This window comes from Phycodurus eques, chromosome 1, assembly GCF_024500275.1.
Source record: "Phycodurus eques isolate BA_2022a chromosome 1, UOR_Pequ_1.1, whole genome shotgun sequence".
NCBI lineage: Eukaryota > Metazoa > Chordata > Actinopteri > Syngnathiformes > Syngnathidae > Phycodurus > Phycodurus eques.
This window is the reverse complement of record NC_084525.1, coordinates 48943818-49197628: the sequence shown is the minus strand read 5'-3', so window position 1 is coordinate 49197628 and position 253811 is coordinate 48943818. Positions and strand designations below refer to the sequence as shown.

General features: G+C 42.7%; 6 protein-coding genes across 11 annotated transcripts; 5 read left to right on the top strand and 1 right to left on the bottom strand.

Moving 5' to 3' along the window:
• Positions 1 to 51268: 51268 nt before the first annotated feature.
• LOC133413303 (cytochrome P450 3A40-like) lies at positions 51269 to 55877 on the top strand. Of its 2 annotated transcripts, XM_061697465.1 has the most exons (13): positions 51269 to 51425; positions 51937 to 52030; positions 52119 to 52171; positions 52254 to 52353; positions 52443 to 52556; positions 52648 to 52736; positions 52826 to 52974; positions 53058 to 53185; positions 53294 to 53372; positions 54834 to 54994; positions 55074 to 55300; positions 55411 to 55573; positions 55653 to 55877. In XM_061697465.1, exons 1-13 carry the CDS (start codon positions 51355 to 51357, stop codon positions 55758 to 55760), a joined length of 1536 nt encoding a protein of 511 aa, XP_061553449.1. In that variant the 5' UTR covers positions 51269 to 51354; the 3' UTR covers positions 55761 to 55877. The 2 variants fall into 2 exon arrangements, with proteins under 2 accessions (XP_061553449.1, XP_061553458.1); XM_061697474.1 differs by lacking the exons at positions 51269 to 51425; positions 52254 to 52353 and having other exon boundaries at positions 51940 to 52030.
• Positions 55878 to 55971: 94 nt separating this feature from the next.
• LOC133413296 (CTTNBP2 N-terminal-like protein) lies at positions 55972 to 71027 on the top strand. Its single transcript, XM_061697451.1, has 6 exons — positions 55972 to 56677; positions 56943 to 57078; positions 58946 to 59053; positions 64096 to 64320; positions 64654 to 64758; positions 65725 to 71027. Exons 2-6 carry the CDS (start codon positions 56986 to 56988, stop codon positions 67024 to 67026), a joined length of 1833 nt encoding a protein of 610 aa, XP_061553435.1. The 5' UTR covers positions 55972 to 56677; positions 56943 to 56985; the 3' UTR covers positions 67027 to 71027.
• capza1b (capping actin protein of muscle Z-line subunit alpha 1b) lies at positions 70091 to 75807 on the bottom strand. The gene is made up of 10 exons (XM_061697488.1): positions 75648 to 75807; positions 74720 to 74783; positions 73840 to 73891; positions 73249 to 73312; positions 72930 to 73136; positions 72068 to 72147; positions 71797 to 71875; positions 71636 to 71707; positions 71455 to 71517; positions 70091 to 71329 (listed from the first exon to the last, which is right to left on the bottom strand). Exons 1-10 carry the CDS (start codon positions 75684 to 75686, stop codon positions 71189 to 71191), a joined length of 861 nt encoding a protein of 286 aa, XP_061553472.1. The 5' UTR covers positions 75687 to 75807; the 3' UTR covers positions 70091 to 71188.
• apeh (acylaminoacyl-peptide hydrolase) lies at positions 72436 to 86863 on the top strand. Of its 2 annotated transcripts, none has more exons than XM_061697436.1 (23): positions 72436 to 72513; positions 76784 to 76913; positions 76984 to 77110; positions 77194 to 77281; positions 77995 to 78067; positions 78195 to 78286; positions 78550 to 78624; positions 78729 to 78866; positions 79085 to 79176; positions 79984 to 80024; positions 80151 to 80272; positions 80427 to 80487; positions 80571 to 80668; positions 80788 to 80839; positions 83485 to 83573; positions 83677 to 83815; positions 84273 to 84356; positions 84652 to 84732; positions 85146 to 85234; positions 85794 to 85984; positions 86115 to 86217; positions 86335 to 86441; positions 86526 to 86863. In XM_061697436.1, the coding sequence occupies exons 1-23, from the start codon at positions 72508 to 72510 to the stop codon at positions 86629 to 86631; spliced, it is 2184 nt and encodes a 727-aa protein (XP_061553420.1). In that variant the 5' UTR covers positions 72436 to 72507; the 3' UTR covers positions 86632 to 86863. The 2 variants fall into 2 exon arrangements, with proteins under 2 accessions (XP_061553420.1, XP_061553414.1); XM_061697430.1 differs by lacking the exon at positions 72436 to 72513 and adding an exon at positions 76254 to 76341.
• Positions 86864 to 88129: 1266 nt separating this feature from the next.
• On the top strand, positions 88130 to 223549 carry LOC133413262 (ERC protein 2-like). Of its 4 annotated transcripts, none has more exons than XM_061697410.1 (15): positions 88130 to 88247; positions 90116 to 91232; positions 93918 to 94604; positions 106390 to 106557; positions 114523 to 114690; positions 124483 to 124620; positions 127028 to 127216; positions 132765 to 132806; positions 133107 to 133300; positions 140135 to 140228; positions 151163 to 151323; positions 180452 to 180599; positions 184426 to 184587; positions 186613 to 186671; positions 222803 to 223549. In XM_061697410.1, the coding sequence occupies exons 2-14, from the start codon at positions 90381 to 90383 to the stop codon at positions 186637 to 186639; spliced, it is 3030 nt and encodes a 1009-aa protein (XP_061553394.1). In that variant the 5' UTR covers positions 88130 to 88247; positions 90116 to 90380; the 3' UTR covers positions 186640 to 186671; positions 222803 to 223549. The 4 variants fall into 4 exon arrangements, with proteins under 4 accessions (XP_061553394.1, XP_061553385.1, XP_061553413.1 ...); XM_061697401.1 differs by having other exon boundaries at positions 93900 to 94604; XM_061697429.1 differs by lacking the exons at positions 140135 to 140228; positions 180452 to 180599; positions 184426 to 184587; positions 186613 to 186671; positions 222803 to 223549 and having other exon boundaries at positions 93900 to 94604; positions 151163 to 151241.
• Positions 223550 to 226299: 2750 nt separating this feature from the next.
• Positions 226300 to 235819, top strand: LOC133413256 (protein Wnt-5a-like). The gene is made up of 5 exons (XM_061697387.1): positions 226300 to 227169; positions 228402 to 228550; positions 230396 to 230643; positions 233272 to 233564; positions 234606 to 235819. Exons 1-5 carry the CDS (start codon positions 227167 to 227169, stop codon positions 235062 to 235064), a joined length of 1152 nt encoding a protein of 383 aa, XP_061553371.1. The 5' UTR covers positions 226300 to 227166; the 3' UTR covers positions 235065 to 235819.
• Positions 235820 to 253811: the final 17992 nt, after the last annotated feature.

Below are 253811 nucleotides of genomic sequence, written 5' to 3'. Positions count from 1 at the left end.
CTCACATAATATACAGATATTGTTCACTCTGATACAGAAAAAAAATGTTTTTTTTGTTTCTCAATTTGCCGACTTCTGGTCGCCTGTCAATCGCAGAGCACATAAACGTAACCGAAGCCTCAGAAGTTCAGGCGAGCGTGCCATTGCACCATCAGTAACTCCACTGTGGATCCATTAAACCAAATGTTTTCCTCTACTGAAGCCAGTTGGTCCTCTCGAGTGAATGATGCTTGTGTGCAAGTCTCAAAGGGAAAGATCAATCCCAACTGCGCTGGTTCCACTCGAGAAGAATCAATCGCAAGGAAAACTGCACTACTGTCAGTTGTTGTGTGACTAGACTGCTGGTATATCAAAGCTGGAGCATGGAGTCCCTTTGGGATCACAAAGACTGAACAAGGGCTTTGTGCAATTGTACTGACACACACAAATTAAAGGGACATCCATCCATCCATTACCTTTACCGCTTATCCTCACTAGGGTCGCGGGCTGCTGAAGCCTATCGCAGCAATCTTCGGGCGGGAGGCGGGGGTACACCCTGAACCGGTCGCCAGCCAATCGCAGGGCACATAGAAACAAACAACCATTTGCGCTTACATTCATACATACGGGCAATTTAGAGTCTCCAATCAACCTGCCACACATGTTTTTGGGATGTGGGAGGAAACCCGGAGAGTGCATGTTCTCCCCAGGCACGGGGAGAACATGCAAACTCCACACAGGCGGGGCCGTTATTTGAACCCCGGTCCCCAGAACTGTAAGGCAGATGTGCTAACCAGTCATCCACCATGCCGCCAATTAAAAAGTAAATTTTCCATAATATGTCCCTTTAAGCTGGCACGGTGTGAATGTGAGTGTGAATGGTTGTTTGTTTATGTGTGCCCTGCGATTGGCTGGCAACCAGTTCAGGGTGTACCCCGCCTCCCGCCCGATGATAGCTGGGATAGTCTCCCGCACGCCCGCGACCCTAGTGAGGAGAAGCGGTTCAGAAAATGGATGGATGGATGGACTTTTTAATTACTTGTATGCAGTACAAACAGTTGTGACTCTAGAGTGCCTGCGCCATATCAAGTGTGAAATTAAGCAACCAAGTAAATCTTATGCCATCTGACCATTTCTGAAAATATGTCTGAGCGCAAGCTGTTCTGAGTTTTACAGAATTGTGACATCCCAGTTGAGCTCATTTGCATAATTAGCTCCCTCAGAAAGAGTTTCTCTACTCATGATTTGGCAGCTAGCCTGGCCACCAGACGACGCTATTTGAAAGACTGCTGACTTGCATGAGAGAGTGTCACCCCTTCAAAATGAGCTAATTTCAGCTAGACAATAAATAGTGCGAGTGAGTAAAGAGTGTAATGTGACCTATAATTCTTGATACTTGTGATATTTACTAAGTGTGCCACGTGAAATGTTATTAAGACACCTGACCGTCATCCATTTGGCAAAGAATACATCCCGGAGGAGATATGGAGGGGGTTGAAAACAGGCACGAAAATGAAGTGACGTGAGAGAGAGGACTAAATGGGACAAGAGAATTGCACCAATTCTTCTTTATGCAGGCTACAAACCACTAGCGGGTAGAAAACGGCACATATTTGCTTACATTGAAACTCAAGTTGTAGCAAACATCATTCACACTGATCATGAGATGAAAATTTCAGTATCCCAGCCATAGAAAATCTATGATCCCGAGGCTCTCATACTGGTCGTTTGAGACTTCAACTTCTCTCTCATCTACTAACAGCTTCACAACAAGAGAGAATAAAACTCTGCCCCACCCCCACCCACCCCTGTATGCTAAATGCCAATAGAAAGGGAGCACTTTGGTATTTTAATAATATTTTATTTTGGTATTAATTATTGTATTATTAATATTTTAATTAGTGTCTTTTGTGTGTTATGCACTTTGTTACAGCTGTGGTTGTTGCTAAAATGCTGTACAAAATTAGGTGCCTTGAGTTGGGAACTGTTTCGAATTAATTAATAAGTGTGGGAAAATGTGTTTTGTAATTGCAGTAATTGCTTTAACAGGCAAACAATAAATTTGCCATGTAATATGGACAGTAAATGTGCTTTACTTCAATATAGTGATTTTCCAACTTTTTCCAAATTTCATGGTGCTGACAAAATTGGTGATTTGTATTGTCATCGATTTTGTGTGGTTTTTTTGAAAATATATATTTTCCTAACGATCTATGTCCAAAATCAACAGTTTTGGGGGGAAATATTATGTACACATGAAAGCACATTTTCTGATGGTCACTGGACTTAGATGATGCACATTATGCTCAATATCAGATATTTGTCTATAGGATGTAGGATACAACATAAATTAATATGTATTTCAATGTGTTAGTTACACTCACGTCTGTCATTGCACAAAATTATATCAGCTATCGTAAGGCAAAAATATAATTTGAAATAGGCTTTATACGATCAGGATTTTTGGGCCCGATCACTGATCACCGATCAGCGAGTTTAAAAAACCGATAGCCGATCACCGATTTGATCACAAGAGGGAGGAATGTGTCTATTTAAATGACCTGTTCATTTACTATATATACTTAATTGCTCAAAAAAATATATTTACAATAAATAATGTATCTTTGTTCCTCTATTTATCCCAGTGAGGCATAGTGACAGACAGAACAAATTAATGGTTTACTATTAGATGGCAGGAAGTAAATACAGTAATTAACGTATCCGCTTTTTGTGACATTTTTGTTGGTTGGTTTGCCGTGAGATTTTTCAATTGTAAAATATGTTCCTTGGCTCCATAAAGGTTGGAAATCACTGCGCTCGTCAGGTCATGTATTCTAATCAGTCAGGTCAAATCAACATTACATGACAGAAATAATGGCTGCTAACTTACTGTAGTTAAATTACTTTATTTTTAATTAAATTGCTTCACCCACACCAAAACCTTAGAGCATGATTCGACAGAACGACGGCATGTTTACATCCAACCGTTCGTGCTAGCACCAGCTTGCTAGGCTACATAACATTTTATTGACTGCTTGCGAGCCGTATCGTATTAAAAGTGCATGAACATGTCACGTACGTGGTTAGGGCGAAAGCGAGAAACGCAAGGCAAGAACATGGTGGACCCAATTGCAGGGAAGCAGGGAGGCAAGGCAGGAGTGCGGGAATCTCAAAATAATAATATTTAATTACAATGATAAAGACAACTGGTGACTATGACATGGCAAGACATGTGACAACGACAATGAACCGACAAGAACTGAAAGAAACCAGGGAATTAAATAAAAAACAAATTGACGAGACAACGAGGAACACCTGGACAAGACACGAGTGGCTGGAGAGAGCTGATAGGTCGACACAAAGTAGACGAGAACAGGTGTACACGACAATCTAACGACAAACATGGAACAGGAAAACATGGACCAAAACTAAACAACCCAAACCAAAACACAGACCATGACAGTACCCCCCCCCCCCCTAATGGAATGGATCCCAGACGTTCCCCAAACAACAACCAAAAAGTCACCAACCCAGGGTGGGCGGAAGGGGGCCTGGAGGAGGGTACAGAGTCCACCCCTCAGGTCAGTCTGGTGGCCATCCAGGCCACCCGAGGTGAGGTGCTTGGCTGAGTGGTTCAGGAGGTCGTCCAGGACGCCAAGCACCAGGGTCTTTACAGGGCCATTCAGGCGGACGGCCACGGTGCCGAACCCAATGGTAATGCAGGGGCCAGGCAATAGGGTTGGGTGGTGGCCGCTGGACGAGCGCCGCCAGAGCGGGGACGGGTGGCAGCCGCTGGACGGGTGCCGCCGGAGCGGGGACGAGTGCCTGGCGCAGCTGCCGAGGATCTGGAACGGGAGCCTGGCGCAGCTGCCGAGGAGCGGGAACGGGAGCCTGCCGCAGCTGCCGAGGAGCGGGAACGGGAGCCTGCCGCAGCTGCCGAGGAGCGGGAACGGGAGCCTGCCGCAGCTGCCGAGGAGCGGGAACGGCAGCCTGCCGCAGCTGCCGAGGAGCAGGAACGGCAGCCTGCCTCAGCTGCCTAGGAGCACGGCGGCCGCTGGACGGGTGTGAGTGGTTCAGGAGGTCGTCCAGGACGCCAACACCAGGGTCTTTACAGGGCCATTCAGGCGGACGGCCACGGTGCCGAACCCAATGGTAATGCAGGGGCCAGGCAATAGGGTTGGGTGGTGGCCGCTGGACGAGCGCCGCCAGAGCGGGGACGGGTGGCGGCCGCTGGACGGGTGCCGCCGGAGCGGGGACGAGTGCCTGGCGCAGCTGCCGCCGGAGCGGGGACGAGTGCCTGGCGCAGCTGCCGAGGATCTGGAACGGGAGCCTGGCGCAGCTGCCGAGGAGCGGGAACGGGAGCCTGGCGCAGCTGCCGAGGAGCCGGAACGGGAGCCTGGCGCAGCTGCCGAGGAGCGGGAACGGGAGCCTGCCGCAGCTGCCGAGGAGCGGGAACGGGAGCCTGCCGCAGCTGCCGAGGAGCGGGAACGGGAGCCTGCCGCAGCTGCCGAGGAGCGGGAACGGCAGCCTGCCTCAGCTGCCTAGGAGCACGAACAGGGCCTGCGGTCGCTTCCTCAGCCTGCCGTCATTGAGGTTTGGGAGTAGAGGGTACGGGAGTGGCAGAGCGCACAAGGTCTCGGGAAGGTGAACTAGGAAAAATGGCTGGTACTGAACATGGTGGCTTGGGGGCAGGTTTGACTCGACGTGACTTAATTGGCGCCTCCGTTGGCCACCACCCGGCGGTCCCGGATAGATGGCCAAACGGGTGCCCAAGAAAAGGTCCGAGGGAAAGAATTTGGACTCACTGGGCTTGGAAAAGGGGAGACGTGACAAAAACTGACGAGGACGGGATAAACTAGGGAAGGAACCAGAAAAATCTAAATCTGTGTCAGAGTCAGAATCAGACAGGAGGTAAACTAAATCGGGGCCATCTTCACAATCAGACAAATCTGAATCTAAAGAAAGATGTGGATGAAAAATAGTAAGGCATGGTGAATAACTAGGACAAGTGGGGGGACCCGATGAAAAGGACAGAAAAGACTGAACGATAGGGCTTACTAGAGGAGGGTAGGTATGGATGGCAGGCTGAGGACGGTGGGAGGCAGGTTGGTGGTGTCCAGGGTGACGCCGTGTTCTTCCCGCTGGGTCCTGTTCTGGTCGGTTCATTCTGTCACGTACGTGGTTAGGGCGAAGGCGAGGAACGCAAGGCAAGAACATGGTGGACCCAATTGCAGGGAAGCAGGGAGGCAAGGCAGGAGTGAAGCAGGGAGGCAAGGCAGGAGTGTGGGAATCTCAAAATAATAATATTTAATCACAATGCTAAAGACAACTGGTGACTATGACATGGCAAGACATGTGACTACGACAATGAACCGACAAGAACTGAAAGAAACCAGGGAACTAAATACAAACAAATTGACGAGACAACGAGGAACACCTGGACAAGACACGAGTGGCTGAAGAGAGCTGATAGGTCGACACAAAGTAGACGAGAACAGGTGTACACGACAACCTAATGAGCACACGACAAACATGGAACAGGAAAACATGGAACAAAACTAAACAACCCAAACCAAAACACAGACCATGACAGAACATACCTCAAGCAAGCCTTAAACGAACGTCCTCTCCTGTCCTGAGCACTGATGACCACCAACACACGTTTTTCCCCATTTTGTTCTTATAATACAAAGTCGGCGCACTCCACTCTTATTGTCGTCACCACGGTAACGACTGTATCCGGTCGCATTTGAGTTGACAAGATGAAGCCCAGTGATCGGAAAACAAGATTTTATTGCAGTAGTCTGACATAGTGCAATCTTGAAAGAGGTAATTTGTCTTGTAGTCTGATCCGGGAATTACGTGTTGTCTGTTCCACACCGCCGACTGTGCATGCGGCGACGCGGTGTAAATGTCTTTTGCGGAGCCGATCATTGATCGGATCGGCGTATTATGAGATTAAAGCCGATCAGCCGATCAGCATAAAATGCTAACAATTAGCCCGATAAAATCAGTGTAAAGTCTAATATGAACTATTATTGCAAATACTGAATGGTCTTCAACCATGCTTGGAAAAATCAGTTTTCATGGACAAAAACATATGTTTGCCCATGGACAAAAAGCCAAAATGAAAAATGACTGGAAGATGTTTTTCTTCATTTGCTCATTCTTGTACTTTTTTTTCTGCAGTGTCCTGCAAAATCTATTATTGCCTCATCAGATACTGATATGATGTGTGTTGCAGATGAATAGGAAATAAGTGTCCCCTAATGTAAAGTTTAATCATAGCTAAAACACAATTTAAGTCATACATCCATCCATCCATTTTCTACCACTTATCCGGGTCGGGTCGCGGGGGCAGTGGCTTTAGCAGGGATGCCCAGACTTCCCTCTCCCCAGCCACTTCATCCAGTTCTTCCGGGGGGATTCCGAGACGTTCCCAGGCCAGCCGAAGGATATAGTCTCTCCAGCGTGTCCTGGTTCGTCCTTGGGGTCTCCTCCGGAGACATGCCCGGAACACCCTCACTAGGGAGGCGTCCGGGAGGCATCCGAATCAGATGCCCTACCTACCTTCATGAGCCAGGACACCCTGCGGAGGAAACTCATTTCGGCCACTTGTATCCGGGATCTTGTTCTTTCGGTCACGACCCACAGCTTGTGACCATAGGTGAAGATAGGAACGTAGATCGACCGGTAAATTGAGAGCTTCGTCTTTCGGCTTAACTCCTTCTTTACCACAATGAACCGATACAAAGTCCGCATCACTGCAGACGCTGCACCGATCCGCCTGTCGATCTCCCGTTCTATTCTTCCCTCACTCGTGAACAAGACCCCAAGATACTTGAACTCCCCACCTGGGGCAGGATCTCATCCCCGACCTGGAGAGGGTACGCCACCCTTTTCCGACTGAGGAACATGGTCTCAGATTTGGAGGTGCTGAAAAAGGCCTGATAGGACTCCTTCTTCAGCTTGACGGCATCCCTCACCGTTGGTGTCCACCAACGAGTTGGGGGATTACCGCCTCGACAGGCACCGACCACCTTACAGCCACAGCTCCGGTCGGCCGCCTCAGCAATGGAGGTGCGGAACATGGTCCACTCGGAGTCGATGTCCTCCGCCTCCCCCGGAACATCAACAAAGTTCTGTCGGAGGTGGGAGTTGAAACTCCTTCTGACAGGGGATTCTGCCAGACGTTCCCAGCAGGCCCTCACAATACGTTTGGGCCTGCCACGTCGAACCGGCATCTTCCCCCACCATCAGAGCCAACTCACCACCAGGTGGTGATCAGTTGACAGCTCCACCCCTCTCTTCACCCGAGTGTCCAAGACATGCGGCCGCAAATCCGATGACACGACCATAAAGTCGATCATCGAACTGCGACCTAGGGTGTTCTGGTGCCAAGTGCACGTGTGGACACCCTTATGCTTGAACATGGTGTTCGTTATGGACAATCCGTGACGAGCACAGAAGTACAATAATAGAAGACCGCTCAGGTTCTGATCGGGGGGGCCCTTCCTCCCAATCACACCCTTCCAGGTCTCACTGTCACTGCCCACGTGATCATTGAAGTCCCCCAGCAGAAGATGGAGTCTACAGCGGGAGCGCTCTCCAGCACCCCCTCCAAGGACTCCAAAAAGGGTGGGTAATATGAACTGCTGTTTGGTGCATAGGCACAAACAACAGTCAGGACCCGTCCCCCGACCCGAAGGTGGAGGGAGGCTACTCTCTCGTCCACCGGGATGAACCCCAACGTACAGGCGCCAAGCCGGGGGGCAATAAGTATACCCACACCTGCTCGGTGCCTCTCACCGTGGTCAACTCCAGAGTGGAAGAGAGTCCAACCCCTCTCGAGAGGACGGTTATCCAGAGCCCAAGCCGTGTGTGGAGGCGAGTCCGACTATATCGAGTCGGAACTTCTCGACCTCACACACCAGCTTGGGCTCCTTCCCTGCCAGAGAGCTGACATTCCACGTCCCTAGAGCCAGCTTCTGTAGCCGGGGATCGGATCGGCTTCTGTAGCCGGGGATCGGATTGGCCTTCGGCCACCGCCCAGCTCACACTGCACCCGACCCCAATGGCCCCTCCCACAGGTGGTGAGCCCGTGGGAAGGGGGACCCACGTTACCCTTTTGGGCTGTGCCCGGCCGGGCCAAATGGGTGCAGGCCCGGCCACCAGGCGCTCGCCTTCGAGCCCCACCACCAGGCCTGGCTCCAGTGGGGGGCCCACAATTTACGTCATTAAAAATATAATTTACAATACAAGGACCAAATGTTGACTGGTCGAATGCCAAATGTTTAATTTGTAAAAGATATAAACCTGAGCAATGAATTGGACTTTATTGCATCACTGTCAAGGTCTTTTTAATACTGCCAAGCTCTTCATGTTTGAAGGAGTAACAGAGCACCGCTGGAAGCCTGAAAAGTGTTGCAGCCCAGCTGGTTTGTAGGGTTTGATTCCCAGATTGTATATGTATTGCATCTTCCAATGCATCTTGTTTCCTTCCTAAAGTTTTGCTTATGAAGTGTCACGCTTCAAGTGTGATGCAGTAAGACTTCTTCTCCAGTGCTTGCTATTGAAAAATAAAAGCTGTTGATCTTTAATTTATAGTGTATATGGTGTAGACAGTTTATTTATCACATCACTGATTATGTAGAGGTTCCCACTCAGTGTTGTTGGTAGTGTGAATTGCCTCACCTGGATTAAAGGGTTAGGTTTTGAAGGTATCAAAAAATGTTTGAAATTCAGATCAAGATGTACAATAAGGTGGCACGTTGGCCGACTGGTTAGGACATCTGTGTTTATATGTTCCCCTTTGACATTAATTAATTTGATCTTCAAAATATGTGCGATCACTGCGCAAAACACCAAATAAAACCAGTTACAACCCACCCAGTCTACATGGCCTACTGCAGTAAGCCTGTCCAGCACTACAAAACATAATCATTGTCACTCACAATAAATTTCATATCATTGTGTTTATGTTGGCATATATTTCAAATCTGCACTAAACTAATGGATCCATATTCTGGCATGAATGTTGAATGACACACAGAGACTGTCAGGTAGAGATATTCATTCATTCTTAAAACAAAAGAAATAAAATAAGGCAGCATGTAAAGCAGCTGTAAAAATACACAACAGAGAATTAAAAATCAAAAGAAGGTAAAAAAATATATACAGTACAATATACGCATTGCAGTTGACAGCGATATTTACCACGGACACCAGCTGATATAGAGCGACTGTCAATGTTCATGATAATTGTCATAAATTACAGCTATAAGGGTCTTTGGCAGTAATAGTGACTTTAATGATAGAAGTATCAGCAGCAATAAATATTAAGTCACAGCACAAATGTAATAAACTGTTCTGTGTTTGTCAGAGCAGGCACTTCTAATCTTGTAATCTTGAGCAGTATTTCATCACTTTTCTGTGATTTCTTTTTTGCTGTTGTAGTGTTTATAATATGAATCACTGTGACCAGACAACTATCCCTCAATGAGACTCGAAAAATCTGACAAATTGGACACCGTGACTCTGTTAAAGTAGTAATTGCAAGAAGAAGTATGTGAACCTTTTGGAATTAACGACAACAGGTGTAAAAGAGGTGGAGCAGGAATATACTTGTACTGTATCCTTCCTCATTTGTTTTATGATGAACATCAAGGCCAAATGGCACTCACTAGATCTAAATCGAAATCTAAGCCTGGGTGATCCCGCGCCACACATAGAATAAAACCAACCTCATTTGTCTGAGGATTTCTAGATAATGGGGAACACAATATGCTATGCATATTCTGATACTTTGGATTACAGTGCTGCAATATGGCCAGTTGTTTAAATGTTTTAACTTTTTCTTTTTTCACTTTCCGTTCAGGAAAAAATTGCATTGTTCTGCATCAATAAAATGGTTTTGCTTAGAGATCCACATTTTTGGGGGTAAAATAAAATACGAGCTGTCAAATCAGCTTCATTTTACTGCATTATGATGAGGAGGAGGCTGTTTTTAACGGTAACAGTGCGATGGTCCGTCTCGTGCAGAAAAAGGAAGCAGTGATCTTCCCGTCAGTCTATTGAGGCTGGATAGCATTCTGGCAGCCTCCTTTCACAAACACAAACAGCAGATTTAACACTAACAATCGCACAACTCTGAATAGGAAGCTGCAGAAATAAACTGCAAGCATCTGAGAGGAATGTTTAGCCCGTGTATTGTTATCATTTCAACGCAACGTGAGAAAAGCAGCATTGTTGTTCAGGAATCTTTGCACTTTACTGCTATGACATTGATAAAGGCTTTCCTGTACCTCATGATTACTGGAGGAAAAATGAATTAGGAGCAATTTTTATGAAGAATGCATTTTAAAGATGTAAATCTCACTTGAGTAAACAGCAATTTCTGTATCTATTGGTGGTCTATATGGAATTGATTAAAATATACTTACATACAGCGCTGTAAGAATGCACTGCGTTCGTTTTTCTTGCACGGCCCTGAATTAATAATTAAGTCTTCATACTCCGTTCGTATGAGATTTCCGCTTTAAATTGATTTGCAATTGTTCACGTGTTATGTAGAAATATCCCAAAACCTGACTTCCATTCTACCATTCCACTGTGATACCGTGTTTCAAGTATCTTTGTATCAATGTCATTGTGGTTTTTTGGGGGGAGGGTTTTCTCCCATGCTGCTATTTTTCAAACGTTTGGGCATGTAGTTAATGTTGGCTCAGCTGGATAGCAGATAAGTGCAGAAGCCTAATATGAATGTCAATAAGTACGAAATGATGATGACTTTCTCTAAAGTGCTGGATATTTTAATGTCAGGTTGACACACCACTCTGTTTTGATTATAAATTGTAAATATGACTCCAATGTCTGCCTCACCAGCCATAAACTTCACTGCACGTCACTGCTTGAGTATTATCTTTACAAGTATGTAATGCATACTAGTCTGAATATACCTCTAGGAGTTATTGTATATCCCTGTATCTTCATGCATTGCTTTGTCACAGGGAATTGACAGTGTTACATTAGGTGTGCATTGGTGGGGTAAAATGAGGGAGACAACGAGAAGAATTTTTGTGACCTCTGAGCTCTATGTTGCAGCAGGAGGTTTATCCTGCAAAATCAAAAGCGTGTGCGTCAGCCGCCATCCTGGAAATAGTCTATTTCACAGGGGATGAGAGGTTAATCTCAGCAAAATGACTATTCTTGGGTTAGGCTTCACACAAACACATTTGTATGGGTGTGTGTGTTTGCTTGTTCCTGAATGGACATTCAGAAGCTCACAGCCTCATTGAAATACTCAAATGAAACGTTTAACCTTTTGTGTTCATTTCGGTACTATCCTCTATAATAGACCACACTTTTTGTCATATACAGTATGTTAAAACTGTCTCTATGACTTTTATTATTAATATTATTCCATCCATCCATCCATTTTCTGAGCCGCTTCTCCTCAGTAGGGTCACGGGCGTGCTGGAGCCTATCCCAGCTATCATTGGGTAGGAGGCGGGGTACGCCCTGAACTGGTTGCCAGCCAATCGCAGTGCACATACAAACAAACAACCATTCACACTCACATTCACACCTATGGGCAATTTAAAGTCTCCAATTAATGCATGTTTTTGGGATGTGGAGGAAACCGGAGTGCCCGGAGATAACCCACGCAGGCACGGGGAGAACATGCAAACTCCACACAGGCGGGGCCAGGGACTGAACCCTGGTCCTCAGAACTGTGAGGCTGACGCACTAACCAGTCGCCCACCGTGCCGCCTTAGTATTATTATTATATTTTGAAAATCACCCCTCTGTTCTTCTGTTCCTTTGGGCTTGTCCTTTAAGGGGTCGCCACAGCGCGTCATCCTTTTCCATGTAAGCCTATCTCCTGCATCCTCCTCTCGAACACCAACCGCCCTCATGTCTTCACTCACGACATCCATCAACCTTCTCTTTGGTCTTCCTCTAGCTCTTTTGCCTGGCAGCTCCATCCTCATCATCCTTCTACCAATATAGTGACTCGTTCTCCTCTGGACATGTCCAAACCATCGAAGTCTGCTCTCTCTAACTTTGTCTCCATAACGTCAAACCTTGGCTGTCCCTCTGATGAGCTCATTTCTAATTTTATCCAATCTGATCACTCCGAGAGCGAACTTCAACATCTTCATTTCCGCCACCTCCAGCTCTGCTTCCTGTTGTCTCTTCAGTGCCACTGTCTCTAATCCGTACATCATGGCTGGCCTCACCACTGTTTTATAAAGTTTGCTCTTCATCCTAGCAGAGACTCTTCTGTCACATAACACACCTGACACCTTCCTCCACCCGTTACAACGTGCTTGGACCCGTTTCTTCACTTCCTGACCACACTTTCCATTGCTCTCGACGGTTGACTCCAAGTATTTGAAGTCCTCCACCCTTGCTATCTCTTCTCCCTGTAGCCTCACTCTTCCCCCACCACCCATCTCATTCATGCACATATATTCAGTCTTACTTCGGCTAATCTTCATTCCTCTGCTTTCCAGTGCATGCCTCCACCTTTCTAACTGTTCCTTTTCTGCTCCCTGCTTTCACTGCAGATCACAATGTCAACTGCCAACATCGTGGTCCACGGGGATTCCAGTCTAACCTCATCTGTCAGCCGATACATCACCACTGCAAACAGGAAGGGGCTCAGGGCAGATCCCTGATGCAGTCCCACCTCCACCTTAAATTTGTCTGTCACATCTCCAGCACACCTCACCGCTGTTCTGCTGCCCTCGTGCATGTCCTGTATTATTCTAACATACTTCTCTGACACGCCAGACTTCCGTAGTACCAGACTTCCGCATGCAGTACCACAGTTCCTCTCTGGGTACTCTGTCATAGGCTTTCTCTAGATCTACAAAGACATAATGTTGCTCCTTCTGACCTTCTTTGTACTTTTCCATCAACATCCATCCATCAATCCATCCGTTTTCTGAGCCGCTTCTCCTCACTAGGGGCGCGTGCTCGAGCCTGTCCCAGCTATCATCAGGCAGGAGGCGGGGTACACCCTGAACTGGTTGCCAGCCAATCGCAGGCCATCAACATCCTCAAGGCAAATAATGCATCTGTGGTACTCTTTCTAGGCATGAAACCATACTGTAGCTCGCAAATACTCACTTCTGTCCGGAGTCTAGCCTACACTATTCTTTCCCATAACGTCATTGTGTGGCTCATCAACTTTATTCCTCTATAGTTGCCACAGCTCTGCACATCACCCTTGTTCTTAAAAATGGGCAACAGCACACTTTCCCTCCATTCCTCAGGCATCTTCTCACGTGCTAGAATTCTATTGAACAAGCTGGTCAAAAACTCCACAGCCACCTCTCCCAGATGCTTCCATACCTCCACAGGAATGTCATCAGGACCAACTGCCTTTCCATTTTCCATCCTCTTTAATACCTTTCTAACTTCCCCCTTACTAATCATTGCCACTTCCTGGTCCACCACACTTGCCTCTTCTACTCTCCCTTCTCTCTCATTTTCCTCATTCATCAACTCCTCGAAGTATTCTTTCCATCGATCTAGCACACTAATAGCACCAGTCAACATATTTCCATCTCTATCCTTAATCACCCTAACCTGCTGCACATCCTTCCCATCTCTATCTCTCTGTCTGGCCAACCTGTATAGATCCTTTTCTCCTTCTTTTGTGTCCAACCTGGCTTACATGTCATCATATGCCTCTTGTTTGGGCTTTGCTACCTCTACCTTTGCCCTATGTCGCATATCAATGTATTCCTTTCGCCTCTCCTCGGTCCTCTCAGTGTCCCACTTCTTCTTAGCTAACCTTTTTCCTTGTATGATTTCCTGTACTGTGAGGTTCCACCACCAAGTCTCCTTCTCTCCTTTCCTGCCAGAAGATACGCCAAGTACTCTCCTGCCTGCCTCTCTGATCACCTTGGCTGCAGTGGTCCATTTTTCTACAAGCTCATCCTGTCCACCGAGAGCCTGTCTCACTTCTTCCTGAAAGCTGCACAACACTCGCCCTGTCTCAGCTTCCACCACATGGTTCTCTGCTCTGCCTTTGTCGTCCTAATATTCCTCCCCACCACCAGAGTCTTTTTACACTCCACCATCCTATGCTGTCGAGCCACACTCTCCCCTACCACTACTTTACAGTCGGTACCCTCCTTCAGATTACATCGTCTGCACAAGATGTAATCCACCTGCATGCTTCTACCTCCGCTCTTATAGGTCACCCTCTGTTCCTGCCTCTTCTGGAAAAAAGTGTTCACTGCAGCCATTTGCATCCTTTTTGCAAAGTCTACCACCATCTGTCCCTCCAAGTTCCTTTCCTGGATGCCGTACTTATCCATCACTTATTCATCACCCCTATTTCCTTCACCAACATGTCCATTACAATCTGCACCAATCACGACTCTCTCTCTGTCTGGGATGCTCAGAACTACTTCGTCTTGCTCTTTCCAGAATTTCTCTTTCACCTCTCGGTCACATCCTACCTGTGGGGCATAGCCACTAATCACATTACACATAACACCCTCAATTTCAAGTTTCAGCCTCATCACTCGATCTGATACTCTTTTCATCTCTAAGATTTTCTTAGCCAACTCTTCTTTTAAAATAACCCCGGCTTCATTTCTCTTCTCATCTACACCATGGTAAAATAATTTCAACCCTGCCTCTAAACTTCTAGCCTTACTGCCTTTCCACCTGGTCTCCTGGACACACAATATATCAACCTTTCTCCTAATCATCATGTCAACCAACTCTTGAGATTTGCCTGTCATAGTCCCAAAATTCAAAGTCCCAAACATTCAGTTCTATAAAAAAAAAATAATAATCACAAATCACCCCTCTCTGTCACCATCTAATTATTATTTTAAAACTTGGCATGGCAGGACAAGAATAGCCAATCATGGAGCGCAGTGACAGGAGGCGTGATCAAATAGTCTGTTAATCATTTGCACCCACCCAAGCACGCACAAGTAGGCTCACCAGGACACAATCAGCCTTTCGCCAATGGAGACTATTATAGTTTCTTGGCCGGATTATTTAACTGTGGTTGATAACAAAAGCTAAAAAGAAGGAACTGGCTCTCTACCTCAAATCAAGTGTAAAGATACTGCATATAATGGTGGTGTGTGTCCTTTAAGTGGATGACTGCATGACTGAGCTTGGAAAATCACTGCGTACGTTATGTCACCGAGTCGACACACCGAGTCGCCAGGTAAATTAATCACCCCAATTTGAATTCAAAGATTATGTTGTCAATGTAGTCTGCAAAAAGAGGACGGCAACCTGCATGGACTGCAACTTGCACATTAAAGAAACAACACTAACAACATCGCTCTCGTTTTTTTCTTCATTTTTTCACTACCCTCTAAAAACATTGTTCTGTTCGACTGTGATTCTCAATAAATCTCCTAAATATCCATCAAAATACAAAGAAACCACAGCAACAGCTTAAAAGGTCCACTGTGACACAGTAAAACTGTTCCGGCATTAAAAGGATACAGATCCTCCTTTCTGCTTGCCCTAACAGCCGAATAGGACAACAAAAAAAGAAAATGGAAAAAAAGACAACAACAACGTCAAATCCCATCTGTCATTCCAAAACTCACAAGGACAGCTAAGCTAATTTAACAGTTTAGCTAGCTGGTCAAACATCGACTGGTTTGGGACGATTGCAAATAGAAACGATGTGATTGTGAACGTTTTAGTACAGTTCAGTAACGTAACTAGGAGTGGGATGGTTTATTATAATTGTCTGAACCTTTCCTTTTCATTCATAGGGATGCAACACATTTTTTTCTCTCTCTCATTTACAAATGAGGCAATGCCAACCGCTGAGTGCAGAAGAAGTGAAGCAGCGTTGCTCGCAGTCAGCTGTGGAGATTAAAAAAAAAAGGGTGGGGGCATGACGAAAGCGTCTCTGCTAGAAGATGCCAGGCAATTTTGAGAAAGTTCATTTTCTACAACCCCAATTCCAATGAAGTTAAACATAAATAAAAACAGAATACAATGATTTGCAAATCATGTTCAACCTATATTTAATTGAATACACTACAAAGACAAGATATTTAATGTTCAAACGGATACACTTTATTGTTTTTCACTGAGAATTTTATGGCTGCAACACGTTCCAAAAAAGCTGGGACAGGTGGCAAAAAAGACAGATAAAGTTGAGGAATGCTCATCAAACACCTGTTTGGAACATCCCACAGGTGAACAGGCTAATTGGGAACAGGTGGGTACCATGATTGGGTATAAAAGGAGCTTCCGTGAATTGCTCAGTGGGGCGAGGTGAGGTTCAAAGATGGGGCGAGGTTCACTTCTTTGTGAACAAGTGCGTGAGAAAATAGTCCAAAGTTTAAGGACAATGTTCGTCAACGTACAATTGCAAGGAATTTAGGGATTTCATCATCTACGGTCCATAATATCATCAAAAGGTTCAGAGAATCTGGAGAAATCACTGCATGTAAGTGACAAGGCCGAAAACCAACATTGAATGCCTGTGACCTTCGATCCCTCAGGCGGCACTTCATCACAAACTGACATCACTGTGTAAAGGATATCGCCACATAGGCTCAGAAAACCAATATCAGTAAATACAATTCAGCGCTACATCCGTAAGTGCAACTTGAAACTCTACTATGCAAAGCAAAAGCCATTGATCAACAACACCCAGAAACGCATCCGGCTTCTCTGGGCCCAAGCTCATCTAAGATGGACTGATGAAAAGTGGAAAAGTGTTCTGTGGTCCGACGAGTCCACATTTCAAATAGTTTTTGGAAATTGTGGACATCGTGTCCTCCGGGCCAAAGAGGAAAAGAACCATCCCATACCATCACAGAAGCCAGCATCTGTGATGGTATGGGGCTGTGTTCGTGCCAATGGCATGGGTAACTTACACATCTGTGAAGGCACCATTAATGCTGAAAGGTACATACAGGTTTTGGAGAAACATATGCTGCCATCCAAGCAAAGTTTTTTTCATGGACGCCCATGCTTATTTCAGCAAGACAATACCAAACCACATTCTGCACATGTTACAACAGCGTGGCTTCGTAGTAAAAGAGTGTGGGTACTAGACGGGCTTGCCTGCAGTCCAGACCTGTCTCCCATTGAAAATGTGTGGCGCATTATGAAGCTTAAAATACAACAATGGAGACCCCGGACTGTTGAACAGCTGAAGCTGTACATCGAGCAAGAATGGGAAAGAATTTCACCTACAAAGCTTCAACAATTAGTGTACTCAGTTCCCAAACATTTATTGAATGTTGTTAAAAGAAAAAGTGATGTAACACAGTGGTAAACATGACCCTGTCCCAGTTTTTTGGGAATCTGTTGCAGCCATAAAATTCTAGGTTAAGGATTATTTGCTAAAAACAATAAAGTTGATCTGTTTGAACATTAAATAGCTTGTATCTGTAGTGTATTCAATTAAATATAGGTTGAACATGATTTGCATGTCATTGTATGCTGTTTTTATTTATATTTAACACAACGTCCCAACTTCATTGGAATTGCGGTTGTACATGAACTAGTTCAAAGTTCAGTTTGCCATTTCAAAAACTAACTCGTTTAGTTCATAGTTCATAATTCAAAATTTTGAACTTAGTTGACCATTCCAAAAATGAGCTAGTTCATAGTTATTTTTTGTTTTTTCTCAATATGTTGCTGAAGGGCTATTCCCCTTAAAATACTGGCACTTGATTTTCCCATTGTTGCCACCCATCCAGTACACGCTAGTAGCCAGCTGCAGCTTTCACCCTACAATTGTTTTTTGTTTTTGTTTTTTTAATGAGGAATTAAAACAAAAACAGGACTTTTGTCCTCAATGTGCTAACAAAAACATGCAACACAGTATGACAGGAACGATGGTGAAAGGACATTGATAACTTTGCATTCCTCGCAGCTGCAAAGTGCCTGCCGTGAATGGCGGCCGTGGCCGCACTGAATCTGTTGCCAAATACATCGTTTATCCGCCAACATATCATTGCTCATGTTGAGAAGGTTTTTGTCCAATGCAAAACCTGGCACTCTAGAATGAAAATGAGCTTTCGTTCGAAAACTGTTCTTTTGACGCCAAAATGATGAACAGAATAGATGAACCAAGTCCAGTTCACATTCGCACAAAATATGAACTAGTTCATGAATCTTCCTTCATCGAACTGATACAGGTACAACACTGATGCCATGTGCGTTATAGGTCTGATGTATCGGATCACTCCGCACTATGTTCACGGTGATTAAAAAAAAGTATTTGACAAAACTGCGTTCCACCATTAGTATACACAGTACAAATTCAAATCAAATCTATTTATAGAGCACTTTTCATACATTAAAATGCAACACAAATTGATTTACAAAAATTAAAATGGAAAAAATTACGAAGTAGACAATACAAGAAGTATACCAACTCCTCCCGCCCTCACATTTACAGTGAATGCAAAACACACCCACATGAACATGCAAATCTGCACATACACACGCAGACAGCACACATTGTTTAATAGCGTATATAAATGGCAAGGCATTGAGGATCCAGGTGAGGAAAGACAAAGCTGTGGGGGCCATCCACACCGAGAGGTGCCGCCGTCCGTGTGTCGCTCCGTGTGAATATAATTTTCATACCACTGAATGTGTTTATTGAAGTGTCACCATTAAAATGTCATCTGTTGTGTTGCCTCTGTGATAAAACTGTCTGCACTATGTTTTTCAAAATTGAGACGACAGCATATGAAAGATAACCTTTACTCTAATGACAATTGTCAATTGTCCAGAGTCAATTCTTCTAAATGAGATTGTTTAGTTCTGAACATAGCCACATCCCGAGTTATTAGAGCATGTGCACACGTAAGCAACCACATTTATCATTTTTATCTTCTTGTTGTTTATTTAACTTTTATAAGGTGTGAATACTTTTTTAGTGTGTTATGATTTGTGAAAAAGTTTTTTTTATTACCACTCCAAAAATATGTTGCAACTGGAACAAGAGTCTATGACTTGACTTGCGACTTACTTAAACCTAGTAATGACTTCACTAGCTTGAAATGTAGTCGCGACTCGACTGGACTTGGTTGATTTAGTTGTTTATTAAAATAAATAACCAGCCGCCTTAGTGCAACACTTGGAATAAGATTATATTGTGCAAAGGAGGCTTTCGCGATGTGGAGAAGTCTCACATGCTCCCTCCCGCTCCGAGCCTCAGCTTACACTACACGGAACTTCAGGCAAGTCAACTGGGTGAGTGTGAAACAATAAAATACGTCTATGCGAACATTGAGGCAGCTAACAAGTTAAAACGGTGGGTTGCACTCTTGCACTGATGGTTTTTAGCATTTATTTTGGTTTTCAAACCAACATCAAAGCTCATGTCAGACACAAAAATAAAATATAAATAGATTATTTTACAATACTGGAAATAAAGTAGAAACAGTCTCATTACAAGCTTAACATTGACCTAAAACTTCACCAGAAGGACAACCTAGCAACTTTACATCACTATGAATTGGGACAAAATTCACATAAATGTTGTCTTACAGTATCACAAACACTAACCTTGTTCCTCATCGGTGGGTAGGTTAAGGAATGCACATTTGACAGAGCATTTGATTCCATTCATTACTCTTTTTCATGCCGTCTCGTTTTACTTTCATATTCACTTGTGTCCTGCCAAAATGCTGATGTCTTGTGCGTACCCTTCAAAATAAAAGGATTCATGCTTAAAACAAGAAGTTAAGTTAAAACTTGCATATATAAACCATTTGACATGATAAAACAGCCGCAAATAACTATTTTACCAATGCTATATTTAACTTTTAGCTGAAACATTAATCAATGAATATTAAGTGAATTGGGTTAGCTCCACACACACTACCTTTTAGTTCATTGGTTTGATATTGATACTGGTTGTAAAGAACCCTGAGTCAAATGTTCATTTTAGACTATGCTGCGAGCTGCTAAGAAAATGGCTGTTCATAATTTGGAGACCCCTTATTATAACCATGCAAACGTTTTTGTCCCAGCCCCCTAAAAGAATCAGAATCGAGAATTGTTTGGACCCGGAATTGAAACGAGGAACCGGAATCGGGACCGTAAATCGTTCAAATTCAAACGATGCCCGACCCTACTCCCATCTCTGGAAAATATGATACAGAGATTTAAATGTGAAATTGTGTAAAAAATAATATTGTTTCATTATACCTTTTCTTGTTGTTTTCTTATGTAATTGTGTGTCGGGCTTCCTGTCCTTGCTGTGTGTTGTTTCGAGTCGAGGGTGCAATGCTGTCCACCACTAGCCACTGAAACAGCCAAGTAGGTGTCTATTGTATTTTATGGCTGTTGGTCAACGCCATATTTTATTTTGAAACCACTTCCTTTTCATCTCATTTAAATACACGCTGGCGGCAAGGTGGATGACTGGTTAGAGCATCTGCCTCACAGTTCTGAGGACCGGGGTTCACTCCCCGGCCCCGCCTGTGTGGAGTTTGCATGTTCTCCCCGTGCCTACGTGGGTTTTCTCTGGACACTCCGGTTTCCTCCCACATCCCAAAAACATGCATGGCAGGTTAATTGACAACTCTAAATTACCCCTCGGTGTGAATGTGAGTGCAAATGGTTGTTTGTTTGTATGTGCCCTGCGATTGCCCGATGATAGCTGGGATAGGCTCCAGCACGCCCGCGACCCTAGAATGGATGGATGGCTGGATCCTCAAATATATTCATAAAATACACTCAAATCCTTTCACATTTCCATCTCAAATGCTCGCATACAGGCTTGTTGGGGGAAAGAAAATATTGGGATATTTAATTTAAGCTAGATAGATAGATACATACATTTAAACAAATAGTTATAGACATATAACTATAGATAAACACAACTCTTTGTGTGCGAGAATGTGATTGACCAGCTCGCGTGAATGCATTTTAGTAGTGTTAATGAGAGCAAGACTTGTGCGTATGACAGCATTTGAGTAGTGTTAATGAGAGAAAGACCGGTGTGTATGAGAGCATTTGAGTAGTGTTAATAAGACCAAGACTCATTTGTATGAGAGCATTTGAGTAGTGTCAATGAGAGCATTTGATTAGTGTTAATGAGAGCAAGACTTGTCCATATGAGAGCATTTCAGTAGTGTTAATGAGAGCAAGACTCGTTTGTATGAGAGCATTTGAGTAGTGTCATTGAGAGCATTTGAGTAGTGTTAATGAGAGCAAGAATTGTCTGTATGAGAGCATTTGAGTAGTGTTAATGAGAGCAAGACACGTTTGAATGAGAGAATTTGAGTTGTGTTAAAGAGAGCAAGACTCATGTGTATGAGAGTGTTTGAGTAGTCCTTATGAGAGCCTTTCAGTAGTTTGTGTGCGTGTGAGAAAGCATTTGAATAGTAAGCGTGAGAGCTAATCCTGAATAATGTCCCTAACGGCCCCTCATATGAACGTACTGTATGTGCCTGCTCAATTTAAGTTGACAGTTTTACAGCTCTGGTTGGCCATGGTACCGGTCTCAAATAGCTTTATGTCCTAATATACATATGACCCTCTCGCAGAAATGTTAATTTTTAATGGAAATAAAATTGGTCTGTCGTGTCTCCTTGCAAATTGTCTGTATTATTCATTAGCCAAGAAGTACTGTTTCTCCAACGATGTCTGTCTCTCATTCTGTTGTAAAATGGTTACCAAAGACAGGACTGTATAAGGTCTGAGTAGTTGGGTTGTCTTTCTAGTTTCCTTGAAAATACTTATTGGGTATTCTTAGAAGCACTGTAATTATTATATAACATGAAATATTCACAACAGCAAATGTCTTCCTCACCAGTCATTGTCACTACTTGCACAAATCATTGCCGTTCTGATTTTCTCAGAGATAACACCGCATGTGCAACCTTGTGTATACACACACACACACACACGCGTACACAAGCCCTAGGGAGAAAATACGAAAATACAAGTCTTCATCTCCACATCAAAGCTTTGTACACTCGTTCGTATGCAAAATAGCTCTCTCCACTTAATTTGGCGCTTAGTAATTGATTGTGTTATCAGTTCTGCAGCAGATGATGAAAAATACCATTACCAAAGGCACTCATTTGGTTGGACAAATCAGTTCTTTGGGTTTTTTGCTGCTGTAAGACTTTTTCTATTAGGGACGCATGTCTGGACAGCAGCTTTCAGGAGGTTATCATACCATACGACTTGCATGAAAATGCACTGCAAACAGCTAGATGTTTCAACATTGCAAGAGACTTTTAGCTTTGAAAGACACCCTACCCTCAATCAGCCAAACTCCCCCCCCCCCCCCCCAGCATACCCCCAAAGCATAATCAATGCTTACCAACAAGGTTGCCAAGCAGCAGTTGCCTAGTAACCACCAGCCGTTGCGTTCTACTATGGAGCGTCTCACTAATTCTGTCTGTGCTAAATTTAGAAATGTCTTTGATTCATCCCCCTCACCGGACTGACAAGTTCGCTACGCAGTGGGAGTCCTGCTTCCCCAGAGACATCCATTTCTTTTCATGCTCATCAGTGTCCATCCATTTTTACAGGTTAAGCCACATTAAATCAGTGCCAGGATGGGGGCTTTCCAGTTGAGTGTTAGTCAGTGTCACTGATTACACCCAATCAGTTGACAATTTATAGCTGCCACTATGACCAAAATCTTTCTTAATCTACAGTACGTCCGAAACAGTGACTACAAATTGATCATAGATATCAGAGGAGGCTGTGATGCTAAGGATATATGATTCGTAGAATGTCATCAGTAACAGAAGTGTTTTGAAGCAGAAAAGAAAATACAGATATCAGAAAAATTACAGTTACTGCCCAGCTATTTTCTTGCTAAGTTGATTGTTTAACAGACCCGACATATTCTGTTGTAACATCAGCGAAACAGAAGAAGTAAATACAATGGTGACTGACAGAAAGGAGAGATATGGAAGCAAGCTGGAATGCAAGGTAATGATCAATGAAATTAAACTAAATTGAAAATGCAGAAGCGGCTCATCAAATTACTGGCTGTGTGCTCTCCTTGAGTGGAACAACATGGTGAAAGCTGGTGTCCGTTTTTTTTCTTCTTTTCCCCATGAAACGCCTGAATGTGTTGTCACGTTGCCTTATTAAGATGTAGTTGCCTTCGCCTTTGAGCTCTGCAGACATCCATCAGTGTATCTGTCATTTGGATGGGCGGCAAGGACCGGAGATAAAGATTTACATTATTTACAGCATCACAACAACCCGCCAGAAACTTGTAATCACACCCAAGAAGTGCTCTCTCTCTTTTGTTCCTTCCAATAGCTGTGCGCACTGATAGAAGCAAGTGCAAAGCCCGCCGCACACCGAGCGACACGATCAAACGCAAATCTTCTACAACTAGTTTTCACAAGTGGCCAGTCATCAGCAAATAGTTTTGTTGCAATTCCACTATTTTAACCACGTCAACGGCATCGCTATTGCCAATGAAATACACCATGTTGTATCACATGAGCGGTCATAACAAATAACTCACTTCTCGGTACCAAGCGAGATCCAGCCAGTTGTGGCCAAGCAGTACCAATTGCGGTGAAGTGGTTGACACTATAGGTAAGGTGCAAAAACAGACACTGGGGATGATGGCCTAACCATAACTGGACAAGGTGGCGAAGAGACTGGCATGGGAGGTTACACTGGAGCGACTGAGCCACGCAGGTGCCCGAGTCGAGGCTATGAATGAAAATAATGGCACGAAGAAGAACAAAAATGAGGGGAAGAATGAGGAGGAAGGAATGAAAGATTACTGGGGTTACATTAATACAGCCTGTTCTATGTGGTCTTCTATGAAGTCATAAGAAAAAGAAATCCCCTTAATTCAATGCTAATATGGTGAACCTGAGCGAATATACAGTAAGCTGATTGTGAGACAGAAATTGAGTTGGTTTAATTCCACAAAAAACACGTTGTGCATTATTCTTTTTTTTTTGTTTGTTTGTTTTTTCCCAGCCAAAACATTTCCCCCAGGCGTTACACCACTTTCGCTATCAATAGACAAGAGTAATTTGAGTCAAGACGGGCTAAGCACGGAGGCCTTCTTGCTATTAGTCCCAGTCGCATACTGAATGACAATGTTGTTGTTTTTTATTTGGTTCCAACACAGCTGTTGTCCTCTTTAGAAGTAGGGACACTACTGGTAATGTGCCCCACAACTGAAATAAGATTGAGGTAAAATGGCATCCAGCACTCATAGGTTACAATTATTAGAGTCCCTGGAAAGTGAAAATATGTCCACTGAGAATGAATGTTTAAAAACATTGACACTTATATAAAATGGGCTTTCAAAATCGTGAAAACTCAAGCTGCTCTCAAATACTGTGGAAGCATCCAATGAATACGTTGAAAACACGCCCCACTCAACTGTGACTCACTCTCCAATAGTACGTCATGGAAAAATAAATGCTACTTCGTCTACCAACATTCTTTTGCCCACACATAACTACGTTCGAACCATGAAAATGTACCAATTTAAAGCCTTTGGTGGGTGGAACATACCCCACCGGGTCGTTGCGCGCTTGTGAGGTGCTCTAAAGTGGCCACGCCATTGCATTGCGAAGCCCCTGTCTACACACAGGCTTTCAATGTAGACTCTTGCTCTTCCGCCTTTTTATCCATCATGTGCACACACTCACGGCAGACAATAAAGCGCTCGAAAGCAGTCACGCCAGCCCCAGAACCCAGCCCTGACATTTTGTTTCCCCACCCACCTCGCTCTTTTGCCTTTCTCTGCATGACAGGCACGCACTAACAGCTGACAAAAGAGGTACTCTAAGCAACCGCGCCAGCGGACTATCCGAAGACAAGATGCGTTTTTGGTGCGTAGGTATAGCTAGCTAGCTACCTGCATGTCGTAGTTGCGCTGGATAACCGCTGATGTGAATGAAGGGGCACAAGTGCTTAGAAAGTGGGGGCCGGGCGACTGATGAAGTGCGTTACTGGGCGCTGTTTAAGCCACACCCAAAAGAATCCTGGAAAAATGTGTGCGTGTGTAAGTGTATAAATAAACCCCAACCCTGCACATTTTCAACAATTATCAATTATCTTCAAACATATTTAATGTATCTAAAAACAAATACCTGAATTCACTTCACAGGGGTTTTACAGTAAATTAGATGGTCATGGAAGCATGTTGGTCTAAAATAAACAGGTCATGAGACATGTTTCACTGCAGAGCAATGTGTGTGTGCGTGCGTGTGTGTGTTCCTACAGTGATGTGACAGTTTTATCTTCGGTCTCTTGTCTGCGCAGGGGGGGAAATTAATGGCCTGCTGAGGACAACACCTGCCATGTCCTCATTTGTTAGCTAAAGCGTGCCGTTTGATTTACCTGCAGAGATGGTGGTTGATTCAACAATCACATGATGTGATTCTCTCGATGTCATTGCCATGAACAATCTCTTTCATCGAAATATTGGTGACAAAAATACGTAAGAATATACCTACAGTATAGATATTTTTAAAGTACACTAAATTATGCTACTCATTGTCCGACCCTGACATTTTCACCTTTGGAGGCTTTGTCATCACAACGAGCTGGGTGTAGTGTGTTACATCCTGATGAAAAAAACGATTTAGCAAGCCACAACTTAATGTGCTGTAACAAGTGTGTCACAAATGGAGAGTTGCTATGCTATTAATCTTTAACCTTTCTTGCAGTCTCACAGCAAGTGTGTGTATATAATTATGAACTGCAATTTCAAGGAAAAACTCAATGTTATTGTTATTGTTAAAAGAGGCATAAGATATTAGATACCACATACCATGCAAGCGTGCTCCCAACAGATCATGAGAATGAGAAGTGACCTCATTGGAAGCCTTCATAAATGCTTTGAGGTAATGCTATGCCATCATTTCTACATATTTGCAATCCTCACATTTCATATTCCAATATTTGGAAGCGATTAATCACCTCGAAACCTGTGTCGGTATTACAGGTTCAGCACTTTCTTAGTTTAGATCTTATCTCTCAGGGAGGATACACCATGTAATCCATGGTGATGTGGCCTCTGAGTATTGCTATGTCACTTGCATAGTCCTGCAGGGAGGGGTACTTGACCCTCTATGGTTTAGTATTCATATGTGTTAAAGTCACACCCCTGATATATAGCAATGCTCTCTTTTTTTTTTTTTGTCTCATAATATTGAGAAATCGGTCCGTCCCAAATATCAGGTGGAAAAGACCAAATAGAATAATTCAAAAAAAGGACATTCTGGGCATTTCCAACCCAAATGATCTTGCAAACCTGATAAAAGGACATCAAAGATCATAAAAATAAAAATTTTAAATGATGGAAGTACCTTTAAAAATGGTCTCTTTTAAAAGCGGCCCCTGTAACTATAAAGTAGCATTTCTTCCGAAATTAGATGTGGATGCTAAGGTGAGCTGTCACTGAGCTGACATGCTCAAGATCGATAAAAAGAGAAAACATTTTAGTTCAACGCGAGAATTCAATGCTTATACAAACGTTGTGCTCTAAAAGGATAGGACATATGTTTTAAAGACACACAGTGGAGTATCTTTAACGCATCCTGTTCAATTAGACCATGTCTTAGTCTGTTAACAAAAAGTTTGTTCCTGTCAATTTCCATTTATTGTACCTAATTGGTTTAAAGTCAATTACATTACAATGGAAACGGAGCCGTGAGCCAAATAAAACAATTATTCGTTCCTGGTGCTTAGCTACACGTAGAATCTTGGTGTCTGGAAGACAAAATATCAGCTGTCAAAATGTCTATTCCCACCCACAGTCCAGCGTTTTTTGTACGTCTAAAGCGACATACAGTATGTGTAGAAATTGATTTGACTTCAGTTGATTCAATTTGATTGAAAAAAACTAAAATGAAACACGAGGAAAGACATTTTTAAACACATACTGTAAGCGATACACCATTTGTAGATTCTTTCTCGGCAAATGCTACACCTCTCAGTGGAATTCGTCCCTGTATTATGTAATCCTTGGACAAACAAACCAGTCCACAGAGATAACACGGTAGTCTTTGCATGGCCATGGTGATGTAATGAAACTGAACTCACTTGGAACTAACGTAATTCCCTTACTGTACTGAACTCTGTTGACTCCATTTGAACTGAAACAGCAAACAGAACTTTATTAGTTTTGTTTTTTTAAAGATCTTGCTGCTGTGTTCTTTTGCTGTGCTTCCACAATGACACCTTGAGGAGGATGGTTTGGCTGGCGTTGGGAAATAAGGATCATTCCAAAACACATGGCTGATTGCTCTTCTTTAAATCAGTCCGAATGACTTTACCTTCTCTTTTCTACCATTGTAATTTCCCTTGAGTTCTACGTTTGACTCAAAGATTGCACGCTTGTGTGTTTGCTCAAGTAAGCATCCATTCGCTGTGTGAAAGCACAGCCTTGGGTGCTATAAAAATAAATAAATAAACATACCTCAAGCACCAAGGCCATGATTTTCTGCATCACCTAATGTGATTTACATTTTGACCCATGGGCCATGCTTCATTTTGGAGTTTTAAGGCAAGAGCTGGAGAGTTATAGCTGGGGTAATACCAATGTGGCTGCCTCAAACAGCCTAATGGTACGGAGGGGAAAACGAGCAGACAGGTGGAAAGGCCTCCTCGGTGTAGTGCTTGGTTGAGAGCCCCTTACAAAGGCTCAGTTCTCCACATGGCACTTCAGAGCCTGACCTTCGATCTCAGCGTGACTGTGTCTTTTGTGGTCTACATTTTCCAGCATAGAGATAAAAGCTTCCCCAGTCCCCTTTGACAAAATGGATTTGGTCATGGAGAGATGAGAGTGTCAGTGAATAGCAATCTATATTCTGAAATCTGCAATGATGCCATCTTCCTCTTTCAGGCTTTCTTTCATGCTGCTAAAAGAAACATCCACGTGCAACAGATGAATGGAGATGGGGTTCCAAAAAACCTCGGACAACACTTGAGATGCCTCAAGTCATTGTTTGGTATACCATCCCCTTAATAATGGCTGCAAGGTGATTTAAAATATATATATATATATATATCCAAATAGCCACAGCTATTCCAGACCTAATCATGAGCGCAAAGAAGCCTTCTCCTTTGGACTTGAAGTAACACAGGATGGGGGTCGACTGGAGTATAATGGTAATAACGAAGCTGAGGGTCACTCTGGTTAGAAACGTCTGTGTCTGCATTTGTTTGGGTCATAGACGTCCATACTTATATCTGGGCAAACAGACAAATTGTATCCTTTTGCTCTGCATTATTAACAAGCTTGATAGAACATATTAAACCTAAACTAGCAGTCGTCTTATGTCAGAAGTAGATTTTTAAATTTTCTGTTATTCTTGTGTGCATCTGTCTGAATGTGCGTGGCTAACACAGAGGTCTGCAGCGTAGAAGGCATACTAATTAGCAACCCTTTCACCGTATGTTAGATGCAGGGCTGTTTGTGCCTGCAGTGACAGTACTTGGGTGATGAAATAGAAAAAAAATGCAAAAAAAAAAATAAGAACGTGGCTGGACTGCATAAAGCTGGTGACTTACGTAAGCTGCTTTGGAAATGCACTTTTGTACATAGTTTGATTCGTGTTTAAAGTTTTTGTCAGTGTGTGTGACATCCTGACAAAGACAGTGACATCATTCTGTGTGTGTTAAAACACCAAAGGCGGATTCCCCAATTGCACAAAAAAAGAGATTGTCATGGTCTGTGTTTTAGTTAAGATTATATTTAGTTTTGTTTCATGTTTTTCTGTGTCCCATGTTGTTCATGTCTTGTCTTCTGTGTCAACCAATCAGCTCCCTCCAGCCACTCGTGTCTTATCCAGGTGTTCCTTGCTGTCTCGTCAATTTGTTTGTATTTAGTTCCCTGCTTTTTTTCAGTCAGTGTAGCTGCATTGTCTTTTGTCAAATGTCATCACTCATTTTAGTCCATGTTTCCATATCCCGTCATGTTTCTTAGTGGTCAGTATTTTGGTTTCCATGTTTCTTTGTTACTTTGAATTAAGATTTTTGGACTCTGTTAATTTGGTGTTTGCGCCATGATCCTTATTTGCCTTCTTTGTTTTTGGAATTAAAAATACCTTTTTTAATATTCCTTTCACTCCTGCCTTGCCTCCCTGCATTTGGGTCTTCCACGTTCTGCCTTGCCTCCAACACCTTGAAAACCTGAACCTGACAGAATGCAGCAACCATGAAAGGACCCAGCGGGAAGCACATGGTGTTGCTCTGGACACCACCAGTCTGCCTCCCAGCGCTCTCAACCTGCTGACCAAACCTACCCCCGTCCAATAAATCCCATCATTCTTTCTTTTCTGTTCTTTTCACCAGTTTCCTCCACTTGTCCGAGTTGTCACCAAGCCCTAACATTTCTCCTTCACCTAATTTTTTAGATTCAAATTTTTCTGATTGTGAAGATGGCCCGGATTTTACCTTCTTTCTGACACCGATTCTGACTCAAATTTAGATTTTTTCGGTTCTTTGATTTTCACGGTTCTTTCCGTTTGACCATCTATCCAGGACCTCCGCGTGGCGGACAATGGAGGCACCCAAGTAAAGGTCAAATTTCCTCGTCACGTTTTTCTGCCCCTGTTTCAAAGTCACATAATTTTTCACCCGATTCCACACTTGGTTCCACGCCAAAGTCAGCTTGGATATGCTCCAGCAAGCCTGCGACCATATTGAGGATAAGTGGTGCAGAGACTGGAGAATGGATAGCATACTGTATATATATAAAATCTGTATACATTTTAAATTGTGTGACTTAAAGTGGAAGTTTGCAATTTAAAAATATTAATATTTGTTAAAACTGTTAGAATGACCTGACAGTAGGAGATGAGTAAAATGATCTGGAGGGGTGGGGAATCAGTCCTCTCTGGCCTCAGCTTGTGCCTCTAATTTGAATTGCAAGAAACCACCGCTTGATGAGATATCAATCATTTCTCCTGCACTCGCTGGCACATTCAGGTTGGGCACACGACCGCAGCCTCACGCTGACTTGTTGGACTTGGACTTTTGGAAATTTGCTGAAACTAGCAGAATATCCACCTGTATAATTCTATATTATTATATTTATTAGAATTATTTTTAATTACTGTATACAGTCCTTTTTGCATTCTAATAATGTTATTTTCTTCACTTAGCAAAGCAAAGCAAATTTACTTTTATAGCGCATGTGATACACAAGGTAGCTCAATGTGCTTTACATGATTAAAAGCATTTAAAAACAAAGAAAAAACATTAAAAAAACACAGCTTAAATATTACAACATAGAAAAAATAAAAACACCGTACAGTGGCACGAAAATGCTCTAAAAAGCATGAGGGGAAAAATACGTTTTTAACCTGAACTTAAAAAAACATTCACACTTGGGGCTGACGTCACTTCTGTTGGCAACTTATTCCATTTGTGTGTAGCTTAACAGCTGTTTCACCATGTTTGCTTTGGACTCTGTGCTCCACAAACGGACCTGAGTCTGTCGATCTCCGAGCCCTACTGCGTTTATATTCCATTAGCATTTATTTCATGGTATTTAGGACCTAAACCATTTAGTGGTTTATAGACAAGTAGCAGAACTCTAAAATCTATTCTAAAGCTGACTGGGAGCCATGGAGAGACTTTAGATTTTGGTGTAATATGTTCTGACCTCTTTGTTGTGGTCAGAATCCGAGCTGCTGCATTCTGAATGAGCTGCAGCTGTTTAATGCTCTTTTGGGGGAGTCCAGTAAGAAGACCATTACAATAGTCAAGTCTACTTGAGATAAAAGCATGGATGAGCTTCTCCTTACTAACAGCAACATCCTCTCTTCTTTACTGCCAAAAACAATTATGTAAATTATGTTGTGGTTTAATTGAAGAACATTTTGGCTCATCCAGTTATTTATCTCGTTTAGACTGACTCAACACCTCAATTGAACTGTATTCATCTGGAAACACTGCTAGATATACAGTAACGGTGTGTCATCTGCATAAATATTATAGTCAACATTAAGGTTCTGAAGAATTTCACCCAAGTGTAGCATATCCAGGCTGAACAGGAGAGGTAAAAGAACTGACCCTTGAGGGACCCCATAGGTCATTGCCATTTGATGAGATTAAATAACTCCTTTCTTCCAGGAATGACCTGAATCATTTAAGGACTGTTCCATTAATACAATTTAGATACTTCAAGCACATTTAGACAGTGTCTGAGCTTTATTTTTTGATTTGATACCAATGCTGGTTTTTGTTTAGGAGGTGGAGGCCTGGGGGAAGTGAGCGACACTTTTATCCAGCTGGGTTTCTAGTGTCGCAGTCCTCAATTAGGAATGTGTGTGCTCTTTTGTCTTGTCATAGCTCGGGGCAGTTTTTACAGGGAATATTCGTGGAAGCATAAATAAGTCAGCAATGTGGCGTGACAGCTGACTCATGGACACACAGCTGTGATTACCTTCAACAGAAGTAAGGAGAATCTTTAAAGGATATACAAGCACTCTGGTGGCTTGAGGGTAGATCCCCCCTCCACCCCAAAAAATTTAAATAATTAAGGCTAGAAATGGCAACCACAAAATAAACAAACACTCCTGTCTAAATATGTATACCATTGGATGTAAAACTATTTGTCAATTTTCACTGCATAACCTTAAAACTACAATCTGTCATATTTCTAACAAATTAACAAATTATGTAGATCTGCTCACCCATTCTCAGCTCCATTAACACAATACAGTGGGTACGGTAAGTATTCAGACCCCCTTAAATTTTTCACTCTTTGTTAAAATGCAGCCATTTGCTAAAATCATTTAAGTTCATTTCCCCCCTCATTAATGTACACACGGCACGGTGGACGACTGGTTAGAGCATCTGCCTCACAGTTCTGAGGTCCAGGGTTCAATCCCCGGCCCTGCCTGAGTGGAGTTTGCATGTTCTTCCTGTGCCTGCATGGGTTTTCTCCGGGCACTCAGGTTTCCTCCCACATCCCAAAAACATTCATGGTAGGTTAATTGGCTACTCTAAATTGCCGGTAGGTGTGAATGTGAGTGCGAATGGTTGTTTGTTTGTGTGTGCCCTGCGATTGGCTGGCAACCAGTTCAGGGTGTACCACTCCTCCTACCCGATGATTGCTGGGATAGGCTACAGCACGCCCACGACCCTAGTGAGGAGAAGCGGCTCAGAAAATGGATGGATGGATGGATGTACACACAGCACCCCATATTGACAGAAAAAAAACGGAATTGTTGAAATTTTTGCAGATTTATTAAAAAAGAAAAACTGAAATATCATACAGCCATAAGCATTCAGACCCTTTGCTCAACATTTAGTAGAAGCACCTTTTTGAGCTAATAGAGCCATGAGTCTTTTTAGGGAATGATGCAATAAGTTTTTCACACCTGGATTTGGGGATCATCTGCCATTCCTTCTTGCAGATCCTCTCCAGTTCTGTTAGGTTAGATGTTACAGGTTAGGTAAAACGTTGGTGGCCAGCCATTTTCAGGTATTTCCAGAGATGCTCAATTGGGTTTTGGTCAGGGCTCTGGCTGGGCCATTCAAGAACAGTGACAGAGTTGTTCTGAATCCACTTCTTTGGTATTTTAGCTGTGTGCTTAGGGACATTGTCTTGTTGAAAGATTAACCTTCGGCCCAGTCTGCGGTCCTGAACACTGTAGAATGTTTTCGTCCAGGATATCCCTGTACTTAGCCGCATTCATCTTTTCTTTGATTGCAACCAGTCTCCCTGTCCCTGCAGCTGAAAAACACCCCCACAGCATGATGCTGCGACCACCACACGTCACTGTTGGGACTCTATTGGACATGTGATGAGCAGTGCCTGGTGTTCTCCACACATACCGCTTAGAATTAAGGCCAGAAATTTCTATCTTGGTCTCATCAGACCAGAGAATCTTATTTCTCACCATCTTGGAGTGCTTCAGGTGTTTTTTTTAGCAAACTATGCAGGCTTTCATGTGTCTTACACTGAGGAGAGGCTTCCATCAGGCCACTCTGCCATAAAGCCGACTGGTGGAGGGCTGCAGTGATGGTTGACTTGCTAGAACCATCTCTGGAGCTCAGCCACAGTGATCTTTGGGTTCTTCTTTACCTCTCTCACCCAGGCTCTTCTCCCCCGATTGCTCAGTTTGACCGGAGCCCCAGCTCTAGGAAGGGTTCTTGTCGTCCCAAACGTCTTCCATTTCAGGATTATGGAGGCCACTGTGCTCTTAGGAACGTAAAGTGCAGCAGAATTTTTTTTGTAACCTTGGCCAGATCTGTGCCCTGCCACAATTCTGTTTCTGAGCTCTTCAGGCTTGTGCCTTTGACCTCATGATTCTCAATTGCTCTGACATGCACTGTGAGCTGTAAGGTCTTATATAGACAGGGGTGTGGCTTTCCTTATCAAGTCCAATCAGTATAATCAAACACAGCCGGACTCCAATGAAGTTGTAGAACCATATAAAGAATAATCAGAAGAAATGGGCAGCAACCGAGTTAAATATAAGAGTGTTACAGCAAAGGGTCTGAATATTTATTGCTGTGTGATATTTCAGTTTTTCTTTTTTAATAAATAAATAAATTTGACGTTGTCAGCAGGACATCATAAATGAAATCTCAACTTGCACACAGGCGAGGTCGGAGAAGAAAAAGGACACACACTTATTAAAAAAAAATTATTGCGAGAAAAGTGCACACTGACTGCATGCTTTTGGATTCAATAGTGCAAGTGGGGGTGTGGTCACATATTTATGATGGCTGTATTGGCAACACACGCCTCATATTGGAATAAAACTGTCACGTTAGTTGTGTTGCGTCTTGCAAAGCTGCCTGACATCGGTAATGATGTTTTGATACATGGAACCATGACAGGCCACAAGTTGAACCACTTTTATTTGTGGTCTTGTTTTGACTTTCAGGACATACCTGTGCATACATGAAAGTGACCTGCTTAAGAACTGGTAACAGTTTAAATAGATGTTTGTGATTTTTACAAGATGCTTGTGTGTCTGTGTGTTTGTGTGTGTGTGTGTGTGTGTGGTAGTTGTAGTATATTGTTATCCATTTTTGTGTGTTGAAAGTGAACAAAAGGAAGGTAGTCATTGTATGAATGTCCCGCATTTCTGCAACTTCCTCCACATAAATGCAAGAAGCTGACATTATTAACGTTATTAACTTGCATACTTCTAACATACATACATACATACTTACATTTTTTTTACCGCTTATTCTCACTAGGGCCGGGGGTTCTAACACAATCTGGAGTAAAGATTTTCTGGCTAATGCTCTATTTGATATTTGGTTATTTTTAGAAACTGTTGGAGGAGAGAAGTAATTTCTGCTCTTCCAAAATGCAGTAGAATAAAAGTAGTGATATTTGAAGCAGCATTATTGCCTATTTATTTCTATTGCAGTTTTAGAAAATGAGTGACTTCAAGTGCATGCACTATTTTCATCTTGTAAAGTTATAGCTGTGGCACTGATAATGTAGTGGTATATGCTGTGCTCTTTTATGCAGACAGCACGGGTTCAATTCGCAGCCAGTGCCCCAAGCCCTTTTGTTGAAAATGACACCGGGCAGCATCTTTTGCTACAGAATGCCTTGATAGTTTGGAGTTCCATTGTCCCTGCATTGATTCAAAACATCCAGTGCAGACTGCTTTTTTTGCTGGGTCCCAAGTGTCGATACTTTGTATGGCTTCCATTATTTCTGGCACTGCCTTAGAGTTCAGAAGATCCTCATAGGTTTCCACTGGAATGCTCTTCCCCTCCTACATGACGACATCACGGAGCTGGTGGATTTTAAATACCTTGTGCTCCTCCACCTTCTGTTTGAGGATGCCCTACCGATGCTCAATATGATTTAGTTGTGAAGAGATGCTCGGCTAGTCCATCACGTTTACCCTCAGCTTCTTTAGCAAGGCAGTCATCGTGTTTGGGGTCGTCAGTATCACGTCAGAATACTGCCCTGTAGCCAACTTTCCAAACGTTACAGTTCATTGGCATTCAAGGTTCCATCAATAAACCGGAGCTACACCTCATACGATGACACTCCCACCACCATGCTTTTCTTTGGACAAGAAACACTTGTCTTTGTACTCCTTATCTGGTTGCCGCCACACACATTTGACAACATCCGAACCAAATACCTTTATCTTGGTCTCATCTGACTACAGGACACGGTTCTAGTAAGCTGCTTGAATTCAGCTAAATGTTTGCAGGCTTTCTTGTGCATCATCTTTCGAAGAGGCTTCCTTTTGAGACGACTGTTCTGAGTGGAACCTTTCCTGTTAAACTGCTGTGTGGTATTGGCCACCGTGCTGCAGTGCAGTTTCAAGGTGGTGGCAATTTTATGTAGAGCAACAATTATTTTAGTCAGAGCCTCAAATAGTTTTTTGCCATGAGGTTGTCAAGAATGGAAAGGAGCTGGACCCAAGAGCAAGCGCAGGCCGATAGAATGTGATGAACAATTTATTGTGACAAGGTAATGGAGATGGTCCTGGATGTGTTGGCACGCGGTGGCATGGACAGGTGGCAGGCAGTAGCGGGGACAGGCGGCTGGCTTGGTGGCGGGAATGACGTGGCTCAGGAACACAGGGGAACACGGAGAATGAGGAGACACAAGAGTTAAAAGGTGTGGCTTACTTACGTCAGATGGGCCGTGGTACTGCTGGAAGAGGCTACAATACTTTGGCGAAGATTTCCAGGAACAGGCAGGCTTATATACACCGGTGGTGATGAGGCTGATTGAAGACAGGTGCTGAAAGCAGAGAGGGGATGGGGGAGAGAGAGAGGATGCAAAGCACCCTCCCGGCTACAATAATGGAACTGCAGGGCAGTATATGACAGTACCCCCCTCTCAGTCCTGCCAGGCTTCCCCGGGTGAGCCGCATAGAAGTCGTCCAAAAGGGTATGATCGAGTATAAGCTTCCGGAAAATCCAAGACCGCCCTCTGGCCCATACCCTTCCCAGTCGACCACGTACTGTAACCCCCTCCCCCTCGGCCTCACGTCGAGGATGCATGACACCGTGAAGGCTGGATGGTCGTCAATAATCCGGGGGGGTGGAGGGGGCTCAGGTGGAGACAGGCTTCAGCAAGGACACGTGGAATGTGGGATGAATTTTCAGGGACTGTGGGAGCTTTAATTGGACAGAAGTGGGATTGATGATTTTTGTAATGCAGAAGGGACCTGGTCAACAACAGATGTGCAAATAGTGCAGCGTGGCAAGACTACTACAGTGAGTGCACAAGTAATATATAAGTGGCCTGTCAGAAATGTAACAACGAACTCAAATCAAAACATTGCCAGCATGTTGTAATGGAATGGTAGGTTAGGTGTTTAGGAAGTTGATCGCAAGAGGGAAGAAGCTGCTAGTTTGCATTGATCGGTAGCGCCTACCTGAAGGAAGGAGCTGGAAGAGCTGGTGTGAGGGATGTGGAGGGTCCAAGAGGATTTTGCACGCTCTTGTCTTAGTTCTGGCAGCGTGCAAGTCCTCAAGGGTGGGTAGGGGGGTACGACAATCCTTTCAGCAGTTTTGATTGTCCATTGCAGTCGGAGTTTGTCCTTTTTTGTAGCAGCACCAAACCAGACTGTGATGGAAGAACACAGGACTGATTCGATGACCGCTGTGTAGAACTGCCTCAGCAGCTCCTGTGACAGGCCGTGCTTCCTCAGAAGCCACATGAAGTACATCCTCTGCTGGGCCTTTTTGAGGACAGAGTTGATGTTGGTCGCCCACTTCAGGTCCTGAGAGACTGTAATTCCCAGGAACTTGAAGGTTCTCGAAGGTTGACACAATGCAGCTGGACAGCGTGAGGGGCATCTGTGGCGAAGGATGCCTCCTGAAGTCCATGATCATCTCTACAGTCTTGAGCGTGTTCAGCTCCAGGATGTGTCGGCCGCACCGCAGCTCCAGCCGCTCCACTTCCTGTCGATATGCAGACTCGTCACCGTCCTTGATGAGGCCGATGACAGTGGTGTCATCTGCAAACTTCAGGAGTTTGACAGCCGGGTGCGCTGAGGTGCAGTCGTTCGTGTAGAAAGAGAAGAGCAGCGGAGAGGACACAACCTTGGGGCGCCCCAGTGCTGATGCTGCGTGTCCTTTTCAAATTTGCAGTAGAAAGTATTCAAGTCGTTGGCAAGTGTGCTATTGTTCTCAGCTTGGGGGGATCGTCGCTTGTAATTAGTCAGCGATTGGAATGCATGCCAGACTGATTTAGAGTCGTTATCGCTAAACTGTTTTTCCAACTTTGCTGCATAGTTCCTCTTTGCAATGTTAATTTCTTTAGTCAGCAGGTTTCTAGCTCGATTATACAGGGCCCTGTCCCCGCTCTGATTACCCGAAATGAGCAAGGTGAATGGCACTCTTTGGTGGGTAACAGGGGAGATGATTCGGCCATCCAGGGCTGTGACTTTTTTCGGAGACGGAAGTGGTTGGAGAGGGATTTGGAGCTGGTGAATTATTGCTTCATGAATGAAGTTGTCATCGGTACCGGAATCTATAAGGGCAGTAATGGGGGTGTTCTGAGCAGAAACTATAATGCAAACGGGAACGGTCATGCGAGAGGGAGAGCTTGAGGGAATGGAGGTTTGGCTCACCACGATGCTCTCGGGTTGCGGTGAGCCTGGTGTTTTCTTCGGAGGGGGCATGAGGAAATAAAGTGACTGGATTGACCAGAGTAAATACACAGCCGCTGGATGACTCGACGCCGACGCTCCTGTGGGTCTAGACGTGTTTTACCAATTTGATTGGGCTCTGTGGTAGCTAGTGACAGAAGAGCAGGAGACAGTGCGGGAGGCGGGTGAGAAGCCGACGCCGTGGTTCTCTGAGTGGAAGGATTCTTACATATGCCCACGCTCCTCTCTCGTTTTCTCTCTCAGAGTCTGATATCAAGATGGATGGAAAGGGCGTCCCGGACCGCAATCTCATCCTTTGATTGGTCGGAGAGGCCATTTGAAAAAATCCCCCCAAGCGCCGCGTCGTCATTCACCTGCCAATATCCGGAACTCAATGGAATTTTTCGCTGCTAATATTTAGTGCCCTGCGTGAGCGTGAGGAGGCGACGGGTAGCTTCTCTGCCCTGAACTGGGTGATCAAATACTTTGCGAAGTTCGGCGGAAAAAGAATCGAATGAATGAAGTACCGGAGAGGACTTTTGTCATAAGGACGTGGACCACTTAGTTGCTTTGCCGTGGAGGAGGTTAGTGACATATCCTACCTTGGATCATTCGGTGGGATAACTGTATGGTTGCAGGTTGAAAACGAGTGAGCAATTAAGAATAAACTGGCTACATGCACCTAGGACCCCGAAGTAGGGCTCTGGCGGCAGGACATGAGGTTCTTTGTACGGGAGGAGGGATGGCTCGGAAGCTGCGGGCTCGAAAGGAGTACTTAAGTAGGAAGTTTGGATTGCATCTTCAAGGAAAGGGGGGAACCTTGTCATGTGAGGGAGTGTAGGGATTCCATGAGTTCTTGGAGAGTCCGTTCTTGTTTCCCTATGTGGGTGTCTTGGAGGGTGAGTGCGTTCATGATTGCCTCCGGAGTTGCTGGGTCCATGATTGGCCAAAGTATTCTGTCAAGAATGGAAAGGAGCTGGACCCAAGAGCAAGCGGAGGCAGATAGAATGTGATGAACAGTTTATTGAGACAAGGTAATGGAGTTGGTCCTGGATGTGTTGGCAGGCGGTGGCGTGGACAGGTGGCAGGCAGTGGAGAGGACAGACGGCTGGTTTGGTGGCGGGAATGACGTGGCTCAGGAACACAAGGGAACACTGAGAATGAGGAGACACAAGAGTTAAAAAGGGAACGAGGTAGAGAGTGGCTTACTTGCGTCAGATGGGCCGCAGTACCGTTGGAAGAGGCTGCAATACTTTGGCGAGGATTTCCGGCAACAGGCAGGCTTATATAGACCAGTGGTGATGAGGCTGATGGAAGACAGGTGCTGAAAACAGAGAGGGGAGAGGGGAGACAGAGAGGACGCAAAGCGCACCTCCCGGCGCATTCGCACCTGAGACCTTGTAAGACTAATGAGTCACATAACACCTGGAAGGCAAAATTAGTCATTGGGCCCAATTTAAACATTTTCCCTCAGGGGTGTACTCACTACATTGACGAGTTTACAATGTAGCAAAGTGTCATTTTTTTCTGTGTTGTTCCATTTAAATAAAACAAAATATTTACAAACGTTTGAGCAGTGTACTCACTTTTGTGAGAAATTGTATATTTTTGGAGGTGTTGTGACTTGGCTTGAAGTTCCCGTTTTGTTTCATCTCTACAAAGGAAATTCCTCCAGAAGCTTTGTGGCTTATTGATTTGTATTTTGTCAAATTACAGTCTTGTCACTTTCAGTGACCGTTGTGGCCTTTTTTTTTTTTAACGGAACTGTACTGTACCAAAACCTTTGGCTGAAAATTTTATGTCACATATTCTTTTTTTTCCTTGTGTTTGGCACAAATACCAATTTTTTCCCCCCAATTATATGAATCTCTAAAGAAAGATTTGAATTAAAAGTAGCCGTCATTTTTGAGAGAGCGCCTCTCAGCCTTTGGTTTTTACATGAGGCCATGTGACAGATGTTGGCATGGTAACACATGGGAGTCTGATTTGTTGCAATTGGTTATGAGGCCACTTAATTACACTAAATTAATTGTGTGAGGGTGCTTGTAATTTCCAGGAGCTCTGTCTCTTACTTCTTGGACGAGATGCACGATAATTCTGCAAGGTAAACACCCATCTGAAATCATGGCTAAACAATAATGCCATCCATCCATCTATCCATCCATCCATTTTCTTTACCGTTTACAGTTTCTTTAAAACTTCATTCTCATTACAAAATATATTTTTATTTTAACATTTGACCCAACATTCGACCCAACATTACAAAATTATTAACTGCCACATCTCGTCAACAGGCACCAGATATGATAGCCTACTTACTTGATTTTTTGGGGGGGGGGAACACTCTGTTGCTGTTTTTTTTTTTGTTTGTTTCTTCATTTTTTTTCTTTTTTTCCAAACAATACGATAGGTACCGCACAAAAACATGTAACTATTGTGTTCACGTGAGAAGCAGATAGCATGAATTCCACGTCGGGCTTGTAAGATTCGTCTGAGTTGGACATCTGACTTCAGGAAGAGGGGGTGTTTAAAACCCCGTGTGGCGAAAGTGGGGCGGTGAGTGCGGGTGGGGTCATTATGAATCTGGTAACATAGTAAGTGTAGTAACAAATGCAGTGTAAATCAGAATTGCTCATGTCTTCCATTTAAATAATGGTTATTTATTTATCGTAGACATTCTTTAGTCAAATAGGCACTGTCATGATTGAAGGAAGAAAATGTACAATTTCATGAAATTTTGCACAAAATGATCCATCACAAGAGAAAAGCAAATATACAAACGGATCCCCAAAATAAAAGAAAAGTCTTGATTATGATTGTATATTGAAATAGAAATTCATATGGGTAAAAGTAATGATAATCCAAAACTTTCCAAATAGAATCTGGGTAAACAAATGTATTTGCTCTACACTATGTTTCAAATAGTGATATTTTGATATTTTATGGTCTTGTTTTTTGAAAGAATGATCAGATTACTCAAAAATGTGGTGCTTTTCAACTTTACTTTTGAGACTGTTTTAACAAAAAAAAAAAAAAAACATTTTTAATTAGGTCGATTATTTATTATGTCCACACAGACTTTGATGAACAAGTCTCTGTGCCGCAGCTTGAGCACATGTCGAGTGGGCGCAAGGATTTTTCTTGAGTTGATTTATTTATGAGCTCTGAACAGAGTGGCTGTTTAATTGTGATTCACCAGACGTCTCAGCTCAGCACTTTTAGCAGTGGAGCAGCTCTGCTCTAGTGTGGAAGTGTGTCAAGCGGGGAAATCGCTCTGCGAATTAGGAACAGGTCGTCCCATCTACTGTCAACCAGAGGCAATTTATGACTGTGTCACTTCCTCTAATACGAGCAAAGATAAAGAGGGGGTCTTGCTGGCAGCTACATTCTTAATATTAGAGTTGATCAATAAAAAAGGCTGCTTTACTTAATAGCTCTGGCCCTTAAGGCTGATTGGCCTTGTTTAGATCATATAGCAAACGGCCTCGCCGTCTAAATCCCCAATCACTTTTCACATTGACAGTAATGAATGACTAGGGGAATTATATCAAATAGTACACCCATGTACTGTTCCGAAATAAAAACATAATTCTCCAACAAATTCTATTATTTCAAAAACTATATACATCCATCCATCCATCCATTTTCTGAGCCGCTTATCCTCACTAGGGTCGCTGGTGCGCTGGAGCCTATCCCAGCTGTCATCGGGCAGGAGGCGGGGTACACCCTGAACTGGTTGCCAGCCAATCGCAGGGCACATACAAACAGACAACCATTCGCACTCACAGTCATGCCTATGGGCAATTTAGAGTCTCCAATTAATGCATGTTTTTGGGATGTGGGAGGAAACTGGAGTGCCCGGAGAAAACCCACGCAGGCACGGGGAGAACATGCAAACTCCACACAGTCGGGGCCAGGGATTGAACCCGGGTCCTCAGAACTGTGAGGCTGACGCTCTAACCAGTCGGCCACCGTGCCGCCAACTATATACATCCTGGCAATTATTTTTTTTTTCTGGGGGGGGGGTCCTCAAAGCCGTCTAAAAGTCTAAAAGCTGCAGCTTCCACAGGCCAAGAAGGCCCGATAGAACTCTTTCTTCAGCTTGACGGCATCCCTCACCGCTGGTATCCACCAACGGGTTCGGGGGATTGCCACCAAGACAGGCACCAACCACCTCATCACCACAGCTCCATTCGGCTACCTCATCAATTGAGGCACGGAAGATGGTCCACTCAGACTCAATGTCCCCCGCCTTACCCAGAACGTGGGTGAAGTTCTGCTGTCGGCGGGAGTTGAAACTCTTCTAACAGGGAACTCTGCCAGACATTCTCAGCAGACCCTCACAATACGTTTGGGTTTGCTAGGTCGGACTGGCATCTTCCCCCACTATCGGAGCCAACTCACCACCAGGTGGTGATTGGTTGACAGCTCCGCCCCTCTCGTCACCCGAGTGTCCAAGACATGCAGCCGCAAGTCAGATGACACGACCACAAAGTCGATCATTGAACTGCGAGCTAGGTTGTCCTGGTGCCAAGTACACATATGGAGAGCCTTATGTCTGAACATGGTGTTCGTTATGGACAATCCATGACGAGCACACAAGTCCAATAGCAGAACACCACTCGGGGTCTGATCGAGGGGGCTGTTCTTCCCAATCACGACCTTCCAGGTCTCACTTTCATTCGCCACCTGAGCATTGAAGTCCCCCAAAAGAACGAGGGAGTCTCCAGTGCCCCCTCCAAGGACACCAAAAAGGATAGGTATTCTGAGCTGCTGTTTGGTGCGCAGGCACAAACAACAGTCAGGACCCGTCCGGCCGCCCGAAGGTGGAGGGAGGCTACCCTCTCGTCCACCGTGGTGAACCCCAACGTACAGGGCCGCAGAGCAATAAGTATGCCCACACCTGGTTGGCGCCTCTCACCACGGGTAACTCCAGAATGAAATAGAATCCAACCCCTCTCAAGAGGACTGGTACCAAGTTGTGTGTTGAGGTGAGCCTGACTATATCTATTCGGAGCGGTGACATTCCACTTTACAAGAGCCAGCTTCTGTAGCCGGGGATGGGACTGCCAGCCAGCTCTCTGCGCACCCCACCCACCTCCCGTAGGTGGTGAGCTCATGGGAAGAGTTTGCCTCTTCGGGCTGTGCCCGTCCGGGCCCCATAGGTGCAGGCCCGCCCACCAGGCGCTCACCATCGAGCCCCACCTCCAGGCCTGGTTCCTGAGAGGGCCAGGGAAAACGTCTTCCAAAGTTCGTAATCAACACAGGGAATCTTTGAGTTGTACTTTGTCAGGTCCCTCACCTAGGACCTGGTTGCCATGGGTCACCCTGCCTAGGGCACAAAGTCCCAGAAGGTTTTGGTCCGAGGAACATTGGGACACACAAACCCCTCCGCCACGATAAGGTGACGGCTCAGGGAGGGGTATCTGTTTTATTGATTTATAATAATTAGTGAGCAATTCTTCAAAGAGAGGGCTCAAGCTGTTTCTGACGCGTATTGTCAAATTAAACATAAAACAAAGAGAATTACACACGACCACGTTTTTTTTTTTTTTTTTATGGAAGGGGGGTTGGAACGTATTAGTGGCATTTCCATTAATTTAAATTGGGAAATACTGTATGAATTGAGATATGAATATTTTGATTGACAAGCATGGTCATGGAATGAATTAAACTGTGGTCTCAAAGCGCCAAAGTACAACAACTAGGAGTAGTTTTATTAACATTTTAATAAATCTAGGCATTTTTCGCCCTCTGCTTCCCTGCAACGTACTCTCTCTCAGCATGTTACCACTATGCCGTTAACGCTCTTGTCGGCCTTTGTTTTACTTTTAAATATTTCATCTTCTGGTGCATTTGGTGTGCAAGGGGAACGTCTCCCTCGACAAAGCTGGAACAACATGATCTCTGCCAAAACTATCCTGCCTCCAGTCCCATCTATTTAATATGAAGCGATTCTATTCAATTAATATATTTTATACCTCGTCTGTGTCATTTGATCACCCATGCATATATATTTATGTGTACGGATGTGTGCACTGTTATGAGAATCACACACTGTCGCTCATACCCAGGTGAGTGTGTGTGTGTAGTTATCAGTGCAGAGAGCTTGTCTCCATTCATTTTTAATGAGCAATGAGGCTGCGTTGCCTCCATTAATAGAAAATTAGACCGACCATGAGCCAGCACGACACATAAAAAACCCGGAATCAAGGATGTGGAGTGCGCTGCGAGAGGGGGTTAATGGGGCGATGGGGCTCGCTGTCTGCTCTGACAAAACACGCGGAGCAGGAGATGGACAGAGCGATGTGAAGAGGGAGAAGGGAGGGCAGACGCGAGGGAGTCCTTCAGCACTCACAACAGTCAGCGTGAAGCAATGAGGCTTAACTACAAGGGCTGGGGTTTCAGTGGGATTCATTAGCATGAGACTTGAAACTTTATGATGTACTAGCATCATCTGTGTGTATGTGCAGGGATATTATCATTCCAAGTGACCCTCATTTTACCCAGTGAATTGCTGAGGTCAGGAGTAGAGTAGTGCTGTTTCTAAAACTTTTACATTGTTGAAAACACCAGATCATTCGCATTGCGTGTTTGATTGAGGTATTAATGTGTACAATATTAGCGTGGAGCCCTCGATAAAATGATGGCAATGATTCAACTTATGGGGTTTTTGCGACATGAGCTGTCGTTCAGCCAAGTTTTTGCTTTGACTTACCAGTAACAAATTTAGATTCAAGCGCTGTTTTGTGGACGTGAACGCGACTCAGCTCACAACAAGCAGCAGTTTGGAAGATAGTCAGCCATTCTTTAAAAAAAATATAAAAAATAGGCTGCAGGCAGTTTATTACTGTTAAACAAAACAAAACAGAGTGAGTTCTATGTTTTTTATTGAAACCAGCCACATAGCTTTGCCTTATGTAAATTAATTCATTATTAATGCTAACAAATAATGCAAATAACCATAGGTTAGCAATTAACGTCTGTGTTGCTGAGTTATAACCCTTTAAGTAATGGCTATTTCATTGCAAATGGTGCAGGAACACATGGAGGCAGACAATAAAACAATACTAATACTCCATGTACAGTATATATCAGTTTGTCTGTACTGTACTGACCCCGGTGGCCAAGGTGTGCACACCAGGAGAAGCACAACGTCCAATGAATTGAAGGAAAGAAATTTGCCAATTTTTTTTCACTCTCTACATTCTATTTAATTGTGTTGTCATTATACGTTTATATCAAGTACAATATTATTGAGAGTATGTTTCTTTTGAAAACTTATTTTTGAAAGGCTGGAACGGACGAGCGGCATTTCAATTCATTTATGGAACTGCACTTGCAGCATACTAGCTGGCAACTAAAATGTTTGAAGCAGCTCTCAATACAACAAGTGCTCTACTGCATTTAATGATAAACATTTTGAAAAACAACACCCCTTTGACAGTATTAATCAAAACAAAGCGTCATTATTTTCTTTATAATTGGAGAATTTCTGATACAGCTCTTATTTTAGCTCTCATTAGATTGCTCAGATGTACCTCATATTGTGCTGTCAGTGCGTCTCAAGGGGGTGTTGTGCTTGTTTGTTTTTTACGAGCCATCCTTTGTGTAAAATATTTAACAGTGGAAGCAATTAATTTGCATAATAGTGAATCATACCTCCACTCATGATCAGCTCATGAAAAATGAGTACACCAGGAGATTCTGCATCAGCAGATTTTCCAGAACTCTGCTTTAGACCTCACACATGCAAAGGAGCTGTTTGTTAGTGGAGAAACACGAGACCAAGATGCTCCAGCTTGACTTCCATTCGTTGCTCAGGGAACGGGAAGTCGTCTTCGCTGAGTGATTCGTGAGGCCTCTCTCTTTGTGATGTTCATAGTTTAACCTGCATTAACACAACGCTCGCTCCATCTTGCCGCACTATTGCCCCCCCCCCCCCCCCCCACACACCCCCACCCCCCACTGCTGCTATCTCGAGAGTTAACAAGCTACTGTTGAACCCTCAATTTTCTACTGAAATGACAGTGACAAAGATGGTACGTTTTCCTCGTCGGGAGGTCCAAAGACCGTTTAACACCCTGCTAATCTAGGAGACACACAATGGAACAGCAGGCAGCGACGAGGCTGCTGCTTGATATAATGTGCGGCGGGTTGCTCTTCCTTTTGCAGAAGCCAACAAGGATTTATAATGAGCCTCTTGGAAGGCAATATCATCTATCAGGGACTTGTTGTTCTTGTTGTCTATAGGAAAAGCTGGAACGGACATGACCGTTTGTGTGATTCATCCACCGTTGAATGACCACACGATCCGCCTCTGGAGTGTGGATTTTGTCTGCTTGCTTCAGATGTTTACTTGCTTCACACGGCTCTGCAATGCCTCCCAAGAGAGCGCTGGGTCTGTAATGTGGCATATTGGCATTTGTGTGTGTGTGTGTGTGTGTGTGTTTACTTGTATTAATCCCCGCCTTCTAGTGGGCTGTCAGACGGTGACATCCTTTTCTTTCTTTTTTTTTTTTTCTTTTATCCTGTTCGGCTGTTAGGTCAAGCAGAATGGAAAATCGGTATCCCTTTCATTCCGGAACAGTTTTATCGTGTCACAGTGGAGTTTTGAAGCTTCCGCTGTGGTATTATAATTGAGGTTTATTGAGAATCAGACTTGACCAGTCGAACAGAACAAAGTTTCTAGAGGGGAGAGAGAAAGAAAGACAAAAGACAAAGCACTAATTGTAAACAGGATGGGAGAAGTCAATCATTACATTATCTACATCAATGAAACATTAAATATGAGTATTGCATGGGGCTGTAGTGCTACACCCTGTGAGGGAGGGACAGGACAAGATAGAACAGGACAAGGACAGAAGAAGAAGCATGCAGGACAAGGGTCGTGAACCCGGCTGTACAACTGAAGTGTGGTGGCATTAATTATGTGAATTATAAATGTCTACAGGACGAGTGTATAAGTGAGGGGATACACAAGCGATTTGCATATTCATGAGTTATTTGTCGCATTAAGTGCATGACCCCACAAGCAGTGAAAGAGTCCTAGGGGTGTGTGTCTGCGGATACATGCAAGTGAATTGATACCGTTTTACATGCACCAAGGACCAAGGAGCAGCTGCGGGCCATGAGAGGTCAGCCCCAACACCAAGCAGTCATCCAGCCCGGGGGGCGCGGCCTCAGGAGCACCGCCATGCAAGTAAGTGAGACCCACCTCCCCCCCTGTTACTATGACTGCCAGGTCCCCGACTGGCAGTCATTGGCCCTACCCCCTGTATCAGTGCCCACCCCCGAGTGGTGTGGCGCATTAAAATCTGGAGAGGTGACATCCTGAACCCAGGGCGCCTATCCAAAACAACAGCAAAACCCATTTAAAATATCCAGGGATGGCTTAAGAGATTAAGAATTCCAAGCAGCTTTAACACGTTACAAAATGGTCTTTGTATTGAGGAGCAATGTTTATGTATGACCCTAAAAAAGCAATGATTGTATTCAGCTCCAACTGTAGCCAAAACACAGATGTTGTGTTTGTTGGTCAGGCTGTGTAGCTGTTTAAATCTGATGTGAACAGGCAGACATATTGCATGGGCTATTTTAAGATAAGCAGCAGGCTTGATCCACATGTTGGTCCACATTCGCTGATTTGTTGCCTTCTTGGGTTTTTAGCCTGATGTCATTCAGCGGAAAAGTTCACAAACCCGAACCCTTACCCCAGGGGTGTCAAACACACATTATGATGAAATTGGAAATTACTGTACTTGCGTGAACAAGTTATTGTCATTTCTAACACAAGGTTAGGTTTGGAAATCCTATCTTATTATATTTATTGTTTTAACAGTGAAGATAATTTGAAAAGTTGCTTGAACACATGCCTCACACTCTTCAGCAGTACTGTACATCCATATGTCTGTCTGTACAGTCACGATCATTTCGTTTATTGGGATTCTTTTTATTGTAAAAGTGACTCAAGGAAAGGAGGGCTCTATCAACACAGATCCCCCAAAATGAGGATGCTGGTCGCAAAGGGATGCTGCTCAGTTGTTTCTAACATCATCTTGGCAGTACATAGAACACTTGGGATTTCAAAGGACTCTGTATTTCTCAGAAATGCTTTGGAAAGGCAAGTGGGGCAAGTGGATTTAGTGGATTCAACGATTTAGCACGCACTACTGATGACACCGATGGTCTTCACGGTCTCTAAACAGGAGCTATACGGAGGTTTTGCTGCGGTCCCTCCTCACTCTCTCCCGGACCAAAAAAAAAAAAAAAAAAAACTGCAATGGATTCCCAAGCTTTTTCACATTTCTGGCCTGTCCAACATCCAATTTTGCTTCACGTGTTTCGCTAGTGTGAAGAGGGGAGGGGATATGACAGGCAATTTAGTAATGATAAAAATCCTGTCATTGTGCACGTGTGTGTGTGTGTGTGTGTGTGTGTGTTTGTACTTGTTTCTTGCTGCTATTTTCTTTGAAATGTTACTTTGTATCACAGCAGCTTGTTCGCCTGAGCAGCCATAATTCTCGGGAAGTGTCCACCAGACAGCGAACATGATTTCCTCTCTAACTTAATGGGATGGATTGGACAACGGCGTTGGCATCGAAACAAGTAACCGGTACACACTCGTGAAGACCGTCTCACGGTCTCCATCCTACAAGTATGCGCATTTCCATCTCTTACCTTCAGTTTTAGCTCCTCCAGAGCAAAACAACTGACTATAATTTTCATTCCCATATCACAATGTGACACAGTACAAAGGGAAGCTGTATGGTGTCGCGTCACAATGATGCAGGGTTGTGACTTTGCAGTAGCACAGTCGGGACAAAGTCACATTACTCAGCTCCCCAGGGTGGGGCTTTGGAGGGTGTTAACTTAGCTGTACCTGCTGCCGCACAAACATTGCGCCGGCTTGATAGACATTCTCTGTCTGCATAACTGTAGAGGTGGGCGGACTGAGACAAATATCTTTACCAACTTTGGTATTAATATTAATCGATACAAGTTCAATGAGACTGGCACGTACAGTTTCAGTTCATCTCCTGTATGCGCAGATCCAAATCTAGATGAAAGATGTTTTGAACTCAAGGCTTTCGGTGTGGTTTAGTTTTTCCATTTGCTTTATTGTATCGTCACTAATTGTTTGTATTTTTTTACCTTTCTCTCGAAGCCAGAGCCAGAAAATGTCCCCCAGCTCCTTTTGACATGGTGACGTCATTCTATCAAGTTGCACCTATGAACAACTGACAGTCTACTGCTTTCCAAGTGCTTCTCTGAAGGACTTTGCAATAGCAAAGCACTGACTTGCAAAGAAAATTGGATGATAAACGATCCGCAACACAGACTACAATTTCATTTCATTCCATTCATCAATTTGACTTAATGTGCGCTAATTGGGATTGTGGATGTGCTGTGGAATTAATTTAACGCCGTATTGGGTGACCTTTTAAAACAAGAGGAAAAGGTTCTCTCTTGCCAGCCAGTCCAAGTTTTAGATTTCGTCCCGCAACAACCTGCGGCATTACCATAAATGTTACAATATACTGCCCTCTGCTGGTGACTAAACACCAGCCCATTTACGGGTAACTGTAATTTCATTCATGTAATCAATCACAACACTATTAGTCGCACACACATAAAAAGATGCATAGCATCTAATTACTTGACTAAATATGTAATAAAAACTAAGCTATATTTTATATATTATTAAATGCCTTCATCATTTTCCACATTACACTCCTGTCTCGCAGCTTTAGACAGACCCTTTATTTATTGTGATACTGGTTAGAATCCTTCAATTTTCACATCCACCCAGCGTGACTCATGTCATCGGCAACGTTCTTCTGACAGAGTCGCAGCAATTTGGATGCAAACACTTGAATATGACATTCTGTTCGGCCAGGAGGGGGGTCACAGCATGAGCCGCCTCCATGTTTTGCAGTTGCATGGTAATTGATGAATAAATTGAATATAAAGGGGGAAGGCGCTCTCACATAATTTACAAAATGGGCATTATCAGACAGTGTCCCTTCCAATGTCACTAATACCCCTGATAAAAGAATTTGGGCCCAATTTTTTATTTAGCAGGTCAATTAACTTGGCAAAATCTGGCAACCCAGATGGTTTTGCATGTCACTATGTCCTCTTGTCTAAAAATAACAGCAATAACTATATGTAAGTGTCAGTGTCAAGGGTCCAAACTGCAAAGCGGCATTAAAAATGGATGATGGATGGCATGATCTGAAGGAAGCAACAGTGCTATCCTCCGACACTAAAACTTGAAACAAACATTGATCATTTTTAACCCTTACATACTGTTCAGTTTCCATGCACATAGTATATTCTGGGTCAATTTTGACCCAAGCCAAGGATTTCCTCACAATAATTGTTTATCAAATTAAGATCTACAAATCTTTTCAAAATACATGAATAGCCTGTCTGACATTAATGCTTCATTGCAAAGGAAACATGTATTTTTATTTTGACACTTTTAGCAGGTGGAGATCTCGCCACTGGTGGCACGGTGGAGGACTGATTAGAGCGTCTGCCTCACAGTTCTGAGGACCCGGGTTCAATCCCGGCTGTGTGGAGTTTGCATGTTCTCGCCGTGCCTGCGTGGGTTTTCTCCGGGCACTCCGGTTTCCTCCCACATCCCAAAAAACATGCAAGGTAGGTTAATTGAAGTCTCTAAATTGCCCCTAGGTGTGAGTGTGAATGGTTTCTTGTTTATGTGTGCCCTGCAATTGGCTGGCAACCAGTTCAGGGTGTACCCCGCCTGTATAGGCTCCAGCACTCCCGCACTCGCTGTGCGGCTCAGAAAATGGATGGATCTCACCGCTGTGTCAAGGCACTCTCTGTATGACTTCTGTTCATCTGTGGCGGAAGAGGCGGAATCTGTGCAGATTCCGCCTCTCCCCTGAGGAACGTCAACGACCTTGCCTTTTTGCCTCACGTTTTCGGATACTGTTGCCTTTTTTAGATTGCCTGCCTGTGGACCGACCTCTGCCCGTATATTAAACTTCTCTTTCTGAAACTGTCCATTTGTTTTGGAGTCGTGCATTTTTTGGGTCCTATCCTCTGTTCCATTCATGACACAAATGCTTTATTGAGTGTTGTTAAAAGAAAAGGTGATGTAACATGGTGGTAAACATGCCCATGTACTAGCTTTCTTTAAAACGTGTTACAGGCATCAAATTCAAAATTAGTCAATATTTAAAAAAAAAAAACATTAAATAGCTTATCTTTGAAATGTAATTAATTGACTATAAATTCAAAGGGATTTGCAAATTATTGTATTCTGTTTTTATTTAGGTTTAACACAACGTCCCAACTTCATTGGAATAGGGGTTTGTCGTTGGTTACAATTACAAGTTACCCTGTTGAATACGTAATAGTAGTGCAGTGGCACGGCTGTTCCTTTCAACATCGACGATGCCATCGCAGAGGCTAAACCTTACTTTTGACCACAAGTTATAATTACTGTAAGATTAGCAATTGTGACTATTTGACTTGAGTGCTATATTGCGAGGTTTAAAAAAAAATAATAATAAATAATTCCAAGTCAGGGTGAGAGGACAACAAGTACATTCGACGTGCAAGGTTTAGACGCTGATTACCATCATTTAAATCTGATATGACTGTAACCATGTTGAGTAGAAAAAAAAGAGTATTGTGTAATTTGCTCCACACCTCTCCGGGCTTTTGTCCCACTGGACTGATGGTTAGGATCTGTTACATAACACCGTGTTTTTCCACACCAACGCCACTGACGAACGCCACTTGACTTGCCACAACCTGAACAGACATTGTTGACACCACGCAGGAGGACAAGATGGGATTTTCCTTGTATTTTTCCATCGAGACGTGGACTCTAATAGCCATTGTCGTCGCTCTATTGGCACTGTAAGTCAACTCTTGAATATGTTTACTTGAGATTTTGAAAGTTTCACGTTTCATGTAATTCTTAACTCTAACGCAAAACTGACAGTGTGTGGAATGGTGCGTACAAATAACACATTCTATAATCTAAGTTATAACAACTATTGGTGGTTTCCTTAAAAAATATATATATAATAATAATAATAATAATAAATAAATACATTTGCCTGCACAAAGTGTTGAGTGCACTTTGTCCGGACTGTGGACCTTGTTTTCATACAATCAAGCTGGTGCTACGTGCTAAAGAGAATCATTGTAAATCATGAACACTTTGTTTTTGATTGTCAGCTAGGTTTTTCTGGAGAAAAGATATAGACAAATTATATGAAACACACGCGCGCGCACACACATACACACACACAATTTATTTCAAATATATTATGAGAAGGTGGCTTGAGTTTGGACTGTCAAATGTGTTCATTTTGCTGGTAATGAAAGTTGGATTGGAACTTAGTGGGTTTTTTTTTATTTCCAGGTATGGAAATGCCCCCTACGGCTTTTTCAAAAAACTAGGGATCAAAGGTCCCAAACCATTGCCCTTTATTGGGACATTTCTGGCGTACCGGCGGGTAAGACATCTTCAACCATAAAATCTGACCGGTCATACGTTGCTTGACGGTTTGACATGTAATTATTTTTTTCTCCATTAATCGCTAGGGCATCCATAATTTTGACCAAGAATGTTTTCGAAAGTATGGAAAAGTGTGGGGGTGAGTGTATGTATGAACAGTATTTTGTTGTTTAGTGTATATTGTTAATATTAGATAGTTACTTAACAATATTTGCTGGAAGGTTGTATGATGGCAGACAGCCTGTCATGGCTATTATGGACACAGCTATGATCAAAACCATCTTGGTTAAGGAGTGTTACTCTGTCTTTACCAACAGACGGGTAAGACGGGTTCAAGATACAAAATTGTAATCGAACAACACGAGACAAAAGCAACTCATTATCTCGTGCTGGTGTGTTGGTGTGTTCAGGATATGGGCCTAAATGGACCTTTAAGTGACGCCGTCTCTATAGCAGAAGATGAGGATTGGAAGAGGATCCGCAGCGTACTTTCTCCCTCATTCACAAGCGGGCGACTAAAAGAGGTCGAAAACGAGAGTTGTTGTTTTTCTCATGAGCACTATTTGACCATTGTGCACCTGTTGAATTGCCTATCTTGTATCTATGTTTCTGCAGATGTATTCAATAATGCTGCAGCATTCTAGTAATCTGATCAAGAGTCTTCAGAGGAAAGTAGACGCTGATGAGGTCATTGACGTCAAAAAGTGAGTAGGGATTTTTGTGCCATGCGATGTAATTCTAAATGCATTTCCTTTGACAGGGAATTATAAGGCCATGCGGGATGTTTTTGCAGTGTATTTGGACCTTACAGTATGGATGTTGTGGCCAGCACTGCTTTCAGCGTGGACATTGACTCTATTAACCGTCCCGCTGATCCATTTGTGGCAAATATTAAAAAAATGACCAACTTTGACCTCATGAATCCTTGGCTTATGCTTATTGGTAGGTCCCATACTGTTATAAGTGCCTCGCTCATGTTCCCGTGGCCCCTTTTTTAACAGTCAATCTTTGCGTTCTGATTTCAGTTATCTTTCCATTTTTGCGGCCAATGATCGAGAAGATGGAATTTTCCTTCTTCCCCGCTGACATGTTGGCTTTCTTCTATAACTTCCTAAAGACCATCAAATCGGAACGAAACAAAAACAATTGCGAAGTAATTTAGTCAGGAGATGATGAATGTGAAGTTGGTGGTTGTACAATTATATCATTTTGAGGATTCATCTTCTTCCCCTGAAACCATAATGTTTCTCTTGGCTGACAGAACCGAGTGGATTTCATGCAGTTGATGGTGGACTCTCAAATTTCAGAATCCAGCAAAGAAAATGGGAACAACCAGAAAGGTAGGGTGGGACACGTGAGCTTTGAGTTAGAAATGCTTGTATCTGTCTTGCGAAAACGGTCAGTACCACATTTGCCTTGTCCAAGGAGGTCACTAAATATTTCTGCATCAACCTCTGTCGCTGTCGCACCCGTGTAAATAACGTGAGCATCACATGGTGTGCAAAAATCTGTCAAGGACTGAAAAAGATCACAAGAGACGATCAAATTAATTAGAAGTACTTTGAGCGTAGATTTATCCGTTTGTGACATTTTTGAGGAAAAAAGTAAATTCTCTGATCTAAAAGTGATTTTTTTGTTTGTTTGTTTCTTTAGTCCTCTATGAAAGCAAAGCAAAGTAATTTACTCTCATTCGTAAAAAAAAAAACAGTCAACAGGTTAAATACATCAGAGGCAGAATATTAAGGATTTAACAAATCATGGATGCTTTTCGAAACCTTTTTTTTTTTTTCAATGCCAAGCCTGGAAGAAAAAAAAAAAACTTTCATGGTCAACCACAATGAAGGCAAGAAAAAAAAAAAAAAAAAAAACAAGCAAGGAATAAAACAAGACCGTTAAAAGCCAACCTTAGACAAGATATTTTGCAGTAAAAAACATAACCGCTTGCATGTGAAATGTTGTTGACTTGTTATTTGAGTTAGAGAAGGTTTCGGCGACTAACAGTTAGCTAACAAGGCTAATTTTACCATCGTTTGCTATGAGCAAACTTGCTGTTCATTCCTGGCAACAAACAAGGCATACGCTATTCTTCCCACTGCACATACAGCAGTTCACAGCATCAAATTCATAATTATTTTTAACGAGTTTGAACTTCATTTCACTTGCCGCGGGAAAATTCAGGAGGAGGAAAATGGCGCCGATTTGTCTCTCTCAAAGAAGTGCAAGTGTCAAGGCTGCACTGAATTCATTGTCTGCAGAGTTCATCTAACACTGTGTGTTTAATTCAGTGAAAGACAAAAAAAAAAAAAAAAAAAGAAGAAGAAGAAACCTACTCTGGACACAATTAAACTCCAAAAATGTGAAAATTACGCTTTGGGAGTTAGAATCAACTCCCAAAAACTCATTCCTGAGATTTTAGCACTCCAATTTTTGCTGTGCATGTTGACCCAATGACAAATGTGCACAATTTAGACAATATCGCTCCAATATCGCTTCATATGACAAGTGAATATTCCATTTAAAAAAAAAAAAAAAAAAAAAAAGTCAGTTCAAATGTTATTTTATGTGTCCAAAAGTGTCACTCTGAGTCAAAAGCTCACAAACTAATACATTTCACCGCAAGGTTGCGCTTTGAAGACATATTTGGAAGCATATGTCGTGTTTGAGACTACGGCAAAATGGCATTATGATAAGTCGGCTTCAGAAGGAGGACGAAAGAAAGAAGAAATCTTGAGTTTTTGCAGCTATTTTTCAAATGTAACTAAAATTGCAATCGTGGAAAATTCCTTGCATTTGTCTTGCAGGTCTGACGGATCACGAAATCCTCTCTCAGGCCATGATATTCATCTTTGCCGGCTATGAAACAAGCAGCAGCTCACTGTGCTTCTTAGCCTACAACCTAGCAACTCACCCTGACATCCAGAAGAGCCTGCAAGAGGAGATTGATGAAACATTTCCAGACAAGGTCACTTATCCCACTTTTCTTTCATCTTGTTATCAACTAAAGTTCCGTGTGCCGCCGACCGCACTCGAAATTAATTTAGGTTCGGCCGAGCTATGATGACCTGATGCAGATGGAATACCTGGATATGGTGATGAACGAGTCATCCAGGCTGTACCCTATCGCAAACCGACTGGAAAGGGTAGCAAAGGCATCCGTGGAAGTCAGCGGTGTGACCATTCCTAAGGAAACTGTTGTCATGGTACCCATTTACACTCTCCACCGTGACCCTTCTTTGTGGCCTGAGCCGGACTCTTTCAAACCTGAAAGGTACGAGAAGAAACGGCAAAGGGGGGGGGGGGGGGGGGGGGGGGAGATTCGTTGCAGCGTCACCGTTGGCAACTGGCCCTGGATGGGCATTTGTTGTGTCCTTGTTTTAGGTTCCGCAAGGAGAACAAAGACAATATAGATCCTTACGCCTTCTTGCCATTTGGGGCGGGGCCAAGGAACTGCATTGGCATGCGGTTTGCTCTCCTGATGATGAAGTTGGCTTTAGTGGAGATATTGCAGCACTACAGCTTTGTCACCTGCAAGGAAACAGACGTGAGTCAACAATTGTACTCACTTTCAGGCATGATGATTGAAACATTGTTTTGATTTGGATTATTGTTATTTCCCCTAGATTCCGATGGAGTTGGGGAGAGACGGCTTTACGGCGCCCAAGAATCCTATCAAAGTGAAACTAGAGCCGAGAGCAGCCGCAGCAGATTGTACTTCAAGAGAAATTTGATTTTATGTTTAAAATATATATATATATCTATATACATATAATAATAAAAACTAAAAAAGTATTTTTTTTACTGCCCATCTTTGCGATGGGAGGTGAATAAATGTCTCTCTATTGGTATTGTGTCTGACGCATTTGGTTATCCTTTAACACTGACGGAATTAAAGTTGCAGCAAACAATGTGACACTTGGAGACCGTCCACATGGTCGCTCCAATTATTTCACACTTTTTCTTTTACGTTTTTACTTTGCATGAAATAGCCGAACCAACTTAACTGATTAAATGACTATAGCTAAATTTGGAAGCAATGGCCGCACCACAAACAGGTCTTCACAGACATTTGTTAAGACAATTTGCTTCGGTTTTGTTTATTTTCATTATGAAATAAACAAACGATCCTTTACAAAGACAATTAGAGAGGTATTAATTTCCAAAAAAAAGATATGTTAGTTTGATCTGATGACCTACTTTATCCGTACTAATTGGCAAAATCAAACACAAATGTCGATGGAGTCCGTAATAGAGGTGACGAGATTGAGCAGGTGTGCCGAATGGGTTGCTTTATTCCTGTAATAATGCCTTTTCACCGCTAAGAGGCGCTAAAACACAATGGAAATAAGTCAGAAGTGCTCAATGGGCACGATTGCACGTGTTGTTATGGGTCCCAAAGAGGCGGGTGTGAGCCAGAATCACAAGACGTCCAAAACAAAGAGCTCCAGCCCATCCGAGTGGGAACGCCCCCTTAACCAGGAGCGTGGCTGCCATTGGTCAGATGACGAGGAAGCGTGTCTGCTATTGGCTGCGGGATTTTGTCATGGCCCGTCTGTTGTTCGGTTTGGGAGCAGGAGCGCCTTTGACAGCGGACTGAAATTTTTGGGATTTGTGCGCTGTTGACGTGTGGACGCGAGAGTGTATGAAGGTATGTTTAACGCAGAGGAGCGTTCATTTGTTCTTTTCCGTTCCTCATAGCTCATTTTCTTGCCATTTTAAATGAGAAGGGTGGAATGTATTGCTTTGAACGCACCCTGGAAAGGATATCATCTTGTCTGTGTTGGTCTCTGCCAGATTAGTGATGGGGGGGAATAAATAAATGAAGAAAAACACAACCAGCTCATAATGACATTTTGAGGGCCTCAAAGTGTCATTTTGCAGACTTAACAGGACTGATTCTTGAATACTTGCAGGCTTTGGAGTGGGATTCATATTTACTCTCGAGTGTTGAATCCCATGCTGTGGGCATCCCTGGAATGTTGGAATGGTTCTTCAGAGAAGCTGAGCACCACATATCAAGTGACAAGGCAAAGTTGGTCCACGTCGAAGGTAGACACCCCCAAATATTTGTATTTAGTGGAAAAAAAAGTAACCGCTGGAGGTGATAGTTGACATTTGCGTACAGCATCTGAGCGTAATTTCACAGAAAAGCGCTGGAGCTTGTTGCAAATGATTTCACTTTTGGCATTTCGGCATGCTGAGCCACAGGATAAACTGAGGAATTTGAGAGACAACACTCAAGTGCACTCACGTGTCAGACTGCAGACAGCGAGGAGACACTTTGAAGCATAAACATGAGTCCACTGTGAAATCAAGTGTGGGAGTGACCAGCTGCAATTAAGTGTGAGATATTTCAAAAAATTTATAAAATTGCACTATTAATTACAAAACAATCTCGTGAGATTCTGATAAATTAAATTATTACGATTATTTTTTTTTAAAATACAGAATCATGTCATTTCGCATTGCGCCATCAATGTGATTCTCAAAAAAAAAAAAAAAGAATATTTCTGACTTCAGAATCAAAATGTAACGGCAACATACGAGAAAGAATACATACCAGGGGTAATAAATGTCAACAGGAGGTTGCCCACGAATGAAAACAAAATTCAACCAAAGATTGCGAAAGAAATGACTATCTCAGGAATGAATAGGAAAGTCCCAAAATTCAGATGAATCACATTCATGGCTGATTTAACGTCTGCAATTAAGTTACATAGCATGTTTTTGGAATGTGGGAGGAAGCCCAGGTACTTGGGGAGGGGGGGGGGGGGGGGGGGGACGACGACACACACACACACACGCAAGCACGCAGAGAACATGCCAACTCCACACAGAGAAGAAAATCCAATTTTCCTTGTTCCATATATTTATGATCTTCATTCCCTTTGTTCGGTAACTCTCCAACGCCGCCATTTGTGCACTGTAACAAATGACTGACTCATACTTGCTCATTGCTTCCTACTGTAATTACAACGGGGAGATTGTGCTAGCAAGGACGCAAGGGTTCAAAGTGTGGCTTGTCGTTACAAAGAAAACTGACACCAGAGGTTGTTTTTCATGGCAGGGCAACAATGATTTGAACTATGTGTGGCAAAACGAACATTGGAATGCTTCGCGTGCCCTTCAATTCGCGGAATACTCGACGCTGTGCGTATGAGCTCCTTTGCATCCTATCTAGGCAGCCTGTCCATTACTACAGTAGTACTCGTACGACTGCTACTACATAGGAAGACAGAAAACATCTCATTAACAACTTTTCCAGATCAGGGGGTTAGGGGTGGAGGGGTCAATTTAGGTGTCTTGCGTAGGTCGCGACCTCACGGCGTGCCCACGCAGTGGCAGACAGACACATAACATCCCTAATTACTGTATGTGCTCTCGCGATTAGGAACTGAAAATCATCAGACCGATTCATATCGTCGCCGAATTAAAAGGAGACGACTCAAAGATGTCTGCCAACGTCAATGAGAAGCGAGTTCCCGCTGAACTCGGATGATGAATCTTATTTATGATCATAAAAGCAGCACTTGTACACTGGAGCGTTGCGGTGAGGAAGACAGAATTGCTCTCGGTTTCTTAGCAGCTTAGCGTGTAGGTACGCTAATGACTTCCAATTTATAGCCCTGAGAGTCTGAACGCTGAAATTGCGTGGAAAATTGTACGAAAAGCGCAATCTTACGTTGAAACTGAGCTCATGTTTTTCACCAACATTAAGCTCATGTGCTTACGTGCAAATGACTGTAATGCCACAAAAAAAAAAAAAAAAAAAAAAAACGTCATAAAATATCCGTCCATTGTCCGGATTTTAAAGAGGTTAAGGACTGTGGGTTCTAGTTTGCAGTTTGTTGCAAGAAAAACAGCTTTTTTTCACTCTGTATTTCTTTAACCCCCCCCCCCCCCCCGCTTTCTTTAGAAGGAGAAGATGAATGTGGAGGCTCTGAGTAGAGCAGAGCTGCTGACCCTCCTCAGTATCTTGGAGGGAGAACTCGAGGCCCAGGAGGTTGTCATTCACGCCTTCAGGGTAAGTACAACCATCACCAACACCCGACCGACTCTTCTTCGTCTAACAGTCGACAGTGACGAACCATTTACGCAATTCTGTGGCCGTGCTCGCTTTTAAAGACTGAAATGAACCTGTCTCCGCATTACACGTGCAAAAAAGAATGTCACTTACCCGAGAGGGGATACGCAAACAGGAAACCGAGGAAACAGCGCAAGTACAGACAATGGTGCAGGATTTTGGTTCCACCAATGTCAACATTATTGCTGTTTGCTCAGCGAGGGGAGTGAGTGATTTGTTCTCAGTTCGTCAAATGGGAAAATAATGTGGCTGGCATTGAAATTTGGCCTCTGACGTGAGGTCTGTAGTTCTGGCAAATGAACAGGACCCAGTTTGAATGTATACTTGATATATAAAAAACAAAAAAACAAAAAACATGGATACAGGCACTTATAAGAACAGAGTTTGAAAAGGCTTTGCTGAGACATCAGGAACATTTGAGGGCCATTCCCCACACAAGCCTGCTCGCTTGGTCGTTCATCCACGCTCGGTCGGCCGGCAGCTACATTGCTCTGCAGTTTTTGAGGGCACTCACATTGGACTCTCCCCGGGCCCGCGATCGCTTCGCGCACTTTTGAGCACAGCGGCTGCTCCACGCTTGGATGGAGCCATTAAATGCTACTGAATGCCTTTGAAAGCACACCGACAAAACTGGGATCACAATGAACAAACGAAGCTACCGCAATTGTCTTGGAGCATTTCAATCTTGCGTCTTAAATGTCAGCAACCAAGATTGGATTCATGTATAGTATAAGACAAGAGACAAAACAAAGCTCCCCCTGCCACCTCATTGTCCATCCTCTTTGTCTATCAAGCTTTGTTGCCTTCCTGTCAGCCACCCCCCCTCCCCCACCCCTCAATAATGTTACGCGGCAATAATACGAGGCAGCTTTCTAATTAACCATGGCCCTTGTTCCATCTGCCCAATCACATGCACACGCTCACACTCACATTCTCAAAGGGTCTCTGGTGGGCTGTTTTAAGGTTGGGTGTTGACTCTGTGGCGGATGTACATTCTTACAAAATCAAAGCCTTGCGTCCGCCCACCGTATACAGGACAGCTGTTCTGGAAGCGTTCATAAAAATAAAAAAAATTCTATATTATACGTGTTTTCTTTTCATATTCCAACTGTGGTTTCACTCAGGTGGTTACAGTAAAGGCCACCGCCTCGGTTGTTGTAAAAGCTGCGAGCCAACCAAATAAATACAAGGAGAGCTTTGGACAATATTTATGGTGGCTTCACCGTAAGAAACAACAAATGTGAACCGTCTCGGTGTTGAGTCATTCTACTGTAAATATTGCAACATTAAAGACTTGGTTTAATTCCCATCCAGAGGACTTGGATAAGCAGTTGTAGTAGAGGGAACATTCCTGAGAACATGACACCAGAAACAGGTCATATTCCAGTGGGAGTGGCCCATCTTTTGACTTGTCTTTATCGAATAGGGAAAGCACATATCAGGCATGAATGGCACAGACGGCTCGGCACCTCAAAGGAATGCCAGTTGAAGGCATGAAAGTGGGAGCCGTGCTCTTGTTCAGTGCGAATTACAATTTCGACATCGGAAACTTCGAACGCCAAACAGCGAAATGAAGTATTTCAGATCACGAGTTCTTTTGGATGTAAGACAATAGATGTCACAATGTTCTCAATACCTTAGAGAAATGCTGCTGCCGCATTCCTGCATTTGTTTATTTGCTTTTTTTGTGTGTTTGCAATGTGATGTGTTTATTAACAGTCCAGACAATGGTCTGTTTGGTCAGTTTTTGTTATGAACAGTACTCTTGTCAAAGTACTCTTAACCTTTGCAACAATTTGATTTGCAACACCCAAAAACTAAATAATAGAAACTGGTCTGGTTTGTAGATGAAAGTGTTTGATCCAGGGCGGTAAAGCACAGTGACCTGAAATGTAACTTATACTAGTTTGGTAATTTTTGTCATTCGTTAACTCACAAAACATGATTGTGTTCAACTGGTTGACAAGAAAACTGAGAAAAAAAAAAAAAAAAAGGCTAAAACTTTACCAGATTGACCTAAAAAAAAAATGCTTCTCACAAAGTGATAATAGATAGATAATTACCTCTTTAATAACCACTAATGTTTAAGTTAGTTAAACATTACTTGGTAGCTGTCTCGCTGTACGTCCCATGAGATGGAGTAAGGTTATTTTATTGGTCCAAAGCACCAAGGACACGACTCTACTCCGTGAAGAACACACTGGAGATCTAATTTCTTTTTCTCCTTCTTCTTTTATATTTCTTGGCGCTTAACAATTGGGCGTAGTCATGTCGACCCTGTCTTTAAATCCAGTCTGGATTTGGTTGGCGCACTGATGTCATCCCCATTTTTTCGTCTGTTGCAGTTCTTGGATAAAACCTAAAATTTGAACATATGATAATTGCTTAACGTTTAACCACAGAGGAAGTAGTGTACACGGTCAGTTCGGTAAGGCAATTCCCATAGTGTTGACACATTATGGCTTTCCTAGTGAGCATTTCAAATGACAATGTGTCATTTTGTTTTTGTACATCTAAAATTTCCCACATTTACCTTATTGCTTGCCTTTGACACATTCAAAAACCATGGCAAATGTTTTTGTTTATTAAATGTTTCTAAAGTTTGGCTTTTTTGGTCATGATGCCCTGTTGTCATTTTCTAAATGACACGACAAAGACTATTCCAAAAGACTGCATACATTTCCATATACTCCCTCATACTGCAAGGCCGGAGGACTTGCGATGATATCCTCGAGACGAATGCTGCATTTTATGCTCATGACCCCGTTGCACTCGGTGACACACACACACAGGTGGGCCCGTATCCATTCATCATCATTTATTAGTTCATGTATTGTTCAGGATTGCAATGAAAGGCTTGACTTTACATTTGCAATAGGAGAAATGCACTTTAATAATACTATTCTCAGCAGCAGAGTTCAATGTTTGAATCGTTGCCACGGTCCCACTGCGGAAACGAGACTCGGTGGCCCCTCTCATCTCACACAAGGCTGTGATTGTGCCTTGAGGCTACCGTTAACTGCCTGACAACACATTCCTGCAGGTGTGGGTCAGGTTGTCAGTCATATGTCACATTAGCTGCCAGACGTCATACAGGCTGATGAAAAGACAACCGAAGAATGTGTAGCGTGCCTATTCCAGTCGCAAAACTATTCCAGGAACTAATAGAGAGGTGTTTACATGCCTGCTTGAAAAAAAATAAATAAAAATCAAAGCCCATAATTATTGTTTGATTAGTTTAATTGGCGTGTTTAAGATGTAAAGACATTCCTCGTCGATGGCTGCAGAGGAATGAGTTTTACAACAGTCTCATAAAAGAAAGTGCACCCTGTTATTATAATTAGAATTATTTTGCAAAAAAAAAAAAAGAAAGAACCGCACACATGCATCCCAGGGAAGTAGAAAAAAAAGCTGTTTAACTCGATCACAGGTAGTCATACGATGGAGGGCACGCATGCACAAGAATGAAAAAGACAGACATTTTTGCAGCCACCCTCAAACTGAAGCCTAGTGGGTCACACATGGAGACAATGGCTGGGACTGAAGGCATTGAGACTGTGTCTTTGTGCAAGTCCTCTAATCTCTTCTCTGAGGGTCACATTCTTTGTTCAGCCAGTGACAGGGACTCAAATTTAGCGTCTTTACTGATGCACCGAGGGTGTGTGTGTGTGTGAGATGGTGCGTTTACATTGTTGTAGTCTATGAGCAAGTGGAAGAAGAAAAAAAAAAAAAAAAAAAAAACTTGTCAGTGTGTAACATTTTCCGAGAAGACCAAACTGGCAGAAGAATATGGTGCCATGCATGTTTGGGAAGGAAGATGATCGGGTCCTGTAAGAACTGCGATGGAGGAAAGCCTGGAGTGACGTGCGATAGCATAATTGCATCCGCTCCAGAGTTATAATATTTCATCGTCACCGAGTACAAAGTCACACGTCATTTCTTGTCATCTGTTCCTATTTAACAACCTTGACTCATACATGACACAGTATTTGTCTACTTTGATTCTAATGTATATATTAACTATCTTTGCTACAATCCACATCCGTTTGATTTCATGGCCTGGTCCTTCACCTCTGCATCCCTGGGGAGGAATTAACATTTGCTTTTGGAAAGGGGGTGTATAGTCTCACCCCTTTGTGTTTTGGTTCTGGGGAAATACCATCTGCTTGTGCTCACGCTGACAATAACATCACTGGATTGATTTCCTACGCGCACACACTTGAACTGCGCATTGTACGGTATACGTCTGTGCTCACATACGTGCCGAACGTTTTACAACTCTTAATTGGTTCAGATGCGATAGACATTGGAAAATTCTCTGACACCAACGGGATCCAATTTTGTATGCACTGTATAGTCTCTTTGTATTAAAAAGACTGAGGACAATACAGTTATAGAAAACCTCATGTAAAAGAATAACAAACTAGAGAGCAATTCCATGTGGTTGCCTTACACACGACAAGTGCCACAAACTAGTTCATCTACCACCGTTTGTAACCACAAAATGACATAGGTTGAGACATATGTGAAGCGAGGATCCCCTTGACTTAGGAAATCTCATGGCATGAATTCAATTTGCTCTGATTTATTGGTCTGGTTTTGGTGTCGAGTTGGTTTACCCTCATTCCTTTCGAAAAGTCTCGAAGTATGGAAAGTGGCTGAGTGACCTATATACCCGTCTACAGCTTTCCACCTCGCATTCGAGATTCATTCATTTGTCACGTGCACAGTAAAAGCACATCGATAGCACTGAGCAATGAAATTCTTACTTAGCTAGTCTCCCTCCGCCTATTAAAATATATATTTTTAAAAAGAACAATTACAAATAATAAAAGATCAATGGGCGACTGAAAGAAAGGGGGGTGGGGCTAGGCCATGTACATAAGAAAAACATTTTAATGTGCAAAAATATTCAAGTGTCATGGAGTATATCAGCGTATCAGTGTGAGAAACGTCCAAAGATTCATTTGTGTGTCCTTCAGGCTCAACACAAAGATGCTTTCATCCAAGAGCGTTATGGCCAGTATGACCTCAGCGACCCTTTTCTGGCCTTACAACGGGACAGCAAAGCAGCAGAGCACCAAAACACACTCGCCCAAACTCACGCAAACCCTCTGGCTGTACTAAAACTGGTCATGGCCCACTGCAAGAGGATGCAGGAAAGGATGATGAGACAATTGGCAGCGACTGAGAGCAGACACAGAAGGGTAATGGATGCGTCTTTTTTTTTTTTTTTTTCAGCTTGTAAAACGCTCACGCATTTCAATTTGTGTGCGATAATGACTCTAAAAGCCCAGGAAGTGTCACTTAGATGCGCGAGCTCGTACAATAGCCTGTTTGTGAGCGTGTGAATGTCTATTTGAGCTCCATGTTTTAGAAACAAATCCCTCCCCAACCACGCCCAGAGTTCTTGCGGAAGGTTCCAGGTTCACGGGAAATTTCCATCTATTCATTTTCTATTGCGCTTATCCTCTCTAGGGTTGCAGGTGAGGCGTGTTTCTCCTTTGATCCTGAAGGTTTCATGTTTCTCTGTTTGGCAGATGATAGCTGATCTAGCGGAGGAGAAACTGCGGCATGCCCATCAATCACAGAGCGACAATTTCTCCTTGATACTGCAAACAGAACGAGACGAACTGTTGCAACAGGTGCTGACCCACAAAATACTGGAGATGTGCTCGTGTGTTAAATGTGTCCAAGTAGTCAACATGCTGATACATGATCTAGGAGAGCTGAGGAGATGGTGTTGCTTTAATTTTTCTCCGTTCCTTCTCCTTTCTGACTGTTTGTTTTCTTTTCTTTTTTTTTTTTTTTTAATACTGAAAGCTGTGATTTACTGTAGAAAGCCGGGAGGTCACGGGAAAGCATCAGCGGGGCTCCATTGTATGACTCAGTGGGCTTTTAAAGTTCAAGAACATACACAGGCACCATTATGCAGACGGACATGGCTGTTACAGAGGAAACAGATGAGGAAGAGCCCATTGTTGAGTTGTCCTGCCCGGAGTTTACAGGCTCAGGAAACTTGAGCTAATGGATCGACATGTCTGGTCAGCTCAAATGAGATTTATCAAAGTGGCAGTGCACACATATATATACATATATATATGTATATATATATATATACACACATATATATATATATATATATATATATATATATATATATATATGTGTGTGTGTGTATATATATATATATATATATATATATATACACACACATATAAATATATATATATATATATTAAACCCCCCGAAATATTGAATAAGTAGGGAGAAACAATCAATATGTGTTTTTAGCATTGCCGCCCAAATAAAAAAATAAAAACAAAAAACAAAAACAAAATGGAAAAGAAGTTGGAAAAAAAAAACATCCAGAAAGCTATAGTTTTTATTTTTTTATTTTTTATGACTACTGTAAATCCCATAAATGTTGTGCAGGTTAAATTACAGGCTCTCTTGTAAATGTTGTAATAATAAGTCTCAGACTGGAGTCTGCCAATTGTGAACCTCTGCATTACACGAGCAAGTGCTGCAAAGCAGGGTTTTAGTGCCTCCTTGTGGCCATAACAAGATTCGCAGCCATGTTTTACTCACCTTTGCTCTTATGTCTCCAGCTTGAAATTGAGCGTGCAGCAGTGCGACGACTGGAGCGGGAACAGGATCAAGCCGTAAGCCAGGCAGAGGAGTCGCTGACTCAGCAGCAACAGCTTTCGTCAACTCTCAGCCGAGAGCTCCAGAAAGCCAGCAGCCGAGCAGAGGAGGAGGCTCAGAAGGTCTTACGGCTCCGTACTTTGCTCCAAGAGGAGACGGGAGCTGTGGAAAAGCTACAGGCGCTCCTCCAAGAGGAAAAGAGCAGGACGGCAGAACTGGAGGCTCAAACTAAGAGGAAACTCGCTGATTTTACCACCGAGCAAGAGCAACTGAAAGCCGGACTCGTCAAGGAAGAGGAAAGGAGCAAGGACCTGAGGAGACAACTTGAAAAGCTGAAAAAGAGATTGGCTGAAACCAGTGAGACCAAAGAGGGCCCAAAGGAGGCACTGGCAGTGGAAAAAGAGTCACCCTCCAAGATGACACTTGTGCCCGCCTCGGTTCAGACTGAGCCTGATGGAAAAGTAATTGGCCCTGCAAAAACAAGCTCGATGTCAAAGGTCAATGGCCATCACATTCTCAAAGAGACAGAGGCAACTCAGGATGGGAGAGGAACGGAAAACACAGGCGTGCTGGAAAACGGCACAGGAGCAAGCTTACACTCTCCTCTCCATCCTCATCCTCACACTTTTCCTCACTCGCCCTCCAGTACCGCCTCCTCTTCCCTCTCCTCTTCTCCCATTTCCTCCCCGGTTTTGGCCAAACATCTCAACAGCCTGGGTTTCCATCAGTCCTCCTACCAGGCTGGAGTCAATCAGCGATTCCAGGCTGCCAGACACAAGTTTCAAAGCCAGGCGGAGCTGGAGCAGCAACAGCACAACGGCCCCCTTTCCCCCAGGGACCTCTCGCCCACCATCTCCTCCAACCCTCCCCCACCAGAGCACAGTGCAGTCAAGCAGCTGGCCCGCAACACGGTCACACAGGTGCTGTCCCGGTTCACTAGCCAGCAGGCTGGCGTCAAGATGGTACCGATGAGCAACTCTCCATTTGGTACAGACTACCGTAATTTAGCTGCGTCGCCTCCTGGGGGGAGATCACCTTCCGGGCCTTTGTCTCCAGGTATCCGTTCCCCTCTCACCCCTCGATCGGAGAGGACTCATCCTTCTCCGATTCCTCCGAAGAATCTAGGCATGAGTCCGACTCCAGGCTCCCCGAGCCATTCTGCCCAAACAAGCGTGTTCTCTGAGCTTTCAGGGAACTGTGGACCCAACAGCAGCGGGCAAGAAGAAGCAACACAGCCGGACCTGGTTTTATCTTCTAGCAGTTAATGTCCCCATCGTACTGACAAACGCTGAAAACATCGAGCCAGAAAAAATAAGCTTGCCATGGCATGTTTTGACTACAATGGATGACACTGGCACCAGAATAAGTCGCAGGACGAAGGAATCATCTGTGATGAGTCGTCCTCATGCTGCTCACTGTCTGCGTTCAAAAAAATTGCACAGTATCAAATCTAGGGGATGACAGAGGACGTCTGGATCAGTGGCTCTCAAACCTTTTAGGGTCCGGGACCCCCCGCAAATTTTTTATTGAACTTGAGGATCCCCTGACTTCAACATTGCAAATGGTGGCGAGAGACCTTATTAATATGCAATGAATTACACTTGTGAAGCAGTGGAATTAGGGGGGAGGGGGGGGAGGAGTCCTGTACGCTCTGTAGTTTACGTTGATAAAGGTCTCAGTCACAATTAATTAAAATCATCCTCTCAATATAAATGCCACAGAATTTCTTTTTTATTTTTATTTTTTTAATTTTTTTTAAAGTACTTTATTTTCACGGACCACTTGCAAGAAAAACTGGTCTAGCTGACTTCAGCAAGGTCACATTCCACCTGGAGGGATCCCCTGCTCACATCCTCGTGAGCCACTACCTCACTGCAACTGTAAACTGAGCTCTGCGAGACTGTTGAGGAGTTACCCAGTGTGCTTCTTAGGGTGGACAGCTGACCCGCTCCAGATGTGGGCATCGCCGCACAAGTGTCACAAAAGAAAGCAGCGCTAGTATACTCAGGATGCCTAGAATCGACAGATCTGTCGCATTCCTAGTAGGCGCAAGTCTTTCTCACGGGAGCATGTCAGTTTGGTGATATTGTACAAACCCAATTCCAATGAAGTTGGGACGTTGTGTTAAACATATAATGATTTTCAAATCGTGCTCAACCTATATTTAATTCAATACGCTACAAAGATGAGATATTTAATGTTCAAACTGATATACTTTATTGTTATGAGCAAATAATCATTAACTTAGAATTTTAAGGCAGCAACACATTCTAAAAAAGCTGGGACAGGTGGCAAAAAAGAATGAGAAAGTTGAGGAACGCTCATCAAACACGTTTGGAACATCCCACAGGTGAACAGGCTCATTGGGAACAGGTCGGTGCCATGATTGGATGTAAATGGAGCTTCCCTGAATTGCTCAGACATTCACAAGCAAAGATGGGGCGAGGTTCACCTCTTTGTGAACAAGTGCGTGAGAAAATTGTCGAACAGTTTAAGGACAATGTTCCTTAACATACCATTGCAAGGAATTTAGGGATTTTGTCATCTACGGTCCATATCATCATCAAAAGGTTCAGAGAATCTGGAGAAATCACTGCATGTAAGCGGCAAGGCCGAAAACCAACATTGAATGCCTGTGACCTTCGATCCCTCAGACGGTGGGTAAAGGATATCACCACATGAGCTCAGGGACCAAACCAATGTCAGTAAATACAGTTCGGCGCTACATCCGTAAGTGCAACTTGAAACTCTATTATGCAAAGCAAAAGCCATTTATCAACAACAACCAGAAACGCTGTCGGCTTCTCTGGGCCCGAGCTCATCTAAGATGGACTGATGCAAAGTGGGAAAGCGTTCTGTGGTCCGAAGAGTCCACATTTCAAATTGTTTTTGGAAATTGTGGATGTCGTGTCCTCTGGGCCAAAGACAAAAAGAACCATCCGGACTGTTATTGACGCAAAGTTCAAAAGCTAGCATCTGTGATGGTACGGGGCTGTGTTAGTGCCAATGGCATGGGTAACTTACACATCTGTGAAGGCACCATCAATGCTGAAAGGTACATACAGGTTTTGGAGGAACATATGCTGCCATCCAAGCAACGTCTTTTTCATGGACGCCCCTGCTTATTTCAGCAAGACAATACCAAACCACATTCTGCACGTTACAACAGCGTGGCTTCGTAGTAAAAGAGTGCGGGTACTAGACTGGCCTGACTGAAGTCCAGATCTGTCTCCCATTGAAAATGTGTGGCTCGTTATGAAGTGTAAAACACGAGAACGGAGGCCCGAGACTGTTGAACAGCTGAAGCTGTACATCAAGCAAGAATGGGGAAAAATTCCACCTACAAAGCAAATGCAGTTCCCAAACATTTATTGAATGTTGTTAAAAGAAAAGGTGATGTAGCACAGTGGTAAACATGACCCTGTCCCATTTTTTTTGGAATGTGTTGCAGCCATAAAATTCTAAGTTAATGATAATTTTCTAAAAACAAAGTTTAGCAGTATGAACATTAAATATATTGTCTTTGTAGTGTATTCAATTAAATGTAGGTTGAACATGATTTGCAAATCATTGTATTCTGTTTTTCTTTGTTTAACACAACGTCCCAACTTCATTGGAATTAGGGTTGTACATTTAAGAGACTGCAGAGTACAGCATGACCTCTGGGGAAAAAAAAAAAAATCTGCAAAACTGTTTTAGTTGTAGATGGGACAAAATAAAGCAGCTCTTCGATTGAGAGTAGTAGCTGCCACACATCCACAGAAAATGTAGAACTTTTTTGAAAGCTGCTTAAAGAATATTACAGTGGACATTGAATGCAGACAAGTAAACGACTGCACCTTTTTTGAGTACACAGACCGCACTGCAATACTGGGAAAAAAAAATATTTGTCTGTGTTCATCAGGGAGCGCTCTACTTTAACCAAATCAAAACCGGTGTCATTTTGATTCCTGTGACTACTGCAGCCATTTGTGTCATTCATTGTATTGTGTTTGAACAGATTTTATTCCCTTTAGAATCATTTGTATGTTTCAACAGGTTGTATTTGCTTCAGAATAATTTGTATGTTTGTGACACTGACCTTTTTACTTAGCTTTACAATAACAAAAAAAGAGCACAAAGTCTGCAGAGGGGCCTTATAGAGATTCAGTCTCTCTCCCAGACAACTCAGCAAGACCACTGAAGTAGCAGGATGAGTCAGGAATCAGACTAATTCCTGGGGTAAAATAATTCAATATTTTAGCTGCTAATAATTAAAAGTATAAATAAACCACAATTTTGTGCTCACGGTGTATAAAATATTTTTCTTCCACACAGATGCCAACCATATCACTCACATTATTCTGTCCTTTAATTCATACAACAGAATGGGGCAGTACAGGCAACACTTAATTATTCAGCACACACAGTTGGTAGCAGTCTGATGGTGAAACATAGCATCCATCCAAAAAAGTCTGCTTTGAAGTATTGGTATACAGTTACAGTTTGATGTGACCCTAGACGTTCACGTCTGGCTATGCATGGCAACGGATGTGTGCACTTGGCATTGACCGACACAACTTTTTAAAGTACAATATTTCATGACTCCAAAAGAAAACTCTCTTAAAATAGAAATGTGCATTTGTGGGTGGGAGAGTGGAGTTCTTTACCATAGGAAAGAGATTTTGGCAAAAGGTTCATGTTTTCCTTTCGTAACGGAAACGGAAAGCAATGGCGGTGAAGCTGCGAATGCAAGAGCGTTACAGTTTAGAGAAGCATACACACATTGTCTTCTTTCAGTCATTATGGTTTGCAAAGGCGAAGACACACGGAGTACAACTTAAAAACATTCTCTTGTTTGGCAGACATACTTTACAAGGTGGTTTACATTGCAGGAGCTATGCAAAGGATTGTGCTACTTCCAATTGCCAATACTGTACTATGATTTTTTTTTTTTTAGAAAAACTCAAAAGCAACTTAATCGTGTATCATCACAAATATGTCAATCACCTCACAACAGATTCCCAAATTCATGTCAACCACAATGAAGCACTTTCTTCATGAATGATGTGCTTTGTTTCTCACATCTTGCGTTTGTGTACACTGCGGGTCCATATCGAAATGCTGTTCCGACACAATTGACCAAATTCTCTTTCTAAGATAACTGATTGCATTTTGTAGATATCCAGAGTGCAGCCCTGTACACTGACCCAACACAACTCCCGCACACCACACATTCACAACCACTTACTGCAAACTATGATGATCTAGCTTCCTTAGTACACTTCTCTCAAAATCAGACATACATTACAGTCTATATTACAGTCTGCATTTCTTTAGTTGATTCCTTGCCCCAAACTGATATCATTTTGCTTTGGTAGGTCCGTGGGTATGATGAGGGAGGACCAGTGGAGCCAGAATCTCCCTGGCCAGTCCCTGACCTTCCACTTAGACATTCTGCATCTCCTTGCCAATTTTGTAACTTAGGATTTTATTCCAGTCGATTTTGGTGCGTGTGACAGGCAGCTGGCGACGTAGAGCCTTAAAGGTTGTGTCAGACATGGCCTGGTAGTTCTCACTGATTGCACTCTGGTGGCAAAAGTGGAGCGGAAAATATATTACTATTACAATACATCATATATTGTCACGTAAAGAGTCTCAGTAAAGTAACTGCTATTTAATACATGACCTTTAACCATTAAAGAGGATCTTACCTGGTAGTCATTTTCAGCATGTTCAATTATGTCAACAAATTCCTTGGCCGTCTCAATTTCACTCTGTTTGAAACACAATAAAGCCATTCCATTTACAATCTTTAAAGAAAAAAAAAACACTTAAACTAGGCAGAGAGGAAAGTACGACCTTTCTGAAATACAGGCCTAATGGTTTACTTACAGTCACTGATATTGATTGCTCGACCTCCTTGTGACTAACCAGCTGCACATTTCCATCTTCATAATAGTGCACCTGGAGATAGGAGAAGCAAGATTTGTCGTATTTTTTCGTTCAGCATACATTCAACATTAAAACAAAAAGGTCGACAGAGATGAACTCACTTGGATTTTTAACACACCCACTACCTGCGCAGTAGACTGGCCAATAGTAAGTTTCCACTCAGACCTACAGCGGCCATTCCTGTGTTGCAATCAAAGCTCCTTCATTATTTATAGTCGGTAGCAACAAGTACATTACACAATTTCTCTGATCTTAAAAAAGAAATAAATAAAATAAAAACAACTTTTGACCCAATTTATCCAATGGCTTATACATACTAAAGTATATGCCAAGTTATTAGAAAGCTGTTTGAATAAAAGGGTAACAACACACCAGAAGTTTTTGGGTTGAAACTGATGTCCCTCAATGCAGGCTATGATCGTTTGCTGCCCATCAACAGTTTTTCCATATACCTGTGACACACACATAATATCCATCCATCCATCCATTTTCTGAGCCGCTTATCCTCGCACTTAAGTGTCGCACAAATAATATATAAAAAGAACAAAAATGGCTCAAATATAGTTTGTACACTACAACAGTGGTGCTTTGACTTACAAGTTTATTTCGTTCCAAGACCACTCAAAAGACATTTTTCCGGACTGAAATGACTGGAAAATCCCTTACTTCAGTCCAGCCCCACATTGTGCTCAGTTTGTTGTGCGCGCCTTGGACACCAGGGGGCAGTATAATTAGGACATCAGACAAGAGTTTAACAATTGAAGTAAGCAGCAGTGACAGTTGTTTTTAGAGGATTACAGGATAAATAATATATGACTGTGAGTATTGTTATATTGTTTGTCTACACCTGTTGCTCCTGAAATGTCAAATATATATTGCTAAAAGGGTGATAACGCCACAACACTGATGCTATACATTAGCCCCTGCATGCTTTTTGCACTGTGTGCTAGCATTAAGCTAGCAGACTTTCCTAAAGCAGTTATGTTGTTTTAAATACACGGGACGCACTTGTCTTTGTTTTGTTTAGTTTGACAGTAAACATCCGACAGGGTGTGGAAGCTTGTTTTTATGAAGAATTGTTCGCTATCTACCAAACTGCTGTTTGTTGTGAAGTTAACAGAGTTGAGTTTGCTGTCACGCATGTCAAAGCATATCTCGGAAAATTCATAAGCCGGGTCACTCGTAAGTCAAGGTACCACTGTACGATATTTTACAGCGCTCGTGTGCATCTCACTGTGCAGACTCCAGTAGGGTAGTGCTCTTTGACGTAGGCATTAAGGGCATGGTCGCAGGAATCTCTCCAGGCTTTGAGCGGCGCATCGCCTTCACATGACTGCACGTCGCTCACTTCTTTCCTAAGGTGGTCAAAGCGGAATGACAAGTTGTTGCGAGGGTCCAGGAAGCGCCCCTGACCCAGGTCACCGTGCTCTGTAATCAGAACCTGTGAATAAAAAAACAAAAACAAGGAAGGTTAAAAAATGTTTTTTTAAAAACAAAAAGTCTGCAAAACTGTGTTTCTGGAATGAAGAAGTAAAGATTATGGTGAATCTTACTGGGTCTTCAAAGCCATCAAGTCTGGCGGGTGTGAACTGATCCATGTTGTACTGGGCAAAGGAGCTGGACAAATCAGAAAGATGCAACACTACAGTTAGGATTTACCACAATATAGGATACATATACAGTATAAAATAAATTACTGATGCACCAAATCTTCGGCCACCAAAAAGTCCAAAATAAAGCCACAAATTATTCCACTGAAATATAAAACAAAAATAAACCAATGACTTTGATCACAATAAATTCAATTCCAAAAATTATTAGTTATTTTTTTCTACTTTTGTTAATACTGCTGAGTAAAAATGTTTTTAATATTTTTCGATGTTCATCTTTAGATTATTTTTTAAAATTTACTTCATAGGTTAATAAAATGATGAACTGCGCTCTAATTTCTTTAGTTTTCAGTACATGGGCTTTAAAGCTCCCATATTTGGTTTATTTAGACCTCCACAGAGTGACTCTCTAATATGGACTTCGTATAAAAGTGCAAATTTGATTTAAACAAAACACCTTGGTTTTGTCATATCTGCCTTGGTTTCGGCCAAGAATTTTCATTTCGGTACATCTCTAATATAAATAGTACTTACTGTGATGCTCCCTCCCTGAGGAGGGTATCATTGTCGAGAAGAAGCCGCACATCTGTAAAGACAAAAAAAAAATGTTATGGCCTTCTTACCTAACCTTTACAACCGGAAATGTGGACAACCACATTGTATCCCATACTTAGGATCAAACTATTTTCGATATATGAGCCACAAATTACAAACTGATTTGCCTTATTCTGACTGGCTACATAGTTATTCCGATATGGAAGTATATCGGTGCAATTATGATTTTTGAATCTGAATTACTAAAAGTGAATTGTAAAATATTACCTCAAAATGTTGAATTTGCTACTGTCTGGTTCAACTTATGTTGCCCAATTCAACATTCAGCAGCAAATTCAACATTCAGCGTATTTTTCCAATAACATCACTTCCGAGGTACGTTCCATTTTTGTGAAGTCGGATTTCCCACTCGGAAAATCTGAGTTTTCTCACTACTCCAGTTGACTTTCAAAGATGGCTCACCCAAGTGTAAACAGTTAAGCAGAAGCTCCTGGAATGATCCGTTTCTAATCACTTCTCAATCATTTTTGCCACACTAAATCGCCTGACAAAATTAATGAGAGAGTTCTGCACAAAGTAACTTACTTAATTGATTTATTGCTTTCATTGAACATATAAACAGAACAAAAACAAACCTATATCAAATAGAAGAAGAGGTAATAAATGACATCATCCAGCACAGCTTCCAAGTTTAAAAGGAGTAAGGGAAAGTAAAAGACTTATGTAGTACTAACCATTAGTCTCCAAATAGTTGTTAATTTACGATATTAATCCAATAATATTTTATTCATACACAGTACACTAGATTATATTAATGAATCCAAATACTCCCAAAACTTGATGTTGAGAGACCTCTTACCATTGAAGACCTCGTTGAACTCTCCTGGGGGGGCACGGGTCACAAAGTTAGCTGCAATGCGAACCTTTGAGACCAAAAATAGATGCACAGTATGAACATCAAATTGACCTGTCATGTCAGTTTAAAAAAAAAAAAGACAAAACTCATTGTATTTATGTGACAATCGTACAATCGTCCTTGTGACTGCATATTTCACTCCCAATGCAGCTCAATTATGCCCAAAAGACAGTCTGAATAGAAGGGGGTTAGGACAAAACTGATTTTGTGACGTTGCCAATACTTGTTTATACGAGTTTCCTGTTATTTTTCTTTAATTCCTTAACAACTGATATTAATCAGTGCATGGGAATGCCAATGAGACTTTAGTATAAACCGTCACATTAGCCCGAATCAATCTGCCACCTGGTTACTTCGATGAGTACATAACAAAAACAAGAACAAAATGAGCATGAGCCATTGCCGCTTAATTTTTTTTTTTTTTTAAATAAATACTGTCACTTTCATTCCATGGGGTGTCCAGGCTCCATCTAAACCACACGACCAGAAACGGGGACATGTGAGGCGAACAAATATTTGAGCTACATGCAACTCTCATCTCTTCCACCCAAGCAAACCATCCGATTTGTTGACAACATTTTACACGATTGCTCACTAGTAATGGTGCGTTTAATTCAGATGTGCAAACAGTTGAAACGTGCATCACACAATTATCTAGCTGAAATTATTTTTGCGAGCTAACGAGATGCAGAAGCCTTCTTGCCAGCACTGGCTAAATGGTAAAGCTAAAGCTATCTTGGGGAAATACAGTCATATTTGTCATTTCACGGCGTCGCCGAATCGTGGCCACCCGCCACAGTCTGTGAACTTGACTTCTTGGCACACTAAAGCAGTTCGAGCTGTGATTCAAAGAAGTTTACATGGTTCAAACCTTCTCCTCGTCTGACAGCGGTTCCTCAAAGTCGGCCATCTTGGCTCATTGTGACCACACCTACTCTGACTGATGATGATGATGACACATTTGTGACCGTTATTAGTAAAAGTACAAGGACAAGGAATGTGCGGCGTCTTCTACCTCAAAATAATACACCCCACGCCACTGTGACAAATATCTACATTCATAAGTGTCACCAACATTTTAAAAGACAGAAAAAAGTAGGATAAGGTGGGTTAATCCCTTCGCATATTATTAGTTCTGCTTCCGGTTGTTTTCACAGAGTAAAATATCCTACGAAATAAAAGTATAGTCTTAACGAGCTGTACATACTGTAAACTGGTTTTAATCATACGCACGTTTTTCCCATGTTCTGAATTCCATACATGCACGCCTCTCATGACTGTTGAATCAATATTTATATTGTCTCTTTCTTCATTTATTTCATTATTGATTTTTTTTTTTGGGTGGGGGGGGGGTTCTTTTATTGTGAATGACATAAAAGGAAACACTTTGTTTATGATCATCTTCGAGTGGGCCACACTCCTCACCAGTAGGTGGCGGAAATGCACCAATAGGTTGTTGGCCAACCGCCAATAATCTCATGAAGAAGGAGAGGAAGCGCTTCATTTACTAAACTCAGTGAGCTTTCGACCACAGCGACTACCAACGTCCAGACATGGATTCACAGGTTACCTACTAACTCATCCTATTAGTGACCATAACCGACGAATTTCACACTAGTTTATATGTGCAGGTTTTGGCGGTGATAGTTTCGCATGCTGAGAATAAACTCACTTAACTGTTATCGAGCGTTTAAGCCAAACTCGCACACTGTAGTCATGGCTTGGTTTCTGTTTTGATTGTCAGCTGCTATGATACAGGAAGTTCCGTATTGAAATAACATTGTCGCACATTGATAGTCAAAACGTTTCATTTCTACTAGTATTCTTACCAGTCATACCGAGCTAACTTGGTTTGCCGATATGGGTTAGGCTTTGCTGATTATCCCACGTTTCCATGCGTACCAGGTGCGAGTTGCTGGCGAGTCTCTTGTTTAGAAAATTAGCAAGGGCATTGTCGTACTGGTGCCAATTGCTCGTAGTTTGAGCAGTTGTGCTGCGTGTTTTCAGGTGATGACTAACCCAGACGAGATCGCCAGACTCTACAGACAGCTCAGCCTTTTCCCTTCACTAAGCAGGGCAGAAGTGGGACCTGTCATCACCTCCCAGTATGGAGGCAAATACAGCAACATCTACACAGGTTTGTGTTCACCTTGACGAGTCCAGATCCCAACATGATCGCTGAGATTGATGATGAGTATCTGCTGCAGAGTGGAGTCAGCGCGATCTGGAAAGGAATGAGAATGTCAAGTTTTGCAAGCAGTACATCGTGTTCCATGATGACAAGTCGGTGGTCTTTTCAGCACCATCGGGCAACTGCACCGAGTTCCAAGGAGTGTATGTCCAAATTGTGCAGTTACATTGAGGAGTGAATTTGAAGCAGTTGTAATAGATGCATGCTTCCCACCCCATCATGTCAGGTTGCTAAGTAAAGATGCCCCTTCTGGAGAAATGAAGGCTGTTGTCAGAAAGAGCACAGTTAAGGGGGAGGAGAACCAGTTTTTGGAGGTTTGATTATTTTATTTATTTATTTTTAAATTGTATTATTATTATTATTATATATTTAAGTGCAGTGCCTCAGCCATTTTACACCAGGTACCACCTAATAAGTACCTAGCTATCTAAATACCACCATAATAACCAACATTGAAACGCAGTAGCTTAGGAGGCCTGAGTGTTAATCAAAAACGACAGAGCGCCGTTTTTGCGTATGTAATGATATGTTACGGACCAAACCAATAATATGTCAATGCACTTTCTGCGCTGCCAATCAGAAATGATGTCCTGCTGATTTTATTTTCATTCATTTAATGGATTCATAAAAAAAAGTAATTGACAGGTTAATATATTATTAAAATAATCGTTAGTTGCAGCATTATAAAATGTTACTTTGTGACAGTAATTCTACTTGACACGGTCAGAAAGTTCACTACATCTACAATATCAAGATTAAAATAATACTCCTGGCCGTGTCTCAGTCCAAACGGAACATTTGTATCTTTGTAAAGGCTGAGTTTTTGATACGCCTCTACACTTTGAAGTGAGTGCACTTTCTATTTGCGTGTGAGTGACTGATGTAGCTCGACAAAGTCATAGTCATCTCTTTTGTACAAATGCTTGCAGTCTGCTGGTGTTTGTATTACTCTACGTGTTCATCTATATTTTGCTGGTCCTTTGAACCTGAGATCCTACTTAGTTTTCGCAACGATTTGACTCTCCAGATCTGGAGTAAAAACAAGATGAAGAGCATCAATCTCACAGCTTTAAAGAAGCATGGAAAGGTTTATGAAGATGGTGAGTATGAAAAGTATCTGATTCACAAATCTATGATAAGACCTCCCAATGAATTCCCAGTTCCTAATGAAAAATGTTCGACAAACTTGCTGTCAAAGAATAACCTCAATGTGCTTTGTATCCTCAGAGCAGTTTGGTTGCTTGGTCTGGTCCCATTCTGAGACTCACCTCCTGTACGTGGCTGAGAAAAAGAGGCCCAAGGCCGAGTCTTTCTTCCAGGTAGCTCCGCAAGGCTGGTTTGGGAGTAGATTTATCCCAAAAAGCAAAGAACCGCGTTTCTCTGTCAATGGATTTGAAATGTTAAATGGGATAGACTCGGTTTGCATCATCAAGTTTGCATCTTTATAAACCGTGAAAACCAGTTTTGCAAATTCTGGTAAATAATGTCATTTATTCGTAGTTGACTGTATACTCACATGAGCTAAACAATGTTTTCCTCTAAAAATACTACTGTTATTCCGTGTCTGACTTTCTGATTTTAGACCGAGTCTTCAGCGCTGTCTTCTACTGTGGATGAAGAAGAAACTTTGAGATCAGAGAAAAAGGAAGCTGTCAAAGTAGAGCCAATAAGCACATCTGAGACTTGTTTTTTTTCTCTCTTCAGTGTTATGTGGCTAATATCGTAATTTTATTTTATTTTTTTAATATGCTTGACCTGAAGGGAGAGCAGTTTGTCTTTTATGAGGACTGGGGAGAGACACTGGTTCATAAGAGCAGCCCAGTGCTCTGTGTTGTGGACATTGAGGGTAGCAATGTTTCTGTGTTAGAAGGAATGCCTGACAACATCTCACCAGGACAGGTTAGTGCACATGTATCATGACGTGCATGTTGTTTCCTTTTTATTTTCAGCTACCTAATAAAACAGTAGCTTGTCTTAATTACCAGTCCAAATAAATCAATGGTAAATTAACGTTCAAAGTTTCGGTAACAGTATCAACATATTGGACAACTTTTATTTTTTAAGTTATGAAATTATATCATATCTACAAGATACCTTGCCTCTCTTGGTCTCTGCAGGCATTTTGGGCTCCGGGTGACACAGGTGTGGTGTTTGTTGGATGGTGTCATGAGCCTTTCAGACTTGGACTTAAGTTCTGTCCCAACAGGAAGTGAGTGCTCTTCATTCTCATCAGCACTTTGTGGAGTTAGCCCTGCATGTTAAGCATGTTGACATTACACCATTAGAGGCCCTCTCTGAGGACTTAGCAAGATCAACTGGTTTAGCTCTTATCTCACATAAAAAGAAAACAAAATGTGGGTTTGGATACATGTTCTTCCACAAGACATAAAATTGAGTGTGGGGTGCCCCAAGTGTCAATTTTAGGTCCAATTATTTTTAATCCATATAAGCTTCCCCTTGGGACATCATCAGTAGACATGGCATCAGCTACCACAGTTAGAAAGATGGCACGCAGCTGTACATCCCCGTGTCTCCTGGTACACAGGGCCAATTAATACCCTTCTTAACTGTATTTTAGATATTAAGTCATGGATGGTAGTGAATTTCCTACAGCTCAACCATGAAAAGAGAGGTTTTAATTATCTGTTTTGAAGGCAAGAGAGAAACATTTACTAAAACAACATTTTAAATCCTCATAAATGTTACTCTGAGCTTACTTTTATCCCACACATCAAGAATGTAACCGAGAGAGGTTTTTACCATCTTGAGAATATACGTAGAGTCTGCCTGTTTCTCTCTCAGGCTAACACGGAGGTGCTGATTCATGCTTTTATCTCCTGTTGTTTAGACCATCGCAATGCCTTTCTCTTTATTCTTCTTTTCCTTTCGGCTTGTCCCGGGTTCGCCACAGCGCGTCATCCTTTTCCATGATAACATTTGATTGAGTGATGGATGTTGAAATTAAAAGGCTCATTTAGTTTGTCGCCACCATTCATTTTTCTCCTTTCTCTGTCAGTTCATCTTTGTTCTATGTGGATCTCACTGGAGGGAAATGTGGTAAGTGCATTTAGCAAGAGCTGCTACTCATACTAAAGTAAATGAGACTGAACATATGAGTGTGGTTGCTTTGTTTATTTAATTTAGTTAGCTGACTCATTTTATTGCATATTTTGTGCTTCTTAGAGCAGTTGTCATCTGGAACTAGTGCAGTCTCCTCTCCCAGGCTGAGCCCAGACCAGTGCCGGATTGTCTACCAAGAAAATACTGTCTATGGACCACACATGCAGTGTAGCCGACTGTGTATGGTAAAGCTCGTTCCACCACATTTATAGTTGGCAAATCTCTGCTTCTTGCCAGAGCTAATGTACATTATTTAGCATAATTTTTTTAGGGGGTTGTGGATGGACTGTATATTTTGAATATGTTGAATCACTTCCTCTGTCTGGATCTTCTGTCTAGTATGATTGGTATACTAAGAAGACCTCTGTGGTGGTGGATGTGGTGAAGAGACCAGGAGAGGGTAAGTAACATTTATTAGTCTTTTTAATGCACACTTTTCTCATAAAATTAGTCTCGAATGTTTGTATTTATGTGTTGGTACAGATGGCTTCGCTGGCATCTATTGCACTCAGTTGCCACCTCAATGCTGGTCAGCTGATAGTCAGCGAATAATTGTTGCCTGTCCTCAGCGCAGCCGCAAGGTCTTTCTCATTACATATTAGTGATTGCTAAAAAAAATGAATAGACTGTTTTTTGTTTTTTTTGGCCCTTATACTGTATGTCGCATGTCCCTGATTGAAGATCGTTGTCTGTTTTGAAGGAGCTGCTGATGGTGGATATAAATACAGGGAGTGTCACCTCTCTGACTGCAAGTGAGTCAATATTAAAATGTACACAGTCACATATATGAATGTATTTTTATCTGCTTATATTTTTAAGTGTGGAACTACAGTTCAGGTCGAAATTATTGCCCCCCCACCCTTATGAAATCAAATAAAACCCATATTTTTTCCAATGATGAAAAAAAAGCAACTCCAAAAGCCAAACGTAATTAGCCCCCTGACAATTAAGATTTAGAATAATAATTCATAGTCAATACTTTTGCCTTTAAGGGATAATATGCAGTTTTCAAACCGCTAGCAAAATCTGAACGTAGCCTCATTTGATTTCCCGCCCCCACACCCTGCCGTCTCTGGCCAAAGAAGCGCCTCTAGGTCACTAAACTTGGACAACAAAAAAGAGCCAGGAACAGACCGGATTCATCGCGGTCATGTGCCCCCCTCAGTGTGCATTTCGGTCAGCCGCAACTTGGTGACGGCCCGCTAGAATTGAGGGAGGGACCGTTGCATCCTGCTCGCCTGTGGCCGTTTCAAAGTGCACCTTATGGCCCGCCGCGAGTGCGCAACGTTACATGTAATGCTACCACTTTGATGTTGTATTTTTTTTAAATGTACAGTCAATTAAAAATATAAGAGAGGTGATCAACTTACCTGACAACTCTGTGAGAACGGTGATGTGACGTACGCAGTGTTTTTTTTTTTCAAGCTCAGCCATGAAGCCGTCCGCATATAGGAATCACACCGCCGTTATATATCTTTACCCTTAATTTGAAGGAGAGAGCTGTCCAATTCCGTCTTTTTAACTTTTGTTACTAACAGAAGTTAAATAATCCTGCCAAGAAACTATAATAGTCTTCTATGCAAGAGGCTACGGTAAATCCCTGCGAGCCTCCACACGTGCGGTGGGTGTGTGCGCAATTGATTGACAGACTATTTTCTCACGCGTTCTGTCACTTCTCTCTCTGATTGGCTACGATTATCTCGCCGTGCCCAGTTGTAAAACAATAATTTAAATTACATTAGAGGCATCAGATGCGGGTCAGAGAGAGGTAATTTATACTCTACTGGCAGGTCACAGAGAGGTCAACATATACAGTATGGCAGTGTTTTTTTTTTTTTTTTTTTTTTTTGCAAACTCTAAATTAAATTGCAAACTGACAAAAAAAAAAAAAAACTTTTATGGTAGTTTGGCACATATCTCTTGATGGATTTAAGCCCATTCCTACAGTATATGGCAAATTGTTCAAGACCATCCATTTTGTTTGCCCCAAACTTGAACTCCCTTCACATATTCTCGATAGGATTGAGATCTGAGAGGGCCTCTCCATAAACTTCATTTATGTGTCCTTCAAAACGCTTAAGACTAGTTTTGATTTACTCATTGGGTCATTTCTTGTTAGAAAACTCAGAAACTACCTGGACTGACGGCATACTTCTTTCTGTTCTTCTTCAATATATCAACATAATCATCTTTTTTATTTATTTATTTATTTATTTATTTTGTCATGGTATTGTGCACCACAACAATGTTCCTGTGCCTAAAGCAGCAAACCGGTTCCACAGCATTCTCCTCCCACCACTATGTTTCACTATGGGGATAGTATTCGAAGGGTTGAAGGCCTCAACATCCATAAACCGGGTACCTAAAAAGCTCACCTTTGGTTTCATCAGACCCAAGTACCAACTTCCAAAACTCATCCCCATGTTTCAGTTTCGCTCTGCAAACTTCAGTCAGGCTTTGATATGCCAATGAGAGCAAAGGGGCTTTTCTAGGACCATGACCAACCATGTCCAACCATAATGAAGAGCCCTCCCAAAAGTTTCACAGTATATGAAACATCAAGTCCCCTTCAGCAACAAAGATCAAGTCCAGTCCAGCAGTAATCAATGTTTCAGAGATCAGGGTATTCTTGATCACAAATATGAATATTTTTCTCTCCAAACGTTAGGAAATCTTGTGTTTTTGACTATAGCTATGTTTATTTTTAACAGGCTGCCTTTCTTTGTGCTTGCAATGATGCAACACAGCTCTTCTCAAAACACTTTCAAACGGCAGTACAGTATATCCTTCCTGTCTGACTTTTTTATTTTTGGCTTGATGATATCAATTCTTGCCACGTTTTTGGAGCGTAGTCCCTTTTGATGAAGTTGTCAGGTGACATGAACCCCACTTCTTGGCATCCCTTGAGTACAAATCAGTGGTAATTGACGCATTAGCTGTGGGTTCAAACCAACTTGTATTTTTAGGCCACAAAATGGCATGGCATGGCATGACATAATAATTTTGTCCATCTGACTATTCACTATATCATCAAGACATCTATTTATTTTATGTTCCAAAGTGTATCAAAACGGTGACATAGTGATGATTGACTATACATATGAATATTGTAAACACCGGGCATTCGTTTGGGGAAATGTTCAATGGTGCTTAAGGGGTTCATCATTTTGACCTTTAACTGTGAATACCAATTTTAGTTTCATTCGCTGAGTCAAACACAGATAATAGACCAACCACAACAAAAGGAGAAAAATAGACTTGTGAGTGGTATGCAGATTTCTTGTCCATGTCTCCCCTGTTGCTGAGAATCTAAGGGGTCTTGAGAAGCAAGCCAAAATAGACGTCCACCAGTCTAAAATGTCTTTCCAGTGATGGAATGTATTCACATGTTCTGTAGAGTCTGGCATGGGTGCCTGGTGTCTGCTGACTGTCGAGAGAGATCTGATAGTGGCAAGCTGCTCTTCTCCAAACTGCCCCCCAAGTCTGGTAGGGTCATCACCTCTTTATTCAAGTATTTGTTTTGGAATTGTGTGTCAAAAAGGAAAATCTTCTGTGTCCCATTGGTATGTTTCTTGTGTCTCTTGTCCAGAGAGTAGGTTTCCTTCCCACCAGGGATTCTGAAGAAGAAGTGGTCTGGATTACACTGGAGGAATCGCAGACAATGCCAGAAATTGATTGGCAGATCTTGGCGTTCAAGCCTCCCTCAGAGCAAGACAACAGTCAATACCGTAATATCATTCGTTCTGCTTGTAGTTTTTTTCTGTTTTCGCTCAAAATGCACATAAGACCTGTTCTGAATATTTGATATTTGATGGTACAGGTTCTTTACAGCCCAAATTCAAACATGTTTTGATATGTATGAGTTAACTAGTGCTTATTATTGTTGCTGTTTTTTGTCTTTGTGTTGTCTAATTACGAAAGGACGAAAAGGGAAATTCTAATTAGTAGTCAACCGGGATTTTTTTTTTTGTTCATGTGAACACAGAACGCTATCGAGGCAAGCGCAACATTTTCATCATGTATTAAGGTGTTAAAAATATAAATAATATAAAGAAAAACACAATTTGATTATATAATCTAATCTCATGATATTTTTAGGTTTTTATTTTTATTTTTTATGATTGTCTCGTCTTAAAATTGGAATTGAGGTATTTAATGAGCATCATTGCGTTTTCTGTTTTCCAGCTGGCCTTGACTTTGAAGCGTTACTGATTAAACCAAAGGAGGTGAAGAATGGTGTGAAGCTGCCTCTTATTGTGTTTCCTCATGGTTGGTGTCCACGCCTACATAAGTATTTATTATTGGTCTCCTACAGTTTTGTCTTAGAAAACACAAGCTATAGTCAACATGACTTTGCTGATTAATTGTTCTGAAACGGATAACGCATGATGAAATGGGGTGTCATAATTTTGGGGGGTATTTGCGCATCTCGATTGTAGAAGGCCAACAAGCTAGGTTATTAGTCGGACGGTGACTTTGACTTTAATGCACAAACGTTTAATATTAAACTGTGTTTCACTTTTTAATCATTTATTTTAATTGTTACTTTTTTTTTTGGCTGTAGGCGGTCCACACTCTGTGATTGTTGCTGACTGGCTTCTGTCCCCAGCTGTACTATGTCGGATGGGCTTTGCTATATTATTAGGTAAGTTCAAATCCCAAGGTGAAGCCTGATGATGTTACACCTTTTTATGCGTGGCAATACAAGACAATGGTGGCTCAACAAGAGCATTTTCACATAGTTATATTTCTTGATACAATGCCAAGTTTTTATATTACATAAGTGTAGTGTTTTGTTTTTTACGCAGTTGTTGCACTGGAGAATCAGAGTGTATTCTAATCATTTATCTATTTTTTACTTTCTGGTGTCAGTGATTTGGTTTCCTCCATATACACATTCAAACAACCCTCATATAATATTGGAATATACTGTCTCAAACTGTCCAAAAGTTGCAACTGGAGCAAAACTGTCCCAATCTAATTTAAAAAAAAAAAAAAAAAGTCATGATTTCCACATCCATACCTTTTTTTTGTTTTGTTTTGTTTTGCTTGTTTTAGTGAACTATCGTGGATCCCTTGGATTTGGCCAGGACAATATCCTCTCATTGCCGGGCAATGTTGGCACGCAGGACGTCAAAGATGTTCAAGTAAAATTAATACTGTGCATGCTGTAGAGCAGGGGTGTCAAAGTATCTTTGTCACGGGCCACATCGTAGTTAGGACTTCCCCCAGAGGGCCGCTACGACTGTGAACCCATATAAACAAAAGATTACCTTATATAATTACATACAGTATAAACAACACATTGAAGAATAACCAGTTTTGAAATCAGAAGCCTATAAGAATGTTTTTCAAGGATTACATTTCTTTTCAAAGGGGGATTGGTAACAAAATTAAAATGCTTGCAAATATCTCAATGTTATTACACCAGAACACAATGAGCAATTTTTTATTTGCTTTCGCGGGACACATAAAATGATGTGGCGGGCTGGATCTGGCCCCCGGGGCCACCAGTTTGACACCAGCGCTGTAGAGTAACACATCAATGGCAACCAGTGGCTCTTCTGTTTTGCTACTGTTCTAAATTATGCAGATTCTTACTTCAATACTGTTCAATTTGTTTGATTGCAGTTGCAAAAGGTCAACAGTCTGTATAATTCATTTCTTACTAACTATGCATGTTGTGTTCATGTTGTTTACCGTCAGTTTGCTGTGGAAAGTGTCCTCAAGGGTGATGAGTTTGACAAGCAGAAGCTGGCAGTTTATGGAGGTTCTCACGGTGGTTTCTTAGCCTGTCATCTCATTGGCCAATATCCCGGTTACTACAAGGCTTGTGTGGCTCTCAACCCTGTCGTCAATTTGGCCTCTATGGTTTGCAGCACAGACATCCCAGACTGGTATAGTGTTTGCGCTATTGTCCCGAGTGTGCATCAAAGCATGTTCCGCACGTGTTCCGTAATGCGTACGAACACCCCAGGGAAAGAAAATTGCAATTTCGCTTCACTGCTGTTGTTTCTGATTTTACAGGTGCATGTTTGAGGCTGGCTGTGACTACAGCACAGAGAGTCTACATGATCCCGCTAATGTGGAGCAAATGTTGAACAAGTCTCCAATCAAACTCACCACACGTGTACGAGCAGTAATTGTGTGTGTGTGTGTGTGTGTGTGTGTGTGTGTATTAACGACTTGTGTGCGTGGAGTTAACTGCTTTTAATTCATCTGTGAACATGTCGTAACACGGATCTAGGTGCAGACACCGGTCCTGCTCATATTAGGAGAAGATGACAAGCGTGTGCCCCACGAACAAGGAATTGAATATTACAGAGCTTTGAAAGCAAAGCAGGTGCCTGTCCGGTAAGCAGCAATTGATGACTCGTCTGTTTTGTGGGTTTTGTCATAAGTTGTTCGTTCTCTGATACTCTGATATTTGGTGTGAAGTTTGCTGTTGTATCCGGGGAACAACCACGCCTTGTCCAATGTGGATGCTGAGTCTGATGGCTTCATGAACACCGCTTTGTGGATAATACAACACTTGTGTGAGTGATGATTAGTATGTTGACTCGTGCAAAAGATATCAGAATACTAACATACTAGGTTCTTTCCTGTTCTTGGAACATTGTGAAGCCAAAGCAAAAAAGTGCTCTGAAGTCAGAAAATGACTTTTATATTCATTTGATTCTGTCTGTTGTGATTACCACGTCTTCTACTCTTAAAATAATTATTTTTAAACTGTCTCTTAACTCGACTAAAACTTGAATAAAGGCTGTTTTAAATAATTGCCGATGCCGTCGTTATTCTGTTATGTCCTATTTAAATGTAATTCTCATCTCTTCATTTTGCTTTTTCGGTATTTGGAGTAAACCTGTTAACAGGTTTCAGTGCAGCGCTAAAGCACGAAACCCTTGAGAAAGTGATACAAAGATGGCATTCAAAAGGTTTGTGGAAGATTATCTATTTGTGTTAAAGTATATTCATAGTATTGTGTGTATTTCTAAATACAGTGCAGAGTAATTGAAATGGGAGAGGGGGAAAAAAATATGTGAACCCTTTTGGAATTTAAAATCTGATCGTCTAAATCACAAGGCTAAACAAGCAGTCTGCTCAAACAAATACCACACAAACAATTATGTTTTCATATTTTTATTGAAAATAACGTAAGCATTCCCAAGGCGAGGATCTATAGTTGCACAACGACCAGGATGAATTTTGAAGCATCCCCCTTTTTTTTTTTTTTTTTTTTTTTGGGTTTTTTTTTTTGAACAAAACTGTTGCAGTTCAACAAGTTTCCTGGGATGTCTGGTTGGAAGGTTACAAAAGTATCTCTTAAGTCTTGATGTTCATCAGTCCACGGTTAGACAAATTGTCTATGAATGGAGAAGGTTCAGCACTGTTGCGTCGCTTCCAAAACGCGTCCGTCATGTAAAGATGACCGCAGGAGTACAGTGAAGAATGCTCAAATGAGGTTTAAAAAAAAAAAAAAAAAAAAAAAAAAGTGTCAGCTGAAAACTTGCATAAATCACTGACATATGCCAAGAGCTCCGTTGTTAAATCTGCGACTGAACAATTTAGTACTGAATTGTTGCGCAATACTCTACCAGTCCGAATGTGTCAATCACCCCAATTTTTCCAAATTGAAGTTCATGCAGTTCCATTTCTCATTTTGCTCTGAAATGAAAGCACAGCACAAATAAGACATTCAATCTACAAACCAAAAAATGTATTCTAAATATTAGACTCAATAAAGCAGCCACCGTGGGCGGCCAAACGCACTTGTGGCATCATCTCAAAAATGACAATCAAATATTCCCCAGAAAGTTTCGGAATTTCCCATAACTACTCCTTTCCGAATCTGTACAATTTGATTTTGATTTAGATTTTTAACCTTGTTGGTTTTTTTTTTTTTCATTTTTATGAGGAAATAAGGAACTCAATTGAATAAAACCTGATTTTGAGTGCCGTGGTCTCTCTCGTCGCGCACGCGCCAACAGTTGGGAGTGCGCGCCCACGCGGACGCTCCGAGCGATGGCAGCAGAGGTCACCCACGAGAGAGAGAGAGAGAGAGAGAGAGAGAGAGAGAGAGCTCGGACGGATGACACCGTGATGCAGGGGGGCCGACTGCGAGGGGAAGGTCCCGTCCGGACCGGTGGAGGAGGATGCGAGGTGCGTTGCCGACGTGTCCGGTGAGGGTGCTCGCCGCTCTCGACTGGACTCGTAAAACGCATGACAACTATGCGGATTGAGATTAATTATTATGTAAGGCATCGGACTCGTGTAGCATGTAGCCGCGTGCGCATATGAGCAAGAAACTAATCCCCCTCATGCAGTTGTAGTAAGAGTTGCTCGGGGCGCAATGAAGCGAAAATTGGGGATCACGGCGAGTTGAAATGTTTTTTTTTTGTTTTTTTAAACCGAGGGTTTGTGACGTCACTCAACAGCTGTTCCATCACGACAATTGGAGGAAGCAAAGGCAAGTGAGACGCTTGCAGCTTGCTGGCTTTCGTTGTTATAACTGATTGTGCTTGTTGTTTGTCTTAGTTGTCCTAACGAGATAGCACGGTCGCGTCGTGCAACTTGTGGAGTGTTGCTGTCACAGTTACCCAGCAGTCCTAAACCAGCCGCTCTCAACAGAAATGCAGGGGGGGAAAAAATTACTGATGTAACAAACATTGAGACCCCCCCAAGAAGCACCAGAATCTAAAGTCATCGTGTGCCACAATCACGGATGAGGGATTGACAGCTGCGTTATGACTGACAAGCAGCTTTAACCAATCACTCAGTTGTATGTTGTGCAGTGACCACCGTCGTCCAATCCTCTTGGATTAGAGGAGGGATTAAGGTTTGGATTTGACGGTGATTTTCAGGGCATCCTAATATCTGGCCCGTCACAGATAGTTTTGTGTTTTTTTTTTGTTTTGTTTGTTTTTTAAAATGTTTATTTTCCATTGATGGCATGGTTTAGGAGCACATCTGTCTCACAGTCCTGGGGTTGGGGGTTTTCCAATCCGGACTCCGCCACCTGTGCTTGTGCGGCTTTTTTTTAGTCTTTAAAAAAAAAAAAAAAAAAACTTTAGACTGTCCTTAGGTGTGAATTGTGAATGCTTGTTTCACTACTGACAACTAGTGCAAAACAATATAACAAATTGTGAAACAAATTTACTTTTCAGAAAACAAACGAGCAAAAGCCAAAATAAATTTACGTTTCAGAAAACGAATTGACAAAAACTGAAACAAATTTAGATTTGGAGGGGGGGGGGAATACCAAATGCCAAATAAAATTTACATTTTGGAAAACAAACGAACAAAAGCGTAAACGCTTTGGCAAATCAGAAAAAAAGCTAATGAACCAAAGTCAAAACGAATTACAAGTGACACAAACCGTTTTTCTGAAATGTAAATTCGTTTCAACTTTTGTTCATTTGTTTTCTGAAATGTGGTTGCGAAATTTGTTGTATTGTTTTGTACTTCCCAGCCACCGTACCACTAAACAAAAACGTGACAAAAAGTATAAATACTTTAATATTGACGAGCTCCTCTCAACGTACTCGCATCGTGATTTACTCGGTGTGGAATCAGCATGGGTAATTGCAATAGTCATGACTTATTTTCTTGAATATATTTCATATATGAATGGCAACAGATGAATACACAGCTGGTTAATTGTACCTTCTGCCATATAATGGAAGAGCATTTAATTGTTCTGTCCGTTATTATTCGTTGCTGGCATATAAAGATGAACAAAGATATATTTTAGGTGTTCCATTTAGTTTATTTTTCACTATTTTGGAGGTTGTATAAATTTGTAAAAAAATGTATCAAAGGACAAATTCTCAAAGGTACAGTACACTTATAAAATAAATGCCTTCCAAACAATTAGGGGAAAAAAATAGTTTAATGATAATTCATAACATCATGTATCATCTTTCAGTACACCACAAATACAAAAAAATAAAAGGAATTTTGCATTAATTGACATTCGGGGTTGCTGTATTATTTTTCTTTTGACTGATTTTCATTGTTTTGTTGTCAAGGCTCCATGATGTCCCGGCCTGTACCTGGATTTGGGAGCCTTGTTGCCTGTTGCCAACAGCAACCTCTTCCTCTTATTTGGACTAAATACTGCAAGTCTCAGCCTCAAGCCCCATCCAATCCGCGATGGGCATGGGAAAAGTGAGAGGCCAGGAGATGGCCATTTAAACCCTCCAATCCACACTGAATCCATGAAAGGATCCAAAAGGGAATCATCTCAAATGCCACATTTCACGATATATATGCGTATATGTGAAAAATAATAAAATGCCTTTAAATATTAGAGCCAAGCCGGCCCAGAACAAGCTGTCTGCTGCCTCAAGGAGCAGTGGGGACGCAGATGGCAATGCACCTCATTCACGCTTTTCAAAGTCTGCAAAACAGGGCAAAGGTAAACAGGCCAAGACCACTTCGACCCCAGGCTGCCGCTCAGGGCTAGAACCTGGCTCAGTATCCGCACCTGTTGCAAAAGTACCCGCAGGGCAAGGATCAATGTCAAGGCTCGGTCCAAAGAAACCTGGTGCAGGAACACATGCAAAAGAGACCAGTGATTCAGGAACAGCTCCAGGGGGAACAACTCTCTCAATGGAGAACATCCAGTCTTTAAATGCAGCTTACGGCACTTCGGGCGTGTACTCCTGTGAGCGGGATGCTTTGGAACCCTCCGGCGGTTACCCTAAAGGCACCATGACGCTCGGAAGGAACACCAGCCGCTTCTCCTACAGCGGCCGGGGAACCGATGTGGGCAGCAGCCCAAATATCAATTCCACTGACCTCAATAACCGGTCCAACCACTACAGCAGAGAACAAAACTCTCGCCCTGCGGGGACTTCCAGTCTGCAGCGCCAGTCTGGGAAACGACCGCAGGCGCTGGATTCGGCTGTTCGCCAGGAGCCTCCTGCATCTGATCTCCAGGCTCAGCTGAGAGAGCTTCAGCAGGAAAATGACAGCCTAAGAAGGGAATTGGACGGAGGCAGGGATGGAAGGACAGGCCGCAGCGTTAACAACGTCAACTTCTGGAGTCCGGATGTCAAGAGGGACAAAGGCCTCAGGCGAGAGGATGGAGCGAGGACCTCTGCCCCGAAGGACTATTACGGGGCAGACCAAGATACTATTCAGGTATGTCATAAAGGTACAGCTCAATGCATTAGAATATATTTATCAGGGCCTGACCGATTTAATCGGCCAATATTAGCCTGTTTTTTTTTTTTTTCCCATTTAAACACAGGCACATTAGAGCAAAATAAAAAGATGACATTCATCGCCCTTAAGAAATCAATATCAGTCAGGCCCTAATATTTATTGTAATTCATTGAGATGACATGACTAAATCAATCATGCAACAGAAGCCTGCAGATGACTATAGATGTGAGTTATTGTTCTCAAATTTGCATTTTCCAGTTCATAAATCACACCTACATGCGTAGTCATCTGCAGGCTTCTGTTGCACAGTTTATTTAAGTATGTCAATGATCTCAATGAATTCTAATTCATATGCTCATGTATTGCGATGTACCTGCAGTCAACTGTGTTTATTTTAGAATTGACGTGTCTTTTGGAAAGACTAATTTAAATGCCGATGAGGGAACTGAGATTTTACCGCACTTCACACCAAATGAGTCAACAGTGAGTCATGTTCACACAAGTAAATCCGTGTTATTATTTTGTATTCATGTGTCTCATATGGACATCACACATCTTCTCATACCTTCTGTGTACCCGTCTTTGAGGTTGCATAGGAAAGCGCCTCTCCAGTTCCCTTCAAGATGGTTTCGCGGCTTGTGGGCTTGAGTTGCCATGGGAACGTGCCCTCTTAGTCTTTGCCAGACTCTAACACAGCTTAACAGCTACTCCTCAAGGAAGTCTCATAAATTAATGGAGTAAAAATATGTATTACAGGATATAATTTTTACATATCTGTACTGCACTTATTTCTGGAAACATTGACTTTTACTCTACTACATTTCCTAAATAAAAATGTATACTTTTACTCCAATACATTTCTCTTAGCCATCTTCATAACTTTAACTTCCGGGAGTTATTAATGTAATATTAATAATAAGGTATTTTCTGTGAAGATACTTACTTTTTTTTTCCAATTGTTGCTTTAAGGTACTTAATATAAAACTGTCCAAAGGGATATTTACCACTCACTTCTTCGCCATCTCCTCGTGTATAACAGCTGTACACTCACTGGCCACAAATTAGGTACACCAGAACATTCTAATGAGATCAAATATGACAGCAGTATGAAAAAAGAAAAAAAAAAAAAAAAAAAAAAAGGACTGCTCATATTTAATTTACATTGCATCTTTATTGTCATGATTTCGTAGTACCGCACGGCAACACATCTTTGCAAAATAGGCTGAAGGCAAAATATGTGAAATGACTGAAGCACCTAAAACTACCACTTCAGCGGTTAAAAATTGGAACTCAAACCCGCTGCGATTAATAAGGACGACAACTGAGCACGCAAACGCAGAATCTTCATTTCTGCTCTTGTGATCGATCTGATTAGATTGCGCCGGCTGACTTGTATCAGATCTTGTTACCTAGGCAACAACCTCTGCGTTTGCACCTACTCATACTTGTACAGTAATAATGGTACTATTATTATATTAAAGGGGGAAAAAACCCTCGCATAGCTTGGGTTTGAAATATATCTTTTGTGATGCCAGTCCTGGAACCTTTCTGACACTTTTCTGGAGTACCCGTAGACAACAAGCAGAGGGTGGTCAAACACTCTCCACAGAAAAAGGCCCAAACGAAGATTTGAATACCCACATCTCAACACACTTTTTTTTTTTTTTTTTTTTTTTTTTGCTATGAGGCAGATTTGCAAAACGCAGCACGTATTTGTCTTATTTCAATTTTTTTTGTTATACATTACCCCCCCCCCCCCCCCCCCCATAGTTTTCCCTCAAATGTTTAAACTCTTGCTCTAATTTATTTTTGATTTACGTTTGAGATTTGTCATTTGTAATGGAAGAAAATACAAAATAAGCTTGAACTCCATTGTAATTTCTTTAATGGATGCTAATCCCCTTCACTGGTCCACTGTGGATGATTCATTTTGTTTTTATTTCATCCTTTGAGTTACCTTGCAAAGATGTTGACATCAGAACAGTTTCATTTGCATAAGGAATGTCACTTTCTCCCTCAGCTGTGCCAAACAGACTCCCACCTAACCATCTGTTTGTATTTGTGTACATATTGAGTGTGCATGTGTGTCCTTGGTGCCACCTACCTTTTGCATACGAGAGTAGAAGAGTATGAATATTCACGGCAATATCATTTTTTTTACGCCAGTTTTCATTTTGACAGTCTGTTTAAGATACCTTCTGTATATTTCTTAATAATGTACGTGGAATAGTGTGGCTCTTGCATGCCCTACCTTCGCTTGCGTGAGTTCTCTCCATGCACAACAGATCATTTCCAATATATCAGGTTGATTGATGACGTCAAATTGCGATTTCTCAATATTATATATTAACTTAACTATTCGAGGTTTGTAAACGTAAGTATGACTGTTTCACCAACACTCTTGTTAACTTCTTACTTGACTGGCCCTCTTCACAAGCTCATAATCTCCTGGTGTTTTGAAATGAAGGGACGCCCCCTTGAGGACAAAATAATCAACAAGTGGCATTAATCTTTGAGTCCAGGCTTTTAAAAAAAGCAACTTTGTGTTTGGGCTTCCTGCATGTGCTCGAGAATCCCCGTACTCGGTCAAATACTTGAATATGACAAAAGAAAGTTTTGTTTCCCTTGTCCAATTTCTAACAGGTTCCATTGACAGTTCAGGAGCTCCAGGAAGAGCTGAGGGCCCACAGGGAATTGAACAGCCGCCTACAGCAAGGGACATCCAGTTCCTGTCACGACAGCCGCACGGACCAGGACCACAGAGGAGGGCTCAGTCCTGGCCACAGTCCTCGAGAAAGTCCCAGCAATCTCCACAGTCCCGGACCAAAGAACAGCCCGAGAGCGAGCCCGTCCAACACATACGATCCGGGGCCACAGGAAGCCGACGTCATCGTTCACAGCTCTGGGTACGGCTGTGCCGGTCCAGTAGCTACACAGAGAGTCAGCCCAGCCGGCTCGCTTCATCCCGGGCCGAAGCGCAGCCCGACCGTCCCCTGCAGCCCCAGTTCGCTCCGGCGTTGCAGCCCTTGCCAAGTGCCGGGGTGTGACGGCTTCTCTTCGCCACCTCTGGATCCATCGCACGAGAACTTCGTCCACCTGCAGTCGGAGCACGAGCGTCAGGCCAAGGAGCTGTCCCTGCTGAGGAGAACCATGGAAGAGATGGAGACGAGGATTGACTCGCAAAAACAGACGCTGGGTGCCAGAGACGATAGCATCCAGAGGCTCCTGGAGATGCTTCAGAGCCAGGGTCAAGTTCACGGGAAGTGGGGCCGCGGCCAGAGAACGGGCATCTTAGCTATGGCTGCGCACGAGGCTGAAGCTCAACTCGAAAACATGCACGTAAGAGAGGTGAGTTTGGTTTCGAATTTAGCGTAACAATATTGCACAAAAAAAAAAACCAAAAAAAAAACAGATTGAGGCATGTTTAAATCAGAATGGCATTAACCCTGATACATTTGCCATCTCCAAAGGACAACATTTTCATAATTAAAAAAAAACCCCATCAACACTGGATGTATTTTGACATATATCCAATGGATATAAAAAGTGTACACACCCCTGTTCAAATGATTTTTTTTTTTTTTAATGATGTCAAAAATGACAGCAAAATAAGTCATTTAAAAACTTTTTCCTACCATTAATGTTACCTATGACCTTAGGCAAGTAAAAACAAGCAATTGCAATAATGTGGTTGCACATGTGCGCACACCCTTAGAAAAAGCCTACTAGAACAACCGAGTTTTATTTGGCCTAAATCAAATGCACTTTGAATGGTGGAAGGTGTTTGCTGGCTACCATTTAACCTAAGTTTGAATAGGATTGGCTAAATTGCCCGTAGGTGTGAATGTGTGTGCGAATGTTTTTTTGTTTATATGTGCTTTGCAATTGGCTGGCGACCACAGCCACATCCCACTTATAAAAGGGTGTGCACACTTGTGCAACCACATTAGCTCAGTTGCTTATTTTTACTTCCCCTTTTTAAAAGATTTGTTCCCCCCCCCCCCCCCCCCCCACACACACAATTAAGTTATACAGGTTCTATAAACTGAATTGATGGTGGGAAAAGTATGGAAATAATTTATCTTGGTCTCATTTTTGTATATCACAAAAACCTGCCATTTATTTTGAACAAACAGGGGTGTGTAGACTTTTGATAGCCACTACTAGATTTTTCCTCGAAGTCATCACTTTGTTGGAAACGCCTGTATAACATGCAGTGCATGCCTACAGACATCCCTCTTAATTGTTTATGTATGTTTCCTGCGCCTGTATTATTTTATTTGTGGAAGCAGAAATCAACTCATGTGGCCCAGATTAACAAGTCTGTGTTCACGCTGATTGTGTGTGTGTGTGTGTGTGTGTGTGTGTGTGTGTGTGTGTTTTAACAGTACCGCATGTTCTTGGAGATGCACATGCTCATGTGGCAGCTGTAAAAGCAATTCCTATTTGGTTATACGTGTTAGAGAGCTGCATCCGTTCATCGAGAAATGGAAATGTGGTTTGCTGCGGGAACATGCATGTTGTTATCCAAGCAGGCCAGGTGGATTGGTGGCACACTGCTTTGGCCGTCTGGCTCCTGCTTTGTTTATTTTTAACTCCAAAATCTTCTTAGCTCTTAATTTCCCTACCTGCGTGTGTGCGTGTGTGTACACTTACTCTTTTTTGTACCACGTTGATTTAGTTTTTGCCCTTGCGTTGTGTGTCTGCTGCAGCAAGTAATTGTGTGTGTCGGTGAATGTGAACATCACGGGCGCACATCTGGAGTCGGTCGGCTTAGCGTTTCTACCAAGGCCACACCCCCTCTGGACTTGGGCATGGACGATCCACCCTTGTTGGGTGTCTCTGGCAATTGTGGGCCTTACAATGCAATAATTCCTGTGCATGTGTGCGTAATAGGTAAGTACTTGTTCACACGCGCGTGCACACACACGCACACACACACACACGTGCTGTAGTATTCTATTTTGAACTGGTTTTGCATGCGCTGTAAGGAGGGGAAAAACTCAAACTTGGCTTTTTGAGGGTAAGATGGGATGATGTAGTTTGTGTGTGTGTGCGTGCGTGTGTGTGTATTTCATATATTCATGTATTTCATAAGCATAAGGACAACAAATAGTTTGCTTGCCTAGTTTATTTTTGTTAGCTCATGTTCTCCCCGTGCCTGCGTGGGTTTTCTCCGGGCACTCCGGTTTCCTCCCACATCCCAAAAACATGCGTGGTAGGTTGATTGAAGACTCTAAATTGCCCGTAGGTGTGAATGTGAGTGCGAACGGTTGTTTATTTATATGTGCCCTGCGTTTGGCAGTTCAGGGTGTACCCCGCCTCCTGCCCGTTGATAGCTGGGATAGGCTGCAGCACGCCCGCGACCCTAGTGAGGATAAGCCGCTCAGAAAATGGATGGATGGATGGATGGATGGATAGTATGCTCCAAGTGTTGTTCCTGAATAGTTTAGTTGTTTGTGTTAGTGGAGGATAATTGTATGCATTTGCATGGCTCATTGCATAAAGATATTGTTTTTTTAAGAAATGTCTTAAAATGGCCTTGGTTTCTCCTATAACAAAAAAATATTGATGTAGCAACAATATGTATACAGTAGACTCCCGCAGTTCACCTATTCACTTTCATCAATTTTTGTTTGATTTTGTATTTTTTTATTTTTTTTTGCGACGGGCCAACCCCCGTTTTTCATTGAAAACGGTTATTGACGATATATTCCCGTATATTCAAGAAAATTTTCAGGTAAAAAAAAATGTATATATATCCCGCAAACAATGGGGCTTCCACTCTACTCAAAAAAGTAATCCAGCACTGTAATCACATTCTACACAGTGGAGGAAATGATTGGGGCCATGTAATTTTCCTCAAAAAATGTTTCACTTAATTCATTACTTCACAAAGCATCCTCTCCAAGGCGCTTTTAAGAATTGCATAATCTTGCTTTAAAAAAACAAAAAAAAAATTGAATCAGTTCATCTGATACTTTAGTTTGCACTTTGATCATTTTGTGGTCAGTGAAGAATTCAAAAAGTCAAATGTGAGGGTTAACCGCTAATTAATCAAAAGATTTCTTTGCATGTGTTTAACTGTGAGGTAACCTTTTTCCTGTCAAGGCCTCTTGCCCGTGTTGACTTATCGGAGTGGCAATTTAGCCTCACACTTGGACTTTGATGGCTGTTACGGTAGTGCTGCGCTCCTCTTCCATATTTTGATTAGCTCTGAAGGAAGTCGGCACAACTGCCTTCCATTAGCGCGCCCATTAAGCTCTTTTGAAATGACCCTGCTTGTCTAGCTTCAGCTAAGATACTAAATGCTTAACATGTGTAGACTTTCTTTTGCTCTATTTTTTACGGGTGATGCTTTGTTGGAAATGTTGGAATGGAATGAAGCACAATTCTCACCTTAGTTAATATGCATGAGGAGCCCCTTTATTTTTTCTTTTTTCTTTTTTTTTTCAATTTTCTGATGGACACATACTGATAGCTTTTAGGGCACCGGTAGTTTTAGGGGACTTATTTTCAAGTAGTTGTGCTATTTAAAGGTCAGCATAAATTGGAAATCTGCTTTGTAATTCCATGAGACTTGCTAGTAGCATTCAGGTCTTGGAGATCTTCACCAGATGTGAAGTCACTTGAACCATCAGTCTGTGTTTATGTCTGGATGGTATGCTCATGAGGAGTTTGTGTGGATAAAGAGCACAGGCCATCATTCACTTGCTGTTTTTTGCTTTCAAAGGGAAGCCGCGTGCAATGGGGCTCTTTTGTTCCCATTTTGTGTCCCCTGTCAGACTTTCCGATATGCACAAACCCAAACACAGGTTCTATTTTCTGTGTTTTGTGGAATCGAAGAGCGACAGTAAATAAGCAGGACTGGTTAACCTAATCATCATTTAGTATTCCAACTCCACTGATGGAAAATATAATATATAATATCATTGTTTCCCAACCGTTTCATGTGTCCATTTTACTTTAGAAAAAACATTCACGGCACACCAGCAAACAAAAATATTACAAAAAGTATGAATCCTGAAATAATGACGATCTTGTCTTTATGTGAAATCTGGCCTTCTTTAATTGAACACAAAAATGATATACTTGCAGGAAGCCATGAGTTATTCTGTTGTATAACACTGGGGAACAATTTAAAAAAAAAAAAAAAAAAACAATTCTGTTGAGTTAGATTTTTATGCTGATTAAAACTAAAATTGGCATGCTGATTCCAAAATTAAAGTTTTTTTTCCAAGCACATCAAGTTTACCCTCCAGATAAGCAAAAAGCCACTGATTAGCTGTAGTAAGCTGATTACGATTGGACTCATCTACATCTACGTGGCAACTTGTTTCTGCGGTGAGAGGTGTGTGCAGCTCCCAATAGGTCAATACTATCAATAGCTGCATACAGAAAGCTAGCATAGTAGGAATTAAGAGGAGTTGTGCTGGCTTTTCTCTTAACCTTGTAAGTTCTATTGCATTGTATGCTGTTTTTTGAGAATTCAAAGCTTGTAACTATTCAATTTTAGTGTTTTATTTACATAGATACATTTTTTCATATATATATATATATATTTCTTTTTTAAAAACCTGACGTGATAGAGAAAAACTGAGATCAGTTTTGGATTCCGCACCCAAAAATTAGTTAAGAACAGCTGTCAGACCTAACTCAACAAATATTATGTTCCCCAGTGTAAATGATAAACAAGTTTATTGTATCGACTGCCATCTAATTGGAAAAACATTGCATTGTTCTTCCTGTCACTATTCATCATAGATACATTTGTTGTATATCAATAATAATTTTCAGACCCATGAAGTGAAATTGGATAACTCCCTGCGTCACCCCTGATATTCTCTCATGACACATGAGAGTGCTACGTTACACTGGTTGGGAATCACTGACTGCTCCAAAAAATAAATAAAGGGAACACTCAAACAACACATCACAAATCTCAATAAATGAGATATTCCGGTCGAAAATCTTTATTCGTGACGTAGTGGAATACGTTGAGGACAAAGTAACATAAGAATGCTGAATGGAAATCAAAATCCTCATCCCATGTAGGTCTGGATTGAGAATTGAATCGTTGATGGATGGAACGAGACACGATGACCCAGATGTCGCACCTCTAGGGGTGAGAGCAGTGGCAAAATGCAAAAGTGACAAAATAAAAATCTAATAAATCAAAATAAGACAGAAAGGCTACGATCTGTGGTCACCACCATGAATTCCATTCCTTTATAGCGTTGTCTTGCTAATTATCTCTCGTTTCCACAGCTGATGAAGTTGAGTCACAATCTATTTGGCTTCCAAACTGCATTGTGTTATTCCATGTATTATTCTTTCTAGTAGTTAGTATATTGCAAAAACAAAACAAAACAAAAATATTTTTTTTTTTGCAGTACTAGCAGTAACCACAAAGTGGCAGTGTTCTATCAGGCTTTCCTGCAAGTGTCGTTTTGTGTGTGATCTCACAGTCTCACACGCGCACGCGCCCGCGCCCGCGCACACGTTGTAATCGACTCTCCCCAGCCGCCTGTTCCCAGTAGGCCCAATAACAACAGCAACACCGCTGCTCTGTTCCAGCCCAGCCCTGACCTGTTGCTAAAGGTTTGCACGCACACACACACACACACGCACACACACACACACACACGTTTCAACTTGGAGATCTATTTTATGGCATTCAAGTGCAGGTTTGACACAGTCAAGAAGGAATCTAAAAACTGAAAACCTAAAAAAAAACACCTTTTTTAAAATGTCTCATTCTGGATGAGCTGTTCTGGTGCCGTTGCATTGATCCAGTGGGTCAAATAAGCATAATTGTAGTATTGGTTTTTGCTTTCGTCAGTATTAAACCTCCCCATTGCTCCAATGCTGACTTATTTTTTCACTCGTGCAACGTTCTTTGAAGCACATTTGTGAATGTACATTTGGTTTAAACAGCAGCATTTCCATTTTCTTTGCCAGCGTATCCGTTTTTGTCTCCCGACCCAATGGAGTCGAGTGTATACGCAGCTGAAACGTTGAAATGAAATTGTGACTAAATTGTCTGAGATGATAGGCAGACCCATTTCCACATGTATGTGTGCGTTTGCTTTTTCTATGCCCTTTCCTCTCTCGGGTGGAGAAAGGGTGGGAATGTGACTGATGAATCAGTTCTCCGCATGTTCTGCGTGGTGCCTATGACACCGTCGCCTCCGGGCGAGAAATGAACTTTGTGACCGTGTCCGTCTCTCAGGATGCCTGCAATTTATTGCTATTGTGTTACCTTTTGATCCTATTAATTCCATGTGTTAGCTGTTCTGACACATGGAGCCGAGTTGACAATGTTTGATGGCATGTTTCTCTGTCTTGAATAATACAAATTCTCCACTGGGGGCCACATCAGCGCTGTAAAAAAAACCGTCAAGGAAAAGTGGAATTGCACACTATAAAAGGGCCACAGTCATTTTTAAATGTGAATCAACACAGAGTGACACAATAGTCCACACATGGTCAGTGGGCAGCAACAGACATGCTCTTAGAGGAGTAATCCCCGCTTATCCACAAGTGAATAGGACAAGAGGATAAGGCTCGTCTCCTCTAATTTCATTGGAAGAACTTCAGAAGATTCCAGCTCGTCTCAGTCCACCACAGTACTGTACATTGAGGTTTCCCTTGACCGCTTTACCACATCTCAACTGTCTTTTTTTTTTTCTTTCTTTTTTTTAAACTCTCAAGGATATGTCTACACAAGAAACATATTGATTTTGAGTGGTTGTTGGCATCAATAATAAGGCTGACAAAGTTGGAGTCAAAAGGTCTGATTTGTGCGTACTCCCAAATTGTTACAATTTCAAAGTGCAGCAATCAGTCTTGTATGAATTCCCGTGGATTATTTTCTGATATCAAATGAGATTAAACATCCATGTGACTTTCTGACCCCAGTCACAATCTTTCGCTGGCTTTCATGTCCGAGCCAGAATCCTGTTGATTTGGAAAAATATCCAATAGCAGGTGCTCGAGGTAATCGGAGTGAAATGCAATATTGCTTCATGTTTTGTGTCAGAAATCTGCCAGATGCAATTTTGAACGCATCTTCTCACTGCTTGTGCTTGCTTCTCAGGATCAATTGCCTGTGACATTTTTTTTCTCTCCATGTGGTGGAAAAGCTGTTGACCTTGTTGTATGTACATATGCAATATTAGACTACTGAACAGGGAGTGAAGTGCTGGATGTGGGCTTTGTGTTTTTGTCCCATGAACCCGATCAGGATAAGATGACTACAACATATGTAGATGGCTGGATGGACTCATGCTGAACGGTGACAATTTAGCGCCAACGAAATGACTTTTCAGACTTTTGTCATTGCACTTCAAGTCTGTTATTCACCCAGAAAATAACACGTGTAAGTAGTTAACGCTTTCAAAACATTTGCTTTCAGTAACTTCATTAGGGAAACCTCCTAAATGATCCCTCTAATTCCCCTTCATCTATTAACTTACTATAAATAGTTGCGTAGGGGTAGTTATAAGTAAAAGCTATCATGAATTATTGATGGGAGAAGTTAAGCGCATGCGCGGGCAGACAGTGTTGCTGCAGCAGCGTTAACGTGCCAAACAGCTTTAGGAAAGTCTTGAAAACAGACTGAGTCAAGTGGTGAGAGTATCAAACAGTACATAGGTTTGTGTCAACTTGTCTCCAATCTGTGGTAGGACTGACTCAGAGAGATCAACATAAAGAGGTAAGAGCACCTGCTGGGAAAAAAAACATTACATCTTCCATCGAATCAACCAGGAAGAAAATGATACTTTCTTTCATGGGCCAATGTTGAAAAGCTTCCTATTAATTGCCTGGAGCTGTAGCCATTCAGGAGCACTAAAGATGATGAGCCGCCAAGCATATTTCTATCGGGTTCCGCCTCAAGAGCTCCATCGGCGCAACCAGCAGGCGGACGCAGCTAAGTCCAGGGCACTGCAGACTGTCATTGATATGAAGGTAGGACTTCATACAACGCAACGCCTCGAGTGTGGTTCTGCAATACTTCCGATTTGCGCGTAAAACTAAACATGCTGTCCTGAAACGATGACAATAGGTTACTGTGCTGCTCTTTTTATGCTATTTTTATTTCCCACCCCAGCAACACACGGGCAGCTATTGTAGTTTGCGGATCACCTCTAACAATAACTTAAATTATTGATGAGCTCTGCTGTAATGTGAGCAGGAGTGGCCACTTCAGAGTCATAAACGCAGGCAGGGAAAAGTAGTAAGATTTATGCCCAATCTTGTTACCCGTCCATGCAAAGTTATTTATACAAGTTCAATTAGTTTCAAATGCCACATATGGAAGCTTTCACTCACAGCTCAACCCTTTGAAGTCATTCGCGCTGTGAAACAAATTTGCACACTCCTCCATATGTGGAGGTGTGCAAAACCGCACACCCACCCGACAGTTTTTTTTTTTTTTTTACAACCCCCCTGTGACTTTTTATGCACCCTTGGCGATCCAGTACGTCTGCCTAGCGACATAAAATGCACATTATATGCACAGCTGGCATGCCAACAGTTCATTTACATTCGATGTTTGAATGAATGAAGTGGAAGTGACACAAAGACCGATAAATAACGACAAAGTTGCTGAATAACGCTGTCGGTTGTTGTTGTCTGTAATAAGTCAGTAACGTGCAGTTGGAATTTTCCCTTTGTGATTACAGAACAGCGCTCCTCCTTTCTGTTTTGATCCTGACGTTATCTGGCAGGTACAGTGATGAGTGCTCATTCCTTGATCTTTCTGTTCTCCTCTCGAGCTTAAGGATTTGATGTGCCTCTGTATTTTCTCGGGCTTTACACACAAGGAAAGAAGTTCCTTGTGTGTTTTGCTCTTGAGCCACTCTTCTGGAAATGCAACAGGCAACCTTCAACAGGTTATTTTACAGAGAGAGGCTGAAGTATCAAATATTTATACAATTGAGTATTCTATCGATTATCCCATTGGAAAATTGATTTTGCATGATTGAACAACTAAATGTGCATGTGAGGTGGAGGTGTTGTTTTTGTCAACTTGGGGTTGCCGTCCTCACGTTGTGTGTCCACAACGTGTGTAATATCTGTGACTTTGAGTGTGAGCGGCTTTAAAAGGGGTGGCCTGGCCTGGTGAGTGACATGGGCGTCAGACGATGAGAGGGAAGAGTTCTCTGTCGTGAACTCAGTTTCGTGCATGGCTGTTAAGAGGCTAATCGTTAGCAAGTCTGCGTGTTGAGTGGACGATAACGGTCCGTGTATAAACATGCTAATTATGTTTTGTTTGTTAAAGCGATTGGAAATACACCAGCGGCTGGGTTTGTTCTCGACCACTTGCAGGGGGATTACAACACGTTCTGACTAGCGGCGGTAATCAATATTCAATTAGTTGACATCGATACCTTGTATTGGCAATCGTAAACATGCTGTTGCGTAACGTTGGTTAATTGATTCCGCTTTGCCGAAGACACATTGTACTTTTATCTTCTTTTGTAACAACTTTGGATGTTCTGTTTTTTCGTGCACTCTTTGCTCCCCGGCGTAGTGCCAACTTATTTCTGTACGGCGTGGCGCATTAGTCTGCAGTAACGTTAGTCCCTGTGGAGAAATGGTCGCTTCAAAGCTTCGAGGCAGAGATTTTGCTTTGACATTTTTTGTAATTGAATTGTTCAAATTATTTGATTAATCGTATCAGCTTTAGTAGTATTTTATATATATATATATATATATATATACACTCAATGTCATATCTGAACATTCAAGATATCTGAACATGCCTCAGTGTGTGGCGATTTGCACGGTGTCTGCGTCGTTTTGGCGAGTATTTGCAGCACCGTGTTCTGGTCAGGGCTGATGTCAGAGATAGTAATGGAGGTCAGATGCTTCCATGTTGCCTGTGGAGTGTGCTGATGGCATCATGCAATCTGCTTGCATTTATTCCATTCCCGGTCTCCTGTCGTCCAAGGTTTAGCATTCAACGTATGTATTAACAGATGCAGCTAAACAATCCCGGAACCTGTTCATGCCAGAGGCTTCCATTCCCTCAGTCATACTTGGTTGCCAGCCTTGATGTTTCCTGTTCCCTACTCAGACATCAATATATAGCGAGCCTATGGTGTTGGTGTTTGTTTTATGGTCTTTTGCATCAAATCTCAAATCAGCCTTGTTTGTTGTTGCCCACTCTGTAATAGGTTGGATTTTCCCACATTTCTTTGTGGTAACAGTTCTATCTTTTCTATGGCTTCCTTTAAAATCAAGCAACCAAAGCTTTCAATCTTGCAACAGTGTATGGTAGTCAAGATCAAGAACTTTGTGCACCAACCTCCCTTTTAATTTTGTGCATGAGCGTGTGGCTGAAAAGACTGACGGCTTGAAAGGAAAATGTTCTTTAATTACTGACATGTAAGACAGACAATCTCTTATGAAAGTTAAATGTACCTGCTGTTGCTGGTGCAGGACACCAAGATATCTTCATTGGAGAGAAACATCCGAGACTTGGAAGATGAGGTCCAGATGTTAAAGACCGGCGGCCTGCTACATCCTGAGAACAGGCAGGATGAGTTCAAACAGGTGGAGGTCTACAAGAGCCATTTTAAATTCATGAAGACCAAGGTAGAATGTCTTAAAGACGACACCTGCATGTCTGGAGCGTTGCACGCTACAACGAAGACTTGTCTAAGAACCTGTGATGGCGCATGGCTCCAATGCATGCTAAGTGTGTTTGGCGTGATGACGCTTGGGCCCACAATTGATAGTTCTGTTTGTCCAATCGAGTGGTTCCTGTTTGGTATGTGTTACTCTATTCCTCTCTTTGATTCATGCTCATACCTGTAAATTACCTGAAAGCTCAGCTGCAAACAATGCAACTCACAAGAAGAGAGCCATTTAAAAAGTAATAGAATGAACGTGGTGAGGGAGCTCCTTATTAGTGCATATTTAAAGAATAATAATTGTTCATATATTTATCCCTGTGTGTGTCTATCCAATTATGCTTAAAATTTGTGTTTCTAAAATATTTTGTATGTGGCCCCTGAGCCTTAATTTTAATATATGCAATGACATGCATGTTTTGTTCCTGAATATGAAACCTGCAGAAAATAAAAAACAAAAAAAAACAAAAAAACAAACAAAAAAACAAAACATACCCTATCAAAGTCATTAGCTGTGTTTCCAAGATGCCTTAGGCTCATGTTACCTCCCGTTTTGGTTCCTGGCCGTTTTTGATTTCATAATGCCATCTTTTATCTTTCTTCATGCAGCCAGTCAGACACACAGACCGACACCCCCATAGAATTCGTTCCTTAAACTGTTCTGTGGTGGTGACTAGTTTATTTTTTATTTTTTACTTTAGAGAGCGCAAATGCGACATCATTATTCTGTGCGCTCGATAAAGTGGCTTTGGAGAACCTAACCATAAAACCTAGTTTGGTCTGTCTGTGTCTTTGTAGCACCAGGCCGCATCAACATTTAGCCTTTTTTTTTTCTTTTTTGGCACCAGCAGTCAGATGACAATCTTCGACACAGAGCTCGCCTCAGCACAGAAAGCGTTCTCTTGAAGAGTGTTTTCCTTCCCTCTGTAGCTACTGCTTTATGTAACCACTCTTAGAACATTGTGTTTCCCAGAATGCTTCATAATGTGGTCTGACTCTCGACCTAAAGTTTTGCCATATTAAGTCATCTTTCGAAACATGTAAATACCGTTATGGTCACAGCACACTTGGCTTTACGATACAACTGTAGGATTATTTTGCTCCATGTACAAAGTGCAATGTCAACATTAGTCAAAACAAACAAACAAACAAATAAATAAATCTGCAAATAGGTGAATCCATGGGAGCCGAACCACGAATGTGCACAGGTCCACTGAGTTTGGCGTAGTTTTTGTTTTTGTGTTTGTTTTGTTTTAAATGAATTCAAACATGGCATACATGTTTACAAAACTCTTCTTGGTGGTGTGTCAAATTCACAGGACATTTTTTTGGGTCGCTTTACTACTGGGTCTTGAAGTTGGTGAGAATTTGTTGTGTGCGTGATTGAGAGCAGCCGTGTCGCTGTTGTTTGCATGCGTTGTATGTTATCGTTTTCATTGGTGCACTCAAGAATGACGAACCAAATATTTGTGTGTGTGTGCGATTACCAGATAGAGCAGCTGAAGCAGGATCTGAACAGGAAGGAGTCTGAGATGCAGGCCCTGCAGACCAAATTGGAAACACTAACCAATCAGAACTCCGACTACAAGCAACACATCGAGGTGCTGAAGGAGTCCCTCAATGCCAAGGAGCAACGTGCCAATACGCTCCAGACAGAGGTTAGTTTACATGTAAGCACAGGTGCAAAGAAATACATGTACAGACACACATTCTCACAATTAGGCTGCTCAAGATTAAATTGTTGAATGGCTACAAGAGGAAACCATCTTTGAAGTTCCCAAACTTTATGGCTGTAATGATTTTTATCTGCGCTATGAGTGATGGCGGCGTGTTGTATGTACAGCGATGGTTTTTATGCGAAGGCCGGGAGCATTTAACATTTTTCTCCATCACGCTCAAGACTTGGAACTGATACTTTAGATCTCTCTGTGTTTCCCCAGTTGAGAGTGGCCTGCTAACTTTGTCCACTCATCATTACAGGAAGCAATTTGGGCCAAAATTAGGCCTAATTGTCCATACATGCGAAAGGAATTTTGGCTCTTGTCGTGAATACATCATACTTATAGGGACTGGTTTCAGTGGGTGGTTTGGATTTCAGTGGGTGGTTCTGTGAGAGCATTTATACCCGCCTCCCCCGCCCCCAGCTGACAGTGTAGACACAATGCAAATACTCCACGGAATACGTTCATATTGTGATGCCAACACATTTTAAGAAGTCTCACTCGAGGCACACTTCCTGGCATTTTGTCAGAAGTTGGTAACGATCAGCGCAAGCATTTGGATACATTCAGTCGATGTCCTGACATTTAAGTTTATGTCCGCTACATCCCACAATTATTTGATGGGGTTGAGATCAGGATGCATCGGTCAGTCGACTGATCTATTAAAAGGATGAAAAGGGGAAAAAAATGGATGGATGGAAGCAAAAAGGGCCTACCTCAAACTGTACCAACTAAGTTGGAGCATTTGTTTTGTTTTTTGAACGAAGAGGTACTGCATATCCCTTCTGCTAACTGATGAAGTAATTGATTGAGGTGTGTTGCAATACTTTTTCAATCAGTGTCTTGTTTTGTATATGATCACCATCCCAGTCAGTGTGCGGGTCCAAACTGAGGTGGTGACGTTCAATTGATTCTAATGCTTCTGATGGTGGGTGCTTAGACTCCTATGACATGTAATCGGCTCTGATCGTATCACCAAACGCGCAACGCTGTTAAGCACAAACATACAAAACCCACCCACGAATGCTCTGCCCTCATCTCCGTCCGGTTTTCAATGGGAGGTTTTCTCCTGCCATTGAAGTAGAATTTTCCCTTGCTTGAGAAAGTCTTGGGTTTCCGCATGTAAGTGGGAAAACCCCAGGATGAGTAAAGCTATTTAGGGCATTTGGGGCCAAGTATTGCCCTGAATTTCTCTAGTTAGTAACTTTGCCAGTTGTGGTTCATGTGACTGACAATTGGCGCACAACGGCTCACAGGACATTGCAGCGGCAATCCGAGAAGAAGAACTGTATCTAAAAGCAGTGGATGAATTTGTCGGTCAATTCTGAGGACAGCTTGCACATGGCGTTGTTTGAATTCATCTTCAGATAAGTGTAACTGTAGGAAATGTTGAGAGTGAGCACACGGGTGCAAGGACTTGCTGTCTGTCTGTGGAAAGTTAGCCTTAATACAGGTGTACGTGTCCTTCCTGCAGCGATTATGACCACGCATGGTTGAAACTGTACTCCTCAGATCAGGTGACCGGACACAAAGCCTCTTGCATATTTCAACAGTGCAAGAAAAGTGCATAACACTTATAAAACAAGATGATTGCAGATCTTATGATGATGATGATGATATTTTTGTTTCTTTTTTTTTTTACACAAATTCCTTCCCTGTGACCCATGCATTGAATGCAAGAGCCCTGTAGATTATTCAGATGAATTTGAATGTAACACTGCTGTCCTTTGCACCCTGTCACCAGTAGGCATGTGCACAGAAAAAAGCAGCATGCAATTGTTATAAAGAAGAAGTAAGAGAATAATTTTGTGATCGTATGTAAGTGTGTGAACTTTGCCCAGTGAGAGATGCAATGAAATAGAGTGCTGTAGCCCCCTCAGACTGGATTATTTTACTTGAACCTTCCTTGTTCTTTTACCTGATTGATTGTTGAAGTGGTTAGTGAGGCATAGAAGATGTTTGTGGTTTCAGCCTGGCTATTCGCCACCCTGGAGCGAGCCCCTCTCGCTCTCTTTCTCTCTTTCCCCGTCTCATTTTCTTCTTCCCTATTCGCTTGCTTTCCATCCTCCACTGTTTTTAGCTATTGTCTGAACGGACTGAGAATGAAGTAATTATCGAAATCAGATGGATAATTTCCTCAAAATGGGGCACGGGGCAGTATATATGCATACATTTATAAACTTACAAATATTTCTGTGTGCACAGGCGCAGTCAAATAGGCTGGGATTGAAAGTTACCTGGGATTGGCATCTTCAGAATCAGAATCATCCTAATTTGCCAAGCATGTCAAAAACACAAGGAATTGTGTTTTTGACAGTAGTTTGACAACAGACGGCCATTTGACAGAAAAGAAAACATAAAATACAGTACGGAGAGTCACTGAGAAATGAAAGGTTACCGGCAATGCTGGTACATATTTTTTTCTTTTGACAATTGTGCAACAATCAATCTATGACGTGATCAGTAAGAATTCTGACGATTGTGTGAACTCGTCGACGTCAGTTGATGATGATATTCCAGCTGTGTAGGGGCTATATATGCATTTTCTGCATTGGTGTTCAAACGGAAGTGGAGAACCTCCCACTCCAAAAAGGAGGGGGAAAAAAGAGGCTGCATCTGAACAGAGATCAAGAAAGATAACTTTAAGGTGGTTGAGTCGGCCTCACCCGAAACTAACCAACTATGGTTACCATTCTCAGGCCCTGGTTCTTTGGCTCGTGTGGGTTGGGTTGCAGTGTAAGCAGTAATGCGTTTGGGCTCCTCAGAACAAACACAGAAAGGTCCAAAATAAAGCCCCCGTAGAGGCCATGTGGAAAAACCATAAAGTGGAGTTATGGAGGTCATTACAGGGATGGGATCTTTAATGTGTTTTTCAGGGATCAAGGTGAATATGTGCTAAAGGGATTGCTAATATGCATGAAAATGTGCAGATATAGATGTACAAAATGCGCATTCTGATATTGTCCACCTCATATGTCAGATATACAACGTCATCTTTGTGATGATGTATCCCATGTGTGTCCTTTTGTGGAACCTCTCCGTTGTCTAAACACACTCAAGATCAATGAAACACACAGATGCACACTCACAATGGCCTGACTCGTTCTGCTATCAGAATTGAGGCCGCTGAGACAGCCAGAAACAACACATGGTGTCTTTTCTTTCAAAGTTTGTCTCACTTCAGGGCCACACCGTTTTACTTTACCACTTAACCGCAAATTGTAATCCGTGCACACAAATAAACTTGCAAACATAAAAAGAAGCCAATGATACAGCACCGCAGATGTTCTCTCACTGTGGAGTAGAGTTTTTCACTCTCTTTCTTCTGCGCCGTAAAACCAAATAAGCAAAAACTGTTTTTCTTCTCGCTCCAATTCAGCACACTGGGTTTGACATGAAACAGTTACTTGAAGGAATCGCTGACTTTTAACTCTTGTCGGGTGTTTGGGGGGTGTGGACGTGAATATGCAAGTGAACATGAACCCACGGGGGTTATGCCACGCACTTGCGGTTTTAAGGACTGATCCCGCCCAGCCTCTTCCGCTCCGTTGATCTCTACGCCAAATGACTCTATTGTACACAATTCACTCAAGGCGCACAGAAAATTTCAATGTGTGTTCAACATGGACGTAGCTAGCATAGCTATTCATGTTAGCTCACTAGAGCCCACTCATTCTTGAGTCCACATTACGAGACGAGACAAATATTGACATTTTACTAACCTCTGTAAGCAAAGCAAACTACATCAACACAACATTGTCTTGTTTTTCTTCTTCCTTCTTTCGTGATGATTTCAAGTAGCAAGCCGTTTTTGTTTTTGAGGCCGGCCTCTTGATTAGGGACAGCGAGCAGGACGGCACCCAGCCAGGTTGGACTCACAAGCTCCAAAATCGAATAGGGAACGTGTCGCAATATATTTCGTTGGCACAATGTTCACAAGATCGGAAAAGCTCTCCTCGTCGCTCTTCATATTGCTCGGCCAATGCTTCGCTCAGTGGTGCAGAGTGCTGTGCGGCTGCCGTTCACACGGGCAAAGACTAGAGAAGCCTCACACAAAGGCACATTTATTTCAAAAAACAGACATAAGCACACATCAATGATGGACAGCAGTGCTTTTTATTTGCTGAAACCTGAACCGTTTCATCTTACTTTGGGAGCATGCCGTTGCGCTGACTGGCAGATAGCGTTTACAAAAATCGAACCCTGACGCCTTGGTGATTTGTGGCCCCCCGAAGTACTTGTGGTGACACAAATATTTTTTCATAAGTCCCGCCCGTCCGTGGCATAAACCCTATTCTGTATGGTTCAGTGGTTCTTAAGTTCTTACACTAATACTCCGTGAACCCCAATGTGAAAAACAAACATTGACACAAGCTGGATGTGGAGTATTTCATCAGTCATACACAGCTTTGGTATACATTTGCATCTTATGCTTGGTGAGATGAAACTAAATTAAGGTTAGGACGAATCATGAGAAGACAAAATGAGGAGCTGACAATTCATTTTCTGCAAACTTGATGACAAGGATGAATATTCATAGAAAGAACACTATCAGTTAAGGAGGGGGAACTCTTTCTTTGTATGCTTGCGTCCCATGTGTCTGTCAATGCTGTAAGTGGTCATGATGATGGAGGGAGAGTGCGCACAGTGACAGCTTGGTACTACTTTCTTCCTCTGTGCCATAAATCCATCGATTTTTACAATAGACCATGACTGACTTTCATGGCTCGACGTAAAACAATTCATTTTCAAATTATATGACTTTTGTGTGTGTGTGTGTGTGTGTGAGACGGGGTTACAATCTTTTTTTTTTTTTTTTTTTTTTTTTTTTCTGCCCCTTGTCCGTTTTATAGTCCAATGCATAGGTCATCAACTTTTTTGAAAGTGAGAGGTACTTCTTAGGTACTGAGAAATGTGAAAGGCAAACAGTTTGATCCACACTTCTGAAATAACAAATTTGCTAAAATGATTCTTAATCATATGTATTAATTAGTATTCCTTTATGTGAAGACACTGATCACGTTACATTTTCCCATCACTGGTGAGCTATTTTAAAATCAGGCCTGCGGGCTACTGATGGGGTCTTTGGGGGCCCGTGGGCACCATGTTGGTGACCCCTGGTCTTAACACAAGCCCATCGGAATTACAAAAAAAAAAAAAAAAACATTTATAAAGTTTTCCAAAAGCAAAGAGAAAAATGTCTTGGTCGTGTGGTTTAATAAAATTCACAAAATAATTTATGGATCATCACAAATCAACCAAAGAATTAAAGATTAAAGTTGCGGAATGACCCAGCCGTAACCCAGATCTGAATAAATTCTAAGAACTATATAATATTGAGCGTTTCAGTAGGGTAGAAAATATATTGCCCATTAATCTCCAGAAGATTGAATGCTGCAATGCAATCTAAAGGTTAAAAAAAGTATTATGCAACCAACGTTTTTTTTTTTTTTTTTTTTTTTTTTGTACTTTTATTTCCTCCCGTAAACGATTCCAGTTTGTTTGAACAGGCCTCTTTTCACATTTAAAATGGAAAAAGTAACGTGTTTTATCTTGGGATGACTTTTTTCTTTTCTATCATAAAACCTGAAATTTTACAGGGGGTGTTGTCATTTCATATCCACTGTCGATATTGGGTCGTATCATTTTACACTCATTTAAAGGTCACAGACGATTAAAAAGTTACATCAGGATATTTGCGGTGTATTAGGAAAAATTTTCAGACCGCTGCCTTGACTAGATTCCCACAATGAATATGTATCCTCGTGGGAATGCGGCAGTTGCTACGTAAGCTGCCTAAGTGTCCGCTGGACTCGGGCCTTCCGTCGTTTCTGGTTCTGCCGTCTTGACTGTGGTCGACTCATATGGTCCCTGGGATGTTTATTGCGGTCCGGAGCCCACTTTGGGCCTGATACCTTTACAGATTTTGCTGCCAGAAAAACTTTTATGATGAAATGTGAGGTAGGAAAAAGGGAGGTGAGGACAAACAGAGAAGATGTTTTCTTTGAGCCTCTGTTTTCACTTTGCTAACCAGTTTCCAGAATACACTTTTCGCTATCTTTGAAAGAAAGAGGAAATCTGCTCAAGTGGATGTCAATTTAACCTTTCATATATGTGCTTTTTTTTGTGTGTGCATGTGGCAAGCATACATACTGTAGATGTTTTCCCAAGTTATACCAAAGATTCCAATCAGTACACATTGTGCAGCCACAGAATCCTGACGAAAACTGAATGAATTTTATTGGTCAGATATATTTGCTGTTCATCAGTTCATTTAACATTTATCAGCCAGTACTGTTTCGGTTTGTAAATTATAATAATACTGTGCAGTTCATCTTTGTAACCATTTAGCTGTTAGCAGACAAAGACTACTACTGTATATTTGTTGCAGAAACCAGGCCCAGTGATGGTGAAGCTAAGAAGTCTTTCATTGTTGTTCATTCTATAGTGGAGTGATACATCGGTGATTTCACGTTTATTTTTTGCTAATCTCGCCTTCTGTTTTAACTCACTGGGATCTTTTGAGCTCTCTTTCCTCATCTCAGTTTCCCTTTTTTTCCAGTTTTCTGTCTGGCAGCGGTCAGTGCTTTTAGAGGGTATTAGCAGGGTGTCCTTATTGTACTATCCCAGCTTAGTGGGCCAGTGCAGGTGAGAGTGGGGATTTCCTGTTCAGCCTCTCTAGAACATTCTTGCTAAATTGCTCCTTTCCAGGTGGAATTGGAGGCTAGCGGGGCTCTTTGCACTCATGTTGCAGAACCCGGAGTTCAGCGCGCATTGATGTGAATGCGCTAACGTTAGCAAAGGCGCAGGGATTAGCGGTGTCACCTGGTTTGCGAGAGTGGTTGTGTGTGTGCGCACGAGTGCAGCAGCAGCAGCAGGGCAGAACTTGGCTCAATTGTCTGGCTCTGCTTGTCTGCACAATATAAGACGGGCCGCACCATCTTACACCGGCAGGTCCTGCCCTGCTACTAATGCTACTTTCTTGAGAGGCAACCACTGTGTGTCTAAGGCCTGTGTACTGACCTCTTTTTTCTCCCCCCCCCCCCCCAACAAAAAGAAATGATAAATAAATGACAATAGGGTTTTGAAGATATAATAAATGAAAATAAATGAATTTCCTAAAAAAAAAAAAAAAAGCATGTACACATTACTTACTAATTAGTCTGCAGGCATTTGTTTTCAGTTTTTCCTCATCTGTATGTGGAACTTTTTTAAAAACTGCAAAAAACAAAACAAAACAAGCTTCTTAAATACTTAAAGATGTGTTTACATCAATCTTGAGCAATCCAAGAAATTATGCTTGAGACCGTGCGTAATAATGACGGAGTTAAAAAATAATAATAATAATAATTTGGATTAAGCACAATAAAGAAACATGAAGTTTCATCTCTTGAAATAGTCCAAGAGATGCTGGTAATATAATTTGGTGATGAGTCACAGCAGAGAGATGCTTGTCATATTCTTGACAGCCAGAGAAGTTTTTATGTGTGTGTGGGTTCCTCACAGCAGGCGGTAAAGAAGAACATTGATATATGTCCTAAAGGGACGTTAGTGAGTTGTCTGCGTGTGCGTGTGTGTGTTAAGTGTGTAGACAGTAAGATCTTTGGCAGCTCTGCTCATGATCATACTTTGCACACTCACGCACGATTTTACTTCGCTGGCACAAAGCTGAACGTGTACTACTTTCAAAAGTCAACAAGTAAATCTAAGTGAAACATGTCAGTTTCACCACTTACTCCATGTAGGCCACCTGGGCTCAAAAAATATTGCACAAGCTCCCATTTTATACTGAGCTCAAGTTTTTCTCGATCCTCAACGTTCTGCTTATGTCTTACAATGCCATAGGGTACTACATGTAAACTGTGTGACCTTATTTCATCTTTTTTTTGGTGACAATTTCAGGTAGATGCTCTAAGGGTGCGTTTGGAAGAAAAAGAGCAGTTCCTGACAAAGAAGAACAAGCAACTTCAAGACCTAACTGATGAAAAAAGCACTCTAACGGGAGAAATCAGAGACATGAAGGATATGTTAGATGTCAAGGAGAGGAAGGTCAATGTCCTGCAGAAGAAGGTAGGTGCCGTAGCGACCAAAGAATAACGCAAGTGTTCCATCCTGTGTTGAGTTAACGTGTCAACTGGTTCCACACTTGTATTACAGTATGTTGAACAGAAAAATTGTGACTTAGTATATTTTCTTACCATCCTGTGTGTCACCACGTGTCTCCAAAACAAAGTGAATGCAAAAGGTGTGGTCTAAGGCGGAAGTACTTTAAAGAGGTCGGAAACCCAAAAATGTTTGGGCAACAATATGTTATATGTGCCCCCACTACCCTGAACATGGTAAACGATTTATACGGTATATACGATTGATACTGTGTTCGTGGAATAAGAATTAAACAGATAAATTAATACAGCAGCAAGGGGGCAGCAATGTTGGGAAATATCGCCCTCTGCTGTCGACTGAAATTAACGTATCAAGTGCCCTCACGCTTGCATTGCGAAGGTCACATGACCAAACCCGGAAATCACGATAGCGGGCTCCCCGTGTAGTCTGCAATAACTAGCAGAACTGCGGGTTGTTTACATAATGGTTTTACATTCTCGCAAGTTTGGGTTCAGACAATCATGACGAAATTTAACAATCTTTTTTTTTTTTTTTGCTTCAATTCTATGGACATTGTGCTGCTCCTTCTGGTGTGCACACTTTGGTGATATCGATGCTAATCATTAATCTGTCTATGGCTTTTCCCATTATGTTTTAGCATTATTTAATTCGTAGTTTTAGAATTATTTAATTACAGTATGTGGTTCTTTTTAAAATAAATAATAATAAATAAAATAAATAATCTTATTTTTAGTTTGACAGTAAGCTTCAACTGAGAGTGGCAATAAACAATGTTGAAGCCCCTTTTTTTTCCTTTTTTTTTTGAAGAGTTGTTTACTATCTGCCAAACTGCTGCATGTTCTGAAATGAGTTGACTTCAGTGCCACCATACTTTGCTCCGATCTCAAGTTTTTGCTTGCAAGTCAAATCAGCCAAAGGAAGGCTTGTATCTCGCAAAACTAATAAATTGTGTCAGTTGTATCTCAAGTCACCACTGTATTAGATTAGTGTTATATACCGAGCATTTACTCGAAAAAAGATTAAGAAGTTAGCGATTCAGTTTGTTTGCAGCAACTCCACTTTTCAGAATGGTAAAGAAACTCTTTATAAATAATACTCACTTTGTTGACCATCCAGCATATACGTGCATGTACACACAAGCATGCATAGCTCACCAGCCTTAATGACATTGAATGGTTACACATTTAGATGAGGCCTGTGAGCACCTCTGGTTAACATGTTGTCATTCCCTCTATAGGCCAAATCCGCACACGCCCATGGAGGTGCCCTGTCAACTCTTGGTTTTCCTCATGTCCTCAGTTTGATCTCCCTCTTTCGCCTTTCAATTTTTAATTGAAAACTGCCTTCAAAGGTCACGTTATTCTATCCGTACTCTGTGTGTTTGCACATTTGACTGCATGAATACGTAATACGTCCAAGCGTTTCTCTGTAAGACACTTAACACATTCACTGCCAATGACGGCTTTAGAAGTCAAATATACATGTTAACTGGGAAGGCTGGCAGTGAATGAGATAAGCGTGACCTTCTGTGCTGTGTGCAGCCTTTACTGTGCAAAACAGCATTTGATATGAAATGTTATGATACGTCTACGTTTTTTACAATTTCCCATTTGGGATCGTTAAATTCAACTTGTTTGTTATGTTCCCCACCTGAAATGGTAAAGCTAGGTAGCAATTTAAAAGGACAACATACAAATCCCTGTTCCCTCTTGCTCCAGTCAGATCTGGGAATGTTTGATGTGAAGATAGATCAAGAAAAGATAATTTAAGTGTACAGTGATTCTATTTTAATTGCTGTTTCGGTCAACCCTCCTTCCTTTTTCATGAATTTATGGATGTTATTTTTTTTAAAATGTTTTATATATATATATATATATTTTTTTTTTTTAAGATTCACTCTGCTATTTGGGGTGCTCTGCTATGTGCTCTCTGTTGCCTCTCTCATTTTTGTGTCTGCAACAGACAATTACAGTGTGTAAAATGTTTGATATGAAAGCAGAACTGAAAGAAAATGTCAGCCAGCAATAGTAATTTGTTGAGTTTGCCTGTAATTATTTGTGATCTTTAAGTTGCAGCATTTTGATTTGTATGGCGCGAGTCAAGGATTTTTTTTTCACATTAAGCTGATCTAGACTGTAGTCTTTAATTTTCAAAGACCCAGTGTTCCCCAGTGAGGAAGTATTTATTGACAGGCAGTGAGCTGGCATGTCCTTTGGGTGGTCGAGGTCGGGGATACTCAAATACAAAACGTCCTTTTCATTCAAAACAACAACAAAAAAGCAAAGTAAAATAAAATGAAATTTCGATTTTGACAAACTAAATTAAGAAAAACTGAGAGATTTGCTTAATTTGAGCTGTCTTGTCCCCTTTTTATCCACTTCAGTAATGAATTCTGTCATTATTTCCGTGTCTGACAATGTCTTTTTGTGCTTACCCAAAATCCACACCAGTCCAAGTGGGCGTCCTGCTGCCTTTTGTTGTTGTGTCAAGAATTGCCAAGAATTTGATCTCTTGAAATGAATTCTTCATACAGCTTAATATGATGATCTCAGTGTATTTTGAATCGCCAATGTTCGCTGTCGACTTTGAGCAGCGAACTCGGAACGGGCCATTCTAAGCGCAATCTCGGCTCCTCCAGCCGCCCACTGTGTCGTGGCAGCGCATACACAATGAATGGGTCGCTTGATGGCGTGCTGCGCTGTGCTAAGTGTGCAGTGTGAAAAAGCCTTCACAGTACGGGGGCCACAAAAAAAAAATGTTTTTTTCTGAGAGCAACAGCTCGAGGTGGGTGACAGTCATCATCGACCTTGTGAGTCGGGAACCCGAGTAAGGACGGAAAGGCAGTCAAAACCAACAGAATTAAGGATGATACAAAAGATAAAGACATCTGAATAAGTCGCAGCAGAAAACAGTCTGTAGACCATTTATGTGGGTGTATACAGTAAGTTAAAGACAAATGAAAGCAACTCAAAATATATGATATCAACAAGGGATCTTCTGTTAGTGTTGTGTGTCTTAAAAGTTTGGCAGTCTGGCGTTTGCTTTGTACTTAACCAATGCTGCTGCTGTTTCTCTCCCCCTTATTTCTGTACTGTAGCAGCATATAGTGTACCTCACTTCATCTGTTTAAACGTAACTTCTGAAGCGCTTTGACGTGGAACTTTAGAGTGGTAAAAAGCTCTACTTTAACCCCTCATTTGTGCTGTACTTGTTCTTTAATAGAGCAAGGGATACTTGACTTGCTCGTATGTATTTCTTGTCTCAGGAGACTATTGTCAATGTTTCCAAAGGGCCTCTCCATGGCCAGCCATTATGACTTATAGCGTGGCACCATGATGTCACTGCTGTAGCTTGAGCCTCAGGTTGATTCTAACAATTCGAGCCTGAATTTAACGAAGAATAATGAGCAAGTGCCCTTTAAAGTGAACAAATGAATGTGAATTTGCGAGGTTTCTACTTTCTCATTTTTTTGGTTTCCAGTATCACAGCGCGAAACAGTGAGAGCTCTGTTGGAACCCCTTCGTCTATGCCACCGTGACCAATGCATAATGATGCATTTATTTATTTTTTTATTTTTTTGGAGGGCTGTGGGGGGGGTGTTTCTTTCCCTCGCCGCTCCTCTCGTTCGCTGGCGGGTGTTGTCGGAGGCACAGAGGCAGAGATGGTTGTGGTGCGGTTTTGGCATGCATGTGTTATTCATGTTCAAACATTGTGGTCGTCTCAATCCATATTCATGCTTTTAAAAAGCCAAGCTTTGTGTGTGGAAGGATAGTATCCACTATCAGGTTCCCTCCCTATGGTAACCGCAGACGGGCAGCTTCAGTTACTTCTGCCTTGGCTGCAATTGACTATATATATATATATAGTCTTCAATGTATTTAAAATTGACATCAATTATTTGTGGATTTTCGCTATTTGAGGTCCGGCCTTTGAATAGTGGGGTCCACTCTATGTACCGGTGTGTGTGTGTGTGTCAAGGATCTCTGTGGGTTCAGGTCTCCCTGGACTATGTCACTAGCTCCTCGTCTTCCAGACTCTTTCGGCACTAGCTCTGGTCCGGGGGTCATCGCTTCCTCTGGGCCTAGTGCAGATAGAGTAACAGACAAAAAGAAACGTTCTTGGCTTCAATGTTTCCTTTCTTTCCTCACTCTGCTCTTTGCTGTAGTTAAGAAAAATGCTGTGTCCCTCGACCAATTCTCATAATGTATGAGCTACAGTTGAAAACAGTCAGTTTTCATGTCCCTCGTTGAATAAATGGAAGCACAAAGTCTGACTGATTTGTGGTATGTACTGTACCCATACTTTCATGAAACAACTCACTTTGACCCTTTCCTCCCCCCTCGTACTGCATGTTTTACACACCGCGTTGAAACAACAGCGACACTGTTGAATGCATATGGATGGCGAGAGAGGGTGCTGCATTTTGATTAAATGCGAAATATTATTCCACCACCGGCACAGTGTTTATTATGTGTTAAATACATGCACACACGCATGCACACACTTCAATGTCAAAGCACCTCTTGCTGTGATTTAAGGCTTTGTTTGAGTGGAAATGAGAATTTCTAACTGTATTTCATTTCATCAATTCATCATTATTTCAGGAAAACAAATGGGTATTGAAGATGAAGTGTGATTGGGAAATGATAAATGAGCCAAATGCTTTTTTTATATTGAGCCTGAGTGACTTTTTGGACTGCAAATGGATAAAACTCTTTATACAATAATAGTTTTGAAAACCAAAGCTTTTAAAACTGGTCTCAAAATAGACCAACTGACTCCACCCCCCCCCCCCCCCCCCCCCAAAAAAAAAAAAAAAACTCAGCCCAAATATGTGCAGAATAGAGTAAAATGAAATATGTTTTAGATGGTTTTCAAAGCCCGGTAGACAATTAGTGTGTACGGTCTGCGTGTTACGGTCTTTTCTGGCATTTTTTAAAAGCTCCATGTGAACAAACAACTCAAAGAAATAAAATGTTTTTTTTTTTTCCCTTTTAATTGTTGTTGTGTAAAAGTACCCCAAGTCGTTTTAAAAGAGAAGGCGTATGTTTTGCATTTTGCTTCCGGATTATCTTCCTGACGGAACTTGCAGAACCTATTAAGCTGAATTTGTGCAGTTCTTAAGCTTTGATGTTTTCAAAGAATGTCTAAACTGCGGTATCGGTGAACTTTTTGCAAAGCACACGGGCCCGGGAGTTATCCAGAGAGCTAGATACATCGTGGATGGCCCTGGAGGTATTCCAGCTAAGTGACTGAGTGTGTGTATCAGCTGTACTTCTCAGATCATCTGAGATTACTCTGAACTATACACATCCATTCCTGCTGCTGCGAAGTCCACCAATGTCTTTCATCCTAATGGATTCCATCTGACCAATCAGAACACGGGCACATGGCTGCAGATAAGCCGAGAGGTCGGAACTGGAGAAGTTCCGGTAAAGAGCTTGCGATAGACCCCCCCACCCCCCAGCTGCCTCTTGTATCCCTCTGCTGCTCCTATCAGCAATCAGACGGGTTAATGTCGTGGCTGACTGATTGGAGCCGTGCAGGCTGCACATCAGTCAGCACAAAGCTAACGTTGGGCCGCGTGTCAGCGATCCGAGTCCATCTTCTGCCTGACCACAACACCTGCACTTCAGTCCCCCAAATCACATGCATTTGAAGACACCGATAAAATCTTACGCCTGACTGTATCCTGATAATGGCAAACCACATCTCAAGCTCACCTGCTTTGTCCCAACAGACCACAAGTTTCGCAATTCGATACTTTAATATCAGACGCAGACCTTTTCTTTGACTTGCTTTGTTATTGTAACGTATTAGGAAAGATGACGTTTGATCCGTCTCATACCAGATCTGGTAAATCACTAAGTTGAGAAGTTACATCTGCTGTAGTACTCGGTGGGTAACTTTTTTTTTTTTTCTCTTGCTTTCCATCCTCTCCAAACAAAAAAAAAAAGAAAAAGAAAAAAAAATCCTAATGGAACTGGGAGCAGGAGAATCTAGCAACAGGGTAATTACACAGCAATTACCATAGCATTCTGCAGCTGAAGGGGGGCTCGAGATATGGTCTTGAGCCTAAAGAGCAGAGACGTGACTCAACTTAGCCAAAACACACAGACACACACGGTCAGGTAGAGCTTGGCGCACACAAGTACAATCTGTCTTTATTCCAAAGCTTAAGCTTTACCTCCCTGCTCGTTGTGCTCAGTTGAAGAAACTCCCTCTATGTCGAGCTCTTACTCTCTCTCTCTCTCTCGCTCTCTGTGTGTGTGCGCACCACATATGTGTCTTAGTTTCTAATCAATATGTATGGATGCAGCACTGTGTCCGGAGAGGAGGAGGAGGAGGACATACGCTACAGCATGTCGTGGTGCCGTGTGCAATTCCTCATCCTTTTGACTGACGAGAGGCCAAACTTTTATGACGACGTGACAAAAGTCGTACAATCCTGACTGCATGAAGTTGCTTATACAGTACGTTAGCATCTTCGTGAAATGGCACAATGTCGCGTAGTTTAGGCTAGCCGTGATTCTTTTGTTCCTGAAGCTCAAGGAGAAGTTTCAATTAAGCTTATCTGCGACCCTAGTGAGGACAAGTGCTTTTGAAAATGGATGGCGGGATGGCTGATCTCTGCTTCTCATTGTGGAATTGTGCGTTGACCTTCCTTCTCCTCCCTGTTTGAACCTGGAAAGTTGTCAGCAGCTAAAACCGTCCACAAGGGGGCGTCAGTTGACATAATATCACAGCTTCCATCAGTTCTTTGCCTCCTGTTGAATATTCCAGGCACAGATGGCTGTGAGATGCGATGGAGAGACAGCGGTTAGATGGAGGCCATACTGAAAAGGTGCAAATGTTTTCCTCTGAGCTCCATGACTGAAAAGTCACGTCTGAAAGCTCTCAAGCAGGAGCACGTCTGTGATGGTGGATTCATGCGAGAATCAAGAAGCTGCCGTAGTTGGAGACGGGTCCAGTATGCAGGTGTACACTTTGGAGCGTATTGTTTTACAACACATTTAGAATGAATATATTGACATTGACAAATTTGCGTGTGTAAGGTGTTTGTTGTGCTTTAATCACGGCATATACAGTATAAGGGCTACTTTCTACTCTTGCAGTGTGATTGACTGTGACCTGGATTTCTTCACAATCTGTTGCTACATTATGTTTAAACTACAGTATGTGTGTCTTTGTGTACATCAATGTCTGGCTTTCTACAACAACTCCTGTCCTACTTTATATTTGTAAATGACTACAAGTGGCGAAAACTGCAAAATGAGTTGGCTTTTACAGAGACAAATAGGTTCTTGTTCGGCACTTCATTGGTCCAAGAGACTTTCGGAAAAACTGCACAAACAATTGTAATGTTATGGTGGTCACGATCCATCCGGGCCTCCTCGGTGTTCTGCAGAAATGATTCTTCCGGAGGCCACTGAGTTCTTGTTCTTTCTTTGGATGGGAGACAGATGGGTCAACTGAGTTTGTGGTTCTCCTCTGGAAGATGTTGCTTTTAGGTCACAGTGTTTTTGCCAGAAACACATTTTCAACAGCTTTTCACTCATCACATCAAGCTGAGCTCTAATAACAGTGTTACCAACAAACTGGAACCACAATGCAATAGCAAGACAAACTGTGATCGGATGTGCATATTATTATTTTGTTAACCTTGATGTTGTATTAACGGTTTATATTATTTGTCGTGAAGTAAGCCTGCTTTGCTTATTTGCCTCCCCATTATCTGATTATATCATTTTATAGTTGATCCCGCCACTTTTTCAGTCTCTCGGCCTTATTGTATCGCCATACTATACTATATACGTCTGAGTTTTGCGCTATTTCAGTCTCTTGGCTGAAACGCCAACCTGCTGGTGCCATGTCAGTGTCACAGAATGGTACTGTTGTTCCAACACTCCATTTTTCAAGGGTATCGTAGTCTGGTTGCATCACCTTGTAGATAAAGTTATCAGTAACGCCGTAAATATTTGCAGGTGTGTGTGCCTGGCGTTGATGCGGACGTGGAGCTTTGTGAAAATATGGCATTGACGCATACAGTAAGTCGTAGTGCATCGTCAGGCCTGCAGAGTCACGACAGCAGCACACTGTTGGAGGTCTGCTCCGGCAGGAGGTGTATACAGTTCAAGGGCGGATGCCATGCATGACAACATGATGATAAAAGCCAACGCATGTGCGCATTTAGGAAAATGCACCGAGAGCTTCACTGCTGTTCTCATCAGCAACACCCAAGCTCCTAAAGGAAGGCTCTACTTTCCAGAACGGCACACAGCCAACTACATCTTAGCCATACCCAAAAAAAGCTCGTCTCCTCAAGAATTCTGAGCTTCTGACATTTTGGACAAAATGTCACATTCTCTTTTTGACTGATGTGACTCCAATGACAAATTCTTTCGGTCCGAGACCCAAGTTGGGTTTTACAAGACGGTTCCACAGGAGGCTGAATGTCAAGGTCAATATTTTACTGACTGGTGGTTATTTTATGTGAAGAAGCCAAAGCAAACATCAGCCTCATGAAGAGTGTAATGATTTATCTAAGAGCAGGGCCAATGTGTTGAATTTGACCTGAAATAGGGCTCTGTGGTGTCCATAGGGAGCGGGAGCAATGTGTATGACAGTTTTTCGGGTGTACAGTATTTCATAAAAGGTTGTATTTAAATGCTTCCATTGTATTCAAAAGACTTTCTGGAATACTCTTTTTTTTTTTTTTTTTTTGGATACAGTATACCCAAATGTAGCATCTATGTTGTGACCTATGCAAGACGCATAACATTTTGTGTTACATTGCCGGACTATTTTTACATACATCGAATGAAAGAAACGGAGCAGAACAAATGAAATCACTCAAAGCGTCAGCTGCTGGAATTCTGTCAGAGGTCGTGTTAAACGTTCTCATCATTGCCTGAAGGGTTTGCTGTCCCCTATCGCTTAAGTACTGATTAATCAACGTACCAATGACTGCCATGAACAATCAAGATTTAGTGAAAGGACGAAGCCTATTTTTGCCATTGACTCCTGCTACTTTCCTTTTGCCAAACCCAAGATGGCTCCATTAAAGCTGGCTGCTTGGCCTCCAGACAGTGGAGAACTCCAAAGGCTGCAGTCTAATTGGATTCATTTGTACAATAGCTGTGGAGATTTCAACATTCTCTATCTGTGTACCCATGACTGGAATGTGGTTTCCCATTTTTTTGTTGTTTTTGTTTCCCCTCCTTCTGGTCACAAGTGCGTTTCTTGCTTTTATTCAATTCTCATTTTACTAGTATAATACAAATTATTTTGCTAAACTCACGGTCCATTCTGAAACAAACAAAGAAAAAAAAAAACCCTGTTTGGGTTAAATCTGGTATTCATGAGCGCCTGCCTGAAAGGTGCTTTGTGTGTCTGAAGACAAAATTCGACATTCAGCTTGAATTGACTTTTTGTCGTACCAGTGAATAAATAAGATTTAGCTCAGTCTGCCAGGTCTGGAGTGCTTTTTTTTCTCTTTCTTTTCCTTTCGTTTCAGCGCTTTGTTGCTTTCAATTCTCAACTTGTATTACAAACCTTTTGGTGTTTAAACTCATATTCCTATCTGGGTCCATTTGCATTTGAAATAAAAGTAGCTGGAGACGTTACTTTTCTCATTTGAGTGATGTTTTCAGTGAGATCAAATATTGTGTTACATTGTTCTCTCTAAGGTCTATTAAAACCATCCTCACAGCCACACATTTCACCTCCTTTTGCCAGATCGACAACCTGTTGGAGCAGTTAAAGGACAAGGACAAACAGCTGACTGGGTTGAAGGATCGGGTGCAAGGTCTTCAAACCGATTCCAGCAACACAGACACAGCCCTTGCCACGCTGGAGGAGGCCCTCTCGGAGAAGGTACAAGCAAACGCTGCAAATATTCATTCAAAATACACAAAGCTGACCATTGAATGCTATAAAGATTACAGTATGTGTGTGCACATTGTCTTATCTGAATAAAGCAGCAATATATTGGCAGTTATGCTAAAACTGCCTTGTCAGATACTGTAGACTCACAAAATGAAACCATTAGACAACTATTTGGGTTTCAATGGTGTGGAAACTTTTACTCAACCATGTACACAGATTTTTAAGGAATCTGGTAGGACTTTATTAGCTTACTTCCTTCGCTGTGTCTCACTGTTATAATTTATGGACACATACCTCCTATTTTATAGACTTTGGACCACATGAGGAGATGTGAGAAAACTGTGAAAGTGGAAGCAGGAGGGAGTTGAAGAGAGCATTGAATCAGGATTAAGCCCTATGCAGAACTTTGGTGGGAATATGTTCGTCTGGCCTTCAATCTTGATGATCTTTCAAATACATAGCATACGAGTGCAATAAACCACATATCGTGGGTGTCGAGGAGAATCCTTACATGTCCCAAATCACAATTCTTTTTTTTTTTTTAGGAAAAAAACCAAAACATAACAAAAAAAAACATCTTGCTGGCGTTATCAAACACTGGGTCGTCCTAGTTGGAATTATATTTTATAATGCTATCATATGCCATTGCACGCCAACATCAACACACCACCGCAAAGTCATACTCAAGTGCGAGTTTGATGTGCTAAACAAATGTATGAATTTATTACGCTAGCATGGACACGTCGCCGCCGCGGGCCATGCGTTTTACACCACCCCCCAGCCGGACAAAAAAAACCTTTCATACTTCATAAAAGGAAACGATTGTGGATACATCATCTTCCCAAACTCCTTTTCAAAGGTCTTAAAGCCATAAGTGACAATGAATAAAAGAATGAGCTGGCGAAGCAGTGTAATAGGCGGAAATGAGTCTGCACGCAAACTTACCTTTGGGGCTGACTAGTTCCTGTTGTGTTACAGCTATCCATTTTTACCAAAACAAGCTGACTCAAATGTATCTAACCTAACTATTTTCACACTTTACTGTCTTAAAAACATCTTCCAGACTTATAATCTTGTGGTGACAAAATTCCGCACGGCTCCCGCGGAGTGAGAAAGAACCGGAGTTTTATGACACTTCTCAGAAAGTTGAAGTGTCCAAGAGAGTTCATTTGTCCTCAAGCTATTTCCAATACTTCATATTCGTTAATAGTGTGCACAAATGACAGATAACGTGGAGACGGACCAATATTAACGATTTGTGAAACAAACATTAAGCCGACAATATTTGGAAATACGAGGTTTGCGTCCGACAGCAGCTATTTTCTTTCTGTGTTCGCCCATCTGTTTCCCCCCAAACCCGCTTCTGACGCAGCCTCCTTACAGTGGAATTCAGCTGAAGAGCATTAGCAAGCCTTTTCTACTTTGTGGTCAGCAACGGCTGTGAAATGTGAGCATGTGTATCGCTAATCACAAACCTGCGAGCCACACTCCTGTGGATCTTAACACGCTGAGGTTTTGTGCCCATACCGAGCCTGGAGCTGCCATCGTGTGTATTTCTCACGCTGCGCTTGCACGCCTCGCGTTCCTCCTCACATTGGCATTTTTTTTCTTTTATCACATCCTGTTCTCCATCCCAAAACACCAAACATCTTTGCGATAGCTCCTAATATGAGGGAAACATCCTTGTCTCTTTTTTCTCTCTCGCGCCTGCAAAAGCTGCTATGCACGCATTGCTCTGCCAGCTCTCGTTAAAGGGTGTATATGTCCAATTTACTCAGGGGTTTAAAGCTGCCAATCATGCGGCAATACCACATCGTAAAGGCCCAATTCTGCGTTGCGTTGCGTGCCTAAATAAACACCAGAATAAACACCTTGATAATCACTCCAGTCCACACACCTACTATACACACCTTGTCTGCTCTCCCACCCATGCTGCTGACGTGGTTTCGGGCCCATGCCCAAAGTCGCGCTGCTGTGATTAGAGAAAAGGGAGAATGATGATCTAAACATTCCAACTTGGTTTATCAGGAGTCAGTGTGGGGTTGTAAAGAAGCAATCTCCAGTACTGTATTATCCATTTTCAATACATCTGTCTCGATACTCTTGTCTTGTTCGGATCTCTCTCTCTCCATTATTTACGGTGGTCTTATTTAAGACTTCTATTTATGAGTTTGGCTGCCCTTTGCAAATCATGCTGTTGAGCCTATTCACTAAGAGGCTATGATTCATTAATGATAGTACAAAGACGATTAGTCACCCAAGATGGACAATCGTTTGCGTTTTAGAAGTGAGATGATTTATAGCTTTAATGGGAATAAGCGCGCAAGTAGATCATATCTTATAAGGTCTTTACCAGATTCAGATCTCATGCCTCTCAATTTTCCCCACTTCTCAGGAGCGAGTTATTGAGAACCTTCGGGAACAGAAGGAGCGGGCGGACAGGGTTCAACTGGAGGAGTTGGAGCGACTGAGGAAGGACAACCAGGAATTGAAGGACAAGCTCGTAGCCCTCCAACCGCAGAAACCGTCCCCCGGCCAGCCTCCTATCCTGGGCCCAAACCAAGGCCAAAGGCCCGATGGAGAGGTCTGTATGGGGTGAGCACGGGGAGGAGGAGGGTTCAAAATGTGGAAATGTGAGCATGTGTGTGTTTAAAGAATTTATTTGCCAAACAGCACCCGAGAGGAGCAATTGCAACAAATGATGTTGGAGTAGATAACATTGTAAAGGTTCACATTCAGTGCTGTATAATTTTGGTTTTTGTTGTATTCATTTCTTACTACGATATGAAACTCAAATAATCCAAGACCAATATAACAAATGGGCAAAACGATTTGCTTGTTGATTCAAGCACTGCACACCCTGAAGATTGTGAGTGCTAGATACAGTGCCGTCAAAAAGTATTGGCCCCCTTCTCATATTCTTATATTTGTGCATAGTTTCCCCACTTTGTTTAAACAAATGCCAATATCAGACAAGGATAACCCAAGTAAACATAAAATGTTGTTTATAAACGGTGATGTTATTTATTAGGGCAAAAAAAATATTCAAAGCTACCTGGCCCGGTGTGGAAAACGTAATGCCCCTCTTGTTAAATCATGAATTAACTGTGGTTAATGACATTATTATTATTTTTTTGGTTCATTTTCACTGACCACACCCAAGCCCGGTTAACTCCAGACCTGTTCAATCAAGAAATGTCTTTGGCGGACTAGCCAGGCCACCCTTCATGGGGTTATACAAACGTCGCAGGACAAGAAAAGCACAAAACAAGGGTTATTTTGAGACGCAATGTTCTACGTGCACTCATTGGCTTGGCTTCTTTTAACTTCTGACCATGCCCAGACAAGCAGCTTTACATGGCGCGTCTTTGTGTTGAATGTCTGCCAACTATCCGAACGCAACTTAAATCAGCTTGTCATCAAATATGTGTTTGATGTCTTTAAAAGTACACACAGTTCACAACTCTGCAGGAACTGCTGAATCCAAATATTCCTTACATCCAAAATGCGTCTTGAATTCCTCTCTGTTACCTCCCTGCGAGTATCCACAATAATCTTAGCAACTCCCCATCGATGGGGCGTCATGCAGCAGATATATCTTAAAAGAGGATAAGAGGATGATATTAAAAGGATGTGATTTATGAAAAAATAACAATCTGTCCATCCCTTATTGGGTGCCAAGAAAGAGTATTTTTTTCCTCCCTTTTCCCTCACTCACCCGTTTATAGACTGTCATCCGGCCAGAATGTATGAGAGACTTTTCTTCTATAGTCATAGAAAGCATACACACATCTCATTCCTGTAAAATGATATCGTGTTGAGTGTTGGGCCACAAAAAAAGGGACGGCAGCACGGTAACTCTGTGGAGCCAGCAGATTTAGTCTGACAGAAATGTTGCCATAATTGGATTATTTAGTGACGTGGCTAGCAGCGAGACCTGTTTTGTAAACTTTTTTTTTTTTATAAAAGGGCTTAGGCTTGTTTCTGTGTGTGTTCTTCGAAGCGTCGATGAGCACGACATACTTTCGCACATGTACTGTACGTAAATAAGCATGTACAGTATGAATGTGCTTTTAGAATGAAGTACAATGTGACAAGCCGCAAATTTCCTTTTCATCCTGTAGGAGAGCGGTGAACGCGCTTTCATACTTTTCAGTTGTGCACATGAACATTCCCACTATTTATACAAGGCAACACAACAATTTGCTGATGTCAACAAAGAGGGGAAACATGAAGCCCCTGAAAGTTATCCCTGCAGTATTTTGCCTGTGTTAATGTCCACACTCATCATTCTGTGGATGAATGAATGAATGAATTGTGGAAATATTTCGCCCATGCTGGGATCTTCTGTTACTGCTCTGATGTGGCCATTCTGCTGGATTTTGAAGTCCAGAATGTTCTTCTTCAACGTTCTGCTCTCCATGTGGACTTAAGCTTTGTTTGTGAATGACCGACCCCGTGTTGCCTTCATCTAATTCCATTTCTGCTGTCACTTGGAAGTGATGATTCTCTTGTGACAAATCAATCAGGTAGTAAAAGTGGTACAGTGTGTTACAAATCAGTTTATTTATTTTGTATCTACATTGACTATTGCAATGAAAAATTGTCCACCAAAAATGTCCTGCCTGGCAAAAAAAAAGGATCTTTCACATGATTGGCTTTTTTTTTTTTTTTGTTTTTTTTTTTGTGTCAAACTCGATACTCTAGATGCCATACTGTAAAAATGCTACGTATTCTCCTCATCCGTAGAGGGTTCTCAGAGTTGCACTCAACTTTCTCGCTGGTGAATAGCTGACTTAGCTTCAGGTCAACGCTCGCTGAACTTCAGAATTCTCAGGGACTGTTTGTCTTTTTTAGCAAATTCAATATATCAACAAATATATCCGCGATTCACACGTATGTTTTTGCAAATCCACAAATAATTTGCACATTTTCTTCAATCCACAAATATACACGTTTCTTTTTTTAATGTTGTGTGTGCATTTATCATGACTTACCATTTGTAAATATTAAAATTTGCTTGTGAATTGTTGAAGTTGGGTTTGTGGATCAGTGGGCACATGCATTTATTTTTTATTCAAAAAACACGTTTACATTGCGGATATATTTGTGGATTTGAAAAAACATGTGCAAATGATTTGTGGATTTGCAAAACACGTGTAAATCATGGATATGTTTGTAGATTTGAAAAACACAGGTGTGAATCCCGGATATATTTGTGGATTTGCATAATGTGCAAATAATTATGAGACATATCTCTCCCCACTTTTCTTCATTTAAGTGGTTGCTTTGTCACATATTCCAGTAAATACTTTCATGTCTTGTGAGGAATTTCCCTTCAAGTAGTTGCAGTTGGGGTTTGATGTCAAAAGGTAGACACATTCCCTGCAGATGTTCGGTGTCTGACTCAGTCGAGCTGCTAGCCGAGCTTTTTCATCTCAAAGTTGTTTAAAACACCACATCCGCTCATCCCACGGTTAGTAAAGGACTGCAGGAAGTAAACGCTAGCTTTTCAAAGAGACATTGAGAGATGTTTTCGGAAGGAAGTGATCTTTCCTAAAAAGCTTGAGAACACCACTTGCTAGCTATTTTTGCGACAACAGCTACTCTTTAATTTTTTATATTTAAATGATGGTATTGCACGAATAAAGAGATATGAGATGTGCTCATAATCTCCCTTTATCATCAATACTTCAAGCTATATTGACAATAGTTATTGCAATGTTGATGACTAGAAGGCATCTGATCAACATTTGAACACAAACAGGGCCCAAAATTAACTCTTTGACTCACTTTTGGAAAAAAATCCACCGGCCTAGCATATTTTTTTCTGCCTAAAATATAAAATCATTTTACAAAGTGTTGTATAATATATAGAAAAAATATCATCGCGATAATGGCACAAGCAACGTGTATATGTGTGCAGCCCTAATTTTACGCACATTTCTATAATACAGTATTACAGTGCTGTCAAAAAGTATAGGCTCCCGTCTCAAATTCTTCTATTTCTTTTACAGTTTCCCCACTTTAATGTTTAAAGTCATCAAACAAATAAAATGTCAGACAAATATAACCCAACTGATCTTAGAATTCTCTATTTAAACGGTGATTGCATTTGAAAGTTACCTGGCCCAATGTGGAAAAAGTAATGGCCCCCTAAACCTAATAACTGGTTGGGCCATCCTCAGCAGCAACAACTGAAATCAAGCATTTTCTACAACTAGCAATGAGTCTTTCACATCTCTGTGGAGATATGTTGGCCTAATCTTCCTTGCAGAATTGTTTAAATTCAGCAAAAATGCAGACTTAGAAGTTGACTGTTGTATTTTGGATCATTATCTTGCTGCAGAACCCAAGTGTGCTTGAGCTTTAGGTCACTTCAGTATTTTTGTTAAAGAGCAGAATTCATAGTTCCATCAGTCACAGTTGTCCAGGTCCTGAAGGAGAAAATCAGCCCAAGACCATCACACTACCATCACAATGGTTGACTTTTGGTATGATGTTCTTTTGTGAAATGCTCTGCTACATTTACGCCAGATGGAACGAGACACACACCTTCCAAAAAGCTCAACTTTCATCTTGTCAGTCCATATAATATTCTCCCAAAAGTCTTGAGAATTATTCAATGTTTTTTTTCTTCTTCTCAAAAGTAAGACGAGCCTTTATGTTCTTTTTGGTCATCAGTGGTTTTCGCCTTGGAACTCTGCCATGGATGCCATTTTTTTCACAGTCTCTTCCTTATTGGTGTGTCATGAACACTGACCTTAACTGAGGGAAGGAAGGCCTGCAGTTCTTTAGAAGTTATCCTGAGTTCCTTTGTGGCCTCCTAGATGAGCCATTGCTGTTCTCTTGGGATCATCTTTGTAGGCCGGCCACTCCTGGGAAGGTTCACCTCTGTTCAATGTTTTCTCCATGTGAGAAGAATGGCTCTCCCTATGGTTCACTGGAGTCCTAAAGCTTTAGAAATGACTTTTGTAACCCGGCGAAATATAATGGGCGAAATATTGCCACAACCACACAGTCTACATACTGAAAACTAAAGAAGCTCGAGAGGAGTTCAACATTTTATTTATAATTTTATTTTTGAGGGTGCCGACGTGTCTTACACATTGGCTAGTTCTAATAGCATGGCTCCACGTTGCTTTGGAGGCGGCGCCACACAACCAGCGCTGTGCACAACTCAGCAGGTTCCGAGGATGGTTGAGTCGGGGTCTCGAGCTCGCCCTCGGGGCAGCCGATGAAGCGCAGCTTCTGTTTACTCCTGCAACTTGCGAACGGAAGTGGAACCGGAAAATGACGTCTCTGATTGGTTGTTGTCATGCACGTGCCAATCAAATAATTTAGTGGCACGTGGCGTCTGGCGCGTGTTAATTTTGAACCCTGTACACAAACACACTAATTTAACCGTTTACCTCTTCTACTACTGCTATCTTGTTCTGTAATGAAAAATGGTCTACCGCACTGAACCAAAAATGCCCTGGCTGATGAAAAGGGTATCAGTAAGTTTCTTTCTTGGGCAACGGGAAACTGTCGCTAAAAAATTGTGTCTGATCCTCAAATTCCAATTTTTGTTAAATGCACGACACCCTAAGACATATTTTGTCCACTGCAGAGGCCAGATGTTCAAGTCCAAATTATCCAAAGTGTAGTCTCACAAACTCAGGGGCTATGGTAATGTATATTTAAAAAAAATAAAATAAAAATAAAATATATATATATATATATATATATATGTTTACACAGCACTTCCAACTTTTGTTGATACAACTCAATGCGAAGACAGTGAATAGCAACCAAATTACAGCCCAATGCCCTTTATTGGCGTATGGATTTCTCAGTTATTACAGTTTGAGTTATTAAAAAACAGAATGAATTACTGAACCGTTATCTCTGCATGAAGCTTGCCCCAGGGAGGTAACTGATTAAAAATGATGAAATTGAACGTATTGATTCTGCTTCACTTAAACTGAGACCCGAATTACAATCAGAAGTGAAAAATTGGGTATTGTGTAACTGACCCTTCCCGACTTTTCAGTTAACTAAAGTTAAAAGTAGGACAAGCCAGTATGACTTTTTATTATTATTTTTTTCTTCACACACAATAATCAACTCCTACTTATCTCATCCTCTAGATGCCAGCCAAAATAGATCCATTACCAGCTGTGAGCTCCACGGTAGGTTCCATGTTTTTATGTCCCTCCTGTGTTTGTGTCTTTATCTCAAACAGAGCAGTGAAAAGTTTGAAGGAAAAAAACTTTCTCATGCCATTGAATGAGAACATCTGTTTGACTAGTACTGAATGTGTAGTTCACATTTGGCCTAAATCGGCAGACATATAATATCCCTTTCAGCCCTTGTAAATATTGATTGATGCATTGATGTTTTTTTTAAATTCCGAAATTCTCCATCTAGAATGTCCGAAGTTGGTCTTTTGACTATCTGTGCACCTGATGCATGAACTTGCCTCCCCCAAGGCCCAAAACCCAGAGGACACATTGCGCAAGTGTCCCGACATCGCAGATCGCCTGAAGCTTCTGGAGCAGGAAGTGGCTCGCTACAGGGAAGAATCTGGAAAGTCACAAGTGGAGGTCGCGAGGTTGATGGCGGCACTGAAGGACGCTGAGATAGACAGATCTGGCAGAGAGAAGAGAATAAATGATCTTGAGAGGTGAGTGTATGCTGTATGCCGATGCTATCGGTGATGCTCTATTTATAGTACTCTGCTTCAAACTGGAAGAGTGCTATGAATTATTACCTGATTTATGCAATGGGATTGACATGGTGTGGCTTTGTACTGAAATGAGTTTGTCGTTCTAGTCGAATGTTAATGGTCCTACATTTTGAATGTTTTTGTGCACATTTGTGTGTCAAAGTTTGGAAAAACAAAGAAGCAAAGAAGAGAGAAGTTTTTATGGTGCTGAATCGCTTCGTCTCTGACTGGTTTAATAGAACCTCGGTGTGCATGGGCTGGATTCAACAATGTTTCCTGTCTTATTTATTAGCCGTTTTAAAGACTCTCCAATTTGGTGTGGAAACTAAATCAGCCTCTTACTAAATCAGCCTCTGTGGGAACCCAGGAAGATCAAATGTAATGAATATAGTAGCTGTCGCAGAGTGTGTGTGTGTGTGTGTGTGTGTGTTGCGCGCTTCGAGCTCAAGCTCCACATGTATCGGCTGTGTGTATGCAGCCATCAGCCCCGAAGTACGTTTGTATTTTGTCTGCATGCAGTTCAAGTTCGCAGCCTCTTCTGGCTCTGCATAGTTGGGAATTCCGAACTGAGAGTCGCTGGAGGGTTATTGGAGGGAATCCACTGCGTCCATAGATATCGTTTCTCGTTCTCAGAGCAAGTACCATTTATTGAGTTTGAAGAGAAGAAGAAGACATGGAAAAGTCTAGCAAGGAGGTTTTATTTACAAAAAAAAAAACAAGGAAAAAAACTGATTGTTTTTTATTTTGTGACCTCCTCTGTATTTTGTAACAACAGTGTTGTCATCTAGTTGCACCTTTTTTTAAAAATAGATTTTAAAAAGTTTTTTTTTTTTTTTTTTTTTTTAAATGTGTTTACTTCGTATAGGATGGCATTTTCATAACTAATAACTACTTCTTTTACACAGAGAAAAGAAATGACACAGAGAAAATTAAGCACAATTTCAGAAAGGAGCCCAAGAAAAAAACAAACACAAACAAAAACAAAATATTATGCATGACTCCTACAACATTACATTGGAGTCGGGTTTTATATGGGACAGTATAACTCTAATTCATCATCAGTTCATACTAATTATTTTTACCCTTACTTATTATTTTATTTTTATTTATTTTTTAAATTTTTTTATCCCAGGGTAGTTGATACTTTATAATGCAGCTTTTGTATTTGTTTATTCTTAAGTCTTCATTTAAAATGAGAAAACCTGAGAGAGAGAGAGAGAGAGAGAGAGAGAGAGAGAGAGAGAGAGAGAGAGAGAGAGAGAGAGAGTGTGTGTGTGTGTGTGTGCGTGTGTGTGTGCTACAGCAGTTTCCCAACTTTTATTGGGCCAAGGCACCCGTATTACAAAAGCAAAATCTCACCGCACACCAGCAAAAAAAAGTCACATGAGATTGAATAATTGAATAACAATAATCTTGTCTCAAGTTACTCGCAAATTTACTTCCTCGGTGTGAAATCCTGCCGTTTAATTGGACACAAATCTGATAATACACTCGCAAGAAGCCATGACTTTTTCTTTTCTTTGAACGGCAACATTTGGATACCGCAGTTTATTGTCGCCTACCTTCTGCCAACTAATGGAAGCGCATTCATTTGTTCTGCCTGTCACTGTGCACAAATGTATATTTGTTATGAATCTATCTGAATTTTAGGACAAATTCTGTGAAATTGGATCGTTTCACACAGCACCCATGATGATCTCTCATGCACACTAATTTGCCAGAGCTCCCTGGAATGGAATCACTGTGCGACAGAATGTTACTGTGCAGACGTGGGCGGCGGAATGTTTCTGTGTGAGTGTCTGAAGATGACAAAACAATTTTTCCGGGGAGATGAGGCGAAACAGGTGATATGAAACCTTCGCAACCAACTGACAGAGCAACAAAGAAAGCTGACAATGGATAATGCCGTTTTAGATCTCACTGTGACATTTTCGTCGGGATAATCTTGAGTTTATATTTCTTTTAATGCTAACTTTATATGGTAACAATTTATACTTCACAAATATAGCACATTTTAAGGTAGCGGGCGAGATACCAAATGGGAACCGTCAGATGGTTTGTTTCACAAATCTGGGAAAAGCCCCGAGAAACGATGTTGTTTTACTCATGTGGTTTTGATCATTCCTGTATGGTCCTGTACGGGGACGTAACTTTGGAAAATAAATCTTCCTCCCAGTGTGACCATATCCCATTTAGTGACATGGTAAGCACTCTGGTATGTAAGGGAGACTTTACTCTATGCATGTGCATATACAGTAATTGCCTTAGTGCCATTTTCAGTGTGCATTTCTTGTTGCCAGACTTATTCATAGACCATCCCCCAAGACACATTCGGATAGATTTGGAGCCTAACTCATAGAATTTTCAGATGTTGAAATCATCGAGCTTTTGCAAATATGCAAGGGCATTATAGTGCATACTAAAAGACTCATCGTTTCTTGCTTTTGGCGGACAATATGTTGAAGCACAGTGTTAAACAACACTCTTGAAGTCGTTTTTGGCTTTTCCCAGTTTCACCAGTCGTACTGTACATGTAACGGCAAATGTCAAATGGTATTTTGACTGTGATAAGATGTATAAGCACTATAAACAATCTATAAATAATAAACAATCTTGTCCTGTTTGGATCTTTCAGCACTGCATCAAGACAAATGCCTCAGATAAAACTTCAATGTTGACCCAACTGCCTCACTCTAAACCTTCTGAGTTCCTGTTCCCTCCCCTCCTTTTCACGCTTTGTGCAGTATTTTATTTATTTATTTTATTTTTATTTCACGGAAAGAAAAATGTATGTAATTCAGATTGTATCTACTTTTTTTTTTTTTACCCCCCACAAACCGATCATCTTAGTCATAACCTGCTGTTTGTCTACCTAAAATCGGAGGCTTTAGTTCCCCTTTGTTGTTTATTTAAAAAAAAAAAAACAGTATAAAGAGAGAGACTAATTTTGCTGTCTGAACATCTTATTCCTACTAACCTTTAATATTAGTCCAATTTAAGTGTAAGTTTCTGTTTGCCTGTTGATGTTTTTGTCAGAAAAACTCTCAACCCATCATCTTTAAATGTTCAGGAATGATTGTCCTTCAATATCGATGATGTAGTTTTTGGCCTACTGAATGAGTATATATAGTATTGTATATTACGATCAGATTAAAACTTTCTATTCACTGGCCTTCAGGATGTTGAATTGCACGTGACGCACACTACAAAATGTAAATGTCTTTTCAGCAACAACTGTCCTTTTAGTGCCTTAAATAACGTTCACAGAATTTCTGCACATTTATACAATATACACAGTCCCTGCACATTACAAATGTTTTGTCACTCAGTGGGACACAAACCTTGTGGAACTTGGAATCTTAAAATTGTGGCTTAATGATTTTAGTAATTGTCAATCATTGATAATTATCTCAGTAGTTCACAATTTTCTTGCCAACCTAAAAAGCATTTGAGACCAATAAAAGAAATTTCAATGACACGTATGGGAAAAGATTGATGGGAAAATATGCGTAAAAAAAAGATAAAAACACAGTTGCTCGCGGAGCCAGGAATAAATTGGAGCTGCTTGTCTTGGAACGTGGATGTGTCGAGTGCTCCAGGTGGAAGAACCACAAGGATGTGAAAAATGACTTACAAATGTATCAGATTTCATGCACAGTGCATTTCTCCACTCTCTTTCCACCAACTCTGTCTATCATAGAAATCTTACTGCACCAAAACACTGTCCTCCCGATCACGTTTTCGTGCGTGCACATGCAGCCCCGATATTCTTATTCACACTTTTATACCCCATCAACCTTGCCCGGATACTTTGATGGAACTGTATTCGCAATCAAAGGAGACCAGCATGTCTGCTGGTTTACACACCTGCGCCGGTAGCCGTGTGAGAGCTGATATGCCCTCATGGCCCAGCGACTTTTCAGTGGTCATGCGTCTGAGCTTGTACAAACACACACAGAAACATTGCAGTAGAAACCGATTCCTCCCCTCAACTCCTCTAGATGAGGGTTTAGGCTACATATATTTCATGACTTGCAACAGAATTAAAGGAGATACTGGTATAAATGTGTTATTGTCATGGAAAGTACATGGAGTAGGATTCAAATCCAAGACTCGGAGACAAAAGATAGTTGCAAAAAATACACCGGTCCTCTTCGGATTCTCGTTTTTGCTGAGGAACTTTCTTTTCCTTCTCTATCCGAGCGAGATGACCGGGAGTACTTAGAGGAAAGGTTGTTCAAACCAAAAATGCTCAGGAAAGGTGCCTCAATGAAATCTTTCACCCACTTTTTAGCATTGCTCACTCTTACCAACTTTTCTGAAAAGAAAGGAGATGCGTTACCCACAATCCTTCATGGCAGCAAAACTTAAAGCAACAGACCACTGACAAAGTTTACCAACTGTGTGAAAGCACAAAAGAGTTTCAGGCTTACAAAAATAAATCCATAAATAAATAAAATAAAAACTTTTATTAGCAAATAGTATAAAACAGTATATGTAAACAAATACTGTTCGCTTCTGTTTACAAAACAGGAGCAATGTGAACATAAAAAAAGCTTCTATAATTGTAAGACTAACATTACTATCCACACAGAAAAAAAACCCTCTGTAAACACAAAATATTATCAACAATTACAAAAATGTTTGAGGGATATAACTTTGAGTGAGCTAGAAAAAGGACAGAAAAAGAAAAGAAAGCGTGCTACAGATACTCGCAACCATGACGGTTAGGAAAAGTGGAGTCGAATTCATTTCAAACAGTTCTGTCCTTTCCTATGTTCGAAAGGAAGCATCTTTTCATCTCTTCTTGACCTGATGAAGATTCCACAAAGGTTAGGGAAAGGTGGTATAAAGGTTAGGAGATTTGACTTCACAAAAAAGGTCCACCGTTTAGCTGCAACAGTATCCAAAAACTAGTCAAAGTCAATAATTAAATGTGGTCAAAGCTTACTATGAGTCAGCGACGAGAACAAGGATTGCTGGAAGGCGACGACAAGGTCCGACAATGAACTTGCGACGCGACAGGATGACACACACAGTTAAATACGAGAGGTAATCGGGGATAATGAGGTGCAGGTGAGGAAGGCAGATTAAGGAGCAGGTGAGCATCAGACAGGGAGGAGGGGAAGGACACAACAGGGTAGATCTCATTTCTCTTAATTGCAACGTTCAAATTTTTCTACATTCATCCAGAATGACACTTGTGAGATCAGAGAGCCTGGCTCAGAATCGCTGCAGTACTTCATCCCAAGGTATTTAATGGGGTTGAGGTGACAGCGCTGAAGTCCTTGTAAATCGAACACATCCAACTGTCACGGGGCGAGTGTGGTTTAGGACCCAAATGCAGCACACCAGGAAAGTTGGAAAATATTTTAATAATCAACCTGAGATCAACAAGTCAAATCAAATTCAACATTCAGTGTAGTTAAGGGCAGTCACTTCCCACGTCACAGTCGAGAGGGTCAGGCTTTGAAGATAGGTTGGCCTTGACCCAGATGATCAATGGTGTGTAATCCACAGATACCATAAAATGCTCAAATTTCACTGTTTTATTCCACGATTCGCAGAGAGCAGAAGAGGGAAAACGGGGAACTCACACTGAATTGACCTTGTAGCAGAATCACGCAGACATAGCAGAGCTCGAGGTCATAACAGAAGACTGGTCCAACAGCCACAGGAACAGGCAACCTTGAGAAGTACTGGTCATGGACGGGAAGTAGAGTGGATTCACGGGGTCTTACACGGAAGATCGTGCGACACTATGATAACGATTGGCTCGTCATCCAGGCCTTAAATAGGGAGGTGACACTGATTCTGCCCAGTCGCACATGATTGGCTGACAGATTGGCTGGCTAGTGGAAGGTGATTGGCTGACGTGACAGAAGAAATTGCACACTGTGACACCAACAATACTTTGGTGTGAATGACGAAAGAACTGCCACGGAACAGAACAGGGCTTTCCTTACAAAGCTGGAAATTCTCTTTCCAGAATGCATCTCGACTAACTAAATTTGCTTTCGGTCTGCATGCAGTGAATTTGTGCAGTGTGCGCGTGCGTGCCCGGTGCGTGTGTGTGTTAAATGTTTATCATCATTTTTTATTTAGGCATATTTAAATGAATTGCTCGCCGACATCACTCACATGTTTAGCACACACAAACAACATTTTGGGGGAAATGACAGCAAATATTTGCCCACATGTGGGGGCAGCTTGTAGCTCTGACCCAAAATAAACACACCAGCATGGATGTGGAATAATAATGTGGCACGTTTTAGCAGCTGCTTGCTCACAGCTTGTTTACAGTGCCACAGAGTTCTCTTGCGCTAATTTGTCACTGTCAGCTTTCTTGCGTTTTCACGTTTTACCCCTCAAAATAGAGAGAGTGCGAAACTTGTACATTTTAACAATCTTGACACTACCTTTTTACTTATTGAAATGAAAGTCTAAACCTTGAATAAATACCTGATTGAATGAAATAAATAAACACAGGCCTGCTGAACTCGAAAGGCAATTAACAAATTTGGTCTCATCACCCTAATTTTTCATTGGAACTGTCCTGAGGAGGGAGTTGAGGCATCTGTCGGCGCGCGTACTTCCTGTCTGTGTGCTTTGCAGTTGACAGACTTACGCCGTCACTCATCTCATCTGCCACGGGTCACACACTTGTTTTGTTTTTGTACAATTCTGTATCACTCATGTTAAAAATCACACTATCAAGGATCACTAATTAATTGGTTATTAATTACCTTTACCTTTTTTTTTTTTTTTTTTTTTTTTTTTATAAATCTTAAGGCAAATCAAGTCCCCTCATATCCAAAAGCAAATGGTGCCTGGTGAAAAAAGGAAAGATGCCCAGCCTGATGGACATCCACACTCTTTATCGCAGGTTTGAAATTATCCATTTATAATTGTCTGTGTGTGTGTGAGAATGAGGAAAATCAATATTAATTAAAAAATATACAAGTGTATATATAAAGTACTTATTATGACAAAAGTGGGATTCAAAGCTGTGTTTTTGTTTTGTTTTTTTGTCCATGGGTACTACCTGCACACTTTACCGTGTTGCGTTTATCATCTTTGTTTAATGAAATTGTCTTTGCGGTAAGATTGTTCGGCCAACCCCTATCTTGCTCACTTTTCACCTCTGCCGTTCTACAATTATCTCTGCACTGGCGAGGAACAAAACATGCCCCCGAGGGTAAACACAAACACACTGGGCAGCGCCTCCATCTTCCCGCTCCCCGTCCATGCAGGAAAGTTTATGTGGGATGAAGAGATAGCATCTCTCCGCTTCATCGTCTCCATCGCATTACGCTGCAGTAGGCCAACACAAAGAAAACACACTTCGGAAATGTTCACTTTAAGCTCTCAAAGTGGCCTCTTATTACTTTTTTACCATAAGAGAGAGAGAGAAATCTACCACACCTCCCTCCATCTCTACCCCGGTATTTCGCAATTTTCTTCTCCCCGTAGTCTGTACACCTGACTAAATTATACAGTCATACAAATTAAACATTTTATATACACCACACATATACTTAATATCAATGAAACCATTAAAATAAAATAATATATATAGTTATTTTTTGGTTCTTATCCTTTGGATCATGCTGTGTGTGGATTTACATGCAGTGTATGCTTTTACTACTAATAAAAGGTTAGTGATATTTGGCTTTCGGGTGAACTTTTACCATGAACGTAAAATGCACTATGACCTTTACAGGTGAACTTAATTTGACCTTCTTCAACTGTTGTCACTACTTTTTGCACAAGTTGCAAAATTCACCACGTGTCTTTGATCCATGGATCGATATACACATTTCCAACTTCTATGCCTTTCTGTGACTCTTTCAGTCTCTCTGTATCCAGTAACTAGTTGTTGGTCTTATGATTTGAAAATGTGAGCAGCATGTAGAAGAGTTGTTGAACTATCAGTTGTAATGAAACCAGGACATTGGATTTACTCTGCATGTGTATTCAAAAGTTTAGGGAAGGTCAAATTAAGTTCACCTATAAAGTGTTAATTTCACCCAAAAGCCGAATATCCCAAACTTTTTTTGTGAGTCATGTGTATGTATTTCTGTGTGTGTGTCTGGGGTGCACAGCTGCTGGAAGATTTGCATTTTCTCACTCCTTCTGGTTTATCGTAATGATTATAATCCCTCCATCCCAGCAGAAAGGGTCAGACTCGATAATAACCTTTCCTCGGGGACCTGGGTGATGACTGGTGCTGTAGAGCCAATTATCCCTCCATTTCTTCTTTCCCCCCCCCCTATGCACACCCATTTTTGCCTTCTCTATGCATCCTTGAAAGACAGCGTTAGTCTCTCGTTGAGAATAAAAGTCACATAACACGCAAAGGATGTACATGTATTCAAATTGACGGACTAGCCTTCTGGTAGGGTTTCGCTCAGGGTCCCGGCAGCGGCACCATCGCAGTAGGGGGTTGGGCGGGTAGGGTCGATTCCTATAAATGTGTGTGTGCGCATATCTCAGTTGGGCGGGATCAGAGCAGCACTTGTTGATTCTGTTGCATCGAATTACTGGCCGTCTGTCACGTCCAATTACAGCGCTGGAGGGCTGATGCACACAGCCTCCCTCTGTGTATGTGCGCAGGGGTTCGTCGCTCACCTCCAGCTGCGTGGCGCTGACGTGACGAGCAACAAGTTTCCGCTTGTGATTTGCCCGGCTTGGCACCGTTCTCGTCACCCGCAGGGAGAATCCCATTGCTGCTGTCAGTATCACCCTATGACTTATTTACTTCATTTGGGTGTCCTATGATTTGAGTCCTCGGAATCCCCGTATTGCGATGTGGTGTTTATAAGCGGTTTTAAAGCCTGTGACCCCATATTACATCGGTCAAGTGAGGCTATTGGTTTCAAAATATTTGTGAGTATATTGCAACAAGCACGCGGCCACCGACTGAAGTTTGAGCTGACCTTGTCTCCGTTGCCCATGTGGCCCAAAGATTACTGCACACCGATTCTGCAGCGTGAACGTGTGAACTGGAAGGCGAGTCCCACACCGACCCCGAAATGAAAGCGTCCGAGGGAAGCTGTGGGTTTATTATTTCACTTCAGTGTTTTCTTTCACAGTTCCATCAGCCAATGTGGAGAGTGATCCTTTTCCTACTCAACATGGGTGTTGTAGAGGCCACACACAAACACACACACACACACAGAACATACACGCTTGCCTGCTCCGCATGTGAAAATGCACACTCACATTTTCATCGTCATATGGAAGTCCGCAAAGCTCATAACATTTATCATATTTGGACTTTTTCATTTCTCTTACGAATTTAGCTGTGTTACCTTACAGTAACAATCATTTAATCATGGGCTTATACAGTATAAGAAAGTGTGGAGTATTTTAAAATACTCTCCTCATCATCAGGTTACTTCCAAACCTTTGAAAATAAAATCCTCTTGCCCCTCAGCTTCCACCGGGATGCCATGCAGGAGACAGTTGAGAGGATAGGGGATTTGGAGAAGACCTTGAGGGAGAGCAATGAACACTTCTGCACATAGGGAAGTGCTCTGGGCTCAAGAGGAGACTGCCCGCGTTCGGGCCCGGAGACAGGTGGACCTGATATCTCCCGCGCACACTCATTCATGTCTTAGAGGGCTGCAGAACTTGTTCAAAGCAGCCCAAAGAGTATGAGGTACACCCTCCGGTGGCTAACGTGTGTAACTGGAGGCAAGATGGGGTTAAATCATTCAATCATTACTCCAATAATGTGACGCTCCAGACACATTATTCCAAATAAGGCATCATTAAGGTTTGCATCCTGAAAGACTTTGCATGTGTAGAGTTTATTCGCTTGTCATTAAAATTAATGAGACAACGCAAGACACAAGTATTGGGACATTCACTCTTCTGGAAAGACTTTCCACAAGAGTTGGAGTGTGTCTGTGTACCTTTTTTTTTTAATTTTTAAATTAATTTATTTATTCATTTATTGATTTATTTTTTTACATTCATCCAGAAGAACTGTTGTGAGGTCATGGGTTTTGTACATGCATGTGGGCCTTCATTGATCTCTTAGCTCATCCCAAAAGTTCATACACAACAAACTCACTGAATCATGCCTCTAAGCTTTTGCTTTTTTTTTTTTCCACTTTTGGGTAGTCACACTGGGACGGTAAAGGCCCTGGAAGCATAATTTGTTTTGAAAAACCTTTGGTATGAAGAAGAACCATGGGGAATTAAGAATCCAGAACCCAAATGTATTCTTCAATTTATTAAGCGATGACTTCCCAGGACTTCTGTCTTTGTAATGTAGTTTCAGATTTTAAGCCTGCGTGTTCTGCAGTCTTTGTGATTGATGGCTGGTAGGTTGGTACGTGCCTTAAGTGTGTTTCGCAGATGTGTCTGCATTACTGTGTGTCTGCTGGTAAGTTAAGAAACGAGTGTGTTTCCCCCTTGCATGTGTGTGTGTGTGTGTGTGTTTGCATTTGAATGAGAATGGCCTTACATTAGCTATGTGTCATAAGAAAGACGGGAGCCACCAGCGGTTTCAACTACAACATTTCTGCGGCAGAGTTTAATACATCCTCACTCACACACAGAGAAATACAAATACTGACAGAGGAATATAAAAGAAAAGTGTGGGCAGAAAAAAAAGGAGGTTGAACTCAGTTTACGAAACCTCAGTGTTATTCATACTCCTTTCATTCTTAATTTCCAATCTGTATTTGTGACACCAGGCCATGAATGATTCCAGTAACATAATATAAGTTTATTCACGTCAGCAAGCAGTTACAGCATTACACACATCAGCACCATGATGTATCAAAGTCTACCACACAACATGGGAAAAGAGGAACCAAGTAAAAAAGTTAACATAGTGTAGGATAAAGAAACAATTAAAGGCCCTTCTAAATTTGACACACAATAGAGAAGTATGGTTAACAACCCTGCCATATTTGTCTTAACAACCCTGTTAGTATATAAAATGAGTCTAAAAAAAATAATATAACATCCAGTCGTTATCTCTGCTCTCAAACCTTGCGGATGTGTCTGCTGAATGCTTGAAACTTGAAAAAATACTACTTTGTTTAACACCTTTCTTTTGCCTCCACATCTCAAGTTCAAGCCTCAAACCTTCTTCTTTTCCTTTCGGCTTGTCCCTTTCAGGGTCGCCACACCGCATCATCCTTTTCCATGTAAGTCTCCCGCATCCTCCTCTCGAACACCAACTGCCCTCATGTCTTCCCTCACGACATCCATCAACCTTCTCTTTGGTCTTCCTCTCGCTCTCTTGCCTGGCAGCTCCATCCTCATCATCCTTCTACCAATATATTCACTATTTCTCCTCTGGACGTGTCCAAAGCATCAAAGTCTGCTCTCTCTAACTTTGTCTCCAAAACATCAAACTTCGGCTGTCCCTCTGATGAGCTCATTTCTAATTTTATCCAACCTGGTCACTCCGAGAGCGAACCTCAACATCTTCATTTCCGCCACCTCCAGCTCTGCTTCCTGCTGTCTCTTCAGTGCCACCGTCTCTAATCCGTCCATCATGGCTGGCCTAACCACTGTTTTATAAACTTTTCCCTTCATCCGAGCACAGACTCATCTGTCACATGACACACCTGACACCTTCCTCCACCCGTTCCAACCTGCTTGGACCCGTTTCTTCACTTCCTGACCACACTCACCATTGCTCTGGACGGTTGACCCCAAGTATATAAAGTCCTCCCCCCTTGCTATCTCTTCTCTGTAGCCTCACTCTTCCCCCACCAGCCCTCTCATTCATGCACATATATTCTGTCTTACTTCGGCTAATCTTCATTCCTCTGCTTTCCAGTGCATGCCTCCATCTTTCTAACTGTTCCTCCACCTGCTCCCTGCTTTCACTGCAGATCACAATGTCATCTGAAAACATCATGGTCCATGGGGATTCCAGTCTAACCTCCTCTGTCAGCCTTTCCATCACCACTGCAAACAGGAAGGGGCTCAGGTCTGATCCCTGATACAGTCCCACATCCACCTTAAATTCGTCTGTCACACCTACCGCACACCTCACCACTGTTCTGCTGCCCTCGTACATGTCCTGTATTATTCTAACATACTTCTCTGCCACTCCAGACCTCCGCATGTAGTACCACAGTTCTTCTCTGGGTACTCTGTCGTAGGCTTTCTCTCGATCTACAAAGACACAATGTAGCGCCTTCTGACCTTCTCTGTACTTTTCCATCAACATCCGCAAGGCAACTAATGAATCTGTGGTACTCTTTCTAGGCATGAAACCATACTGTTGCTCGCAAACACTCACTTCTGTCCTGAGTCTAGCCTCCACTACTCTTTCCCATAACTTCATTGTGTGGCTCATCAACTTTATTCCTCTATAGTTCTCACAACTCTGCACATAACCCTTGTTCTTAAAAATAGGCACCAGCACACTTTTCCTCCATTCCTCAGCCATCTTCTCACGCAGTCCTCTCAGTGGCCCACTTCTTCTTAGCTAACCTTTTTCCTTGTATGATTTCCTGTACTGTGAGGTTCCACCACCAAGTCTCCTTCTCTCCTTTCCTGCCAGAAGATACACCAAGTACTCTCCTGCCTGCCTCTCTGATCACCTTGGCTGCAGTGGTCCAGTCTTCTGGAAGCTCCTCCCGTCCACCGAGAGCTTCTCTCACCTCTTCCCGAAAAGCTGCACAACACTCGTCCTGTCTCAGCTTCCACCACATGGTTCTCTGCTATGCCTTTGTCTTCCTAATCTTCCTCCCCACCACCAGAGTCATCTTACACACCACCATCCTATGCTGTCTAGCCACACTGTCCCCTACCACTACCTTACAGTCGGTAACCTCCTTCAGATTACATCGTCTGCACAAGATGTAATCCACCTGCGTGCTTCTACCTCCGCTCTTGTAGGTCACCCTATGTTCCTGCCTCTTCTGGAAAAAAAGTGTTCATTCCAGCCATTTGCATCCTTTTTACAAAGTCTACCACCATCTGTCCCTCCAAGTTCCTTTCCTGGATGCCGTACTTATTTCCTTCACCAACCTGTCCATTACAATCTGCACTGCGCCAATCATGACTCTTTCTCTGTCTGGGATGCTCAGAACTATTTCGTCTCGCTTCTTCCAGAATTTCTCTTTCACCTCTAGGTCACATCCTACCTGTGGGGCATAGCCACTAATCACATTACACATAACACCCTCAATTTCAAATTTCAGCCTCATCACTCGATCTGATACTCTTTTCACCTCCAAGACATTCTAAGGCAACTCTTCTTTTCAAATAACCCCGACTCCATTTCTCTTCCCATCTACACCATGGTAAAATAATTTAAACCCTGCCCCTAAACTTCTAGCCTTACTGCCTTTCCACCTGGTCTCCTGGACACACAATATATCAACCTTTCTCCTAATCATCATGTCAACCACCTCCCGAGATTTTCCTGTCATAGTCCCAACATTCAAAGTCCCCACATTCAGTTCTAGGCTCTGTGCTTTCCTCTTCTCTTTCTGCCGAAGAACCCGCTTTCCACCTCTTCTTCTTCTTCTTCGACTTTGACCCTCAGTAGCTGAATTCAACGGTGCCCTGAAGTTTAGAAATTCAGCTCTTGTGGGTCAAAGTGGCGGACGTTGTTAACCCGGGCCACGACCGATCCGGTATGGAATTCTTTGGATGAACGCTCAAATTTGTTTAGCAAAGTTTTAAGCCGGATGCCCTTCCTGACGCAACCCTCTGCATTTATCCGGGCTTGGGACCGGCCTACAGTTTGCACTGGCTTGTGCCCCCCATAGGGCTGCATTAAGTTCAAGCCTCAAATATATCCGCTTAAAACTGCCGGTGGCTGGAATACATCCCACTGGGTCGTTGCAAGGCTTTTCATGCCGCCATGAGAGGCACTAGCCACCAGCTAGCTCGAGAGCTACCAGGTAATAATTAAGTAACTCGCAATTGCACCAAGTAACCACTAATGCGAACAAACTGCAACTGCAAACTGGCGGGGGGAGTTTATGTCGGACGCCTTGCATCGTCGCATCGTATAGCCATGCCCAAAATAATAATAATTAGGATAACTGGAAAGCTAACACTTCAGTACTACTTGGAATTAGTCTTTTGCACAGGTTTTCAGCAATTTTCTTTATATAATGTAATTTAATGTATTTCGAAACAACTATCTGCATTTACTTTAAAGGGTCTTTAATACTTTACTGACAAGGACATCAATCACAGTCAGTAGGTTCAACGCAAAACAGAATTACATGGACAGTAATTCAATTTCTAAAAGCCTCTTGAAGATGAAGAGAGATCGGCGGGTTTGAGGTGAGCATCAAGCTAGTTTCAAATCTGTGGACCATAAAACTTCTTGGCTTGGAGTTTTAAGCATTCACTTTTTTTCCCAGCAATAAATAATATATTTATCTTCAGCTCACAAAGTTTGGAATTTACTTGTTAATTTTTGGTACATTTTACATGCATTTTGATAGATGTTGATTTTTTTTTTCTTTCTTTTTTTTTCTATTTCATTATTATTATTAATCAGTTTATTTGAAAGGGGACAATACAATTTCATAAAACACATAAAGTACACATGGTTAAAAAAGCCAGAATTGGCCAGAAGGCTAGTTTTCATCTGTAGTCCCCTGGCCATGATGTAAAAAAGCAGTGAAATACATCTACAAGACAATATAATACAGGATACATAATTAAACTATACTATTAAGAGAGAATAAAACCACACATTTTTTGATCATAACAAAAAAAAACAACATAACATACTTGTCTTTTAGTGTTGGCAGCTATAGGTGTTAACTAGCCACGTTTTCAGTTTTTTTGTGAAGGCCTTGTATGTTGTAAGCAGTTTAACCTCCTCAGGTACTATTATACTACTACTATTTCCAGTCTCTGTGTGTACAACTAGTGTTTAGCAAGCAAGCTTTAGTGACAGGTGGGAACGAAATGTATAAATATGGTGGTGGGTCTTTTCACACGCACCAAGGCATTTTTTCCCCCCCCCCTGTGAACTGCGGAACGCCTCCCCAAAAAATCGGGCCCCTACATGCAGAGAACATACTGAGCCATTGTGCTGTCACGCTGGTGAATGGACTTGATGCATACTGAGCCAGAATCTAGCAGTCATGCTGTCTCCCCAACAAAAGGTAACCATTTGGCTCAGGGCTCCAGCTGCTCTGTGCCCATGATGCTCTGTGCTCGCTGCTGTCAACGCATTGAACACTGCGAGCCAACATGACGTCATGCACGCAAGACGGAGGCTGCATGTGAACATAAGCATGCAGTTCCACCGTTGTCAGTCTGCCACCCGTGGCCCAGACTAAGGAGGGGGAAGAAAAAAAAAAAAAAAAAAAACCTCTCCGTATTGAGTCAGTAAAACATCACCTGATCTTGGCACCATTCCTGGCGTTCTCTCATTTGCCCCCCTTGAAATGTTCTTTCTTCTCCTCTGTGTCTCAAAGTAATCAGTCTCATGAGATGTAATGCGCTGAAAGTCTTCCATCAGCCTGACTGGCTAAAATGGAGCGTGGTAATGTTCTGGGTCGCTTTTCTTCACACCCTCAATGTAGTCTCGGTCCGTCCCCTGCCGCCATCGTCCCGAGCCTCCTTCTCAGCCAGCTCTCTTCTCAACTCGTTTCGCCCAATTATCTCCACTCTTTTCTTTCTGCCTTTGTCCCACTATCTGTCCAAATCTCTTGCACCCCACACTCCCCCCTGTGGCATTTGAACCCGCCCTTTGAACCAGCGACACCGATGAAAATGGACAAGGGGGATTTGGCCCTTACCTCTGAGCCCTCAATCAGCTTAGCCAGTCTTAGTAAGCCTTAGCCAGGCTGTGAGTCTTTCCCTTGAAGTTGAGCTAAATTAGCACGCACAGGCTCGCCGCTAAGCTGATCAGGGCCCTAATTTCACTAAAATGCATTGTATTCCTTATTAATGATGTGATTGTGACACGCGGGCTAGTCTGGGTGGTGGACCAGTGTGGGGCTGACAGATCCATGTGTGATGTAGGTGACCCTTGGCTTTCATAATGGAGAGTTTAGCTTTTCAAACAAAAACATCAAACAATGAAAATCATTCCAAGCCATCCATTTATCAATGCCCCCACTTCTCATGTGCTGTCAGACTTTGATTCGTGATGTTAGACATTTTGATATGTTGTTTTCTGGGTGAACTAGCTGTTGGACTGTTGTGAGGTTAAATGTTGTTGCCAGGGATGTTGGGTCGATTTAGTTTTATAGCGATGCTTCAGTACGTTTCCAGGCTACTATGAATCAAAATTGCATTTCAAAGTACTGTACTCTGCAATGTTAATCCCCTCTACTCTCGCGAGCGTGTGATCTGCATGAACAGCGAGCAGACTGTCTGACATCTGCGAAACACACCTACAGAACAGGCGGAGATGGAGAGCGTCCTGAAAATGTGCGAACGATTTGGCCCCATCATAAAAGAGGCCCACTCCTTCTTTTATGCCCCACCCCATGGAGTGCGTTCCACTTCTTTCATTTCTATTTCCCTTTCTTTATGTTAGATCCAACAATAATTTGTCTTATCTGGGAAAGCCACAATTGAAAAAAGATGAATTGTTCTAGTTTTACAATGGCGTCGTGGTACTACGGCGGTGCATCCTTTTGTGAAGCGCTTGCTGTCACACAATTACATACTTCCTGTGTTCGGATAATGATGCCCTAAGGTCACATCCTGTCTGTCAGACGCTCAGGTGGGACAAGTGGGCCTGAATGGTTGGAGGGCATGCATGTTCATTGATCTCACCTGCTATCAACTAGACAAACACTCCAGCGTGTAAAAAAAAAAATAAAAAATTAGCAAGCCAAAGGGAGAGGAGGAGAGAAAAGACTAGCTGCTACCGCAACAGACGGCGGTCATTTGACCTCCCCCATTTTCAAGCAGCCATACATTCCATTCATTCATTTCGCCTAAATTTATCCTTTTTACACAAGCCACAACATTGTCAGTTACACCCGCACAATCTAAGAAGAGCCAATACAACATCTGTATTGAAAAGTCTTATGAAAAGCAATGTTGCGTAGGTTAGATTGAGCAGATATTCATTTAACTGTCAGCACGTTATTGTGAGCTGCATTGAATCATTCGGAGATGTGTTTCTATTCAGTCTCGGTACCTTATTTAGTGACATGTATGTATAACTATGTCTTTTTATTTGTACTTCTTTACCCCTGTTAAATTTTGATACGTTTATGGATCCCACTATACCGTACAGGTGTACTTAATGTTGTAGCTGATCAGTGTATACATAGCAGGGTTTCAAACTCAAACTCAGTTTTGGGGCCACATACAGGCTAATTAGATATCAAGTGGGCCGGACCAGTAAAACCATAGCATATGTCATACAATTTTCCCCTTACTTTTAATGCAAAGCTATACAAGTACATTTTTTTTATAGTTTTATGATTTTACAAAACAACCTCAGATTTCTTCAGAATTTTTTGCTTCAATTTTAGCATCTACGTTTTGATACCTGATCACGTTTTAATACCTGATCACAGTGACTGTATTCAAAGGCACAAAATGTTGAGTCACAGGTATTTGGAACCAAAAAATATAGTATTGCACTTCAAATGAATTCAATTTATGAAGATTTAGAAATTATTTGCACCCCATTTTCTACATAAGCATAATAATTATCAAAATTACACCCAACCCCAAATGTATTTTTTTCACTTGCAAATTCATCCTGCGAGCCGGATTGAACCCCCTCGCGGGCCGGCTTTGGCCCGCCGGCCTTGTGTTTGACACCTGTGTATATGAAATAGACATAAACAATCAGGCACTGTCTATTACCAAAGTATGTTTCCCCTTGATTAGCTGGAAGAGCTGATTGGGGCCCTGGAGAAGACACGACAGGAACTGGACGCGACAAAGTTGCATCTGGCCTCCACTCAGCAGACCTTGCACGAGCGAGACGGACATCTCAGCAGCCTGCGGCAGGAAAGACGCAAACAGCTGGAGGAGATTCTGGAAATGAAGTTAGTTTCACTCTACCCACTCTACCTTCCTATCTACCTAGCTATCTACCTTCCTTCCTTCCTTCCTTCCTTCCTTAAATGCATGGATTGAATTAATAAGTGTGTCATCAACATTTGCGGCTGTATGCCTGCTGATTTAAAGTGAGCGTTGGGGTACACTGTGGTCACTGATTATTATAATTTTTTATTTTTTATATTAATGTCAACCTGATGAAAACCTTTGGTAGGGGTTCCCCCCAGCTTTTATTTGTCCAAATTCACTCAATGAAATTTCAGGCGTGTCTATCATGAGCAGACCCACAACCGAGTCTCAAAAACCCATGACCTGAAACACACAGGATGGCTGTCATTTTTGTCCATTTTATGGTCATTTGAACCATTTCAAAGTGTCCTTCAAAGTTGCCTGAAAGATTTTGTCTGATTGCGACTGAATCTGAACCTCCTAGAAAGCTGGATGACATGAAATTGCGAACAATTTTAGTTTACATTAGTGTGTGTTGGGGGGGGGGCATAGTACGGCAGCAAAGGTTGAGCGCACGTATAGAGAACTCAAATACAAGGTCAGAGTCAGGCCAAACGTTTTGCATCTGATGAAAGCTCCGATTTCCTGCCAACTCTGTGCCTCCTTCTGGCACAATCTAGCAAATTTTACACATCCCAAAGGGGCATGGCAACTTTAATTGACCTTGCTTTTTGGACCTGGGCACAGTCATGCTGGAGCAAAAAGGGCTTTCCCCAAGTTGGATGTAAGATGAAATGATAAAGCAATATATATGCATATGAGTCCCCCATGGATATCGCATGAAGATTTAGTCGGATCAGTTGTTGCTTTCGTGCGTTTGAGTACAGGTGCTGCAGCTTCAGCTTAGAGAGAGCAGCTGTAATAAAGTGTGATGCTTATGTGTTTAACAAAAAAAAAAAAAAGAAAATGAAAAAAAAAAACGTATAACTGGATGTGTTTCAGTGTATGACTGTGTGAGTGAATTCAGTGATGTGTCAGTGGAGGAACTGCATATGCGTTTGTTTTGACGTCTCTGGTGGAAGGTGCATGTTGCTGAAAATATAGCCGTCAGAAAAGTAACATAAACACCAACACCCAGTGTCAGACAATGACATCACACATAATCATTGGAACCTTTAATTCCATTGTCTTGCAAAGAGAATGTGTGCATATAAACGGATGGAAACACGTATATGGTATAAACTATCATCCTATCGGTTCCACTTTCCCCCATCTAAGCAGTGGTTTCCAGCAGGACACAGTCACAAGCTGTGTCTCTTTTTTAGATGTGAAAATGCAAACACAGAACATTTGCTTGGCAATTGAATTACTCTTGTAGAGTCTGCTGGCGCTAGTCTTAAATCATTCTTCTATTAGCATTACAGCCATATTTGAGGAAGAATATCAGTGTGATGGTTGGGTGACACAAATATCAAAATGACATATGCCGACGTAAGTCTACACTCACAAAAGGTGATGGAGGGGGCACGGAGGCCATGATTGTGTGTGTGTGTGTGTGTGTGTGTGTGTGTGTGTGCGGTCTGCTCTACATATGCAACGCAGTGTGCATGAGGAGGTCAGAAGCATCGGTTTTGGGTCACCGACGATGAGGATTAGAAGACCATTGATCTGCGAGTGGAGCGAAGCTTTGTGAGACTCACTGGCATCTTAAGGTGCCTCGGACATACGAATGCCGAATTAGCACACATGCTTGCATATGATCACTCTCTCCTCTAGATAAATGCATACACACAGCCAAACACTCACAGACCATTTTCCCACAGCACAGCTCTGGTTCAAGTTAGCGCAGACACAAGCAAACGGGACCGAGAGGCTACAGAATGTGAAGTAATGGGAGAATGTGAGATGGAGGGAGGTCCTTGCAGCAGAGAAGGCTGCAATCCAATTCGGTCTGCACACATTGAACCATTTAAATCTTAGAAATCAGGAGAAAAGTTTGTGTGCGCGCGTGTGTGCGCCAAGTTTCTCTTTCTTTCAATTGTAGTGTGGCATTTGTTTAAATGGGGAAAAAAATTGAAAATGACCAGCTGTAGCAAACAATGTGACAATGTTTTAAAATGTGTGTGTGTGTGTGTGTGTGGGGCGGGGGTGAGTGCCAGAGCAAAAGCCTCCTGGTTATTCAGTGTTGAAAAGTATTTTTAAAAGTAATAATTCGACTAATCGATCAAAGAGCTTTTGATTTGTCTCTTTCAGATGTAGATTTACAAATATCAAAATTATACGCCAGGTTCATTTCAATGTCAGTCAGACTGGAGTTTCAGTAGTCACACACGCACTCTAGAACTCGTAATTAAATGCATCGAGAGCCGGCGTGCCCAACTACGTGGCGGCGGCGGCGGCGGCGGCGGCCGAGTGGATCATTTGGTACCAGGCAGCAGAGAAAGTAGGATGAAAAGTGATTTGATTTATTTTTTTTGGCTCATTTGTATGCAGCACATCTGCAGACTATTTTATTTCAAAAAACTGACCGCTTCCTTCCGTAGGTCTTTCCCGCACCTCACTTGTCTCGCGAAGAGAAGTGGCAGAAGTTTGAAGCATGACGCGATGCGTTGTACTGTTTACATCAAAGAGGAGATTTGTTAGAAGTAGTAATGTTTTTGCTTGAACATTTGAAAGATGAGGCATCTATCACACTTACATTTGTCAAAAGACAGAATAATTACAAGAGAGGCAGAAGATGATTTAGGGAGGGAATAGTAAATGATAGAAAAAAAGATGGTAGATTTAGGGAGTGATTGATTGAGAGGGTGGTTGATGAGGAAAAGAAGTAAGGGAATGATGGAAGGAGTGAAAGAAGAAAGGGCAGAGAAAAACAAGGAGTGGAGCTGCAAATGACATGAGAGCAAGCCGTGTTTGGTGTTTCTGTAAGCCACCATGTACCGCTATACCAATAAACATTCCACGGCGGCAAACTTTGGAACAGCACTTTGAGTGATTTCTTCAGCACCGGTTAGCAGATCAAGGAGGAGTGGTGAGATTTTTGCAATCCTCTTTGGCAGACCTTGACGATTATTACTATCCAAAAGTTTCACTCGCATCTAATCACAAAAAAAAAAGAAAAGATAATCGTCATTATCTACAATATTAGAACTGCCAACTGTCATTCAATACAATCAAAACTTCTGCCTTTGCAAAGATCATTAATGCTCAGTTTTGAATGACACTGTCCATCGTTATGATTGTGATTTAGGTTTGCCATGGGGTACAACTGGATGTGCTTCTAATTGTTTGCTTGCTTATTCAGCAGAAGACAAAATATTAGAAATGACATCCTGGACTAGATTCTTACTTTTAGATTAGGCAGGTGTAACCAATTGTGTTTGACTGGCACTCTAAAAAAAAAAAAAAGTGTTTTATTGTCTTAACAATAAAGTTACACTGCTCAAAATCTTTCAAAGAACAAATAACCAATTCAGGTTTCCAAAGAAATCATGGAATCAGTCTGAAAAACCAAAATGTACTCCGAACTTTTCACTCATTAAAGAAGACACTTTAAGCCTCTACTGTATAACAGCTGGACATCTGTTTACTAAAAAAAAAAAAAAAAATGTTCAGTCTTAAGCCAAGTCTTACCGTTCCCTAAATCCCAACGTCACGTACCGTAATTGATGTTCACTCCTTTGTCCATCAAGTTTCCTCCTGTGACCTTTCGTTGGCAAGTCTGAGCAAACAAGCAAGCATGGCATAATGAAGCTTGGAGCAATAGCAACGTTATGACTTTCAAATCCCCGATGTAGACATCCTGTCTCTGTAAAGCCATCGCCGTGGTTACGGCAGCAAAACACTCAAGAGTCCAGCTGTAGCGGCAAGGTCATGTCCCCGCTCACTGATCTGTCTGAAGGGCCTAGACGCTCTCACTCCAGACTCAAGTACGCCATGAAAACATGGAAAAAGTGCGCATATTTTACAATGCACACCCATAGACGTTTGCTGTTTTACTGTTCAACAATACAGCAGCATTGTGCTCACATTTCTTCTTTTCCTTTGGGCTTGTCCCTTTAGGGGTCGCCACAGCGCGTCATCCTTTTCCCCGCATCCTCCTCTAGAAACACCAACTGCCCTCATGTCTTCCTTCACGACATCCATCAACCTTCTCTTTGGTCTTCCTCTAGCTCTCTTGCCCGTGTTCTTAAAAATGGGCACCACCACAGTTTTCCTCCATTCCTCAGGCATCTTTTCACACGCTAGAATTCTATTGAACAAGCTGGTCAAAAACTCCACAGCCACCTCTCCTAGATGCTTCCATACCTCCACAGGAATGTCATCAGGACCAACTGCCTTTCCATTTTTCATCCTCTTTAATGCCTTTCTAACTTCCCCCTTACTAATCATTTCCACTTCCTGGTCCACCACACTTGCCTCTTCTACTCTCTCATTTTCCTCATTCATCAACTCCTCGAAGTATTCTTTCCATCTATCTAGCACACTACTGGAACCAGTCAACATATTTCCATCTCTATCCTTAATCACCCTAACCTGCTGCACATCCTTCCCATCTCTATCCCTCTGTCTGGCCAACCTGTATAGATCCTTTTCTCCTTCTTTAGTGTCCAAGCTGGCATACATGTCATCATATGCCTCTTGTTTGGCCTTTGCCACCTCTACCTCTGCCCTATGTCACATCTCAATGTATTCCTTTCGCCTCTCCTCGGTCATCTCAGTGTCCCACTTCTTCTTAGCTAACCTTTTCCCTTGTATGAGTTCCTGTATTGTGAGGTTCCACCACCAAGTCTCCTTCTCTCCTTTTCTGCCAGAAGATACACCAAGTACTTCTCACGCAGTCCTCTCAGTGTCCCACTTCTTCTTAGCTAACCTTTTTCCTTGTATGATTTCCTGTACTGTGAGGTTCCACCACCAAGTCTCCTTCTCTCCTTTCCTGCCAGAAGATACACCAAGTACTCTCCTGCCTGCTTCTCTGATCACTTTGGCTGCAGTGGTCCAGTCTTCTGGAAGCTCCTCCTGTCCACCGAGAGCCTGTCTCACCTCTTCCCGAAAAGCTGCACAACACTCGTCAGCTTCCACCACATGGTTCTCTGCTCTGCCTTTGTCTTCCTAATCTTCCTCCCCACCACCAGTGTCATCTTACACACCACCATCCTATGCGGTCTAGCCACACTCTCCCCTACCACTACCTTACAGTTGGTAACCTCCTTCAGATTACATCATCTGCACAAGATGTAATCCACCTGCGTGCTTCTACCTCCGCTCTTGTAGGTCACCCTATGTTCGTGCCTCTTCTGGAAAAAAGTGTTCACTACAGCCATTTGCATCCTTGTTGCAAAGTCTACCACCATCTGTCCCTCCAAGTTCCTTTCCTGGATGCCGTACTTACCCATCACTTCTTCATCACCCCTATTACCTTCACCAACATGTCCAGTACAATCTGCACCAATTACGACTCTCTCTCTGTCTGGGATGCTCAGAACTACTTCGTCTAGCTCCTTCCAGAATTTCTCTTTTACCTCTAGGTCACATCCTACCTGTGGGGCATAGCCACTAATCCGTTACCGTTATCCGTTGTTAACCCGGGCCACGACCGATCCGGAATGGAATTCTTTGGATGAACGCTCATATTTGTTTGACAAAGTTTTAAGCCAGATGCCCTTCCTGACGCAACCCTCTGCATTTATCCGGGCTTGGGATCGGCCTACAGTTTGCACTGGCTTGTGGCCCCCATCGGGCTGCATTAGCATTGTGCTCACATATGTGATTGTGAAATTAGTCACCTTCAAAAGATCTTGCATACAGTACACAGACAAGAACGCGCACAGTCGACGCTTTGTGCGAGCGATTAGACGCTCACTTACCGACGCACGCGTGCACAAGTATGGTGTTCAAAAAAGTGCGATTGTTGTGTTAAGGCAACGATGAGACATTGAAGGTGGCTGAAAGGGATTCTCTGTGTTGCAGTGATGAGGTGGAGCTGACCACACATCACCTTCCTCTTCCTGAACAGGTTTGTGTGCGTGTTACCTCGTGGGAACTCGGGGCCATTCATCATGTCTGTCTGTGCTCCGGTGCCCTCTGACACCCGTGTTTACCTTCGACATGTGTGTCGGCTGTCAGCTTGCTGGCTGTGTTATTATGTCAGGGGACGGCTCCGCCCTACTTGACTACCTCCTCCGTTTGGTCAGTGGGGGAGCCAGATCAACATAGGAGTTTTAGAGATAAATGGAAAGAGAAAAGAGAGATTAAGATGGGGGGGGGGGGGTAAGTGGGCTGAAAGAAGAATATATACTGTATACCAGCTAGGTCTTTGAAAACAATATAGTATATTTGAGTGGTTAACACATTTACTAGGTTACCACCGAGTGCAAAGTTTATACGGTGGCTTGTGTCATACTAGAGCGGCTCCAACTACTGGAGACAAATTCCTTGTGTATTTTTGACATACGTGGCAAATGCAGATGATTCTGATTCTGTCAGGCCGTTCATTTGGTACCTGGGCCTCCAATGGGGACATGCCCAAATTAATCAAACTCTTTATATCACTAAATCACATCACAATTCTAGAAACCATCTGTAGTGTACTATTCAAAAACCCAATATAATAGCCAACAGTCTAGAGCAGTTCAGAATTGATATTTATGATATCACGTGATGAACCCCCCCCCCCCCCCCCCCAAAAAAAAAAGAAAGTAAATAAATACATCATACTCACCAGAGATGCTTGATTTTTAAATCCATTAATGTGTTGAGATTTGCTAGCTGAAGTTGGGTTGAACCCGTTTTGTTCTGTCCAACCAATTAGACGACTGGAAATGCTGACTGTCATCGAGGGCCAGCCTGTTGGCACTGCGAGGACGAATTTGAAATCTGATTGGTTTAAAACACTGTTTGGGCTACGCTTACATCAATCAGCACCACTCATTCTGAGGCCCTGCGGCAAATTAGATTGACATGGCAGCACATAGATAGAGGCTAAAATCTGATTGGACAAAATATAGAACATTTACTACACATACAGGAAGCAGTGCAGCCAAGAGAAACACTTCAAAATGAAGAGAATAGACTGTTGGGAATAGGTTAATACACTTTCATGAAACATATATATGAATTTTGGTTGGAAATGTAGCCCAGTGCTTCTGTTAATGTTTCGGCCAGCAGAGAAGACCTTGCTCGCGCTGACCATTCACCACTGGCTTGAGACCACTGCAACCCCAAATGAGTGGGATGCTAACCTACCTACCTTCTGATTTTCATTTCAATGTTTGATATTTATGGCCAAGTGTTTTTCATACAAATATTTGGGTGTTGTTTTGCCTTTTCTACAGTATTAGCACAAGTCAGCGATAGGTTACGGCGTGTTCCGACTTCCGTACAACTTTGGGTTATGTCGCAGCTGTAGGGACGGAGGTCGTAAATCAAGGACCCCCTTTACATAGTTTTGCATAAAATCATAAGTATATGATTCCAGCGAATTGTACCATGGCTTCTATAACTTTAATTTACGGTCACTAGTAGTGATTGCACAATATTGGAATCGAAAGAATGTATGGTTGAGCGTCTGAATAAACATCTCCTCAATACAATGTGATTAGTTGTTGCTTTGAAGAAACTGCTTACAATGTGTCGTCACAAGTGTTTAGTTAGTTATAGACATAAATGAAATCGTTTTTCCAGGGGCAATAATAAATAAATCATGTCCATTTTGGAGGCTAAAGTAGAGAAGATTTGAAACACACGTGACAGGCATAGCAAAAGATAGAGGGGCCCCATCAAAAGTGGTACTTGGGACGATACTGCAGAAGCAAGTACCAAATAGTGAGAATCAAGTATGTATGATGGTCTCTCCTGTCTTTTACTTCATTGACTTGTGTGACACTGACCTGATACTTTCAGTATAAACTTCTTTCCTCTTTGTTTGCCACTCCCTCAGCCTGCTGCTCTATCTTTTGACGGGTGGAAGAAGGCCTGGAATTTATCACACGTACCTAATAATTACTATCCCAGGATATGGTCCCGAGGAAGTAGGGAAGTAGGTGCACTAGCTCTGCTAATTAGTGTCCCTTGCAAATGCACAAATACACACAAACACACACTCTCACACAAAAAGCTAATAAGTGTCATTTGGCTGGCGTACAAGTCTCCAGTTGGCTTAATCTGATTGGCTTTTGGGAGACTAACACCCCCGCGTTTGTGTGGTTGTATAAATCTCAGGGCTAATTGACTGAAAGCCTCGTGTTCGTGTGTGCACATGAGCGCGCGATTGATTAGGCAGTCCCTGCAGCCATAAAGAGCCCGCTCAGGACGCAGCACCCAGAGGTGACCAGTGATAGCCTCCTAAACTACAGTCCAGCCCTCGGGGTCACTGATGGAATGAGGAGAAGGAAGTTGGTGGGGGTGGGGGTCGGGGGTCTGTCACAGTAGGAGGGGATATACACTGGGATTATTTGACTTTGATACAGCTGGGTGTGTAACGTTATAGAATGTGCTGAGTTGTAAAATAGCAATTTAAAATGGTGGCTGAGAGGAATGCCTTCATGGTTTACCATAATGGGCATGTAAAATGTTTCTGTGCCCATGCAAAGTGAGCCAGTTGGAGCTTACTGGCACATATTCACACACTGTAAACACCTCTTACACTCTGTGGTTTGTATACAGGCACACACACACACTCACTCACGCACGCACACGCAAACACACTCACACACGCACACACACACACCTGATCTCCAACTCTTGTTGCAGTTTTCTCTGGTTTGTGTAAATACATGTCTGTCTTTATCCTTGCTTGCGTGCGTGCGTGGCTCCGACTCCACCTGGCTGTTTTTCTCTTCGTACAAATCTTCATTTTTTATTTTGTTTTGTAAACATAACTAACTTGCCGGCACGGTCTGCGAATGGTTGGCACATCTGCCTCACAGTTCTGGGGACCGGGGTTCAAATCCCGGCCCCGCCTGTGTGGCGTTTGCATGTTCTCCCCGTGCCTGGGTGGGTTTTCTCCGGGCGCTCCGGTTTCCTCCCACATCCCAAAAACATGCGTGGTAGGTTGATTGAAGACTCTTAAATGCCCGTAGGTGGGAATATGAGTGCGAATGGTGGTTTGTTGATATGTGCCCTGCGATTGGCTGGCGACCGGTTGGATGGATGGAAAAATTAACTTCTCAACAGTTTTGCTCCTACACATTCTCATCATCTTGTTGTTGAAATTTGTTTCACTGAATCCTCTGTAAAGGTCACTTTCACTTTTGATTTTTGATTTATTTTTTTTTGCCCCTCCATCTCTCTCATACTTTGCTTAGCGGATGGCAGCTCTAAAGTTGACCTTCATTCACAGTGGAGCAGGTAGACGTTTGAAAGTAGAATATGAATATAAAACATGCCAAGCCCACTGCTGAAGTTTGTTATAATATACAGAAACAACAAAAAAACATGACAGGATAAAGAAGACAGTTGTTATAAAGTGGATGTTGCTCTACAGCACATGTGTCAAACTGGTGGCCCGGGGGCCCGCGAAAGCAAATCAAAATTGCTCATTGTGTTCTGGTGTAATACCATTGAGATATTTGCAAGCATTTTTTTGTTACCAACCCACGTTGAAAAGAAATACGAAAAACATGTTTTTATAGGCTTCTTATTTCAAAACTGGTTCTTCATCAATGTGTTGTGTATCCTGTATGTAATTACAGTATATGAGGTAATCTTTCATTTATATGGGTTCACAAAAATGAGTTTGACACCCCTGCTCTACAGTATAAGTCAATCGTTATCTGATATGAAAGGAGCATAGAAGACGTTTTAAAAAAATTTGAGGCAGTGCATTTAGTTTTGAGATGAATTAGTGGTACATTAATCAGAAACCGGTTGAAGAGCATTTGTAAATGTTAGGGTGTGAGAAGTCAAAAACTCACGAGGCTTCGAGCCATAAAGAGCCTTGAGGTGATTCATTCTTCTCATCACGTCTATGAGGTTTTTTTTTTTTGTTTGTTTTTATTTTTTTATTTTTTTTGGGGAAGGTTTTCAGTTTGGGTTTGATACATTAAAGGGGTTGTTTATTCTTTACATAGTTGGACTGAGTGCCGGTCTTGAGGTGATTCATTCTTCTCATCACATCTACGAGGTTTTTTTTTTTTAAATTTTTTTTTTGGGGAAGGTTTTCAGTTTGGGTTTGATACATTAAAGGGGTTGTTTAGTCTTGACATAGTTCGACTGAGTGCCGGTCAAGTTGTTTACATGGTGACCCGAATGTTAGTGCTCTTCAAATATTTTACCATCGAACCTGCTTTCAAAATACTGTTACTGTGAAAATGCATGCTGTTGCCAAGCATACAGCACCTCCCCAGGAGGTTTTAATCAAGAAGAATGACCGAACCACCACCCACTATGAATTTACCACAGCAGCCGCTGGCACTTGTGGATTGCGAACGTGTGTCTGATTTGGTTAATTTATGGATGCAGATCCAAACCGTAATTATCATTATGCGCTTCTCGGCAACGGCAGAAAACAGCCCGAGCAAGTTTGCCTGAATGTGTGTATCTTTCTGATGTGTTTATGTGCACACAAAAACAAGTGCCTACAAGCATTTGTTTTTCTGTGTTTGCATGCCAGTCCTCAGGCACACAAGAACAACCATGTGAGCATGGGCGCTCATAGTAAAAAAAGCGAAGCAGACTCTTCCAGTGGCTCGGCAGTGTGACATGCTTAACTCCTCTTGCTTGCTCCTTTTTATTCTGTCATTCGTGTCGTCTCTAGCGAGCAAAGAAAAAAATATATACATTTATCTCAAAAGCAGGCTCTAAAATGGCTTATGCACAATACATTTCATTCGATTGCGATTTTTCAACTCTGCAATAAACTGTCATTTTTGAGATATTAGTGGTGATCCAAAGAAAAGAAAAGGAACAAAAAAGCCAGAGTCTATTTGAGGCAAATGGTCTCCTTATACAAGATGGCAACCGCAGTATAATGTGTGTAGTCTAGCATTTGTAAAACTTGCGTCAGTAAGACAGAGGCGGCCTTCATGTGGGCCGAAAAAGTGGGAAGAAAAAGGACTGGTCACCACTAACAAAACAAGACAGAAGTTCTGCATAGACGAGAATGGACAGTGTGAGAAGAGATGACAGTTTGGCATTCAAGCTATATATAGATGAAATAAAAAAGAATATAAAAGAGACAAAAAGACAGTGTGCAACATGTGAGCATTCCTGAATAATTGCAGTTGAGCTTGCATACATACAGTGTGTGTCTGTCTTTATTAAGATCAAGGATAGACTGCATTGTCTTTGTTTCAGCATACAATAGTCAACCGAATAAAGTCGCCGCCTCCGACCGCGTGTCCTTAAAGATGCACCTGGCAGTGTGACAATTTGGTGGTAGAAAGTCAGTTTAAACCTACGGCTGCTCAGACCATGTCCAAAATCCTGGCAGAAGGTCAACTAACGCGATTTCTGTGACTTTGATCAGTATAACAGGGAGACAGATACTGAGCTCAGTATCATATATTTAAGTCACCAGCGGTTATCAGCGCTCACATCGTCACATTCCTTCATCGCTCCGATTACCCATCATCCTCTTCCGCACAGAGAAAGATTTTCTACACATATTACCAACACCTAACCCGCCTCTGGCGCACAGTTGCACGATTGTCCAAAACGTGTTTTGTAATGTGAAGGCTTGTCATCGACACACAATATTTCCATTTTTATCAAGCTTTAAAATCCCAAGACAGTTGTATGCTGCAAGTGCGCCTCAAAGGGTATCAAAATTGTTGTGTGGCTCCTTCTAAGCTAACTTTGAGTCTTTATTCTAAAGCTATGGAGGAGAAATTTAGTTTTTTTTTTTTTTGTTTGGTTTTTTTGTTTTTCCCTCAGCCCGCACACAGATGGAGTGTTGTGTGGAGATATTCACCGAATTTGACAATATGTATTGGATTACAACACAACACTCCCTGGCACTCACTGCCCCATTCTATACACAGGTCTCTGAGTTCAGCATTTACAAAAATCAAAAGTGTGTATTTGGCCTTGGGTTACACTTGATTGAATTAGAAGAAATGGTGCACACATGTGCATACACACATACGAACACGCTCACAGTGGCACTCACAAACATACAACCTCACAAGCACGCTGATTTCTATTAAGTTTAAAAAAAAAAAAAAAAAAAAAGCAAGTTGGGTGTCTTCTTCCATTGCCAGGGCTTTTATGTGATAAGATCGGGTCGGAGTGCTCTCCTATGCTGGATTCCTGAGCACATCAAACAACAGTAAACCACATCACAGGGGCAGGAAGAGCATAGCTCCATTAGCTTGCCCATAAAGAACACGTGTGTGTGCGCTTGTGCGTGTGTGTGGGTGTAATTGGAGAGCTACAAAAGGTTTACACACACAGGACAAACATACTGAGGTATGCAGACCCCTGACATATTTACAAATTGAAGTTACCATATGTGAGCGGGCAACAAGGCTATTGTCCTAATTTGCCGCATTACCATTAAAAACATATATCCATTCTACATCACATTTCATTCATTGCACTCATCTTAGTTGGAGATAATAGTCTGGTTAAAAGAAAAATGTATCATGATGTGATACATTAGTGACACAGGAAAAACAAGAATTTAGGAATCAGTTTGTTGGCCAGATGGCTATTATTAACTTTTAGAGTTTACAAGTGATACAGGCATGCCCCCCAACACACACAGATGCTCACACAGTCCGCAAGTAGAACACGGCCTTGAAGTCTCAGTCATGTCCTTGACTTCTTGCAGAGCATACAGAAACGTCGCTGTCATAAGGTGTTGGGCGACATTCTTAACACAATGAGAGCGGTCGGAGGAGCGACGAGGAGATGAAGTTAAATGTGTTTAAACGGGCTTTGTGACGAGAGATTGACCCAGATGGGGTTTAGGGCTTTTCTTTTTCAAATTAATTTGAAACAGATCTGCATCACATATACTGGCCAAGCAACATGTACGGAGATAGCGTCACTCTGCACTTGGCCTTGGGGGTTTGGGAGGGATTTGATTGGAACTGGATATCCTCATCATTGTTCTGCTGTCTCTACCATGAAAGGATGTCATTATCATCCATGTAGGCGCGAGGACACAAGAAAAAACATCATGTGCTGGTTTTAAGCCGTATCCAGCAAATTAAGCGAGCCAGTAGGCGTCTAGAGAAAATGTGGCTGCAGACAAATTTGGCCCCGTGCCTGAGTGGAATGAAGACGCAGGGCCCACCAAGCTCTCGGCTAAGCCGTTGCTAATATGTATTTATTCGGGGGCTTAGCCTGCCTGCTATCATTTCAGCTTTTTGGCTTGCAAGTGGATCTCACCTTTAATGCACACAAATAAATCAGCGTTGAAGCCACACGGGACGACGGCAGCAATTGAACATCCAAATGGTGGTAAAGCCCATAAAATTGTGTGGAAGAGCCTGAAGCAAACCAGATGATGGCAAGGAGGGAAACCAAACGAGCGCTCATGCTCGCTGGCAGACCCTAAATGCTTGCTGCTCCTGTTGTCTACTTGGCTTTGTTTGAGCATGTCCAATGTAACCAGTCACAAGGGAGCCTCCGCCAGAGCAAACACTCACACACAAGCACAGCATTAAACCATACTGTCTTTTATGGTGCCGGTGACTCTCAGCAACATGACACCTTGGGCAAATAATAAGTAATTAAGTAATTGCAGCACATTGTTCAGGTCCGCCTCCTGGCACGGTTTGTTTTTTAGGCTCAGTGCCTCGCTTTTCTCACATCAGTGTCCGGACATGTCACGTTGGCAGATTAGCGCACAGTAAACACACATGCAGATACATGCAAACGGACAATTAACTAAGATAGCAATATACACAAACACATAAATTATCGTAACCTCCAAGTGCACTGCAAACACTCAAAATCTTACCATTTTACCACCGTATCTTATTTCTAGTGAAAAGCCTCCAAACTAATCTGATTACACTTACAATAAGACTCACCACGTAAAAATGTCACTTGTTTTGAGACCTTTTTTTTTTTTTTTTTTTTACTTGTTTCAAGTTAATTTATATTTGAAATAAGTAGGAAACTAAATTCCAGTGGAGGGTGAAAAAAAATTCAATTTTTGTGCTACTTATTTCAAGTAAAGAAACGCTTGAGACAAGGAAAAATTGTCTGATATCTGAACACTTAACTGCGTGTGAAAAAGGGCAGGAAACATTACAAGTGAGCGTAATAGCTTTCTCACAATAATGCATCACGTTCACATCTGCTTTTTCATTCCCTTCTGAAGGCCAAGGTGCAGCAGTGGCACAATATCACCACCACCACCACCAAACTGGCTGCTCATAAACACATATACAGTACAGCACGCTCCTTCGTGTAGCCATAGCCAGCAAAAAAGCCTGAGTGGAAGCCATTGTTAAAATAACTATGATGTAACCCACCCAAGGAGCTTGCTTGGCTGTGCGAGTGTAGTGCTAGGTGGAAATCAGCGGTTCTGTCAGTAGCATGTGACTGCAAACTACCGGTCTCTTTGTTAGAAACCAGACATGAACAGGTGTGTGGGAGGGCTTTCTGAGCACTTGACATTTGAGTCAGTCTGCATTTATGTCATCTGCGGATAGGTTTATATTTACAGTATGCCTGTTTGTGGACATTGCGACATCATCAAGCAGGAACGTCAAAGAGCGTATGCACTTGTGATTACAAGGCAAATAGTTTTGCCGTTGCGTGCTCGCGTGCACGTGTTTATGGAGCTTCAGCTCTTATATTTGTTCGCGTGTAAAATAAATAAAAAAAACACACACACCATCTTCCAGTAACCAAAGCTGCGAGTCTTCTGCACATGAATCATATTTATTATAACTACTGTATACTTATAACTACAACTATGTCTGTTGGGAATTTACACCATATAAGCAAAATGCAATGACAAGACCGAGTGCACCAGAGGCGAGATCTGTCTGCACTACCTACGTATAAATTACGCAGATTATAGAGCAGTGTGGCCCGGCTCTACTGTCTTGTCTGTGTGTGAGCAGGGATGTCTTTTTAAGTGTGTGTGTTTGTGGATGTTCTATAGGTGTTAAAGTTGATAACCAGGGACACTTCGATGTGTGTCTCTTTCCAAATGTTTCCCTATTCGTATTGAGATAACAAATAAAAATGACTTTTCGTGAAAGACCAAGTGCTAATTACGTTACCCTTTGATCCTATGATCCTCCCTGATCTGTTTAAATGCACAACAGACCTGTCCGGACCTGGTTAGTGCTCCTCTAATCATCGCCCTGATCTCATCCTCAGTGTTTCTATGTATGTGTGTGTGATGTGTAACCCTCGTTCTGCCTATTCACATCTGTTTGTTTATTGCAGCTTTTTTTGTTGTTGTTGTTTTTTCCCCTAAATGTTCATGCAGTAAAGCTGACTTAATGAAGTCAAAATTGGTATGTGGTTCGAGTGTGTTTGCGTCTCAGTCTATAAAGTTGTTGCACTGTTCTTGCTGCCTGGTCTCAAAGCAGAGCAGTTAAAGATGTTTTTGCCTTGGTAACATTTGACCCACCTTCATAAATACACACACAAAAAAGGAAAGAACCATTTTTTTAGATGTGCATTTAGCATTTACTACATGTGCTAATTGTGTATGGAACTTAGCAGAGCATATATACTGTATGTAGGTGTACTTAAAAATCTCTCCAAATCTGAGACCATGGTCCTCAGTTGGAAAAGGGTGGCGCGCCCTTTCCAGGTCAGGGATGAGATCCTGCCCCAAGTGGAGGAGTTCAAGTTCTGAATGGAACGAGAGATTGACATGTGGATCGGTGCAGCGTCTGCAGTGATGCGGACTTTGTATCAGTCCGTTGTGGTAAAGAAGGAGCTAAGCCGAAAGGCGAAGCTCTCGATTTACCGGTCGATCTACGTTCCTACCCTCACCTATGGTCACGAGCTGTGGGTGGTGAGTGAAAGAACGAGATCCCGGATGCAAGCGGCCGAAATGAGTTTCCTCCGCAGGGTGTCCGGGGTCTCCCTTAGAGATAGGGTGAGAAGCTCGGTCATCCGGGAGGATCTCAGAGTAGAGTCGCTGCTCCTCCACATCGAGAGGAGGCAGATGAGGTGGCTGGGGCATCTGATTCGGATGCCTCCCGGACGCCTCCCTGGTGAGGTGTTCCGGGCACGTCCCACCGGGAGGAGACCCCGGGGACCACCCAGGACACACTGGAGAGACAACGTCTCTCGGCTGGCCTGGGAACGCCTCGGGATCCCCCCGGAAGAACTGGATGAAGTGGCTGGGGAGAGAGAAGTCTGGACATCCATGCTAAAGCGGCTACTACTACTGCCACCGCGACCCGACCTCGGATAAGCAGTAAAAAATGGATGGATGTAAGGTGCACTTACCCAAGTAATGGTATTCTGTTTTCTTAGTTTGAGACATTTCTCAAGACACTTTTACAATGCAGTAAATTGCGCTATAGTAAGAATCTTCATGTTAATGATTTTTTTCACTGAAACGTATTCTTTAGTCTGCCGCTGAACTTCTGTTCATGTTGTATTTAGTAGTTTGTAGACATTTTTGTGTGGCACGGTGGACGACTGGTTAGCACATCTGCCTCACAGTTCTGAGGACCAGGGTTAAAATCCCGGCCCCGCCTGTGTGGAGTTTGCATGTTCTCTCCGTGCCTGCGTGGGTTTTCTCCGGGTATTCCGGTTTCCTCCCACATCCCAAAAACATGCACGGTAGGTTAATTGAAGACCCTAAATTTCCCGTATGTGTTAATGTGAGTGTGAATGCTTGTTTGTTTATATGTGCCCTCCGATTGCCTGGCAACCAGTTCAGGGTGCACCCCGCCTCCTGCCCGCAGTTAGCTGGGATAGGCTCCAACATAACTGTGACCCTAGTGAGGATAATGGATTGATGGATAGAAAGTTTTGCTTTTGTTGGGTTACTGTAGAATATCAGAGATACATTTTCATTAAAATGCACCCCACTTAGACACAACGTATTAATACGGGGGTCACCAACATGGCAGCCCCCAAGGATCACATTGTAAAGATAGCTCACCACTAATGGGACATTGTGACTTCCTAGGAATGTCATCGAAGGGATCATTTGAAAATGTAAACACTTGCAGAGATTTATAGAAATAGTGTTACATTACATATTAATCTGTTTCCTATCTTGTGAAGTCATTATTGATAACTTTTGTGAAAAATCATTAAAATAATCATTGTCTGGATTCATTATGAATAATCACATATAACTAAAGGAAAACATTTGGGATTTGAGAAGTGCCTATTAAACTGGTAAATCTTTTGCAGTAATCAGTACTCAAGAAGTTGCTCTGAATTTCAAAAAGGTTGGTGACCACTATACTAATAGGTGTCAAGGAGATAAAAAGCATATTTTTTTGTTTTTAATGCATGTTACATTCTAATTCCTTTCAGGAGAAGACAGAAAAAACAAAACACACCTGTGGAGTAAATCCACTTTTCAATGATATCACTGATGTGATAATGTTAATGGTTTAATCTAAAAATTTTGGTTGATCTCTAAATTGTACAAGGTTTGGGAGGTTTTAACGTAGGAGGTCAAAGGACTTTTGTTCTAGTTTAGTTGTTCAGAGCAACTATTACTGGAAGTAGCACCAAATGGTTGTAGCTGTAATCGGCAGAGTGTGGGTTGAATGTTAGTGTGAACTTGGGTATCCTTTACTCTCTGACGGGAAAGCCGACAGTCCCGCCTCCAAGGAAAACAGTCATATTGGGGCTAATCCAGACCAAAGGACAGTTCACATGTGTTGTCTCAAGCATCCATGCACACTAAACCTGCATTGGGCCAAGTCCTAGCTAGCCTGTGTTCCGGAGACCACATTCGTTGGTTACATAATTGTCTGGGGTGTTTTTTTTTCATACTGTGGGACACAGATACTGATCTGTCCCTTTACCTCAAACCACTTTTTAAACTAAACAAGCATCACATCGTCAGGACAGTGTTATCAAGGAAATTGGTGAACATGCGGCTATAACTTTGTACGCGTGTTGTTCTGTGTGTCACTATGGCTCCTGGAAATAAGTGCGGTAGCCTCCCATTCCACCGCATGTCGGCTGTGGTTCCACTGTGGTCCACTGCCAGGTCCTACAACTGGAGCTCAGAAAACACGTTGAGGATCCGGGACGCAAGACCAGTCTTTCATCATGTACGTGCAAACATGTGCAATTTTAGTGCGAATCTGCGCGCTTCTGTAATGGCACTTCACCAGGTTATACTCTTTGCACATGATATTTTAGGGCTTTCTGGCCCAGTGTCAAGAGTTTTCAATGTATTTCCAAGTGGAAGTTAAATGACCAATGTGAGCGATAGTTTTTTTAGAGGACAGGAAAGGCTCGAGGAATGAGGAGAGAGAGAGGAAAGCAAGGAGGGTAATTGAAGGGTTCAGGGTAATACTTAGACCAAGCATTGCTGTTTCAACGTGTTTGAATAACCTCCTTGAACTTAATATTTTGCCCCACTCTGGAATGAGTAGAGGTCACTCTGGATCTGAATAAAGAATAATATCGGGCACACAAAAGCCTGAAGCGGAGATGTGGCCGGTCTGTGATTTCAATAACGTTTTCCTCTCTTTCAATAACAAAGATGTATAAGGAGAGTTGATTGGGTGATGAAAGGTAGTGAGATTCAGTCTGTTTCTTTACAGTGGCCGTCCTGTTTAAGAGTGTATTTCAAAGTATTTGATTTGATTTAAAATGATACAAAGCTGAAGACATGCACCTCGTATTTGTACAGTGCTTTACTCTTCAGACATGCCACTTCCTCCAGCTCTTCCGGGGGATCCCGAGGCATTCCCAGCCCAGCCGGGAGACATAGTCTCTCCAGCATATCCTGGGCCGTCCCCAGGGCCTCCTCCCCGTGGGACATGCCCGGAACACCTCACCAGCGAGGCGTCTGGGAGGGATCCTAACCAGATGCTTGAGCCACCTCATCTGGCTCCTCTCGCAGCGGCCCGACTCCGAGCCCCTCCCAGATGACCTAGTCCCTAAGGGACGGGCCGGAAAACTCTGCAAAGGAAACTCTTTTCGGCCACTCGCATCTGCGATCTTGTTCTTTAGGTCACAACCCACAGTTTGTGACCAATAGGTGAGGGTAGGAATGCAGAGGGACCAGTAAATAGAGAGCATTACCTTTCAGCTCAGGTTTTGCTTCACCATGACAGACCAATACAGAGTCTACATCACTGCAGACGCTGCACCGTTCCACCTGTTGGTCTCCTCCTATATTCTTCCCTCCCTCGTAAACAAGACCCCGACATACTTGAACTCCTCCACTTGGGACAGGATCTCATTTCTGACCTTGAGAGGGCACATCAGCCTTTTTAGACTGAGGATCATGCAGGGCTGATGTTCATCCCAGCTGCTTCACACTCTGCTGTGAACCGCTCCAGTGAGAGTTGAAGGTCACGGCTTGATGAAGCCATCAGAACCACATCATCTGCAGAAAGAAGAGACACAATGCTGAGGCCACTAAACCGCAGCTCGGCTGTGCCCAGAAATTCTGTCCATTAAGGTAATGAACAGAATCAGTTACATAGGGCAGCCTTGGCGCAGTCCAACTCTCACCGGAAATGTATTCAACTTATTGCCGGCAATGTTAACCAAACTCTGACACCGGTCGTACAGGGACCCCATATTTCCAGAGCACCCTCCACAGTATTCCCGAGGGACACAGTCCACAAAACACATGTAGATTGGTTGGGCAAACTCCCATGCACCCTCGAGGACAATTCTGATGGTGAAGAGCTGGTCCACTGTTCCACGGCCAGGACGAAAAAACCACACTGCTCCTCCTGAACTTATAATTGACTTCCACACAGACCTTCCTCTCCAGAACCCCTAAATAGACCTTACTTGGGAGGCTGAGGAGTGTGATTCCCCCTGTAGATGGAACACACCCTCCAGTCACCCTTCTTACAAAGGGAAACCTCCACTCCAGTCTATCAATCCAGAGGCACTGACCCCAATGTCCACACAATGTGCAGAGACGTGTGAACCAGGACTGCCCCACAACATCCAGAAACTTTGGGAACGCCGGGCGGGTCTCATACACCCCAGAGTCCCTGGCACCAAGGAGCTTTTTAAACAGCTCGGTGACCTCAAACCCGGAGATAGAAGAGCCCGCCTCAGAGCCCCCAACTCTGCTTCCTCTTGGGAAGGCGTGTCGGTAGAATTGAGGAGGTATTCGGCCCACCGACTCACAACATCCCGAGTTGAGGTCAGCAGTGCCCCATCGCCACTATATACAGTGTTGATGGTGCACTGCTTCCCCCTCCTGAGCCACCGGATTGTGGGCCGGAATATCCTCAAATCTGTTTGGAAGTCGTTCTCCATGGCCTCACCAAACTCCTCCCATGACCGAGTTTTTGCCTCAGCGAGCACAAAAGCCATATTCTGCTTGCCTAGCCGGTACGCATCAGTGCCTCAGGAGTCCTACAGGCAAAAAAAGCCCAATGGGACTCCTTCAGTTTGAGGGCATCTCTTACCGCTGGTGTCCACCAACAGGTTCAAGGATCGTGCCACGACAGGCACGAGCACTTTATAGCCACAGCTTAGGATGGCCACCTCGACAATGGATTTGCGCAACATGGTCCACTCGGACTCAATGTCCTCCGCCTCCCATGGGAGGTAGGCAAAGTTCTACCGGAATTTGAAACTCCTTTTGATAGGGGACTCTTCCAGACGTTCCCAGCAGACCCTTAATACGTTTGGGTCTGCCGGGTCGTACCGGTGTTTTCCCCACCATCAGAGCCAACACACCACCAGGTGGTGATCAGTTGATAGCTCTGCCCCTCTCTTCAACTGAGTGTCCAAGACATGCGGACGCAAGTCCGATGACACGACCACAAAGTCGATCATCAAACTGTGGCCTAGGGTGTCCTGGTGCCAAATGCACATATGGACACCCTTATGTCTGAACATGGTGTTCGTTATGAACAATCCCTGACAAGCACAGAAGTCCATTGGGGGTTCTTCCCAATCATGCCCTTCCAGGTCTCACTGCCCACGTGAGAGGTGAATTCCCCCAGCAGAACGAGGGAATTCTCAGCACGCCCTCCAAGGACTCCAAGAAGGGTGGGTACTCTGAGCTGTTTATTGGTGTGTAGGCACAGACAACAGTCAGGACCTGTTCCCCCACCTGTAGGTGTAGGGAATCTACCCTCACGTCCACTGGGGTGAACCCCAACGTACAGGCACCGAGATGTGGGGCAGTCTGTATACCCACACCTGCTTGGCACCTCTCACCGTGGGCAACTCCAGAGTGGCAGCGAGTCCAACCCCTTTCGAGAAGACTGGTACCAGAACCCAAGCTGTGTGTCGAAGCGAGCCCGATTATATTCAGTCAGAATTTCTCGACCTCGCACACCACTTCAGGCTCTTTCCCTGCCAGAGAGGTGACGCTCCATGTCCCTAAAGCTAGTTTCTGAAGCCGGGGGTTGGACCAACATGGTCCCCGACTCCAGCCGCCGCCGAGCTCACGATTCACCTGACCCCCTTGGCCCCTCCAACAGGTGCTGAGCCCATGGGAACGGGACCTACGTTGTCTTTTTGGGCTGTGCCCGGCCGGGTCCCATGGGTGCTCGCCATTTTGCCCCACCTCTGGGCATGGCTCCAGAGGGGGGGCCCGGTGACCTGGGTCCAGGCGAGGGAAAAAAAAGTTCCAATATTTGTACTCATCATAAGAGGTCTTAGAGCATGCTTTGTCATAAAGCTCCAGACAAACTTCTGAAAAAAATTTCGGTACCCCCCTTCCCACCCTTGAGGACATGCACGCTGCCAGAAATAAGACAAGAGCATGCAAAATCCTCCTGGACCCTTCACATTCTGGTCACCACCTCTTCCAGCTCCTTCCCTCAGGTAGGCACTATCGAACAATGCAAACTAAAACAAGCAGATGTTCCAACAGCTTCTTCCCTCTTGCCATTAACTTCTTTAACAGTTAACTTACAATTCTATTGTAACATGCTGCCAATTTTGTGTTGAGATTGTTGCTACGGCTCTGTCGGGCCAATCATACATTTTCCGTGCACTCACTGTTGTAGTCTTGACATTCTGCACTACTTACATATCTGTTGGTGACCAATACGGGCCACTCGTGCTTGAGAAGTAACTGCACCGTGTGCACAATTGACACTGTTCCAGACTATTGTTCTATTAGTCATTTCAAACTGCTCTAAATTGCTAGAGGACTCTGCATCATTTGCACAATTGCCAAAAAATAAATACACAACACGTATTGTCATTACCACACTACCGGTAACATTTCATTTCTCAGTGACTCTCCGTCCTGTGTTTTTATGTCTTAAAAGTATTCTCTGTCAAATGGCTGTCTGTTGTCGTACTAGAGCGCCTCCAACAACCGGAGACAATTTCCTTGTGTTTTTGGCATACTTGGCAAATAAAGATGATTCTGACAATTTAGCTCCAACATGATAAAGCGACGGTTCCAGGAAGGGCGCTAATCAAATTATTTTCCCCTGGTGTCAGGCTGCATTCTATTTAGTTCCCTTCATTATGCTTCTTCAATGTCATCTGAGCTCTTCAAATGGCATTCTTCTTTGTCTCATTTTTCTTTTCTTTTTTTAATATAAATGAATGAAAGGAAGAAGTCTTAGCAGCCATGTTACTCATTTTTGACTCACCTCGCTCACCTTTCTCAGTGGTGACAGGGCACTTTAAAGAACCCAGATGCTTGATGTCTGTGTGCTCATGTGCATGTTTAGAGGCTCCCTCTACATTTGTGGTACTTGGGGAAAGAAAACCAGAGAAACAATAAAGGCTGAAAGCAAACCTCCCCTTTAAGAAATGACAAACTGCTGTTTTTTGAAGTTTTTGGGGTCAGACTTCATCTGTTAGTTTGTGTTGGAGGCCTGTGCCAGGCTCTGCCAGACAATTTGACAAACCTAATATACCGTATGTTATGCTTGAGTTGATGTAAAAGGCAGAGAGTCTTGTAGTAAGTTTTTTTTTTTTTTTTTTTTTTTTTTTTTTTTGGGGGGTGGACTGCCAATTGCATCACAAGCTTCACTTGCCTGGTGTCCGATCAAGCTTTCTCTATTTATTTATGCGGGTTTACAGAAAGGATCCACCCGAGCCTTTGCTGATCCTGTAAGGTTGATACAATGAACCTGGAAGCGAGAGCTGGTGTATAATAAAAGCACTGGCTTTGGGTACTCGTATGGTTATTTGCTTTTCAAGATCACTATCTCAATCTTGACATTTTTGCTTCAGATGTGGAGTCCGATTCAGGATGTGTTCGGCATGAAGACCACAGACAACCTGGCTCTGCCCTCAGTGGAAAAATAAACCTACCAACAGTTTAATAATTATTATTGTCTTGACAGTGCCTTACACGTAAGGCTGGAAGTGAATGGTTGGGAGAAATGTACCAGCTGCTCTTTTTTTTTTTTTTTTTCCTTCCAACATTTTATTTTTATTTTATTTATTTTACCAGGGTTCTCCAACTACATTTGGACATGCAGTCACACGTATCGTCCATTTGTCTTCAGCTCAAGTTGACACTGAAACCTAAATGAAATACTGTCAAATTGAACTGTAGTGCACAATTTGGCAAATTCGTGCATCAGCGTAGGACTTTTACAGTATTCGCGTGTGCCTTTCATTTAGAATTCACTAAAGCAAAACATTGCGTGTTCCGTATCAATTTTTCCATCTACTGTATCTGTCGTCTCCCTATATTAATTTTTTGTGCTCCAAGCCAAATGTTTACTCAAACCTGTGATTTATATTGATCCTTTACTCTTACGTTTGTATATCCCCCCCCTCTAATAGATCATATAAAACACATTGAATTCCTCTTTAAGTGCATCTGTAGATCTTGTTGCGTATGATAAATATTGTCACGAGCTGAATCTGATAGTTTAGTTTGGGACAAATGTTAGCGGGCTCTGTGTGTGTCATTAATCTGCATTCTTACACACAAGGCCACCTGGTCTTACTCTGTGCTTGTGCCTCTCTATCTAACTTCCCGCCTGGAATGCACCGGTGGCCCGTCTGGTCCTGCTCATCTCTGGGAGCAGTCAGCCACCTCTCCTCGTCTCTGCTCCCACTCTAAACATTTAGCTACTTTTGGCAGATTTGTTGATTTTTGTCCCCTTGTGTTTTTTCTCTTGTTGCTGTAAAACTGATACATACCCTTTCAATTAGACCAGTCGGTCAGAGCACCAGTGAGGGAGTCAGAGTGAGCAGAGTAAGTGGGTTGTATATTTTATTAGTGAAGTGAAAACACACACAAACTCGCCCAGTTCTGGGGGAACCATCTGTTGTCGTGGCTTTTTTTTTTTTTTTTGGGGGGGGGGGGGGGGGGGCTAACATTCAAGCATTTTTGCCTGAAGCACAGAATTACTATGTAATAATTAATATTTTTGTCTTAATGCTGGAAATATACATTTTGCGCTTCCTCCTTTGACTTACAAGTCTATAAATGACACTGTCAGTCAACAATGTCCCTTCTCATGTCCTCTGCTTGCTCTCACAAGAGGCAGACTGAATAGCTAGCCCCCCACCCCTCAACCCAACACTACACCACCAGCAGCCCATGCTGCAGCTTCACACACTTGCAATCAAGGAATGGCTATAAAATCCCCATGGGATGTCTCTGCAGAGCTGGATAGTTAAGCGGTGGGGAGTCTTGATCACAAACTTTATCATGGATGTTCAGGGAACTGATATCAGTAGGCTCCCCATGATCTTGCTGAAGGAATATATCACACTTTCATGGAAGACATGAAAGCACAAATGTGCGCACAGACAGGCTAAAGTGCGCTGTTCTCAGAGGCAGTATTGATGGTTCCCTGGGGCATCCCACGGACGCATCTGTTTCTGTCCGGCTGACTCTCCACACACATAATTTCAAGTAAGTCATAACACAAATTATAAACACATCTTCCTGTGACGCCAAGGAATAACAACGTGAAGTGAACTGAACTGATTTATGAGAGACTTGCACTCTTAAATCGTTACCTTTACTTCTTTACCACTTTTCTCTCATCCATAATCTTTTCCTTTTGATCTGCATTTTTTGTGTGGATTTGATTAGCTATGCTTTTCCAGCAATATCCTGTACATTGGAATGTGTTAAAAATCTGTTTTCTTAACCCTCATTACTCAGAGATCGGTCTGGCCTGGTAGCGTCTCCTTTACCCTGTGACATCACAGTCTGTCAACAGCAGTCCCACCACTAAGGGTGCCTTCATCCAAGCCCTTTCTCCTCATTTGTCCGCAATACCACCCCCCCATTTTTTATTTTTTTTTTACCTTGTGTGTATTTTCTTTCCATTTCTGACCTCTCCGACTCCTTTTCCTTTCACCTCCCGTCACACGGTCATGTACTCTAACCATCCATCTCCCACCAATGTATATCCGAGGGTCTCAATATGTCCTGGGCCCACGGACGTTCAATTGGAATCACATGTTGCACTTGAACTAAGATATCCACCCCCTTATAAATAAGATGTCAGTCCAAGCTACAGTATATGCTTGCCATTTTGGAGGCTAACATGAGCTCTTGTGGTCCTAAAACCAACACGTGATATGTGCATTAAGATGCAGCTTTTCATGTTTATGTTTATTCTGTTACCCAAAAGCTGTTATCTAGTAGACTTATAAAAATTTTCTGTAATTCTGGAGATTTAGGATTTATCTCCTCTCTTATTATAGCACCTCATGACTTCTGAGTGCACAGGGTCTGAGTTTTATGAAGATCGATTACACGCTTGTCAGGACAACAACATTTCATTGTCACCCTTCCAACCGGACAGGAAATGAAGATAATCCTTTGTTGGTCAACGACACGCCAAGTGTAAATTAAGCAGGGAGTGAGACCAGAGGGTGGGAAAGCACAATTGTTCACTTTGTAAAAAGTCCAAGCATTCTTCTTGTGTGTGTCGGCCTCATGGATGAATCCTGCTGTTTTACACTGGAGGCCAAATGGTCAATCAAATTAGTTGGATTCAAAGGACAAATCAGCCCACAGATGCACATTATGCATCCATTGCACACAATTTCATTGATTAAGGATGTGGGAGACAGAGTTTATTGGCTGGCTAATCATAATAATGATCCTTTTTATTGTTTTAGGAAGACATCAGTCAGCATAACCCTACAGGACCACTCAAAGTGCGGCCCACAGGGAGACAGCACTGTAATCTGCTGAGCTCATTTACAAACTGGAGGGGACAGGGCAGCCGTTGATTCCGGGGTCCGTCTCAGAGGGTCTGAGGGTCAATCAATAACGAAAGAAATGCAATTCTACAGAGAGTTAGCTTGCAATATAAGGGGGAAGAACCTGTTGCACTTAAATCTCTACAAGGTCCAGATGTGTTAAATCCAAGCTGTATCGTAAAAAGTATGACATCATGATTTTCTTTTTGTAATGAATCACTGTTCCACAGGTAAAAAAAAAATAAAATTAAAAAAAAAAAACAACAACTGTCTTTTATTTTTACAAGCGATTGAAAAGACATCTTGAGCTATGGGTGTGTAGCAACATTTGATGAAGTGAATCAGTGGGGGTCGGAGAGATGGATCTCTGTTTTCCATATTTCTCAAATAAGATAAACTTGTCTTTCACAACTGCTAACCTTTTACCTCACTATTTTCCTCACAAGATTTTACCTCACAAGATTGCTGATTGGGATTTTAAAAACGTCCTCCCTATTGTTCAGCTTTTTTTTTTTTACATGACATATTCATAGATAAGCCTCCTAAAATTGTGCAGAAGAAGATGAGCTGTATGGAGATACTTGGGTTGGGAAGCTGACTTAGAGAGTTTACATCTGGCAGTATGCTGTAAAGATGGCCACTTCCTGAAGTGTGTTGGACTTGTTGGCCATGTTCATGATTGTGGGCACACTGTGTTGCCCTCTTAGACCATCTACTGTATTTCTCACAACTCTTTATCGAGTTCTGCAAACTCACTCATGGTCCAACAATTGATCTTCGATCATTCGATTAGTCGCATTCCAGTCCATCTTGTCATCCATTCAGTAGTGAATAGTGTATAAAGTTTGAGTTACTTGTATTTATTCAGAGATTGTCAGACTGTAAAAGTTTAATGACACCAACACAATATTGAAATGCGGTCTGGTGCGGACTGGGTTCAGATGAAAGCACATGCTCTGGTGCAATGTAGGTCTGTGTGTGCACGTGTTTGTGTGCGTTCCCATTACAGTGAGCATTAAAAGAAATAACAGTGAAGGTGTGTGGAGACGAAAAGTGTCACGTCAGAGCTGCCGCGTGATTAATGGTGTGATTAGCTGCTCCGATCCACATGTCAGAACACACACCCGTGCGCACACAAATACCGCCATGAATGGGAGTAACCATGTGAGCGCACACAAACACACAGCGGCCTATTAATGGTCTTGAATGGGAGAATCCAGATGCGGTGCAAGGATAATTGTACTAAAAACACCAAATGTAGAGTTCCAGGCCAGCGAGACTTTGGTCGGGGCTCAGTGTGTTTATTTTTGCAATTGAGTTATTACTGCAGGGACTTGAATCATGGAATAAAAACACTCCAATGCAGGTCAATTTTTAATTGAGCCCAAAGTGCAATTTGAATGTGCCCTCTCTCTTCCTCTTCCACTAAACTCAACCCACACATTACCTTGCACTGACATGCTCCTGATTACCTCCGCCAAGGAGGTTATGTCTCCATCATCAACAGATGCTGTTTTTTTGTCTGTTAGCATATATAATTTAGAACAATTACTTGGGTGTTGGATTGCAGGAAAATCCGCCATTGACCCCATTAATATAAACACAATCGGGAAAGAAAAAAAAAAACTTGGATTTGGACCCAGTTGCAGCAGACATCACGTCCATCAGTAGGATTTTCTTGTCAGCGCCCTGTCAGTCACATTTCTTAACTAATGTTCTTCTATTTGTATAAATGTAATAAAACATACATCTTGAATCTTAATGAAAGCCATATAAGCTTAGCTTAGTTTTGGTCATCTGAGTATTTTTTTTTTCCAGCCTTTTACGAGCTCGCGGTCCTGCGTGAAAGGCAAAATGTGTGGTTGAAGTCACTGCCGCCTGTGTGTAAGGAAGTGTGAAGTTCACTAGCGATTCACATTCACTTTGTGTTGAAAGCAACTGTCGTTGGGGCGCTGGCATGGGTATACATCTAATTATCTCATTTCACCGATCCGCAACGAATGTGTAAATGTGCACATGCGTTGTTTGACTTTGATAAAATTGGTCTGAAAGAGACGGGCAAAATATCTTTTTTAAACTAGAAATCTAATGTGAAAGTGGCTTTAGTTTTTCTTAATTTATCTTACATTATTGTTTAAGATCACCTTGTATTTGCAAATTTTTGGACAGCTGTTTACTTCCAACTTTTCGGGAAGCGTTTTGGGAAGGCACGTTTCTGTTCCAGCATGACTGTTTGCACAAACAAGCAAAGTCCGTAAGGGCACACTTGCATAAGTTTGTTGTGGAGCAAAAACAAAAACAACAACTTGAATGTCCCTACCGCAAATCCATCAAACATAGATCATGAGACAGGCTGTCTCATCTGAGAACATTGTCTTCAAACCTCATCAATTCTCACAGAAACAATAATCTTGTACAAGGTCTTTTGGGAATAGTGGAATAGTTAGGATTTCAAATGGTGACCAACTCCACATTTAGCCCATCGTTTTCGAGGCGTGCATTTACATTAGTGCACGTAACTAGTGTATTTGTCACCGCTGTATTTACAAAATCAAGTTTATTCCCGGGTATAGTCATCACCGTTCTGTTTAGGATATCATTTCCCCCGCATAGTGGGTGTAGATTTGAATGTCTGATTGCGTGTGTATGATTAAGCTTCTTCCCTCTGCACCTGTGGACCCTTACAGTATTTGTACACGTTTCGTGGGAACCAGCAGTGACACAGGGAAGATGTCATTGCCCCCTAGGCTTCTCATTCATTACATTATTACGTGACCATGAGTCACACTGTGGTACCAGAGCACTTAGCAGACCTCTTGAAAGATGTCTCTCGATTGCAGAATGCCTGTGACATCTGTAGACATATAAAGACTAGCCAAATGTTTATTGGTGTCACATATGAAATGAATATCGTATGATTAAATTCTTACTATCTTTGAACCATGTCTTCCTTAGGCAGCAAGCTTTACTGGCAGCTATCAGTGAGAAGGATGCTAACATAGCCCTTATGGAGTTGTCTCCCTCAAAGCGAAGGAAAGCCCAAGAGGAAGTGATGGCTCTAAAGCGGGAGAAGGACCGGCTCATGCACCAACTCAAACAGCAGGTACATAAAGCACACACAGCCCACCAAGCTATGAAGAATGTAGTAGACATACAGCAATTGTGGTTTAAATGGGTGACTGGCATGTGAATGATGTGGAGCCTCGCCTTGTGGTCACAATTTAGGACATTGTGGCTTTGGTAAATCAAAGCAAGACGACAAATTCAAACCTGCTGCAGATCGCCAGGCCTTGCTTGCAAAGCAGCCTCTCGGGCAAACTTTGTACTTTTAAACCAAGAACAGGCAGAAGTTAATAATTTCTTGTAAACAGAATTGGCTCCTCCGCCTCAAACCAGATTTTTGCTGTGGTTCCACATCCAAGCAAAAGGCAAATATCACTTCAGTTGATACGGCAGGAATGTTTCTGCAATTACGTCTATATAATGCAGACCTGCATGTGATTCAGGGGTGAGTCATTAGCGGAGCATCCTGTCTGATAGCTTCTGGTCTCACAGATGTTAATTGTCATCACCTATTTGCCAGATTGACCTTTTTTGTTCAATTACAACCCAATGGCAACCGAGGTATGTGATTTATTAGGTGCTCGTCAGAACACATGGCTGACTGAACCAAAATGAACACGAGCAATAATGATCCAACAGCAGGGAGTCTGCCTGTGTCCTGAATCAGAGGGCATTCTGGGAAACATGGTCCATTTCAAAGTCATAGGATGCAGTGGTAAATGTTCACCTACCTGCATGTTTGTACCGGCCTCGTAAACAATTATCAGGCACTGCAGTTCTTTTAAAGGGATTTCTGGGAAAGCTTATTATGTGTTTATCACCATTGGTTTCATCATGTTTTCCTGTTGGGTAAGCAGAGGTTACAGTTACATCTGATGATGTGATGGCTTGTAATTGCAACAATGTGGTCTGGAATGAAGGTTGAAGATGGGATGAAGGATTGTTAATTTTGAAGTTCTGGCAAAGTCCTGGGATACACATATAAATCCTTGGAAATATCACATCCAAGCGCATGGATTTACCAGGCAATGCAACGACCACCTAACACCAGGGCCCTTAAAGCATGCGACGACTAAATCTATTCATGTTATGAAGGCTGTAAGATTAGTAGTTCCCAAGAGTAGATCTTATACCACTACGTTTCCTTTCATGAGCTCTCGTGACGTCTCCCAACAAGACCCACACGTTTTCCTGCTGTCTTTGGACCAACTGACATGTGAAGGATAGGTTGCCCGCCTCAGATCATCAACATCCACCGGTAGAAAGAAACTGACCAGGAAATGCCAAAGAATTATGGGACTCGGGGGCTCTGAGGAGAAAATGATCTGGAGAAGAAGATAGATTTACAGATAGCTGTGCCCTGTCTGACCTCTCCATCAACCACTTTCGGCATATCGTGTGAGTGTGTGTGTGTGTGTGTGTGTGTGTGTTTATGTCTGTGTGTGTGTATGTGTGTGTGTCTGTGTGAGCTTGCGGTCTAAGATCAACCATGCTTTCTTACTTCCAGTTATTCTTTGAAGTTCAAAGATTTAGATTAACTCACGCACCTGAAAATTGTAATTATTAGACTTCATCAGGAGAGTCAGAACGAATGTGCCCTCATAGTCTGTCCCCAAGCATCAGCGATTCTTTAAAACTGAGAAATGATGCATTTGTACTTGTAGTCATACCTCTCCACCTTTTAGGTCTGAGATAATTATGCATCCATCCCCAAGAAATTCATCCCTCCACTGTGGAGAGATGAATACTGTTTTCTGAGGTGTGCCGTTGGAAGGAATCTATGTAATACAATCGGTCTGCTTGAAGCAGGGTCACTGTGTCTCAGTCACTCCGACTGGGAAAAATATGTGTAATGTTAGGCAGGAATGCGTGCTCACACAAACACAAACATGCCTACAAACAGACCTGATTAAAGAAATGAAGAAAGCACGGTTAAAAACTTTTTGAAGACTTTCCTCAGATGTCTAGTTCATCTCAAGTCCTTCCATGTATCCATGTGTTAATGTAGTTCTGCTCTAATCAGGTTAAGCTTCAGATTTAGGCAGGACTTGACCCAAGCAGCTGTGAGCTGAGCAGTGATATGTTTACACCAACAGCTGCACTCGGATACACATGCAGAGACACATTCAATACATACAAACAGGTTGGAAATCTCTTGTGGTAACACATAGGGCATGGTTTTAGAGGCTATCGCCAACAATGACACATTTTTTATGACTCTGCTTTGACCAGTCCACTGAGGGGTGCCACCTGGATCTGTTACTGCCGATTCAATCTACAATCAGGCCTGGATGCTATTACATATCTGTTTACTCTGTTTTTGCTGTCATTTTATACAAAATATTGTTGTTATTATTGTTTTTACTGACAGAATTGTTCGTGCAAAGTTTTATTACTTGTTGAAAGTTGGGACTTAGAGCATAAGCAATGTGTACTGTTTTCAATTCAACATCAATTGAATTCTTGAGAGGAATAATCCCTTGGAATGTGTGAACTGTTACTCTTCTCAACATTTATAGTATCTTAACTCATTCAATGCCAGCCTTCCCAGTTAACATGGATATTTGACTTCTAAAGCCGTCGATGGCAGTGAATTAAATTTCCTAATAATAAAGCTTGAATCTTTATGATAAAAATCAAATCAGACATAAACAGGACAACGGTAGGATTGTTGAGCCTTGGTGAATTGACATTCCACTTTAATATTTATCTTTATGTACAAGGACACAGACAGTTAATTCAACATAAGCATAATTTTATTTTTGGGGGGAGGTGGGGGGCTTATGTTTTAGTACAGTATGGTGTGCGTGTGAGTGGGTGCATGTGTGTGGTATGTAATTGTCCCAGTCTCAATGACAGGTGTCCACTGTGTAACAGTTGTTCCACCTAGTCACACCTGGGAGTGTCAACACCTGAGGTCAAGAAGGGCAGGCAACTTCAGTCGAGTCCTTAAGCATCTTGTTGTCTGTCTGAGCCCTCCTACCCCTCGTCCTTCCTCCCCTAACCATGGTGTCAAGGTTCTTGCCTTATCTAAGGAGCTCCTCTCCAATTGAATGGAACGGCTAAGCTCTTTAATATGAGCCACATCCTCTCGTGTGATCCTGCCTGCCTCATTTCCTCAGTCATTAGGCACTGACTGCTTATCTCAGCGGGTGTGTCCCCAGGCTGTATCTACCTTGTATCTGTGACAGCTGACCATGGCTTGTGGTCTCTTCATTTAAGGCTGACTCAACACATGCCACATCATTTTAGATTACAGCCATGCTCCTATCTTTCCCTCGACTCATTTTCAGCCTCACGGCACCTACAGCACCGAAGCCCACCCCTGGGAAAGTATTTGAAAATATAGAGCTGAACCTGTCACTAAAACTGCACTCACTCCATCTATGTCTACCTCCTTGAAAGCTGGCCTTACACAAGTCAGCCTAATGTCTGTGGAGGCTGTTATCTCTATTCCCGTGGAAAAATGTTAGCAGAACTACAGCCTATTTCGCATACACACGCTCTCTAACACAAACACACAAAAATGCCATTTTGGGACATCCAGGACGACAGACATTGAAGCATAACTTTGGTCTCTGGAATCTAAAATGCAAGTGTGGGAATGTCTGCAGCCTCAGGGTTTGTGCAACACTTCCTAACATTTCTTACTGCCATTTGTCTTATTACTCTGAGAAATGGATAATATTTGACAGACTTATGGTGTTTCCATCAGACACCCCCCGACTTATGTAATTTATCACCTGTCAGGTGTTGTCAACACCACTGCTTTTTAACGTCTTTGATGGCTTTCAACATGTTCCACCCCGAGAAAGCCCATCAGCAGCCTAATAACCGAATAGTTTTGCTTTCTCATTGGTGTGCAGACTCAGAGCAGAATGAAGATGATGGCCGATAACTATGAGGAAGATCGCATCAACCCTCAACATCATCCTCACCATTCTCTCCACTTGCACTCTGCAAATATACATCACAGAAGCCTCCCAAGAGGACCGCCGCATGCCAACCACAGACTCCCTATGGACCAGGTCAGTTTGAATGTCCACACAAACACACATCAGTGTCAAGTTCATCTTTGATACCGCAAAAGGACATGTGATGGTCTCTCATCTTTCAACATGTTCAGTCATTTATCATTCACAACTACAACACTTCCCTATTTATGTTCCTCAAAGTTGCTGTTTTTCTCTGTCTGGTTATGATTACCAGACAAGCCTGCGGTAATTAGCCTTCGCCTGCCTTTTTGAAGATCACACTTTTATTTCTTATCAGCGCGACACCATTCAACACTTGAATGTTTGCATCACTTTGTATGTTTATGTAGACATTAGGTAAGATTTCCATGCAAGATGTAATTGCTATTTATAAAAATACACTTTCAAATACTCCCACTTTTATTGTGACTTTTTTTATTTTTTATTATTATTATTAATGCAATAGGACCCCATGAAGATTTGACGTGGGGGGAAGTGGGAAATCCGAACAGCGAGAATAACGTCTGAGTATGTGTGACTGTTTGGCAGCTTATGATGAATACCTGGGGATTTCCACTGGTTGAAATGTCTGTTTTTACATGTGCTTTTACATGATTCATAATTGATTAAACGTTTCTGAAACTGCTGTCTAAATGTTAGTGAAATATGCACTGGAGATTGTGTGCAGAAACTCAGCTCTTCAGGTTTGAGTTATAGAATGCATTAGAATAGTGTCCATTTGTACCATTTTGAACTAAAATGAATGAGTTTATATTTGATATTATTCTATAATATTTAGTAAGGATAATGTCGTGTTTTAACCCTTGCAAACAGTGTTCACCAAATCCAAACCACGCTCATATTTCATTGGAATCTCCAGGTCAGATCACATTTACTGTTAAGTGAGTGGCTTTTCCTTATATCTGCTCTTTGACCCCCAAGATTACGACAATGCCCCCAAGGAGCAACTGTGTGCGTGTGTGTATGCGTGCGTGCGTGTGTGTAGTGCTGATGGGGTATGTCAGGTCGCACAGTCTGAATGTCACAGAAGTCCCCGTGCTGAGACTCCACACCTCCTTTTATTTCTCTCTTTCATCTAAGCATGATTAATTACTCTGTTTGTTTTTCTTCAACGTGGTTTTGTGCCTTCCTCTCATTCTTTTCTCTTCCCACCATCAGTTTCTGGAGTAGTTTAGCCATATTTATTTATTTGTTCGTAAAGGTATCACATGCCTAGCATCTAGTCCTGTTTACACGAGACAGTTTTAAAATAAAAATGGATAAAACTTGTTTTGGCCACTCTTTTTTTTGTAAATAAAAACACAAACTCTTGAAAAAGGTGTCACAGATTGTTTTCCATAAATGCAATCCGCCTATCTATCTATACGGTATAAATACAGACTCTAACCATATTCTACTGTTATTTGTCAAGGTACAGGTGAAATATATTTGACGTAGACGAGTACTGGAAGTGCTTTTTTTTTTTTTACTCTTGAGATGTACCCCAACTCTGTGGCTCAGCATGAAGTGTGTGCGCTTTAACGGGCATATTTGTGTCCATGTTGTTCTCATTTAGCTATGCCAGCTCCACTACCAGACACTTGGCAGCAAGCACCGAAGGAAATAGAAAACATTTTGAAAGTGTTTATCAAATTCTGAATTATACAACCTTTTCTTTTGGGTTGTTGCTGCTTTTCTAGGCCCTAACGTGCTGCTTTCTTCAGATCTGTGAGAAATTGCACATGGCACTCCTGATTGTTTGTGTGTGAGTGCGTGTCCGTCTGTGTGTTTAACCTGCCAGAATGAGTATTTGTATGTCTGGTTTTGTTTAGAGGCTATGTCACAGCCAGTTGCTGCATGCTAACATTTAGCATTTTGACGAGCTAGCATGTTGCATACGAAGGCTATTTTAGTCACTGCAGAGTTGCAGCCCAGTGAGCTTACCGAGCTTGTCACAAGCACTCAACACAAGGAATGTCACAATGTACTTTTCAAAAAAGTATTATAGTCTGTGCATTGAAAGTGTGCTTTTAAAATGTTTATACTGACAGTGATGTATCTCCCCTGTTTATATCCCAGGAGGATGAAGAGGGCATTTGGGCATGATTTGGCGTCATCGTTGGATCATTGTCAACAAAGTGAGTACCCATGTTTGTATATCCGGCCCAGATGCGTTAATGATCATCTACACAATAGCCTACAGTTAGCTATGATAATCACTGGCCAGCAATGTTGATTCAACCACAGGAACCACACCATTACCCGACTCTGACAAAGTCTAACAACCTTCCCGTTGCTTATGAATTTCCGTTGCCTAAAGATTTATAGCTGCCTTTATGGTGAAGGTACATGTGCTGGTTCTTTCAAGTGCTTTCTATTCACTACCTGCATGGTTATATAGGCAACTGCGCTATTATATCTAAATGCACTAAGCAGCCTAATGTGGGTGTACCAGGGTCCAGCGGTGATAAAAACGACACGGTGACACAAACCAGAGATGGACAAGTCAATCTCCAAGCCGTGCCTTTTTTTTTTTTGAGCCATAGTAAAATTTTCTCCCCCACCCTGTTGTGTTCCCGTGTGTGTGAGTTAGTTAATTACAATAGAACACTGAACAGTCATGATGTTTTTTTTTGTTTTTTTTTAGAGTGCAAGTTGAAAAAGCATAAAATGAAGAATGCGGAGTCATAAAGGGTAATTCCTGTTGTGGAGGTTTAATATCGAAGCCCCCCATGGACTCAAGATGCCTTTCAACGCAGACCTGTGCTTTGGTTTGCTTGGCGCTAATACGTGTGTGTTTAAAGCAAAAAGTCAGGCGGAATGAAGCATGGATGAAGACATACAGGCCTTCGAGGCCCTGGGAAGGAGGTTGCCTATGTTTTTATGTGCCAAGTGAAGTGAATAGCAGGCGGCATCGTGCACTCATAGTTTCCAATGAATCTCATTAATTCCCACCAATAATCCACAGGTGGACCATCACAAGCGGATTGTCTTTCTAACCTCAGTGATTTAGTCGTTATGGACTTTGCCCTGATGGTGCTTAACGGATTACAATTCTGTTAGTGTGTCGGAGCAAATGGTTTGTCTTTCCACAGTGTAGCCACGATAGGTTTAGTTTAGAGTGTATTTGTGCACAAGCGCATTAGCAAGCACGACGTATAGTACCGGAGCAGTCTACATAGTCTGTAATGTAGTCCATATGTGCGGGGCGGCAGCAGTGTCAGGATTCACCATCATGAACGACCACACTGCTCCAATTCTCTGTCTTTCCATCTCTCCATCTTTTTTCCATCCTGTTCTTTCTACCTCCATTTTTCTCTGTGGGCTGCTCTGTAATATATATTCCTTCAAGGTAAACCTAAGACTCGGAGTCTTGACTTAGCCTGCTGCTACGGTATCTTGAATCAGATATGCCGGTGGTGTGTGTGCGCGCATTGACGTGTGTGCGTATTGGCTCTTCTTATCCCAATCTAATACAATAAGCCAGGCACATTAGCCTTTAGCGCAAAGTGGTGTTGTGGCTAGCAATATCAGCGCAGTTCATCTATCCGCTGCTGTTGTTCTGGCAGTGTGCAATGCGAGCACAGCTAACGTGTATTAGCCACCCTTTATGGAAGACCAGATGGGAGCTATTTAGTGGTGTGTAGCTACAGCGCAAAAAGGCCAGACCTAATCCCCATATCCTGTCCCTGAGTGAGCCCTCCCTAATATGAACAAACAGAGATGACAGCACAGATAGCCAAATAGACAGCGAAATAGCCAGGGATCTGCGCGTCTGTGCGGACATCACAGTCTTTGCTGCAGGAATTCATGCTTTCTTTGACAAACGCTCCCTGGACTGCCAATGTGAGGCTGGCCTTTGTATTCCACACAAACTGAGCTTTGAAATTGGAATTGGCAACGCTCACTGAAGCATCCTGATATAGATGTGGATGTTTTTCTATAAGAACACCAAATGCTGATTGGCTTGTTGGTTGCGTATGCCCTGCTAATGATTACAGAGGTTTTGTTTACCCTCTTGGCCTCCAAGACACCCCCTACTCTAATGAAATAAGAATGCCCTTTTGGGCAGAGAGCACACGAAAGGGGGGTTCGATGAAAAAGTGAACGAGAACTTCAGGCCAAAAAGTGAAGCAGTGTGGGGGGAAGGTTCTCTGGAAACATTATGCTTTTATTCCCACCGTGAAGTTGTTTGTACTGAATGGAGAGAAAAGAAGCTGAGAGGCTTTCCTAGTGGGGACAGGTTTGTTCCGGCTAAAACAAGTAAAAAAGATGGCTTACATTTGCTCATGCTGTGTTTTTACTGAATGCGGCATTTGTGTGTCCACATTATGTACATCTGTAAGTATTCCACTCGTGCATGCAGGAGGAAGGAGAAAAGCGCATTCATCACGAAAGGGACTGTCAGTGCTGTTTAATATTCTGGAATGCACTTTAGTTGTTGTCAAGGAAATTGTTTTGCTCGCCTAAAGCCTGAATCTGATTGGCTCGAACTAAGGCCAAGGGCTCCTGTTTATTAAAACGGGCTTGAAGGTCTACGAAACCATTCAAGAGAACCTGGAGACACAAGAATAAGGGACATCGTTCTGTTTTGGTACAATAGTAAAATAGCTTTAGAAAGCAGTAGTACTGTGTTTTATACCACGAACACTTAACTTTGACTTGGAAACAGTCACTGTACCTTGGAGTCCATTGTTTAAACGTATGGGGAAATTAGGTAGATTATACCTAGAAAGACAGAAATCGCTTATACAGTTATCATTGAGCGCATGGTGGGCAAGATGCTTGAGCAAACCTGTTCTCATCTCCACCCATCGGTCAGTGCCTTTTTCAAATTTAAGACGAACAGTCACTTTTGCACACGGCAATGTGCTGCTTGCTGAAGATGGCATGTAGTGATGATGTATATAGGAAGAAAGTGTTTGGTGGTCAAATAAATGCTGGATGCTCGACAGCCCTGGATTGTTCCAATCCCGACTGCGACCACAAGTGTAAGTGTGAGTGACATGTTTTTAACAAAATGGCATACTTGTGCGACCATTGCTCGTTTTCTGTTTCCAAGAATTACTCTTGAGTTATTATCTTAACCATGACAATCAGTCACAAAGCCTTAAAAGTAAGTAATAACTTAACCCCAAGCTTCAGTGTTATGTAATACTACCCAGGTTTCCCACATATTTCTGAAGACAATTTTTCTTTGTTTTGAGAGCAAAATACTTCTAATTATGACAGCGTCATAATTGGAAGCATGGGGGCACGTGTCCATTTTGAATTACATGAAATGGATAACAGGTTCTATGATCAGCTATCAAAAGGCGACCTGCCAGTGATATCCTTATTTCAGTCTAGAGTTTTATCTGGCACTAGAACTGATAAGGACCCTCTGATCAGGCCCCTATTTTAGGCAACAAAAATATGGTTTTAATGAAAGTGGATCTCATTAAATTATATACTGAGAGAAAGTGTTACTAGTAGCAACGTGACAATATTTCTGCCAAAAATCTAATTCTGGTTGGAATGGCCACTTCAACCTGAATCTTGAAAATCAGATGTTGGGTTCTTGAGAAATTTAGTTTTTGTTTCAGACAAAAAATGCCTTTTTGGGGAAGGTTTTTATGTGATATCGCCTATAGAAAAAGAAACTGCTCAAAAAGCATTATTTATCAACATATCTCCTCGACCCTATTGTTTCATCTGCTACTCGGGGAACCCCTTCTCCGATGCTGTTTACTTAAGGTTTGTCCAGTACATTAGTTAGTATTTATTAAAAAATAATAATAATTCCTTCAGGGGCCGCCATTTTTGCGTCACTACGTGTGAAAAGTCGCAAGACTGTGACATTTATGTTTTTCCTTCAGACCCACTTCATTTACTGAGAAAAGCAGACAGGTGTGTGTGTGTGTATATATTTATATCCATCCATCCATTTTCTGAGCCGCTTCTCCTCACAAGGGTCGCGGGCGTGCTGGAGACTATCCCAGCTATCTTTGGGCAAATGGCGGTGTACACCCTGAACTGGTCGCCAGCCAATCACAGGGCACATAGAAACAAATAACCATTTTCACTCACATTCACACCTATGGACAATTTTAGTCTTCAATCAACCTACCACGCAGGTTTTTGGGATGTGAGAGGAAACCGGAGTGCCCGGAGAAAACCCACGTAGGCACGGGGAGAACATGCAAACTCCACACAGGCGGGGCCGGGATTTGAACCCCGGTCCTCGGAACTGTGAGGCAGATGTGCTAACCAGTCGCCTACCGTGCTGCCATATGCGCACACATGTGTGTCTTATGTAATATTTGGGTGTGCAGCTGTGCGCACATCTCATGCGTGCTTGCAGCCGCGCTGGCAAGTATCTCTTTGGTGACCAGTGAACCACAGATGGGGGGGGGGGGGGGGGGGGGGGAGAAGAGGGGAAGAAGAGGCGTCTGACCGAAGCCATCCCTCATCCCGTTGTCAGCATCAACAGCCTGTGAGGTCAAAGGTCGTCCCACCACGTTGAACATGAGAGGAGTGAATTCAATAACTCGGCAACACCTGTACACTCACAACTGTGTGTGCCAAATGTACGCCAGTACATCTTACAGCAGTGCGTTGATTATTTTCAATAACTTGAACTTTTTATTATTGACGTCCAATATTGACATCCTTGCGTCAAATTATGTGATTATATGAAACTTTTTTCATATTACCATGAACACAAGCTCATGGGAAGTGTTCTTCTAAACTAGGTCCATTAAAAGGAATAATAGACTTGGTTGGGCACTGCATACAGACACGACCCAGATGTTTCAACAATGTTTGAAGATTTTTGTAAGCATTTGAAATGCTATTTAAGTGTTTTGGGTTCATAGTTTGTGGTATATTTAAATTTTGTATAAACAATTAATAGAGGCAAATATAATCACTTTTAGGGCACTGTCAATTATTCATGGGAATTCGCTATTCAGTCCCGAAACCCCTGCAAATAATTTTGACACCTGGTGTGTGTGTGGATGTTAAGATTGCTTGCCTGAGTAAAGCACCTTTGCTCCTCCCACAACACACTCATTACACACACTGAGACATGACCGCACACAATACCAGCAATTATGGAGCAGGGAAGTGATTTATCACTCCTCTATGATTTAATCTCCAGTTCACATTCTTGTGTTCTTGAGACTGGATCTGTGCATCCGCGTGTGGGTCATCGGTGGCGGGGGACGGACCACCCTTTCACATCCCCATTTGCCTCAACTCACCACCTCTTGTACCTTATATCACACCTTGACTTGTGCATTGTGTCCAAAATGGCATTTCTGTTGCCAGAGATGCATTAATGCATATGTAAATTACATATTTGGACTGAACCACTGAAAGCCAGCTCTGTCTGTCTGGACATGCTTGGAGTGATTGTGTCTGTCTGGAATAGTGCTTCTCCTGTTCGCGGTTGATGATGTCTGATATTTGATGAAAAAACTTTTTGATTGTTTTACTCTGCTGTGTTTGTGCCCACGTGTGTTCGTGTGTGAAAGAAAGCTCAAGAAAGAAGATAGAGAAATTCTGACTGGATTACAAGTCTGTTTTGTGAGTTTATCGAAATGGCAGCACACAAAAGCCCTTCCCCGAGGAGATCCTCGCACCTGTGGAGGCACTACAAGGAAGCCAGGGTTTGTGTGTGTGTCTGTGTGTGTGTGTGTGCGTGTGTGTGTGTGTGTGGATACAAGTGTGTGTGCATGTTGGGATGACAGGGTAAAAAAATGCAATGTGCAAAGGAGAGCGCTCAGTGGAATGGTGTGAGGGTCAGTCAGATCATATCCCAAAGAGAAAAATCATCTACAAAAGGATGACTGATTGAGGGAGAGAGCAGAATTTAGAGGCAGAAAAAAATGGGAAAAAAAGAATCACAGTCTTTTTCAGCATTAACTTATTTTCTGCAGATATCATGCGCCACGCTTTACCAACACATGCAGATAAAACCACTGAAAATACCACACTGCCTCAAGTCTTGCCGAAAGCCCGCCGCACACTGAACAATGTGACCCTACGCAAAAATATATTCAAAGAATACAGCCACCGATTCCAACCGCACACCAGGCGACTGACCCTGGCATAAATCAACGCGCTGCAATGGAAAAAAAAATGCATTGTCAAAAATATTTTTAGATGCCCCGAGTGAGGATAAGTGGTACAGAAAATGGATGGATGCTTTGTAATTTAAATGAAGTGGTAAATATTCAAACTGCAAAAATGTTACGGTGGCTTGCAATAATGTATAACTTTTTAGGAACCAATCATCTGTCCCACTTTTAATGAAGACTTAGGTCACTACCGTGCTATTTTAATGTTGGTCATTATGGTGGTACTTGGAGAGCAAGTACTTGTTTTCAAGTGGTATTATGTGCAAATGTTGGAGAACCAGTGCAGTAGTTAATAAGCATATTTAAAAAAAAATAGCATTCATCTTCAGGATTGACACCAGAGGAAGGAATATATCAGAAAAAAAAAATTTATTTCTGAAGGAATATGATTATGGAGATTTTATTGAAAAACATTTCTGCAAATGTCAGAGCTGCTTTTGGGCTCTCCTTGGAAAGTGAACAGGAATGCCTCCCGCTAAACGTCGTCCCAGTGCAGAGTCAGCAGCGTTCACAGCTCGGGGTATCATGCGCTAACAACATCATCAACCCTTGGACTGACACTCAACATTAGAGCCGGACCGCTAATTAGGCCTCATATAACAGTGGGTTGCAGTTTATGTCTCACGCTAGCCCAACACTTTCCCAAAGGTCATCCCTATGTAGGAAGCTTGTAAAAAGTTAAGGTGCTGCGTGACCATTTGTCAAAATGACAACACTTCTTGTAGAATGGATGTGTCATGAGTTATGATCGTCTTCTCTTCCTTGAGAGGCTCTAATGTGGTGTCAGTGACCTTTTCAAACCAGCATAATCGTTGATGACGTCGGGCTTCAAAAACCAAAAGTAGGTCACGGGCCTATTGCTGCGGGGTTCACATATGACAAGCGTTGTAAAAATTTTAAGGGCCTTAAGTCTGAAAGGTTGCAGAATAAACTCCTCATTTAGGCTTGAAACTTAAGACGTTTCGAAACCCTTCAGCCTGAATGAAAGTCGTTCCAAGGGGGCTTAGCTTGTTTGCTGTTTCATCCACCAAGTACACGGCCTTGCCACAAAAAAGTCACACATTCCAATGTTACAATTGCACTGCCTTTAATGTTTAGTTCCAGCACACACACACGCACGCACACTCATGCGCACACTAGTTTGGCTCCTCTGTATTTTCAAAAAATAAATCTGAAATTATATCTGGGCACACAGTCTGTACAGTACTCATGCTAGGCTGTTGGAACCATGCCCTACTTGGGCACAATCCCCCGCTCACCCCACCCTCTCCTGTCCCTCACTGGTCTGCACTCACACTGTTCAATAAACATTTGCACTTTGGTCCATTTACAGAGCCAAAAAGGACAATTAGATGACATTTATTTTTACCGTTGATATATTGCTGTATTTATAGTCCATCCATCCATCCATTTTCTACCGCTTATCCGAGGTCGGGTCGTGGGGGCAGTAGCTTTAGCAGGGATGCCCAGACTTCCCTCTCCCCAGCCACTTCATCCAGCTCTTCCGGGGGGATCCCGAGGCGTTCCCAGGCCAGCCGAAGGACATAGTCTCTCCAGCGTGTCCTGGGTCGTCCCTCCCGGTCTCCTCCCAGTGGGACGTGCCCGGAACACCTCACCAGGGAGGCATCCGAATCAGATGCCCGAGCCACCTCATCTGGCTCCTCTCGATGTGAAGGCGCAGCGGCTCTACTCTGAGATCCTCCCGGATGACCAAGCTTCTCACCCTATCTCTAAGGGAGAGCCCGGACACCCTGCGGAGGAAACTCATTTCGACCGCTTGTATCCTGGATCTTATTCTTTCGGTCATGACCCACAGCTCGTGACCATAGGTGTGGGTAGGAACGAAGATCGGCCGGTAAATCGAGAGCTTCGCCTTTCAGCTTAGTTCCTTCTTTACCACAACGGATTGATACAAAGTCCGCATCACTTCAGAAGCTGCACCGATCTGCCTGTCAATCTCCCGTTCCATTCTTCCCTCACTCGTGAACAAGACCCCAAGATACTTGAACTCCTCCACTTGGGGCAGGATCTCATCCCCGACCTGGAGAGGGCACGTCACCCTTTTACGACTGAGGACCATGGTCTCGGATTTGGAGGTGCTGATTCTCATCCCAGCCGCTTCACACTCGGCTGCGAACTGCTCCAGTGAGAGTTGGAGGTCACGGCTTGATGAAGCCAACAGAACCACATTGTCAGCAAAAAGCAGAGATCCAATACTGAGGCCACCAAACCAGACCCCCTCTACGCCTCGGCTGCGCCTAGAAATTCTGTCCATAAAAGTTATGAACAGAATCAGTGACAAAGGGCAACCTTGGCGGAGTCCAACCCTCACCGGAAACGAGTCCGACTTACTGCCGGATATGCGGACCAAACTCTGACTCCGGTCGTACAGGGACCGAACAGCCCATATCAGGGGGTTCGGTACCCCATACTCCCGAACCACCCCCCACAGGACTCCCCGAGTCACATTGTCGAACGCCTTCTCCAAGTCCACAAAACACATGTAGACTGGTTGGGCGAACTCCCATGCACCCTCGAGGACCCTGCCGAGGATGTAGAGCTGGTTCACTGTTCCACGGCCAGGACAAAAACCACACTGCTCTTCCTGAATCTGAGATTCGACTTCCCGATGGACCCTCCTCTCCAGCACCCCTGAATAGACCTTAGCAGGTAGGCTGAGGAGTGCTATCCCCCTGTAGTTGGAACACACCCTCCGGTCCCCCTTCTTAAAATGTGGAACCACCACCCAAGTCTGCCAATCCAGAGGCACTGTCCCCGATAGCCACGCGATGTTGCAGAGGCGTGTCAACCAGGACAGCCCTACACCATCCATAGCCTTGAGGAACTCCGGGCGAATCTCATCCACCCCTGGGGCCTTGCCACCAAGGAGCTTTTTAACCACCGCAGTGACCTCAACCCCAGAGATAGGAGAGCCCGCCTCAAAGAACCCAGACTCTGCTCCCAAATGGAAAGGCGTGTCGGTAGAATTGAGGAGGTCTTCGAAGTATTCTCCCCACCGACTCACAACGTCCCGAGTCGAGGTCAGCAGCGCCCCATCCCCACTATACACAGTGTTGACGGTGCACTGCTTCCCCCTCCTGAAATGCCGGATGGTGGACCAGAATTTCCTCGAAGCCGTCCGGAAGTCTTTCTCCATGGCCTCACCGAACTCCTCCCATGCCCGAGTTTTTGCTTCAGCGACCACCAATGCTGCATTCCACTTGGCGAGCCGATCCCCGGCTACAGAAGCTGGCTCTAGGGACGTGGAATGTCACCTCTCTGGCAGGGAAGGAGCCCGAGCTGGTGTGTGAGGTCGAGAAGTTCCGACTAGATATAGACTGACTCGCCTCCACGCACAGCTTGTGCTCTGGTACCAGTCCTCTCGAGAGGGTTTGGACTCTCTTCCACTCTGGAGTTGCCCACGGTGAGAGGCGCCGAGCAGGTGTGTGTATACTTATTGAACTTATTGAAACAGCAGCTCAGAGTACCCACCCTTTTTGGAGTCCTTGGAGGGGGTGCTGGAGAGCGCTCCCGCTGGGGACTCCATCATTCTGCTGGGGGACTTCAATGCTCACGTGGGCAATGACAGTAAGACCTGGAAGGGCGTGATTGGGAGGACGGCCCCCCCCGATCAGAACCCGAGTAGTGTTCTGTTATTGGACTTCTGTGCTCATCACGGATTGTCCATAATGAACACCATGATCAAGTATAAGGGTGTCCACACGTGCACTTGGCACCAGGACTTTGTGGTCATCGGACTTTTGTGTGTCATCGGACTTGCGGCCGCATGTCTTGGACACTCGGGTAAAGAGAGGGGCGGAGCTGTCAACTCATCACCAACTGGTGGTGAGTTGGCTCCGATTGTGGGGGAAGATGCCAGTCCGACGTGGCAGGCCCAAACGTATTGTGAGGGTCTGCTGGGAACGTCTGGCGGAATCCCGTCAGGAGGAGTTTCAACTCCCACCTCCGACAGAACTTTGCCCCTCCTTGAGCCGTCACCTTATCGTGGTGGAGGGGTTTGTGTGTCCTAATGATCATAGGAGCTAAGTTGTCTGGGGCTTTATGCCCCTGACAGGGTCACCCATAGCAAACAGGTCCTAGGTGAGGGACCAGACAAAGCACGGCTCCAAAAACCCCTATGACGAGTACAATAAATGGATTCAGGTTTCCCTTGCCCGGACGCGGGTCACCGGGGCTCTCCTCTGGAGCCAGGCCCAGAGGTGGGGCTCGAAGGTGAGCGGCTGGTGGCCGGGCCTGCACCCATGGGGCCCGGCCGGGCACAGCCCGAAAGGGTAACGTGGGTCCCCCTTCCCATGGGCTCACCACCTGTGGGAGGGGCCATAGGGGTCGGGTGCAGTGCGAGCTGGGCGGTGGCCAAAGGCGGGGACCTTGGCGATCCGATACCCGGCTACAGAAGCTGGCTCGTTATAGTAATCTAGTTTATACCCACTCCTTTGAGCTGCCGTCACATGCTATGAACCTTCGGTCGGTCCGATTATTATGTAATCATTTATTTTTAAGCATTACTTTTTTTTCCTTATCAATCATGTCATATGGTTGGTTACCTGTAACGGACATAAAATAGTGTCCAGTAAGTGGTAGAAAATGGATGAATGGATGGATAGAACCCCAAATCAACCCTCCCATACACCACCAAGGTACGTTTGGATAAACTCTAAAACTTTTCAAATATTAGAAAACTTTTTTATATTTATTTGCAATATTTTTTTATAGTACTGGTTGTATTTAGGCCACGAGAAAAATACAAAACATTAATTTTGTACTCCACTGGTGGTTAGTGTTTGTAGGCCACAACAAAGTTGTTAACATTTTTGGGAGTACCGGTAAGTAAACTTTTGCCTTGCTCAATCCGGTTTGGGGAGTTTTTACTTGATCAAAAAGTATATTTTGCAGTGACATCTTAAAATTTGATTCAAAAGTATCCTCTTTCTCGCTTATTGTAAGAAAATCAGCCCCAATACATGTACTTGTATGCATTTATAGAGATGTATGTCTGAATCCATCAATTCAAGTTTGTATAATGATTGACCTCGCTCAAATGTGGGCACATAAATTAGCATCACCACAGTATCGCACACATTAAAGACCACCTAAAACCGCTGCTAAGAGAGTTTACATACAACCACAAAGTGTCATACGTCTTTGTACAGTGAGCAGCTGAGCACAAATATTTCAGCATTCACACGCACCCTCGCCGCTTATTATCTCGTCACAACTGTCTCACAGCGTCACAGTCGTTTGAATCTCAGTATTGTTTTCCCTGAGCTTGCGTGGTGCTCCCCCTTCCTCGCACATGGCTAAAGAATCAATGATAGACTTCATTTAAACTTTGAGGGTTTTTGTTGTTGTGAATGTGAATGAATACTTAATTGATATATTTGCTGTGGCAGATTGGGATTTGCCTGCAGTGTGAACGATGTCAGCACTTAAATTGACTGGTAATTAATCTCAGGTGTACCCTGCCTCTCACTCCACCACGCTGAACAGAATAAATGTTATCCATAATAGAATTTGGACTAGTTTGTGTCTAGCTAAAGGTGGACTAAATACAGATTTAAGATGTTCGATGTAAAAAGATTCCATGTACCCAAATGCAGATGCTGTTTCATAGCTTCGGTGTGGACCTTGAGGGTGTCATGTCAAAAGTAGAGTGAAATGTTCAGATTGGACTAAATTACAGTCCTTTTCTCTGCCTGGTTGTTTATCTCCAAGATTGCACTTTTGGAAGTTGCTTTGAATCAGTGAACGTCTGCCACTTAATCTCAGTTTCAACCCGTTTTCTTTTTCCTCTGAATTACTATTGCATCTAATAGGGCTGCTGGCTGTGTGTTTGTTTGTGTTTGTTTCTGTGTGTCTAAAACAGAACCCGTAATACAACCCCAATTCCAATGAATTTGGGACGTTGTGTTAAACATAAATAAAAACAGAATACAGTGATTTGCAAATCATGTTCGACCCATATTTAATTGAATACACTACAAAGACAAGATATTTAATGTTCAAACTGATAAATTTGATTCTTTTTAGCAAATAACCATTAACTTAGAATTTTATGGCTGCAACACGTTCCAGCAAAGCTGGGACAGGGTCATGTTTACCACTGTGTTACATCACCTTTTCTTTTAACAACATTCAATAAACGTTAGGGAACTGAGGACACTAATTTTTGAAGCTTTGTAGGTGGAATTCTTTTCCATTCTTGCTTGATGTACAGCTTCAGCTGTTCAACAGACCGGGGTCTCCGTTGTCGTATTTTACGCTTCATAATGCGCCAGATATTTTCGCCCCATCTTTGCTTGTGAATGACTGAGCAATTCAGGGAAGCTCATTTTATACCCAATCATGGCACCCACCTGTTCCCAATTAGCCTGTTCACCTGTGGGATGTTCCAAACAGGTGTTTGCTGAGCGTTCCTGAAGTTTCTCAGTCTTTTTTGCCACCTGTCCCAGCTTTTTGGGAACGTGTTGCAACCATAAAATTCTAAATTAATGATCATTTGCTAAAAACAATAAATTTGATCAGTTTGAACATTAAATATCTTGTCTTTGCAGTGTATTCAATTAAATATAGGTTGAACGTGATTTCCAAATCAGTGTATTCTGTTTTTATTGATGTTTTACACGACGTCCCAACTTCATTGGAATTGTGGTTGTAGGTTTGCCTGTTTTGGGTGATTTTCTGATGTATAGTTCAATTCAATCCAACATCAACTAATAGGCTGCTATAGTGAAGTCAATATATAATATCCCAGAATTCTATGTACAAAACACAAAAAGCTGAAATTTATGACAAAGTTGGGCATGAGATATCTCCCTATCTCGCCGTATGTCTCAGAGGAGCGGTGGTGAGAATGGCAGATTCAAATCTTAGAGCAGTCATCAATAGCTGCCATTGTGCAGCAGTTTTCCACGTCTATGTTCTAAGCGGCCGAGGTCTCGCCTGTCAAAGTGCATCCGCTGCAAAGCTTCATCCCTGCAGCTAGGTTGGATCCACTGCTGGGTGGTCCTCCTCCTCCTCCTCACCCGACTCGGGTTAGAACAGCATCACTCATTGGAGGTGTCAAACTCGAGATTGTCTGTGATGGCCGTGGTCAGTTGGAGCTTGGAGGGAGCATGTAGAAACGTTCCTATAAAGAGCAGGACAAAGAGCCATTTGGGATTATGTAGATGAGCAAAGATTTATTTTTCTTTTTAAGTTTGTAAACAGACATTATACTGATTTGTCTCACAGCAATCAGTTTTGGTCCGGGATGACTTTTCAACTATTCTCTCTGGTTCTGCGCTCTACATTTTTGCTCATTTGAACCAATGTATCTCTTTTGAACATGATTTAAAAAAAAAAAAAAAAAAAACAGCAAAGCCTCACGAGTCGTTCTCGCTTCCACGTGCAGATGCAGCACTTGTTCTCTAACCCTAACTTGGGAGACAGACAGGTTGCACAGGAATGAAGGCCCAGTGTACTCCTCATCTAAAGCAATGGGAATGGAGGACAATGTAAACACTCTGTCACACATATAAACAAGGCCCCGCTCAGGTTTCACTGCACAGTTAGGGAACGCGCAAGCCACTCTTTTACAGAGAAAGTATTTTTGTAATTTGTTTCTGTGAGATTTCAGAGACCTAAGGTGGGGATCCTGCTACACCGCAGTCCAATTTTGACAGATTTGAAAGATGGCATACCAGAGTGGATGCAATCTCTTTCTCTCCTGCATTTCATTTGTCAGCCACGTTCCATCTGTTTTGCCTTCACCTCTTACTCTCTTGCCGTATTTATCCCGCTATGAATAATCAAATGATGATGGGGAATTATTGAGTGCATATCCCTTAACAGTTCAGCATAGGACTTGGTAAAGATGATGTATTTATTTTTCAGAAAAAAAAATAATAATTCCCAAGAATTCCTCAAAGATTGATTGATTTCGGTCATGAAGCTGTTAGCCTTGGAAGGCACCGTGTTCTTTTTAGGAATCGCATCCAAACAGTCATTGCAAACATATGTGTCACTTTGTAACAATTTCACCCAATAGTTGGCACTTAGTCAAACATCACAGACACGAATGTGCTCATCCTCAGTACTCCAAAAAGGCACCGTATGTTTTAGTAGTGAAGATAATAACTTGAAGAAGTGTCTGCTCAACAGCAAAAATGAACTGTGGACCAAAATGTGTTTATGTTGTTTTAACCTGCTAATTATTTTTACACAGTTATTTCTCTCACACAGTCTGCATGCGAGTGTGTACGTTCAGTTTGGTTATTTTTTGACCTCCCCCCCCCCTCGCTGTGATGCAAAACTCGTGTCTGGAACTAGTTTGTTTCACAGCAGGCATTCCTTTCGGACTACTCTGTTTGCTTAGGTAATAATGGACTTAGCTATCAGTTATTTGTGCGCATGTGTGTTTCTATATGCATGCCCCTGCATTTTGCACATATACACAGCTGAGGACGTCCCTTTTGAACTAGGCAACAAGCCGTGCCCAGACAATTGCTATTCTGTCCGTTTTAATTTCTCCTTATTTCTTACGTAATCTAATACCAACCTCCCTGCATCATTGCCATTGTAATGGTTCATCTTATTCATCTAAATAGGGATGTACAAGGTAGCAGTAGCAGGAATGTGTTGAACTGGGCATGGCCTTTGTGCGTGTGTTGACATAATAACATTTGATATACATTTTCAGTACCCGTGCACCTTAAAGGTATTAGTGTGGGTGTGCAGCGAAAGATCAAATACAGTACCAAGCTTTTATTGTGGCCGAGCAGAAATTGTATGAAAAACCGCTGAAAGATGTTTTGTGGATATTATTTGCATTCCCTTGCAATACGGTGGGGTGGGCGGGACGACGTTACAAGAACAGCCGGGATCAACATGATAATGAATGGCTCCAGAATGATTTTTCTGTGGATTTTAAATTGAGGTGCTGTGCAGTGCTCTCTTCCTGCTGCTCTTACTCGCTCATCACTTGCCTCCGCACACACGCGCACAAGCACACACACACACACACACACACACACACACACACACACACAGTCACTCACTCACTGATGTGGTATAATTGTTTGCTTTTCTTGATGGACAAAAATGCTTTGTTCTCTTTGTGATCCGCTCCGGTGTGTTATCTGACAAGTGTTTGTCGGTGTGCGTGCGCCCGTGTGTGCGTATCAGGGAATGGAGAGAGTGAAGTGCGAAACCAAGTTCCTTGCCTGAGTGCTGCTACAAAGGCCCAGATTGACAGATAGGATTGAAGGTGTCATCCTTGGGATTAAGTGTAACAAACTAGATTGACGGACAGAACAACAAAAGAAATTCCCGCACACACATGCACTCTAAACCTGGGCCTAAAAAATGTACGCAGGCAATTATAGGGAGGTGTATCAAAGTGCTGGGGGTAAACCCTGCATCAATGCGTGCGAGGAGGTCCTCCCATCATTAACTGCACGTCTCAACAAGGATTATCCCTTCCTTCCACCTTGTTTGCATGTTTGTTTGTGTACATGCCGTGCAAACTGTAAGATGAAAGAAGATAATTAACTGTCTTTCACTCAGGATTATACCTCCTGGTACTGTTGGTTGCTAAACAACGGCAACCTTTTTTTTATGAGCTTACATGTTCTTCTGGCATCTGCCCGAGCTCTTTTTAAATGATCTAAGTGCCTCACATATTCTAAAAACAAGTTGATTCTAAATGATGTCACTCGGCGTGTTTCCACCAAGCAGTATGGTCTAGTTGGTTCAAGGTTAAATATTTTTGGTTGTCTTTATTGTTACAGAATGTTCAACCTTATAGCACACTTGGAGTACCCGTCACAGTAGTATGGTACAGAGAGATTAATTTATACATTTTGTGTTGCTTGTTTATTTAATTATGAATTAATTATGTTTAATTCATTTATTCATTCATTCATTCTTTGTCGGATATTGACATTCGTTTGATGATCTTAAACATTAAAGTGGGGAAACTATGCAAACAAAAAAAAAAAAAAAATGAGAATTTGAGAAGGTGGCCAATAGTTTTTCACGGCACTGTACCTGGCGAGGCTATCGCCATCTCGCCTGCACGCCTGCCCCACAACGGAAACACAAACCGGATCAAGATTTTATCAGGCCAAATCATACTGTGACAGTGGAAATTTGACTGTCATGTCTTGATGTCAGTCTTGTGAAATTCTCCCTTCAACTTTTCACAAAATAACATATACTGGTAACGAATTCAAATCTACAGTACCCGGACACGAGTTGTTGTACATTTTCTTTTTTGTTGTCTTTATCCACTCGGATAATTGTGGCACGTAGTATGGCCCCCTGTGGTCATTCTTGGTGTCGGCACACTATGTATTTAAAGTTTTGCACACTTTTTTTTTATGTGGTTGATCAATTCAATTCTTCTCACTTTGCTCAGCGACACTAAGTACAGGTCATTTTTATTGACTCTGTATGTGCACATGCAGTATCGACACATTCCAAGAAAGTAGTTTGATGCTTGTGTTTAATGAAGCTAAGGGTCTGGCTTCAAAGAGCTCACGCACACACGACAGACCTCTTCCGGCTAGCTATGAACCTTTATGAGATGGCAGATGGAGTTCCATGAAATATCTATAGCATGTGGAGAAAAAGTGAAAATCAAAAAAAAGAGAAAATGTTAACAGGAAGAAAAAAAAAGGGTTTTGATCTTAAAATTTTAGTGGAACTCAAGCTTAAAAATCAACAGCGGGTGAAATATACAGATTGAAACGTTGTATTTGTAGTTTTGTGTGTTAGTGCTTTTCTCAGAAGATTAAGCGTGACATGTTTCGACAAAGGACAACATTTCGGAGTTAATCTGCAAATTGTCGGATATGCATTATGTAAAGCCCAGACATCATTCTCCACAATATCACTGTCATTTGGAACACTTACATCATACTGTTTGGATTGAAGCTGTCAGTTGAAGAGTAAGAGAGTTCTTCGTTAGTCTTGTTCCAATAAAAAAAATACTGCAAACTAATACTTGTACATATAACACTACTTTAGTGGTAAAATAAATCGTAAATGTGAAAAGAGAAATTTATGGAAGTGTTTGTCGCTCTCTGGTAGTTTCCCCCGTCCTGGAACTGACTCTGACCCTTAGTTGAAAATTCTTTACGAGAGGGCATATGCTTTTCTGGGGATGTTTTAATATGGTGTGTGTTGCTGCCTTTGATGTTTGGCTTTGTAAAAGGATTGATTTTACTGTCAGCGTACGTAGAGGCATGCCCGTATGAATGCATCTGTCTGTCGGCCAGCGACGTGGAAGTGGTTCACCTTGCACTGGCCACCTGTAAGCCATCAACACAAATTAGCGTCTTTAGCCATGATGGCTTGCAGAACAGAGAAGGGTGGTGAGAATGTGGTCGGCAGGCTGCTGCTTTGGCTTTTTGGAGAGGTCTTTGTGTATGTTGTGTGAGGGTATGGCAACAAAAAGCTACAGTGGGTACAGAAATTTTTCAGACGCCCTTAAATTTTTCACTCTTTGTGACATTGCAGCTATTTGTTAAAATCATTTAAGTCAATTTTTTCCTCTTCAATGTACACACAGCACCCCATATTGACAGAAAAAAAACCGTAATTGTTGACATTTTTGCTGATTTATTAAAAAAGAGAAACGGAAATATCACACAGGCATAAGTCTTCAGACCCTTTGCTGTGACACTTATTTATATTTAACTCGGGTCCTGTCCATTTCTTCTGATCACCCTTGATGGTTCTACACCTTCATTGGAGTCCAGCAGTGTTTGATTATACTTATTGGACTTGATTAGGAAAGCCATACACCTGTCTATATAAGACCTTACAGCTCACAGTGCATGTCAGAGCAAATGAGAATCATGAGGTCAAAGGAACTGCCTGAAGAGCTCAGAGACAGAATTGTGGCCAGGCACAGATATGGCCATGGTTACAAAAAATATCTGCTGCACTTAAGGTTCCTAAGAGCACAGTAGCCTCCGTAATCCTGAAATGGAAGATGTTTGGGACGACCAGAACCCTTCCTAGATATGGCCATCCGGCCAAACTGAGCAATCGGGGGAGAAGAGCTTTGGTGAGAGAGGTAAAGAAGAACCCAAAGGTCACTGTGGCTGAGCTCCAGACATGCAGTCGGGAGATGGGAGAAAGTTCTAGAAAGTCAACCATCACTGCAGCCCTCCACCAGTCGGCTTTATGGCAGAGTGGCCCGACGGAAGCCTCTCCTCAGTGCAAGACATGAAAGCCCGCACGGAGTTTGCTAAAAAACACCTGAAGGACTCCAAGATGGTGATAAATAAGATTCTCTGGTCTGATGAGACCAAGATAGAAATTGTTGGCCTTAATTCTAAGGCCTGGCATGTGTGGAGAAAACCAGGCACTGCTCATCACTTGTCCAATACAGTCCCAACAGTGAAGCGTGGTGGTGGCTGCATCATGCTGTCGGGGTGTTTTACAGCTGCAGGGACAGGGAGACTGGTTGCAATGAATGTGGCCAAGTACAGGGATATCCTAGACGGAAACCTTCTCCAGAGTGCTCAGAATGTCAGACTGGGCCGAAGGATCACCTTCAAAAAAGATAATGACCCTAAGCACACAGCTAAAATAACAAAGGAGTGGCTTCAGAACAACTCCATATGACTGTTCTTGAATGGCCCAGACAGAGCTCTGACTTAAACCCAATTGAGCATCTCTGGAAAGACCTGAAAATGGCTACCCACCAATGTTCACCATCCAACCTGACAGAACTGCAGAGGATCTCCAAGGAGGAATGGCAGATGATCCCCAAATCCAGGTGTGAAAAACTCACGAAAAAAGACTCATGGCTGCATGAGCTCAAAAGGGTGCTTCTACTAAATACTGAGCAAAGGGTCAGAATACTTATGGCTGTGTGCTATTTCAGTTTTTCTTTTATAATAAATCAGCAAATATTTCAAAAATTCTGTTTTTTTTCTGTCAATATGGGGTGCTGTGTGTACATTGAGGAAAAAAATTAACTTAAATGATTTTATCAAATGGCTGCAATATAACAAAGTGAAAAATTGAGGGGGGTCTAAAAACTTTCCGTACCCACTGTGCATAGATCTTAAACTAGTACTTAATGGCGTTCTAGCTTGAAGGCCACACCTTCTCTTTGCGCACCTATGGCTCAACTAAACACTCACAGCGTGGTATCATTACATTCTTTAAACAAATAAGTTATTAATTTCCTGCCTGTGGGCTACATGCAGACAAAGAGGAGGACATAAAGACATGCCACAGGTCACACCCCCTCTCTTCATGTCCAAGTCTCTTATTGGCTGCAGGGCTTTGGAGAGAGCGGCGAGACTAATGATGTGGTCCTTGTGTTGCTGCTTCCTGTCCTTTGCTGGAGGACTTCCTGTGGCAGAGTCATCTTGTCCTGATTAAAGTGCACATTCGGAACCCCTGAAGCAGGACAGTTTTGTACTAATACACAAACACAGAAGATATAGGCTATTCCAAGTCCCCCTCCTTAGATATGTGATACTATTGACTAGGAGCTGTGGAAATACTGACTCTCGTTTCTCTTTAAGTTTCTCTGTCTGTTTTCAGTTTTTCTGCCTCCCCTTGTTGTGTAGCCAGGAGGCTGTTTGGTGTGATGAAGAGATGACTGGTCCTGTTTAGCTGACTGGTCTGCATCCCAGCCCTGGCACCAGCCCTCACAGCTGGGGTGTTGATCTGTGGGCCGGTTTGTTCTGTGCAAAAAAGCAATACAAACACACGCTTTTTCACATGTAAAATCAATACAATTTTACTTGTCGAATTGGAGAGAAAGCAAACATTGTGGGTTTTTTTTTTGTGTGTGTGTGAATTGAGCTTTGTGTGCTGTTCCAGTATCAGGATAAATCTTCACATATCTTTGCTAACAGTCGGTGGCCCACTCTGCATTTCATTATCACAGTCACATCACTGATATATTCGAATGTCACAGACTGCTTTTTTTGCCAGTTGGAATCCCAGACTGACATGTCAGCATTAGTTACCAAGCAGCTTGCTATTTATTAGGAATAACAAGCACATTTCCATTTCCCTCTAAAGCCCGCCGCACACTGAGCGACGCGGGCGAACGTGTCTGGACTGTTTTGGTTCGACCACTAGTTTTTTAGTTTGCAGGTGTATGGTGATGCAACGTTGCAGACTTATTATTACTGGGTCGCATCACAAGTTTTCACAACAAAAAAATGAATATCCATTGCCCCACCCCTTGCATGCCACTGACACCAATATAGTTTTATTCTCATGGCAGTCTCATACACAAAGTCAGTATTCCTTGAAATTCAAACTACTTATTCCTAATGAACAGAAGATCCAGAAACATTCCATTAGAAAACGCACGGCTGTGATATGCACTTTTCAAGGCAATTTGTGATTCAAACATGCTGTGGGGGATTTTAATTATAGTCTAATCTAAACATCAAGAAATTACATAATGAAATAATTATTGACTGTGACTCTTTTATCATTATGAAATTCTTCTTTTGCTCTTAGGTATGGAAATATTGTGGGTGTGTGTGTGTGTGTGTGTGTGTATAGAACCACTCTCCAAGGGTAGTCAGAAAATTGACTCCAAATGCTGCCCTTTTAGCGTTGCAAACACAACCTGAAGGTCTCTCTCGCTCTCTCTCTCGCTCTCTCTCTCTCTCTCTCACTCACTCACTCACTCACACACACTTGCTTTCCACTCCATCCCACCCCAAATCTAGCCTACCCTCCTACCCACTACAATTCACCTGCCCAACAACCCCAAGGCTCTTCTGCACCCAATCCCCCACAGCTCCATTCCCTCCCTCTGTCTCCTTCATCACACACAGAGAGTCATTCCTGAGTGGGTAAATAGAGTAAATTGGAGCTGACCCGCAGGGTTAGAAGAGGCCGCGCTCTCTTTTCATGTCAAAGCCATCTGAAGGCTGATTGGTTGATTGCAGTGCTCGCCTCTTCCAAAAGGCTCCCTTGTGCTGTTGTAATTGCCCTATCATGCGCATGTACACACACCCACGTACTGGCGCACGCGCGCCCGTGTGCGCGCACACACATTCTTACAGCCAAATGACTTAATTGGTGTTAATTGCATAATGACAGTAGTGAATTGGCACTGGGTCAGAGGTGATGCCGTTTGGAGTGCTAGTGGAGAAAGGATGTCGAGAAGATGAGGAAGAAGAAGGCTGAAACTTGTAGTTCGTCTGCAACTGTTTCTTAGTTTCAACATGAAACAATCCTTGACATGGCGGCTGATGGCGGCCGACTGGGAAGATGCACACACACACACACACACACGCATTGACACACACACACACACACAGTCACACACACAGATGGCCCTTTGTGGGTGGATGGATGTTCTATGCATTTACCACAAGGATTCAATTTGACTCTGTCAGCTTCTGTGGCCGAGTGTAACGTGTGTGTGTGTGTGTGTGTGTGCGTGTGTGTGTGTGTGTGTTACCTTACCAGCCAAGTATGTTTATGTGCGTGTAAGATGGCCGGCTGAATTGGTGAAAACGTTTAAGCCATCATCATTACGAAGCTGTTGGTGCTCGAGGCGTGTTTTAGTGAAGAGCATAATTGGCTCACTATAGTGCTGTGTAATCTTCTCATATTCTGTGAAAACAACGAAAGCTATTGGTCATAATGGGCACGGTTCAGGTGGGACTATTTTATTTTATATTGCGCTGAAAGCTCTGTTTCCACCCAAACAGTACAGTTGCATTTAGTTTGCTAAAGTACGCATTGTTTCGTCTTTCTGTTGTCAAAAGCTGCAAAGGGTACCAAAATAACAGCGCCACTTTTTGTTACCTGTATTTGGCTAGCAAGTAGGGGTTGAATGACTGCAGATTTTTGTTTTGTTTTGTTGTCAACGCTTACTTGATAGTCGAGTCGACTTTGATAACCGATGACGTCGTTATTTTTTTTTGTCAGTCATCAAGTCGCTATGCGCGCCTCCAAACTCAAGATCACTCGCTCACTCTCGCCGCTGTCCTCAGTTGAACAGACCCCACCCCCTGAATGGTTCAGCCTATCACATTCAAGCGTCGTTCAACCAGTTGCATTCGGACGCCTTTGTGGCCTCGCAGACAGTTGGAACTTGTAAAACTCTCCCCAACTGGAAAAGTGCGTGCCTTGTGTGAAGCTCGCTGTGCTTTCAAACATGACCAAGCTAAGCTAGCAAGAGCTAACGTTTTGGCCAACACTCGTAATGTTTGTTCCAACATTCAAACCTTTCAAAAACCAACATTCAAAAACTTTCAGGTTAAACTTTTAGGATAAACAAAATAAATCATTTTCTTTTAATCTAAGATAAAACATTAAATGTGAGGGATTAATTCAAATTTTTTAAAGTTAAGCAGTGTTTAGTTTTAGTGTTAGCGGGCGCCTTTTGAGATGGGTGTGTGTAGCACTTGTGCTTTTGTTGTCTTTGAGGATTTACTTGAATATTTCGTAAGTGACCGTGCGACCGGTCTCATTTAGGGTTCGACCCCTAGTAGCAATCCAAAGTACTGTAACTCACGTGATACTTATACAGTATATCTTTCTGTTGCAATTCAACTGTATTATACCGTTCCCATTTTATGTCTTAAGGCAGCATTTTTTTTATACAACACAGGTGTGTCTAATGTTGTAATTGTTGTGTATAGCTGTTCTATTATGCACGGTATGTTCTGGATCGTTCCAAACCACACCTCACTCAAGTGGGAACATTGCTGCAATAGAGACCACCCGGGGTAAATTTATTTTGACGCTTATGTTGTTGGCATGTCTACTTTTACCCATGTTCTGCAGCACAACTGTTGATTAAACAGACTGAATTCTTGTCGGTTGTTATGAGAGCGCATGTGTCCTTTCTTTTTTGTGGGAAATTTAAGTATCCATGCCTCGCTATTAATAGGAGAAAGTGGGTTTTGAATAAGATTTATGTATGTATGCTCTCTATATTAGATCTATACATCATAAGGCTCCTCTCCACCTCCACATATTTCCTTTGCATTTGTATCTGTGTGTCAGCTGTGCATGTTCGGTCTCATTTAGTATGTTCAACTCACATGATGCCTGTCGTGCTTAAACTTGTTACGTCTGAATGCACTTTGTCATACCCGCTGCATTTTTAGTGTGTGGTATGTGCGCATCCTGCATTGACTCTTTTTAAGTGGTTCTCCAAACCCAGATGATAGATGTACGGTTTTATGAGAGTTCCTCCGAAAGGCTTCCCCCAGGCTCTTCGTGACACAAAAGAAGCTGTCACTCTGTGCTTTTCTGATCTCAGCGTGTGTTCATCCAGATGTGTGTGGTGTTGCCACGAAGGTTTTTTTGCGTGCATGCGTGTGTGAATGTCTCCATATGTGGAAGAGCTGTCACCTGTTCCTCGTGCCGTCCACAAACCCTGTCTCTGGGAGAGTCTTTGATCTGCGCCGCAGGAGATTCCTACACTGTGGAAAAAGCCCTGGCCAGATTTACTCAATGAAAGAGCAGGACTTAAGCACTGTTATTACACCCCCTCATTTTTTAAACATCACTTCTTGTTTCTATCTCTGCCTCTCTTATTCCTTGAGTCATGCTTTGGCCTTTGTCATTTGCTGCTTCCTCACTTGAATGTTTCGGAACTGTATAAAAAGTTTAATGGAATATGTTTTGCAACAAGGCTTGTCTTTCGGGCATACCCCGGAAAAAAACAACAACAACAACAACACAGAGCCACTGAGCCAGGCATGTTACATAGGCTGGTAGGTAATACAGAAATATAGAAATGTCACAATAAACTCGCCTACGAGTAGGTGTTGATGTGAGTGTGAATGGTTGTCTTTGTCTGTGCCCTGCAATTGACTGGCGATCAATCCAAGGTATAGTCTGTCTTTCGACCCCAGTCAACTAGGACAGGCTTCAGCGTATTTGCAACCCTGAACAGTATAAGTGGTAGGAAATTGATGTATTGATAGATAGACACTGTGATGTCGTAAAAAGAACATAAGAAGTTTACACCCAAACACTTAGGGCTCTATTTTCGTGACCAGCGCTGAGCTTGGCGTAACTCTGTAAGGAGGCAGGCTAGGCCCGGTTTTGGGAATTTCGTGGACCAGCGTACCCCCAGTGCATTTAAAAGTGGGACGTCTGCGCTGGTGTGGGCGTCGGCACAGACTTCAATCTCAGCAGTCTTTTTCATTCCCTTTAAAAGTGGCGCAATAGCCTAGCATGGAGACATCTCTCTATGCGGAAGACGACAGAGCGATCCGTGCATGAGTGGAGCATTGAACGTGAGCGGGTGCCCTTATTAAATACAGAATGAGCTGGTTTTAAACTGCTGACAGCTAAAATATGTGTCCACTCCAACGATCGTTCGTTTTCACCACCCACTTGTCCCAGGTGGGGTTTAAACAATGTAATTATGCCAGCGCAACACTGGCTGTTGTGCAGCGCTGTGTGCAGAGTTCCGCAGCTAGTATTAATGCGTTGCCGTCCGTCAGCCACTAATTCTGCTGAGATTAGATATTTGAAATGCAGGTGAACAGCAATGTCACAGATGTAACGGCCAATCAAAAACACAACTAAAACTACATTTCCGGGTACGAATCGAGATCCAGCCAATGGCCGCCTAACCGTACCAATAAAATATATAATCGGGTGAAATGTGTACACGAATGTTTCGAGTAACTAGAATTATAAAAAATGATTAAAGGAACCGGTATCCAAAGCAAATCTATGTTTTCAGCCTTACGTGAAGACTACACGTATGAATTCGTGTCACCAACAGGCATTACAATCCCCATGTGTGTAGTGTTTGGCGACAGCTGCTAATTAATGGTGAATGCTTCTATATTCAAATGATTTTGTTTGCAGACTTTGAACTTTGACTTTTCTTCTATTGCAGATTAGTTTCAGAGTCTCTCTCTTTCCCACACAAATATGCACGCACGCACACATTCAGTGCAGTGAAAACAATTATGAAGCAGGATTCTAGATTTCGATGGAGGCATTCCTGTTCAGTATGGAGCAGAACTGAAATCAAGCATTGGGTACATTATGGTCCGTGCACTTCAGGCCATCAGACCAGTCTCTGTTTGCTTAACCGCTCCTGGTTGTATTTACCACTTATTTGGCTCAGATTTGGCACCATGTGCAAATCTTACATTTCGAGCCCATCCATATTATGTCTCACTGACGACACATTCAACATATGTTACTGTTTATATCTAGTCCAGCATTGTGTTGTTTACATGAAAAAGTTGTCAGTTATGTGTGTTTTCATTTCCCGCATTCTTTGCACCACACCACCCAATTATTTTTCACACAGTAAATGACTGGTTTGCATTGTGGAATCACTGCAAGACAGTTCAAGGTTGACTATGTTTTCCCTGTGCGGGTTCCCCGTGTTACTCTGGCAGGCAGGCAGGTCGGTCGGTCAGTCGGTCGGTAGATAATGCATTAAATCGCAAGTATTAATGCAGCATTAGTCCCACCATAGAATCTATAGCATAACAGCTTCCAATTTTCTGGGAAGATTTTGGAGCGTGTGAGCAAGCGTCTGTCCGAAAGGAAATGTTTGAGGTCAGACAATGGTGTTGGGCGAGAGCGCCTGGCTCACAAGTTACCTTCTAGTTCATCCCAAATGTGTTTGCAGAGGTCGAGGGGTTCAGATCACTCAAGTTTTACTAAAACAAACTCATCTCCAGTCTTTCTGAATTGCTCACCCTGTACAGGTCATTTACCGTTAAATTGTGCCTACAACATTGGAAACATAGAATCAATCAAAATGTTTTGGTATGCTGAAGAATTGCATTTTTTTTCCCTTCAAAATTCCAAATGACCCTGCCTTAAGTTTGTATATGCGAAGGGCATTTGTTTCATTGCAGCTATTTTGCTTGACTTCTCCTTCAACTACGTAAGTCGACTGAGACGGCTGTCATCTGTCATTACAGCAAACCGGGGGAGAAATGCGGGGTATGCCATTTTAACTGGCCTACTCAAGGATGTGGGGTAATGTGAGTGATGGTTGAAAGTCACAATCTGTGACCTGAGAAAGCTCCTACTAAACATCAGCACATGACCTTGCTCGGGAGGCCTGAATTCTTTCAGCGTTAAGCCGATACTATTCCCAGCACCGCCCAAACAAATGGATGGAAGTTTACACACACACATGCACACAGCCTCACAAAGTAACATTTCATACCGAATGAGCTGTCTGATTCTTTTCTAGTTACTGGAAGTCTGCAAGCACTTTGCTCAATATGTTTTCACCGCTTATTTTAGTGGAACGATGGGAATCTATTTTGCTGCCTTGATGTTTAGATGTTTTGAACAGCACATCATAAGTTTTTGTAAAAGGAAACGGTGATCCTAACCTAGCTAGCGCATTTATATTCCACTTCTCAGACTTTCATAAACAGGGCGAGGACATGTTTACGTACAATATCATTCCAGCTGGACTGTACATCATTCCTCCCTATCATAACAAAGTTTATTTGCTTAGCTTAAGCTAGCAGTGCATCATAACCTGCTGTATGAATCCCACAGCTAGACTAAATGTAAAACGCTTGCCGAACCACTATCTTGGATCTTGTTTATGGGCTCCGCTGTATTTCTGCAATAAATATCAAAAATACATGAAGCACTTTGTCAAAACTGTTAAGAATTATTTACTCTTTATCTGCACACTACACCCGAGCTCTGTCACTTTCTATGAGGCTTATTTACGATTGGCTCTATCGCCATTGAAGCGTTACTTGCGTAGCCCTTTCCATGACGTTGTACAGAGCATCCCACAGTGTTCAAATGTTCATGATGCGTTTCAGTGTGAGTGGTTTTAGTCAGTTTACAGCCCAGCAGAGGCAATTTAGAGTTCAGAGTATTCCGTCTGAAATATCTTATCAAATGTGGTCCTCCTCTGCTGAGATTCTTCAGAGAATAGTGTGTAAATAGTCTCTGTCTCTCACTCCCACTAACCCCTCCCCCTTAAGGCTGCCAAAGTGGGCATTTCCCTCCAAACCCATGTCTTTTGATGATCACTTTTCCCCCATTGTGTTCATTGCCTCAGATTCATGCCTGGAGGTGTTGGGGATCCCACAGCATGGAGAATTTACCACACATGTGCATGCAAAAATCTACACACGCACATTCGCGCGCATGCACGCACACACACACACACACACACACACACACACACACACACACACACACACTGTTTGATCTGACATTCATGGTATTTTTTTTTTTTTAAAGATTGTGACTAAGCAAGGATCATTAAAACCATGATCCAGTCATCAGTGTTATTTTGGCTATCTCCCTCCAGAGTGGATCCATTTGGCATTGCTCAGAATTGGCACTTAGCTGCTTGGCATTAGGTAGAGAGATCAGTAGCAGACCACCAAGCATTGTAAAAGCTCTTTTCCCCAGTGTGTATCCAATGTGTCTAATGTCCTGGGGCTCCTTCTGACCCGAGGGGCAGCGAGCAGACCTAGCCAACAAGATGATTGGTTCTTCCTGAGACCGGACTTACCTAGCATTAAGCATCACGCTGCAGCTGCGCTAGAACAAACACTCTCAGTCCACTTGACAGCAAGCTCTAACAATCTAGTCTGTAGCCACTCATCCATTTGGTTAAATCAACTATAGCAACGTGTTGTGCATAACGGCATACAAATATAAGAAATCCAATTGGGGGAAAAAAAAATGGAATGAAATATTTAAATATAGTCAGCAGAAACAGACTCCTACGTAAAGATTGTTTGGGCTTATCATCATACGCACTTTTTTTTTCTTTCAGAGCAGATTGGACTCTGAAGGATTATGCTCATTTGTTTAACGTTTTCGCAAAAGATGTGAGACTAAACCACTACGTTTGCAATCCGGAGTTCGACATCTTTTGTCTTTGCACCAATTCGGAGCAAGCACACTTCGTCAGGGTCTACGTTCACATTTGGCTCACATTCACAAATGTCTAGTGCTGTGGTGCAGATAAAGTTCACTAAACAGCCCTTTATTAACATTTTGTGTTATCTCAATCAGGCAGGGGTTTGGGAAATGTGTTTTCGTGGCCTGTATTATGTCTAATCAAGGTGTGTTGAATTTTAAAACTTTAAACTCTGTCGACAAACAGAACTCTGGGAAAAGTTGCTACTTCCCCAGCTGAGTATGTTATGAGGGCAAATCAGTTAAGAGACAGAACTTGAACTGTGGTCAATAAAGAACAGATGGAGAAATGGTGAGTGTGTGGGCCGGAGAGTGGAGATGAGAATCGTTGGTTTGGGAGTGAGAACTGAAGGGTCACTGGCTTTGGTGCCATCTTGAGAAGACATCAAGCAGAGGATGAAGCCAAGGGGCTATTATGACATCCGGAAACGGCTCAGGGGTGCAGCAGAAAATGAGCAAGGTCGTATTTTGTGTGACATGCAAACACGTGTAAAACAGTTGGCATGGGAGACTTTTCTAGTGAATGAAATAAGTCTGGCCTTCACTACTCATATCCTCCTCTCATATTTATGATATCTATGTTTCTCTTTATATTCATGTAAATGTCATCATGCCTGTGTGTGCACTTTTGCGTTCTAAACTTTCAAAGCTCAGCCTTCCCTCCCATGCCCTTATGAGAAAGCAACTTTGCGAGGCTTGCATCCATAAAATGTATTTTTTCAGATGGGGGTGAGAGGCTGTTACCATGTCAGTCAGCATGGCCTCTTATCAGAACATCAGACTACCCTCAGATTCTCTTTCCAGATGGAGGTGAGATAGGGCTCCAGAAGCCCAGTCCCCCGCAGACACTGAGAGAATGGGTGCCTCCCCTGATCTCCTACCTGATGGAGATGCTTTAATGTGGGCTCAAGTTGCACTTTGTCCCCTCCGCCCACACCCCCATCAACCAGGCGTGCACTGGTATCTGCATTCTGGCATGTTCAAGGCCCAGAAACCTGGGTGCTAACGGGCTGTTGAAGCTCAACTGAGAGGTTTAGATTGAGGTCAAAGTGTTGCAGACAGATGGTTGGGTAAAGTAAAGCGCAGGCAGGAAAAAACAAAGTAAAAAAGCAGAGCGGAGAGCAACAGGTCCAGTGTGTGCTTCCTCTTATAATAGCAAGCTCCTGCCCATACAGGAGCCCCGAGACTGCGGCTCACCACTGAACATACCCGCCTGCTTTATTATAGTCAAGTGCAAAGACTGCCGTGCTGTATGACGTTGCACAGGGTCCCGCTCTCTGACACCGCCACCGCAGAGAACAACTTCATGCCAACCACAGTGCCAGCTGACCGTCTTGTCCAGCCACATTGCGTCTCTGCCTAATGCCACCAGCATACCGCAGCCAAGGAAAGAAGCATGCCAACCACAGAGTGGTAAGATTTGTAGGAGTTTCCTTCAGATGTCAAAGCCCACTCTGGTCCTTCCTGCATACAATGTCTGGATTCTCTGACCAGTCATGTTTGCCATCCAGCTGTAGCCCAAAGTAGTACAAGTCCCGACTACTTTACCGACATTTTTACCAAATTATCACTTCACATGTGGCTAAGGGAATGCAATGGGATTAACAAAAGTGCACCATTTTGAAATAGAATCTTAATATGGTATTGTTTTTTTTTCTTTCTTTTTTTTTTATACACAAACATTGTAATAGTTGAATTGGCCGGTTACTCTGTGTTGTGCTGCTTTGATGTCACAGATAGTGGATGCAGCTGTCACCATTCCTCAACGACCCTGCACAAGAATTTAGAACTGAACTGTACTGCTTGGTGGAAATGTGGTTTTAATCTTCAATCCCTGTGGAACTGGAATTAGTTCAATGACAGCCCACCATCATTTCTACTCAAACCTTCCATCACACACTCATACTTCCCCCGACCTGACTGTGATCAACCCTGGACCTACATTGCGAACTATGACAATGCAAATTTTTCGTAAGTATGACACTGCACCTAAAACCATTTTTTATGGTGCCAGTACCACACTCAAAATAAAAAAAAATAGGATGACAATTATGTTTAATATATAAGAAAGATCTGTTTGCTGTGTGCTTCTTCCTAGTCTTATGGAACCTCCATTGTCATGGTTACAAATACACTAAACACAAATAGAGTATAAAAGCAACACTTTTGTTTTCACTCCCATTATTCATGAGCAGAAATTAAGGCTCTAAGACCCTTTCTATGTGCACAAAATGCCTATTCCTCTCATTGTTTTCATGTTACTAAATCTGTCCTCGTAATCACTTCACTCGCACTCATAGTAGTGGCATGCCAAGGTGCTGATTAGACATATAAGATTATTGCATCGGTGCAATTTCACAATAAAAGGCCACTCTAAAATGTGTAGTTTTATCACACAGTAAAAAAGTTTTGAAGAAGCTTTCAATTGGCTTGCTGACTGCATAAATGTCCGCCAGAGCTGCTGTTGCCCATGAATTGAATGTTCATTGCTCTACCATAAGGGCTGAGTGGCTGGATTATCTCTGCAACGAAGAAGTGCTCACTGAAACATATTTAGACAGATTTGTGAGCAATATTTGAGACAAATAGGGCTTTTGTGTACATGGAAAAAGTCTTAGAGCTTTGAGTTTAGCTCATGAAACATGGGAGCGTAAACAAAACTGATGCATTTGTTATTTTTTTGCTCATTATATAATTTTGATTTGGGAGTATGAAGGAGTTTTCCAGGGCAAATTCACCCTGTTCTTATTATGTCCGGTAAGGTGTTCTATTTAAAACACAGTGGGGGGGGGGATTTAACTCCTGGGGGCATATATGGCACTGTAAATGGAAGTCAAGCAAGAAAGTTTCAGTGTTCCTGTCACCTGATGTGTCTGAGGTTGCTAACGCTTTTGTGATCGTGGAAGACAATTGACTCGGATTCAGCTGGTAGAATTCCTGACATCTCTCTGAAATAACGTAAAGGTTGCCTCTGCGCTCAGAACAAAAGAATGGATGAGCAAAGGAATCCTGTGATTAGAAGCAGCAGTTTACAGGAGTGAATGAGAGATTAGTCCATGATGAACTTGTAAGAGAGAAATCAAGGGAGACAAGGTGGGGGAGGAGGAGAGAGGAATTTGGGAGGGAAGAGAGATTTCCATGCACCTTTTAACACCTTTTATTGTCGTTGCACTAACCTGTATTTAGGACCTGTATGAACATTATACTATTCATCATCTACCTCAGGGCATTTTCAGCACTAAATGAATATGTCCTGCCAATAACACTTTTTCTCTCTTCCTGTCTGGTTGCTTACGCCTTTGTAGTTTGTACAGTGCGTGCGTTTAGCATACAGTACACTCTTGGTTTTCATGCATTTTGTCTTCAAGCTTTGGGACTGCATGATGCAAATACACGCTGGGGGAGGTTAACATCTGTGTGCACAAAATGTATCAAACAGAAACTTCTCCATTAGGAACTGGTTCTGTAAATTCCACCTGTATCATTAGTACATTGACACACCCTGGCCACGAAGCTCCCACCATTCCACACAGGCCTCCATCATTCCTCACAGGATTAGAGACTGACAAAAAAAAGGAGGTAAAGGGGGGATTGTTCTCTTTCCTTTGGGAGCTGACAGTCTTTTTTGTTCTTTTGTAGTTTTTGTGATTCTCTGTCTAAATGTATTCAAAGTGCACACTTCTGTATTGACTTTGTTTGATCTGTACCTAGAAATGGTGCACAGATACACACTGCCTCTGCTTTTTGAAGACACTGAAGCTTTCTCATCAGCATTCAACTCCACCTAGTGGTATCTGAACGGAACGGATGTTTTCCTTGCCTGGATCAGACTGAAAGATTTTAGCCCCGTTAGCGGCCCGATTCGCTATCACGAGTGATTTTCCAGATGGAGCTTGACATTTTTTTGTCGGGAATGACAAATCTCCTTGTAGTTTGACATAGTCCACTATCAAAAATATGGCTGTACGATGCCAAAATGAAAAGTCTAGCATTTTACATTTTTGGGGATATCTTCTGCGTAGTACGACATATCAGTGAGAAGCCTGCGACATAGCACCTTGACGTCGACCAACTGCATTGTGTCTTGCAACAGAGCCCTGCCTCCCTTGGTCACTGTTGTCAACATTTATTCGCACGAACAAACCAATGTTTACCAAAACTTTAGAGCATCAATCGGCATAATGGTTATGTACAAACGTTAGTGCTAGCACTAGCTAGCTATCTAGCTTGCTACCTAACATTATGTTGCCTACATTACCTCAAGCTCTCCTTGAAGAATGGGGAGCCCAAACTGTCCTCTCTAGAGCACTCAGGGAAGACACCACACACGTTTCTTCTTCTTCTTTTCCTTTTTGTCAATACAAAACATTACCACAATCAAAATGAGCGCCGTGATAGTGACTGTATCCGTTAGCATTGACATGTTTTCCAGTCCCCCACTGATCATAAAAGACGGGAAACAGTGATATCGTAATATTTATCGTGTAGTGTTATCAGTGTTCTGACCGAGACGGGGCAGGATTTTAAGGCAGTAGTCGGACATAGTGCCATCAATGAGATCAAATTTGTCTTGTAGTCTGATCCAGGCATAAAGGATTAAAAGGTTGGAGAAAAGATTACACTGGAAGTGCATTCTGATGGTTGTCTATAGTAGCCATTGTCCAGCCCCTGAAAGCATTTGCAGCCATGTGTGCACTGACGTCTCTTCAGCACCTCACAGTCTGACATATGAGGCTTACTCACTCTTACTTTCCCCTTGCATGTTTGCTCAGATGAAGCAAATTATGTAATTAGCCTGTGAGGGATTGTTTTCTTTCACGTTCCACACACCCCCCCCCCCCCCAAACCATCCTAGAAATGCCACTTTCTGCCATTACCTCTCTGTCTCTATCCTCTCTTTTTGCATTCGCGCTTGCGCTTTCCTCCTAGTTCTGCGACAGCAGGAGATGGTTCCAATTTGGTCCGAGCCACATCACCTCCTTCATTAATAAGGGACATAATAGCGTCTAAGTTGAAGAAAATGAGCACTTGTCATACAAGTCCGTTTTAATGATTGAACAGTCACTTTCTTAAACATCAAAAGAGGAATTGGAGGGGTGTATGACGGGGTCAAAAGCAACATTTTGATGTTAAGGGTGTGTGTCGGCTTGGCTTTAGTTAGAGCACGCTGTATGCTGGGAGATGGGTGCTGCGGTACATATGGGCAGCATTGGGGGAGGACGCAAATCTGGCATTTTGCACTCTAATTCCAGCCAGCCTGGAGGCCTGGAGCGCTAAGAAGGGCCTCACTGTTGCTCTCTGGATCAGCCAGGTATTGCTTACATAAAAAGCAAGTGAAAACAGCTGTAGGGATAATTAGCTTGATTCTCCATTACATGCCACGAGGGCCAATAACTAAAAAATTGAGTTTTGTTTGGGTTAGGGCTGCAGCCCCATCTAGGAGGAAGTTGTAAAAGTCAGGAAGAAAAAAAGAAAGAGTAGGAAAATGAGAAATGGAATAATAGCAATCGTAAACTCTCGAGGCCTTTGTTTCCGAGGAGATGCACTCTCGTCCTGGGATGTCATTTTTATAATGTGCTTTAAGTTTCTATGATGGGGTTTAATTTTGACATCATATAAGTGACGTTTGTTGTAACGATGTAATTATAAGTTAGCAGTAAGAAATAATTGGGCTGGTTTGACTCAATGGCTCCCCCGACGGTTGCAATTTATATTTCGGTACGTGTCGGTTAAATGAAAAGCAGCTCGAGTAACTGAGCATTTGTGAAGCAACAAATTCAAGTTCAGGATTTTGAAACGATACGTCAACAGGTCATCCCAACGTTGTTTAATTAAGATAAAGCTATTAGATACAAGACAGGATGACAAATGTCAACGAGACCGCCATCTCTTGACATTTGCAACATTTTGATACGGCGGTCACTTTTCTTTCTCTGTCGGAAGCGTCATTACTGTACACAATATAAGAAAGTGCTCATCCTGTTTGACTGCACCAGCAAAGATTCTGAGAGCACAGGAATGGGGAGGTGGATAAGGGCCACTCAGGGAGTAGAAGATAGGAATGGCTGATTGGATTCCAAGGTAGACGGGGAAATGGCCGAAGCTTTCATTTCAAAAGGACAGCTCGAAGCGAGCCCCCAAACGACCCCACACACATCCGTGTGTCTGTGGACATGTGAACTTCAGGAGAGTTCTCTCTCTGTGGTAATCGCAATGTGAACATCTTCAATTTCATATGGTTTACATTTAAGTTTTGATACTTTGTTTGACATGATGGAAAAAAAATTTTCTTTGCACTTGTAAAATGTATTCGATGTCAATTATAACCTCATGTAATCTTTTGTTTTTATAAAAGGATAAGAAAGTAGAACTTGCTCTTCTTTCTGTCTGATATTGTATTATCTCTTTGCTGTGAGACAAAGCAAGACGTCTGTGGTTTGCGGGGGGGCGCCTGTCGCACGAGGCAAATGATAACTGCCTGTACATGTGCGTAAACAGTATATGACCTCGCCTGAGGAGAAATGGACAAGCGGCCCTCCTGGTCGTATTGCATGCGAATTTCGACGAAATCTCTCAAGTGCTTGTTGTCCTGTCTCGTCGACGAGAGCGTAAACGTTTTTGATTGACGTTTCAGTATACAGTTCAGTGTAATTAATCATTTGCTCACCCATTCAGTGGTATGTTTATCTTCATTCAAGCCACGAATTGTCTGAGCTACTTATCCGGATCGCAATTGCTCGTGGGTTGTTTATAATAGCGTGTCCCTCTGATTGAGCTAATCAAGGTATCCAAAAGTTCAAATGCCACTCTGTATTCTGAAGTGCATTTGTGCGCCACTAGTACTACTATTTGTTCTTGCACGCACGGTTCACCTGCCGCATTGCCCTTTTCCCTTGGCCAGGTGTGGGAGGTCGTGGCCGAAGAAGGTTGCCCTATCTCGGGCCCTTCCGACATGTTCTTACCGTTCGGATTTTCACCTGATTGTGGGTGGAGCCTAATCCTTGACCCAACGTGTACAAGCCGTCTCTGGGTTTGTCAGCCGATGATGCAGAACATTCAGGCTTGAAAGGCTTTAAGCAGCCCGTCCGAGTCTTTGGCGCTCACCAAACAGTCCGACGAAAAATAAATCGTATCGTTGTTGATCTTAATATGGTTGTATTTATTCCAGTGAGAGCATACGCATGCGTGGCCACACCGCGAAACGGATCCTTATTAAAAATAAGGACGCAGGTGTGAGTTTGGGGAGTGAATGCATCTGCTGTGTGGTGGTGGAGAGACGTGTTGACAGAGAAGAAAGAGGACAGGCAGGTCGTACTCTCTATTATGGTCTGCCGGGGGCCATATTTGTTGATTTTATGCCCTCACCCCCAAATCATTAACTTAAGTGCAGGCAACAGAAGAGAAACTTGAGTCTGACTCCCATGCACAAATTTAGAAAACCTCATGCTATGGTTTATAGCCGCATGCATATTTACATGCACACGTTTTTGCATAACAAATGATGGCACTTTAGTTGCAGTGCCCGTTTATTTACTCCTGGCTTTAAAGAATGATCATCGATCAGAGTTTGAGCAGCCCTGCAGAGCTGGACCCATTCCATATGATCCAACTTCATTAACAGCTCACTCTGCTTATCTGCTTTTAAGACTCTTCTAATATTTTCCCTCGCTTATCTGTTTGTATTGATGGTCAGCAGCTTTAAAATGAGTGTGACTCACAATAATGTAGCCAATGATTGGTATGCATTTGGGGCGGAGGCAATGGGGCGCCCTCAGACATACATCACTGTTTTTTTTTTGTTTTTTTGTTTTTTTTTGTACAACCCTCAGGAAAGTAGTGAGTTGTTGCTGCATGAATAACAGACACATTCCAAATCGAGTTTCTTTCACCCTTTATTTATTTATTTATTTATTTTTTTTTTTAAATTAATGAGCACTTGATGTTTGGGCTGCTGCCAACTGCCTTTAGAGCATTCTTAAGGAGCTGTGGAGGCGCGCCAAACATTTGGGAAGAAAGTGGTAGAGAAATTGAAAAAAATGTTATCGGTCCACTACCAAGCAATGTTTTTGTAACATTTCAAGAGATGACGGATTATCTTTAAAACAACCGGCTGGATGATGAAGCTTCATATTACTGTCAATTTTAGCACTTCATCTTCTTTTGTTGTTGTTGTTTTTTTATCTTGGTATTTGACCTCTCACACAAATGCTTTTTCATCCTGTTTCTGTCAACAGCTGCTCGGACAGCCAGGTATCAAAATGTCCGGGAGCTCCAGTGACGCATTTGGATTACTACGACTCCCCTGGCTCCGCCCGTCATCATTACCGCCAGTTGTACGCCCATTTCAGGAGTCACTACTTCCACTCACTTCTGATAAGCTCCAAATATGTTGTCATCTTCTTTGCTGACAAATATCATGACATGTCATTGATGGGCTTGGTTTCAATGTGCCGTCCTGCCTTTACATTCCTCCCTGTTTCCTGGGCGTGGGGTTCCATTTTTCTCAGTTCTGAGTTCGACCTTTCAATCGAGTGACAATTGGCCCAACGCTTTTTGATACGAATGTAGCCAAGCCAGAGCAAGTGGAATTACCTAAAAACCTCTTGTACAACTAGACTCCCGACAGTAGTAATGGCACGAAATATTGGACTTTTGTAAATACTGTATCACAACATGGGACCTCACAGCCTCAGATCCACCAAGACCTTCTCGATGTACTGTGCCAATGAAGACGCACGTTTGCAGAAGCATTCTTCTAATTTTGGACTGTATTGTGTTGTAAAGCTACACAGCAAATGGACCCAAGTTCTGTTGGACTTTCTCCTACTTGATTTTGTTGAAAAGGCTGAAAGTCGCCCACATGAGTTGGAGTGTCGCTTTAACCAGCCAGGATCAAATTACAATTCATATAATAACAGCAATACATCTCTCTGTTCAGCCTGCTGTGCATTTGTTTGATGAAGCATCGTTTTCTTTGCTTTTTTTTTTAATTCCATTCCATTCATATTTGTGTGCCAGTATTTTTGGTTTTTAAAAGTGATGCATCTAATTTGCTCTTCTGCTTCTCGCGCAGTGCATAATATTCATCAAGAAGCAACTTGCAAGGTGAAGTCTCAAACACGGTGACTCACAACCATGGATGATTGGACCTGTGAATGTTTGAGGGCGGGGTCACGGTGTTCACCCTTGACTTGATCCACAGTGTTTTCCAGTGGTCAGCGTGTTTCCTGTTGTTTTAATAAACTCTGCTTTCACAGGAACTACGAGCTGTGTTTTATGTGAACTAATGTCAATAACATTGACACTGTCAGTGTTTAGTGGTCAAACGGAGTGCAACAATGGCTATTTTCACAAGATTAAAGTTTCACCGCCACTAATGGCATTTTCAACAATAGCCTCTTGAAGTTTTTCCCAGTTTTCATGGTCTACCAATTCTCTCCCGCTCTCATAAACTCAGCCAGATGTTGCACGGCTTTTCTCCCTCAGAGAACTCAGGGGTGGATGCGGAGGTGATGGAGGAGGGAGGCTCCTGAGGGCGGAGTGGGCGGGATTCAAAATGAAGTTGAGCATGTTTGCTAACACCAGCTGGATGCACCTTGGCACGCAAGCCTGCCTACAGATGACCTGCAAATACTAGAATATTCCATAGAAATGTGTGTGTCTGTGTGTGTGTGTGTGTGTGTGTGTGTGTGTGTGTGTGTGTGTGTGTCATCTCCCCTTTCATACTCCCTGTCCTGTTGCTAAACCTTTTGCTGTAAATATACTGTACACTCAAGAACACTTTACGAGGTACACTTGCAAAATAAAATGAGATCCATTCATCTTTAGAAACTGCTTTTTAATAGGGTTGCAGGCGAGCCGACGTTTAAATTTACCTATTTGCTTTTTTTTTTCTTTTTTTTCTTTCTGATACCTATCACCAGCTATTTGCTAAAAAAAAAAATATTGCATTCATGGTTTTTGTGCTTCTGAAACGTCCTACGATGCCGCCTAAGCTTGTCTAAATAGGAAAGTAGTACACCAATTGGTGTCAAGGAAGCATGTTGCAGTGATACATCTTGATGAAGAGACAAGCTTTGTACAACCCCAATTCCAATGAAGTTGGGATGTTGTGTTAAACATAAATAAAAACAGAATACAATGATTTCCAAGTCATGTTCAATCTATATTTAATTTAATACACTACAAAGACAAGATATTTAATATTCAAACTTATAAACTTTTTTTTTTTTTTTTTTTTTTAGCAAATAATCATTAACTTTGAATTTTATGGCTGTAACATTTTCCAAAAAAGCTGGCACAGGTGGCAAAAAAGACTGCGAAAGTGGAGGAATGCTCATCAAACACCTGTTTGGAACATCCCACAGGTGAACAGGCTAATTGGGAACAGGTGGGTGCCATGATTGGGTCGAAAAGGAGCTTCCCTGAATTGCTCATTCATTCACAAGCAAAGATGGGGCGAGGTTCACCTATTTGTGAACAAGTGCGTGAGAAACTAGTCGAACAGTTTAAGGACAATGTTCCTCAACGTACAATTGCAAGGAATTTAAGGATCTCCTCATCTACGGTCCATAACATCATCAAAAGGTTTCAGGGAATCTGGAGAAATCACTGCATGGCCGAAAAGCAACATTGAATGCCCGTGACCTTTGATCCCTCAGGCGGCACCGCATCAAAAACCGACATCAACGTGTAAAGGATATCTGTTTATGGTATACTTATGGTTTAAACTATAAATATACTGCAGGTAATTGTTAAGATTTTTAGAGGGGGGCATCTTTTACTCATTCTTTCACGGCTTTGCACCTTTGATTACTGTAAGCGATGCATGTTTTTTTTTTTTTTTTTTTTTTTTGTTTTGTTTTTTTCTTCCCCATTCTTGACTTGCTTGCTACGTGCGTTGCCGCCACCAGCTGAATTGTGGCGGAACATGATTGCGACTCACAAATTCTCAGTGCCACTTCCCATTCGGCTCAATTGTTGTTCGCTGCAGTGTTTCGCTTATTAAACTATCCGCTCAGGCCGCAGGCAGGAATGTGTTACCGTTCAGTAAACTCAGTGTTGTTATCTTTGTTAAAACAGAATAAATGTTTGCACATCTCTTGCTTGGTATATTGTGCGAGTGTCTCTAAATTTGCGGCGTGCTCGAAATTAGTGGTTCTCTCATCCTGGGACCTGCATATTCCTGTTGTCCCGCCAGTCAAGTGTGCCGGTGAGAAATGTGCAAGCGACAGAGTGTCGCGAAATGATTCAAAGACTGTGACCTTCGACACCGGTCGTCGGGTTCACCGAATAATATTCGAGGTGTGAGCCTGTGGCTTTCTGCTGCGTGTTTGTAGATCATGTAGCATAGAATAATAATTACAGTATAGGCTGCCGTCCTGGAACGGCCCGTAGGTGATGAGAGCAGCCTGTAAAAGCATTTCGATACGATTTTTTTTTTTTTTTTTTTTTTTTTTTTTTTTTTCTGAGACGAAACTCGATCTGCTAAAGGGGAAAATCCTAACTGTGCTCTGGAATGGATAAGGTAAGAAAGAGCCTCGGGTGATTTTTTTTTTCTTCTTCCCCCCTCCAGTTTATTTTAGGTAATAGAGAGGTTTGTTATGTTACAGCCTGTCCCACCCTCGCCTCTCTCCTCCTCAATTCAATTGGCCCGGGAGAGACTGCGCGTGCGCCCCGGCGCATCCACGCTGCATTTGTGGGAGGAGGCCACACGAGCAGGTGAGAGAGGAGAGGAAAAGCGAGAGAGGGAAGGACAAGTCGTCTGCAGTCCGCTGCACTTGAGCACACACGCGCGGCGTGGGAGGACGACGACACTCTGGATCCTCCACAAAACTAAACTAAACCAAAACATTCAGCTTTTTGTTTGTTTGTTTGTTTGCTTGCTTTTGCTCCTAGTGGCGCCGTGCACGCGCCAAGCCGCAGCGTTTGGAAAGCAGTTGTTTTTTAAAACATTTGGTGTTTTGGGGGGGTAAAAACATTTTTTTAATACTTTTATTTGTTTGTTTGGAGCTGAGCCATTGTCGCAAACCGGATGACGGGTTTGCCTGCACGGCTCGGGCTGACGGATCGGCACAGACGTTCGAGAGCAGAATGGAAGTTCAATTGACAAGTCGCTCGTGGCGCGGATCAACACGTGGATCTTTTCGCAGGTAAAACGCTCAACGACCTGAGCGCGCGCGCGGCTGGGATTTCTTGTTTTTAATCGGATGCCCTTCCAGCACAATTGGCCCAAACCGTGGAGATCCCCCCCCCTTTCTTCCAGCTAAAAGTTGACTAAAAGATTCCAATAATTCGAGAAAGAACTGCTCTCGTCCACTCATTAACTGCGCAGAATTCCTTGATTGAACTTCGCTGCTGTCCAGCGCTTTTGGCGCACGGAGCGCTCATCCACGGCTATTTATTGTGTCGTGATTATTTTTGGGGGTATCCAAAAAAAAGAAAAACCCGAAGAACTGCCAACTTGATCACCAACCTGAGTGTACAACAGATTGGGATAAAACAGCGAGGGGAACGGAAATAAATTGTCCCATCAGGGCACCACTGGGATTATTGGTTTGACATCGCCTGCAGAAAGTGGATTACATCTTGCAGCTCCATGGTGAGTCGAGCATCTTCAAGTCACTGCAATTTTGATGTGCCGGACATGTCAGTGTTGTTATGGATTTTTTTTTTTTTTTTTTTTTAACATCATGATGATCAGAAAAAATGAAATAACAGGCTATTCGCCCATGAAATAAGTTTTCAAACTAGCTCTTACTTGTACCGAATTGCTTTGCCGTCATTTCTCGATGCTGCTGTTTAGCAAATCGTAGCACTTGGCTCCCTCTCCTGGTTTGAACGTCACGAAGGGCGAAACAAAGGCAAGAGAAAATTCAATAATTAGATATTTCTCACGTATCTCGTGAAGGGTTTAAATAGGGATATATATCTATTTTTTAATCGTTTGGATAGACATAAATATATGCAAATATGTTCAGCCCCCGCATGAAATCAAACTCAATTGGCCAATGCATTTAATGAAATGATAAACTGTCTAATGGCCTGCGTCGTCGTCCTGGTTCCTAATTGAATATTAAAGTAGTTTCGGCATGGAAAAACAATTCATTTAAAAATGAAAATAATTGCCTCATGGTATTTTCTGAATTGAAATTTGCCTCTGCTTGGCCGTGATGACTTTTGTCGACGTTCCTCTAATTGGTGTGGAGCGGAAGTAGGCTCAAATCGATGCCGCTTTTGGCTCCATAAATGCTTTTCGGTCAGCAGGTCAACGAGCAGGGCCGCTTTTGTTGGGGTCAAATGTTTCCGGGGTTGGGGGGTCGCCGACTGCACAAGCCTGCAACGCCTCATCCATTTCTAGACACTCCAGCGCGCAATTATCGAAGCGTCAAAGAAAATCATAAATGGCGAGAATTATTCACGACAATTTCAACTCTCATTGAAAGATTTTTTTTTTTTTTTTTTTTTTTTTTTTTTTTAACTGGCTGCAAATATCGATGGCATACACCTGTGGCTTCAACGAAATAGGCACCCCAAACCCACTTAGCCCCGCGCGCGTGCTCGCGACATGAGCGTTGGCGAACTAGAAAATGTCTGACTTGCGAGGCCCGCTCCATTGAGGACGTTTTATTCCTTATTTTGTTTCGTAATGCAATCGTCATTTGTTTAAAAAAAAAAATAATACAATTAAATTAAAAAAAAAAAAAAAAAAAAAAAATCAGTCAGCTCGCACACACACACACACGCGCGCGCGCGCGCAAGAGAGAGAGACCAGCTGCGGCATGCACTTGCGAGCGCAAACATAAGTGACCCTCTGTCCCTGTCGTCCCTCAGACCGGCGCGGCAATGAAGTTGGGACTGGATTGCGCGTGTCTGCCAGCCTGCTGGCCCCTGGGCAGCTTGCTGGACTCCAGACACTGCGTGTTTGCGCTCACACTCCTCACACTCCTCATGCAGGTGGTGGTGGAGGCCAACTCCTGGTGGTACGTATTGCTCTTATGGTGCATTTGCCCATCTGTGCACTGTTCTTTTTTGTTTGTGACTTTGTACATTTGTAATTGTGCAGCTGATTTTCCTGTTCATTTTGTTTGCCAGTTGGTTTGAAACAAAATTGTGGTTTTTTTTGTTTATTTGTTTTTTGGTTTTTTTTGTTGCAAGTCTCCTTTGACTCCACTTTCCCTATATTTGAAGTAACACAACATGCTGATTGTTGCACATGACCCTTTCCGGAAGAAACTTTTTCTCCCCCGTTTTCTTTGTTGACGTTTTGCCAAGCCAAAATGATGAATATTATAGAAATGCAGAGTTTCTGTGCTTTCATGGGTCTGAGTCCAAACGGTTTGACATGCATGTCCTGCTCCTATTAAAGGGGAAAACTGTCTCTATGCTGTTAGTCACACAATAATGCAGTGTTTCCCCAACTTTACAGACATTTTAAATGAGAAAGTTTGCACACCACAAACACCACCAAACAAAAATGTCCCAATAAGTACGGAGAGTGAAATAATTTTTACTCAGTGTGAAATTTGGGCCTGTTTAATTGAACACAAAGCTGCTAAACTGCAGGAAGTCGTGACTTCTTCTGAAAGGCAACAAGTTAATTGTTCCTTCTGCCATTTGATTGGAAGAGCATTTAATTGTTCAGCCTATCACTATACGTCGCTGGCATAGCTAGACAGATGAACAACACTATATTTGTAATATTTTCGGGCAAATTGGGTAATTACCCACGGCGACCTAGAGGATCTCTCACGGCACGGCGCGCTAGTGGGTTGGGAATCGCCGCGCCGATGTACCGATTTGTCACTGCGTGTAATTGCGAGCTTTTGCATGAGCTCAACTCCACTCGCACACATTTCATTTAAATTTGCTTTAATTGAGCAAGGCCACCGATGACGTGGCAATGACTTTCCTCTTTGAGAGAACGTCAGGGCTAAATGATTCAAGCGGGGTTAGCATGTCTGCATAGTGTCTATGTAGACTCTATTTTCCTGCTGTGTATGTGTGTGTGAGTGTGTGTGTGTGTTCCGTTGCAGTTCCCCCAGTCGATCAAGTTACACGAGAGGCTAATTGTCTCTCTCGTGGTGCTCGGGGATGGGCCGCTCGGATTGTCCTGTGGCCCCTGGAACCAGATGCCTGCATGGAGCAGTGCTGCTATTCCTTAATGTCTCTCTCCGAATCTTTATTTCGCACGTTTTGCTGTGAAAACGCGAAAAATCGGCTAATATGAGAACATTGGGTGCACTTTCATCTTCATAGCTTCAGCTGAGCGTACATTAAGAAAGATTTAAGTGAGCGAACCTATCTATGGTCTTGTGGTGGATTATAGTTCAAAGGTATGCAAAGTTGTAGAGTTTTAGTGGAGAAATCCTGCAATGGGAAAATGTATACACTTTTTTTTTTCTCTCTCCAACAAAATAAACGCTTCCAAAAGCTGTAAAAAAAAAAAAAGAAAACCACTCAGTCATGGGACATTGACTCTTGACTTGAGCTGCTCTCAACTCAACTCCTCCAACATGTGAGGAGTTGAACATTTCTTGATTTAAACTGCCAGAGACCCTCCCAAAAAAATGTTTGACTTTTATTGTTTCTCCTCATTTCCTTCTTTCCTCCTGTGCACTTCTTTTCTGCCCGCCGCTTACGTGCTTGACTCTGCATATCATAACGTTTCAATACAACGTCATGAAGATTTCAGGCTGCTCTGTGGATTAGAAGTCTGAGAGGCAGAAAACCAATCAGCTGTTCATTATATATAGTTTTTTTTCTTCGTGACAGCTCATTTTGGCTCGCGATTGAAAACACCTGCGTTGTATCCCCACCCGCCCCAGGTCTTTAGCCATGAACCAGCCGCTGATCCCGGAGGCCTACATCATCGGCGCCCAGCCTCTGTGCAGCCAGTTGGCGGGCCTCTCGCAGGGCCAGAAGAAGCTGTGCCAGCTCTACCAGGACCACATGCAGTACATCGGCGAAGGTGCGAAGACGGGCATCAGAGAGTGCCAGTACCAATTCAGACATCGGCGCTGGAACTGCAGCACGGTGGACAACTCCTCTGTCTTTGGACGGGTCATGCAAATAGGTAAGCGAGACGGAGGACATAGATTTAGATCCGTGTTTGGAAGCTGACACGCACCACACACGGCATGCACGGAGCAAGTAGTTAGCTTGGTTGCGATTTTTTTTGGATGCAACACACCGGAAAATGAGGTTTTCTCACTGATGGATGGGAGACTGTCTTAAAAATTATGTGTGTTTCACTTAAGTGCAGTATGTTCTGATCTCTCATACGAGCGAGCAGAACTTTATGAACCCTGCTCGGATAAACCCGCTTAATGTTTTCTCTGGACACGTGCCTGCATCTCAGGAAAGGGAAAAAATTTTTTTTACGTCAAGTTATATTGATCATAATCTTCCAGATTGATTATAATACATCCAGGCAATATGCTTGTTGTGATGTCAGCAGTGTTGCTGCAGTTTTGACTGAATTACGGGACTTCTTAGTTTCGGCTGACCTGGCAAGAGGAATGTGCATTGTATGTTGTATGAGTTTCACAAAATGGGAAATCTCATTGATGGGTAGCATGTAGCATTTATGTGACGTTATTAGAAACCTTTAAGCAACAGATATTTGAACCCAAACAGTGAAGAAGCACAAGTACACAGATAATGTAACTATAGTCACAAGCATATATGCTTTATTCTCTGAGAATAAATTAGTGGGGCTTACTGAGGAATGCGGAGTCTCTATGTATATTCGTATGTCTGTATTATATTGCCCCCAGGTGGCCAAAGTACAAAGAACCAGAACAATGTCCATTTAATTGAAGCAAAAAGTGTGACAAACACGATTTAATTCTTCACGTTCTCTTTTTGTCTTTACTCTTTGTTTTTTCTCACGTACAGTATTATAGAGTGCTGTCAAAGCCAATCACGTTCAACTAGCCACAGGGATACATCCCTTATTTAAGGCCTTGTTGATGATGCAATCGGTGTCAGAGTGTGTGACTGTGATTCAAGCACGATACTCCAAACACGACCCAGTAAGAGTTCTTCTGCCTTACAACGTTTGCTGTCCCCATAGCAGCTGTGGATTCTGCCAGAAATGTGTTTCCCTGTTCTACTCTCTGTGCATTGTGGATTAAGACAATAATGAGATTTCAGCATTCCTGACCTCCTAACTGTGGATTATGGAACATTGCGTTAATTTGGCCAACGTCCCTATCTTCAAAGCCTGACCCGCTCCACTGCGAAGTGAAGTGCGCTACATCCTGGATTTAACCTGTCACAATTGATCTCAAATTGATTATTAAAATCCCTTCCAACTTTTCCGGTGGGATGCATTTGGGTCCTAAACCACAATTCCCTCGTGTCAGGGTGGTACTATGCTCCTTTATTTAAAAAAAAAAAAAAACAAAAACAAAAAAAAAAAAAAATTTTTTTTTTTTTGGGAGTCTGGAACGGATTGATGGCATTTCAGTTCATTTTAATGGGGAATGGTGAGAGCATGGTCACGGAACAAATTAATCTCTTATCTCAAGGCACCACTGTACCTCAGTGTTTTGTATCAAATATCTTAAACTGAACATAGATCTTAGTCTAGGTTAGCGCTAAAGTTTCTTTATCAGTGCAGTTTACCCTGTAATGTATTTGTGCGCCTAACCCTTGGTGATCCTCCACTATCCTACTTGCTCCTTCTTTACATGAATCCTCCCTAACATTTTGGCCTTCTCCAGGTCACACAAACACGTTGCTCTCATAGTCTGACTGTCTGCCTGCTGTCTGAGGTAACTGCTTTTGATTTAAAACCGAGCCCCAAGCAGGAGTGGAGGAGTTGGGCTCAGCTTCTCTGCCTTGCTGCTTTTCTTCAGGGTGGTTTAAAGGCGAGGCAGCGGGGAAGGAGAAGACACTTGAGTCTGTCGACAAGTCTGATACGACGCCAATTTTCAAAGGATGAATTAAAAAAGTAAAGCATTTGAGTAGTAAATCCTCCCTTCTTGGATCCACTCCCTCCAGGATTTCCCAGCTGGATATAGCTCAAACTTTCTGACAGGCTTCTTAACCCAAACAGCTCCTTGTCGTTTCTGATACCTCTCTTTGGAGTTTCTATTGACGAAGCTTTTCAGTTTTTCTTTCTCTGTTTGTCCATCTGCTTTTGTCATTATAGTGCTTGCTGCTTGGCCTCAGGGCTCTGTGAGATGTGCAATTCCATTTTATATCACACACTTCCTTTTCTTTTGTCAGCTGTTTCTTCTTATTTTGCCGTTTCTGGCCACATCTCCCCTCAGTTTTGTTCTTTGGTCAAAATGGTGAGCGCCAAACGGCTGAGGTGTATTTTAAGTTGCTTTCTCTATAGAAAATAATGAGGTAGGGTGGGGTTCATGGGCAAAAAACCCAGAATCCGTCAGTCGTGACAGACAATGTGAAAGAGGCTTTGTGGTTTTCCATTCGGGAAAAGTCTCAGCTGTTTGTGGGTTGAATTCTTTGTCACCGGAGGGCGCTGTCCACTCTCTGGCTCAAGCCCAGCAACAGCAAACCAAACTCCACTTTTCAACATGTTTGACCAAAAGCCTGCAGAACTGATCAGGTGTTCTGCAGTAAGTGACATCGCCATAGCAAATAAAAGTTACGTGGGTCAAATCCATCTGACATGAATGTAGTTGCATGATTTTCAAATGCGTTGTTAACATTTCTGGTCGTTTGTGCACAGGCAGTCGAGAGACGGCCTTCACCTACGCCATCAGCGCTGCGGGGGTCGTGAACGCAGTGAGCCGTGCCTGCAGAGAGGGGGAGCTGTCCAGCTGCGGGTGCAGCCGTGCCGCTCGGCCCAAAGACCTGCCACGAGATTGGCTGTGGGGCGGTTGTGGCGATAACCTCAACTATGGCTACAGGTTCTCCAAGGAGTTTGTGGACGCTCGCGAGAGGGAGAAGAGCTACCCGAAAGGCTCTCAAGACAGTGCCCGGCTCATGATGAATCTTCATAATAATGAGGCTGGGAGAAGGGTACGTGCACAGACGTGCAGTCAAATCTCTATATTTGCTTCTTAAAAGTTGTGAGCTATAAAGCCGCGTGCTCTAGCATTCTGCATGATTTGCATGATGAAAGCCCAAGCTGGAAGGGAGACAAGCCAGGTCAATCATATACAACGGCTCTGTCCGCTTTCCCCCACGGGTCCTGAGATCTGAGGGGTAGATAGCAGCACTCTGACAGTTCTGGGGTTTCATTTTCCTCCCCAAACATCTTGAAACCACCTCAAAGCAAACACGGCGCCAAGATATCTTTAGCCAGGCAGTTCCCTTTCGAAGAGTGGACTGTTTCATTGGACAGTACTTCGCATTGCACAAATGCACGGGATCCGAATTTACATTTTGGTACATTTTCACATCCACATGGAAATCTCGACAAACTCAACTGACTCATCAAAGCATACAAACTGAACCCCCTGCCCGCAGGCCCTACGTTTGACACCACTGCACTATACAGTGATTCTCAGTGGTATGAGTATGTGGGCTCCCTCTAGTGGTATGCAAAAGAATAACTCTGCATAATGTTAGTGGTTTATACTTTTTTTTTTTTTTTTTCCCCCAATCCAGGTCAATACAAGGAAAGTTCAGTTGCATTTAACGATTAAGTACAAATCATTTGCATTTAATCTTTCAGAACGGTTTTTAAACATTTAGGTACAATTTGCATTTGACTTTTATGTGCAATACATTTGAATAGAATGGTTTAAGTACAATATAATTTTCCAGTATTTAGGTGCAGTGTTATTGTTCCAAGTGGGCACAATAATATTAAATATACTTTCTCATTTTTTTAACCCCACGTCCACTGCATTTTCACGTTGCTCGTAATGTTGGTATTTGGAGAGTTATGTTTTTTAGGACGTCCTCGGTGTAAAACGTTTGAGAACCTATACTGCTAAATGAGCTCATTAGTAAAATGCAGAAATGTGTGACTGCAGCATAAATAAATATAAATCCTGACTTGTTCACTTTCCATATAAGTGCGCTCATCGGTGCTGTCGTCCCTTTCAACCCCAGACTGTGTCCGACCTCGCGCACGTGTCCTGCAAGTGCCACGGGGTGTCCGGCTCGTGCAGCCTCAAGACCTGCTGGCTGCAGCTGGCCGACTTCCGCAAAGTGGGCGACGCGTTGAAGGAGAAGTACGACAGCGCCGCCGCCATGAAGCTCAACTCGCGTGGGAAGCTGGTGCAGATGAACAACAAGTTCAATGCACCCACCAGCCACGACCTGGTGTACATCGAGTCTAGTCCAGACTACTGCCTGAAGAACCAAAGCACCGGTTCACTGGGCACCGTGGGACGTCTTTGCAACAAGACCTCAGAGGGGATGGACGGGTGCGAGCTGATGTGCTGCGGTCGCGGCTACGACCAGTTCAAGGCCCAGTTAGTGGAGCGCTGCCACTGCAAGTTCCACTGGTGCTGCTACGTCAAGTGCAAGCGCTGCACCAAAATCGTAGACCAATTCGTCTGCAAGTGAGACGAGAGGCGAGTAGCAGACGATGGCCGTGCATCTGTGTGAACGAAGGAGTCCGAGACAGAGAGAGAAACTATATAAATTATATTTATAGAGTTAAACAATTATGCCATTGCAAAAAGACTTGACTCACACTCCACCCCCCCCCCCCAAAAAAATCACATCTTCAGGAACTGAGAGTATCATAAAATATTTATTTTAAGATTGTTTTACGTTGGTCCAGCTGATTTTTAACTCCTGCGAGTGCCTAAAACGGCTGGAAACACCGCGTCATCCCTTCCCAACAACTCCATAAATTCCGGAAAGGTTTGTTTCTTTTGTCAGATTTGTCATATGGATAACAAAATTGGACTGTGCTTCCCATTTTGTAAGAAAAAGTAGAGCGTGATACTTGACGCGCCGTTGACTTCAAGGTCCTGGTTTGTTGTGTGGCTGCGGTGACAGGAGAGTACCTTTGTGTTGTAAGGACGGATGTGTTTTCACGGGCTCGATCCCACACCGGCTCTCACATCCCCGAGCACAACTTCTCCCCATCTCCACTCGTGGAGCGTGAGGGATCGTGTTGGTTCGTATGAGTCTGTGGAGAAAAATGGGTTCAGTCAGAGGACTGTTTTAGGGGCCGGGCTATTTATTAAGCTGTCCCAGAAACCGTAGCGATCCACAGGTGCTGCAGAACCTCGCCACCATTATGCACTTTGATACAGAGGCTTAAACCTGTCTGTATGTGTCTGTTCAGCTGTTTTTTTTTTTTTTTTAATCTTTTTTTTTTTCTTTTTTTTTTTTTTTTTTTTTAAACTGCAGTGCATAAGTTAATATATCAATATTATAGCCAACACTGTTTTCCATATTAATTCAGATTATTCATTTACCATAGTCTACAATACATAACCTGGTTTGAGTATATATGGGCAAGGTTTTGATTACATTGGTGAAATAGTCCATGTTCTGTGTATATATTATGTCTAGTCAACTGATCAGTAAACTGTATTTATTTTTTCTTTAACCGGATCCTCCATTATAGCAGCAAAACACGACTCCTTTAGTTGGACACTCTATGTGGAAGTCACTTTTCCAAAAGTTATACATCACTCTCGCAACTCTTCAAAGTTTTCGTAAAGGGAAATGCACCTTATTTGTCCTCTCGCAGTTTTTCGTCTCACCCCTGTTCAGTGTTAGCGTGAGACACATTTTACACATACCGGAGGCTCCCATTCACCAATATCACTTATTTGGTCTCTCATAAAGCGAACGATCTCCACTAGTCCAACTAAATTTTATGTATATTTATAAGCTTCCTTCATCGATTTGAGGTTTGTTCAACTTTGTGTAATAGCGAATATTTTACTTTTTACAAATTGGCTAAATGCTCTACTTTGTTTCAATAAATATATAAAACCAGACTATTTACTCATATCATCTTTGGTAAGTTGTCTTTTTTGGCTCGCCGCACATGTCGACATGACCAAGTGGGGAGCGCTTCATTCAAAATTCTCCAACCTTTATGAAATGACAGCTGTTTTAACTGTGCACTGAGGAGAGTTTGCTTGAGACCCGGAGATGGTGTGCCTTGAAGGCGTCTCGCTTGTGGTCGAATTATAAGCCGCGTTCAACAATCCGCTGACAGTGGGTCAGTAAATGGAACCATTAATCATATTTTTGTCAGGAGATGGGGATTTTCAGTGCCTGGATGGGGGGGACTGGACCTTGTCGGAGGCTGCTGGAGCTCACAAAGAGAACAGGAGAGACGATTAGGTCAGAAGAAACAAGGGATTACACAAACTGGAGTAATGTGAGAGGAGCCACAGACGAGGTGGTTAAATGAAAGTGAAGTTAAAGGACCAATAAAAAGTAGCTAGACTTTCGTTACACTGCCCGAACCCTTTCAAAGTCCGTCAAAATACAATATGACATGCGCATCCTGGCCACTTTATTAGGTACCCGTGCACAAAGTCATTCGTGCTCATTGAGTTCTTCACAACTTTCCGAATCAATATTTTCTATGGTACGTTATATTATGCTACAGAAATTCCCGCAAATGCGGGCCATTGGTTGCAAATGAGATTTGACAGTGTCCACACAAAAATATATATAATTGTTTTTATTTTTTTTTCTAACAAAAGGTCTTCACCGAGAAATGGATGTGATGCAAATGTTTCAAAGGTGTCCTCATGTTGCAGCGGTGTCACCGCTTGGAGATGATCCACTTCCTCCTCCATCTTGCATTTAGTTTTTTTTTTTTTTTTTTTTTTTTTTTTTTTGCACCACTAACCGTCTTTGTTAACAAATTTGAGAAAAGAGCAGTCACAATGGAAAATCGAGAAAGACTGATGAGTCACAAATGAAGTGAAGACAGGAAAATAATCTGCCTAATTAATATTTCATTCAACATATTCAAGTGATTCCAGTGTTCATCGGCATAAATGAAAACACCCCAGCAGATGTGTTTTCACGTGTTGAAGCATTACGTCATACCGATAAGTGTTTTCAATATTTCCCTGAACCCTTTTTGCTATTTGACGGGGTCAAGTAGTTGCGTTGGAAACCCTTTTAAATATAATGCAGCGTAGTTTTACACCACTACTAAAAAACTACAAACACTGAAAATACACATTGTTCAGCGAATGCATTTGGCATTGTCAATCGAAACCGAGGATTATCTTCCTTTAATCACATTTTAATAGATTGTGAAGGTGTACTCAACTTGTGCTAAATCATAACAATCACGGCCAATAAGGAGAGCAATTAAAGTGAGCAGAAGTGTAAGAAAACGGTGAAGGAGACATTATGACCTTCTGTCGACACTGTGGCTTGGAAGAGCGTGCATCCCCCTCCAACGGCACGCTCGTCGTGATGCGCCAGGCCCCTCGAAGTACTTCAAGCTAGCCTAACACAAACTCCAGGTGCACAGTGAGCAGATGGTGGAGGAAACCTGACGCCCACAGGTGCCCAGGTATCCACTTTGCTCGGCCTCACCACATTTGCTTTCAAACCGTTTGTGAGGCTGGGGAAATATTTTCATGCCTGCTCTGTACAGAACAACACTTCCTTTCGCAGGTTGTGGTCAGGAGGATTTGTTATTTGGACATTGTACACATAATTAACCTTCACCCACAAGTCTACGCACACACGCAAGTATTCTAACTTGGAACAGTCTATCTAAGGAAACCCAGACTTTTGAATACATTGTATGTTTCTTCTGCTTTAATCCCCGTTTCTCCATGCAAATCAACTCGAAGCCGTATTTGCTGTAGGTGTTTTCCCTCGTTTAAACCACCGCCCAAGCGCTGCTGCTTATTCTGTTCAAGGTCGCAGCCTGGTGTTAATCTCAAACCCACGTTGGTGGCGACTTTCGCAGCTAAATGGACTGTATTGACCGTGGTAGGCAGCCAGAACACCTGGTTGAAACCCACACGGGTCGGGCCAGAACTTGCAAACGCCGCACAATAAGGCCCACGTCAGTTTGAGCGAGTTCTTCATCAAGCACATTAAAATTCCTCCTCCGTTTTAAAGGACGATTACGTGACAAGTCGTGTTTTCTTAAAACCGAGCAGCTGCTTAATGTAAGGCTGCGTGCCTTCGCTAACCACCGCTTTTTAAGATTAATAAATTGTTTGACTTGTGTTCATGCAGTGGAACATAGTGAAAGGGTAACAACCGTGCAAATTGATGCGATACATTTACACCACCGCTTACCATCTGCGAAACAAAACCTCTGCTGTAATTTTTCTTTTTTTTTTTTTTTTTTTTTTGAAAACAGGCCATGTAATGGCGGGGTGGATTCTTAGGTCCATAGGAGTCTTCTTACTTATTACTGCTTATGTTGCCACATCAAATCACAGCTACATTGTGCACAGTGAAGTGTCATTGGGCAGAGCCAAGGCAACGCCATTAAAATACACACACACACACACACACACACACACACACACTATTGATCTGGGCACCTTTTGCTCAGAGAAGTGAATCCATGAGCTGCCAGGTTCAACGGCTCTGGCAAAGCTCAGCCTTCCAAGCCGAGGCTCAGATTGCTCCATTCCGAGGTTCTTACTGTAAAAGTCGCATAGCTACAATCGGGCCAAAATAAGTGCGCCCCGCAGTGCTCCATTTAGAACTATTTGGGATTGTGGGTTGTGTCTTTTAAAGAAGAAGGGCAGGACGCCACACTGTGACGTTGCAAAAAAGTCTGGATTGGATCAGAGAGACGGGCTGGTGCCACACAGCTGCCAGCTCTCGCTCGCCTCCCTGCCAGTTCTATCCCAGTATCCCCCCCAGAAACCGCTTGCACCACAAGTTGTTTCAACAGGGCACAACACCGGGTGAAAATAGAAAGGTTAGACAAAGAGGTCACAGTTTCCCAGTGTGCCATGACTGAGGCTTTTTGTCCTTGTTTATGTATAGAATGTGCGAGCACGTGGAGCGCAAAGGGAAAATAATGACTCGAGTAAATCAAAGTCAGTTCAATCGCCGTTCTCATCTTTGCAAATATTTTAGCCAGTTAATCTTATTCTGGGTCAAACTCCTTATCCCCGGTTGCCCTCCAATAACAACCACTGTTAGAGTGCACATTTGTCAGTCCAACTACAAAGCAGAATAAATGATATCGCATGAGGTAATTGCAAAGTGGAAATGTCAGCGAGCAGAATAGCTGCGTGTGGGATGTGTGTGTGTGTGTGTGTGTGTGTGTGAGTGTGTGCGCGCACGCACGCATGTGCCCTGAAATAGCACAGTGTTGCAGCTCATCTCGCTTTATTGCTCACAGATGTGGAAAGATAATCGCATTCATAGAGGGGAGGATTCCAATCTGTTATTCCATATTAAATGTCCGGATGACCGTTTTGTCAAGTGACATTTTTCTTTCGAGGTGTGCTGCAATTGCATTTACAGAACTTGTGTGACCAAGGTAAACATTCACAGTGGAGCCTTTTCAACATTTGGACACATGATCTTTTCTTCTCACACAGCACAGTGGACATAAGCTGTTTGCATATGTACTTCACGGAAAGCATCATCGACATCAAATGTTTTCAATAAAACGTGTTATCCTCGCTATGACATACTTGTATTGAGTTTTTGTAAGTTACACACACTTCCCCGTGAATCACTTTGCACTTTGTCACCCCTTCCGTGTGAACATAATCGTTATTATGCTGTCAGATGTGAACAATGCTCGGAAGACCCGTGATACCAAGGGATCTTCTCACGCGTGTACGTGTGTGTGTGTATACATTTATAGAAATGCGATTACAGAATCAGAAGTTACACTATCGCTGATTAAAAACAGGATCAAATGGTTTTTTTGTTTTGTTTTAAAGAAAGATGAACAGAGCGCAGGGCAATCCAGGCACTACAAAGCGATAATTCAGTTTGCTAGCCCCAAAAATAACCTTGATTACTGGCTTTTAATTACAAGACAAGCGTCACTGTCATTACCACGGCAACTCTAGGTCGCCTACTTAGACCTTTCATATAGTCATACATAATAACGGTGCAAATGTTACTGTTACATTACCTGACCAGACAATGTTTACTCCAAGATGATGAGATTATGATGTAACGTGCAAAAGGTTGTTCCAAATATAGTAGAACCCCCCCCCAACCCCGCCCCCGCCCCCCCCCCCCCCCCCCCGCCCCCCCGCCATTCACGGACTGCGTCTAGGGAAAATCCACGGATAATTGCAGCCTCTTATAATGCATTGAATAAATTCTTGAATAAGTTGGGACAGAGGCTTAAAGGTAAATGACATTACAAAACCTAAGGGGGATCCTTGAAGAATAACATCCCATTTGTATAATAACATATAACAATAACATCCCACACAAACTTTGGGATGAACTGAAAGTTGTCATAGCACATTTTTCTTCAGCAAGAGGAAATGTCAGACGAAGAAATCGGACAGTGACGGATGCTCTTTGGGTCTCTCGGATGAAGTCAGCGCATCGCATTAATGAAGCATAGCAGTGAAGTGTTGGAAGTTAGCGTTTACTGGGAGCTCGGCTTCTGGGGCCTGTCAATCAGCAGAAAGCCACTTGTCGCGTCCTATCTATTAGCATGTAATAAAGAAAGGCTGACAACATTAAGAAGATCATCTATCGGTCTTTCTGCTTTGCTTATTTGAAGCAACTGTTTACATTCATTGGGCTATTTTATGAGATGTGAAAAGGACTCCCAACCCTTTATTCTGCGTATGAATTTGTTGCATATTTGCTCGGTAAGGAAAGGAAAATAAAAACTAAGTCAAACAATAACCGAACATTCATAACCGAATATAAAGTTAACAAAACTGCGATTGGCTGGCAACCAGTTCAGGGTGTAGGGTTCGCAACCAGATGACAGCTGGGATAGGCTCCAGCACGCCCGCGACCCTAGTGAGGAGAAGCGGCTCAGAAAATGGATGGATGGAAGTTAACAAAAATGAATAGCCTAGCCAATGAAATCAAATTTGTTATGACATCTGTGTTGTAACATTTGATCATTTACAACAATGCTAACGCTAACTCCAATACGCTGTGACAAATGTGGGTGAACTGGGGTTGAGTGGTTAAAATGACTTCATAGTATTGTTATTTTAAGTGGTTAAATTTGAGAGGAAACATGGCAAATTGCTAAAAACAAATAAAACCTTTTGAAAAAAAAAAAAAAAAAAGAAACCTCCTCTTACTCACTCCACATTAGCTCTGTTGAAAACAAACAGAGTAAATTATTTCCGCAAGACATCATTGCAGTGTAGTCACGCAGTTGTGGAACGGCGAGTCATGTCGTTGCCAGTGTTATCATTAAGGATTTCCGTTCATCCAACGTGGTCGGCGCAGCAAGCATTTTGGACACCGAGAAGAAGACACACACGCTCGTAGCGTTCGAGAAAAATGAAGAGACCACAGGATAGTTTTCCAATTGTTTTTTTTTCCCAATGGCTTTTGCGTGTCTTTTCCCATATGACGGACACCTTGGCAAGTTAGCGCCACCATTACAAAGGGGAAATAAGGCGTTTCAACAGACGTTGTCCACCGAGGCCTTTGCGGTTAATGAATACACGCACCGTCCATCCATCCATCCATTTTCTACCGCTTATCCGGGTCGGGTCGCGGGGGCAGTAGCTTTAGCAGGGACGCCCAGACTTCCCTCTCCCCAGCCACTTCATCCAGCTCTTCCGGGGGGATCCCGAGGCGTTCCCAGGCCAGCCGAAGGACATAGTCTCTCCAGCGTGTCCTGGGTCGTCCATCCCGGTCTCCTCCCAGTGGGACGTGCCCAGAACACCTCACCAGGGAGGCATCCGAATCAGATGCCCGAGCCACCTCATCTGGCTCCTCTCGATGTGAAGGCGCAGCGGCTCTACTCTGAGATCCTCCCGGATGACCAAGCTTCTCACCCTATCTCTAATGGAGAGCCCGGACACCCTGCGGAGGAAACTCATTTCGGCCGCTTGTATCCGGGATCTTGTTCTTTCGGTCACGACCCACAGCTCGTGACCATAGGTGTGGGTAGGAACGAAGATCGGCCGGTAAATCGAGAGCTTCGCCTTTCGGCTTAGCTCCTTCTTTACCACAACGGACCGATACAAAGTCCGCATCACTGCAGACGCTGCACCGATCCGCCTGTCGATCTCCCGTTCCATTCTTCCCTCACTCGTGAACAAGACCCCAAGATACTTGAACTCCTCCACTTGGGGCAGGATCTCATCCCCGACCTGGAGAGGGCATGCCACCCTTTTCCGACTGAGGACCATGGTCTCAGATTTGGAGGTGCTGATTCTCATCCCAGCCGCTTCACACTCGGCTGCGAACTGCTCCAGTGAGAGTTGGAGGTCACGGCTTGATGAAGCCAACAGAACCACATCATCAGCAAAAAGCAGAGATGCAATACTGAGGCCCTCTAAGCCTCGGCTGCACCTTGAAATTCTGTCCATAAAAGTTATGAACAGAATCGGCGACAAAGGGCAGCCTTGGCGGAGTCCAACCCTCACCGGGAACGAGCCCGACCTACTGCCGGATATGCGGACCAAACTCTGACTCCGGTCGTACAGGGACCGAACAGCCCGTATCAGGGGGTTCTGTACCCCATACTCCCGAAGCACCCTCCACAGGACTCCCCGAGGGACACGGTCGAACGCCTTCTCCAAGTCCACAAAACACATGTAGACTGGTTGGGCGAACTCCCATGCACCCTCGAGGACCCTGCCGAGGGTGTAGAGCTGGTCCACTGTTCCACGGCCAGGACGAAAACCACACTGCTCCTCCTGAATCTGAGATTCGACTTCCCGACGGACCCTCCTCTCCAGTACCCCTGATAGACCTTACCAGAGAGGCTGAGCAGTGTGATCCCCCTGTAGTTGGAACACACCCTCTGGTCCCCCTTCTTAAAAAGGGGGACCACCACCCCAGTCTGCCAATCCAGAGGCACTGTCCCTGATGTCCACGCGATGTTACAGACGCGTGTCAACCAGGACAGCCCCACAACATCCAGAGCCTTTAGGAACTCCGGGCGAATCTCATCCACCCCCCGGGCCCTGCCACAGAGGATCTTTTTAACTACCTCGGTGACCTCAAACCCAGAGATAGGAGAGCCCGCCTCAGAGAACCCACACTCTGCTTCCTCATGGGAATACACGCACCGCAGAAGGGAAAATGAAGGAGACGCAGGTAACGTCTCACTCCAGATCCAATAAAGCCCAAATCCCTCTGTGGGCAAAAATCCTGTCATGCAATATTTACCCTTCCTAGTTTAATTCCAGTTGGGGCGTTGTTGGCTGCTTCCTTAGGGTTAGGTTTGGTAAGGTTACTTTAGTAACCCTAACCCCCTAACCGTAAAAGCTTAACCTTTAACCCCCAACCCTATTTGTTTGCTTTGACAAGGACTAAATGCATTTCAACATGCAACAACAACAACAAAATAGTATTCTTCCCAGCAATTGCTTTAGTTCCAACTACACTGCTCTGTGGGAGATTTTTTAAAACATTTTCAAAATTAGTTTTTTTTTTTAGGTTGCTTCAGGGCTGACTGGAGTTTATGACTATATGAGTACAGATGAGTGCGGTTTTGGAGGAATCCAGGAACCTGGCAGACCTCGGGGACCAGAAAGTGAAACTGATCTGTTTTTACATCATCAATACACAAATCCTTTTTCTAAATATCAAACAGAGAGAAAATGTAAAATAAGAATAGTGGGCAAAAGTTATATTGACAAAGACCAAAGTTCAGACTTTGGGGGGAAAAAAAACGGAGCCAGAAATATTAGCTGATCATTTGGTCCTGTGTTTTGGTGAACTCATTTCCTTCTCTAACGATATCAAGTCCAGGCAATGGTGAGCAAACGTATGTTTCAGATTAATAATCACTTCATAATTTAACTCACATTCAAACATGACCAACAACCGTCAATCAGCACAAGTTTGCTGGATGTTGCTATTAGTTGACCAAAATTGTTTGCGGTGCACGTCGCACGAGTTCAAATCAGCGCTGCGGAGTTCAAGGAAGACGATGAGATGAGCGCTCTTGCGGCTGCATGATGCGAAGCGGGACTTCTCGCCTGACACTTGGCGCAGGACTTCATAACAAGACATAATTCAGCGCTGCGTTGCCATTTTCTGCTATGCTCCAATGTAATCAAAGTGCAGGTGCCATAAAAATGCAATGATTGACTTTGGAGAATCAGGAATATATGACAAATTACAGCTCAGCATGTGGAGCAATAATAATAAAAAAATAAATCTGTATTTACTGCTGTTAATTAGACTCTATAAAGCCTCCAAATTAAACAACTCCACTCAATCACACTGGAAAGCAACCTTTTTTCTATTTCATCTGTGTGTAGCCTGTTCAAGGTTGCGCAATGATTGCCGTGACTGACCTGCTCATCGTACCGAGGGCCCACCCCCTCTGCGGCCATTTTGGTGTCCAACTCACATGAAAGCTGATGGAAGTTTGGACCGCGGCCCCGGCATCATGACAGACTGGCGCAGAGCCCGACGCTCGAGTCCCTGGCTGGAGGCCGACAGGCCTGGGGCTGGAGCTTGACAAGGCCCGGCTATGAAGACCTGATGAATGTGTTCTGGGGCAAGCACGTGTGTGTGTGTGTGTGTGTGTGTGTGTGTGAGTGTATTTGTGTGTGCTCACGCATGTTTGAATTTGTGTGCGCATATGACCATGTACTACTTTTAGAGCCCATTAACAGTTAATTTGCTACTACTACTACTAATAATAATAATAATAACTCCTGGGACCCTAGTAAGGATAAGTGGTACAGAAAATGGATGGATGGATAATAGTAATAATAATAATAATATTGTGCTGGATTCCAAAAAGAATTCCGGTTATCACTTTTAAAGCAATTACATATTTCGTATTCGCTAAGATTGTCTGTCTGTTTTAACTTTTGAGTAAATTTGCCAAAGTGGAAATCCGTTTTAGCGCTGACTCGATGAATAGTGGCAGTAAGCTACGGAACTGATGATTGACTTTTGTGTTTAGCATATTAATGCCTTCGTGACTAAATGACTTAGTGTAGCAAATTCACTGGTGTTTGACAGAGAAATGTGCGACACAAATTGCTGGCGCAAAAAATGGGGCCTCGGTGCATCAAATAGCGAAATCTGAGAGCTCAATGTTAGTCAATTACTGTACGTTGCTGGCGTATATCGCTTACTGCAAGGAAACCGAAGTCCTGAGACGAAAAAGGAGAGCGTGTCAAAATTGCCTCAGAGTCGGCGGTGTAAAGGGAAAGTTGTGATATCCTGAACCTAAACTGTGGACTAAACATATTCAGCCCCGTAACAAAACTGGGAATTATGAGATTCCAACAGTTCCTTGTCATGTGACCCTCCTTCACTTTTCACTCTGGCCCAAATCCGATATTATCGCTCGTGATTCATCCCCCCTGTCTCTCCTCCCTTTTTTTTCTAAACTCCTTGTTTATACAAAAGAGCAACAATGGAAATAAAAGAATACATGTGTGTCCATGTGTACGTCTCGGTCTCTTTGTCCTCTCGTGATGTGACCTCTGAGGAGGTTTCCGTGTGTTGAGAATGATTTGACATGCTGTATTGGACCAAAGCATCCATACACACACATTTAGCATTCTTAAAAAAATTATAAAATAAAATTTGAATAAACATGCAAGGATTAAACTACAGGACATCTTGCCATATGAGATTATTATGTAAAAGACTTCTGATCACTGAAGTGGGGGATCAACGAATTATTATTTTTTTGATTGTTATGAATTTTAACATTTGCATCACAAAAATTGTACTGGCGTTCAACAATTTCACTGTAAAGTGCCTCTGGTGTCCTCACCAGAATCACTAAGTCATCATGAAAATGTAGCAGAATAATTAAACTCTCAGGATTTATTATAAGTGGCCAAGCATACAAGTACAATGATAAGTCTGTTAAATGTATGCCTTTTCTTATGAGTTTTATTTTATAATTATTATTTTTTTGATTGCATGATTGCAAAAAAAGTTGTCCGGTGTTACTTAATTGATTACGTTTTTTTTACAGTTGACTCATTGAATAGAATGTGAAGCTGTTTATCTAAGAGCCTTGCTGTTCAACTGTTAACAAGACGACGTCATCTTTAGTCAGAAGATCCCGTGCGATGTGATTTATTAACTCCGGAAAACTGTTTCCATCGCTGGCGTACTCCCGATTATGATGTTCTATGAATTCCTCTCCTCTTGTACTGCTCACAGTCACCCATCCTTGCAGCAGACATGCAGCAGAACGGTACAAATAGCTCACTGTCTCCAGAGGAGAGTATCCCCCCGCCCCCCCCCCCCCCACCGCCGCACGCCCCCCTAACGACCGAAGAGGAAGTTTTTCGGGGGAGCGTAGAGCATTTTTGGGTCCAGGCCATCTCCATAACGTTGGATTGTATTTCATTGCACTGTACCTATTGAGGGAAACGATTCTAAAAATGTGAGTGATGGTAAAAAAGGGCTGAGTCGTCATGGAACACACATGACATGAAATATAACTGCAGAACTTTTATGTGTCTTTGCTTAAACGTAGAAATTTGTGTGTGTTTAACCCACACGTGTGTTTATGCGAAGCACATGGAGGAGTACGTTGGATTAAGATATTGAATCTCTCTGTACACTAGACTCGATAGATGCAGGTGTTTTCAGTCAGACCGTGTTTTTTTTTTTTTTTTTAGCCCTTACCCAACGGGTTTTAAGAGACTGATGATCCTTTTAGACTTCTGCCTCTGCAGTGGCGCTGCGGAGCGATTAAACTACTGCAAATCACAGAGGCCTTGTAACTGTTCATATACTGCCTTTTCATTTCTGCAAAATGTTGCGTTAATGTTGAGAGATTTTCCCCACGGATGCTATAAAGTCACATCGCGCATCAAATGCTTCCTGTCCTTGCTGTAAAGTTCAGAAATAGTTCAGATATTGCTTCCCCCCCCCCCCCCCCATTTAAATATTCAATGAAATAATTGCTTCGTTGCTATTCTAGTTATGTCTAATCTATTTTATCATTGAAGATCCAATTTATCGCTTCAATTCTGTAGCAAACTTTAAAGTTGAATTTTAACCTTGCACAACAGACATAAGCTCGACTAACGTTCACATTATTACAACAATTTATGGAATTAGTTGTTTAACTTTCATATAACAGCATTTTAAAAACTTTACAACACTTTTTTTTTGTCCTGTTCGGCTGCAGAATGGAAAACCTGTATCCCTTTTATGCCGGAAGAGTTTCACTGTGTCACAGTGGAGTTTATTGAGAATCAGAGTCGATCAGTCGAACAGAACAAAGTTTCTAGAAGGGAGAGAATTTACAAATTGTAAACAGGATGAGAGAAGTCAATCATGACATTATCTACAACAATGAAACATGGAATATGAGTGTTGCGTGGGGCTGTAGTGCTAAACCCTGTGAGGGAAGGACAGGACAAGATAGAACAGGACAAGGACAGGAGAAGAAGCATGCAGTACAGGGGTCGTGAACCCGGCTGTACAACTCAAGTGTGGTGGGATTAATTATGCAAATGATAAAAGTCTACAGGACGAGAGTATAAGTGAGGGGATACACAAGCGATTTGCATATTCGTGCAATTCGACACATGCAACGGCTTCGGACAGCGAGCTGCCGTGTTTTAACGATGACGTCATCGCTCGCCAAACCAATTACAGCAGCATCGGCGTAGAGTAAATGACACTCGGCAGGTCCGGTCACGCCGCTCAGACGTTTTAACCGTAAATTACGATTCGTTTTTTCCCCGCCGCCCTCCAAGTGCGATGTTCACTGAAATAACTGGCTATGACTTCTTTGTATTTACAAGCCTCTAGGCCAGTGATTTTCAAACATTTGACCCAGATACCACCTGAAAAATAAGTGTGTAAGTTCTATGTACCACCGTAAAGAACAACGTTAAAATACAGTAATGTCGTCGGCCCAAGTGTTCCAGGTTTTATCCCTAAAAAGTGTTATTAATATTACGCACAATTGGAATATTAACACTGTGTTTCAAATATATAAAAATAATAAACTGTACTTACTGATTCAAATGAAGTATATTGTCCATGAAGTAAAATTTAAATTGTACCTAAATAAATGTTCGAAAAAACATTCCTGAATGATTAAATACAAATGCATTATACTTAAAAGTTCAATACAACTGAATTGTACTTAGTAAAAATACTAAATTGTATTTTACAAAACAAAATCATAAAAAAGCTCAAACTGCTGAAGCAACAGTTTGAACCTTTAATTAGGATTATTTCGGGTACCAGTAGGGGGAGCCCTCACCATACCAAACTTTGAGAACCACTGCTCTATGCTGTTGTTGTTGTACATCTAATTGGACCCTCATAGTGCACTAATTATTGCATTTAAAATTGTGGAACCTCCCCAGACCCAGGCCCAAAATTGGTGTGGTTTCATCAGTTTCATTGTAATTAATCAGACATGCCATGACAGCATATAAATGACATCATGTGTGTAAAAAGTTCCATTATTTTTAGTGCAGGGGTGTCAAAAGTCGTTTTCGTCGTGCGCCACATTGTTGCTACGGTTTCCCTCAGATTAATGTTTCTTCGCCTTCATCATAGAATTCACTAGTTTCAATAGAGGGCGCTAAGGTGAACCCCCCCCCCCCCCCCCCAACCACCACCACCTCTCCTTAAAAAGGAAAATAATGAAAATGAAAATAAAGTATTAAAATGAAAATATTGCTAATTATATGTCTATCTACTTTTCGACAAGTAGGATAAACAGTAAACAGTTAGTGATGAGTAAAATGGATTCATTTGTCTCCGGTTGTCTCATTTTAGGACGCAACTTCTGGTTTAGGGCAGATCGATGTTTTCCAAATGATTCTCGTTTGGGATGTTTGACAATCGGTGCTCGTGAAATACAAAAGTTATTGCCTAGGTAGGGCGTTTGGTTTCCAGCGCCGCAACGTTAAACAGGGTTAGTGTTAAACCCTCCCAACCCCCATAAAGGTACTGTAAAAAAAGGGGTTTGTTAAGAAAACAATGCTTGCAATATCTCAGTGTTATTATTTGCGAAAATTAGACATTTTATTACAGATTTCCACAAGAGTCTTGGACGTTGACGGAAATGATTTGCTTTTGCGGCCCGCATGAAGTAATGTGGCGGGCCGGACTTGGCCCACGGGCCTCGAGTTTGATATGGAGTTCCCGCGTGAACGTTAACGATTGTGTTTCACGCGTTTACACGAGCAATTGTTGTCGTTTTGAATTCCAAGACGTCGCCATGAAACGGTGTACAGTGTATATCGCAAAACCAATTGTGTCATGCGAAGGCCAAGAAAATGATGACAGCAATAACGCTAACATTTTCTGCGGGAGGCTAGGACGGGGTCACGGCGGGGGTGCCTCTCCCGCAGTTGTCTTCATTATAAAAGCCCTCTCTTTGAGCGTGTCTCACGCACACACATAACCATGGGGTTGGAGCCGTGTTTTTACTTCAAAAAGAATTAAATTGGCTTCCATTCATTTCCCGGGGACTTGCCCTAACCACTAATTGTGCGAGGTAAACCTTCACTTAACATAAATCCTAATTAAACCCTTCACAAAGCGTCATGTAAGGATTTATAGCTGAAGAATGATGATTTTTGTCAGATACTCAAGTTGAACTGTGTGATGAATATCTATTACATATGCTTGCTTTCGCAATCTCCGTCTCTATTCGTGGGCTCTCTCTTACCTTCTTACCTTTTCTGTTTTGTGGAGGTCAGATTGTAGGTTTGTGGTATTTTCCTAACCCACCAATGACAAATAGAACGTTCAGAATACACACTTCATTAATAATAACCTCTCTATTACGCACATATGAGACTGTCTCGAGACTGGCAATCTCGCAGGGAAGACGGGAACATAAAAAATACGGTACGACTTTCAACCTTGGCAAACTGATTATTTTAATTACAACCTGACCATGAACTGTAGAGCTGCAAGTGCTACACAAATGAGAAGACTAATTAACTGGCTCCACCGGCCTCCCAAGCAGATTGCGGATCTCCGACAACAAACGGCATCGTGGGCCGACATTAGCCCGCTGTCCCCTAAACGCTACCGCCAGTTATGCTGACACAGAGCAGGGCAGAAAGACGCGTCATACGAAGGTGTGACATACTGACGAGTGCGTACAGCACACAGGAGAGCATTGTCTCCAAACGAGCGCGTATGCGTCGTACGCGCGGGCAGATTAGATTGAGAGAGAACAGGAGAGCGTACGAGGCTTTGGTCGACGTCAGCAGCGAGCCTTTGCCTCGTCCAACGGTCGAAGAAGAAATGACGGTTGAAAGAGGGGAGACGCAGGGCTAAGCAAGGGACAAGCGCAATGATTTGATTTGAGGTACTAAATACACACAAACTGTTTAATTCTTTACATTCTATTTAGTTATGTTATTAGAATATGTTTTTTATGAGTACGGTATTATAGAGTGCGATTTTTCTTCATTAAGAAAACCATTGGAAAACGTTTTTGGGGGAGGTCGGCCGGAACGGAGGAATCCCATTTCCATTCATTTGCATTGTGAAAGACGATTTGAGATACGCTGTGTTGGTGCACGAGAGTGGCCAAAATAACAAATTAAACTTGTATCCCAAGGCCCAGTGTATCGGTCGTGTAGCGTGTCTGTGGCCCAACATAAGACGCACACGTACATAGTACATGCACACTAATGTGCCAAAATATTTAGTTGCGTCCGCACTGACCTCATAGAGGATTGGCTGCGGCAGCTCTCCAGCTGAGGTATAAAGAAACAAATCAAACATGACAGATGGACACGAACCCACTCACAGCCGTTGCGCGCACAAATAGACTTTTAGAAAAGCAGAACATAACCACGCTAAGGCCAGAAAAACCATGGAACAAAAACAAGCCTTCATCCATCATCACATGCTGGGATTTCTATCAGGAAAAGGGAGCACCATCTTCTAACACGCTATGACCTTTGCCCTGCGGTAATGTTGAAATGTACAGGATCCTAAAGCAGTCCTGAATGCATCAAGGCGGCGTGGAGACAAACGAGGGGCCACCAGACGATCGTTGTTGGTCGCTGTGACCAATCATACAGAGAGGACAACAACCTCCATTGCCTCCCATTGCCTCAACTCCAAGTGTAGCGCAACTTTAGAGCAAGGCGAGGCGCACCTGGGAGCTATCGGAAATCAGCCCCTGGTCTTAAGTGCTGCACCCACACCAGGAAGACACCGGATAGCTCCTTTCGTTCTTTTGTGTGAGCGGATTGCAGTTTGCTTCTTGTCTCACTCCTGGTTATGATTTACTCCATCTTTTTGTCCCGTGAGTTTTTGGTGTCTTCCTGGCAACGCTCCTTGCTCCCTCTTCCCAATACCGTTCTCTCTGGAGCCACTTGTTTTCCTCCTCAGCTCCTTTTGTTCGTGGTGCCTTTGTTTGCAACATGGTTTTCATCCGAGTTATTGCAACAATGCTCTGTTAGCTACTGCTTTGTAGTCCAACCTTGTCACAATCCTTAACAATTTTCACATCCGTAAACTCAGCAAAGTGACCAAGAGTTCTGCTGCAGCTACGTCGGTGACGCTTTTCAAGTGGTTTCTCCGAACCTTAGCAGGGATTCCCCTAACAGCGGCAACACCTGCAAGTTCACATGGGCCTTTGGGATTTTGTGTGTGCGTGTCTTGTTTGTGTCTGTGTGTCTGCTCATTATCGCAACTGCAGCCAGCAAAAGTGTGATGAATGTGGCCAAAGCATAAAGGATTAGGTAAAAGAGGACTGAGAAGAAAGGAGCTGTCATAGATGCTTAGAGGCCAAGGGATAAAAGCCAAATCTCCCATGTCAACAACAAAAAAAAAATAAAAAATGCATTGCATTACAGTTACGCTGCGTAATCCACACAATAAGCAACGCGTAATCGTCGGCAGAGAGCATTCTTGACAGACAAGATGCTAAAAACTTTTTTTTTTTCTGAATAGTTAAGAGGTTCATGTCACAAGAGATTTCTTCCCTCAGTACACGTGACAGACAGTGAGGCTTTGCAAGTCACCAAGTGGAATGCCGACAGAACGGCTTGTGTGTTTTCCCAGCCTGCCTTCACCATGGCTTGTTGTGGCCGCCAAGCCTGTGTGTGGTCCTGGTGTGGTTCAGTTACCCAAAATCATTTCCATTTCAACATATCTGTGGCCCTCCATTAGTCTTGTATGAAGTACCTGAAAGTGAACCTTGAGTAAAAGTACAAGTATCTTACCAGAAAATAACGTTCATTTGGTCGAACTTGTAGTGTCGAATATGCTTTGAATAGGATTACGTTTATTTTTATGGATTTGAGTTCGAAGATGGACGTTGCTGATGTCATCTCCAGCAGCAGACAACGTCCAACGTCCAACAGCGGTGACAACGAAGATAACCCCGCACGCGTTTATGCGAATGCTTTACGTACACTGGATGAAGTGCCGCTGATGCCCGCCTACAGTGACAGAAATATTGTCGCTCAGAAACTCCCCATCCAACCCGATAGGTTCCAGCAACATCCATGTTCCTTTTGGACAGATCTTTAAACTACTCCACTGAAGTCAACTCAATAAAATAGACGAAAGCCATCACAATTCAAACCACTCCCTTTGTAAAATACTGTGAATTCACATACTTAAGTAGGCCTACATTTTAATATGAGAAAATTACTTTCGGTACTCAAAAGTGTCTGACATTTACTGTACTTAAGACCTTTATTCAAGTAATATTCTACAAAGTGACTTTAACCTCTACCAAAGTTATTTTCTGTTTGTTAATTTTACTCAAGTATTGCTTTGAGGTACTTCATAAGACAGTTAACGTTCTGTACGTGTATGCGGAACAGTTAAGTGTCCATTTGGGTGTTAGCAAAAGCATTAACATACTGTATATGTATGTAATTGATTTATGTGCAATACCTATAATTTACGATGTATGTAGTCAAGATAATGGCAAGTAAACCCTTTTTGTTTATGAATGTGCATAGGCCCGTTCTGAGGATATTTTCTCGAGTGCTGAGCGACTCTGCTCCATGCGAGGATCCCCTTCCCACCACAAACAGCAGCGTACCACACATCAGGAATGTGGGTGCTAAACTGTAAAATACATTCAGCCATGTTTCTCTTGCTTTTGATGGACATTTTCTGGGTGTGGCTGTCTTGGCCACAAGATTTATGAGCCGAGACAGTCCTGTCAAGATAAATATGCAGTATACACGTTATACAACGCTGCACTACAGGGGGAAGGGGGGCAATGTTACACTCGCTCTGAATGTCTGCTGTTTT

Excerpts from the sequence above, each read along its gene's own strand:
- LOC133413303 (XM_061697465.1), top strand. The coding sequence starts at position 51,355 with ATGGGATTTTCCTTGTATTTTTCCATCGAGACGTGGACTCTAATAGCC. Across the intron at positions 52,557-52,647 it reads CAAGCGGGCGACTAAAAGAG|ATGTATTCAATAATGCTGCA; the intron begins GTCGAAAACGAG and ends ATGTTTCTGCAG. Across the intron at positions 53,186-53,293 it reads GAAACAAAAACAATTGCGAA|AACCGAGTGGATTTCATGCA; the intron begins GTAATTTAGTCA and ends CTTGGCTGACAG.
- LOC133413296 (XM_061697451.1), top strand. The coding sequence starts at position 56,986 with ATGCTGTGGGCATCCCTGGAATGTTGGAATGGTTCTTCAGAGAAGCTG. Across the intron at positions 64,321-64,653 it reads CTGAGAGCAGACACAGAAGG|ATGATAGCTGATCTAGCGGA; the intron begins GTAATGGATGCG and ends TCTGTTTGGCAG. Across the intron at positions 64,759-65,724 it reads GAGACGAACTGTTGCAACAG|CTTGAAATTGAGCGTGCAGC; the intron begins GTGCTGACCCAC and ends TTATGTCTCCAG.
- capza1b (XM_061697488.1), bottom strand. The coding sequence starts at position 75,686 with ATGGCCGACTTTGAGGAACCGCTGTCAGACGAGGAGAAG. Across the intron at positions 72,148-72,929 it reads ACCCTACTGGAGTCTGCACA|GTATATGGAAAAACTGTTGA; the intron begins GTGAGATGCACA and ends TGTGTGTCACAG. Across the intron at positions 71,330-71,454 it reads ATGCTGAAAATGACTACCAG|AGTGCAATCAGTGAGAACTA; the intron begins GTAAGATCCTCT and ends TTTTGCCACCAG.
- apeh (XM_061697430.1), top strand. Across the intron at positions 78,068-78,194 it reads TGGAAAGGTTTATGAAGATG|AGCAGTTTGGTTGCTTGGTC; the intron begins GTGAGTATGAAA and ends TTGTATCCTCAG. Across the intron at positions 85,235-85,793 it reads AGGACGTCAAAGATGTTCAA|TTTGCTGTGGAAAGTGTCCT; the intron begins GTAAAATTAATA and ends GTTTACCGTCAG.
- LOC133413262 (XM_061697401.1), top strand. The coding sequence starts at position 90,381 with ATGCCTTTAAATATTAGAGCCAAGCCGGCCCAGAACAAGCTGTCTGCT. Across the intron at positions 114,691-124,482 it reads TCAATGTCCTGCAGAAGAAG|ATCGACAACCTGTTGGAGCA; the intron begins GTAGGTGCCGTA and ends TCCTTTTGCCAG. Across the intron at positions 127,217-132,764 it reads GCCAAAGGCCCGATGGAGAG|ATGCCAGCCAAAATAGATCC; the intron begins GTCTGTATGGGG and ends CTCATCCTCTAG.
- LOC133413256 (XM_061697387.1), top strand. Across the intron at positions 230,644-233,271 it reads TGGACGGGTCATGCAAATAG|GCAGTCGAGAGACGGCCTTC; the intron begins GTAAGCGAGACG and ends GTTTGTGCACAG. Across the intron at positions 233,565-234,605 it reads ATAATGAGGCTGGGAGAAGG|ACTGTGTCCGACCTCGCGCA; the intron begins GTACGTGCACAG and ends TTTCAACCCCAG.